This window comes from Thermobia domestica, chromosome 17 (genome assembly GCF_964235325.1).
Source record: "Thermobia domestica chromosome 17, izTheDome1.hap1.1, whole genome shotgun sequence".
Classification (NCBI taxonomy): Eukaryota; Metazoa; Arthropoda; class Insecta; order Zygentoma; family Lepismatidae; genus Thermobia; species Thermobia domestica.
The window spans coordinates 181,426,917-181,715,274 of NC_137470.1; the positions used below are offsets into that span (position 1 = coordinate 181,426,917).

At 36.8% G+C, this 288,358-nt stretch overlaps 2 protein-coding genes and 1 pseudogene across 2 annotated transcripts; 2 read left to right on the forward strand and 1 right to left on the reverse strand.

Moving 5' to 3' along the window:
* Positions 1-53,215: 53,215 nt before the first annotated feature.
* Positions 53,216-190,046, reverse strand: LOC145674531 (putative serine protease K12H4.7). Its single transcript, XM_081744688.1, has 9 exons — positions 189,739-190,046; positions 129,051-129,266; positions 123,428-123,609; positions 118,510-118,742; positions 116,070-116,205; positions 89,873-90,171; positions 70,521-70,653; positions 63,643-63,812; positions 53,216-53,379 (listed from the first exon to the last, which is right to left on the reverse strand). The coding sequence occupies exons 2-9, from the start codon at positions 129,255-129,257 to the stop codon at positions 53,270-53,272; spliced, it is 1,470 nt and encodes a 489-aa protein (XP_081600814.1). The 5' UTR covers positions 129,258-129,266; positions 189,739-190,046; the 3' UTR covers positions 53,216-53,269.
* LOC145673840 (putative serine protease K12H4.7) lies at positions 152,065-180,936 on the forward strand. The gene is made up of 10 exons (XM_081743610.1): positions 152,065-152,169; positions 156,791-157,006; positions 158,521-158,702; positions 160,589-160,821; positions 163,671-163,806; positions 164,786-165,048; positions 167,958-168,090; positions 172,128-172,297; positions 175,756-175,869; positions 180,586-180,936. Exons 2-9 carry the CDS (start codon positions 156,794-156,796, stop codon positions 175,863-175,865), a joined length of 1,440 nt encoding a protein of 479 aa, XP_081599736.1. The 5' UTR covers positions 152,065-152,169; positions 156,791-156,793; the 3' UTR covers positions 175,866-175,869; positions 180,586-180,936.
* Positions 190,047-276,728: 86,682 nt separating the features above from the next.
* On the forward strand, positions 276,729-278,873 carry LOC145674259 (cleavage and polyadenylation specificity factor subunit 1 pseudogene; annotated as a pseudogene).
* The last annotated feature ends 9,485 nt before the right edge of the window (positions 278,874-288,358 follow it).

The following is a 288,358-nucleotide window of genomic DNA, read 5'->3' on the forward strand; positions in this document are numbered from 1 at the left end:
ATTTCTGGCTTTAAACACAGAATAGTACTTGTTGTATTCCTTCAATGTAATCGTCTCTCATGTCTATCACCTTTTGATACATGTGTGGAAGGCGTCGTAAAAAGTCCACGCTTTAATCTTTGTCGATGTCCCCCAGGGACCGACATATGGTACGAATGATGGCTTCTCTTATATCGTAGTGCTTCAAACGAAGTGGTTCCTTCATTTTGACGAAAAGTTCTTCACGAAGTTCCTGAAAACATTGTTGTACACTGCGCCCACATTTCACTTAAATGTTAAATCTTAATCCACACACGTTGTCTGTCTTTACGAAACATATTGTCATGGCGCTTCTATTTTCCTCCTATACTTTATGGCACTGGTGCTTGAGACAGGACAACAGAGATTCCCTACCACTCGCCACGGTATTATAACTAAGTGAAATTATAATACAGTATATTCATACACTGACATCAAATGAAGCGAGGCAGAGAGATCTCTGTATTGTCTTCTACAGTATAGATGACCTTTCGAGTACTACCAAACGACAAAGTTCCTTGTCAACATAAGAAGTAATTCGGAAGCAATCATGTGTAAACTTTCCTGAGCAAAGGTTTATTAAGTACGACAAAATAACAGTGCCTTGTTCAGGCTGAGAAACATATTGTTATGCTTTCCTGTTATGTATAAATATATTTACCGTAATTATATTTAGAGTTAATCAATAATATCTGTGTAACCGCAAAATTATTGGTGGACAAACTGGAAAAAAAATTGAATGTGACCAGTTACAACTTTAATTTTAACGTATACTCTACAGCGAGACGAAGGCTTGGAGCAAAGACAACAACAATAATAGCCAATAATAATAATAATAATAATAATAATAATAATAATAATAATAATAATAATAATAATAATAATAATAATAATAATAATAATAATAATAAACTAAGAGAAATAGCGTCTACACAGCGCCTTTACTAGATGGATTACTGTTTTCTTTCCGATAGCAGTTTTGCTAATAATCGTTTAACATCAATTCGCAGGATATGTTGAAGTGTTTGAAAATCGCACAGGAAAAATAACAGAATAATAAGTGATTTAAAATATTATTATAGTCATCATAGGTATTTTGCCATTATTTTCAGGTCACTTGTCGCAACTCAGACTCCATGATCTTCCACTAACCTCTTCGTACGATTTCTTTCTGTTTTGATATCGTCGATTAATTGTAGTTTCCTTTCCCCTCTTCCTTTCTTCCCTGCCACCATACCCTCTAGCACGTTTCTCATGATAGAGTTCCTTCTTAACCAATGTCCCAACCATTTTCTCTTCCTCTTTTTAATAATATCAAAAATTGCTCTTTTCTACCTCACCATTTCTAAGACCCTCTCATTCGTTTTCCTATGAACCCAGCTAATTCTCTCCGTTCCTCTCCACACCCACATTTCGAAAGCTCTCAGTTGTTTTTCATCATTTTTGGGTAATGTTCGTGTTACTGAACCATACAGAGCAATACTCCACACGTGTTTTTTGTCAATATTTTGATGGAAATTTTGCATATGGAAGTTATATTCGTGTAGTATTGATCTTAAAATCTTCATGACTTACTAAGAAAGATAAAGTGAAACCATTTCAGTGTGTATGAGTGAAAAGACTAAGAGAGAAATACATTTTGAAAAATACAAGAAGCAGACAGTCATATTTTGTATCCAAGCATCAAAAACATCAAATAAACGCCAAACAATTAACAAAATATTCAAATAATAAGCGGAAACACGATGGTAGAATGGTAGAGCTCTCGTATCTTCAAGAAGTCCAGCAAGGAAAGTTTATCATTGCTAAAATTATTTATGGGTTCTTTCTTTGCACAATTGCCTCTACAAAAATGTTAATTTTAAGAGGAAATAATTTCTTCGGATAATCATCTCAGGTACGACTCATATGATTTTGTTCCTATTTACTCAAGACATATTCCATCAGCAATCGTACAATATTAGGTAAACTGGTCCTCATGGAAATATCCACAATTTACTGTTGGGTACGAGTTTTGTTCAGACAAGTCTTTCCGAAAACTCCATACAATTTTGTTCAATTTTCGTAAGTATTATGTTCCAGCAATAAGACCAGCATAATACCATTTTAAGAAATTGAAGTGAGAAAGGTTAACCCATATTTTTTATGTCTTTTCATACACAAACATCTTTCTCTTATACAAACAATATATATTTGGTATTTCAATTATTATTTTAAGTCAAATTAACAATTGTTTGCATTTTTTTCCTTCAAATAATGTTCCTTCTAACCCTTCGAGTACCAAGACTGGGTCAATTTCACCCAGATAATCTTTTATAAAGAAATGCTATAAATACAAAGAGCCGTAGTGGGCTAATATTTTAGGTATTCCTCCATTAACAACCATTTTTACTTTTGGAAACCATTTCAGTAGAATTCATATATAAAATAAACACAAAATACCCAACACACAAAAATAAATTTATTATTATTATTATTATTATTATTATTATTATTATTATTATTATTATTATTATTATTATTATTATTATTATTATTATTTCTTTGCTGATTGAAACGGTATTTTTTCTTTTACCTGCAACAATCACTTCCCTGTTCTACCGAGCTTTGATTGGGGTGAGAGTAATATAATGTTTTACTTTAGCAAACCTTTTCCCCACCCTTTTTTCCCTCCACACTTACCGCTGTGTATTTCTTTCTCACCAATTGCTACCTTGTTGTTCAGTTCCCTACAATATCTGGTTTTATTTTTAGCAAACCACGTAAAACTTCACCCCCCAAAATTGTGCAATCTGCCACAAGTTTGCATGCAAAGAACACTGCACTAGCTAACTGCTCTGCAAGGACTGTCAGGTGTAATCAAAATACCATGTATGACAGGAATTTCAACAATGATAGCGTATTACTATGAATAAATTTCTCATGTTACAGTACTATACTTCAGGCATTTCATGAAAGTGTCACAAGCCGCCACTGAAAGTGTATACAGGGTATAAAATTTGCTGTAATATAAAGAACGATCATGTACATTGCCCTTTTTATTGTACGTCTGAAATTTTAACTCCCTGAATCTATCTTGATATATTTTTAACAAAAAAAAAAAAAAAACTTGCCTGGGTCAAAATGACTTGGGTCAAGTGAAGTTTACTTTAATGCTTGTGTATTAATGTGAAAAATATAGCATAGAAAGTACCGTGGGATCCCTTTGAGACCGGAATTAAAATAATTATTGGTGTTCCTTAAGTAAATTTTCCACATATACTTAAAAAGAAAAAATACTTTATTTCACTGCACTTCGGCACATACTGCCCCCTTCGACATCACTAACATCATAGTCATCCAAAACAGGAAAAAATACTTCAGATGCACCAGATAACAGGCGCAACTACAATCAGAGAATAGTCAAGTTACGTTATGTTTTTTCTGATCGTTGCCGGAAGTAACGGGCTTTAGGCCTTTGAAAATACCCACTTGTTATTCTCAAGTTTTCAAAAATATAAGCGTATTTCAGGACTAGCCCTCATACTCCCACCTTTGCTCGTCCTACGGCCTCGCATCTCTTATGTATCAGCCTTTCCATCAACAGTGTATTTCATGCATTTGTTCTTCATATTTCCTAAATTTGCCCAGCTGGGGGCTTCACCCCCCCCCCACACACCTTTCTTTAGTGTATGTTCTCGTACCTCTTAAACCCATAGTTGTACCCAATTTCAAGTTTCTTTTCCAATTTCAACTATTTGAAAGAAGTGTTTTGTACCCCAAGAAAACGCCTATTTAAATAACATCGAAACTTCTTCATCCCAATTTAGACCCATTAAAAATTAACAATATTCACTTTTGGCAATTTTCCTGTCGATTAGTCCCGGAAAACAACAATCATGATAAATTTCATCATTCTAATCCTGTCGGAAGTGTAAACATTTTGGGGTGTAGAAAACCTCCCATATAAATAACATGGAAAAGATTTTACAGTTCCCCATAAAACCACTCTAAAGTTAAAAATGTTTATTTTTACTGACTTAGTAAGGTAACGCTAACAAAAAAGTACAAGCATATCAAATTTCACGTTTGTATTCTAATTTCAAGTACCTCAATTATGAGATTATAGGTCCAAAAAAGGCCTATTTAAATAACATGGGGTATTTTTTCATCTCCCCTTTATACCCCCTAAAAATTAAAAAATTCCCTTTTCGCAATTTTTTATCGGTTAGTCCCGCAAAGCTACAATCATGCCAAATTTCAACTTTCCACGTCAACCAGAGGTAGGTCTACCTCTTTAATTTATGTCAGTTCATGTAGTATTATATATAGTTAGGATATCTATTGCTTCAAACTGGTATCCGAGGAAGAAAGGGACAAGGTACAAACAATGTGCTGTAATGCAAGAAAACTTTTTTTTTTTTTACTACACACCTAACTTACTTTATTATGTCAATAATGAAGTAATTTTCGGATACAATATATTAGTAATTTCTGCTATCTATTGTGCGTTATTGAAGCTACTAATTTTGCTCATTTGGTAAGAAGAAACAGGAAAAAATGAATAATTAATTACTTAGATGAGTTTTACCTTGAGGTCCTTTTACGACTCCAGGGAAACATCATTTTTTTTGTTTACATAAGAGCAAAACAACAGCAAACAATATGTTGTGTTCAATATGTTATATGTATACTGGGGAGAAAATACGATAACAGACTTTTAGATATTCAACGTTCATTTAAAAGATGTACTACATTAAATATCTCGCGGTAGCAGACAAGATTTAATTCACTATTAACTTCCATTCATACATCTCAAATCAATGGATTGAGTGGCAAGGGAGCACACATAACTGACTTCGTAAAGGATGCTTTGTAATCAGGTTTTCGTGTGTTATAAAAGTCAGAACATGATTTCTTTGCGTAATGGATGGACAGGAGTAGATTATGTTTGATTGAAATCGACAGGGAGACTGCAATTCGCGCATCACGCCACTGGGAGTAGGATACACCTGGTTGTTTGAGTCACGCAAGTCCATCAGAAGACTGCCAAACTGACCAAGAATTAATTCAAGGTAGTCCAATGGCCTCCTTTGTTTTTATTCTTGAGGGCAAGTTGAAATACATAAAAAAATGACTTCCTGAAGAAGCTACTTTTTAAGAAAGAAAGACAAAAACATTGCATCGTTGTCAACATTATGTTAAACATGAACTGGTGTCCGAGAACATGCAACGATGGAGAGAGTTCTTAACTGCTTGTGAGGCACTCCCTGTCATGGGTCTTCCGGCGTAACAAACCAAATATTATTTTTTTAATACACCAGTTTTGGCAGTAATAATAATAATAATATTACACACTTGTTAGGGCAGTGAATGCACGAGAAACCTTGAGAAAAGTTGAATAGCAGCATCTGATTTACCGCAGGATAGCATTTGGTAACATTTTGCCACGCAACTTATTCCAAGAGGAAAAATGCACCTAAGAGAGATCAAGATGCTAAATAAAACTAATTGACATACTGTATAGGGCGGACATATAGCCAGAATTTCATTTCAGGGGTGGGGTCAGAAAAGTAACATTTTTCGAGGTTTCTCCTTCAAGAACTTCATTTATAGTCTGTAGGTCTGCACGTTGCGACTGGAAGCACACACACAAAAACTCATTAAAGTCAAACAGAGTATGTAATTACAAATACATTTAACAGAACTACAAGACACTCAATCTCACACTCCATAGTGGCACGTCGAATGCATGGGTCTTTTTCATAGTCGACCAATATGTTGTGTTTTGTTGACACCCAGAAATTGGTGGATTCCTTAGAGGTGGTGCCAAGGACATCAGGACTGGACTGAAGAAAAGTGACTCGCGTCCTTATCTCCGATGAGAACAGATTCAATCTAAGTAGTAATTCTGGGCGCACATTCATTTGGTGAGAGCTGGAAACAAGGCAGTGAACCTAGGAGCATTGTTATACATGATCGTTGAGATGGTCCATCTGTTGTTGTATGAGAAGCACGATGCTACATATGATCCCAATTTTTGAATGTGGTACACTCACCGGTCAACGCTATTATGACACTGTACTCCTTCTCTACGCGCGTCTTTTCGAGTTACACTCGGCCTGACTCCAACTTTATGGATGGCAATGCGAGACCTCATGTAACAGCGCAGGTGGCGAAGCTCTTGGAATGAGAGGATATTGGCAGAATGGACTGGTCTGCCCGTTCCCCCGACTTGATACCCATCGAGCACGAGAGAGGTGCTATAAGAATAAAACTTATAGGACGCCCCGATACACCAAAGGTCATGTAGCAGTTGTCAACAGTGCTGGTGGAGGAATGAAACTCCATACTAAAACCAGTTGAGAATGCTCCAAGGACATTGCCAGAACAAACTTAAAAGGAATGGAGAGATTGAGCGGGAATAGTAACTGTCATTGTTCCTAGATATAAAAGTGAATATTTTTAACCACATCATCTTCTCTTTCTCGCAAAAATTAGCAAAATATAATCTCTCTATGACTTAACGGTTTCCAAGATACATATGGATCCTTAAATCTTCCGAAATCGGAACTATTTTGGCTAATATCTCGGGAACGGTAAGTCATAGAGAGATGATATTGGTGTTAATCGATACCTAAGGGGATGGTAAAGATTTTTGTACTGATATTAACTGGTGGCCACTGGCCAAACCAGTAGCCAGTTGTACAGTGGCCACTGATATTTGGTACCAAAATGTTCACTATCCTCTTAGGTATTGACCAACACCAATATAATCTCTCTATAACTTATGGTTCCCGAGATATAGCTCCTTAAATCTAAGGAAATCACCCATTTTTGGCCAATATCTCGGGAACGGTAAGAGTGACGCGGAAAATTCCGTAACTTCGACAGATAGTTTTTGATGTTCTATCCAATGCAGAGCTGGAAATTGAAAAATTCGAAAATAACATACATACAGACAGACACACAGACATAGCAAATTCAGTAACGCACTTTCTATGTTCGTTAGCAAGGCATTATCAACCTTATGAGCAGCATGTTAGCATTTTGCATAGCATACTTCGCTGTCCGCGATTATCACACACTCCAGTTAGTGTCTGATAGTAGGGTGTGTGATAATCACAGACGGGCGGGCGGGCATCTTCAGCCGCAGTGCGTTCAATGTAAATTATTGTATTTCTATAAAAAGGTAAAATTTTCCTCTAATCACGTGTTTCTGTCTGGCATTTCATATATCATACTGTAGCACTACTTTCTAAAACGGGGCAAAGTTTCACAGATCTATGCTACTTGGGAGGGGCACAGTATTGAAAGATGTTTTTGTCCTTAAGGTTTGCACGCCAATGCATTTACATGATATTATAATCACGACAATCTGTATGAGAAATGTACGATGGTGCACTGAAGTTTCTGAATTCGAAGATAGCATAATACTGACGGTCATGAATTGTCAATTACAAAATGTGTTACTCCTTATCAAATTTCAACAGCCACAGGTTGGAATAGGGCCTCCCACATGAAGCATTGTAACTTTCTGTTAGAATCGAGTGGGCCAGAATTATCGTAGGATTCAGTTCACTAAAATACACCAATATTCTTGAGTTAATTAAATAAGCAGTACAAAAAATAATGACTCTAGGTTTGTAACTGCAATGTCTTCAGAGTACTTAGGTCTCATTTTATCTTGTAATAATATTTAAGGTGAAATTAGGTGCCACTTTTTGTGAATGAGTCAACATGATTTCTTCTTAGATTAAAATGGAGGTCAAAAGAACGTTTCTTAGTCGATAAAGCTCCTACTTGCAACCTACGCCATGGTTCAACCTAAGGTCGAACAGGGCCGGCTCTACCATATGTGCAACACGTGAATTTGCACGAGGTGGTAAGTTTAGAGGGGCTGCAAAATCTGTCTTAACCATACTATTTAAAATAAATATTCCTTGTTGGAAACATACTTCATGTTTATGATAGTAAAATTTACTAAGTTAACCTTTTATTTGAATACTACATTCATAAATCATGTTTAGATCGCATTAGTGCGGAGTCACATGGGCAGTGCTAAAGCAAATGGTCAAACAAATTCGAGCATGAATTGCTTGATTGTTGTCAAATACACGCATTCAATTGTCGAACAGTAGCAAACACCTGTTCCATTTATTTAGTTATCAGTTTTGACATGAAAACTAGTTTTGACTTGTCAGAAACAAGTTCATTATCATTGTAGTTAGAAAAAAGACTTTTATTTTTTTTTAACAGATGTGGAAGGAAAATCAAGAAATAAAGATAATAAAGCTAATTGCACTGGAATTGGAAACTGATGTATTGAGATTGAAGCTCGATATTGAATTCTATAAAAAGGATTACCATCTTTCCTCTGCAGATGTGTTTGCTTTATCTTTCATTAACATAATAGATTATTATTTAAAGAAAGAAAACAACGAAATTGTATTTGTAATTTTTTAGGCCTTTCTGAGTGCGAGCGCTTTTTCACTCCCTTCGTTGTTCATTATGGAGTAGCAAACTTAAAATCGTGACTTTTAGGATTTGTTCTTTGTGGAGAAGAGGGGCGGCAAATTATGCAATTGCAGTTGGCGGCAATTCATCTAGGTCTATCCCTGGGTGGGTTATGAATGTATTGAGTCGTTCTTGGGATGATCTAAATTCAATGTAAGATGAGATGGACTTTATTCGGTTGTGCTTCGGATGGCGTGGATTTGATCTAAGGTAGGGGCGAATTTTTTTCGATGTTCTATCGTCGATGCACGGGGAATGTAAAGCGTGGTGTTCACCATAACACTTCTTGTATATCCCGAGGTATATATATAAAATATTACTTTCACCTTTCCCATTGACGTCATTAGGGACCTCCCCCTTTAAACTTGACCTTTACCTAAGAGATATAATGATTTTATATACCAGGAACAGAAGAAAATAATACACATGCTTTGGGAGACCCGCTACCTTTCGAAGGATAAGTTTTCGAATCCATGTGTGCTCTGTTCTCTTTGAGCTTTGATTTTTGTGTTAGGAATTACCTTTTGTAAGTAATAATCTTAAATTGAAATCTATTTGAACATGTATTCGCGTTGTCTCCACCCTTTCTAGAATGTAGTATGGCGACGCCTCTGCAGTGAAAGCTCCGGGAAAAGTAAACACCAAAATAAGCTATATTAATTTTCCAGAAGTTTTGTGTTTCTTTCTGACCAGCACTGAATTTGAAAGTATATTATAGAGTTTATAAAAGCTGATTTTACGTTCCCGCGAGGCAGGTATGCATGCTGAAACCACCCATGTTGTTCAATATACGGACAATTTCTATTACATATGACAGGTAACAAGTTGTTGCATGTTTACCGTTGAAATCTCACTAACAAGTAAGTTCGATGCCCAAAGTGTGCGGGAGAGAAAGGTGGGCCTTGAAGAAAAAAAGAAACAGTGAAAGTTGGTAAAATAAAACAAAAAAAAAACGAGTTTTCGCTACTCATATGATAATCCTACATTAGATGACCATTAAGTTCAATGAACCTTAATATACATTGAAACTTGCATCATTGTTTCAACAATTTGGACAAAGATTAACTATGGCGTGTCTTTCAGATCTCAAGAAACAGAGTGTATTTTATTGAAAGTAACACGTTAATTTTTCCTGTGTTCCATTAATCTTCATAACTTGACACTTTTAGCATGGGAATTATTAATCTCGTTTCACCTGCAATATTTCATGTTTGTAGACCACCGTCAGTGGATAATCTTTCTACATTTAATGTTATTGACGTGTAAACAACCGCTTGTGTACAACTTTTGTCTTAAAACTACCGTTATTCTTGAACTAATAGACTGCATTTTTCTGTGATATTTTGTCATTGAGTAATGTTTGGGAGAAGATGTCCGAGAGAGAGACATACGTATGAGGAAACGAAATATTTCAGTTTATCCTTTTAATTGGCAAGCATTGATCGCATCACCATTAAAATATTTCGTTTGCTTTTATGGTTGAACCATGTTCCCTGATTATAATTTCGTAATTTTTAAAGTATTTGTGTACTTTGGTCACAAAATACTGGGCGTTTATTTCAAAGCAACATTGCCATGAAATAGGTCTTATGTGTAGCTACTGAGCTGCACTGCTCTATTATGGTAAAATATCATAAGAATACGCTCAGTAATTACCAACAGTTTCGTTGAAATATTTTTCTACAGAGCAAGAAATCACAAATAAAAAAAATAATAGAAAAAAGAACTTTTGCGAAACGTAGAAGATAAATCGTCTACAATACTAAATTTGACTGTTCCATGTTGACGAAGATTAGAAGTGTCTAAAGAAGCGACCCGAAAATCATGTATATGAATATTGTATGAAAGTAATATTGCCAATTAAATGATCACTGAAGTTATAATTCGTGTGGATAACGCAATAGAATGCGATGTTGCTTGAGAGAAACAGGACCCAATAAAGGGTTAACGCCCACGATTATGCTCTTCAGACTAAAGGAGACAACGATTAAAGCAAGAGAATGATGATGGAAAAATTGGTGGAATGAGAGTGTGGGATGAAATGGGAGTACCCCAAGGAAGCCCACGGACATAATGTTGTCCACTACAAACTCACTTGGCCGGGATCAAACCAGGGACCAAAAGCACCAGAGGTAAGCGCTCTAGAATTGAGCTACCGTTTCAGAGATGGCGTGGGTCAATGGAAACTTGGTCCATGATTCACTGACCCACGATCTACCATGACCCACCACACGCCGTGACCCACTCTGGCCCACCAGCCACCAAGACCCATCGTCATCAACTCTGACAAATGATCCACTCCCTCTCGACTGACTAAAGAGTACACTTGTAATAAAACAAGACTGAAATTCTCACTCATCAGAGTTTGAATTTCTTCGGTCAATCGTTCAATCTCCGTTTGTTACAATGCCAGTGGATCTGACCTTTACGACATAAAATAGTAAATTGTTTCTCATGGGCCATATTAGGGTAACTTTCCATTTAATTATATATAATAGATATTTCCTTGTTGAATTGTTTCTACCAGAAATATTCAAAGTTTGATACAATATTTTTTTAAAGGTTCACAATTATCCCCACAGCAAAGTCTACCGAGAATGAAGGGCTAAATTTTAGTCCTAGTTCCCATCAGGAATATTTTCTACCATTTTTTTTTTTTTTTTTTGTAAAAAAGATTTTTTTTATTTACAAGCGACAATAGGGGAAAAGAAAGTATGGTGATCGTGAAAAAAAAATCAAAATATTTCAGTTTACCTTTCCACGATTATACTCTTTAGGCTAAGTGAGACGATGATTAAGGCAAGTGAAGGATGATGGAAGAATTAGAGGAACGAGAATGCAGGAGGAAACGGGAGTACGCCGAGAAAAGCCACAGACACGATGTTGTCCACGCAAATGTACTTGTCCGGGATTGAACCATAACCTCGCTCATCAGAGGTAACCGCTCAACCACTGAGCCACCGTGTACTCAAAAGTTAAATTCAAGATTGCAACGGATTTACACGTTTTATGGCCCCAACGTATCGAAAATATTTAATAGTGATCCTAAGAATCTAGCGTAAGCTTCTACTGTACAGAAAAAAAAAACTTTAGCCGCTCATGGAAAAATGAAATGAAATTTTGGAGTTTTACGTCCCACGAGTATGCCGGTTAGGCTAAAAGAGACGGGAGCCGCTCATAGAGTTAAATATTAACTACAACTTCAGCTAGGCACATAAGGCAAGAACTAATGTCTGCGCCAGAAGACCATTCCTTGCTATCTCTTAACGTATTTGCTCTAATACTTATGTTCAGACATAGCCGCTCTTTAGGACTTTATATATTTATGCACAGCTCAGTTTGGAAGTCTTAAGTGCAACTATAGCTTCTTTGTCCTGCTGACCTTATAATATGCACAAAATTGTATTAAGTTTTTGTTTTAGGTTTTTGATAAATACGATCAGAATGTGCGGAAATGCACGTAGCTAAGTTTCTGCCACGCTGCAAATTAGTTTTACACGAATGGCTACCTTAACTTAAATTGCTGTTTCAATGACGGTGCTGCTTAGTAACTAATCATGTCAGTAACACAAAATTACACACAGTAATAGTAATAACATGCCCAATAGTAACACATTTTACGTGTGGGGAACCATCGGGGGTTGGGATATGAACTCCCACAAACAGTGGTTTTCGTGGTTCTATGTCTAATCCATTCACTCACATAAATATTTGATATATTCCCGACGACCTAGAAATGCGTAATTTTGCACATTGATAGGCGCTAACACGCAAACCTTTGGAAAATTGCATCATTCCGGGTAACACAGCTAAAGGGGCCAAATAGCACCATCAACCCTAGAGACTACTCTTTTTATAGACGTAACAGGGACACGCCCATGGGGGGTGGTCCGCTGGGTTCGAACCCTCTCCAAACTTTGTAACTCGACAGCCTTTTCTACACTGTCTTCTGGAGCAATGGTTGATGTATCTGAACAATTTGATCTTACAATACATCTGAACTCTTTCTTTAAATATAAAAGCAATTTAGTTTTATTATTTTTGCTGAGAATATATGTGACAGTACTTTGAAATTACTTATCGTTTTATCGAGTGTAGGATAATACCAGTTTAATACTACCTAGAACATACTGACTACTACTAGTGGACCCCCCTCCCCCGACCTTCGGACTCCCAATTTAAATTTTTGGGTGCACGGCTGGACGAAAATTATAATTTTCAGCAAGATATAACTGCCGACTACAACTAATAATGCCAGCAACGCGAAATCGCAAATAATTTCTTGAAGACCCGTGTTAAGAACGGGGAAATTGTTACAGACTCCAGCCTTTACAGGGATCCGAAGATTAAAGAAAAATACTGAAAAATGTTTTGAAACCGCAAGAAAACCTACTGAGCCCACATGGCACAAACTAGTATTCAATGAGGGACCCCACACATTAGAGGTGAAGGCTCTACCAGTGTGTCTCCGTGGCTCATCTGCTTACTAGTAGTGAAATGTTCTACAAAACTATTAAACCTGAAATTAGGATGTTCATGGGAGGTTGAGATACGAACCCATCGAAACTGCATTTCTCGTGTAAACTGTGGACAAGATCAAAATGGTCATTTTAAATCGGAACTGCTGATTAATGAAAAAATTGAACAGGAGCTAAATATCTTTACGTTATCTTCTCCTAGACTCCTTATTGAAAATAGGGACCGCGTTGGATCAGTGGTAGAGCGTTCACTTCTACTGCATTGGGTCTTTGATTCGATCTCAGCTCACACCAATTGAACTTTGTGGTGGATAAACACTGTATGCGTGGGTTTTCTCGGGGTTGTCCCGTCTCCTCCCACTTTCTTAATTTCATAATTTTCATTCATTTCTCATCATCACTGTTTCCTTTAGCCTAACCGACACAAGTGTGGGACGTAAAACTTGCAGATTTCATTTCATTTTTTACATTGAAAATAATTATATTCACAACTAACTACAAATATGAAAGATTACACATTGATGTAGGTGGCAATTATGTATACAGCAAATTCCAACATTTTGGGTACTACTGCTAGCGGGGGAAACAGCGACATTAACATCCTACAGTAAACTTTTCGTAAAATCGAAATAGAAAGAAATGTTGGACAAATACTCATATATATATATATATATATATGCTTTAAAGTGAAGCCAATACTCTTCCAATCAAAGTACTAAATATATACGCGTATATAGTCATGTGAAATGTATATTTTTAAAAACAAATGATGCAAAATTAAAAAAAGAAAGAAACAAAAAAAAAGAGTGAAACACTAAATCACAAGGAATACACTGCCGAGAGCGGTTTTCTTATCAATATTTTTTAACTCTTATCTTTTCTTAATCTACTTACTACAAAGTGTACTCAAGTAGGCTATACGGAATGCAGCAAATAATCAAAGGAAATACACAAAACATTCTGATATTCTAATCTAAAAACGCTCCGTGTAGCAGGAATCCAAGTTCCAAACTAGTACTTAAAAATAGTGATCAATACATCCATTTTTTCAGCCAAGGCAAGTTATTGAAATATCGATTCTCCTAAGTTTTTTGAATGAATTTAACAATTCTGAAATTATTTTAAGAACATGGCAAAAATGCCATGGTGTCAATGTAGCCAAATTCTTCAGCCAAGGTAAGTTATGGTATCGATTCTGCCAAGTTATTGAAATAAATTTTCTCATTTTGAAAGATTTTAAGAATTTGGCGAGTTGGTTTCAATAGATCATAACTTAGTTAAAGAATTTGGCTGTATTAATAACTTCACTTTTCTTGTACCAGTGTGTAATTTGGCGTCTTGATACTGAGTGTTTTAGATTAGGAGCAAATTTAAGAGGCAGGGCTGGCCCTACCATATTTGTAACACGTGCATTTGAACAGGGAGTCAGAGTGTCATGAATATATTACTTAAAATAAATATTTCTTGTTATAAACAGACTTCGTGATGATGGTAGTTAAATTTACTAAGCTGACCTATTTGAATACTACATATATAAATCATGTTTAGGTCACATTGCTTTAAGGTAACATGGACAGTGCTAAAGCAAATGTTTAAAAATGCATGAATTGCTTGATTGGTGTCAAATACAAGAACTCAATTCTCGAAAAGTAGTAAACGCCTGTTCATTTAGTTAGTTATCACAGTTTTGATACGAAAACTGGTCTTGTCTTTGTCACAAACACGTTCCTCAACAATGAAGACAAGTTCTTTAAAAAAAAAGATGTAGAAGGAGAATCAAGAAATAAAGATAAAAGAGCTAGTTGAACTGGAATTGCAAACCGATATATTGAGATTGAAGCTCGATACTGAATTCTATAAAAAGGATTACCATCTTTTTTTTCTGCGAGTGTGTTTGCTTTATCTTTCGCGAACATAATAGATTATTAGTTAAAGATAAAAATGCACAACTAGAATGTACTTGTAGTGTTTAGGCCTTTTTTGAGTGCGAGTGCTTCTTCCCTCCCCTTTGATGTTTATGATAGTGTATCATACTTAAAGTCGTGGCTTTTTAGATTTGTTCTTTTTGGCGAAGGGGGAGGGGGAACATGCCATTGCACGAGGCGGAAAATTGGCTACGGCCGTCCCTGTTAAGACCTGTAGTAGTTGTTTTTATTTATTTTTGGTCTGTGCGTTTAAGCTAGCAAACTCAATAAACACAAGTGATGAAATGCACCATTTTCAGCTTTTTCAACATTCATGTTAGGAAGTGTGAATGGCAAATCAGATGCATATCTTAACCTTGCAGACGAACAATACAACATCACTTCGAAAATTAATGAACATGGGGGTGACAGTAGAAGAGGAAACCAAATGTATAAACACTGTACGTTCTAAACAATTTTCTCCTTTATCTAAGGATGAAGCCGGTTTGCACAAACATCAATAGCAAAACAACTTATAGCAGTAAACAGAGTAATTGTTTGTAAAGTTAGACAGTTATTTGCATTCACCAAACACGAACCCGGACTCCTTTCTCTTGGGAATCTAAAGTTTGCACTACTTTACCACGGCATTGAATCTAGTTCAAGTCACCTAACATCGTGAGAGGAGAAATTAAGTCAAAGAAGTTTCCAATCTGGTTTCTTATCAGCTGAGAGAACACCTGATATATATTTTTTCCCTTCAGCTTTCGTTCTTTTTTGTTTACATTGACGAACTGATTAATTGCTATAAGCGCGCTCTTGTGTTATAAAAAAGAAGCAGAAGTCCCTTTTCAATCGTGTGACTGGTTTGTTCATAATTTTAGACGGAATTGGTTACGAACTACCTCGCAAATTTCACTTTTCATCTATACACGATATACATCAGTCTTAAACACAGTATGATTTAAAAAAATCAAGTCGTTAGTTGTTGTTTACTACCAGTACACAGGAAAGTAATTTTGTGTGTAGTTTGACCACGGAGTGCCATTTCTTTGGGTCAAGGAACTCAATTAGAGAATACCAACTTTATCGATCATCGATTCTTTTTTAAGTTTTGGAGCTTTGAAGAAGCAACATACCTACCTGTATATGGTGGTAATATTTCATTCACGCATCTTGCCAATGGGAAGAGTTACCGGTACAATGAAAGAGAACTTAATAGCATAGGCGAAACATCCACCAACAACCAATCATATTTCGGAACACGAAATCTCTGATATAATTTAGAAGAAAAAAAAATTCCTTTTTACTTCTCGTTTAAGATTATAGTGAAGAGACTATTATTTCTACACGAGTTCCGTCATGATCATATGGTTAGTACACATGACTTTGGAACAGGAGATCCGGGTTCGAAACATGAAATCTTTCAGTTTACCGTCCCACGATTACGTCGTTTCCACCAGTGATTCTCAAGTCTTTGGTTCATGGTGAACTTTACTGAACTTTCCAGGACATCGCGACACATTTGTTTGATATTATTATTATTATTATTATTATTATTATTATTATTATTATTATTATTATTATTATTATTGTTATTATTATTATTAATTCTATTATAATAGTGAAACCTATTAGTTTTTACAATGACTTTATGTAGCACTAAGCATTAATGCTACCGCTGAAGGTGTTCACAGGTACAGTACGTCTCGATTTTAACTAATTATTGTTAAATTCTTCTTAATTTCTAAAATTTCGCGACACACCTTAGAGCAGCGTTTCCAAACTTTTTCAACTTGCGGCACACTACGGGTGTTATTTGGATTATCATGGCACACTTATAGATATCATTATTTGTAAATATGAAAAACAGTGGTATTTTTCTGTTTCTTCCCCGTGGTAAATCATTATGCTTATTTTTCATTCTAATTTAGAAATAGGAAACAATTGCAATGAAATATTGGACTCAGGTTTTTAAAAATACACTTTCTTCTTAAAAACTGTATCCAACCTTTCATTAAGAAGGAGGATCACTAAATAACGAACGAACAAACAGATTTCTTTTACTTTTAAAACAGAAATGTAGGTAATTTGACCAAAGGATTGAATGCTATTATAAATTTTCAGGTTACGAAATAGTCTGCAACAATAAAGAAGCAATAATGATTATAACAATGATAACAAATACTTGTTTCAACATTAAAAATGTACAGAACAGTAACCCGGTATGAAAATTAAAATTGTAGATTCATAGTAGAGGTTCATAGTAACGTGAAATACAAATATACATTTTTTTTTGTACGTTTTGCAATTTGACTGCTATAAAATTGATAATTTTGTTTCGATTCCTCGCGTCACATCAGCGGCCCATTCATGGCACACCAGTGTGTTGGGAAACGCTGCTTTAGAGGATTGCGTGATACACCATTGTGTTCGACACATTGATTGAGAACCACTACTTTAGGCTAAGAGAGACGTATGATTAAGGCAATTGAATGATGATGGAAGAAACGGCGGAGTGAGAATGGGACGGAACGGGAGTACCTCGAGAAAACCCACGGACACGATGTTGTCCACCACAAACTTATTTAGCCGGAAATCGAAATAAGCGCTCTCCCACTGAGCCAGTGTGACCCCCAGACCCGAGCTCGATTTTATACCATAACTTATTTGGGGTGAATTTCACGGTATATTCCAGATCAATGTTTTATGTAACCTGAAACATCCAAGCGAATGAAGATCTGAAGTTAGAATCCAAACGAAGCAATCAATTCAATTTCTCAATTGATTTGCATTACGTCTCTCATCAGCTCCATAGCTATATAGAACGTGATCTACATTTTAAAAGACGATGAATACCAATGCCGTGCGTCTGATGCTCTTTTGCCGGGAATCGAACTTGAGACCGAAAGCATCAAAGACAAGCGTTTTAGCCATCAGATTAAGGAAGACTACAGTCTTACTTCTTCTATATTTGACACAAAGCCTGCACGAATTTGGAAGGTGAAGAAAATTTTTAGAAAATTTGATTGGTAGACTCAAAATCCCAAACCAAACTTGTAACTCAAAATTCCAAAGCCAACATCCAATCTGTACTAGGAAAAGAAATAGGAAAAGATGTATACCATAATGTATAACTTTCAGGTACTGAACTAGATATTTACGAAACTGAAACGACAATTGAGATATGTTGGTTGCATAACGAAGACTTGGTGGCAACAACTGAAACGCCAGTTTGAAAGCAAATAAAGATAGCCAACCCCGAACCGATCATAGGACTCACAAGTACTGCGTGTTGTAAATCAATTTTATTAATTGTATAATGGAATTCAACATATGGAAATTAAAGTGGTATTTGAACAATAAAGTAAAATAAATAAATAAATAAATAAATAAATAAAACCTAAAATGTATGTTTCTTTCAAAGTCGGATCTACGCAAAGCAAATAAAACAATCTAATAATAAATGAAATGTACATGTAAGCGATAAGAGATTTTAATTAAGCGTGACTTCATCCCAGGAATCACCCACTTGGAGGTTCCATCTGGTTCAGATTCCCCCCACCCCAAATTTAGTAAGCCGACATATATTTGTGCACTTTCTTAATGTAACTATACTTGTTTAGCAAAAAAAAAAAAAAAAAAATGATGTAGCAAAAAAGAGAAAGAAAATGAAAATAAAAGAAAACAAAAAGAAAGGGAAAGATCTTTCATTTCATTAGTGCTCTTGCTTAACTTATAAACACAATCTATTTCTATATTTTTTTTCTGACAGTACCTAACAAATACTCATAGCCTTTTCCGCAACCGGTATTTAACACCGGTTCAATATTACATACAAGTTTGTTTCCAACAAAAAAAAAAGAAAAAAGAGAAAAAGAAAAAAAAGAAAAATATATATTTTAAATAATATAGTATGACAGATTTTACCCTCTCCCGTGCAAATCCACGTATTGCACATATTTCTAGTAGCAGATACAACTTGCAAACCGCTTGCTGTAAGCTTGAGTTGGAAGTCTGCCAAGCTTACACTAAGCTTGATTGGAAAATGTGCAAGCATGCCGCAAGCTGGATTCCAGTAAAGAAGTTACATAGGTGCAACCTTGCATTCAGTGTTCCATTCAAGCTTGACGCAAGCGTTTTACAAGTCAAGACAAGTCAATAGCAAATGAACGACCAGTCATTCTATGAAGCTCTACGAACAGTCTAAAGCCTGTGGGTATTGCCTTAGATTAAAAAAAAAAAACTGTTGCATCAAGTCAAAGCGTACACACATCCTCTTTTCCCTGAAGTTCAATGAACACTTTTGTGTACTATTGTAAGATAAACGTGATAAGAGTATTACTTTGAAACTGATGTAATAACCTCCCCGACCTCTATCGTTTAGTAGTTTATCTCTAATGAGGAAACATGTGGAAACTCTTTCATATTTATTTATACAGATTGTCTATAATTGGGCGATACTATTTTAACGTTTGGTTAGTAAATAGTGTTTCAATGCTTTTAGATATGCATTTGTCTCACTTATAAAGAAATATATGGTCAGATATGACACTGAAAAAAAAAACGCACGTCCAGCGAACTTATTGAAAAGTATAAACATAAAAACGCTTACACAAATATTACTTCTTTTCCAGGGGAGGTATGGTAGCTCAATAGCATAGCGCTTACCTCTGATGCGTAGGTCTGTGGTTCGATCCCCAGTCATGTAATATTGTGGTATAACAAATCGTTTACTAGCGTTTTCTCGGATTACTCCGGTTTCCTCCCACTTTCTCATTCCACCAATTATTCCATAATCATTAATTTGCCTTAGTCATTTATCTCCCTTAGTCTAAAGTAGCATAATCGTGGGACGTTAAACTCAGATATTCATTTTATATCGTTTCATATTTCTTCTGCACATAAAATATAATCAAGAATATTGAGTGATTTGGAGTCTTAATTTCCTTTTTCATTACCAAGGCAATACGTAAGGTGGACCTAAAGCTTAATGTGTGGTTAATAGCACATGGTATGCTACCGGGAATCAAACCCGAGTATCTTGTTCCAAAGGCGCGCACGCTAACTGTATAGCAACGGAGCAGTTCTAATCAATTGAGTTGAGCTGGTTTTGAGTTGATTTTGAGTTTAACGTCCCTTTTCAGCAGCGAGGCTATATGAGACGTGGATCTATTGACTGACGTAGAATCCGAACCGCATGAGTTCCCCCGGGCATTGAACCCGATTCTCCCACGCCAAAGGCTCTTATGCTAACCGCTTAGCCACAAAGGAGCCCAAGCTCTAATCAAGTAAAAATTGTTGTTCTTCCAGATAAATATGTTAATATACTTCTGAGAATGTCCTAAATATATATTTTGCTGCTGTGTAACGAAAGAATCTTACGTATTATTATTATTATTATTATTATTATTATTATTATTATTATTATTATTATTATTATTATTATTATTATTATTATTTTGAAATAGTATTCTTTCGTTGAGTGCAATTTGTGTAAACTGTTTGGCAACATTTACATACACTTCCCAATTTAGATATCAACCTAGAAGTTCATGAAACCTCCGACAGATGGCCTTAACAACAATGGCCGATACGTTGTAAGTTTTATTTACAACTCCTACCGATAGATGTCAGAAGAAGGCACTACGGGAAGATGCGGTGGAGCGATTTCGTTTCTCTGTGGGAGACCAATTTCGTCCGAGTCAAGGTAAACAAGGTAATTACGCTTAACGGGGAATGAATTTGAGCGTAATCATGTCATATTACAATAGAATGCACGAAAAGAGTGACTAATCACTTAATGGACATCGCACGTGGTCCCTGCAGGTCACCATGACATGGCTATGAACACCCATAATTTACAAAGTGATTTTGCAAGATTCCCTCTGATCTTTTCTTTCAAGACGAACGAACTTTTTAAATATGATTATTTTTATTTTCGCAAATTCACTAAGTTTTTTCCTCTTGTTATGCTTAGTATTAATTTGTTCAAACATGATGTTAAAGAAATATATATACAAGGTGTTAATGAACTATACCGAGAATCTGTAAGAGGTGATTCCTCACTTCAAAATAAGAGAAAAACTTCATATGGACCTATAGCGAAAAGCGCATAGTTTCAGAGTTAGGGCCGTCCAAAATGGCTAAAAAGCCAAATTTCAAGAGGCAATATTTTGAATTCGAGAGACTGTGGATGGTGGTCCTTATCAGCTGAAAGGAAGTGAAGCATACGCAATCCAAAATTCATATTTTATTAATGTTCAATGGGTGTACAGAAATGCAGGGTGAAATTTCCAGGAATTGTATATTCCTGGCTTCCTCTACGCTAATAAGAACCATCATCCACAGTTTCTGGAATTCGAAATAGGGCCTATTGGAATTTTTTTTTTTTTTTTTTTTTTTTTTTTTTTTTTTTGCGATTTTGGATAGCCCTAGCTCTGAAGATATGCACTTTTCTCCATAGGTCCATATGAACTTTTTTATTTTGATGTGAGGAATCACCTCTTACAGTTTGTCGGTATAGTTCATTAACACCCTGTATATAATATTTGTAACGGAAGCTTAAGAATTTAATTATCACCGAGTGCCATGACGGTTGGTCTCGCAATAATCGAGTGGCTAGCATGATTTGTTGTTCAATTTTAGATGAAAAGTACGAAATTTTTGGTTCTTGAATTAAACCCTCTAATTAATGCAGCTGTACATGGTCAAGAGAGCATGTTGTCCTTTGACTCATATTTTCATGTACTTAGGTACGTTGTAATCGACCTCCCACTTACCTCCAAAAATAATTCTGATTATAAGAATGTCCTTGATTCGAACAGCAGCAATATCTTTGTACTTACTAACCCTGCGGGAATGAAAGTTTGCAAAAAAAATAAATAAAAAATAAAAAATAAATAAAATAAATAAAAATAATAAATAAATAAATAAATAAATAAATAAATAAATAAAAATAAAAATAAAAATAAAAATAAAAATAAAAATAAAAATAAAAATAAAAATAAAAATAAAAATAAAAAATAGCCCAGGATATTCAAAATTTTGATATTCAACTTCTGTGCAAATACGTACATGTAATATCTGGGATGCCGCTAGGCACAAGCATACCAACATATATTTTTTTCCTGGACATTTCCAGTAGTTTTCGTGAACATCTTTGTAATCCACAAATTTTTCATCTAATAGGAACGTGTATGATACCATTTGAGTGTCTGGATTTTTTCTAAAGGAAGTGGATTTTCTAAAGGATTTTTTCTATACATATTAATCTAACTTAACTACAATGAGAACGTAAACTTTCTGTGTGTTATTTTTTGATTGTTTTTTTTTTAACTTTACACCTTATTTGCACTTCATGTTTCCTTCTTTTTCTTTGTTTCAATCATTTTACTGTATTTCAATAATTCTGAAAATATCTGGAGCAAAAGGAGTGTGTTTCTTCGTGAGGTGTATTCCGCACGGAAGTTGCCTCCTCGACCCTGTTAGGGACGCCCAAATGATTGCCATAAAACAATTCTGTAAAATCTAAAGACAAAAAGGAGAGTAAGAACACCAGCTTTCTAAGAGCAAGGCTACAAATTGCCTTAAAATATTTAGAAACGTTTGAGCTAATGGTTAACTTCTAATTTACCTTCGGTGTTGGGATGACAAAGGGACTTTTAGCGATTTGTTTCTATACTGAGAATTTTAAGCCATATGTCTGCTCTTTAATCGCTTTTCACTTTGAATGAACAAAAATTTTGCATCAAATGATTCGAACTTTATTATATTGTATGACATCTGGTTGTAAGAAGTTATTCATATTAATTCACCTTTACCGTCTGAAAGGTTAAAGATCTCAAGGTATATCTATCTTGTCCACTAGTTGTTCGTTTGCTAAATTCTGAATATCACATGTTTCCACAATAAAATGAGTAATATTTCAGTTCAAAACGAAATTAAGAAGGATGTCCCTTATAACTATACGGGCTGTACATAGTTATAACATCGGATTCCATTACAACATTTTCGTGCTTTCTACACCAGTATTCGCTCTATCTTTAAGGACTACCCCTTGTGTCAATGCTCGCACATTTAGTGTTCGGAGTGCCGGGTTTGATTCCCAGTGAGAGTCCTGACACTTGAACACATTACGTCGGTTTTGATTTCACTTTAAGCGTAAGTCAACGTCGTATGTAACCTCGGTGTTGAAGAGGGATGCTATACTCCAACTAACCAGTCAATTAAACTCGTACACTCGATGAAATATATATTTTCTATCTCAAAATACGTTTGGTGACATTGCATGCACCTAAGGAACACACTCAATGGTCGTGGATGCAAATAAATCAGTGAGTGAGTTCTGCAGTTCTCCCTCATTTGAAGAGGATCTCCCATGGAAGTGGTTGTCTAGGGAATGAAACGGGAGGTAATCTGTTGGCAAGGGGCTTTAAATATGATGCATGGCAAAGTATCTACTAGCCAACTTGCTGAAGAGTCTCCTGGTTTCTCTTTGCTACATGTGGCTTGGCGTTGTCGTGCAGCAAAACCTTGCAATTCACCAATGTCGGCTCCTTCTGCCGTATGCCAGACGTTCCACTCTTTGCATCTGCTGAGAGTAGAGGTCAGCAGTGATCGTCTGATCTGTGGAAGGAGCTCGCTATACACCACTTGCCAATAATTCCACCATACAGAAAGCGTAACCTTTTCTTGTGTGTAGAGGTGGTCTTGAGGTGTGAGGAACAGGGCCACTTGGGGACATCCAATGTCTGATACGCTTGAGAGTGTCATAGAGAAATCACTTCTAGTCACCAGTTAGCAAGTGAGCAAAGACGGGCGTGTTCAGTTGAAGAATGAGCAAAGAAAAAACACACTGTTACTCGTTGTTACTTGTCTGCCGGCAATCTGTGTGGTACCTACTTGCTTAACTTGTATGACTTCTCTGTCCAATGAAGCTGCAATCTGAGTGTTTCAGCGAAAACATGGAACTTTTCTGCAAGTTCACCACGTGTTAGATCACTGTCCTCCTCGATGGCTGATTTCAGGGCCTCGTCATCCAACACATGAGGTTGTCCACTGCGAGGTTCATCCGAAAGGCTCACATCTCCCGAACGGAATTTTTGGAACCAATGCTTTTTGGTCCATTCATTCACGGCATTCTCCGCGAATGCCTGGAATATGTGGCAGCTGACAGGTTAAATTTAAAGTAATGCAACAAAGTTATACAAGAAGTTGCTTCGATTCCTAGATTTCTGTTTAAACACTGGATGAGCTATGACTACTCTGTGTGCACAAGGTGCCTGCATCACTGATGGTCATACTAACTCCTGATCGCTTAGCAGGCATGTGTGTCATTTCGTTTTCTCTCTGTGAGCGCATGATTAATGGGACCTCAGAAACAGCAAGTTTTTTTGGTTATCTTGCACTTCAAGTTTGAGTGTTGAATTCCTATAGTATAGAAGTCTAACTAAACTCTTGTTATATGTTAAATTTAAATTAGCAGCATCTGTATGCTTTAGGGTCTCATCCCATGTTAAATTGTTTCACGTATCCAGCGTAAAAGACTTAAAGGATGTACTAGACTGTGTTCTATAAATTTGATTTAGTTCGGCATATTCTTTTGATTTTCTCTTAAAAAACTACAGATGAAAGAATCCTCAAGTAAAATTTGTACCTATGACAATCTTGCCATGTGCCTGACGACACTTGGTAACAAAAAATTTAGTTCGCAACTTTGTCGCCTGCACAGATAAATGAAACGAATAATACTCCGTAAGTATTCTGTTTCATTAATGAGTAAAAAATACTATTAAGTAGAAGATTGTACCAATTGTTGTTACTTTCCTCCTAAGACTGCTACACATAGTGATTGCAAAATACATGATGCACCTCCTTGCAACAAGAATCTATTCCTGAATATATTTCCCTATCAGCTCTTGTATTTGTTGAAGGGCTGCTTGCACCTGAGGCAAGTCACTTGGACCAGGATAAGATTCGCAGGGACAATGAGATTCTCCTGAAACATACAGAAAATACAATCTTGAAACATAACTTTCTCAATGCGTAATAACAACAAGGTGTACCTCTGAGAGAGAAATCGCATGCACGACAATTAACAGTCACAGTCTATGTCCGCCTCTAGGCACACGCCTGACGTTTACCTGGGAACGTACCTGGTATATTCTAGGTATTTTCCTTATGCCGTAAGCGTCAATGAACAACAAAATTACTCCCTCAAAATATGTTAAATCGCCTATATACGTAATGTGTTTACATGAAGGCGAGTCTCTTAAACACTTTAAACAAGTAAAAAAAATGTACCCCAGCTTGAGCGCGAACCACCACCCTTTGGATTACTAGCCGCGTTCTCTTCCGACTTTGTCACTTAGGCAATGAAGAAAACGTCGCTTGTAGAGGGATAAATTGTTGAGGTTTCTTGGATTTGGCTAATTAGAGTGCTCCTTTCACCGCGTACATTCGACGATAACCATTTGGGAGCAGATCAAATCTGCTCGCCATGTAATTTTATAACAAAATCACGAGTGTCTATTTAAAATACTTTATTAAATATTCACTTTCAAATGATCTTAGACAGTTGTCATTTAATAAAGTTGATGCGTTTGTTTCTTCTAGTACACAATGGCTTAGAAAAAGAAGCAATAAATGCATCAAATGTGGGAGATGAATTTAGAACACCTAAATGGCGCATGCCTAGCACATCTTGTGTTGTTAGGGTTTCTGAAACAGCATGTACCTATAGGACGTACCAAGAACATGACAGATATATGACCGAAGTGACAAAATAAAAACAAATGACTGTTAGAGTGCGAAACTGTGCCAGGTATATAAATGCTATATTTGTGATACACTCATGTCCAAACTGATTGTCGCATATCTATATCTGTCTTCTAGTTATATGTTAAATAACATAGAAGAATACGACTTTAAATAAGACATAGTAGTTATATGTTAAATGAAACATTCCATTTGAGAGGAGTTATTTCCTGTTTGTTATTAAATGTATCACTCTACAGTTTGTTTGTTATAAAGTTAAAAGTTGAAACTTTGATTATCATTTTCTCGCAAACTCAATTTTTAGATACAAATATTAATACGCTATTACAATCTCGTTTTGAACGTTTAACTTATCGTTCTTTAAATCTAAAAATGTGCATTAAAGGATTTGACAGTGTACGTAATTTACTCATTAATTCTGGACCTGATAAATATTACTTTGTGTGGATGTGCCCAAAGTGTGCATTCTTCCCACATAACGAAGCCTCTACTCAGGCACCTGGGATAGACATGAAGAGACCGCGTTACAGTAGGGATAATGAACGACATATACGTAGGATTGTTGTAATCTCAGATTAAATGAAACATGCAAAAATATTAAAGCAATACTTGTAATTTAGATTTGTAAAGAACGGAATGGGCAAGGGGAGGCATAATTTCCATAACATTGTTTCCAATTTTATATCTGCGCAATGACCTAAGGAGATTGTAAACGAATGAGAAAACCCTATTCTTCCGACTGGTATGACAGTCGGGAGAATCGGTTCGTTAGTTTAGTTTAGCGCCCCTTTCAGCATCGACGCTATAAAACGCTCCACCAGCATTATTTGGCTTCAATTCCTTCTCTTCCATCACATCATGGCGTTGACAGCGTAGCACATCGAGGTCGGCTCAAGTCAAAGTGTAAATTGGCCATGGTAAATGATTAGGCCCAGAGTTGTTCAGTAATACTTTTCATGAATCTCCTCCTCGTAACGGGGACAAATTGTCTCTTGCAGACGTCCCCATTAAACCCCAATAAATAAATAAATAAATAAATAAATAAATCAAACAACCAATCAATTATCTCCTCCATCGTTGTGGTTATAAGCCACGAAACGAACAAGAGTCGACATGAACAAAGAAATTGAGTTCGCCGCGAGAATAGAGTTCTAGTTAGTAATACAACAGATAACACAATCCAATTCCGTTGACACACACGTCACTACTCCTGAGCCGAATAACGAAAGTTAGATTTTACTTTATGGGTCTTTCAGGACGAATCGAAACGTCTATCGCAGAGTTTACTTGATATTTGATATCTAACATAACAAAATTGAACAACATACAGGAGGACAACCGTTAAATAGAGGACATAACATATTCATTTAATCTTTATACAAACCATTGTCAATGCTATTCGTGAACGAAGGTAGATATATCTAATTAACATGAAGTTGATCATTACATGTGTTACAAGTAAATTTAAATAGATTTTTCATTATTTCTTTACAGATACATTACACGTAAACAGCAGTACATCAATATCATCACATTCTTCAAGTGTTTCAGGTATCCGTTCGGCACGGTGAATATACAGGATTTCAAGGCACTAATGATCTATGTACGGTGATGTGGTTGTGAAAAGAAAAGAAAATAACAGTAGTTTTGTGATAATACGAACTTTGATCATTTGTTCTCTGGAAGTAGTTTTCAGTTGTGTGAAAGATGGCTCTCTTAACAGTGGTTTTCCATGTATTGTAAATATCTGCTGCCATCTGTCGTGGTTATTATGAATTAATATGAACTTAAGAGAAGAGATTATTAACACGTTCATGCCCAGAACTTTTTTGTGACGATTAACACTAATAAACACGAAACTTATTATTATTTTTCTGATTTTCAAAATTTGTAGAGCTGGAAATCGCATGGGTCGTGAACGACCCGCTGGGCACAAGCTGCGTAAAATAATTTAAAATTTCAAATAAATTAGTACATGTGAATATGAGGTTATCCTGTTAGTATATATAAGCTTGGCATTATTCATAAGAATTTTTGTTTTCGATACTAAAATATTTATCTTACAAAGTGAAATTTATATTATCTGTTAAGCTAAAGGAACCATTTTCTTTAACATAGTAATATAAAGGCTATAAAACACAATGATATAAATAAATGCTTTCATTTTAACCCATTGCTCCTCACACTTTTCACTATTCGTGATAAACTGTCGAAGCACCCATCACGTAATGGAATTTCAAATGTTTTGCATCCCTTCACAGTCTTGTTGCTACAAATTTTGCAACGACGACGCTTTTGACCTGTAATGATCAGATGTCTCATGTTGTGAACTCGAGTTGGGTTTCCATCTTGATAAAGACCTCTTGATGAACCTGTATATTTAGATTTTTCTATATTTCTGCAGAAGAGCTTTAGTGCACGCCCACCTGAATCCCAGAGCATCTAGAAGATTTTGCCCGTGATTTCGGCTGAGTATCCACTCATTATTCATTGTAACATTGAATAGTGTGATTAGAATAGGCACTGTCATTTTTCCTCTAATTGCTACAGAAAGATTTGATATGTTCTGGTCCATCAAGTCTGCACCCGCTATATTGCGGTTATACTCGTGAAAGGCATGGGGTTGTTGTACTGTGATTCTTTGTCTATCTTGCAAAGAGTATTTACTCACTTTGGTAAAAGTTGCACGCTAGTATGATTTTTGACACAATGCTTATTACACCATTATCTTTCCAAGTGACCACATCGTGGCAGATATGTCAACCATGGATTCAGATTCACCTCTTCTGCGCTTCTTCACTTCATTTTCTGTTGGAATTGGACAGTGTCCCGTACGATTGACCCTAACAGTCGCAGTTCCATTCATGTCAGGGTGTGTAAGATCATCCAATAATTTACTACTCGTTAAAAGAAATTGAACCCTACTCCAGGAAATTAACATTGAGGATTTCCACAAACTTTAAGGGTGTCTTTTTTAACAGTAATAACTATTATTTGTACAAGGGAAACACCTAGAATCAGACACGTACGCAGGAATTCATGGAAGGCTCCATAATTTTGGATGATTCCATACGAAGATGTTAAATAAGTATAAAACATATAAAATTATCCTTCAAATTAGACGAAATGTACAAAAATCAGCAATTGTGACAGAGACCAGAACCCAGAACCCTCCTTCCTTGCTTACACCCCTACTGAACCTGATTTGTATCAATCAAGGATGTTATAAAATAGAGGATCTGCCCATACGCATCTTCATCATATGAACTCAGTGAAGCCAAAAAAACAACCGAGCATCGTCTGAGCCGGCACGTTTGATTGGCTACTCTCGTTTCCGCCATGATTGTTCGCTCGGAACATTGCGATCTTAGTGGCGCAGAGTGGGCAGAGTAGGTGTGGCGAAGCTGTGACGTATGGCTTCACGATTTTCTTGTATGGGCAGATCCTCTATTTTTTAACATCCTTGGTATGAATATTTACGGATAGAACACTAAAAGATACAAAATGTGAAATCCAATATTCTCAATTCGGAATCAATGCAGGTCATGGCCAGGGGGTTGTTAGCGACCCACTGCAAAAATAATCTTCGATTTTGAAAAACGTATAAGAATCAATGATTGCCGTTATATCAGTACTAACGTCTCATATTTTGTGATTATAAACGAACCATTTAATGTAACAAATCATCTATGATGATAATAAAAATTACTTTGAAACATTTTTACATGCACTGTAAAATGACATTTTTTCAGATTCAGGCTTCCTGTGAAACAACAAGTCACCCAACTAATGAAACAAAAATACCACTTATTGTTTGGTCTGTTTTTAGCAACACACAATTGTCATTTCAGTGTTGCAGACCCTGAAACATGAAATATCGTAAGTTGTTCTTGCGTCGATAACAACCCACCTGGGCATAAATGGGTTCATTGCGACTAGCACACTTGGCGCAAGTTGTTCGTATGATGTGTCATCTTGTTCTTTAAGTTATGATAGTCAAATAAGTTGGATGTAGTCCCCGTTTGACTTGTATGGAAGTGAACAAAGAGTTGTTTGTGTATTAAAGTCCCAATGTACACTCATGTCCAAAATTATTGTCTCATATCTATAAGTGTCTTCTTGTAAGAATGTAATTTGATAATGATTTTGCAGGGTACTTTTAATACTGATACTATGTGTATAATCGAGAAATGTATGTCCCATGTTATTTATATAGGACATCATCTATACACCAAAAAAATTTTAAGCACTTCCTGTAGGACTACAATTATGAAATTTGGAATGATTGCAGCCTTCTTTGACTAACTCACAGGAAAATTCCCAAAATTGAATATCTTTAGTTTTTAGGAGTTATAAAGGGGAAATGAATAATTTCCATGTCATTTAAATGGGCGTTTCCTTGGGATATTAAATTTTATCTTTTAGGTAGCTCAAATACGAAAAGAAATTTGAAATTCGGTAGAATTATGCTTTTAAGAGGTGCAAGGAATGTAGGCCGAGCAAAGACGAGGGTATGGGGGCGGAGCCCCCAGCTACCGACAAAAATGAAAATGAAATCTTTCAGTTTTACGTCCCAGGGTTATGCCGCTTAGGTTAAAGGAGACGGTGATTATGAGAAATGAATGAAATGGTGGAATGAAGAAAGTGGGAGGAAACGGGAGAGCTCCGATAAAACCCACGAGCACGGTGTTTGTCCACCACAAAGTCCACACGGCGCGAGCTGGGATCGAACCAGGAACTCCAATCACAGGAGGTGAACGCTATACTACTGAGCCACCGCTCTACCCCCCCAGCTACCCTAAGGCTGGTGTATATATATATCATTGTTATATAAAAAGGTAACCAATTAAATTCTGTCGCTTTTTGTGGAGGTCTGTGTTCAATGGCCCTCACACCGTAAGTTGAACGTGAATGGAGATAAGGCGAAGGTCAGTTGTTGGTGTGGGTATATCCAACACACTACCTGGTTATGGCAGTTCAGTTACACCCTGTAATTGCGTAAGGACAGAGTAAATTGGACCTCCACAGAGCGTCATAAGGACTTCTATGCTGTACGAGTTAAAAGTGGGGTCAAAGGTCACTGCAGCGGGGCGAAAGATATACCAGGACTTTGGTGAGGGTGTCGTGACTACGTGGACAGTCCAACGATGGTTTAACAAGTTTGAGAACAGTGTCAAAACACTCGAAGATGCAATACGTGCCGGAAGAGCAGCCCATGTACAAAATGAAGATGAACAAGCCCCAATAAAGGCAAACAGTGGCCAGACATATGAGGAACTGCGACTGCAGTTTAGTGTGAATGGGATAAACCATTTGGCAGCACCTCCATCAACTTGGGAAGCACTGCAAGTTGGATCAATGGTTCCAACATGATTTCACTCCGGGCCAGAAGGCAATGCGAGCAGACACTTGTGTTTCTTTGCTGTCTCTTCTGAGGAAGGAGCCATTTCTGGACAGAGTGTTGTGATTTGATGAGAAGTAGATCCTGTACGAAGCACCACGGCGCCATCATCATTGGTTAGCATCCCATGAACCGGTTCCAAAGGAGACGAAAGCAGCACTGCATCCGAAGAAGGTCCTCTTGTGTGTTTGGTGGACTGCTCGCCGCATTGTGCATGGCATACTGCTACCAGCTGGTCAGAGCATCAATGTAACTATGGACTGGCAGCAGTTGAACCGTGTTCAAGAAAAGCTCAAAACTCTCGAGCTAGCACTTCTGAATCACAAAGGGGTCCTCCTGTTACGTGACAACGCTAAGCCCCATGCGGCTAGGATGACCCGGGACACCATTCTACGCCTTAGATGGGAAACACTATTGCATCCGCCATACTCCCCGGAGATTTCGCCGTCCGATTATCACCTGTCCCATTCTTTGGACAAACACCTTCGAGGTCGCCAGTTCAAATCCCTAGTAGAGGTGCAAAATGTACTTGATACTTTCTTCGCTTCACGGCCTACCAAGTTCTACCGCGATGGAATCCATGGTCTTCCAGAACGTTGGCAGAAAGTCGTCGATGGTGATGAGGACTATTTTTGATCTTCCTGGTACGTCTTAGGTGATATATCGATGTTCGTAGGTGATGGGTGAAATAGCAACATAACTTTATTGGTTACCTTCATATTTCAAACCCATGCGACAGAATTGATCTGAAAATCATGTCAGTTCTTATATGTCTCCCCCTGCAATTCGATTCACCTATGTGTATTGAAATAAGACACTTAACATGATATTGCAAGAGCATGTGGAAGTCTGGCCGGCCACGTGGTGAATACTTAAGTCGGTGACTCGTGGTCAGTGCTTAGGCTTACATAAATATGCTTGTCTTTGCGCTTCTTCAGCATAGAAGTTTAGTAACATTATATTTTCTTGGAACCACCACTTTGGAGACACGTTAAATTAATGTTGTTTTTAATACGTGTTATAATTGTTTAACCTCTGTTCATAAACGTCAAAATTATGCTATGCATAAGAAAAGAATGGAATGAAATATTTAATTTTAACGTCGCACGATTATGCAGTTTAGGCCAAGGAAGATTATGATTAAGGGAATGAATGATGACGGAAAAATCGGTTCAACGAAAGTAAGGAAGGAAACGTGAGTAACCTGGGAGAAACCCACAGACACAATGTTATCCACCACAAACTTACTTGTCCGGGAATTGAACCAGGGACCCACACGCCAGAGGAGGCAAGTGGCTCTATCACAGAGTCACTGTATTCCGCGCAATCTAGACTGATTGGAAATCTTATACAAAGGCTTTGTCCGTCCGTCGACATATATCAGAGCAAAAGTGGTAAGAAATATCGGGATGTTATTTTTTCCAGTCGATTCAGCGTCCCTAGAATAGGTTACATCTCCTTTAACCTTCTATTCATACCAGAAGTGGTTCAAATTAGCTATTTCTGGTTTCAAGGTTTATGGCCATGAAACGAAAACGGTAACAAATAGCGAGAAGTGTCTATTTTTGCAAATGATTCAGTCTCTCAAGAGAACATAGAGTAAGCGGGGGTGAAACGCCCAATTTTTTATATTTTATTTATTTGTGACTATGAATCAAAATGCACAGGAAAACAAAATATACGAAATGGAAGGCACATCCTTCAGTATTTCTACCTGGAGGCTATATTATGTAATGTTTGATGCTGAAGGAGTTACACTGATGTTTCTAAAGTAAAAGCAAAGTGGGCATCGTATCCCATGGTCCGGGTAAAACACCCACATAGTGGAGTAATATGTCCAACCACTTAACAGCAAATTATATAATTCGAAAATTCATAACATTTGAAAATCACTTTAGCATAGGTGTTCTCACATTGCAAGAAATTATATTACGGTATATTACTGTACAAGTTACAAAAATATGTCTTTAAAGCACTTAGTTACGGATATACTTCCTGAGCTTTGAAAATACAGAATAGAAAAACACGTATTAATTGAAAATTCGATATGGAAAAGCTTGTTTAGCTCCATTTTAATTGTGAAATGTAAGTGTCTTGATATAAGTAAAATATAAGTTTTGCACAACACAATATTAATAACATAAAGCAGTCTTACGGGAGTACTACGCTAACTCCAAATGAAAAATATAGAAGAAAAGAAAAACACTCAGTGAATGAAATGAACAGAATTGACATGTTTCTACTTTTCTGAGACAGTGAGTGTCATTTAAAATCCACATTTGGAAACCGTGTACATACTTCATGGAGCCACATTTGACAACGAATACACTTGATCCACTGACATGTAGATATAGGTCCAGTATAATAATGTCTACCACAGATTCCGCAATAGTTTTCTTCATCTGTATCAGATGAGTCTGTACGGTTGTACTGATTTTCGCCTGAAGCACTTAAACTTTTTCCGAATAATTTAGTAAAATTCATAGTTTGTTTTGACTTTCCGAACTTATTTGGATCTACTTTCTTCTTCTTGTTAGGAGGAACGGAAGCTGCTGTACTAGATATTGCTGATCTCTGTCGAGAGCGAAACTCATGTCCAGTCAGAATCGTCGCTCGTAGCCTTCGCTTGGAAGTAGAAGCTGGTACAACAGTACCGGCGTAATGTCTTCAAATCACCGTATTGTTTCTATTAACATGTTGAGCTCCATTGCTTGTGGGATTCTAGGTATACTACGGTCTACTACGCTCCACACTGGAAGTGGTCGGCACATTTGACGTTGTGGGAAAGGGTAGGCCTGAACTTGACAAGTTGATGAAAGTGGAATTAACATAAAATGTTAAAGGGGAGGATAGACCTGGACTTGACAAGTTGGAAGTAGAACTACTGGAATTAGAGCGACACTCTTCCCGAAGCGTGTTCTGGAATTATATCAGTATTGAAAGGGGAATACTGCACAGGCACGGAATCCAGCCGCTCGGTTTCCTACTGTCGCTGCTTTCGACCATGCTTGATTCCTTAGTTCTTCAAATTGTAAGCGTGTGGGTTTGTGATCAGAATTTGCTTTGATTCAATGTGAACAAGCTGCACAAGTAAGAAAATGCGCGATCCAATGGTTGCAGATACTGAGTTGAGTGACTTGTGAGACATAACAAAATTATGTCATTGGCTGCAGCATAATCAAGCATATCAGTACTACTGGAATGGCAAGTGTGTCCGTGGGGTGAAACGACCACCGGTCATTCACCCCGACACCAAGTGGGCAAATTACCCCGATGTCAAACACGATAGTTTCAGTTCATTAAAATCCCAACACTGCATGGCAGGGCGGAAGACCATTATTGCATCAGAAAAGCAGAACCCTACTTTCGGCAACGCACATGCATTGGATTTCCGAATGCACCAGTATAATCATTCTTTCTCCATAAATCTGAAACGTTCAAAAAAACATTCCAAGTAAAAAAATTATGCATTTACCACATTTAAATCAGCCTGTACGCCTTCAATTTCTTCACACAATGTAGTTTGGTGTCACCTTCGTCTTCCATAGAATTGCGCGTTTACACAATCGTATCACTGTTGCCACTTCATATCCCCTTCCTTGTTTTTTTTGTTTTTTTTTTGGTGTGGGCATTTCCCCCACTGGGCATTTCAGCCCCGCTTACTCTACCATCAAAACCACCAACACTCTACCAAAACCGGAAGTTGTGGAAATATACTACAGTAGTACTTCTGGTTTCAATACTGATCTCATAGAGGAAAAAATGGTAAGATATATTGAGATGTTTTTTTTTCTACAATTTATTCAGCTTCCGAAGAGAACGTTCTATTTCCTACTTTAACCAGTTATGTAACCCAAAAAGCGTGTTCAAATTAATGATTTCGAGTTTCAAACTTTGTTGCCATAGAACCAAAAACAATAAGTCAAAGCTACTAATGGCTTTCTGCTATGCATTCAGCATTCGAGGAATATGTTTTATCTATTATATTATTCCTCTATTGCAACCAGTAGTTATAGATGTACTGCTTGAAGTTTGAGTATTGAATTCCCATAGTTTAGAAGTCTACCTAGGTTTCACAATGTGAAACGAAACTCATTTGTTATATGTTAAATTTACGTTAGCAGCCATCTATATGGTTTAGTGTTTAATCCCATGTTAAATAGTCTCAAGTATTCAGTACACAGCGAGTTAAAGTATGTACACAATTGCTTTCATTAAATTTAATTTGGTTCAGTATATCCTTTGATTTTCTTGAAAAACTGCATATGACACAATTCTCACGTAAAATGCGTATCTGTGGCAACCCTGTTATGTGACTGACGTCACTTGGTACACACAGAACTACGAGTGCATCATAGGAAATTTGAAACATTTACGTGCATCAAATGGCGCGTTAATATGTATAAATTTCGTTTTTGTCACTGATGCGCAGCATTTACAACCCGAGAGAACGATCGAAAATAAAAAAAATGGGTCATTTGAGACATATAAATGCATTGTAGTTTATGATTACTCGATTGATGCAGATATTTGCATCGGTACTGATGCATTTCTTCTTGATGTGAGCGTCACCTGTCGTGTTTTGTTTGAAGCTAGTCTCCAGCACTTACTGCGCATGCTCGACTGATTTTCGTGTTGTTATGGAGCGAATTCTGACTTGTTATTGTGTGTGTTCGTTTGTCTAGTGCTGGAGAGAACTGCTACGAAAAACGGAGGTAAGTGTATATTAAAATACGATATTATTGTGTTAGGTAGTGGAAGTATGTAGTTATTAAGAAACAGTACCGTTAGCAAAACAAAAATAGCAACAAGAAAAGAGACAAAGACATAAGGGATTCTCAGAAGGAACTCGTTTCCTGCACAAATCCACAAAGGAGTGAACAAATATTTAGGTTAACTATAGTACATACTGTATGCTGAAAGGGATCTCACTTGCTTGTGATTCATTTCCAAGGACTGAAAAAAAATCACTTTACAAAAATCATAAAATCAACACACCAGTAATTCGTGACGAGTGCATGCAAGTGACTCATGCTACCAATTTACATATAAGTACGTATGATTTCGAAAATAATTTCAGCTTTAAATCAAAAATGGTTCTAACTGCTTGGTTCTCATTAAATATATCCGATGTATGCGTGAACTCCGAACCGCTGTTATAATAATAATAATAATAATAATAATAATAATAATAATAATAATAATAATAATAATAATAATAATAATAATAATAATAATACTTAATATTCTTATTAGGTGAAGGTTGATTATTTAGAAAAATTTCATTTAGCTCGCATAAGTTGTTACTCCTGCACAAAGGGCGCCGATCGGGGGGGGGGGGTTAGTGGTCTGGGACCCCCAAAGTTGAAATGGCCCTCTAACGATGGGGCCAGATTGCTAAGTTGAAGCAGGTTCTCCTATTTCTACAGTACATGGTCATTCATTTTTCCTTTCTACTAATGCATATCTTTCATAGGGCCCTCCAAAGTTACACAGAAAACGGCGCCCTTGTCCTGCACATACCAATAGTAGAGTATCTACTAAAAGTCACACATGGTCACGTAATTGTGATGTTTTGGTTAGAGTATCGGGCCAAAAGCCCCGATTTCGTGATATTGAAGTAAATATTGACAAAACACGGGTATGCCTACTATTGAGCAGGAAATAAATTGAAGGTTAAAAACAGTAGCACAGCATTAACCCTTATATATATATCGTATATCTTTATACGTTAGGGTTGTATTTTCATTATTCGATTTAAAAAGTACTAATAAAGCTTTTTTTCTAAAGTGGAAACGTTCTAGAACACGTTACGTATGGTTTTACGCCTTTCTGGGTCGAAACATAGGGTGTGATACGTTAACTTAAAACTAAAGAATTTTTTGTTAGGCCTATTTTTACTATTTTTTTGAGTTACTTACTTTTGCACCTATGACAAAAGTTCCCTTTTTCTCGATTTTCCCGCTCAGATACTCGACGGAGACATGCGAATCGTACCGTTTCAAAGGCTGTTCTATTCTGAAGAGAATGAGGTACGAACCATAATGCTAGTATAAATAAGGATGTCTCAGGAAATTTTGGGTTACATGCGTAGGATCGAAACTGCGTAGCATCGAAACTGCGTACGATCGAAACTGCGTACGACCGAAACTGCGTACGACCGAAACTGCGTACGATCGAAACTGCGTACGATCGAAACTGCGTACGATCGAAACTAAAACCGGCGTAGGATCGAAAACAGATAAGGTCTTATGATCGAACAATAAAAAAACAATTATTTTATAATCACAGAATATTAAGTAATAGTATTTTTTTGAAGTTATATAGGGAAAAATCGGAGTAGGATCAAAACTGTATACGACCGAAACTGCGTAGCGTCGAAACTGCGTAGGATCGAAACTGCGTACGGTCGAAACTGCGTACGATCGAAACTGCGTAGCGTCGAAACTGCGTAGGATCGAAACTGCGTACGATCGAAACTGCGTACGGTCGAAACTGCGTACGATCGAAAATGCATAGATACGAAACTGAGAAATAAAATTGTGACAAATATAATTAAATAATCATACAGGGGTGTACCCAGGAAGTTTTTCTTGGGGGACTATGACTTATTCAGGAGGACCAAAAAAGCTAAGTCTTGTCTCAGCAGGGAGAAAGGAGAATCCTCCCCCCAAAAGCCACTACTTCTGATCAAGTTGGCAAATTCCTTGTTCAGAAGATTGCCGTTAAGTTCAATTGACTTAGCTTAACATTTTCTTAGTTACCTAGTTGCTGTGAATTGTCACTTCTTTTATAGACTTTGCAGGTGGCACAATCGAAGGTTCATGTAATTAGTTCAAGTTTTTGCTAGTTTGGGCTTCGTCCCAAATTTACTAACTTCCAGGGTTGTTTTGTTTAAAACAAAATATTTAAAACAAATGATTAAAACTTTTTTTTAACAATTGATTTTGTTTAAAACAAATTTTGTTTATGTTTTAAACATTTTGTTTTAAACACGTTTATTTTGAAGACTTGTCTTAAACATATGTTTATTTGCATTTTATTTTATGTTCGTAAAAAAAGAAATCTTCCAGAGCAAGAGAACTGTCCAAAAGTGCTCCCCAATCAGAAGACTATTTTCTTCCCATGTGAATGGTTTGATTTCTCGTGGCTACAGCAGGTCAATGTGGTGATCTACAATTTATTTTGTCTCTTTTCCCCCTTATTTTTAACGTATATCGTATTGTTTAAATGCTTCTCAGTTAACTTGCGAGAAAGTGTCGTAGTCGAAGGTTGGACTACTTATAGAACTGATATTAAAAAATAAATAAAATAATTATCACGGAAACAAACTGTTGTGTTGTATTCATTGCGACGTTGAGGTTCTGAAATTAAAATATCGCAAGCATTCGTTTGTACAGTACATGTTAGTTCTGTCTCCGTACAACATGGAATCGTTTAACATGGATTATGCGTGAAGAAAAGAAGGACATGATTTGATACAAATTTATTAGAGTAACTCAAACTCAATCAGGTAAGTAAACGATCAAACGAGTTTGTTGCAAAACGTGTAAGAAAGAAATGGGTGGTTTAGTTCCAAGAACGAAAATCATTATAAAAAATGCAATGCTTGGTAAAAATGGAAACCCAAACAAATGGTAAAAATGTTGATCCGAAAATTGCTTCTGATGAATCTAACGTCAGTGGTGTGGCTGAGATGCAACTGGAAACTTCAGGTAACAACTAATTTTGTATCAACAATATCTTTTTCATTATATTATGAAAATTTTATTTCGTACCTCTTCCCCACCACAGTTCTAAATTTTCTTTGAAACTTTACAACTTGGCATAGCTTGTATGAAGAGACCAGGTGAGAAACGCAAGGTATGGCAGTCGATCATGTAACTAACCAAGTGTGATACTTATTATAACGTTAGTGCTGAACGTCAAGGTCTGGGACAATTTGATCTCAATTTGTTTGTTTGTATGTATGTACCACGCTACAGGGTGCAATATTCAGTCTTTTAACATTAATTTTTGAGGATAGAGACACGAGGCGTCGGAATTTGCTGTATAGATTTTGACTGCGATCCCACGTAAAATTTCAAAATTAGTGGGTCAGATCCCACTTTAAACAAAAAGCCCTGTCTAATATAGCCTTGCTACTGATGCAAGATGTAATCAATCAAACTAAACAAACTAATTTTATATGTTTCGAACAAACTTGGGTTGCAAGATAAATTTGGCTTCAACTCAACATTTAGAGCACAAGGGACCCAAGTTCATTTTCAGAAAGGTTCACTTTTGCTCAGCAAACGTAATATCTTCGTAGCATAGGGTATGAAATAAATGAAACAAAAACCACGGGAAAGCGTGTGGACTAGAGTTTCATAGGACAACCGCTAGACAAGGGCGTTGACGGAATGGGGAGGAGAGCTAATTTTCCCTTCCCCCTCCTTGCTCATACATTTAAGATATTAACATTATACTTGTATTGTGTATGTTGCAGCGTTGGAATGATTAACAAGTCAAGCTCCGAATGTCATAGTCAATGATGCATAATTACGTTACATAAATGCAGAATGTGTCCAAAAGAATACATCGACGTAAAATGTCATATTTTCACAACCACGAATCCGAGATGAAAGAAAGAAAAACTACCAGAAATAAAGGAATCTAGAATTTTGTATGATTGCCGCTAGATAGGGGCGTTCGTTTAGAAATCATCCGTCTTCTACCCTGAATTTCAGATTTTTGGGGCAGTAATGCAGATTTAGAAACATTTTGCTTAGCAAAGTCCAACATTTAAAAATTGAAGTCCTTGCACCGAATAAATACGGATTTTGATCATTGGCCGTAAGGAGCTATAGGCCTATATTGCTTTCTTGTATAATTTTTTTACCCAAGGATTTCAAAGGTGGCTCTACTTTCGAGTTTCGGGCCTGCTTAAAACTCAGGAAATTGGACCTAAGCAACTTCCCAGTTTTAATCATCTGTATGTTCTTCGTATTTATTCGGTGTAATTACCTCAGGCTTATTCTGTTGGACTTTGCTTATCAAAAGATTTCTAAAACTGTCTTATCGTCCCCAAAATCTGAAATGCAGGGTGCGGATGAGGGTGGTTGCCCTCCTGTTCCACTGACGCCCTTACTTGCGGCTGTCATATGAAACTATCCCACGCCTTTTCGCATGGTTTTAGTTACATTTGTTTTGGATTCTTGACTGCGAAGTATTATTTTTTGAAATAGAATTCATTTGCTGAGGAAAACTGAAGTTTATTGAAAATGGATTTGGATCTATTGTACTCTGAACGCCCCAAATATTACCTTTCGTCAATAAATTTTTGACTCAAAAAACAACCAATTACATAGACTTGCAGAAAATATAAAGTTAGCACAATATGAAGTGTGCTTCAAACATTACTTTTCGAAAACGTAGCCCTATTATTATAAAATAATTTTATTAGCACCAGTGTTATGAAATAGTAATCAAATTTTGCAACAAAAATCTCACCCGCCTCCACGAAACGCTAGCTTAGCCCCTAAAGGCATAACTACAAAACTTTTAGAAGCGGTAACTCGAAATGATTTTCTTTATGGTTAAAATAACCGCACAACAGCATTTCTGGTAAAATTCTAGCCCTCATGTAACATGACACCATTTGCATTTGAAATTTCGAATACTAAGCACAGATGTTCGCCATGATGCTTGATAGCACCATCTGATGTGTCAGACCACTTCCAAGATTCATTATTCTCCCTCAACCCGTTGTCAACGCACAAGGATGGTGAGGACTTTTGTTTTGCCATGTATATTGATAGATTGTGTGAAACCTCTATAGTTGGTAAATTTTAAAATCTACCTTAAAAGCTTACTATATCCAAGAAAATACTTACTGTATGAGAGTCACTGGCAAGAGGGTGTAATAAAAGGGGTCGTTATATGAAATAAGTTGAAAATTACTAATCTATACGGAAATGTTCTGTACCCAACACTGTGTAGTCTTAAAGAGAATAAAATAAATGAAAAGATCGGTTGAAAGAGCAAAAAGTCTTAATAAATACGTGATTACACGATTTTGAAATATGTTTAAAATAATATTTTAAACTGTTCAAAATGTTTAAAACATGTACTTTTACTTTTTTGTGTGTTTTTTAAAACATCTTTAAAACATTTTAAACACTTTTTTCATGTTTTAAACACGCGTTTTGTTCTTTTTTTTTTAAAAAAACTGTATTTTTTCCAACCCTGCTAACTTTTGACCAAGTTGGAAAATTAGAATGCGTTGCTGCCAATATTTACTTAAAAGACTTCCGTTTCTTTCAATTGACATTTGGATTAGCATTTTCTTACTTACCCAGTTGCTGTGATTTTCAATTTCTTTATGAACTTGGCAATTGGCAAAATTGAATGTTTATATAATCAGTTTAGTTTTAAGTAGGTGGGAATTTGTCGCCAGATACAAAATTTCTCATCCTACGGCCTCGCGCCTCATAAACCTACTAACATACCAAAATTCCTAGTTTTTATTCCGATTTCAATTACGGTACCTAAAATATGAGATTTTGTACATCCAAAAAGTCTATTTAAATTACACAGTTTTTTGTCTCTTTAAAGCTGCTAAAAATGGAAAATATTCACTTTTGGAAATTTTCTATATAGTCCCAGGAGGCTAAAAACTTTGCCAAATTTAATCCTTGTAGTTCTACTGGAAGTGCCTATACTGTAAAAAATCGTTGTATTATTTCAACGACATGCCTATGTGTTAGCACGATTGTGTTAAAATATAACACAAACAAGTGGTTAGAACAACTCACTCTCCGTTTGGAGTTGTGTGTCAAATGCCGCTAGTTGAAATGACACACAGCCTGTGTGTTAACACAAGTGTAGAATCTTCGGTGTTGTTTTCTGCGTGATTGCCATATATGTTGGGTATCTAATTATAAAGGCTTATGAACTGAAGCTACAGGCAAACACAGTAGAAAGAAATACTTAAACAAATCCAAGTATACGCAAAATTTCAAAATACAAACCGCGCGATGTGTTTTCAATTGTTTTACAAAATGTTTCTGAAGAAACCCTAACAGCACAAGATGTGCTAGGCATGTACCATTTTGGTGTTCTAAATTCATCTCCCACATTTGATGCATTTATTGCTTCTTTTTCTAAGGGATTGTGTACTAGAAGCAACAAACGCATCAACTTTATTAGATGGCAACTGGCGCCGATCATTTGAAAGTGAATATGGAAGAACTACAAAATAAAGTAAATAGACAGTCGTCATTTTGTAATAAAATTAGGTCTACATGGCGAGCAGATTTTATCCCGAACGGTTATCGTCGAATATACGCGGGTTAAAGGAGCATTCTGATTAGCCAAATTCAAAAGACCTTAAGAATTTATCCCTCTACAAGCGACGGTTTACGTGTTATAGGCTGCCAAAAACATGAAAAAAGGAATTTTAAAGGTCCATAGCTCCAAAACTATGGGACCTACCGCAGTCGGGTCAAGACTTAACTTAGGAACTAGTATGTGCCCTATCCAAAAATGCGTATGTCAGAATCCTGAGGTGCTTCCACAACAATTTTTATAGAGGGAGTTTAACTACGGGCCTATGATACAAAGTATTCTCCAACTACCTCCATAAAAATTGTTGTGGACATCTTAGGTGAATTGAATTTTGGACATCTTAGGTGAACTTTGGACATCTTAGGTGAATTGAATTCTGTATGGAAATGGAAAACATTTCAGTTTTATTTAAATCTTGGAAAAGAAACATTCTCTGTGTGCAAGAGGTTAATCTATACACATGACGATACATCACTCCAAATGTTTTAAACATATTAACTGGCAGAGTATATAGTTATCCTGGGGGCAAGAAAACAAAAGGATTTTTACTGAAATTAAAAATCGTAGTATGGTGGTACGTACCATACGCATGAACTTACTTTGGAGGAGGGGTCCAAATTCAATGCGAAGATAAAGTATTTTCAGATTTGTCAATTTTCGAAGTTTATGTTTATAATTCCGTACCTATACGTCCGAGCGCAAGTGAACTACGTCAGTCAAACATCGGTCCTTACTGAACAAACTTGGGCACAGATCGTTGCAATTGCGTAATTAGGAGGCGCACCATAAATTCGTATTTAGGTTCTAAACATCGTGTGTGTGGGTTTTATCGGGGTTCTCCCGTTTCCTTCCACTTTTTTCATTCCACCATTTCATTCATTTCTCATCATCAGCGTCTACTTTAGCCTAACCGGCATAACCGTAGGACGTGAAACTAAAAGATTTCATTTCATTTCATTTTCGTATTAAGGTTCTAATCCTTGATTTTTCTCACTTTTATATTTACCATAATCTATTAATTTTTAATTACTAGCTTCGTTTATTCAATATCGACATGATACTTTCAGGATATATTAGTGGTGGGCTAAGGTTTATTTGAAGATAGTTGCATCTGTCTCTTAGCAGTATTTCCAGCCATAGAACTATTTATTTCCAGACTTTTTTTTGGTAAAAGTTTCCTTTTTTCCCTTCTAAAATTTGCCTCTTATTTCCTTCTCTTCTATTGGCTACATTGGAACGAACATACCAGATTCTGGAAGCCTCATCCTTGACTTACACAACGCACTATAAAAAGTTTCACTTGGATAATTGGGGACACTACAATTCCGGTCTTACAGTATACCATATTACATAATTTTAAGGATAATAGTGACTTTCTAGGAAAAATGATATACTTTTTAAAATTACATGCTTAATTTGAGAGATATCATCATGATACTAGCTGAATATATTATTGGTGGGCCAAAGATTACTTTAAAATTGTTTGCTTCTGAGTGGTAGCAATGTTGCCAGCTACAGAAAATGTTAATTGTAATTGTTTGTAAAAAATTTGGGAAGTTTATCCTTTCCCCCCTATTATTTCAGTGTCCTTGGCTATATTCAAACCAACGTACAACTGTCTGGAATCATTCTTGGCCTACAAAACGCACCATAGAGGAGCACGATTGAATAATTAGGGAAGACGGTGAACCACCATGTATGCTGATTTTTGCTTCTGACGCGTAAGAAGTGCCAAAATTTGATGTGTATTATGAGAGAGTTTTTTTCTTTCTCTCTTTGTATGGCAGCCAGCGACTTCAGGTTTTTACTGTACCTTGTCAACATACCAGAAAATTCTTTTTAGGTGACTTGAACCCCTGTGGCTTCGGTGTTCCCAGCTAGAAAAAATCATGAAATTCGGCTAGGGATTTTTTTTTTAAATTTCACTCCTACATTTTTTCAATAATCCCTCCCGTTAGCAACACTGCAATCTAACTTACACCAAAAAATAGCCATGTCCCTCTTCTAAAATACAAGACGTAAACGATATCAATCGGGATAACAGTGTTTGGGCAATAAATCATTAACTGAAAGTCTACCAAAAACCCCAAAATCGATTTTGTCCCGAAAGGGTTAATGAGATATGCGCGCCAAAGATTTCGGGCTCTAATTTAACGTGAGCCCCCCCCCTTAAAGTTTCTGGGCTGGTCCAGAGAATGAATGGCCTACATAGTACTGTCTACGGGCTGGATAGGCTACCAAATTTCAGCTTTCGTTCTCCCATAGTTAATGTGATATAGGCGCCGAAAATTTGGGGGCTAACTTCATCAGAGCCTCCCAACTTTCTGGGCTAGTCGAGATAAAGATCGATGGGCTAACAAATTTCATCTTTTGGGCCAATATAGTTAATAAGGTGTGAAAATCAAAGTTTTGGGGCGTTAACTTAACGTGAGCCCTTAACTTTTTGGGCAAGTTGAGATAATGAGTGTACCAGGTACTAAACTTCATGGGCCTTCCAACCCATTATTATTTAGCATTTGGGGCACTCAAGGAACACAGATACAGGGTCTCCAAATGTGAAAATGAAAATGCAATCTTTAAGTTTTATGTCCGACTGTCATCCTGGGTAGACTAAAGGAGACGCAGATGATGAGAATAAATGGAATGGTGAAATGAAAGAGTTGTGGGAAAGGGAAACTCCGAGAAAACCCTCACACACGGTGTTTGTTCACCACAAACCCCACTTTGCGCAAGTTGGTATAGAACCAGGGCCCCGCAGCATGTGTGAACCCTCTGCCACTAAGCCACTGCGGCCCGGAAGTCCTCGAGACGAGACACATAGGCGTATACCTAACGTGTAATTTGTTCGTAGCGGGAATTTCTGTTATGGTATAGTTAATTACATACAATGAAAAACCGAAAATGTGATGTGGACAATCGCGAACAAGCAATAAACAATCTGCGTGATTTGTTTTAGATTTCGGAAAATAGGTTCTGCCAGATTTACGCTTATCGACTGTAATCGTTTATTTATTTATTTATTTATTTGGGAGGGAAGCAAAGTATAATACATTTCAGTCATTACACATGCAAAGAGATGTTTTATGGTAATTGTTTTTTGCTGAAATATAACTTCGGTATCTTTTATACGTGTTTAGGAGCTGAGATTATTATCTAATAATTATAAGGAAGATACAAGTTTTTTTTTTCTTTTTTTTTTTTTTTTTTACGAAGATACAAGTTTTTCACCTTCGTACAACAATTCATGTTTAATAGGCGTATAGAAGGGGCTCATGCCCAAAACATTGGGACTCCATTTCTGGGGCCCCATGTTGGGGGCCCGGTTCCTGACCACCACTGTGCTGAGGGGAATCGGATCTTTCCAACGTCACCATCTGTATGCAACAACTCCATGCTGAAACGAGAAATAGAGTGGACTCAAGCCCAACATTTCGGAACCACATTTTCTGTAGCTTCGAGGCCAGGGCCCAATTTCTGACATTACCGCTTTCGTTAATCGACCCCGACCTTTCAAACGCTAACACTATAGTACAACACCATGTTAAATAGGCAAATAAAAGAGACCTGAACCCAAACTTTTGGGATCTCATTTCTGGAGTCTCAGGTCCCGGAGCTTTCCAACACCACAATATGTATCCAATAACTCCATGCTTAAAAGAAAAATATAATGAAGCCAAGCTCAAAATTTCGGGACACCATTTTTGGACCTTTGAGACAAGGGCCCAATTTCTGACGTTAACACTGTGCTCAGACGACCCGAACATTTAAAAACTTCACCACCCACCCACATACAATTCCATGTTTAATAGGCGTATAGAAAGAACCCGCGCCCAAAACTTCGGGACCCCATTTTTCTGGAGCCTCATGGCTGGGGCCCGGTTTCTGATATCACCACTGTGCTCGGGAGACCCGGACTTTTCCAATGCCACCATCTGCATCCACTAACTCCATGTCTAACACGGCTTCCCCATTGTAGGAGGATTTTGACGAATTTTCTGCAGGTTCTTTACAACTATTTACAACGTTTCAAACTATTCATAAGAAATGAAATTTCAATACATTAGAAACTATGTTCTTTTAAAATGTTCAAAATGGATGACAGCATTGATTTCCAGTAATAGTTGTAAACTTTCGTAATTTTATTCTCTATTTGAATAGTAGTTTAATTTCGAATCTTTTACGGTTAAAAATATTTTTGTGAAATGTAACGGAATACATTGAAATGCTCCTACCCCCACGGGTACGTGTTCCAATTATAAATCGATTTGAGGTTCAGCGTACAAATGAGAAACTCCCAAAGCGAAGTACAATATTGTAACGTTGTTGACATACATATGAATAACTGGTGATTAGGTCGTTAAGCTGTACATAAAATCATATAAATTTTCATTCATATTACGCAGACAAGTACACACAGAACAGCATATGAATCTTTATCTGACTTTTGTTTCTCTAACTTTCTGATAGCCTTTAGAAATAATATCTTTACAATCGAAATATTCGTTAAACATTATTATTATTATTATCCTTCAATATTCATTATACATCATATTCTTCATTACTTTAAATTCTTCATATTACATAACTATTTTACATTATATTCCGTCGAAGCTGTTTCAAAGTTAGTATTACACTTCTGACATAGTCATCATTACAAATCATAATTGATTCTCAATCCATACGCCTGTAACTTGTCCATCCTACCTGCAGTGTGGATCCTACGCAGTTTCGATCCTACGCAGTTTCGACGCTACGCAGTTTCGACCGTACGCAGTTTCGACGCTACGCAGTTTCGACCGTACGCAGTTTCGATCCTACGCAGTTTCGACCGTACGCAGTTTCGATCCTACGCAGTTTAGGTCGTGTGGAGTCCATGAATATAACCCTAATTTATAGCTGCACAGGTTAAACAAATTAAAGAGAGAGAAAAAAATATATTTTTTGAGCGCATGATTAAAACTTAAATTATTTCAGGGCAACTGCGTAGGATCGAAACTGCGTACGGTCGAAACTGCGTAGCATCGAAACTGCGTAGTGTCGAAACTGCGTACGATCGAAACTGCGTAGGATCGAAACAGGTTTTGAGCTGAATTTTTCGATCGTACGCAGTTTCGATGCTACGCAGTTTCGATCCTACGCCGCATTCCCGAAATTTTTACCTGAGATCTTGTTTTAAACGGGAATTTATGGTACTGTGGGCATATTATTTTTTGGCGGGCTTACTTTTGCACCTAGAAGATTGATATTTTGCACATACATTTAGTGTACTCCTTAGTATTCTACAGATATATTTCAGATTTCTGCGGTGCCTCAAGTTGTGTTCAAACGGGTAAAAAGGTTTTAAAAAGGGATATTTTAATAAATCCCTTTATCGAGATTTTCCCGCCTCAGATACATGATGAATACATGTGATTGGTAACGTTAGAAAGTACTTTCCATTCTGAAGAGAATGAGGTACGAACCATGATCCTAGGGTAAATAGGGATGTCTTAGAAAATTTCCCGTTTTATGCGGGAATTTGGGGTTTGTGGGGATATTCTTAGCACATTTGTTAATATAATTTTTTTTACCTTACTGTTCTAAATAAAAGCTTGAAATTTTGTAGACATATTCACTATGCCCTTAACATTTTTCAGTTGATTTTGAGATCTGTGTGTTAACACAGGGGGGAGGGGTCCAGAAATGCTTTAAAAAAGGGATATTTTAACAAAAATCCAATTTTTTGCAATTTTCCCGCCTCAGATACTTGACGGAAACATATGAATGGTACTGTTTGAACGACTGTTCTGTTCTGATGAGAATGAAGTGTAAAACATGACCCTAGGATGTCTCAGAAAATTTTTATATTACATCCGAATCTTTTTGAGTCGTCTGGGCCACTGCGGGGATGTTCTTAGCTGATTGGTAATTTGTTTCTCCCACCCTTACTATTCAAGATAGAAGCTTGAAATTTTGTACAACGTTTCGTACACCATTTAGTTTTTTTCAGTTTATTTTGAGATCTGTGTGTTAACACAGGGTGTTCCGGAGGGACCCAAAATAGAAAAAAAGGATTTTTTCTACCAAAAGCCTTATTTTTTCCCTCAAACTTTCCGTTTCAGGGACATGATAGGGAAATGTGAATGGTGCCGTTTTAACACAGCGTATAATAAGGAAAGGAAATTTCAAATGTAATTTCTGGTATCACTATCAGGTTAACTTTTCAGAGGTTAACAGGATTTTCCACTAGTGTTATGTTCTTCCAATGAATTCAATTTGATTATGAGATTTAAACTGACTGTTACTTCTTTTTTAATTAAAATTCGTAGTTTCATGAATGGGAAATGAAAGAAACATAACTCAGCATGTCAGAAGGCTACTGATGATGTGTCAGTAGAGACAAGAGACACACCTACTAGAAAACATGCTATAGGCTAAACCAGTAACGTCTTAGTTACTGTTCCATTTTTAGTTTTTTTTTTTTTTTTTTAGAACATGCGTTGTGTACTTACGTAACATCCTATATTACTGAGAAAGTAAACCTGATAGCGAAATTCTGATTTCAGATTTGAATTTAACATGGTAAATTACTATAGACCTACAGACTTTTATCCCAGAAATATAACTTTTTTAGAATATTGTAATTATACATCACAAAAACAGTTTTCATATTTTTGTACCTAATTCGAAACGACCACGTATTTTTCCGTTTGAAAAATATATATTTAATAATGAAACACAAGAAAATGTAAGGGAACAATTCTTTCAGATGATTTTAAAATGAAACTCTGGCTGTCTTCCCGTTTGGCCTTTTCCCGTTTCACCTTGTGCCTGTTTTCATTACTTCAGGCTATGATGCTAAGATAGTATGTGCTAATTTGATTGTAAGACAAAACAGGAATTCCCGTTTGCTCTTTCCATTTCGCCTTACACCAGCGAAGGGAATTTTCAAATCATGATAGGGAAATTTAGTGTCATTTTGGAAAACATTTGTAAGGCTAATAGTATTTACGTTTGGACGAACAGAACAGCGTATAATCAAAGCAAGTATTCAGAATACTGTGTTATTTGCGTCACTGTTTAAAAAAAAATGCTCATGTAGCCTTGTATTTGCATCTCACATATGAAGAAGAGAGCGGCGGAAGAACGAACATCAACAATTACTAAGACATATAGGTAAGTATATATAATAGTTGTAATAAGATATAAGTAATTTTGACACTGCAGCTTCTCTGCATGTTTCTAATATTTACTCTTGCAACTTCTCCAAAAGTTATTTAGAACTTTAGATGTGGAACTTTTCTTAAATGGCATCCTAGCTAGTACACAAATACATAGTCTATTTTTTATTTATAGTGTAACACAATTAACCGGTCGTAGTTAAACATCTATCTTTACTTTCTCGAGGGAAAGTACTTTTTTTTTTTTTTTTTTTTTTTGCTGTTGATGTTTAAAATGAAATTATTTTCTTCTCTCCAGGAAGAAGATTGCTAAGGAAAATTACTGTGGTGAAACTGCATCTGTTGTCCCTATTTTTGGTGCCGTCAAACACTCTCTATATAACGTACGAGCATGAACCGGGCACCACTTTCGCAAAGATTGAGTAAATTGAATGTGGAAGGATCGTGGAGCGAAACGCAGGACGGCAAAAACTTTTATTGGGGGATGAAGGCGATGACACCAGTAGAATTCTTGTAAGTTATATTTTAGTAATCAAGAAAATAGTTTTATCATTTCTTACGTTCTTCTTTCATTCTTTTTTTTCTTTTCTTTTTTCTTTTTTTTTTTTGTAATCGTGAAAATCTGTCATCACAATAGTAATAGAAGTAAGAATATTAATATTAAAGCATTTTCTTGAGAATGTTTGCGTTATTTATTCTAGTCTTTCTATCTTCAACAGGTTTTCGGCACTATTGGAACTTTGGAAATTATGTGTCAGTGCGACAGGATTGTAATGAATGGGACACTTAAGACTGTACCTCTCCTTTTCTCCCAAATGTACATCCTGCACGGAAAATATTTCGGCCAGGTATTTGTTCTCCTCTTCTGCATATTGCCCAGTAAAAAGCAAGAGACACATGTAAGATTACTGGAGGTAATCAGGGAAGAAGCTGAGAAATTTGGACTGCATTTCAAATTGAAAGAAGTATCTATTGATCTTAAGAAAGTAGCAATCAATGCTATAAATAAAGTATTTCCTGGTTAAAATCACAGGATGTTCCTTTCACTTCTCTCAGTCTGTTTGGAGGAAGGTTCAGCAGTTAGAACTTTCTCAATTGTACAAAGAGAACACTGAAGTAAAAAGATGGATTCGACATGCAGCAGCACTGCCTCTGGTACCAATTTCCCATTTAGATGTAGTGTTTGTACGTTTGCAAGAAGATGCCCCTGACGTTCTATGTAAGGAGGAGTTCCATGATTATCTTATAGACACTTGGCTGGATGATGGTGACACGTTATTTTCTCTGTAAGTATGTTTTCTTTCCTACATAAATAGATGGCGTTTAGTGCAAGTTTTTATTATTATTATTATTATTAAATCATTAATTAAGCTATCCCGAGCACTCTACAGTATAGCATTTTTTTCATTAACATCTCATGTAAAGTGCATGTATTGAAGATTCTACATTCACTGATTTGTAAATTATCAAGAGAACACATTCTTTTGCTTTGCAAAAGAAATAAATTAGGTTCACCCAAAATTTTGCCATCGACTTTCCAACGTAGATTCTCCTGCAATCCTTTGAATTTTTAATGTGCTAATGATGTATTTTTACCTATTTGCAGTGACTTGTGGAATCACTTTGAAAACGATCAAGAACGAATTACTAACAATGCAGGACAATGGCACGTCAAATTACGAAGAAAGGCATCAAGGGATCACTTAGACATACATTCTTTCATTGAATTAATGAAAGACAGGCAACGTGAAAATGAAAGATTGCGAGTACTTCTTCAAGTGGGTTATCAGAAAACACTTAGAAAGCTAAAGTAGAGACGGTTCGACGACAGGATTCACCGCCTAAAAGATAGACTTAAGAACAGTGAAATTGATGTAATTTCATATACTGATGCTGTTTCATATTATATCCGCATAGAAACTTGATATGCTATTTCGGGTGTGATAATACAATTTATGTTCTTCTAAGATATTTGAGTTTAATTTGTCAAGAATAGAAGAGACGTTGCAGTTGAGAATAAGATAAATCCACCTTTGTTACAGAAACAGAGTGAAAATTCCCTTGTATGTTATAAGGTCAAGCAGGAAAAGGCCAAACGGGATTTCCCTTTCCGCCTTAAGATAACATCCTTATCGGTTGTATGGCAAAATGTTTTGAGGGCATAAGGCGAAACGGAAAAAGGCCAAACGGGCATAAATTAGTATACTAAAATATACTATAAAAAGCGATAGAAAGATTCAAAGAACATAGACATACAAAGTTTGATTTATAATCTGAGTTGGTAGTTTCCACTTTTTTTTTTTTTACTCTAAAAAGTTTTGTGTTTCCCATCGCTAGATTTGCTGTCGGTACGATTTTTCTAACATTGACCCTGTTCTTTTATTTTACCAAAGATAATTTGGGATTTTAGCTTTAGTGAAAATGGCAAAACTGCTCTTGTAGAGCAACCTGTAAAAAAAAAAGCTACGTACCTAGGTATAATAAATTGAGTTCTTTTCCTTTTTTGACTTGTAAGATATGCTATTTGAAGACCTTATTTTTGTAACTATTTTCTCATAATGGTTGTGACATAGTTTAGATGGATCTCATAAAATGAGTGGCCTAAATTGTATATTGCACATCTGATATACAGGGTTGTCAAGGGTGTGAAAACGATGGAATAAATTTACAACACTACCAAAACTATGAAATCGAGGTTTATTAGTGTGATGCATGACAGAGTGAAAATATTTCACTTTACATGAGAGCCTCTGCGACCATTTTGGAAGGTATCATACTGGATGTTAATTAATTCAGTGAAATGGGAACTTTACGATCCGATACTATTGTTGAAATAAGGTGTGATTTCGTAACGATATTATGCTAGTTTCCTATTTGCTTTTTTGCATCCTGAACAAAATTATGATCATTAATTTACAATGACAAGTTTTTGTATTTATATATGTTCTAGAGTCTAGACCTATGTGATCAAAATTTCGTTAACAAAGAATATAGAAAACAATCTTGTTAATGTCTTTAAAAATCACACTTTATTTCAAAAATAGTAGTGTATCGTAAAGTCTATATTTCACTTAATTAACTCAAATCCAGTATGACTCCTTCCAAAATGGCCGTAGAGGCTCTCATGTAATATGGAATATTTGCACTCTGTCCTGCATCACCCAAAAAGCTTCGATTACTTATTTTTAGTAGTGTTCTAAATTTATTTAATCGTTTCCATACCCTTGGAAATCCTGTATATGTAGGGAATATGCAACCAGCGATACAAACCACTGTTTCAATTAATGCATATAAATGCTTCAGTAGGAGACAAAAAAAAAATGCATAACATTTTGTGATTTCAGCAAAACGTTTATCTGCATAATGAATTTTATGCACACAAGTGCATCAATTAACACAGTTTTCATTATGCATTTAGTTGCATTCTTAAAAATTATGCATCTAAACGTTTTGCTGGAGTCACAAAAGTTATGCATTTTTTTGTGTCAACTAACGCGTCTGTGGTTCTGTGTGTAAGAAGAAAATTAGTTCGCAACTTTGCCGCGTGCACATATAAATTAAATGACTAACACTTTGTAAGTATTTTATTTCATTAATACGAAAACAAAATAGGATTGTTAAGTAGAATATTGTATTTATTGTTCTCTTAAAACTTACAAATATAGTGTTTATAAAATATATGATGTATCTCTACGCAAGAAGAATCTATTCCTGAATCCACTTGCCGATCAGTTCTTGTATTTGTTGATGTGCTGATGCCACCTGAGGCGAATCACTTGGATCCGGATAATAATAGCATGGACAATGGGATTCACCTGAAACGCACAGAAAACAAAATCTTGAAAGATAACTTTCTCAGTGTGTAGTAATGATACTAACTGGCATTATTTGAAGGTTAAGTTACCCATTATTCTCCAATTAAGTAAGAATTTTTTTTTCCATTTCCAGAGTTTTACGTATTTCTGCTGTTTGTTCCTGAAAATCTTGCAAATTTACTTTGTATAACAAATAATAATATTTAATCACTAAAATAGTTCTACATCCACTGGTCCAATATTCTCAACAGATAGAGGAATACATATATTTTAATTAAGACAGGAAATAAGAATAAAAGAAGTACGTATACACTGAGAAAGGAAAGGTATGTAGTGTACGTAAAAACGTAGGTTACATGTGTACATGATATAGTTTTTGAATTTAACGTACAGCAAACGCATAACTGAAAAAAAATATGTTTTATGATACTGTACTTTTCCGTATAAGTGTAGCGAATAAAAGTACTTTCCGTATGAACGAATGAACTGCATGTAGGCGGTCAGGATCTCACACACTGATGGACATATGTAACATATGGGTGACGTATGTAATATATGCATATGTATGTAATATAGGGAAGACTGTTAGATGCCATACATTCTGCAACGGCATGATGTAACATCTAAGCAGAAAATGCATGCAGCATGTGTATTACGTGTGCTCCGTACAGATTTCTGTAGTAAACATAAAGATTATGTATATTTGTGCAATACACCGCTGTCCAGATAACTGATTTTTCTCAGAAGGTGCATTCGCGAAGTGTCCGCTCGGGATTCGTGTAAAATTTATCCAAATGCAAATTACTGCGCGGAGAAATATGTATTCTACTATTTTTAGGTTCCCATACCGGTAATTTGCATATTTATTTGCCTTCACATATCCGAAATTCAATCACGTTACAATAACGCTAGGACACAAAATTGCTTTTAGTTTCTTTATATGTAAATGGATATAAATGCGGTCATATGCAAAGAAATTTGATCAAGTACTGCTTTTCTGACACATGTTACCCAACTTGGCCGCAATCCTGGATCCGCAATATTGGATTTAACTTTCGGTTTTTGAAATGGGAATAGGTGGAACTGATACATCAAATCCAAGTACAACTTTTTCGGAAATTCATTGGCGTAGCCAGTTTTACCGTATCCTATATCGTTTGCAAGGTATTGCGTGGTAAATGTCAGGCACTTTAGTCTGGAGGAAATCCATCGAAACTAAAAATTTCAGTATGTCTAATGTTTCTCGGTGGCTTTTACCTAATTTGAGGGTGCTGAATCTGAATCTGCCGGGTGTACAAATGTACACCTTGAGCGTTTCGAGTAATTCAAGATGGCGGCCAATATGGCGGCTGTAAAATTGATAGGAATATTTTTGTATATTTTATCAAGATGGGTATCAAATTATATGTTTTTTGGGTTGCAGATTTCAATAATAATGTCAAAAATGTTATGAAATTGATACAAATCGAGGTATTCAATATGGCACCCAATATGGCGGCCGTAAAATTGACAAGAATATTTTTGGAGTATTGTATCGACATGGGTATCGAATTATATGTTTTTTGGGTTGCAGATTTCAATAGTTACTTCAAAAGCCTTATGAAATTGATAGAAATCATTATATTCAATATGGTATATTCAGATTCGCGACCCTCGAGCTAGGTACATACTTGGAAAAATATCTGACACACTGAAATTTTGGATTGGGTGTTGATGCTTTCTCCGTTGCCTTGTTTGCGCTCCAGAACATTTCTTTTTCACATTTTGGGCTTCTCTATATTTATTTACAAAACCATTCCTTTCTGTGTGCTAAAGAAAACAAACAACACAAACTTAGGTTTGAAGATTCTCTTATATTTTTTCCTGGATGTTTTCTTAATCAAGAATTATGTTGCTGGCCACATTAATGCAAAATATGTAAATTTACAATACAAAATGCCGATGTTTCTATGTTATTCCGCAACAAAATAATAAATATCACAGATCAGTCACTTGTCAGTCTTCGTCAGAAGAAGTATCCATGTTTTCGTCTTCTAGATTCCTAGTATTTTGACGTGTGAAGATATTCTGGCATCGTTTAGAGGCTCCACAATTGCAGAAGTCAGTGCAGCTATTATGATTTGCCACACAGCCACAACGTCCTTTACACAGGTTTTCAGAAGAACAGCCGCAACTCACCATCTTCAAGATGTCTTTCGGTGCAATCACAGTTCCCGGTGGTACAGTAACTGGTTCCAATGTTTTGTTCAACTCATCACGATACCACCCCAAATGTGTCGGATCCATGTCTGGTGGGTCTGGTTTATTTGCTTGTTTCCAAATACAAGCCTGGAAATGAGTTATTTTTACATTTTCAGAGAATGCCTCCGTAGTTGGTGGCAAGCTCTTCAATTTCGGGATATGTAAGGCAGACTTCTTTGACAATTTTTTCAGCCAGACATCTCTTCTGACATCAGACATTGTAGGGCCAGTTATCCTACTACCATAGCAAGAAGCTATAAACTCAGTTGCCTCCTGAATCACATCTTCAAGTAGTGATGTCTTATTTCCAAGCTTTTGAAGCTCCTTCCCACTTTGTAGTACTTTCATTGCCTTCTGCTTTCCAATGCCATAAAGAGTAGGAACTGTATCGCAGCCAGAAAGAGAATGACGTGCTAGTAATTTTGAAACAATATCACAGTGTTTGGACACAGACAATCCAATGTCAATAGCTCCTCTATGATTTTGAGTTGCCTCCATAAAAATGTTGCAAGTAAGTTTTTGTGTGTGGTATTGGTGCATCAGGAGGAGAAGAACATTCTTGTCATCACTAATTACATTTATTGTACAATTTCTGTCCAGCTGATTGGCTACCATCACTACTTGTGTGATAATTATGACATCAGCCTCTTTGTGAGTGTTTTTCGTATCTGGACGTTCCTTGATCAGCAGTTATTTCTGTTGTAACATCTTCTGGTCCAGTGATGAATAGGCTTTTGGTGGAATATGATGGCAACCCTTCTGTCATTAGATACTTGCAGATCAGCTGTACTAGTTGTACCTTATTCTTCGTAACATTCAGCACAACTTGTTGGGAGGGTAAGGACGTGTTGAAAGACAATTTATGATACCTGATACATGCTGATCCTGTTCTGACGCTTCTTATTCCTCCTTTGGTGCTATACTCCTTATATTAGTCAAATATCAGGCACACGTTGCATTTGTTCAATTTTTCAAGCACATATGACCGATACAATTTTATGAAGTCAAGAAGAATTCCGTTAGATGGCCAGTTGATCACCCACAAAACAGCACAACCATCAAGTATGATAGCATCTTCGTGCTTGTACGATCTCATAGACTTCTCTACCTGTAATATTTGTTTCAGTTTTTACTTACTTTTGCAGAACCTGGGAGTCCCATATTCATCAAACAAAGATGTGAGGACAGCGGCAAGCTCATATGAAATCACTTCTTTAGCATCAATATCTTTTGTAGATGTGAGACACATTGCACGCGTGCACAAGAGTTCTGTGTCAATGACACCAATACTAGCTGTTCTTTTGACGTCATGGCAGGAAACATTACGAAGCGTTGTTTAGATTGGATCGTGAAAACCAGTTGGTAGTTTTTCTTCGTAAGAACACAACGCCTTCTCACCTATCTCAACAGCATTATCAACATTCACTTTTTGGGAACAAATTTTCCCAGTCACAATATTCACAATAGTTTTTGGGTGATCATCGGTCTTCAGAGGATCTATACAATGAGACAGCTTTTCCTTTAACTTAATTCGGTCTGCAGCATCTCCTTTTACTCGAGACGGCATTCCTTCCTTATGCTTAGTTATTTCCATATTTCGTCCAGCATCTCTCATGACATAAATGTCATTTACTGAACGACTGCAGGTGTGAAGGCTGAAAGCCTATCGCTTCACTGCTGATGGATTTAGTGTAAGTCAGATTATTCCTCCTGGTCCATGGCCATAACGCATAAATGTATTCTCAATGAACATGTCTGACCATGTAGCATTTCAGATACCTGGTTTGTGACGCAGAACATGTTCGCCTTTCATAAATCGTTCTAGTATTTCACTTGGAAGGATCTCTTATTTTGTTTCTGAGATATTTTTCCTAAATTCTGTGAAAATGCTGCCATCTGTGAGCACAAAATTAAGGTTTTATGATTTATTATTACTCATGTCAGTAAATACTTTTTCAAAAATAGGTTTCAGAAATGACAATATAAACTTGCAGCCGCCATATTGGGCGCCATATTGAATATCTCGATTTGTATCAATTTCATAACATTTTTGACTTTATTATTGGAATCTGCAACCCAAAAAACATATAATTTGATACCCATCTTGACAAAATATACAAAATTATTCCTGTCACTTTTACAGCCGCCATATTGGCCGCCATCTTGAATTACTCAAAATGCTCAAGGTGTACATTTGTACACCCGGCAGATTCAGCTTCAGCACCCTCAAATGAACTAAAAACCGCTGTAAAACATTAGACATACTGAAATTTTTGGTTTGGTCCAAAAGTAGGGTTTTTCCTCCAGACTATTGACGAATATTGAACCAAATAGAAAGTTGTGCACGGCCGCGTGTGTATATGTAATCTTTTACGTGATTTATCGTTGACGAAATATTCTTTGACGTACAAACATACAGACACACAGACGTCGATGCGGAAATGGTAGGTCTTCATTCAAATATGGTCGTATCTGGATTTACATTATACATTGTAACCGCAATATAATACTTCCTTGTTATAGTAAAACATGGAAGTAATAACAATTACTTACAGAAATGTAATAAGATTGTAACACGAATGTTGTAAAGAGTCTGTTTATACTTACAATAGTTTTTCAGGTTAGAAATTGCTATGATTTGTCCCATAAAAAGTGTAAGTGTAGCTGATATTCTGCAATGTCTCTCGCAAAGTGCCTGGAAAGATTTAACGTGCAATGCCTTCCCAACTGTACAAGCTACGGTAAAACTCATTACTCCAATGAATTTCCGAGATAATTTCACATGATTTTGATGTATCACTTGTACCTATTCCCAATTCAAAAACCGAAAGTTGAATCCAATATTGCGGATCCAAGATGGCGACCAAGGTGGGCATCATGTGTAAGAGAAGCAGTACTTGATCCAATTTATTTTGCATATGTCCACGTTCATGTCCAGTTACATCTAAAAAAACTAAAAGCAATTTTGTTTTCGAGCGTTATAGTAGTAGGATTGATTTCCGGATATATGAAGGTCCATAAATATGCAAATTACCGATATGGGCCGCTAAAGTTGGTACAATATGCATTGGGCCTCGGAGAACTTTGCATTTGAATCAGTTTTACACGATTCCCGAGGGAATAATTTGCGAATGTACCTTGTCAGTGCAAGGAAACTAAACTGCGAATAGTTGTCCATTTGACTTTTTTTCCAAGACTAACCTTTAATTCCTATTTAAATTGCATTTATTATTATATTTTTTCTCCAAGAGTGTCTTTTAATTTCTATGTAAACAACAAGTGTTACATTCCTATTATGATTATATAAGCATCCATAACTGAGGAATCGAAAGCCTGGACAACGTACTTTATACAATTACGCGGAATTTGATCTTGATCGGGTTAATTCTATGTATGACCTTCTGTTTCGAAAATTTGATTCAAAATTTGACAGTTCATAACTCGCAAACCAAAAACCTGCAAAACATATTTCACATGTTTATATGACAAGTCAAGATATACTACATGCGAAGTTTAATCCGCAAATAAGTTCGGTATATGATTTGTTGTTTCTGAAAATGTGACTCAACATTGAAGAGGAAGGAGGAGGAAAGATGGACCGGATTTGTGTCTTTAAAACAAATGACAGACGCACAATTATGTTCACGGGTCGGGATTTGGCAGGTGAAGGGAGGTCTTTAGCTTCATCACGATACTCTTCACGCCGCTACAGCTACAGTTACAACTGTGTAAATAGGTGCATAATCCACGATATTATGTCCAAGAGCATCAAAGAGCTGCCACCACATCTCATGGATGAGCGGATACAGTGAGACAATGCGCATCCCCATGCCGCAAACGTCGCTAACACCTAGTGACCAACTTGCCACTAGGTGTTAAATGTCGCTAACGCCTAGTGGTAAATGTTGATCGTCAATATAGCGAGGTGTCGAAGGATTGCCGTAAGTGTGCCAAGGGCGGCAGGGTTTCGTCGAGTAGAAAGAGATATCTAGAATCGGAGTGTTGAAGTTACCACCAGTTAGCAGCGAGGACTTCATTTTCGTCCGCGCTCCTTGGATTCGTCGTGGAGAAAAGCGAAAGGACAAGCACACACTATCGTCAGTCATGTGCATGCGGTTATTATTATATAAGGTAGGTGCAGGTAAATACACCATGTTAAGGGTGTTGAATTTTTTATGGCCTTAGTTTTCATGAAACACCAAGAACAAGACATGTGCGTTGCAGAGTAGCCTTTTCCGCGTGTAAAAAATGTGGCAGTGATGCGACTCACTTCTATTTTGTACCCAAGGAAAATAAAAAAGTGTTACAAAGTGGCGTATTTACCAAGACGGGCAAGTAATTACGCCAAGTCTAGAATACTACTAGAAACCTGTAATAAATGTTGCAACTGCTTACATCGTCTGTATTATACGAACCCAAACATTACTACACAACATGGTGAAAATAGAATAACCAAAATGCAAGATGAAGATAAAATGATAAAATGTAAAACCGATAATCTCCAAAGTTGAAATGAAGTTCCCAACTGAAAAGTTTTAGTCCATAAGAAGATAAACGAACAGTGTCACTGAACTGTGACTTAAAAAAAGTACTCCGATATTACATGGAACATGTAGGACAAATGAAAACATCTTGGTCTTCTGCAGGCAATCCTGCACAAGCCCTGGCGTATTTCGCTACACCATGCTTGGTACTGATTTAGTAGTCATGGAATCACTGAAATTACGCATACAAAGCAAAGTGTTCCTAGACGGACACGAAATAAAGCGTAAATTGCTGTAAACAATCAGCAATGTTCTGAGTTAGCACGGTACAAAAAACGGATTCTTGCCTCTATTGAAATAATAACGACTCTCCACGGAACCTTCCCGAAGCAAACGGCACTGCACGGCCTGGCTGTCGCAGCGTTGTCTCCCGGAGTATTCGTCAAATCAGACTTATCCATGACCGTGGCACATATTGGAGGCACATTCAAGCCGATTTTGTCGGAAACGTCCTAGCACTGAACACTTGTATTTAGCTGCACTGGCGTATATACCTGCAGTTACCTTATTGTTTTTTTTTCCTGGTGAATTGTTCCTAAAGTGAGCTCCGGAGGTCAAGAGTAACCCTGCCTCTACATCATGAAATAAAAAATCTTGAGATTAATGCATATAATTGTATGAATTTTGGTGCCAACTGTCGCCGATCATTAGAAAGTGAATATGGGAGAACTATGAAATAAAGTAAATAGACGTGTGTCATTTTGTAATAAAATTAATGGCGAATACATTTTATCTGATCCCAAACGGTTATCGTCAAACATACGCGGTGAAAGGAGCACTCTAATTAGCCAAATTTAAAAGACTTCAATCATTTATCCCACCACAAGCGATGTTCTGTTTTTCATCCCCTCTGTGGCGAAGTCACACTACTGCTACTGAACTTTTGATATATGCAGATTTTAACTATTATCCTAAAGTAAAAAATAACAGCGAAATTTGGCTCGCTGCATATACGTTTCTTTATGTGCTTACGACACATCAACCATGTCATACCGATGTGCATTTGTCTTATTTACGGTACTATTTGCAGAAAACTGATATGCAGTATAAACAACACTTTTCTGATTTATTAACAGTTCTTTTAAAAAAAAATCAACTGGTTCTTGTATTGCTTTTGTAACTGTCCAATGTATATACAATGTGATTGAACTGTTAATAAAGACTTTTAAAAAAGTCGGAAGAAAACGTGCCTGGTAATGATAAGGTTGGTGGTTCGCGCCTACCTCTGGGTACTTTTTTTTTACTTTTTTACAGTGTGTTTTTTCGACTCACCTTAATGTAAACAAAACACGCATATAGGCAATTTAACGTATCTTGTGCCAGTAATTTTGTGATCCATTGGCGTTCTTTCGCATCTCTGCCAATGGTGGGCCGCTGGTGGTACAATTTTCAAAACGGAAGTAGGGATAGGAGATCGTCGCTTTGGGGTCGCCAATATTTGGCGAAATGTCGCTAGTTGCCCATCGGTGGTCCACCGACGCTTACGGCATAGGGATCATACGCTTCTTTGCGTGTCTGCCACACATAAACTCGGTGAGTGGCATTAAATAACGTGAAATATGACTCATCCTACCATAGCACAAATTTCCAGTCATCAGTGGTCTGTGTTGCGTGTTAATGGCACCATTAGCGTCGTGTAAAATCTTTGTGGTCCCTTATCAGCGGTTTTACCAGTCCAATACCACAGCATATGCCCATGTCATGTAACTCGTGGTGGACTGTGGTTGTCAACACAGGTTGATTAAGTTCAACTGTCACTTGTACAATAGGCAAAAGACGGTTCTGAGAGACGATCTGCTTTAATGTTCGAACTACCGGGTCACTGAAGGTTTTCTTGCTATCACTGTGGCTTTGCTGTGGGTTTTGTAGGCCGTCTTCTCCTTGGACAATGTCCGTCGCGACATACCCAACACAGTCACGCCCTCATCACATAACGGACCGCCAACAATTTATTTGGAATCTCCTGCTTCCCAGGTAGAAAGATAAAAAAAAAAAGAAAGTTCTGTCGCTTTTTGTGAAGGTTCGTGTTCCTTTTGCACCCACATCGTGAGGTGAATGAATGGAGATAAGGCGAAGGTTAGTTATTAGTGTGGGTATATCTAACATACTAGCTGGTTGTGGCAGTTCAGTTACACCGTGAACTTGCGTAAGGACAGAGTGAACATGGGATCTCCACAGAGCGTCAAAAGGGTGTGTGTTCTGTACGAGTTCAAACTGGGGTTAAACGCCGCTGCAGCGGGGAGGAAGATATGCCCGTCGTGACTACATGGGCACTGCGGCAGTAGTTTAAAAAGTTTAAATAAAGTGTCAAAACACTCGAATACACTCCATGTGCCGGAAGAATAACACATGTACAAAATGAAGATCTGCAGAGAGCAATTTAACGCGAACAGCGGCCAGACATGTGAGGGACTGGGACTATAATTCAGTGTTAGTGGAGAAACCATTCAGCAGCACCTCCATCAATTTGGAAAGCACTTCAAGTTGGGTCGATAGGTTCGACATGATTTAACTCCGGGACAGAAAGCAACGCGAGCAGTCACCTGTGTTTCTTTGCTGTTTCGTCTGAGAAAGGAGCCACTTCTGGACAGGTGATGAGAATCAGGTTATGTACGAAGCTTCATGGCGCCGTCATCATTGGTTAGCATCCCATGAACCCGTTTCATAACAGCCGAAACCAACACTGCACGATAAGGTCCCCTTGTGTGTTTAGTGAAGAGTTCGCGGCATCGTGCATTGGGAATTGCTACCAGCTGGTCAGAGCATCAATACAACTGTGCACTGTCAGCAGTTGAGCCTTGTTGAAGAGAAACTTAAAACTCTGGAACCAGCACTTCTGGATCTGCTTCTTTGGAGCACCACCTTAGCGGACGCCAGTTTAAATCACTAGTAGAGGTGCAAAGTGCGCTTGATACTTTCTTTGCTTCACGGCCCATCAGGTTCTACCGCGGTGGAATCCATGGCTTTCCAGAACGTAGGCAGAAGGCCGTTGTTGCTCATGGGTTTGTCTTTGATCTTCCATTTAGGTCTTACGTGGCATATAGGTGTTTGTAGGTGGTGGTGAAAAAGCGTCAGAACTTTCTTGGTTACCTTTATAGTACGCAGTTTGCCCTAATACACCACAGAAGTTTATTTATACCATAGTTATACTTCTAAGAACGGAAAAGTTATTAAACACGAGTAGAATAAAATTTCTACTTCAATCATAGTTTTTCTTTCCACAACTAACTCCTGTTTCCTCTACTACCACTTTCCTTGGACGGATAGAGAATGGTACTTTTCTGGGTTGGATTGCGTCCAAGAAATTTATGCGGAAGAGTACATCTAATATGAACTCGTTATGTTTGGGGATACGCATTAACTTTTACACTATTACTAGAAAGGAAATAAATTTTATAGTACTCTTTGTATTTCAATTTTAGTCACTATAATCTACCATTTTGATATTTTTCATTGTTAGTTAATAAGTGGAACTAACCTTCAACATAAATTACAGTTGCGTCTTCATTCAGGTCTTGAAGAACTCCCAGTGCATGCCATGGGTCTAAGGATCCATGAACGAACACTACTCTTTTTACCTCAGGATTCAGTCCACCGTAAATTGTGTTCGTTCTTTCAACTCCATAATTCAACTGGGTTTCGTTAAAGCTGTAAACAACAGATGAAATCATGTAAACAATACTTACTTTTAACGTACAGTATTTTGAAAACAATGGCAATTTATGCCTAAATATAATTGTGCATATTTTTATATATCTAATAAAACAAGGAATTCATCTTGTTATTTACCACATGATCATTTGTCTTGTATTCGAATTATGCGCGAATTCTATCGAGGAATTAGTTGCTTAAAATATATATAAAACGATAGTTATGATTGTTGTGCTCTATGGTTGTAAAACATGGTCGCTTACTCTGAGGGAAGAAGCTAAACTGGTATTTGATAACAAAATCCTGCGACGAATAATGGGAGCCAAGAGGAACGGGAAAGGGCAATGGTGGAAACTTCATAACAAGGACGTGCATAATTTATACCGTTTGCCAAACATTCTCTGGGTCATGAAGTCTAGGAAGCTCAAGTGTTCAGATTATGTAGCCAGAATGGAAGGAAGTAGGAACGTTTTTCAAAGTTTCAACTGTAAATGCAATCGGAAAACACCTATTAGGAAGATCTAGGTGCAGACGTGAGGACAATATTAAGATGGATCTCGCACAAATAGGAATACAAAATAGAAACTGGGTCCAGTTGGCTAAGAACATATGTCAATGAAGAGCTTTTGTGAACGCTGCATTGAATGTCCGGGTTCCGTAAGTCATATAATTAGTTAGTTGGTTTTGTTTTTAATGGTTTGTGTATGAAATATTCGTCCGCAATTTTCTCTTTGCAAATTCTTCAAATCTCTCCACTAATTACTAACATATTAACACGGAATCAGAAGATTATAATCACTACAGATGTAAGATTTTAAAAAAATCTTTCGTATATTCAGGTATAGAAGTAAAATATATACCTAAATACTTACGCGATATGAGACATTTCCAAAATATTTTGCAAAACTTATAATGCAATATTGAATTGCTATCTGAACATGCTGTGTTAATTTAAATTAATAAGTTGGAAACTTGGAATATCATAAACAATATATCGTATGTTTGCAATGTTGACGGTCAAGCGAAATCTTAAGAACTTAATATTAGTGACAAAATTTCAATCATGCAAAGTTTAGCTTCAAACATAACAATTGTTTAGTTGCACTTCCTCCTTGAGTTAATTTCTCATTTTCTACTTATGAGATCCGACTTATTTCTGGGGTGAATACAGGTGACTTTGATTCTGCATAGCTATTAACCTTGAAGCTGGAAAGAGGTATACTCCGAAACGTACAACATAAATTTCATTTTACAGATATGCTGTATATGCTTTTTTTCCACTTCTGAGGTATTATTTACTGCCATGTGAAATTGGCTATAATGATATAATTCAACAATTGTGTAATAAATTAATAATTAAGCAATGTTTGTATTTACCTACAAAAATGTCATGTATTGTCCCATATTTATTTGGAACAAGTTTGAAATACTTGAGATTTCCTTAAAATTCGCTGCGCAGATCCGCACATTATGCGCGTCATGTTCTATTCCAGCCCACAGTGTTGTTTTTCTAGAAATTTTAAAACATCAATTTTCGATGTTTTCTTTTTATGTAATGCATATGTTAAGAAGGTTGAGATTTTACCAAACGAAAAAAGCGATTTTAGAGAACGGTTGAACAGAGGCACTGAGGATCATTCACATTAAGAATCAACTTCATATAAGCAAGATCCATAATTTGAAACAAGGTAAACGATGAAATATCCGATCATACTACACATTTTAGTCATCAACAATGCATGTTGTAGTGCGTTCACTCAATATGGGTGCAGTTTGCCAAATTTCTTTAAAGTTCCTATGCTCATCTTTAAAACAGCATCCTTCCGTCCTCCCTACATCCGTCGTTTGACCTCATTTGCTGAGTTGCAACGTCGTAACATCCACTGTGTATGTTTTCTCTTCCCACTGCTAATGTGAAAAAAAATTCAACATATATAAAACAACAATCTCTAATCACTAATTTAAAGGAGAGCGTTTGAACTGTAGCAACTAAGACTTCACGAGGAGTTGACAAGCAACTGCCAATTGTTTCAAACGAAGGGTGTGGTTGGTCATTTAGTTATCGGAGGTGTTTTCCAGAAGTTGTCTTCCGGTATGATGAGATGATTATTTATTGCACCAGTCACCATACGTAGAAGGCAACATTCTTTATAATGTATTGCACTTCGATTGAAGAAACGAACTATACATGTTTGTGTCCCCATTGATGTCATGCTGAAGCATGATTGTCCTTTATCAGTAGTTTCACCCCAGAAATTCGACTCCGTACATCCGTGTCAAGTGAGTCGCAGGTGACAATGATTGTCGACACAGACAGTGCGAGATCCTACGCAATTTCCTCAGCCACCTGTTCTGCAGTCGCACAACGGTTCTGAATGACAATTTGCTTTAGTTATAAGGAGAACTTGCCACTGAGAGTTTTCTACGATCGGTGTTTCTGCTCGTGGTTTTGCAATGTTTTTTTCTTTATGCCGTCATTACCTTGGATACTGTTTCTCGTATCACACGACCACTTTTGTTACGCTTGCACAACATAACGACTGCGTACAATTTGCCCTCTTTGAAAATCAGAATGGTCATCCATTTTACATTATCACCGTCTGCTCAGTTCACTGCACACTGTTCTTCACGTAGTGAGGAACAGTACTATAACATACCATCCTCAACATCTTGGCATAGAGCCTGACCGTTGCTAACGCAAACATCTGACATGTTTCTAGCTTCAAGTTTTTTTCCATTATTTTGATCACCTTCTATATATAATCTGTCAGTATATTGAATCTTTACGAAAATATTCGTGGTACGATTAGTGTATGAAAGTTATTTCCATATATCTACCATGTGTCTTGCTTATATGCTCGAATTCAATTATATATGGCTCAAATAGAGTCGTATCTATGAAGTCTAAAAGTTGCAAAGGTACATGTATATTGGTAATATGGGTAAAATTTTTCGAATTATGTATAAGCGGAACATAACGTGGAGGAAGCTGAAAGTTGAGGGTAAATTGTTGACTTAGGAACGTGACGGTTTGATGGATGGTAATGTTGATAAAAGATCAGGTCAAGAATTGCAATAGCCAAATAAGTCTTCAACAAGAAAAGACCACTCTTAACTAGCATGCTTAATATTGGACTAAGGAAAAAGTTGGCCAAGTGCTATATATGGAATATTGAAGTGTATGGTTCAGAGACTTGGACATTAAGGAAGTTAGAGAAGAAATATTTAGAGAGCTTCGAAATGTGCTGGAGGAAGATGAGAATATAAAGTGGACAAAAAGAGTAACAAACGAAGACGTTTGAAACGGATAGGAGAGAAGAGGGTGCTTCTAGCCACCATCTTTCGTAGAAAGGCCAATTGGATTGGACACATCTTGCGAAGAAATTGTCTTCTCCATACCACCATAAAAGGAAAGATGGAAGGAAAGGAAGGAGAAGAAGGAGAAAGAAGAACATGGATGAAAGGAAAGCGAGGAATGGGAAGAGCACAAATCATCGATGATTTCAAAAATATAAGAAAATATTGGGAGTTAATAGAGGGAGCTGAAGCTCGAGAAACGTGGAAGAACCATTTCCAGGCCGAAACCCAAAATTGAAAAAAAAAACTCATTAGTTCCAGGACCTGACAAAAAGCAGAATACTTAATAATAATGTAGACAATGCCAAGAAATGTTTATGTTTTCTACTGTATTGCATGGTTCTAAGGCGTCAAGTTTAGATGCGAGAGAAATACAACAAGATTTTCCGTCTCTTTATCACATCATTTGACTTGAAGTGGCAGAGAAGAATTGAAAGAATAAGTAATTTGGCTTGTGATGACAAGCTTAGATGAGAGATGGTAACTTTCCATAAGAACAAGAACATGTAAAAGCTGTAATGAAATTATCAAAAATTATGGCTACACCTAACGTATTGTTTAACGTATGGTGAGTTGCAGCGGATAGTTGTAGTACAGTGTTTGTAGTATTTTCACAAACAAACCTTTTGAAATGGAAATCGAATTTGTTGACTAAACTTGGCAACGAAGTCGGGAGCCTCAAGAAACGAGCAAAGCAAAATTTAAAGCGTTTCGTTTATATAGATGGGCACAGTGAAAAAAAAGATCAGAATGTGCCAGAACAATGTTTTAAATCTGAAAATTGCAGCGTATTTGTAAAATGGGTAAAAGGTTGAAAACAAAAACGCATTAATAGACATCGCGAGAAAGTAGACATATATTAGAAGGTAGGCTTGTCATGGCCACCATCTGGAACTCGACCATCTTATGTTTCGCTCTGTTCTTTTGAGATATATTAAATAACTTTCATAACAAATCTTCTGACCAAGTCGAGTGCACATGGTTCCAAGTGTAACATAGAGGATTCAATATTAGGACGTAGTAATCGTATGTTTAGAGAAGTTTCTTGTTGGCGGGTGAAAGGTGCGATTTGTTTGGACTGGACGATAACTATTGGCTGATCCACTTTTTCCAACTTGAGTTAGTATTGTCCTTTCATGATTAATTATATGCCAGTTATAAAGTAGAAGGAGGGATCTCGTAAAGTATGTAGATAACGTCGGAGATCAGAATTGATTATGTCGTGAGTGTACAAATGTTAGACACACTCATCTTGGTGAAAATCAAAGACGAACAGGGTTTGTAGGTTTTTGTTTCTTCTACCAGATTGCTAGGTGTGGGTCATATGTGCTGAATGGGAAGACATGCTGTATTTTTGTCCTTTACTGCTTTCCTACAGACATAGTCGTTCGTGTCCGAATAATAAATAACTTTCATCCAGAGACCACAAACCAGCATTCACCTTGCTACTTCAGCTTCTCACAAAACAAGCGGATACGTTTTCAGCAGGGACAAATGTTAGGGTAAAGGAATGTAGATGCATCTCCAAATATTTACGACAGAAACTTACGAGGGCGACTTAGACTGCAATGGCAACATATCTGGGGAATAAACATTAAGTGTCTTAGTGTCTTACTCACGTGAATATGATCACATTCCCTCTATGTAACATCCGCCTGTCTGACTAACACGTTTTCAGGGATCTTGCAGATGTAGGGAACCGTTAAGAGCTCCCGTTTGTAAGAAGACTTCGAGAGAGTACCTCACGACATGAGAAATGCTAGGAATATCACAGAAACGTTGCCCTCAGTGGCGTAGGGAAGGGAGGGCCCAGAGGGGCCGCCCCCCCAAAGAGGCCCGACAATGTACTTTGGTACTTTGATGTTTGTAATTTTTTTTATATATTTTTATGTTTATATATTTTTTGTTTGTAATTTTTCTACATGTACCTATAACAGCACTTGCCCCCCCCCCCAAACACATATCCTGGCTACGCTACTGGTTGTCTTCGAAGTGATTCTTCCATCTTGGGTAACAAATCAAAATCGTGGAGTCTCATATCCAGGAAATGTGACGGGTGCTTAAAAACTTTCCAACCCCATGGTCGTTAGAGAATCTATAATGTATTGGAAGTATGGCAGAATGGAAGTATGGAAGTTATCGTGAAGCAGAATTGATTCAGAGTGCAGGAGATGTGGTTCTTTGCGTCGCAATCCTGGCTGAAAATAGTGACTCAGATACGGGACAAAGTACGTATCATTTCTGGTAAACCCTGGTGGCACTTGCTGTGAAACGACAATGCCTAAGTGGCCATAGAATATTGTTATCTTGCATTTAAGTTTTATGACTCTTGTGTTACCTTCTTCTTTCCTGGAGATGCAGGGAGGCACTATTCACTTGACTGACGTTTCAATTCTCTTTCATACGATCTCCCCCATGCGTCGTCACTCGCAATAATGCGTTGCAGAAAACTAACACCTTCCTGTGCGTAACATCTAATGGGGCGTTTACACTTAGTCGATTTGCGTTCGATTCAGTTGAATTGACGTCACTTTCAACTTAATCGACCGTGTAAACGGGACTTCAACTTAATCGCTTGTTGATCGAAGGCGACTAATCGACTGGTAACTGAATTGAAAGACGTTCTATTTTCTGTGGTTGAAATAATTGAACACATCCATCGATCTGATTCGGCCTAGTTGCTTCGATTTAGTGGCAAATGCAGCGAGTCGATTTAGTCGTGCGACTAAATCGACCAAGTGTAAACGCCCCATAAGATGTAGGCGTGCACATTCCCATTCATGACACTTTTACACCTGCGTCAGGACATGCAGTACTTATATGGCTGCAATCTTTCGCATGTCTAGACCATGAGTTAGAATGCGATATAGGCCCTACTGATATAGATAAGAACACAGTTCAATAGCCAATTCACTACATGTGCATCGCCAATAACTTTCTAGCAATGTTGACAGTGCTTTCACATGATGTTGACATGTAGCCATTCGAATATTATCCCACCATGTTCTTTGTCTGCTGATTGGTGCCTTGCTCCGAATGCTTAAGCTTATGTCGTAAGCGTCCGATAAGGCAGAGTACTGTACCTGGAAATTTATAAAGACACACTTTTCTGTACGGGTAAACATTGCTTAGGGCAGTACGTCACACTAATATTATTTTACCAGCATCTACTGACACTACCCAGGAACATACTAGTTTCGTCATTTGTCTCCCAGATAATCGATCATCTAATCAGAGCATAGTACCATATAAATCTAAATGACCTACGCAGTCTCATGCTTAAAATAGAGCAGACGTCAGAATTGACACAACAGGAAAGAAAACACAATATAAATAACATTTATTTACCTTTGTCCATAACCATCCTTGCACCATTGAGTAAAATAATCCATAGTAACATTTCTTCCAAAAGGTTGATCTTCTAAATCTGTTGTTGGGAAGTACCCAAATTCTGTACACGCTTGATAATACCACACACGTACTGAGAAAAAGCAAAACGCCATTAAATATTATTAACTATGGTCTCAATAGATTTATATATCCATAATACGTATAAAGAATGCTATTTCAGAAATAATTCTACTCTTTCAGCACTTAATTTGAATACTATACGAATAAATGGCACAGTTACCACATTCAAATTACTCGCACCACATCTTAACCCCTTCCACTACGATTTATTTTCTGAATTCTGATAATTGAAGCATAAGTTATGAAAGTGTATTATAGATGGTTTATCATTCTATAACTTTCAAAACATCAACATAGTCTTACGCTTGTGCATTCGGTAGGAATGCTTTCGTCGTCGTTTTGAAGAAAGAAAGGAAACTATTATCGTTAACTTGGGAAATATAGCTCACTGGTAGAATTGAGAGGTAACTGAGAAGACGACGAGCGTTTTAGTTTATAGGGCATGTGGGTAGAAATAAATAAAAACAAATATTTAAAAAAAAAGATAGTCGAGAGTTTGTTTAGGAAGAAAGAAAAGGAAGGTTGTTTGGGCGTTTAGGACCTTGGATGTGTATTCCGTACCTCCGTTCCTGGTCGTCGACTGGTGGTCTCCATGTCTCGGCTTCTGTGTCGAATTGGCGAGGAACTTGGTATAGGTCTCTCCTGTCGTTGCTCACACTCGCTCCTCGTGAACTTTACCGCTCCTCGTGTACTTCACCGCTTCTCGAGTGCTACTCCTCTCTTCCGGGTCCTGGGACGTTTTTATATGAAACAAAGTAGGAAGATGGCCGACGAAATTACGGAAAAACATCCAAAGTACGCACGTGTAGGATTCAGGAAAGTGCAAGGTAAATGGAATTCTCGACTTATTTAATAATTTGTCAACAGTTACAGAACGCTTTGGTTACATCAGATTACATAAGTTACATAAATTTACCAAGAATGAAGAATGAGGAATCGTCTACTAAAGAGAATTTTGAAATGTTTGCTGACTGTCTTATTATTCCAAGTTGTGTCTGTCTCTCATCATCCACAGAAAATAAAGAAAGAAAAAAAAATAAAAAAATAATATCGTTTTTAAATCTTGATTTGTTTATATACTGAATATTAATAATATGAGGGAAATCCAATATCTCTACATTCCCGCCACTAAATCTTACTGAACGACGAAAAGAGGAACGCTGTCGTTTCAGGTCCAATTACTTATTGAACGCACTGTATATCTTTATGTATGTTAAATACATATAAAAAATAATTAATCACACATCACTAAAAAAAAAACACTTAAATCACTAGCGTTAACAGATAATAAAATGTAGCACTAAACCAATCAATCAATCAATATTTGAAGAATAAACACACAAGAAAGTTAATTTGTCAATTTGAAAGCATCATCTTTCAATGTCTTGGATAGTTCCTGTCTTTTCTCCCATTTAAATAGTTGACGTAATCGTTAAGATACTGAAGCACATGGTCTTGTTTATAACATTGAACTTGAAACTGTAGAATGCTGAATCGGCAGAGTCTCAGCTGCAAGATAATCTACTCCAGCTTGGTCGTTGACCATATGCAAAGGACGTAGTGAAGTTGAAGTAGCTGTCACCAGATGGCAGATGTTATCGGCTTGGCTGGATAGATGACGCTGGGGGTGATGGGGTGTGGCTGTGAGCTTGCTTGAAGATGTATAATTATAATATATTTATAGTAGCAATATTTATGTCCGTGACGTGTGATAAGGTGAGTTTTACGTGCATCAAAAAAATTTAGTGTGAACAAAAAGTGAGAGAAAAAAAACGTTCAGCAACATATCATTCCTTGCGTCGGTTGGTGGGCAAATCGTGAGGTTCAAATCTGAGCGTCGATATCTCTTGATGTCCATAAATCCTCTTCTTCTTAGTGGTGTAATGCTGCATTGAGGTACGGAAAGGGGTTGTAGGGAGATAATTTTTTTTTTTATAAAAAAAATATTAAAGGAAAAAAGGAATAGTGATTGAAGTTATCAGAAACATGTGACTCTGTATATGTGTATCTAGGATGAAGATTAAGAAAGGGTGTGTATCAGAAGGGGCAAAAAGTGAAATTATAGATGTTATAATATAAAGAAATAGGAATTGTAGCGAACATATGGCAAAGGAACACAGTCTCTAAGCCGTGGGAAAATGTAAACATGAAAATTTTCAAGATGGCTGCCATGACGCTATGACGGAGGGATGGGAGTTTTCGCAAAGGCTCTCGGTATAGTAATGGCCGATGTTTGTTTACAAACAGAAGGATAAAAGCAAAACGAATGACAAGTTATAATGGCTGTTTTTAATTTTGGGGGGGGGCACAAGAGTTCAAAAACAAGGATAATGATATTGGGAAAGTAAGATTTGATTAAGATAACTATTATTAGGCTTTTGAAAGGCGATTTCAAAGTCAAGGTACCTAAACGTGAATCCAGTGGCGTCTCGGGGGGTTGGTTTTACGAAATAGTGGAATTGTGGAGAAGATTTGAAAGTAAGGAAAATTAGAGTGAAATGCGGTAAAATTATTATCCGAAGAGTTACTTCCGATGAGAAACAGGGTTGGCAACTCAGGTAACAATATCAAGGTATCGTAAAAAAAAAATCAGGGAAGATAAATAAAGGAAGTGTCGTTATTTGAGGACTGTGAGGGTGATTTTTATGAAAGCCTGAGAGTGATCGTAGTATTTCAGTAGAGATGGGTAGGAGGCATCAGAAAAATTAGGACAATAGAGAAACATAAAAAAAAAGAAGAAAAAGAAAGAATTAGTATTAGTATAAGTACTTCATATTCATGATCTGACCAAATGCCCAAAATATCTAAACAATTTCCTATTAAAATCTTAAATACAATTTCCTTAATATCATACTCTAAAGGGGGCCGGGGGGGCTCATTATTTCCAACATAAACCTAACCCATTTCCTGATTAGGTTGGGAATTTAAGGTAACTAGAGGTTGGATTGGGTTTTATCGCCCAATACTCGATTGTGTTAGTAAAATTATGTTGGAAATAAAAATTGTGGGGGGGGGGGAGAAGAAGGTCTCTAAATTCATAAAAATAGGTATGTCCGGTAATGATTCTCAATTTTATATGGTCGTGCGTATATACGTTCTAATATCTTCTTCTAGATGCTGTTTCACAAAATGCGTGAATTACTCGACGTCTCAGTTTCCGTATCCGCTTTTAAGAATACACTATGTAGTTGGAAATGTACGAAGATTTTACGTTAGAATTCCTTAATTCCAAGACGGTAGAAGGTGGTACTATAATCTCTGTACCAAAACTTCCGTCATTAACTATCAATTCTTCCGGAGGAGGAGGTAAACTCAATTCTGACACTGAATGTGCATCCTTATTTCTGTTCGAAGTGGTGAACTTTTCTGGGGTCACTTCAGGTTCTTGATCTCTTTCTTCAATCCTCTCGTTACATTTATTCTCAAAACTCTTCATCTGCAGTGGCGTATCATCACCAATTTTTTTCATTAAACTTTTCATAACTCTATAGAGCAAAATTAGACTTACAATTGCAATAACGGTTTGCACAATGTCTAAAAAGTAGCTCAATTCTTGCAAAGAAAATTCCGTAGACGCACTACATTTTCTACAAAACCATATAAAATTGAAAATCCCATGTTCTCTTAGCAAATAAATAAGTAGAAGAGTGATGATGATATTCCAAATAATAATAATTCCTGGTATAAAATATTCATGCTTATAGATAGGCATCTTAATGGGCGTCTGGTCAATTATCGTAAATGCTGATATATTCATATGTCGGATTGAAGAACTCCAAACATCGTTAAGTAAAGATGAAACATTAAAAAATTCATTCCCTTTATACGTAGATCGTAATAGCATCAGATCATTAGAGACTAGCTGGCTCGGAAAAAGATGTAAAAATACAGGTTCTGTAAGATCATTGTCGAGACACGGAAAATCCGATCTGACGAAAAGATTTCTCTCCACAATTAATTTAGTATTACATGGTATTCGAATTTTAAGGGCTCCGTATAATCTGGCTTCTTCTGGAACTTGAATGGTAGACACATTTTCTCTAGTCTTCAAAGTTAGAAATTCTGGTGGGTGTATTAAAACAAACTCATGCGATCCAATGTCTATAATCTGTGCCTCTTTCGAATCATAGCACGTATGGTCACAGTTGTGTAATATTTCCCTGACTGTACTGGCAACGAAAGCTGCGTGAGCACAATTTATTAAACGAGAACGTGTCACAATGTGTGTAGGTATCTTACATAACTTTGATTGGCTATAATGACAAGCAAGTAAGCTTGTTCCTGTTATTGGTATAAGATCTTTTTTATCTTGAACTACCATAACTAAAGGCTGGATATCAACGGTACAAGTTTGGTTGTATACAGCAAACGGAAGTGGCTGCACATTATATAACTCAAATGAAGGCTGTATTTCAACGATCGGGATTTTCATCTGTAGATAAATGTACGTGTCGGTGATTGAACAAGTCAAAACATTAATTGAATAATACATTTCCAACAACGACTTATCTATGGCTAACTTATATCCATTTTTCAAAATGATATTCTCAAATTCAGATAAATGTGCGTGCAACACTTTATAAGGAATTATATTAGGGTTCAGCCTAGCATCTGTACACATCTGAATTGTCAGATCATATTTAAAAATTTGTAGAAACTGTACAAACTGCGTTGAAATCGAATAAAATTCTTGAATGAACGAAATGACCTCTTTATGTACTCGATTTGCAAGCTTATTAAGATGATCTCCCAGATCATGTTCTTGATCCAATATTTTTGCCGAAAAGTTTCTAATTTTTTGAAAATTATCCTGTATCTGATCTTGAAAACTTAAAAATTCTGAAGTTGTGTTTTGAATATATAAATTGTTTTTTAACAATTGTTTTTGTAAACCCAGTACAGTTTGTTCCAAATGAAATTCCTTCTTATTTATCGAATCAATAGAAGAACTGTCAGCTACGTCACAACACCAATTCAATGCCTTCCCAATGAACCCTAACAGTGCACGTGGAGATCTGGTTGATAATCGATGAAATCGTGGATTTGGAGGCTTTAAAAAATAATCGTTAATGTGGACTTTCAGATCATGTAAGTCTTTTGCAGCTTCGCAGACATCTGGAGCTAGAGTGTCATTTTCGTTGCAAAGCAGAGATTCAAAAAGAGAAGAAACCTTAACATCATGCGGAAAGAAAAATGTCAAATTGAAAGATATCGGTAATGAGTGTTGGTACAAAATAACATTTGGGAGTTTACGGAAAAATAAACCAGATGTTATTTGGAACTCGGTGTTATTAGACGTCACATGTGGGAAAGAGAAAGATAGGATAATGCAGCTTAAAACAAAATAGGTTATCTGAAACACAAATTAAATATAATGAGAAATTTAAAATTTTCACATGTTCTATTGATTATTATCTCTGTTAGCCTAAGTATATATGTTCCTGTTAACTTGCGTTATTAATTTCAATGTTTCCTTCTTTTCTAGGTAAGTGGAATGCCTACTAGTTCATCTCAGTACTTCACCTAATTTTATTTTCAACAATGGAGGTAGACAAGTCATAGCAAAAAACTGTTTTTGGGAGATGGTTTAATACTTCCTCTGGACCTGCACTTTAACAGAATAATGGACACAGGATTTTTTTTTTTGGTGGTAAAAGGTTGTACTAACATACTGCAAATTAACATAGAAATAACTCCCTGTTAGGCCAGTAATAAACTAATCTCTAGGTTAAGTACATTATATAAATTTTATGCTCTTGTAAAGGACAAAAAACTCATTTCGGGAAATATTCGTGCATCACTTTTTCGTAAATAATTTGATTTTGTTTATCGAATTGAACAAAAATTATTTTTTCAAAATAATCGAGGTACTCCTCGAGATACTCCCTTACTACGTTCAAAGCAATTCTTGCAGCCTCCAATTTCGGGTAGTTAAATACTCCTGTAGCTATATTTGGAAAGGCAATGGTCGTTATGTCATTGTCCATAGCCAACTGTAGGGATTTCTCATAACACATCTTTAGGCGCTTAGCATTTTTATCATCGGGTGCAGATACATGTATAACATAATCTACAGGTAGATTATATCCTGAGGTTAATACGGCATTACCTGGGTTCAAGTGACCAATTTTCTTGCACTCCTGCCTCATTTCACTTCCCGCCAAAGACTGTACCATCAAGTCTACACTTCCTCTTGGTTGCAACAGGGTGTTGGATGAATTTACGATCGCTTGTCCTGCCAGTGACGTAATAGACCCATAATACAAAGCCACTTTCCGGTTAATTTCCTCGTTGACGGCAAACTTCGGTTTTTCAACATCAGCCATCGATTTGGTGTCGGGTCCGGTCTCGTCCCACGACGGAATTTCGGTCATCAATTTCACATCTCGAATGAACAATGAATCCGCTTCCCCCGTGCTTTCCTCTTCCTGATACTCCATCAAAAAAGAAGTGGACTCCTCCTGCTGGTGAAAATCCTTTTCCTGGACTCCTTCACCCAATATTTGTGCATCCTGATTCTCTAACTTTTGCAAGTCCTTAGATATTCCCTTCTCAGGTGGATAATACTTCTTAAGCCGGTCTATAGAAAATGAGTCTATCTTAATCTGTCCTCTAGGTGTTCGAAACTTAACATAATAGCTGTTGTCATGTTTTTTGGACACAATTTGACCAGGTCCAAAATACTTTCCCGAGAAAGCAGCACATTGTCCTCGTTTTCTAGACAGATCAAAAATCCAAACCGCTTCACCCTGCTTGAATTCTTGTTGTATTCGCTTCTTGTCGTAAGACTTCTTGGACGTCAGATGTCGGTTGTACAAATTTTCTTGGGCTTTTTCGCGTATATACTTCATTCGTTCCAATCTGTCTTGGTTTTCTGAAAATTGACATTCCATACCCAACATGGCGGAATGCAACAACCGAGGAGAAAAGCCGTGGAGGAGTTCGAAAGGAGAATATTTCATGCTCAAATTGCACGTGACGTTATAGGCAAAGGTTACTTCTGGTAGAAGTTCAATCCAACGTGATTGGTCAGTTTTGTCTAAGGCGATCTTCAATTGCTGTTCTATATTTCTTACCGCGATTTCTACACTCCCAATAGAAAAATGCCCTTGAACGTCAGCGAAATGTATTTGAGTTCCCAGTATTTTACATAACTCCTTAAATAATTGACTGGTAAATGCAACACCTCTATCACAACAGATTTGAGTTGGTATCCCATACTTCAATATGACGTTGTCATATATGAAAGCACTAACAGAAGCTGCAGAAGCATCTGGTAAAGAACCAGTAATACAAAAACGAGTTCCTTCATCTATGACTATAATTAGAAATTTGTGGCGTAAGATATTATTACTAGGGTAGGTCCCACCAAGATCCACATAGATTCTAAAGAAAGGATGAACGCTAGGATGTGTCTGAAGACTACCGAACTGTTTTCCACTCCTCTTTTTTAGCAATTGACAAGTTACACAAGATTGGCACTTATCATACACAAATTTTTTCATATTGGGGAAATAGACAGACTTTACTAAAAGGTTGTATGTTTTTGAAAATCCACCATGGCACGCACCCAGTTTCCCACAATGCAGTTTCTCAAATACAATGTCTCGCAATTTCGATGGTACTGCTAACAAATAGACTTTACCGAATGGTGTCTTATTCACTTTGTATGCTACATTATTCTTCAAAACAAAATACGATGCCTGCCTTTCATAGGCTGGATCCTTTTCTGCTTGATCCTCCAAGTGATCAATAATTTTCTTCAGTACTGCATCTTCTCGCTGTTCTTTTGCGATATCAATGAGGTCCATGTCTTCGATTAGGAAAATTCTCGGGTCAGAGGCACTCTCTTCTTCATCTTCCTTGTCGCGACTATGCTTAACAAAGCGACTCAAACTGTCGGCTTCTATGTTGTCGGTACCTTTCACGTGGGCGATCGTAAAATCGTAACAATCAATCTCAGACATCCAGCGTGCTAATTTACCTGTCAGGTTCTTACTGTGGCGAAGAAACGTAATAGCTTTGGAGTCCGTATGAAGATAGAAATGTCGACCCACCACGAAATATCTGAAAGATCGCAGTGCATACAGCAGAGCCAAGAGTTCCAAATGGTACACTGACAAATTTTTTTCTGAAGGTCCAACTGCTCGACTGGCATATGCGATCGGTACTAGTTCAGCTTCAGGATCGTCTGAAATAGGTTGTTTTGCTACAGCTGCGAGGCCCTTCTTGCACGCATCGGTGTAGATATGTAGATCCCTCTCTGGTTTGTATGCCATCAATGTTGGGGCTTCCAAAATTGCTTTTTTCAGAGCTTCAAAAGATTCTTGTTGCTGGGTTCCCCACTTAAAATCTTGGTCTTTTCGAAGCAGAGTTTGAAGAGGATAAGCGATTTCCGAGAAATCCTTAACATACCTTCGCAAAAAGGAGCACACCCCTAAAAAACTTTTTAAATTCTTCTTCGTGCGTGGACGTTGGAAATTCTGAATCGTGGCTAACATTCGATCTGACACTTGTACTCCAAATTTTGATAAACGATGTCCCAACACTATCAAAGAATAATGTGCGATCTTTGTCTTCTCGGGAGACAATTTTAGTCCCCGTTCTCTAAGTTTTTCAAAAAGGACCTTGCACCAATGCACCATCTCGTCTACAGATGACGCGATAATGTAGAAGTCGTCCACATAATGCATAATATTTGTACTTGGAACGCCTGCTAACGTCAATTTGACTAGTCTATTAAGCGCTGCTGCAGAAGAAATGTGTCCCATAGGTAGGACACAATATTGATAACTTGACATGCCTGGTATCGAGAAGCCTGTACACTCTTTCGACTCCTCTGTAATCGGAATTTGGAAGAATCCTTTGGTCAAATCACTCGAGGTATAAAGGAGATGTCCTGCCATACGATTGATTATGTCATCCACCGACGGTGTCGCAAAATTCGAAGGATGGGACTGCTGATTTAGACCCCTCAGATCACTTACAAATCGGAACTGATTATTACGCTTCCTAATCAGCAAGATGGGGTGGTTCCAGGGCGAGATTTTCTCCCTCAGAATCCCTTGACGAAGCATCGTGTCTAACTGCTGCTTGAGTATTCCACGAAGATGATAAGGCACTGAGTAGGGCGTCTTATTCACGGGTGTAGGATCGGATAGACGAATTTCATGAAGGTAGCCTCGTGCGAGTCCTATGTCCTCCTCAGACCAACTCCAAACATCAGGAAATTCTCGTATGAGACTGTAGAATCTTTCTTTCTCTTCTGGAGATAGCTCGGGGTTGACATCGACACGACTAGGATCACAAAGTCGCCTGGAAAGCTCCATCTTCTCCGGGGACGGTAGGCTTTCTTCTACCGACGAAAAACTCCTTTCCTCAGGCTCCTCTGGGACCTCCTCAAAATCTTCAGCATCCCCAAGGTGTGTACCTTGTCGCAGTTTGATCTCCTTAATGGTGGGATTCGTAACATACACCACGGGGCATCCTCCATTCACTATCGCACATGGAATAAAAATGTCCAGTATTTGTTCTATCCGGCGAGAGGGTGACAATAATAACTTCTTCCCCAAAATATCCCAACAACTGCGTAGCTTCACCAGAGTATGCGAGCGAGGTGGTAAAATCGTGTTTTCCAATACTCTAAAAATAGCCCGAGATCCCTGCGCAAGCCTGGATGTTAAGACTTTTGACAAATTGACTTCTAAATTCCTCGGAGGTAACGTTTTTGAAGGAGGGCGTCCGAATCGAAAAAGAGTTAAATTTTGCTTATTGTAATCTAAAACAGCCCTATGCTTTTCCAAAAAATCGGCGCCAATCAAAGGCCCATAATCAAAATTTGGAATAACTCTGAATACATGAGTAAACCATTTTTCACCAATCCTAAATTTTAATAAAGCTATCTCAGAAACTTGTATAAACTTCCCTGTTACTCCCCGAAGTCTAGTATTAATACGGAAACGTTTAGCATTTTCCGGGACCAAATTTTCCCCCAGACAACTGATCTGGCTGCCGCTGTCAATCATCAGTTCTACGACTTTCCCGTTCATTAAAGCTGACACATGAGGCAATTCGTTAAAGGACACTATAGGGACTATAACGGAACCTTGAGTAGATTCGTCCCGACCATCTACTCTGTCTGCATGTTTAAAGAAGGCATACGACAATATCTCGCAATATGATTCAGTAATTTGCATTTGTAACAAATAATTTGGCCTCTATCCGGAGTCGAACCCTGACCTGGCGAAGAATTACTATTACTTGAGGACGCAAAATCACTGCTGGACTTTTTATTAGTATCAGCATTATTATTCTGACTTCTGTTGTTTTGATTACCGTTCCGTTTTCCTTGGTAATCCTGACCTACATTTTTCGGCTGATTAAACTGCTTTTTCCTATATTGAAAATCATCGCTTCTTTCACAATTTGTTGAAGGAGCTAAGGCTGAAATCTGCAGCGTCAACTTTGACAGTTGTTGCTGTATGTCAGTCAACGGGTCGATTACCGGTTGGTTCTGTTGAGTCTGCTGGTTTTGCAAGTATGCTGACTGTGTATTATATGGTTGAGCAGTAATCGAACTTTGAACCCTTACTTCAGCATTATTCTGAGTATTAGCATCTATGCTAGTCGGAGAAAATAAAGACGACTGCAAAACAGCAGAATTCTTTTTCAAGAATTTCTCTAATTCCTTACGCTTCAATAACAATTTAGTCCTTTCCTCGATAATTAGGTCGTTCAGAAGGTCACTGACCGTGTTGTACTCCTTTCGTACTACAACTTTAAAGTAATCGGGTAAAAGTCCTTCCACAATAAATTGTAATTGTTTCTTTTCATTGGCAGTCGGGTCTGCGCGTAAAATCAAATCCTGCTTCGCATAAACGTACTCTAGAACGGATTCTGATTCATTCTGATCACGGGATCGCATCTGAGCTTCAGATAATTGTGGCACCAAATTGTCCTTAAAAGCGTTTATAAAAGCTTGCTTGAACTGGTCGTACGTCATTTGGGCAAATTCTGGCTTTCTTTCTATGCCAGCAAACCAGTTTTCAGCGGGGCCACGGAGTAGGCTCCCCAGCACCAATTTTCGTCTCATACCATCCCATGAATTAATGCTAGCGATGGTCTCATATCGTCTGATGTACGTGTTTACATCGTCACCCAACCGGGCATAAAAAGGCTCCGGTTTCACAATCGTGCCGTGCATGGACGGAGGTGGATCGTTTCCTCCTGTTGCCATACTGTTAGAACTAGAACCACGAACAGTTACGTCTAAAGAATCAGGAGAAATATCCGAAAATGATTCCGAAAATTCTAGCTTCTTTTTAAGTTGCTCTAAATAATTACGTGTAAATTTAGTCGATTTAGGAGACGAACAGGCCGCGGGATCGAAATAGACAGTATCACTTAAATTAAAAATATCCTCTAAAGGTATCAAAAATTCGTCCGCTAGTCTTCGCAACATATAACACAAGTAATAAAACTATTGGGCACAAGTCAAGACCTTAAATATGCTATACCTACACTAAAAACTAAATACAACACATAAAACATACACAAGAGGTATTGGGGCTCCACCACTCTCCGAAAAGGAGAGAAAAAGAAAGGTAATTATAGAATAGCATAAGAAAGATTGCTCAAAAAATAAAAAACAAAAGAGAACAAAACTAGTTTCATAGAGGGTTGGTGGCGGGGAAGTTGGAGGTGATTCTAAAAAGCCTAAAAATGAAGAGAAAACAGTTTAGAAGTTTGAAAGACAACTAGCATTGATCACCTTCTTACGCTGATGCGAGAAAAAAGATCAGCATCTCCATCATCTTACGCTTGTGCATTCGGTAGGAATGCTTTCGTCGTCGTTTTGAAGAAAGAAAGGAAACTATTATCGTTAACTTGGGAAATATAGCTCACTGGTAGAATTGAGAGGTAACTGAGAAGACGACGAGCGTTTTAGTTTATAGGGCATGTGGGTAGAAATAAATAAAAACAAATATTTAAAAAAAAAGATAGTCGAGAGTTTGTTTAGGAAGAAAGAAAAGGAAGGTTGTTTGGGCGTTTAGGACCTTGGATGTGTATTCCGTACCTCCGTTCCTGGTCGTCGACTGGTGGTCTCCATGTCTCGGCTTCTGTGTCGAATTGGCGAGGAACTTGGTATAGGTCTCTCCTGTCGTTGCTCACACTCGCTCCTCGTGAACTTTACCGCTCCTCGTGTACTTCACCGCTTCTCGAGTGCTACTCCTCTCTTCCGGGTCCTGGGACGTTTTTATATGAAACAAAGTAGGAAGATGGCCGACGAAATTACGGAAAAACATCCAAAGTACGCACGTGTAGGATTCAGGAAAGTGCAAGGTAAATGGAATTCTCGACTTATTTAATAATTTGTCAACAGTTACAGAACGCTTTGGTTACATCAGATTACATAAGTTACATAAATTTACCAAGAATGAAGAATGAGGAATCGTCTACTAAAGAGAATTTTGAAATGTTTGCTGACTGTCTTATTATTCCAAGTTGTGTCTGTCTCTCATCATCCACAGAAAATAAAGAAAGAAAAAAAAATAAAAAAATAATATCGTTTTTAAATCTTGATTTGTTTATATACTGAATATTAATAATATGAGGGAAATCCAATATCTCTCCAATAGTAACCTTACGTGATGCTACAATAGTTTAAATTTTATGACGAGTGTAGCCCGTCATTGTGCGATTTGGCACCGGGAGGCCGTGATGAGGCAGTAGCGTCATTTCAAATTTAGTTTGGGGGGGGGGCAAGACCCCTTGATATAAGTAAAATTTCGCGTTTTTCAGTGACTTACTACTATTCTATTGCTAAAATCTATACAAATATCAAACTCAGGGGGGGCAAATGCCCCTCCCTGCTCCCCCCTAAATGACCTCTGTGACGAGCTACACTCGTCATTTCAGTGCAAGGGGTTAAACTAAATAACGCTGTGCTGCAGTTATTAATGAAATATTTTCTTGTGAAATACGAACACAATTCTGGGGCTTTTTTCGGAGAACTTTACCGAAATAAAATTTATCCCCAAAAGTAAAATACTCCTTGAAGATTTTTCCATAAGATATAACTTATAGCATATGATAAGGTTATTGATTAAATATTTGTTTATAAAATAATAATAAAAACGCTGGAGTGGTATTTTACAAAATTGTCAAAAAAGAAAAAAAATCTTAGAGCAAACTACTCCTTGTAAATATTCTCCATAGAAGTGATTTACCCAACATTTTAAGGATAATAATGAAATATGGCCAAAATCGCCCGTCTGATTTAATTTGTTTTGAAAGTAGTCGAAAAAAACTTATTCCCAAGAATAAACAACCCCTCCTGATGTTTTTAGTAAGAAATAATTTACACAATATTAGCCTATAGAGTTACTAATGAAATATTTATTTAAGAAATATAAAGAAAATGGCATGAATCGTTTGTGAGAAAATCGTCAAAAATCGCCACCAAGAATACCCCTCGTACATTCTTTTCAAGACAGATGAATTCATCTATATTGTCAGGTTAGTAATGAAATATTTATTTATGCAATATGAACAAGACTACCTGAGTTGTTTTTGAGAAAATGATCCGAATAGAAAATAACCCTAAGAATAAACAACCCGTTCTCAATTTTTTCCCCAGAGAAATTACTTATATCACATGATGGAGTTGTTTTTGGGAAATTGATTTATAAAATATAAACATAACTGTTTCAATCGTTTTTAAGAAAATCACACTTTTTAAAAGTAATTTACGCTTAAGTGAACTACTCTTGTTTTCAGGGGTAGGAAGAAATTCGAAAACCTTCCCTGGAGGATTACATGAAAACCTTAAGTTTAAAATTTGAAAAATAACACACTGCTGAACAAGACTGCACTCATTTAATATAAAAACACATTTACACGTGACGTTTCGATCTTCTAGCCAAGATCCTCATCAGACGTATACTCCATCCTCATCCGACGATGAGGATCTTGGCTAGAAGACCTAAACGTTACGGGTAAATGTGTTATTATATTAAATAAGTGCAGTCTTGTTCAGCACTGTGTTTATTTTTCTGATTTTATTTGCAAGACGTATGACTATGATTGTGTGTCAGTTTAAAATTTGATTCAGATGCGTTGAACGGTATGGCCTGTAGGTGAGTGTACATCAAGGCGAAAGAACCAACAGATGGGCAGATGTCGAAAAATCACTTATTCAGAACGTATGGGCTATAAAACGTGTAAATTCATTGATATCTCACGAACATCAAACTTTATTTTTGTCTGTCAAAAGTAAACATCATTAACGTGCACTATCAGGTTTAAATACTACTCGCGCTGGACTACTGGTTCTTGCTCTTACGCTGTATAATACAGGCTGATAACCCATTGGCTTGTTGAGAAAGGAGTTACGATATCTTGCTTCAAAAGCGCTACTCAATGCTTATCGGTGTGATTTAGTCTCTATGAGAGCACGGTCGTAATTTCCAGTTGTTGGGAAAGAAGCGATTATATTTCAGTCGATGGAAAGAGAAAGTAAATTAAAGTGAAGTCGGCAAGTAAATTTGATGTCTCATTATTTCGGTTAATAGGGGAAGAGAAATATTGTCGCAAATTCTGCCGAAGAATTTGAAATTATATAGAATGATAATCATGCCTGTTGTTCTGTATGGTTGCGAAACATGGTCGCTTACTTTGAGTGAAGAACGTAGACTGGAATTATTTGAGTACAGGATCCTGAGATGAATATCCGGACCGAAGAGGAACGGGAATGAGGAATGGCGGAAACTTCATAACACACGTAATGGCGGAATACATAATTAATACGTTTTACAAAACATTGTTAGGATCATCAAGTCTAGGAGGCTCAGGTTGGCAGGTCATGTAGCCACGAAGGAAGAAAGTTGGAACACTTTAGAAGTCTTAACTGGAAGACCAATCGAAAAAAAGACCATTAGGAAGACCTAGGCGAAGATGGAAGGACAATATTAAGACAGATCTCACAGAAATAGGAATACAAAGTAGAAACTGGATCCGGCTAAGAACAGAAGTCAATGGAGAGCTTTTGTGAACACAACATTGAATTTCTGGGTTCCATAGGCCATAGAGTTAGTCAGTTTAGGGTAAGAGAAAGAAGGTTCCTTAAAATATTAATACTCACATAAGAATAAGTTAATACATTACTGTAATTCTCAAATTTATTAAGAAAATAAGAAGAAAATTTAAAAAATGGGTTCATTTGTAACTATTACGAGAGTTAAATATTTGTAGAGTAGATATGGTGGAGTGAGGTAGAAAATGACACAGTGAAATTGTGAATCTTACAGCAAACGAGCACAACTGACATCCGAATGATTACAGATGCTGTAAGGAAAATATATACTGGGAGCTTTGGATGTAGTTTATCACATTATTCATCAAACATGCGGACTCTTTCGAAAAAAAAAAATAGATACATTCAATATTACTACAAAAGTTTCCTGTGCGTAACTAACAGAAAGAAGTAAATAGGGGACTAGAAAAAGCAACAAAAACTCTTCCAGTACGGAAACAATGGAGAAAGGGAAAACAGCTAGTTTGCTTAATTTCATGACTAATATAGCTAAAAGAGAAAATAGAAACATGTCTGGAATCTAGAACGTAGGTGTATGTAAAATTATTTAGGAATTTTGTATGTAAAATTATGTAGGACAATATTTGTATTACATTTTATTATGAAAAACTCTCTCTGATATATATTATACTCTCTACGTACATAAAAAGATTATCATAAATTCACTAGACGACTCGAAGAGTAAATAGGATATATACATATACAGGGTGGTAGGTAACTCCACCGACAAACTTTGGGAGGCGATTCCTTATACGAAATGAAAGAAAAAAGTTCGAATAAACATGAGCCGAAAACTGCCTCCTTGCAGAGTTAAGATCCATTGAAAATTCGAAAAATCATTTTTCAAAACTCCTAACTTAGAAACTATAGGACCTATCCCAAGCGGTTTAAGGAATTACACAGAAAGTGATATACGACCTATCTAAATTTCCATGTTTCAAAATTCACCGGTACCAGTGAAACGAACGCACCACTAGTACTTAAAGGAGTATCCCTATACTTCAACTTCCTCTTTACAGTTCCTTTCACTGATAACGGAGGATGGTAAAACATGGATATTTAGATAGAGCATATACTAGTTCCTGTGTAATTCCTTAAACCGCTTGGGATAGGTCCTATAGTTTCTAAGTTAGGGAGTTTTGAAAAATGATTTTTCGAATTTTCAATGGATCATAACTCTGAAAGGAGACATTTTTCAGCCCATGTTTATTAGAACTTTTTTCTTTCATTTCATATAAGGAATCGCCTCCCAAAGTTTGCCGGTGGAGTTACCTAGCACCCTGTATATATATATATATATATATATATATATATATATATATATATATATATATATTACACGTTGCTTGTCTGCATATATGGTGGTTCACTTAAAACTTACACCGCGAATAGGTCGGAAATGGAGGACAATCTATGTGCTGTTCTTACTGACTTCAAGTGTGGAACGGTAGCCCATTAAAATTACTTAAACAAAGTTTTGTGCATTTTTTTTATTTCTTTAAGAAATGAAATGGTTTTAGAATGCCATACAAATGACAGTTCAGGAGGGGAGTAAATCAACATGTCTACTGGATGCATCTAGTCCAAATCCATCAAGATATGAAGGGATGGATTCCAAAAGAGCCTAAGTCATTTTTTGTCAATTTTGATATACCGGTTTTGTTAAGTTCCATTTTAGTATCTCCGTATACTGAACTGGGTTCCATGCCAAAACTCCATAAATCAAATAAATTACAAGCATAATAAAACAGCGTTGTTTTCCAAAATGTCCTCAGTCAACAGTATTTTCTGAAGTTATTTTTTGTCTCGGGCCTGAAAACACTTATAAAACTCTTGCTATAGGTAATTTCACCGTTATCATACAAAAATTAGGTAATTACAGTTTCCTTTTATGTACATTACTTTCATTTCACAAAAAATAGAATGATGGAATCACACAGACAAAAAAGAAATCGTCCCCTGAAAAACTTACTTTTTTGACTTAGGCTCTTTTGGAATTGAGCTCTTCATATAGGGCCTATCGTCGAAGGAAACCAAGGACAATTGATTAAATGTTGCTTTAATGTTCCTAACACGACACAAAAATTCATGAATAATGTTCAAAATTATGTATAATACTTGCACCATTAGCCTCCAGTTTAAGGTGTCAGAATCAGGGTGCGAATTGGCGGGGGGGGGATGCCAGGGATTTCCCCCCCTGGAGAAGGAAAATTTTATCCTTGGCAGGGATAACTTTTCCCCGTCTGGAGTATTTTTGAATGGACATGATAGAAAAAGGAAACAATTCTTACTTTGCGTAGCTAACCTAAGTATTGCTTGAGTGAAAGTTCATGAAACATGAAATTTTTCAATTCGCACACTGGTCAGGATTCTTATAACATTTCAATCGAAGTGGTAGAACATGCTGCAATAATACTTCGTTTCAAATTCCCGGGAGTTATAGGCATGCCTTTGTTCGCGCTATCCTTTACTATTTCAAACCGAGAAAGAACAAATCAGGGGAATGGGCTAGCCCATGGCAGGTCCTCTTCTTATTGCGACTACCAAACAATGTTGAAGATTTTTTTCGCTTTCATGGAAGAAAGCGAAATAAAACCTATACTAAAACCTGGCATTACAAAAAAGTAATATCTCTTCACACATGCTAATACCGATATTATTACGCCCATCAATTATCTGATAAAAGTATCAGAGATAGAATTTTCGAATTTGTTTCACTTTATTTGAACTCATTACAACATGGTTTTCTTTATGGCAGTTTCTGCTTAACAAACTTGGCAGTTGTACTTCCTCACGTTATGAATTGTTGAGTTGAGTTAATTTTAAGTTTAACGCCCCTTTCAGCAACAAAGCTATATGAGACGGGACCTACTGATTAAAATGGAATCCGAACCATATGAGCTACAGCCAGAAATCGAACCCGGATCTCCCACACCAAAGGCGCGTACGCTAACTGCTTAGCCACGAAGAAGCTCACGTTATGCATTGTGTATATCTAGAATACTAAATTAGACACATCTAGACATAAAGCTTTTGATTCCATAAATCATTCACAGCTTTGACACAATTTAGCGAACAGGATTAACATATGTGGCACATTACTAAATTTCATTGTTTGCTATCTTTCTTCAGGATCGCTCATGTTCAGGGTTCATACTGATTTCAACTGATTTCCACGTACTTTAGATACCTTTACCTCTGAAAGAAGTTTCCAATCTAAGTTGGTAATAGTATTATATAAATATATGTTATATTTGTAAATATTATTATTTTTTTTGCATTGCATTTCTTGTTGAATTATGCTTTTTATTGTTAATAGCTGAAGTGTGCACCTGAAACTATACATACATATAAATAAATAAATAAATACTTTCATTCGCTTCTATACATTGGTGACTTTTAAAAGAAATTCATTCAAACAGTAAATTATAAGATCATAAACTGCAAAACATGACAGAAATATCAAGTGCTTGAATTTCAAATTTCCCTCCAGCAAAATTTCAATATTGGACTTAGGGCTTTTGACATCCAAGAGGCCCAACTGTCGACTTAGTTCACATCTCATCAGGTATATCTCAGCACACACTGTACTCGATAGCACAGTATCATTCCTGGATTCATCACGATGCCAACCTTCTCAGCATTCGGACATATCATCTTCTCACGTGAACCCGTTGTGTCCTACTTCGCTAAGTTTTACGGTTAGTGGCAAGGAGGTACCCGTTTACTACAAAATACACAAATGAACCAGAATATCAGCGTAGCCAACATCGTTTTGTCTATGTTGCCTATGTTAGTGTTAAGTGGAACGCTAACACTGGTCCTTGATTTCGTCCAACGATATCTCTTGGTGTATTTGGACACCGCTGACATTCTCAGCATTTATACTTTCATTTACACGACATTACAAATCATTGGTTAGTTTGAAGTATAGATTGTTTTGTATGAAACCTGAACCCAGTCCTTTTTTATTAATTCGCAACAAATATCAGCCTACTATGCACTTGACGTCTGTAAAACCAGATTGCAACTTCTATTTACGCGACCAATTCGCAGCTAAAATTTCTGGATGATTCACATTGTTTATCTAAAAAGGATATTAATACACAACATAATATTAAGTGTAATTCCTTACGTGGATTCCATGAAATCGCCTCCAGGGTTTCGATGTATTCTTCATACGTATCATTGAAGCACTCCTCCTTAAAATGGCCAAATGGATTATTAAAGAAATATGCGTAGCGATCAAGTTCATCTCCGAGACTCTCATTAAGCATAGGGTGGCAAACACGATCGATAGAATCTTCTGGTTCTCCTTCGCCAACATTCGGGTACTTCTGATAATTTTGTACCAGGTATGAAACACTAAGAGAACGCGTATCGTAGAAGTATGAGACCGCAATTTTGTCTGTGACATCCACAGGACTACACAATCTGAAACAAGGAAGTAAATTATATGTCAGTAAAGTATAATTCAAAGGTATGGTTATGTTGGCGGAGTAACTACAGAGTCTGTCAAAAATGTATCCACGCTTTAACGAAAGTAAACTCCACATTGTACGTTAATCCTAGAACTAGGTTATGCATCACAAGTTAGAAAACTATTACAATAAAGCACAATGTAAGTTTCCTTTACCTGTGCAGTTACTGAAATTCTTCAAATGATTGCAAACATTTTGAAAGCCATAACCAAACAAGCAGAAATTTCAACTGTACGATTTTTTCACGACCGTCTCTTGTGATCATAAAAAAAAAAAAAAAACATGTATCCCAAACATGTGACGAAGACATATTATGGTCTAGAGTGTAAAATATTCTGTTTCAAACTCACTCCTTCTTTGATGTTAAAATGCCACCTTAAAATTCACGTCCCTAAAACGTCAAGCCTGCTACGCCCAATTTGATTCGGTGTTATACAGGTTGTTTCAAAACAATGCCGATAACCTTTGGGAGATGATTCCTGACACCGAGATAATACAACAAGTATAGACCAACCTGGGTGCACAAGTGCTTCCTTTTGGAGTAATAGGCTGCTGAAAACATGAAAAAATAAAGGTCCATAGCTCCAAAACTATGAGACCTACCGTAGTCTAGATTTCACTTCGAAATTTGTATGTTTCCTATCCAAAAATCCATGTTTCAGAATCCTAAGGTACTCACTGTAATATATCTTTTCGTAACTTATCTAATTAGTCTCCAATTCTTCTTTTCATATGAAACTACTTGGCCTACTTATCGATTCGGCCCTTTCCTTAAGGTAATACTCACTATATATAAATATACTACACAAAAAATTTATATTAATACGTATGTAATATTATTCAATATCTAGGGGTATGTTTAACTGGAGATTCTTGTTCCCGGATTCAGGGACTTTTTTATTTTAAAGACAAAACACCATTATTTTGATGATCCTTTTATTTCCAAGATAGATAAACGAATAAGAAGTTTTTAGTAATCGCACACGCAGAGTTATTCCCCCAGAGTCTTCACTGTAAACTCTGTAGTGTTTCTATCAGTATAGGCCCTCACTTCGAGCCAGTACATACCTAATGTAAATTCTCTAATCCTCTAAAAGTCCTTTAAATGTTGGTGGGTCCTGTGACATAAGCTTTTTGCTGTCCTCACTGATGCAACAGCTCATCATAGCCTTAAATTTAAAAGCAATTCTCTCACTTGAAGAAAAGCTTGTCCTAGCTACACAGAATCCTCGTATACAAGAAAAACTGTGTTCGGGATGCCTAGCTAAAAATCTTTATGAGGATATAGGTGAGGGTAAGGTAAAAAACAGTCTCTCATTATGAGACAAGAAAATGGCCCTTAAAGTAGGCCGTGCCCTATCCATCGGTCTCTCACTAATGAGACCAGAAAACTTGACCCTTTTACAAGGGCCAATCCCTATCACAGGTTAAGTCAGGAAAACAAAATGTACAACTATGCAAGGTCTGAGAAATAGATTCTCAACCATAAAATGGATCGAACCCAAAACCGTTTGAGTTCGGGAATATTCTTCATAGGACCTAACCAACAGGTTTAACAAACCATCACCTTAATAAGATCTCACCTAACTATTAAAACATAATTCCTAACAGGGGAACAAACTTACGAAAATCGAAAATTCCTATATCTTAAGAAAAAGTTAACATTATTAATTATTAAACCATGTAGCCTATCTCCCTACTTGGCGGTACGCAAGACCACCTAACAAGCAAGTCTTTCAATGCATAGCCCTGCCAAAAAAAAATCCTCGTAGTTGACTTAAAAACAAAAGTGGTTGATCCACGTTAACCCAGGACCGAAGGCCTTATGTAGCCATGTGATCCAATGGTTTCTGAAAGAACAACCCTGACCAAGAGAACAGGGATCGCTTATATACGAATCGGGAGACACGTTGCAGAATCTGAATACGAAAAGTTCCCTAGCCAAAAGAAAGAAAAGATCGTTAACTTTGAAAAAAAAGGAAGGACGCTAACTACCTCCCCTCCTATATTTTTCCGTTTGTCTGCAACACATGTGGACTAAAACTTTAGCTTCTAATGGACCAGTGTTTCTATCTATCTTTAAAACTAAAAGATTAATTTTTATCTATATGAGCTGAAATACTTAATAAATAAATAAATAAATAAATAAATATACAGTTTGCATACAAAATTCAGACATATATATATATATATATATATATATATATGAGATAAATTATTAGCTTCATATTTACACTTAATATATATTAAACACCCAGGCCTGGGAATAAACCTAATATTTATACGTTTGTATATATATATATATATATATATATATATATATATATATATATATATATATATATATATATATATATATATATTTATCATATAAAAGTACAAATTAAAAAAAAATCATTATTAATATAAATGAAGTAAGTGACATAAAAATGTCCACTTACATCACTCAACAACTTTTGTAGAGGGAGTTTGGCTACGGGTATATAATTTGAAGTACTCACCAACTACCTCTATAAAAAAATGTTACGGAAGTACCTCAGGATTCTGGAACATGTATATTTGGATAGGTCTCATACTAGTTCCTAGGTGAAGTTTTGACCAGAGTATTGTAGGCCCTATAGTTTTGAAGCTATGGACCCTTAAAATTCATTTTTCGTATTTTCGGCAGCCTATAACTCCGAAAGGAAGCATTTGTGCACCCAGTGTGGTCTATGCTTTTTGTTTTACCTTGGTGTTAGAAATCACCTCCCAAACGTTGTCGGTGTTGTTTTGAAACACCCTGTATATCGTCCATCACCTGTTGGAATCATGAGAGTACTGGTATCTGTTGAGGAAATATCATATTACACATTCCAATGAAAATTCAATTCTAATTCGAAAAATATACACGGATACCCTCTACTAAATTGTACATACATTTTACTGACGGACTTTGCACACTTAGATGTGTCATTAAACAAAAATAGTTCAAACAGAGATTAATTCAGAAGATGTATACTTGATTTTAACGAAGTATCATAACCCTAAAATAAGTTATGTCTATGCCAATATATTCAAATGGAAATTCTAAAGAATGAAAACATGTAGAATTACTTACTTAAAGAAGTTTCTACCATATTACTCAGAAAAAGGTTCATACTAATAGCTGAAAGCGTGATAGATGGGAATCTAGTTTGTTGCTTGCAACAACAGGTGGTTTATCTATGTAAAGATTACCTACTTCGAACTTCGCATTATCCTGTTTCAACCTACGAAAGGTTTGAGCAGAGGTAACTCTTTCTATAAGAATGAGGTTTGCTTAATGGTCAAATAGTTTGTGTGAAAGTTCAGTGAAAAAAAGAAAAGTAGAGCTCGATTGTAATCTTAACGCCCAGGAATGTTGATATGCTGGTCGTTAAGTGGTGGACATTAGAAAGTAGTTATGTTTAATTACCCTTTTTCTATATTTTTGGGGGTTGTTTGGGAAGGTTTTGATTAAACGTGCTAGAGCAGTGGTTCCGAATTACTTCAGAGTTGAGGACCCATTTTTAAGTTTAAGGCAAGATATGGGCCCCTCATCTTTAAATTGTAATGCAACTCGGTCCATCACGACTCTAGAACTCACTAAAGAAATAATAAACACTTCTGACCAGAGTATATACACTTGTTTATTAAATACTAAATTACAGTGTAACGGTTTCGACAACTTAACGTTTTCTTCATCGGACACTAACTGAAACAGATATCTTAGAGCATAGATATTTATAGTAAAAGAGAAAGAACTCAAATTCCTTGTGTGCATGGGAAGCCACCTGAGTCGTACTTCCCCGGGTGTCATTTGTCGGCCACCTGCGCTGTTTTAATTACTCTCCCACCTGTGTTTATCTTTTCCAGATATCTGTAACACACCTGTTGTTTATACTTGACCAATTGCCTTAAAACTTTCTTTTAATCTCCCTTTGATGTCTATTAGATATAAATAACAGACAACAACTGATTATAAATAAAGCAATATAAAAATATATATACACATAAAAATAAACTATAAAATATAACAATATATAAAACTGTATATAAGTATAACTATATACAATATTAAGCTATATATAATATTAAATATATGAATATAGATTACACATAAATATGTTCAATCTTGTTCTTTTACTTCAATTTGTTCCAATAATTTATCTCATAGATCATGTATTAACAGTCCACTTGCCCAGTTCATTAATTTGTCATTTTTCTCTTTCTTTATTCTTCGTGCTTCCTTCCATTTCCTAATCATTGGTCTATTCTCTCTTTCTAGCCTCTGTACACCTTCCCAATCTACACTGGCGTTAAAAAAAGATAGCATAATTAAGAAAAATGGGAAAAAATGGGAACACACAATGGGAACAGCGGCATACAGCCGTCATTGAACAGCGCGATTAGAATTGACCTTGCCACACAGAAGAAAGCGTGCTAAAGGTCATACAAGGGAAGCTGGAGGGAGTGAAGAGAAGTGTCCGAAGAAGAGATGATAACAACACACCACACCACAGTCGATTCCTGAGTCGTGTCAAAGCAGATGTGTTGGCAATAGTGCTAGTGCGTCGTGAAGACTTCAACATGTCACGAGGACCCACATTAGACCCTGTCTTGCGGGGCAGGATAATCGGACAGCTGGAAGCTGGACAAACACAAACGGATGTGTCACAAACGGATGTGTGTGACAAACACTGCATGCACCACAAAATGTGATCTCACGGTTGTGGCACAGGTTTCAAACAACCGGCAACATCGCACGTGCACCAATTCCGGGTCGCCCAAGAGTCATAACCCCACGACAGGACCGGTACCTTTCGGTAAGAGCACGTCGGGCTCGGTCGATATCAGCGCAGCAACTCTCATCAGAACTTGCAGCTGTTACAGGAGCACGTGTTCCAAGACAAACGGTGTACCGGCGACTGCATAAGGTTGATATTTACGCAAGACTCCCCGTCGTGTGTGTCCCTGTCTCTCGTGTAAAGAGAACCCGCTTGAGGTAGAGCCAAGAACACAGGCACTGGACCATGGAACAGTTGGGTTACGTTATGTTCTCGGATGAGTCGCAATTCAGCTTGCAGTCAGATTCTCGACGGACACTGATATGGAAAGAACAGGGGACACGCTACAACCCGCAGAACATCATTGAAAGGGACCAATTTGGTGGTGGGGTGTGATGGTTTGCGCGGGCATCATGCTGAATGGCCGTACTGACCTACACGTCTTTCAGGGCGGTACTTTAACTGGCCAAAGGTACCGTAATGAGATGCTGAAACCGTATGTGAGACTCTTTCGGGGTGCAGTTGGACCATCATTCATATTCATGGGTGACAACGCACGTTGTCATCGGGCAGGTGTGGTGGATGATTTTTCTGGAGGAGGAAGATATTCGACGCATGTCGTGGCCTGCACGGTCCCCAGACATGAATCCAATAGAACATGTCTGGGATGCATTGGGAAGATGCGGATTGTAGCCCGACACCCCACCAAGAACGATTCCGGGCCTGTGTACTGCCCTTCGAGCGGAGTGGCCAAGGATACCAATGGACCTCATTAACGAAGTGATCGGAAGCATGGAACGATGTTGTGCAGCCTGTGCAGTCGCACGGAGTGAATACACGCCTTATTGATGTTCTTGATCCACCAGAAACTGACTTGTCTTCTCCTCACACACATTGGGTCAGTTTCAACTATGATGAGTTTTGTCAAATAAAGGTAAGACTGTGTGTTTTCTTCTTCCCTTGCACACTTTTCCTTATTCAAGCGTCAACGTTTTGGTTGCCTAGGATCAGTCAGGTATGTTTGTTCCATGTAGACTAGGATTCTGCTATCGTTTTGGACACCTGTGTATATCATGCCCCGTTTCTTTAACATGTTTATATATGGCATTATTTTCTCTCTTAAGTCTCACATCATCCCTATGTTGTTTAATTCTCTTCTTAAGTGTTTTCCCCTCTGTTTCCTCTATGTGTATCATATCACAATCCTTACACGTCACTTTATACACTACTGTGAAGTATCTGTCTATTGGAAATGAAGTGACTGTGTATTTGATATAAAGAAACATGAACTTTTGAAAACTTTGAAAGAAAACTTTGACTAGAAGTGTACATTCTCAGACACATGTTGTAAATGCACATTTGTTAAATAAACTTCGACTAGCTTCCTTCTTTCCCTTCCGCATACCTTCGAGCACAGCCTGATACTTCCCGATTAGGTCATCATTCTTGAATTGATCAAAACCACGAAGAACAGAACAACAGGGGGTATTCGACACGCGATCAAGAGAGGTGCAGGATCATCGGAGAGAAGCGGATCCCACCATTGGAGGACCACCGACTCCAAGTCAAAGAATAACATTCTGCCGGTTCATCGCCGCAGATACATTTGTTAGTTACGATTAGTAGAATGGGAATGTAAAAGGATATCATAGAGACGCATCACGGAGAGAGTTCGACGCCCCTAGCAGTCCAGCAGGATTGAATTCCAGTTGTTGGCTGTTACCAGAAGATCCAGGTTCCTTCGCGGCAAACCTTTCATCGTGCCAGATGACCAGGACGACGCCAGTCTTGATGGATCAATCAGGCTAGTGCTCATCCCTTATCTTTTAGTCATAACCTTTCTCTTTCTCTCACCCTTTCCCCCAACTAGTCATTTTCTAAATTGGAAGCATTTGAATTTTATTTAAATTCAACCACAATTTTACAGTTAAGTACCGTGTTGTGCATCAGTTCCATCCCCACTTGGTTACATTTATTTATTTCATATTCTGAGCTATAACTGATGACTCAGCAACGGCACATGGTGGAGATGTTGTGAGGCTTACGCCTTTGTTACGATCCTAAAATTTCGATAAATTACGATTCTAAATATTCGGTAGATGCTTTAAGATCCCAAATTTTGAGTAATTTGTACTGTGTAATTTATAGCTTGTTGAGAGAAATTGAGTAGAGTTATTTTCCCCCACCCGCCCACCCTCGCTACGTTTATTCAGTTGTTCTGTTAGAGTAAATTTTGTTTTATTGTCCCTTAGTTGAATGATTAAGTGGGTGAGAAGAGAAAATTTTGCCAAGTTATTATATTTTGTCTTTCTTCTGTTAGTATGTAAGAAGTGTTATTTACATTTTGGTGTTGGATATATATACATAGTAGTGTAAGATATTTATTATAAGTGTGATTTTGAAAATAGATATAATGGAGAATACTAGTGCAATATCTTCTGCTTTAGATCGTTTAGTAGAACCCCCCAAATTTTCCGGCAAATTGAACGAGTCAGTTCAGTCATTTTTTAGTCATTTTGAGGATTTTTCTGTCCTTCATAACCAACGTGATGTACAGAAACGTCATTTGTTGCCGTATTGCTTAGAAAACGGGGCTCGTGCTTATCTGCTAGCTTTACAATCAACCGCAGAATATGATAATCTCATGTATGTACAGATTAAGAAGAAATTAATAGAGGCTTATGAAGACAATATAGTTTCGCAAGTTTTAGAGCAAGAAATGAGAAATAGGGAACAGTTAGATTCTGAATCTGTTTTAGATTACATTTTTCATAAGTGGAAATTAATACTTGAGTACGATCCGAAGATGCCAGTGACCGAACAAATTAACTTGATAATCGATGGGTTATTGCCTTCATTTTATTCTGTAGTTGTAAGAAAATCGTATAAGACTGTTATTGAGTTAGCAAAGTCCTTAGGTCTAGAGGAAAGAATTAATGTTCTTGTCAGCATGCGTAGTCAGCAATTGAAGTCCTTGGCAATAACAAACGAATACAATATACATCCTGTTAGTAATAATGCTATACAGCAAAAAGAAAATACTTTAGATGTTAATATTCAGAACGAAAATGAAATTGTAAGTCAGCCTGAAGAAAAAAATACATTGATAGCTCAGATGGTATCAAAGTCCAGTTACAAGATCTCGTGCAACGAACAGCGGCCGCAAAAGTTTCTCACGCACACAAAGGAAAATCTGTGTGTATACAATCTTATGAGCGTTCGCGTTTCGAGCGAAGAAATCCATCCAACGCATCTTTCTTTCACTCACAGCGTTTTGCTTTCGTCAATGCAGGCAATGTAAATGAGAATGTTAAATCGAATAACAGGAATAAAGTAGACAATAATATGTGTAATAATGTTAGAAATAGTAAGCGATATTATGTGCCTATTCAATATGAAGCTGATTTGCCTCATGTTAAAGCATATATTGACAATAAGCCGCATTTATTTCTATTGGATTCAGGCAGCACTGTTAGCATAATTTCTGGTAATAGTTTAAGCAATAAGCATAAAATACTCAAAGGAACTACTTTTATTCGTGGTATCACTGGAAATTCTCAAGGAAGCGATCAAATCGCTTTAGTTAAATTTAAATTAGGAGGACAGTATTTTACGCATCCTTTTCGAGTGTATAATAATTTTCCGTATAATAGCATAATTGGCCAAGATTTTTTGAAAAATCATCTTGCAATGGTTGATCACAATAAGAATTCTTTTAGTTTTGTTAAATTTGGTATTCCTCCAAGAATTGAATTGCCGCCGTACGTATCTTTTGAAGAAATTTCTAACCATATAGCAAAATTATATAAACCTCAATTTTTGGTGGCTCGCTCTGTTGTTTTGCCTCCAAATTGAAGTGTTCAAGTTACATTAAAAAAAGTAAATGATCTTGCAGGAATTCGCAATTTATTAGTTCCCAATGAGTTAATAGATACGCAGGCAGAAATTTTTGTGCGTAAATCAGTCGTAGACGAAATTCATCCAGTAATATCTGTGATTAATCCTACCAAAAGTAAACTTTACTTGAAAAAAGATGTAGTGTTGGGTTCTGCCGAACATGTTATCAGTGATACCAACTTCAAGAAACAAAATAGCACTAACAATAAGGTTCATCAGGTTAATGCTGCAGATACGAAATCTTTTCCTGAAGGATATGATAAATATCGTGTAAATGTTAACCCTGAATTGTTGCCACATCAACAGCAGCAATTATATGATTTAGTAGAAGAATTTTATTCTAGCTTTTCTTGGAATGAATTTGATTATGGTTGTGCTAAAGGATATAAGCATAAAATTGAATTAGTAGACAATATCCCAGTAAATCGACCCCAATTTTCGATACCATTTCATCTACGGGATGAGGTCAAAAAACAAGTAGATATTTTATTGAAAAGTAAGATCATTGAACCTAGTATTAGTCCGTACAATTCTCCAGTAATGCTTGTTAAAAAGAAGAATGGACAGTATAGATTTGTGCAAGACGCCCGTTATATTAACCGGAAAATGGTTCCTGACAGCTATCCGGTTCCTCCTATCCAGGATATTTTGACTAATTTGGCAGGACGCAAATATCTATGTTCTAGCGACGTTTTTGGAGCATTCTTCAATATTCCGCTCACTGAAGAATCTAAACCTATTACAGCTTTTTCGATTCCAGGCGTGGGATCGTACCATTTTAATTTTTTGCCCCAGGGTGTCAAGACATCTACTAGTGGTATGAACAGATTAGTGATACTCACCTTAGAAGGTCTTCCACAAGATAAAATATTTGCCTATGTTGACGATTATTTTTGGTCTAGTGATAGTTTTGATGAAATTGTGCAGTTAACTCGTATGTTGCTCCAAAGAATAAAAGAAATTGGTTTAAAGCTTTCCCCAGAAAAAACAAAATTGGGATATTTTTCATTAGATGTTTTAGGTCACACTGTTAGTAAAGATGGTTTGTCTATTTCGAAACGAATAATTAACTCAATCTCCAACTATCAACGTCCCAAAACAAAGAAACAAGTCAAAAGTTTTTTAGGATTGGCTTCTTTTGTTCGTTCGTATTTACCTAATTTTAGTCAATTAGCAGAAGCGTTACTTTCTTTGTTGAAAAAAGACGCTCCTTTTCGTTGGAAGGACGCACAGGAGACAGCATTCAATAATATCAAACAAGCGATCAATTCAGCACCTTGTCTCATGAGGTACAAGCCTGATTATCCTCTGTATCTCTATTTTGATGCCAGCAAACTCGCTCTTTCTGGACTAATCAAACAACCTCAAAATTCACCTGACGACACAAATCTAGTACCCATTAGTTATTGTAGTCGTGCAACGTCTCCTAGCGAGAGAAAATTACACCCATATCAGCTTGAATTACTAGCATTATTGTACTCATTACGTTCATTCAGATATTTTCTATTGGGACGTCATTTTTATTTGAAGACAGATTGTCATAGTTTAATTTATTTGAAGCAAACAAAGAATGTAAGTAAGATTTCTAGATGGTTGAATGAAATTGAATCGTATAATTTCACTATTTCACATATCAGTGGCTCCAGTAACGTAGAGGCAGACGCCATTTCACGTTTTTCTAACCCCCCTAGAGATTTGGAAGACGAGAAAAAGAATCAAGAAGATCCGAAAATTTTGTTTACACAGACCACAAATTCATTTTCAATCTTAAATGAGCCAAAACTGCCAACAGAACAGCGTAAAGATCCGTTTTTTAAAGATATTTTTTCTTGGTTGGAACAGAAAGAAAATAGAAATCCTAAAATAGAACGCCAAGCATTATATTTTACTATTAAAGATGGAATTTTGTATAGAAAACAAAAAACTTCTCAAGGTGTAAGATTTTTGGTTGCAGTTCCTACTTCTTTGCGTTATAAAGTTTTTAATGCTTGTCACACGTCTGCATTGGGATCATCTCATTCTGGTTATTCTAAAACCTATGACATGTTAGTAAAAACAGTGTATTTTCCCAACATGAAGAAATATATATATCAGAAGTGTAAAGAATGTACGATATGTCAAGTATCGAAATCGAAAATTGGTTCTCCGTATGGTACATTGCTTACTTATCCCTCCGTTCCCCCCTTCTATCGCATCCACATAGATGTAGCTGGGAATTATTCCCCCAATAATATGTTAAATCACAAATATATGATAGAGCTCATGTGGTTCGGATTCCACGTTAATCAGTAGGTCCGCGTCTCATATAGCCTCGCTGCTGAACGGGACGCTAAACTAAAATCAACTCAACTCAACAAATATATGATAGTTGTAGTAGACAGTTGTACTAGATACATAATTGCAGATTCCCTTCCTGATGTTACAGCAAGTACTTTGGCTTCATTTCTTTATCACAAAGTAATTTTAAAGTTTGGAATTTTCTATGAAATTGTCTTAGACAAAGGTAGTGCATTCACTAGTGGACTTTTTAAAGAATTATGTGCTATGATTGGCGCTAACATGCGTTTTGTAAATGTACATGGGCATTACAGTAATGGTGTTTGTGAAATTAGTATTAGAAACATAGAACAACGATTGAAATCAGCTTTATGTGACAAAGATTTAGGAGAATGGATTGACTTATTACAACCCATAGTTTTTTCGCTTAACGTCACCAAGAATTTATCGTCTCAAATTTCACCATTTGCATGTCTTTTTGGTTTCAAACCTAGGTTACTTCATCAGGCAATATTAAATACCCCGTGTCAATACGAAGATAATGCCATTCGTTTACAGCAATTACAAGAGATTAGAGATAAAGCGCAAGAAAATCTTTATAAACGTCATAAAACGGCGACAAAATTTTTTGATAAGAGACATACGAAACCTGCTTTTAAAGAAGGAGAAAAAGTTTGGATTTTAGACACCACAAGAAAGAAAGGTCACGCCAAAGCATTCAGCGGAAAGTTTATTGGTCCAGGCATAATTGAACGTGTGGAAATTCCAAATTCATATTTTGTTAAGTACAAGACCGCCCGAGGATCTTACAAGATAGACAGCATAGCAGTCCAGAGATTGAAGAAGTTTTATGAGAAGGAAAACCCGGAAGAGGAAGACCACCTTGAAGACTTTGACGAAGAGATGCCTATCAACGTCTGCACGGAAGACCATACGATGAAAAAGAAGAAGACGAGATGCGAAAACCATCAAGAACCACCAACTGAAGAGATTTTCAACTCCAAGAAACAATGTTTGGAAGAAGAAATTTTCATCCCTTCTCTTCATATTAAGGATGTTGTGATTGCCGAAAATCTACCAACGTGGGCAACTATAGGGAAGAATTCTACAGAAGAAAAACCAAAATTTGCTTGTAATACTGCCATCAATCAGAAGATTAGTATTTATAAAGGTAACATAGTGGACATAAAAGCGGATGCCTTAGTAAATCCAACGAATGAAACCTTAACTCCCTTAGGTGGTGCAGATAAAGCCATTCAAGACGCAGCTGGATCTGAATTTTTAGAAGAATGTTTGACCATATCATCATTGAAGCCAGGAGAAGCGAAAATTGCCAATGGTTATCGTCTACCAGCTAATTATGTGATTATGACATGTGGACCACGGAATTCAGACAAGAAGATTTTACGAGAGACATATAAAAATTGTTTTAAAGTAATGTTGGAGAATGATCTTTCTACAATTGTATTACCTAACATTTCGACTGGAGCATTTAAATTTCCGAAGTTAGAAGCTGCCAAAATTGCCTTGGCTACAACAAGAATATTTCTAGAGGAACATCTTGATGACGTAAACCGTGTCGTATTTTGTGTTTATGATAGAGAGAATTGGGACATTTATCAGCGATTACTTCCCATATATTTTCCCATTGATGAAGAATCTGTTAGTCCGTCTGTCCGCACGTAACTTGTATGTGGATTACTTTTCTTGAAGATTGGATTGTGCATAGGAACACCTTGTAGATGGATGATGAACTTTCTTTTAGCACTGGCCACGCTTAGAAGTTAGTCTATCTTGGTTTTGAATTGTGCATCCAAATCCACCGGTGGAACACTTCGAAAATTTGGAAAACTTCAAAAATTTAGAACACTTTGAAACGTGGAATACTTCGAATTTTGGAACACGTTAGTATCTTCAAGAATTGTACCATTTCGTTTGATTGGACAGCGTATCACTACAGAAGTTTCTTACTTTTATTTTTCTTTCAAATGTGAGTATGTGAAGAATGAAGAAAATCAACGACACGTATATGGATAGATATTTCGATGGATATATTAAGAAGATGTAAGAAGATTGAAATCAAGATTGCAAGAACCATGCTCCATCCTTTCAGATGTCTAGGATTCGATGCCATGATAGATGTCTAAGATTCGATGTCCAAAGAGGACAAGATTTAAGAAGAAAGAAGATAAAGATAAGAAGAATTTATGTTAGTTAGGGTTGTAGGTTATATGTGGTGAATAGTTCTCTCGTGCTGATTTCATATAGTTTGATTACAGCCAGTATATGGGGCTATAACCATATCTTGGAATTATTTTCCAGTCTACGGACGCTTTAAGCCTAAATAACTTAAAGCTCATTTTTCTCAAACTGAAATCAGTACCCTTCTTGTGCAGTCTAACTTTACTATCTTTGGTTAGCTAGATAGTATTACACCTTTTTTTTTCTTCTCGCGTATTAGTCACGTTAAATATTGAAGTTATTTTTGTTCTGCATTAGAGGAACATATACATATACATATATATATAGAGAGAGGTCTACATTAGATTATACTATATTTATGAAATATTTATTTATTTGATTATGATTTTTTATTATACGTATCTAAGTTTTGATAATCTGTGTTAGTGATAATTAAATTTAGTATTATTCCTACCTTTCATTTCCCTTCCCTGATCACTAACGGAACTCAATACTAACGTTTTAAAGCACATGTCACTCACAATGATATTATGCAAGCACTAATGTTTATTTTTCTTTTTCTTACTTTCCATCTTCCCAGAGACGCTGTCGTCATATCTTCAGGTTACCCAGTGAACTACATGAACAATCTCAGAAATATACACTCAGCAGTTTGCGTCCGAGAATTAATTCAAAACAAACAGTATGTCAATACAAAGAACTCTCTTGCCTTTAACGAACATTTTTTGGGGGACTTTTTTCAACATTTTTTCTTTCTTTTTCTACTACGGAAAATTAAAATTTTCGTGTATTTTAGTTTCGAGGAGGGTGTGTGAAGTATCTGTCTATTGGAAATGAAGTGACTGTGTATTTGATATAAAGAAACATGAACTTTTGAAAACTTTGAAAGAAAACTTTGACTAGAAGTGTACATTCTCAGACACATGTTGTAAATGCACATTTGTTAAATAAACTTCGACTAGCTTCCTTCTTTCCCTTCCGCATACCTTCGAGCACAGCCTGATACTTCCCGATTAGGTCATCATTCTTGAATTGATCAAAACCACGAAGAACAGAACAACAGGGGGTATTCGACACGCGATCAAGAGAGGTGCAGGATCATCGGAGAGAAGCGGATCCCACCATTGGAGGACCACCGACTCCAAGTCAAAGAATAACATTCTGCCGGTTCATCGCCGCAGATACATTTGTTAGTTACGATTAGTAGAATGGGAATGTAAAAGGACATCATAGAGACGCATCACGGAGAGAGTTCGACGCCCCTAGCAGTCCAGCAGGATTGAATTCCAGTTGTTGGCTGTTACCAGAAGATCCAGGTTCCTTCGCGGCAAACCTTTCATCGTGCCAGATGACCAGAACGACGCCAGTCTTGATGGATCAATCAGGCTAGTGCTCATCCCTTATCTTTTAGTCATAACCTTTCTCTTTCTCTCACCCTTTCCCCCAACTAGTCATTTTCTAAATTGGAAGCATTTGAATTTTATTTAAATTCAACCACAATTTTACAGTTAAGTACCGTGTTGTGCATCAGTTCCATCCCCACTTGGTTACATTTATTTATTTCATATTCTGAGCTATAACTGATGACTCAGCAACGGCACACTACACCTTCATCTTTCTCATATATCTTCTTTGTTCTACTTCTCGCTATCTTAATCACTTCCAAAATTCTTCATCCTCCTTTTCTGTACGTCTTCACACCACCTCTTCTAAGTAAGTTCTTTAGTACTTCTGTCTTCTCCCTGATGCTCTCCATCCCGTGCCATTTGTTCTCATCCTCTTCCTTTCTCTCCTTTCCCCTTTTTCCTTCTTTCCTCTTCAATTCTGTTCTTCTTAACTTCTCTTTGTTGTACTCGTTCTGCTCTAATAGGTTGTGGAACTTCTCTATGTCATCCTTCTTTTTCTCTTCTTCAGTAGCTATTTCTTCTATTCTTCTCTGCATATTCCTTATGAAGTTTCTTTTGGTGCTGTAATCCACATCACTCCTTCCGTGACAGTAAACTTCTGCCGCATATTCTTTCCTATGCCATCTTATTGTAAAACGTCCATTTATTCTCTCTATATTCATGTCCAGGAAGTTTATAATGTTGTTCTTCTCCAATTCCATTTCCAGTCTTATTCCTTTGTCTTCATCTTCAACCTTCTTACCAAATTTTTACACTTGTCACTTTGTTCCTCTCCATAACCCCAAACAGTCATCCACATATCTGCAAAACAATATTAGGTTGTTTCCACCTTCTTCTATCACTTTCTGCTCCCATCTGTTCATCACAAGTTCTGACAACATTGGACTTAATCTTGAACCTATACTTAGTCCTTCCTTAATCTTGACTTGTTTGTTCCCTATTGTACAAAAACTATTGTCCTATATTACTCATTTATTATAAATTTTGATATTTGTGTACTAATAGTAGTTGAAGAGTAAGTGTCAATCTTAACAACAATTAATTACAAAACTTTCTTAATGTTATAAGTATTCTACATTCAGTACAGGGGGGTCCATGACACTATTTATAATTTCTACAAACTGTAAGATGTAATGCCCAGACCCGTTAAATTTGTCCCATGGACTCCTAGGGATCTGCGGACTACCAATTAGGAAAGACGTGGTAGAGTATTCACGTCTTCCTAAACTTTAGTAACATTCGCAAGACCTCTGATCAGTATGACATTAATGTCAACCCAACTGAACTATCCTTGAAATTAAAATTGAAACATATAACAATACGCGATTCACAAACAAGGAATGATCTTAATTGAGAATTCATAGATGACTGTTAAAACTTATCACTATTCGAAACAGAGCAATATTTTAAAAATAAATCGTCATTCTGAGAAACATAATTGAAGCTATTTGTTACATAATTAGTTCTGTTTATTACTTATTGGAATTTAATACAATAAATTTTGTGCTCATTTTCCCAAATGCTTCCATCATTCCACGATGTCGATACTTTCCTACTGCGAAGAAATATTATTAAAACGAATTTTGTTGCAGTCCAGTAGTTTATTTTAGGCTAAGGTTATTATTGTTGAACTTTAGTTTTATTAAACCATTATATTGGAGTTTAGCGTCCTTTTCAGCACCTAGACTATATGAGACGCTCGCCTAAAGCTCCATGTGGGGTCCTAACCACATGCACTCCTACCAGGAATTAAGTGGGGGCCTCCAACGCTAAAGGCACGTTCTCTAAGGATACAATCATTAGCACGTAGGAACTCTTTCAGAAGTATTTCTGAATTAAGGAAGTATCAGGAAAGACTTTGGAGCTCTAAATGTGATTGGATAGTAATGGTGATTTTCACTTAAGGATTTTGAATATTTAATATAACTTTCTTAGTGATCACACTTTTCACTCACGCAATGATACTGAAAACTGACTGCATTTTTGAATTCATCAAATGTTCCATTTTTTAAAACAACAGTATTGTTTGACATTTTTTGGAGCTTGGTACTAATGTAACTGTAAATACGATCAGTATCAAAAAGTTCGTGAAATCACATTAAAAGTGAGGAACTGCGAACTCCATCGGTCATTAATTGTATAGTTGAGTCCTTATATGTTAAAAATGTAAATTCTGGAATCGTTACAACTTTTTTTTTTGTTTTTGTTTTTAGGTGAAACACTGAAGATGCGACGATTGACAAGCTTGAAACACGGAGCGTTATTAATTCCCTCTATCTCAAGGGAAATCAGAAAAGCAGATCCACGAAGAGATGAAAGATGTCTATGGAAATGAGAGCCCATCCTATATGGTGGCATTCAAGTGGAAACGGCAATTCCAAAAGGAGACATGAACACAGCGGATGCTGCTAGATCTGGAAGACCACCTTTCACTGATGATGCCGCCTTGATGGAGAAAGTTTGAGTTCAGTAGCGGATATACACCCTCCATTCCAAAAGAAACCGAACGTTTAAAAAAAAACAAAAAAGCAATGTACATTTTGGAACAAATCATTTTTATTTATCAATGTATTCCCCTTCTGCATCGATACACATATTTGCACGCTCCAATAAGTTGTCAAACGACTTCTCCATGTCCTTTATTGGAATGGTCTTTAGGACGGCGGTCGTCGCCTTCTAAATGGCATCAATCGATGCGTGCCACTTTCCTTTCATCGCCAAATGCAGTTTCGGGAACAGATAGAAATCGCACGGAGGGAGATCTGGTGAATAGGGCGGATGATGCAACGGAATAATGTGATTTTTGACCAAAAATTCAGTTACAAGTCGCGAACGATGTGATGGTGCATTATCGTCCAAAAGAGTCCAACTGCCGATTTCGCGATATTCGGGCCGAATACGACGAATTCTTGCCAGCAAACGCTTCATGACGCCCAAGTAAAACTCTCCAGTGACCGTCTGTGACGATTTTTTGTTATGTTTGATGAATTCACGCACTTTTTGATGTTTTCTTCCGATAATCCGGTTCTGGGACGGCCTGATCTTTCGTCATCATCCAGCGTCTCTCTACCCGATTTGAATCGCCTGAACCACTCGTAAACTTGCGTACGGGATAGACACTCATCACCATATGCATTTTGTAGCATTTGGTGCGTTTCACTAAAAGTTTTACCCAGTTTAACACAAAACTCAATTGCAGCTCGTTGTTTGAAACTCATTTTCCGACCGATGTACACAACACACTGACAGTTGAAACGCAATAACTTTGTTGCCGTGCATCCAAATGTCATGACATTTATACCAGTTGTCAATGAGGGACTACACCATCTACCGGTAAAATATTACAACAGATGGCACTAGTGGTACTATTTGTTTTCGAAAGTTCGGTTTCTTTCGGAATGGAGGGTGTACACTAGGTACGTGGAGTAGTACCGGATTTAGGCATCTTGCGCCCCTATTCAATTTCCGGCCAGGCGGCGTCCCTATTCAATTTATTCAATATGCACCTATACCAATTTAATAGAAACACCTGCAATTGGAAACGCGTCAAATGTCTTGTAGTGATGAGCAAATGCAAGACCAAGACCAAGACCGGGGTGGTCTTGGTCTTGGACTTGGTCTTGTACATCCAGTCTTGGTCTTGGTCTTGCACTGGAACCTTGGTCTTGGTCTTGGTCTTGGTCTTTCACACCCAGTCTTGGTCTTGGTCTTGGTCTTGCATGCAAGAGTCTTGCAAGTCTTGCATTTATAATATTTCAAGTTTTCCATAGGTAAATTTTACTATGGATATAAGGGATAATAAACTCTACAATGCGCCAATAGAAACGGAAATACAATGTATGTTTCTAAATATAATATAGTTCAACCTTGTGTAAGTATGATGATAGTGTACAACATAGGAGATGACCTTCATTTTTTTTATTGGGTGCCCACGCTTCACTACTTATAAAATATGCCTAAATCACAACGTTTTGTAATCTGTTTATATATATTTATTATTAACAGATTCAATACTCCACTGGTTCCAAAACTGGGGAGACTACTCCTGAGACGCATGAAGGAAAATCAAAACGCACAGATTATTAAAATACCACGAATTGCAAAATTATTTTTACACTCTTAATTTGTCAGGTTTTTTTTTTTTCAACCTCGATTAGCTAATTTTTGTATTAAACTAACTTCCAATTAAATATTGAAATTTTGTTTTACTGATTCCAATATGTACTCTATGGGGCAGAAACATTCACATTACGCAAAAGCGATGAAAATATATCACACTTTCGAAATATGAGCATGGAAAGAAAAAGAAGAGAATTAACTACCAGGGAAGCAAGAAAGTTCGTGCGCTTTTGAACCACTCCCGCTTCCATTTAGCTGCTGCGGCGACATCTGTCCCCGTAGCATGAAAGTTTTGACTGTTTGGGAAAGCTTATTCATTGACGCATCAGCCACGGTGAATATAACAACGCATTTGTCAGTGTAGGGTGTAAAAATCGCTCGTGATCATGTCTGTGTCAAATGAAGTTTTTAGAGCTTGTTTGCTTTACGAGTTTAAATTGGGGACAAATAATGTAGAAGCAGCTAGAAAAATATGTGTTGCGCTCGGAGAGGGTGTAATAAGTAAATGTACAGCACAAAAATGGTTCCAGACCTTTTCAACTGGTGACGAGACCTTTCAAGATAAGCCTCGCTCTGGGAGGCCTAAATCAGTGGATATGGACCACCTGAAGGCCTCTATTGAAGATTATTCCAGTCAAACATGTGAGGAACTTGCTCACCGATTCGAGGTAAGCAGGAAAATTATTCGGGTAAGTCTGCATCAGTTGGGGAAGACCTGAAAACTGGGTCAGTAAGTCTCTCACGAGCTGACCGCTATGAGCCAAGTTCTAAGACTGAATATCTGTTCATTTTTGTTGACGAGACACAAAATCTGTCCAATTTTGGACCGTATAATAACTTGTGACGAGAAGTGGGTCATGTATGACAATAAAAAACGGTCATACCATTGGCTATCACCGAATGATCCGAAGCCTTTGACTGCAAAACCGAACATCCATCAACACAAGGTTTTGCTCTGTGTTTGGTGGACTACAAACGGTATCGTGCACTACAAATTCTTGGAACGTGGTAAGACAATTACCAAAGATGTGTACTCATCACAACTGAGAACGGTAGCCACCAAACTGACCCAGAAACAGCCAGCACTAGTGAACAAAACAGGTGTGCTCTATAACCAGGACAACGCGCGCCCTCACACCGCAAAACAGGCGCTGGAAGTAATCTCAGAACTTGGTTGGGAGCTTGTATCTCATCCTCCCTACTCCCCAGATGTCGTCCCTTCGGATTGCCATTTATTCTTGGCCATAGACAACTTTATGCGTGGCAGGCAGTTCAAATCTGAACAAGACGTCAAAAATGCAGTTGCTGAGTTTTCCGAGTCTCGGGAACAAATATTCTACAAAACTGGCATTTACAAGCTTGTTGAGCGCTGGGAGAAGGTTGTAGAAGCAAATGGAGGCTATTTTGCCGAATAAACAAACCGTTAAAACCCTGTAATTGACAGTTTTCTTCCATAGTATAAAAGCGCACGAACTTTCTTGCTTCCCTGGTATGTTGAACGGAAAACGAATAAGAAGGTGTTAGAAATATTAGCAGTAGGGGGAAAAAGCAGAATTTTAGATAATGTTAAGAGGAGGAAGAGGAACTGGTTAAGATATTGGCTGAGGAGGAACTGTATTATGAGGGACGTACTAGAGGGCATTGTGGAAGGAAAGAGAGGGAGAGAGCGAAGGAGACTAGTTGAAGGAAGGTATTAAAACAGAAAATTCCTACGTCAAGACGAGTATACTAGCTGAGGACCACCGAACGTCGAAGCTTCTCAGTTGAAGCAAGTAACCTGCCAATAATGGCAGAATAGCTATTATGATGATGATATGTCTAGCAATATTGAACAAAAAGAGAGAGAGAGAGAGAAAATTAAAAAATATATATTATAATAAAACCTCTTAATATTTTAGAATAATTTGAGTTAAAACTGAAAACTATTCAATTGTCTATGTCTTTTGTGTAAACTCAATTTATATAAATACTGTTGATCTATATTAGAAATACAAAATAACGGCATCAAACTCCAAGTTATTTGAAGTCTCACTTGTGAATATGGATTACTAGCATCAATTACCCACTTCGTTGGGTTAAACTTAAAATAATAATAATAATAATAATAATAATAATAATAATAGTAATAATAATAATAATAATAATAATAATAATAATATTAATAATAATAATAATAATAATAATAATAATAATAATAATAATAATAATAATATATTTCGTTAATCAGTCACTTTTTACTATTAGTAAAGCGCTCTCTGATATCGGTCGTTTTCGATTATTTTTATATTTTTCTCCCTCCCTCCTCCCCAAGTTGCGGGGCTGAATTTGGATTTAAACGGCATCAGAAGTGTCTCAGAGACCCCTAGAACTATGGATTCGGCAGTAATATCAGTAATTTTCAATAAATTTATATATCTTCTACTCTTCCATGTTGCGAGGCACAGGATCGAAAGTGTCATTTTTCATCTCAATGACCTCGAAAACCATGAGTTCGACATTGATAAAGGTCATTTTCGATAATTTTTATATATCTCGTTTCTCCCCCAAGTTGCGGTGCTGAATTTGCATTTAAACGGGATCGGGAGTATCACTTAGCAACGCCGAAAACTATGGATTCGATACTAATATTTGGTAATTTTTAATCATTATTAAGTATCTCCCCTCCCCTCCGCCAAGCTACGGGGCTGAATTTTGATTTAATCAGCATTGAAAGTATAGTTGTTTATCTCAGCGACCCCCAAAACTATAGATTCCATTTTAATATCGGTCATTTTCGATAATTTTTAAATATCTGACCCCTCCTTCTACCCTCAACTGCACCTTCAAACTGGTCAAAGTGATATGACAGGAACCATCTCAGGTCCGATCCTCATCTATGTTGAAAATTTGATTGAGATCTATCGGCTGCTTCAAGAGTGATGAAGTCACAAAGACAATCGCTTATATATATATATATATATATATATATATATATATATATATATATATATATATATATATATATATATATATATATTTACATATATTTCCCTCCTCCCTCCCTACATTGCACCTTCAAAGTAAAATGATAAACATCACTCCAGGCTTGAACTTCATCTATGCTGAAAATTTTATCAAGATCGGTCGGGTGTTTCAAAAGTTATTAAGTTTTATTTATTATATATATATCTGCCCCTTCCCTCCTCCAGCCTTAGGTTCTACCATCAAAGTGAAACAAACTAAAAAAATAAACTAAACTTTCCAGGCTTGAACCTCATCTATGTTAAAAATTTGATCGAGATTGGTCATTTGGTTCAAGAGTTATTAAGTTTTATTTATTATTTTATAACTCCCCCTTTTCCCCTTCCCTATGTTTTACCGATAAAGTGAAATGATGGAAACACTCCCAGGACCAAACCTCATCTGTGTTGAAAATTTGATCGAGATCGGTCGGGTGGTTCAAGAGATTAGAAGTCACAAAAATAGTCACTTTCAATTTCATAATATAGACTAGCCTTTGGCCCCCAGACCCCGAGTTTGCTCGGCCTACGGCATCGCATTTCTTATCTATAGCCCTTTACACCAACAGTAAATTTCGTGAACTTGCTTTTCATATTTCCTAAATCTGCTCATCCGGGGGCTTCGCCCCCACACACTGTCCTTGCTCGGTCTACGGCCTCGCAGCTCTTGAACCCACAATTCTATTGTATCTTTTAGATAGTTGAAATAGGAAAAGAAAAGATTTTATTTCCCAAGAAAACGCTCATTTAAATAACATGGGAATTTCTTCATTCCCCTTTAGACCCCTAAAAAATTAGAAATATTAACTTTTGGCAATTTTCCTGTTGGTTATTTTCTGGAAGGCTACAATCATGCCGAATTTCATCATTCTAATCATGCCTTAAGTGCCTAAACATTTTGGGGTGTAGAAGACGTCCCATATAAATAATATGGAAAAGATTTTTCAGTTAGACAAAAAAATATATAAATAAATAAATAAAATAAAATAAAACAAATAAATAAATAAAAAACACTCTACGGTTGGAAAGTTTTATTTCTGATGATTCCCTTAGGTAACGCTAACGAAAATGTACTGTACAAGCATACCGAATTTCAAGTTTTTATTCCGATTCTAAGTACCTAAAACATGAGATTATAAGTCCAAAAAGACCCATTTAAATAACATGAGGAAATTCTTCATCCCCTCTTTAGACCCCCTAAAAATAAAAAATATTCATTTTGGCAATTTTCCTGTCAGTTAGTTCCGGAAAGCTACAAACATGCCAAATTTAATCATTGTAGCCCTACCGGAAGTGCTTAATAATTTATGTCAGCTAATGTAGTTTTATATATAGATAAGAGTTATTGTTGTGGTATAATGTTATATCGCTCAATCCTCGATGTGTCGTATACCTAAGGAGACTGAAAGTTATATTGATAAACAATTATTCAACGTATAAGCATCCGCCCATGAAATCAAACTTGCGGTCACACGCACTAAGGATTTTTCAAAGTCTTGAAAATGTTATTTCAATATTAATTTTATGAGCACACATTAAATATTTCCAACTGATGCTTGAGTCTCGGAGCCAAGGCCATACGCACGTAGTCGACTTCTATGGTGTACGGTATTACCGTGTTTAATACTACATTTGGGAGCGCGGTGGCTCAGTGGTAGAGCGTACACCTCTGGTGCTTAGAGCCCGGGTTCAATCCCAGCCCCCACCAATTGAACTTTGTGGTGGAACCTAGGGGTTCTCTCGTTTCCTCCCACTTTCTTCATTCCACCATTTTCATTCATTACTCATCAACACTGTCTCCTTTAGCCTAACCGGTATAATCGTGGGACGTAAAACTCATAGATTTCATTTCATTTCATTTTCAATACTACAGTTCTCTTTAGTTTTGGAAGAACAACATTAATATGTTTTGAAATGAAATTAAGTATCTAGTTTAACGTCCCGCGTTATGCAGCAAGGCTAAGGGAGACGGTAATGATGAGAAATGACTGAAATAGTGGAATGAAGAAAGTAGGACGAAACAGAAAAACACCGAGAAAATTCACGCACACAATGTTTGTCCACCATAAAAGCTCACATGGCGCAAGATGACACCTGTGTGGCTTGAAAACGAGCAATATCTACAGGAAACGCGAACAACCAATTCAGAAAACGACATACTGTACCTATATGCTACAGGGGCAGATCGACTCACACGGATTGCATAAACTACTGGGAACACATTCACTCCAGCAGGATTTTTACTGAAGCCAAGAAATCTATCTCCTTCTTTTTTACATTCTATAAAAAAATCAAGTAGTGCCGGTACTTGTGCAAGACTCTTGCGCAAGAGTCTTGGTCTTGGTCTTGGTCTTGCAGGTATGGTCTTGGTCTTGGTCTTGGTCTTGCATCGGGATTCCTGGTCTTGGTCTTGGTCTTGCATGCAAGACTCTTGCAAAAATTGCAAGACCAAGATTCTTGCGCTCATCACTAATGTCTTGGTAGACAACGGTTAAAAGGCGACGGAAACTGTTGCTGGTGGTGTGCCGGACCAAACTCTGTACTTCGTGAAGAGCAGTAGAAAGACAGCATACAATAAAATGTGCATAATGTAATATTATAAAATCGACAAACTCTTTGATTTGCAAAGGTATCAAATTATTAGCTTTGCATGCAAACGCGAAAAAAGTGGAAAATATATTGGGCGTGTTGCGAAGCGCATAGTTCAAAGTAAAACGACCAAGAAAATTCACAATAAAACTACATGGGGGGACAGGGACCATGGTCGGAAGAAACTCTTTAGTGACAGGATATGCCCAGCATGAAAGCTAATCGTCACTAAGAATCTTGGTGCGGTTGCAGTGCACATGACGGAGGAACTGAAGCAATACCTCCCATATATTTCCTTAAAAATCACAGGTCGCTGAGTTACATGACACGGACATTACAGGGTTCGGTAGCAAGGCCGATATGATTGATAAGTGACCATAATGCTTTATCACGACGCCAATGGTACCGAGAGCATGAGACATGGATAACCCATGGCTGTTAACGTGTGGGACGATCGGATGACTCATTGCTCATCTTATTTGAAACAACGGGCCTTGTTTATCTATGACAGACGCCCAAAGATTCGTATGACTCGTAGTGTTTCAATCCTATCTTGAAGCATGGAGATGGATTTGCGATGCTGTGGTTTACAGTTGGTCGTGTGCCGACGCTTGCTGGCCGCGTCGCAGTTTCTGGTAATATCGCCATTTTAGGGAATCATTTGCATCCTTAGTCCAGATACTATTTCCGATCATAATTTAATACCTATGGTTCATTACGGAGACACGAATTCTTTCGGTGTTCCACTTGCGGACATTTCCGACCACTATAACTCCATGAAACGTTGCATCAGAGGTGTTCTGAGGGCTAAAAGGAATCAAACGCCATACATAGTAAATATCATTATATATTTATAGATTGTACCAAGAGAATGTTATTCACTAGCGCCATTAGAAAATAAACCTTTAATTATGTTTCTGGTTGCTACCATAAAATATGAATTTTTGATGAGATATAGAAATTGAAAGTTATGTCCGTACAAAAAATCTATTTTGATATTTTGATATATATAATCAGAATCCAGTTGATCCTTGAATATTTTATTGCACTGTGGTGTGTTCAAATGGCATATCAGACAGACTTTCGACGAAGACAGGATTTTTAGTTTCCAGTCTGTGACTGAACTAAACCTACTTTTAGTATATATAATAAAGAATTAGTTGTATACAACAAAAATACTTTTATTTCATTCTTTTTTCATCATATGATACTAGTAAATATTGTACAATGCCAAAACATGTATTTGCCAAGAAATCCCTTGTGTAGTAAATTCATTTGAGTTTCGCAACCTGGATTTTAATTTGACTGAATTGATTGTACCTTATATGATCTTATAATACGAAATTAAATGTTTATTCCGTGCATCCTAGATTTTTAGATGCCTTCTTCTCACTGCAAATATTCAGTTGATTATGCAGAGATATCATTGGTTGTGAACTATATGTGAGATTGGTAGCTTATCACATTTCAATAACTAAAATGGAATTAGCAATTAAGAAGAGGTAGAGGAAAACATTTGAAAGATCATACTAAATAATGGTAACACATATGCAATCGAATATAAAAATATTACAATACCTGAATAATTCTTGCACCTTTTTTATTCCCGCTTCATTTTTTAATAAATCATCAATTTGTTTTGTAGCTTTTGCAATAGCAGATACACATGCTTCACTATGCGTTGCCAAAGCGTCTGCAACAACACCTAAATATTCTGGAAAATAAAATTGACAAATGGTCAGTTTTCGTGTTAATAAAATAGTTTCATTTAGTATAAATATGCTTCTTTATAGGATGTGTCAGTATGTTCACTTCCTTTTCAATGCGAATATTTAGAAAAGAAAATATAATAGAATATATGAAAATTTAAAGCGACATAAAATTCTTCAGAAAATAATATATAGAAGATTGCTATTCAGATTTTATAGTTTGATCGTTTGGCTAAAGTGGCTATTGCAATAGTCGGTTAATTCTCTAGCGATTGGTATAAAAATGATCAAATATACAATGTCATGACATTTCGATTTGATTTTATTTCTGTAACCTACTTTACTAATAAACTAAACCTGACATGCTCATTTTTCGGAAGGAGAGAATACATTTGTGGAAATCATTTGAACTCTTAACATCTGGATACGAATGTAATTTATGGTATTATGTTATTGATATGCTTAAAATATATTGAATTAAGTTGTCAATGCACTAAGCATAACACAAAATAATAAATTATCTGCAGGAATGCAATCTGTTATTGTAATTCTTGAAGAAAATAATACACAATTAGAGATCAAATATTAGGGAGTGTCACTCTATGCATTGTGATGGTAATACAACATAAAGCCAACTAATTGAACACAGAGGCATTTTAGCTTAAATATATGGTAATCACTTCTAGTGTTAAGGGTTTCTGATCTTATCCTAACACATATGAGTTCGAATATGTGGACGATTTAGTGTGTTGATTTTATGTGTTTAGGAGATAGTGGTTTGACGACAAGCTTCATTTAATGTGAACTTCATTAATAGCGTGGAGATGTTAAAATAGTTTATCCTAAGGTATTCGGACTGTCACACTTATAGTAAAGAATTGAGACACTACGCAAAAACCTGGGAGGAAAATGAGCGAACGAAAGAAGAGTTGAAAACACCTATTTAAATCACAAATGCAAGTTATTGCTTTAGGCATATTACCACAAATGGATTAGTCAAGTCACAAGTATTCTAAGTATCTACAACGATAGATTCCTTTATATGAATTTATAAAAAGCAAGCTCATTAAAACTTTTCTGTTGATTTCCACTTCGAAGATCTTTCCAAAGTTTTACTCAAGAACAATGGTCCATAAATAAATGGTGCTTCATTAAGGATTAAATTTTTACCTTGTAGTTCTAGTTCTGGTTGTAGTTCTGGAATTTATAACCCTTATTTTTATTTATTTAAAGTACGCTAGTTCCTTGCGTGTCAAAATCTTAATGCTGGAAGGATAAATTAACACAGGAATAGTTTTCACTATTTATGATCGTTTTTAAATACAATGAAAGTTCCCAATAAAAACAATCATTATTATTGTTATTAAATATTTTGCCTTGTGAAAGGTTCTGGGACTAATGAGGGCGTTTTCTTAGTTTTTTTCTTAATTTTTAGTTTGGCCCTGGAAATTTTTCTTGCATGTTTCTCGATCTTCACCTTCCTCTTTTAACTCCGAATATTTTCTTCTATGTTTCAAATCACGATCATTTGTGTTCTTCTTCTTTCTATTCCTCACTTTCCTTCCATCTTTCCTTCTATGGTTGTGTGAAGAAGACAATTTCTTCGCAAGATGTGTCCAATCCAATGTGACTTTCTATGAAGGATGGTGGCTAGAACCGTTTAATTCTCTCCTATCTTCGTTTGTTACTCTCGCTGTCCATTTTATCTTCTCGATCTTTCTCCAACACCACATTTCGAAACTCTCTAAATATTTCTTCTCTAACTCCCGTAATGTCCAAGTCTCTGAACCATACAGTCCAATAATCCTTAGTTGACCAAATTCTTCCTTAGTCCAATATTAAGGCTGCTAGTTAAGAGTGATCTTTTTCTGTTCAATGTTTCTTTGGCTATGGTAATTCTCGACCTGATGTCTTTGGTGAAGTACACGTCTTTTGTCAAAATGCTTCCCAGATATTTGAAATGATCGACCTCTTCAAGTACTCTTTGTTCTACTCCTATCCGTAAGGGCGCATTTCCAAGGGAGATTCTCACGACTTTCGGAAATAAATCACATTGTAATGAATGATTAAAGGAAAACTGTAAAATATGAAGTACTAATACACACACTCAATATTCAGATTGGGTTGTATAATAATCAGAAGTATGGTCATCAGAAATAAATAACTCACTTACTCCAGTTGGTCGAGAGAGTTGACGATTGTATTTAATAGGGATAAATATTAACTTATGCGACAAACCGTTGGATACAAATAAAGGAAATTGCTCCTTACTTAAATGAAATCCGTAATATATGTCTGGATATACTTACCTTTGAAATTTGCTTCTGCCAAAACAGGCCCACTTAACGACACTGCTCCGTGTATTAAGTGTGGGTACTTCAGTCTTGCCCACGCAGCCAAGTTACCTGCGTACGAACACCCAAAAACTATCCATTTGGCATCTGTGAGATTATGCTCCTTTGTCATTCCCTCAATGAATGTTGCGATGTCCGCTAATGCTTGTTCACTACTAAGGTACACTAAATTCTCTAAACTCGTATCTCTGTGCAGGAGAAGGAAAGTTTGAGTATTAAACTGAAACCATGTTTGTACGGACAAAGTACAAACCACATCACACTGTAGTATTTTCCCAACTTATCAAGTAACACATATACACATACATAAGAGGTAACTGAAACATAAACCTTACTCATCTTTATATTGCAAACAAATCATAACAATAATGTGTTATTACATTCAAACACACCTCTTTTTATACTTCTTCCATTAAATATCTTATCATAATAGCAAAATTTGTGGGTAACGCTAATTTCTAATACTTAACAATCGTCACTACGCTACGTTCGTTAGGATAGTGCAATATTTAGCAAGCTTTGATAGCCAACCAACATGAACTTTAGTTAATACTTATTATTACATATCAATAAGGTTGTAATTACATACACAAAATTCCCAAGTATGTATTCCATGTCAACCAGAATATAATTAAGTAGCTACAGGGTGCGCCAAAAGGTAGGTGACAGTCCTGTATAACGTAATCGTTATACACCTCTTAATCAACCCTCGTATATACATCCCATCAGCGAGACAAAATTCTTAAAAATTAAAACTACGAAGTTTCTCGCTCACAAGTCTTTCTATGTGTATGTGTGGTTAGTTGCCCACTTCTCTCTTCGCATAGCCTAATTTGAAAAAAAAAGCCTCAGATTAGCTTTCTCCCCCCCTCTGTACAAGCTGAATTGCAAAGCAAAGGCGGAATACTGGACTATATGCTTTAATTTACATAGTTCATATTAATCGGTAGTTATTTACTTCATTCTCTGTTTAAGTGTAATCAATATACACTTAATAACGCAATAATTAATTAATTACTTGCTATCAGGGGAGCAACTACCTAAAAAGTCAGTGTCTTACAGGAAATATTTTTTGTTATAAAGATGTATTCATACGCCCTTTTTGTTTGGATCAGAGAGCAACACACATAACGGGGACAGTGCGACTGACAACATGTAGCAAGTGGGATTGTTTCGCCATAAGTCGTACCAAAGAAAAAATCAAAAGCCTAGATAATAATTATATTTTAAGTTATTACTGAATGCAAACGTTATAAAGTGCAAGGTAAGTTTATTTTTTTCTTTTGTTTTTGCTAAATATGGTTCATCGACTCCAAAGTTGTACTTGATAAGGTGTGAAAGGTAAAGTTTGACGGAACATCGAAGGGGACGTAAGAAATTAGAAAAATATTCACAACCCAAAGAAAAAAGATCTCCCATGGTAAAATTTCAAATAATAATAATAATAATAATAATAATAATAATAATAATAATAATAATAATAATAATAATAATAATAATAAATCTCCTTTTATGAAGCATACGTAAAAACAATTCGCGATCCCGGTAATATTCGTGCACGTTCGCCGGTGTCTACGATGGGCCTTTAATATCACACACATAAAGCATAATTTTAGTGCAAAATCATATTTGTGTTTATAAAGTAACAGTGCTCACAATAAATCAATAACTCTTTCGTCATTTTAATTCTTTTGTCCTATTAATATCAATATTTGTATTAAAATCTAGTGCTCTTAGTTTTACAAATTATGTGGTAAATATGTGGCTTTGTTATTTATTTACTACTGAAACTTATTCATGATGTTTAATCAAAGGAAGGACATTTCAGGTAAGGTCCGAATATGTATGTGTACGGATTTTATGTTAATGTGTCTACTATATAATTAACGTAGTACAATGCAAGGACACGCTTTCTACCTATACAAACTTTAAGTATTCAACTTAATTAATTTTTAATTTTCTAGATTTATCTCCGAGGTTATGAGAGACATAATAAAGAACAGAACCAAAGATATGTGAGATTTTGTACAATGCAGTTCAATGTTCGGCTGTAACGATACCGTGAAATCCCGTCAATAACGGTGGGTACACGAATGAGACCCTAGTCTCCGTCATGTCTTGACGTTTCCCCACAGAAACATGCCAATTCAAATCCCATTCTTCTAATATAACTTGACACCCAAACCCGAGTTACCTTCGTACCTGCAACATAAAAGTCTGTTAGGTTAGAGTTCCACATTGGCTACATATGATGAGTGGGGGTGAGAGAACCTAACAACCACACGTGACCACCACATTTTTCAAGACTGCATATGTTTCAAGACTGCTTTTGATCAGAAACACAATGCTGCTGTCCATTTTGTCATATCACTAACCGTTGATGGATTATGGCCTGTTTTATCGTTGCAGATTCCAGTGACTGAAGAATGGTGCTGAAGACCCAGGAACGTATTGAGATCAGTCTGATGTGTGGAAATCACATCTCGCGTGTAAAGGGTGCGGAGTTTAATGGCTACATCCCGAAAGAGAGGCCATATCCCCCAATAGTGTTGTCAAACTCTTCAGCAGATTCCGGGAGACTGGTTCTGTGGACGACAGACATCGTAGTGGTCTTCCAAAAACGTCTACAGATTAGTGATATCAACCGGCTAGGCTCGGATCGGTTCAAGTGAACCAACAGCTCGAGCCGGCTCGGTTCGGCTCAGCTCAGCTGCCAGTACCTTAACTGCGTGGCATGCAGGGTCAACAACTTACCGGCTGAGGTAAGGCTTCTGCTATTCTCCGAAATGTGCGACTAACTCGTACCATTGGATCCGGCAAAGTACGTGTGACCTCGTCACGTCCTCAGCGAGGTAGGTAGTCTTTGACTGCCACCCCTACCGGCGGAGGTGAGGCTTCGGCTATCCAACGAAATGGGCAACTAGGCCGTGCCCTTGTGTCCGGGAGATAAGGCTACGCGGTACATCAACACGCATGAAAGAGCAGGCAGTTGGTGTGCCCAAAGTGTGGGCGGATCCAACGCCCTACCGGGAGGATGATGTAGGTATTGCTCTCAAAGAGCGTGTAGTCCGTGCTCTTGTGTCCGGGATGGAATACCACTATCCTAACGCACATTCTCTCCTTAGGAGCTCTGAGGTAGTGTCCTTCTGGGATGTTCCACACCGTCCTAGGAAGTTTAAGACCGTACAAGGGGAACCACCTCTCCCAAATGGCCATTGTCTTTAAAGGCAGACAGTCTACATCAGCCATTGGGTCTGGTAATGTACGGTTAACCTCTCCCGTAAGAAATGGTAATTCCGTATTGTTCGAACGGCCCTACCGAGGAAGGGTGCGGGTGTCCCTTCTAATGGTTGTTTACACGTACTATTGGGTTTCGGACAAGTAGCAAAGCTACAACGTATACGTGTACATAAATACGTGAAATATAGGTCGCCCCGGATTGTTTGGGCAGGTTTACCAGGAAATACACGGCTACCTAGGGGCTTGGGGAGACACGGCACCCAACTGAAAATGTCTGCCTTGAGCAGACGGTCTACATCAGTCATTGGCTCTGGTAATGTACGGTGTACCTCTACCGTAATTAGAGGAAGTACCGTATTGCTTGAACGGCCCTACCTGGAGGGGAGTGTTGGATTCCTGCCTGCAGGGGGACAGAACGGAGGTGGGGGAGGGGCCAGTCCCAGGAATCTGGGTAACGGCTCTGATTCCACGGAAGTGAGGAAAGTCTGTAGGATATGGGCCGGCACCAAACTCAAATGGTGACTTCACACGTACCATTGGGTCCGGAATGAGATACGGGAGTATCTCAACGTGTGTGGGGTACCTCTACACAACAAGACGGTTGCCAGTTGAACGATAGAGGTAGGCAGGGCCGGGATTGAGCAAGCTACCTGTGGCATTGCCTGTTGCCCCGAATTTGGGTTGTACTGCCGGGCTGTGATCATACCGTGGGATTCGGTAGCTCATGGGAGCCAATCCCAAGAATGTGGGTAACGGTGAGCATGGAGCATGGGCGGGAGGTGAGCTTACATTATAACGCTCGGGCGCCACGCCTGCAGAGCATGGTAGGACTGGCTCGCTAGCATTTTGCCTCCACCAGTAGTTAACTGGTAGGCACTTAGAACTTCAGTCTGGCCGCGCAGTGGGCGTATCCCACTCCCTCAGAGAATGGGGGTTACATCGCTTAGGCGAGTCAGGATTAGGGGACGAATCATGGCCGTGCACTTCGTGCACGAGGACTCAGGTCCAGTATTGAGCAACTACAGGCAGGGTGCCTCGTTCGGCGGAACCCGTCCACTAAAGAGACCGAACGGTCCTGTGCATGCTCTCCATGCATGCAATTAAGCATGGAAGTAGTAGACCACTAGCATCAACGTGTTACAGGACTGTCACCTAATTTTTGGTCCACCCCGTATAAGCAACATGAGCAGTACCGGATTTAGAGGGGCTAACCGGCTGAAGCCCCCAAAATGATGTTACAAAACATTTCAATGAGTACAAGAAAGCGTTTTAGCTTGCTATGAACTTTGACAGAGCACATTGTTGGACACCCTCAGAGTTTCTGGAAGGAGAAGATGTGAATTAATTCAAAAATGTTCCTTAAAATTAAACAAATGCACGAGCAGGACTGAATCCACAGCCTTGTCGTCGGAGAAAACTATTTGACATGGTCTTATTATTTTAAAATTTGTTTAAGATTGGTTGCACGATTGGTACTCGGTAACGTAAATGAAACCGAGTACATCGCCAAATATAGTGAAACGAGAAGAAAAATACATTTGTATCTATTTCAAATACTCTCCATAAACCTCATTCTTCATGTTCGAAGGACGGTTATTTCTCATAATAATGAACATGTACAAGGTATACTTACTCCGTCGGACGACTCTGTCCATAAAACCGATGCTCCAGAATAGCACGAAGTGCTCCATATTCTTCGGCATATTTTCTCCATCCACCATGTTCCATGTCGTCAGAAGACACAGCATCCTCTCCTCCAATCAACAGGAAAATAGGACCACCCGGTTTATAAAGCGTATCATTTGCATAATAAAGCTGTTAAATAAAATATATGAAAAATAGTTCAAACAAAGAGAAAATAGAACTAGATAGGTAGTTTTCAAAAATAACGACAATATGCATACACTACACTACGTAATCATTGTGAGTTAATAGGACTGAACATTCTGATCTACATACTTTGTGGCAGTTTCTGTTCGTGACCATGAGAATAATAAACCCATTTGGAATTAATATTCGAAGGAAGGAAGGATTTTTGGACTATTGAAGGAAACACTACTTAAGGACTATTAAAGGAAAAAGAAGAAGCAAAAATAACCAAGTGTCACTGGAGCAGATCGAGTATTTAGTTATTAGACCGAGTTAACTCGGAGAAAAAACTTTTCCATCCACCGTGTGCATCTGCTACAGATATTTCTACATTTCAAATATTAGGTGCTGTATAGTACACGTGGAAACATGTTGCAACACATAAAGCCACATTCCAGTCTGGAAAATAGTAACGGGATTCCGTTCTTATTTTCTTGCCACGGGCGTCACGAACTCTGGAACACATATCGCACTACCTTGTAAGATTTCGCTTCTTCTCTGTGGATGGCGAGAACTCTAGGAAATGACGACGTGAAAGTTCTAATGGAATTGGATGTGTACTTGGTCGTCCAAATTTCAGTGACATTGATGGGATACAGCTGTATTACGTCATTTAGAATTTCAAGGGTATTCCAGATGTGCTTTGGTGCCACTGCATTTTTTGTACAGCACATACTGTATGAGTTCCATACGGCTAGACCAAGCAGATGCAAGAAGATTGGCTTGCAGTACTTCTTCGTTGTAGTCCACAACAACTGTAGATCTTTGATTCACTTGTTCCTCTATACATAAAATAAAATTTGTACGTTAGATATCTATCGCCGAATGTAACTTAACATGCGAATCTCTGTATATGAACTCAATTTACCAAATACAACGTGAAACTAATCAGTCCGAGACTATACAGGAAAGTACACTGAGAAAAAAAATGAATGTAGTGTAATTAAAATTGTATGTTACATTTGTAAATCATTTAGTTTTTTGACAACGTACAGGAAACTATAACTGAAAACGCATGTTCTGTAATACTTTCTCTATAAGTGTTCCATCTATACGTACTTTCCGTATGAAACAATGTAGGCGGTCAGGATCTCTCATACAAATGGACGTATATACCATATAGCTGACGAAGGTAACGTAAGTATATGCATGTGATATACGGAAAACTGTTAGATGTCAGACATCCTGCAACGAACGGCATGATGTAACATCTAAGGGCAGTGCCTATGTAGCATACGGATAACGTATGCTCCGTACTGATTTCTATAGTAAGCAAGAGGATACCGTATATTTGTACAATATACCGCTGTCCGGAGAACGGATTTTTCTCTGTGTGTGTAATATATGGAAGACTTTTAGATATCAGACATCCTGCAACGGCATGATCTAAAGGCAGTGCGTATGTAGCATATGAATAACGTATGCTCCGTACTGATTTCTGTAGTAAGCAGCAGGTTTCCGTATATTTGTACAATATACCACTGCCCTAAGAACGGATTTTTCTCAGTGTAGAAAAATGACGTAGTTTTTTAAAAACTTTCCGAGTTAACTCGGGATGATAATATTGTGAATGTTTTTTTTTTTAATCCGAGTTTACTCGGGCAAGTAAGGCAAGTGGTTAATACAAACGGATGATAATGGAAGCATTGTTGAAATGAGAATGTGGGGAAGCGGGAGTACCCCGAGAAAACTCGCGGACACAATGTTGTCCACCACAAACTTACTTGGACGCGGATCAAACCAGTGGTAATTGCTCTACCCCATGTACCAAAGGTAATTGCTCTACCACTGAGCCACAGTGCCTTTCGAAAAGATAACACAAAGAGACAAACTGAGGGATGAGAAAGTAACGTGAATACAAAAGGCTGTAGAGACATCTAAGAAGGTCCAGTAAAGAGACTGCAATGGCAGGACCATCTAATAAGAAAAATAGACTAAATGATCTCACGAATGATGCCAGTGGAAGGGAATCGGAAGAGTGGTAGAGGAAAACCAGGACAGAAATACAAAGGACTATCAGAAGGTGAACTGCGGGCAAGGCTTCAAGGAGAAGACTCATCAGAAACTTCAACTCCTCATATGAGGAGAAAGGCGGATATTATTATTATTATTATTAATTATATAGTACAGGTGGCCAAAAAGCGTGCAAATGCCTTAGTACGTTATCTGGGTAGTATCCTTAGAAATGACATGGATTGAGAATTTGAAATAAAAGCAAGGAGATAAAACCCCATCAGGAAGTCGCGGTTGGAAAGAGGGATTGCCGCCGTCGACGGTGCTGGGCCGCCGGAGGCAGCCGGCACTCGTCCGCTGCGGCACGGCGATCTATTTGTTCAAAGTAGGCGCAAGCGGTCGAAAATCGTAATATAAAATGCCCTATGCCGACTCTTTGCTGCCTGTTGCCGACCGTCAGAGTCGGCAAAACAGTCGGAAAGGCCACTTTCCGACCCTCTACCAACTCTTTTCGACGGCAACGTCGGCGCATTTACTGCGCGTGGAAAGACGGCAGTGTCCAGCCCCGGCAAGCCGACCACGGCATTTGGTCTGCATGGACAAATTGTCCGACTATAGGCGGCAGGACCTGATGGGGAATGGCGAAAGAAGATATTAGGTGGAAGAAAAGTTTGTTTTGGGGACCTTGGATAAAGAGTTGAGAAAAAGACTCATAAAATGCTTCGTGTGGAGTGTTGTACCGTATGGAACGGAAACATAGACATTACGTAAAAGTGATGAGAAATAACTGGAAGACTTTGAAATGTGAGTGTTGAGAGGAATGGAAAGAATTAGTTGGGTCGAGCGGAAAACGAATGAGAGGGTGTTAGAAATTGTGGGAGAGGAAAGAACACTTTTACACATTATTAAGAAGAGGAAGAGAAACTGGTTGGGACATTGCCTGAGAAGAAATTGTAACATGAGGGACATGATAAGAGGGTATGGTGGCAGGAAAGAGAGGGAGGGCGAAGGAGGCTACTATTAACGGACACTATAGAAACAGAATGATCATACGTGAAGACGAAGAGATTAGCGGAAAACCGTGGAGCATGGAATCTTCTGAGCTGCGGCAAGTGACCTGACAATAAGGGGAGAATACCTATGACGACGATGAAGGTGACAAGTTAAAAACGCTGCAAAATATATCCAAAGTAAGAGTGTATGTGGGTTATCTGGATGGGGAAAATATTTGAAGACTCACCACAATGACACTCGCCTTCTTGAAGTCCGGCATTTAAAATTTTTACACAAGCGCCTCAAATGGAAAGCGTGTCCTTCGATATGTCATTCTAATAGCAAATTTTATTAGAAATTGGATGGCAATGTTATTTCTGTTCAAGCGCTAACCATTATGAAGATATGGCTGTTTCTTTGATATGTCCCGAACAAAGGCAATGTTAGTCATACGGTAAAGACCGCACAGTGTTTCGTGACGAAATTCCTAGATCCTAGGCAAGCAAAACCTTGCTCATATTTTCGACTTTAATGATAGAACATGCATCTACAATTCATTCCTTGTGATGCTGAACATCCACAATTGAACAATAAAAAACAGACGTCAAGTTGCTCCATACTTAGTGTAGTCGAGTAACGTCAGCTTAGGAGAACGAGGGGCCATTCTACAGCACCACGCCAACAAATCCACACATTAGGTACCACTAGTAGAATGTGTCCGCAAAATCGCAACACCTGAACTTTGAAACATCATAACTTAAGAATCATAAATTTGATTGATCTTGGGTTGATTTTAGTTTAGCGTCCCTTTCAGCAGCGAGGCTATATGAGACGTGGACCTACTGATTAACGTGGAATCCGAACCACATGAGCTCCCGCCGGGAATCGAACCCGGGACTCCCGCGCAATCATAAATTTGAATGAGACGAAACTGCTACCTATGGAAATTTTGTCAATGTAGATGTTTCCGAAGTGTAAACCATTGGAAGAAATATACGAAGATGATTATATTTTTTAACGAAAATGAAAATCACACATAGAGTACAGAAGTGGTATTGTTCATTTACAAATGAGAATGTTGGTTTATGGGCTGGGTGGAAATGTATTATTCTGTAACAAAAATGACTAGTCGGTACCAAGCTCAACTATCCCACTTCCATGACAACGGCATGTATAAAGAAAATTTTCAGGCATTATGGCGTAATATGGCAATATTGTCGCAGTAGATGGTGCCAACGCGTGTGACTGGCAACCAACTACCTACGGATAGACTATTACAAAAGAAGATAGCTTGCCAATAATGGAGGAAAAGTAATACAGCGGTTGATTCATCTATATTGAGCCGATTTTGAATGTGTCACTTACCTAGGAAATGCCGTGTTTTCACCAATTCTGTTTGATCTGTACCTCTACTGATTATTGCCTGGCATCAGAGCTTCCATTGCAGTACAGTTCGTTTCAGCTTGACTATGGGTATTGCTCCTCACTCCTCTTTACAGTCTTTCCATGGGTCGATGACTGTAGGACAGGAAACGTTGAGGAGTCCGAAAGCACAATAGTTCATAGGGATGGCATCTGGACTCTCGACGGGAACGTTGAAGATGTGGATTTCCGATTTTGCAGTTTCCTGTTCCATACAGCGATTAATTTTCAGCAATATTTGCGCCGTGTGGCTGTATGCCTTGCCATCAACCTAGTTCACGTTTAGTCACTTCAATGCTGGAATTTTATGCTGGTACACTTCAGGAAGGAAATGAGTATGGCAGTACGCAACATTGATTTTGACATTTTGCTCCAACTTTCGTAGTCGCAGTAGTCCCTGTGCGAGAAACTGGTCACAATTATGAACCGCTTTGGGAAACGGTTGTAGCTGCTTGCGTGGGTGTGGTGGGCCCAGCACTCTGTGACGCATATTACCATGACACACAAGTAAATTTCGAAATTGACACTTTTGCACGGTGCATGACACCGTGAACTTAGCGTCGGAAAAGGTTAAACAGAACCCTTTCCAGAATCATTTAGATTTCGGCGGCATCATACTAGGGTTGACCACACTGCTCTACTATGTGACTAACGAGATATGTTTGCTTCCCTCATGGCAATTTTACGGCGATAGCTTGCACATTGACTTCGGCTCAATATAAGTGAATCAAACTTTGTAATCTACTTGCCCCTGGCAAAGACTCTGAAAGATTACACAATAATCTGGGAAATATTATGATTAGTTTTGGAGTGGTTCAAGAATGATACTACTCGCTGGCCTACTTTATGAATTAGCTTATCAAACAAATTAAATTAATAAATAAATCTTTGACCACGACTTCAGTTGGATACTTAAACCTTTGGTAGCAAACAATTATTTACATACATTCAATTTGTTTGATATAGAACATCCGATCTGTTTTCTAAGAAACATACAGTAATGTTTGATGATTTCTTACTTGCTTCCAAGTTCTTGAATCAGTTGGATTGGAATGGTCTAATCGCTGTTCGAACCATTGTTGTTCAGCTAGAAGTGTACCAATTAGTACTTTATGGCGCCGTTGAAATAGGTCTTTCCATCTTCCACGGTAAAGAAATGGTGACGATTTAACACCATTGGTAGTTAGAAAAACTGCAAGGAGTAATAGAAGAGTATTCCACTTCATTTCTCTCACCTGAAACACACAAAAATAACGAAATATTAGTGTAACAAAGTTAGTTAGCTTTAAACTGAATACAGTACAACATACACGCATACACAAAATACTTTGCAGGTGTTGTAACTGAATGACTGTTAGTACTTTCTTGTTTTCTATAAATATTCAACATTTTAGAAGTATTAACATCACGAAAGTTGCATGACAAACTCGTAATTTATTAGTCACATATTGATAACACCCATAAATGCAGCTAAGTCTCTCTCTCGCTCTCTCTCTCTTTTCATTATCAAACCAACAATTTATGAGCGTTATGTACAGTGGTGAGTAAGTTTGTCCTACTTAAGTTTATATAGTTCACTTGTAATCAGTATATAAAAATGCTATTTTCGGTACTTAAGTTATGTATATTAATTATTTTTTACTTATGGTTATTTTCAACGAACTTAAAAATGTTCGTTACTGAATACTCTGTGTCTGTCTGTCTGTCTGTATGCATGTTATTTGTGATTTTTTTTTCCAATTTTGAACCCTGCAGTCAATAGAGGACCAAAAACTATCTGAGGAAGTGATTAAGTTTATCGCGTCACTCTTACCGTTTCCAAGATATTAGCCAAAATGGTCGATTTCCAGAGATTTAAGGAGCTTTATCTCGGGAACCGTAAGACATAAAGAGATCATTTTGTTATTGATCAATACCTAAGAGCATGGCAAATATTTTGGTACCAAACAGTAACCGGTGGCCACTGATAAACTGGCTACTTGCCAACTGGCCACCGTTCCTCAGATATTGGCTGAAAAAGTTCGAATTTCGGGAGATTTAAGAAGCCATATCTTGTGAACCGTAAGTCACAGAGATATTACATTTTGCGAGAAACAGAAGGTGCGGATAAAAAGATTCACTTTTACATGTAGGAACAATCACAGTTATCCTTCCCGCTAAATGTCTCCATTATTTTTAAGTTCGTTCTGGCAATGCTCTTGGAGCATTCTCAACTGGTTACGTATTTGAACGACTATAATTCATTGTTATTTACATCCATAATAAGGTCGTTGATTGTCAAACCATGGTGGGCAAGTGTAACTAAAATATTCTGATATGGAGATCCTGAGAAAATAAATAAAAATATCTTATTGTTTGTTTTTTTTTTCAACTCAATGGACACTAAGGTAAGATCTGAAACCAACACACTTGAGACAGAGTGAATCTAGGAGGTCAGTTAACTTTAGGCTCTAAAGGTGTCCAGCGCACAAAATTTGAATTCGCATATAAGGAGGATTGTCGAAAGCCTATATTCTTATGTTTTAACATAAGACAAGCTTGTAGAGAAGAATTTATTGCAGTTTCTGATAGTTCTTGCAAGCACTCGAAAACCTATCAGTATCTATTTTCTTCAGTTTTCGAGATAATATGTTTAGCTTAAGCTCAGGCACACCCAGAAGGGAATGAAATGTTCTGGAAATTTTGACAGGTTGCCTTCGAAGCGTTTGGCCCAAAACCAATCGTTGTCCAAATTAGACCCCATTATTTGGAAGTCTAATGTTAAAATAGTTATAAATACATATTTTGATCTCTCGAAAGTAAAAGCATGTAGAAAATATATATTGTGGAGTGTTGCTCACTTTTATTTGGATTAAATATCGTGCTACAAAGCTAAGTTACATAATAATTAATCTAGAACACTGTAAGAAAGATGGCAGATGATACCTTCTTGTAGCAGATAAATCCACTCCTTATTAAAAAAACATAAAAAAATAAAATAAAATAAATACATATATATCGTTTCTGGAGATGTTCGTTCAGCAGCCTTCTTAATCCAACGTATATCCATTCCGGTCCAACGTGGCAACGTTTCGTCAGTTCTTGGTACGTTGCCGTCTGAGAGGGAACTGGAGGAGGTGTTTCTTCTCTAGTACAACACAAACAAGCGAACAATAGCATAACTACAAGTGTTAGTACACTTTTGATGTAAAAGTGGTTTCAGAAAATTCTCTGCAACATAATCCACAACAAGTATGCTCAATTTTATTTATATTTCTAGAGATTTCATTCTGTCATTTCTATTTCTATAGTCTATTTATTGTGCCCCAAAGATTTTGTATCTAGACTAAAAAGAAGAAATTGAATGTTATTGTATGTTTGTGTTAAATTAGCATGACTATATCTGTTTGTCGAAATATATATTACTAGCAAAAAAAAAAAAAAAAAAAAAAAAGTTAAACAAGAATTTTAGGAATGATCAAAAGAATGCATCAAAACATTGTGATCTTCTCCAATAATTAGACTTTGGATCAGGGCCCACAACATTTCTGAACGACCCCTAAACCGAGTTTTCTTTTCTTTTAACGGAATAAGCACATCATACTAAGTTAAGTGATACTTTGGCTTTGGCTGCACTATATGTAGTTCTCCAGATATAAGGCCTTCAAGAAAATTTTTACCTGAAATATATTGGATCTTTTAATCCACAAAGCAACTAAAAGGAAGTCTTGGACACAAAATAAAATCAAATCAGGGACATTCGTTAGGACACTGCTAATATCACTTTTCTCAACTTGGGAATACAGGTCATTAGAAACTTTGAATACTCCATATCGTCGCATGAGAACCAGAGAAACTCCAAAAATTCGGTTTTCGTTTTCTTCAACTTTGGACATAATTTTGAAAGCCCCACTTGATGTAAATGGAACGTAACGCCATCTGTTCTCCTTGTCGATCATCTGTTGTAATGTAGCTCAATTATCATCTTATTAAAAACAAATCTTTGTAATAAAATAATATTTTTGTTCTCTCGCCTGTAAACCTACGAAAATGGAGTTAAGTTCCTCTGGTTTTCATGCGATGATATATAGCGTTATATAATACGTTGTAAAGTCAATCTGTAAAAAAAAAAAGAAAAAAATGGAGACCTTGAACGAACATAAAAATAATGATCGGAGATAAAAGACATATATACTACAAGTACTTCAAGTATTTTCGTAAATCAATACCATGACGTTTCCATGATGTAATACAACTAAAGATAAGAACAGTAAAAGGTGATAAAGTACTATATTTCTAAATGGAGAAAACTTCGGAATCATCGAATCATAACTCAAAATGTGTCACATGAAATCGGTTACATAATAATTTATTAGTGCATTGAAGATACACATCTTTAGTTAAAATCCTATCAGCATATAGAAGACATAAAATTTTGAATTGAAGTGTTAAGAAGTTTAAGAAAGAACCAGTTGAGAATGCTCCAAGAGCATAGCCAGAACGGACTTAGAAATAATGGAGAGTTGGAGCGGGAAGGATAACTGTGATTGTTCCTACATGTAAAAGTAAATCTTTTTATCTTCACATTTTTCTGTTTCTCGCAAGAATTCGTAAAATATCATATCTCTATGACTTACGGTTCCCGGGATATGGTTCTTTAAATCTTCCGAAATTCAAACTTTTTTGCCCAATATCTGGGGAATTGTGGCCAGTTGACCAGTGGATACCGGTTACTATTTAGTACCAAAATGTTCACCATCCTCTAAGATATTGATCAACACCAATATCATCTCTCTTCCACTTACGGTTCCCGAGATATAGCTCCTTAAATTTTCCGAAATTAGATCTATTTTTTGGCCAATATCTTGGGAACGGTTAGTCATAGAGAGATGATATTAGTCTTAATCAATACCTAAATGGATGGTAAACGTTTTGGTACCGATAAAAACTGGTGGGCACTGGCCAACTTTCCACTGGCCAAACCAGTAGCCAGTTGGACAGTGGCCACCGGTCATTATTTGGTGCCAAAATATTCACCATTCTTTTACGTATTAATCAACACCAATATCATATGTCCGGAGATATGGCTCCTAAATCTTACGAAATCGGACATTTTTTTTTGCCAATATCTCGGGAACGGTAAGAGCGATGCAGAAAATTCCGTCACGTTCTCAAACAGTAATTCATGCACTATCGAATGGACGGCTCAAAATTGAAAACCTTCACGAATGACAGACAGACACACATATATAGAGAATTCAGTAACAAACTTTTTAAATTCGTTGAAAAGAGTCAATATTAAGAATTTTGAAAGTTTTACAGAAAATAGTAACTGGCCAAATCTTAAAAGCGGCAAGAAACTACCGGACCAAAAAAAAAATGATGAGTTGCGGGAATTTTTTTTTGGTGTTTCCATGAGGCATGGAAGAAAACAGACAAAATTGGAGTGAATGGTAGAAATGACATATTAAAATTTGTTTGGTTCCCAAAATTTAATTTTCTTTGATAATCCTGAAAGTGTCATTGAGAAAATTATATCTATTAAATGGATGAAAGTAGACAAAAGTTACGCTATTGGAGGATGGAAAAATAGAAGTGTATATATAGTACCAGAATATCCATTCTTTGCAAGGAAACAATACATTTCATTTTGAGTATAAAGGAGTGAATTTGGATTTGGACGGTATCGGAACTGTCACTGTTCATCACATTGACCCCGAAAATTATGGATTCGACACTATTATCGGTCATTCTCGATCATCTATATCTATCTGTCTATATCCACCCTTCCCGCCCCGGTGCTTGGGTTCCCGGGTTCGATCTCAGCCCCCGCCAAGTAAACTTTGTGGTGGACAAACACCGTGTGCGTGGGTTTCCTCGGGTTCTTCCGTTTCCTCCCACTTTCTTCATTCCACCATTTCATTCATTTCTCATAATCGTGGGACGTAAAACTGAAATATTTCATTGCATTTCTTCCCTTCCCGCCCCTGAGTAGCACCGTCAAAGTGAAATGATTAAAAAAAAGACAGAGATCGGTCTTGTTGTTCAAGAGCTGTTGTGACTATTGTTGATCACGTATTATGCACCTGCAATGTCTGGCTACAAATCAGAAGTGGAACAAAAGACTTTCTGCAATGAACTAAAATGATACATCTGTTAACTATGATAACCACATAATTTAATTGTGGTCCATACTATTAGTGATGAGGTAGTAAGTGTGCATTTTGCACTACTGTTCAAGCTATATATTATTTTTCGCGGTCAAAACTTCGATGAGATAAACTAAATACTACTCTGTGTCAGTGAAGTCAAAGTTGGAAGTGAAGATTAGGGAATAGAATTTAGATTTCTGGGCTTTCGGCATCTAAGGTCACTTAGTCCGTTATGTTTGAGGAATGACGTCCCTCGGCGACCACACTACCCGATGAAAGGGAAGAAAGGATTGGGGAAGGTAGGAAGCGGACTGGAACCTATAAGTTAGGTACCATTCCGGCATTTACCTAGTATAAATGAGGAAAACCCAGGAAAAACTCTTTCAGGGCATTTGGCCTGAAAAAAGCGTTTTACACTTCCTCGACCGAGTGCCCCTACCAGGAATCGAACCCGGGGACCTTGCAAGTGATAGAGTAGAAGATGTTCAGTAGATGCACAATTAAGTTGAACGATTGGTGGAACTATACCAATTGGTATAAATTGGTATAACTAATGAATATTTTGTAAAAATATGTCATAAGTCATTTGGTGCTTAATAACATTAAACTTGTAGAACTACTCATCTCGACAGCCCAAAATAAGCGATCCTTATGTTCAATTCTATTAACAAATTTTTAAAACTTATTAAGCATTAGTCTTCTTTTTTTGGATCAAAAGATCTTATATATTTAAATAAATTTTTGTAGGCTTTATATCTGGAGAACTACATATAGTGTAGCCAACCCCAAACTATCACTTAAATCAGAATGTGTTTATTCCTTAGAAAATAAGAAAACTCGATTTATTGGCCGGTCAAAAAATTTTTGGCCTCTGTTTCGAAAAATGCAATATATTTCATTCAATCAAACATTTTCTTGTACGCTTATATCTGGATAACTACATATAGCGTAGTCAAACCCAAACTATCAATTATCTCAGTATGATTTGCTTATTCCCTAGAAAATACGAAAACACGATTTAGGGACAGTTCAAAAATTTCGTGGCCCCTTGTGCAAAAACTAGTTATTGGCCAAGATCGCAATCTTTTCATCCATTTTTGGATAACATTTACTAAAATTCTTGTCTTAAAAAAAAAAAATTCAACGTTTGCTAGTGAAACCTACTGTCTAAACGTTTACTTGACATTAACAATATTTTCCATACTTATCAAAAATACTTTTTGAAATGTATAAAATAAATTACGAAAAACCAAAATATCGTTTATTTATACATACCTGTAACACTGTAACTTTTATATGATAATAAGTTTGCGCTAATCATTTAACACTGTGTTCTTCTAACTCCTCACTTCAATATTTAAACACATTTTTCTATTCTTATTTGTCTATCTAATGACTATTTTTATGGGCAGTGATGATTAGATTTTGTTTTACTAAAATGTTATTTTTTAACCTAAATCGTTTATAAATTAAGGTAATGATAAAGGAAACTTTTTCCAACTGATTGACTGTGAAAGTCTATAAAAATTAAATTTTAGCAGTTACTTCATACTTTTTTTCCATTTTTTTTACTTTTTTTTGTAATGAAAGCTATATCTTTATTTGTAATGTTAAATCTGCACTAACCTCATTAATGAATGTATAATGTTCTTGAGGATATGCACAGTTGTAATCGATACTAGAAAATGTCATAAATTTCTGCTAAATAATCATTGCAATATGCACTGAGTGTTCACTGAATTGCGACCACCTACCTAATACTTTGCTGATCCACCTTTTACTCAGGGAATTCCCTGGACTCGGTGTGGCATGGATTCTGGTAGTAGTTGATATTTTCCAAGGGGATTTTGCACCATGCATTCCTGATGGCATTCCACAATGAAACCACAGATGTTGGTGCAGGTGTCCTCGTGCGAAGAGCAACATCCCACACATGTTCTATAGGATTAAGATTCGGTGACTTACATGGTCAATTCATATGCTGCAGTTCCGTAGAATGTTCATTATGCAAAGCAAGTTGAGAACTGGCTTGGTGGCGCCGTGCATTGTCGCCTTCCTGTGGGTAGAAGTGTTGCATTTTAGGGTGTACGTGATTCTCTAACATCTGCAGGTACACAACGGATGTCCCACAGTGGTTCATACACATCAACAGTCCCAGTCTGTGCCAAGAGAACCACCCCAACCCATACAGCCACCCCCACATGCCTGTATAGTACACACCATGCACGAGGGATCCATAGCTTCGTGCTGTTGGGGCCACACATGCACACGCCCGTCGAAGAGGAGTAACACAAACTGTGATTTATCGACGAATACACCCTTTCCAATCATTCATGGTCCAATTAGCGTGTTTCTTTGCCCGAGTGCGACGAAGTCGGCGTTGACGTGTATGTCTTCTGCTGTGGAACTACATGCATGCCAGTGTACAGTGTATGGTTGTGAGGGTAATGGGTGTTGTGCATCCAGCATTGCATTGGTCATGTAGTTCCCGGACACAGATGGCTGATTTAGTTGTCACCAGCTGTTTGACGCAACGCTTGCCCCACGGTTTCAATCTCCGTACGCCCCTGTAGTTCCGTCTCTTGGAGAGCGTTACCCCATTTTCTTCTTACTCCTTGTACACCTTCACTACACAGAAACGAGCCCATCTGACAAGTATTCTTGACGCACCTATTGCTGTCTGGGTTATTGACCCAACTATTGCTTGGGTACCCACACTCACGCCGTATTACAATGCGGATAAATTTTGCCCATCTCCCATTATAAGAGTGTTGTCTGCCAACATGTAGCCTCGAGTGCGTTCTTTCTCTGCATTATTACTAGTCGGGTTGGTCATGTAATCTGCTTGGGTGCTGGCCACACTTTCTTGTGTGGAGGAGTGGTTGCAATTCAGTGAGCACTTAGTGTATGTGACTACAGTGAATAACAGCCGCAGCTAACCATTTCTCTTGAATAACTAAATGGTATCTTTGTAGTCTAAAGTGCACGTTAGTTCTAAAAAAAGGCTTATTTCTAAAGACCATTATTTCAAAAAAAAAAAAAAAAATTATATGATAGCATTATTACATTATGAGATTATGAAGAGACCACGAAAATCTGAGACTACTTTACTACTCAAAACTTGCATTTCTGCTTTACTATTTGTTACAATAGTTACATGAATGCTAAAAGTACCACTTTTGCATTAATTCTTAGTAGTAACTACATTACTGCGGCCAGCAGTCTAGTCTCAGTTACTAAGCCAGAGGAAAGAAAATATTTTTTCTTAGAAATATACGGTAGATGTGTAAGTCACATTTAGTTTATTCTAATTACACATTCGAGCCTTGATTGACCTCTTATGTGAATTGTAGTAAAGTGAAGAAAGTGAACGTTTTGATCCAAAAATCAGTCTCAATTCTGCTGGAAGTCAGGGAATCAACCCATGATCAACTACATTAAGAAGACGCATAACGAGGCTGTGCACATGTTTCTCTTTTTGTATAAAAAGAACAAGAAAAATAGTGGACGAAAATCCTGTTTAAGTGGCAGGTATAAGCGAATCTTGGAGACATTTGTAACGAAGAACAGTAGAACTAATGTGGCGAAGTGTACTCCACAATTTAATCAGAAATTTAGTCGGCTAACTAATTATATAGCCTATGGGACTCGGAGGCTCAATGCCGAATTTAGAAAAGCTCTCCATTCACTTTTGTCCTTAGCCAACTCGATCTAGTTTCTACTTTGTATTCCTATTTCTGCAAGATTCCACCTTAATATTGTCCTTATATCTGCGCCTGAATCTTCCTAAAGGTCGTTTTCCTACTAGATTTCATATCAAAATTTTGAAACTGCTGCTACTTTCTTTCATTCTGGCTACATTAAATACTCACCTGAGCGTCCTAACAATGTTTCACCCTAACACAGTTTGGTAAACGGTGTAAATTATGCAATTCCTCATTATCAAATTTCTGCCGTTTCTCATTCCCATTCCTCTTGAGTCTGAATATTCGTCCTAGGATTTTATTTTCAAATACCTTGAGTCTAGTTCTTCCCTCAGAATAAAGCACTATGTTTTTCAACCATACACCATAACAGGCATGATTATCTTTTATATAGGTCTATATAAAGCTTGAAATTCCTCGACAGAATTCGTTAGGGCAAAAGATTTCGAACTGAATGACAATACGAATTTGCTGCTGTTTGTCAACATCTAATTTCTTCGTGGATGTAGTTTTGGTGTGTTAATATTGATCCTAAATATTTAAAAGTATCCATGTTGTCGAATGTACAATGTTTCAAAAAGAATATGCGTATTTCAAATGCATATATTTATTAAACTTTAAGACACACGAATATGAAATTTTACACACATATTTAGGAACCTCTCAAGTTCAAATTGCAAATGTTCAATATCCTCCATCAGCGACACGAACAATATCACATCGATACTCAAATTCCTCCCATACTCGGGCAAGCATGTCCTGCGTCACTGATGTTATGGCAGTACCGATCCGGTTCTTCAACTCTTCCAGGTTCTGTAGGAGCTGTGGTACATAAACGTTGTCTTGAATGGTAATGAAACCTCACAAGAAGAAGTCACAAGGTGCTAAATCCAGTGACCGTGGAGGCCAGCTGAAACATGCTAAGTCGCCACCTCCTTGACGACCAATCTAACGGTTCGGTAGAGTTTCATTCAGATACTCATGCACTTGGTGATTCCAGATAGGGGGTGCCCCATCTTGTTGAAAAATGAAGTAGTCTTCGTGCAGCCTCAGAAACAACCAGTTTTGTAACATAGCGAGATACTGCTGACTGTTAATCGTGTTTCCATTAAAGAAGAATGGGCCGTAAGCAGATGATCGGGATATCGCACAAAACACATTGATTTAGGGCGAATCTCGTACATGTTCAATGACTACGTGTGGTTTCTGTAAGTCCCAAATTCGAACATTTTGTTTGTTTACCTGACCACTAACACGGAAAGTCGCTTCATCACTGAACACGATGCGTTGTGCAAAAGCGTTATCATTGTCAATAGCATCCAGAATCCGGTTACAAAATACCACACGTTTGCGTTTATCACCAGGACGCAGAGCTTGTAACAGCTGTAACTTGTATGGCTTTATAACCAACCGACGTCTCAAAACACACCAAATTGTTGTTGTCGGCACTTGTAACTCCCGACTGGCACGACGAGTTGATTTTGAAGGACTACGTTGGAAAGCAGTTTGAATTCGTGCAACATATTCTTCAGGAACACGAGGGCGGCCAGGACTCTTTCCTTTACACACACATCCTGTATCTACAAACTGTCGATACCATCTACGAATGTTCCAGTCATTCGGAGGATCAATTTGGTACCTCAACCTGAACCGTCTTTGCACTGTAATCACGGAATTGCACTTTGCAAACTCGAGAACACAAAATGATAATTTTTGCTGCGGAATAGCCATTTAAACATATGACGGTTACCAAGCAAAACAGAAGACAACTGACATCTAGCGGCTATTAATATAAACTAGACTATTTATTGTTTCTCCAATAGCCGAGCCAATTGCAGCAATCGATAGTTTGGACAAGATAATTTTTCGTAATACGTATATTCTTTTTGAAACTGGTTGTATTATTTGATATTTTGACGTATTTATAATTTGCAGTATTACGATCCACAGTTTCCTTGCATTTAGTTTCCTCTCCATTTACGTCTAAACCCGTGTCCCTGCGAGCGATTAATACAACCTTTGCATTTGCTTCTATTGTTCACCTATCATCTCCTATCAGATTTACGTCATCAGCATAAGACATAACCTGGTGAATACTATTCAGCTCTAGGACCTGGTTACTATCTTTCATTTTAAGTGCAGCATACTTCAGAACAAAGTTGAATAATAATGGCGAAAACGAATCTCCCTATTCCTGGCCATTCTTGTCGTGAAAGCTCTTGTACAAGATTTTTCCTACTCAGACTTTATTTTGGATTCGTTTTTAAAACACATCTTCATTAATGTAACTAGATTTGTAGTTATTCCAAATTCTATTATTATTTGTACGATGATTCTCTCCTAACTGACTGGTATGTCTTTGTAAAATCAATAAATAATTGATGTACCTGGGTATTGTACCGGATATTACCACTTCTTTTCGAGTATTTAATAACGAATTGCAAATATCTTGTCGATAGTTCATCGATTTGGCCTAAATCCGCACTGGTAATTCCCAATAGTTTCATCTGCGTGTGAGGTCAAACTTTCTAGCAAGTTGTTTCAGAGGATTTTGTTGGAAGTTGACATATAAACGGATAGACATCAGATAAACTTAAATCCATAGAAACAGTAAATCCATTGAAATCTGGAATTTTATTTTATTTTTGTCACTATCAGCCTGCTTTCTTCTCTCGTATCTTTAAAGTAAAAATCTTATCTTAGTACTCGAAACAGTTTCCTCTTAAAATGTGTTTGACGTAAAAAAAGATAAAGAAATATCTCAACAAGATTTCTTTGATAGTGTTTATTAGATAACCAGATGAAAAAAAAAATGAAGCATCCTTCACAGTGCAAAGCAATACTTATAGGACACCATTTATAATGTCCAACCGTGATAACGAAGAAAGCAAAAAAAGGGAGAAACTTTGCACGAAGCAACTATAAGGAGGGAGACATCTTCACATACAGACCAATTAAACAGAAACACCCAACAAACAGTGCTACTAACACTATATATATATTTTCAAATGGCACTACGTCAGATTATTACATATTTCAAATCTGCATGTCAAACGAAAACTGAAAATACCACATTTATTATTCAGTGTTGCAAACTAAGGATGAAAATGAAATGAAATCTTTAAGTTTTACGTCCCACGTTTATGACGGTAAGGCTAAAGGAGACGGTGATGATGAGAGATGAGTGAAATGGTGGAATGAAGAAAGTGGGAGGAAACGGGAGAACCCCGAGAAAACCCACGAGCACGGTGTTTGTTCACCACCAAGTTCACTTGGCGAGAGCAGAGTTTGAACCAGAGACCCCAAGCACCAGAGGTGAACGCTCTACCACTGACAAACTAAGGATGTTATAATATGACAAACACCCACAGTTTCGAAGCTTTTAACGCACATAGAGCACAACGGAGAAACACAGGATAAAACACATCAAAAGTACCTTAGCGTTGGATACCACAGTCATGGTATGACTTGTTTCGAATGAATAGGAATCAAGTTACCAGGGCTTGAAAATTTATGTTTTATTTCGAACAAAAAAAATGCTGAGATAAATATGATATATAGTTATTTGTGTGGTTTGTAAACGGTTTGTAAATTATTTTGCCGTTTACAGGAATTCGTTATATCAAACCGTTCCGGAGATATGATAAGCATTGATGCAGTTCGCAACACTGCTAAAATCATGTAATTCCGAGGGCTTGTAATTACAGCTAATAAAAGCTATTGCTGTAATGCTATAGAAGAAAAAGAAAACAACAATCATTTTAAATATTTTCCACAAATACGTCGTTTTCAGCAGTAGGATATATGCCTGTAATTCGCACGAGTAAAATAAAGTATTTTAACTCTCTATTTACCTTAGGATACGTATATGAGGGATGATCTAGGATTTAAATGGCGTCGGCAATATTACTATTCGCCTCATTGAAGACTAATATCGATCATTTTTTTAATTACTTTTACATGATTCGGCTTGACTTGGTCTTTAACTGCATTTGAAGTGTCACTATTCACTGAACAATCACGTAAAGTATGAATTCGACATTAATATTGGTGAAAATGAAATGAAATTTTGAGTTTTACGTCCCACGGTTATGCCGGTGAGGCTAAAGGAGACGGTGATAATGAGTAATGAATGAAATGGTGGAATGAAGAAAGTGGGAGGAAACGGGAGAACCCCGAGAAAACCCACGCACACGGTGTTTGTCCACCACAAAGTTCACTTGGCGGGAGCAGGGTTTGAACCCGAGACCCCTAGCACCAGAGGTGAACGCTCTACCACTGAGCCACCGCGGCCCCCTTAATATTGGTCGTTTTCGATTAATATCTACATGCCATCCCACTTATGCCTTCTCTTCTTCTTGCCCAAAATGTGCTGCAACCTAAGTTAGACCAGAATCCAACCAAAAATGATCAAAATCAGTTGAGTAACATAGGAGCAGTTAGGTGTCATATCCGTCAACCTTCACCTACTAGAAAATTTGCTTTAAAAAATGCAGGATAAACTCATGTACCAAAAAATCATCTAAATCTTCGAAGTGCTCGACGACGCAGATAAACGTTTCTACATTCGTTTTTTTTTCTTAATTTTGTGCAGTAATCGCCAAACTTCTGAAGCTCCTGAGCTACCATACCGTTTTTAAATAATACTGTGAGCTACAAACCTAAGGAACAACCAACTGTTTTTTTTAAAAAATCTTACATTTTTTATTGCCTATAAACTTACATATCTAATAAATATGAAATGAAACTATCCAAGTTAGCAAATATCTAATATACACACAAAAAAACATAACGTTTAGCAAATGTCTAATATACACACGAAAAACATAATGTTTAGCAAGTCCAATATACGCACGAAAAACATTTAGCAAATGTCTAATATACACACGAAAAACTTAACGTTTAACAAATGTCTAATATACACACGAAAAACATAACGTTTATCAAATGTCTAATATACACACGAAAAACATAACGTTTAGCAAATGTCTAATATACACACAAGAAAACATAACGTGCACAACCCCACGCGTATTACAATCAACTGTGAGATAAATCTGACAATGACATTTGCGCGGGAGAAACAAGCAGTTATTGTCGTCAGCGCCCTCTGTCGTTAGCGTTAACACAGTGGAAGAACCAAGGTTAACACGATCTACCGAAAATGTCCCCGCGCGATCGACGGTTTGTCGATCACTGCTTTTGTGTTACGAAAAAAAAATGTGGTGATGGTGAAGAAAATCAATTCAAGATCTCAACGGATTTATGTGTTTCATGGCCCCTACATACCGAAAAAGTGATTTTTCGATGTCAATCCTTCTCTACATCCCTTCGTCCGGATGTAAATGCATTTTCTCAACTAGGGGCCATATTCTTCAACATATCCAATCCAAAGTTTAAACTTAAGGCTTTATTAAACAGCTTGACAAACATCTTGGCATTTGAAGGCGACGCTCGAAGTTCCCTAGCAAATGAGAGGCCAGCGGTATTGCCATGTTTACTTTGTACACATCCACGTCTATCCTCTGCCACCTGATCCCGCAGTAGTTTGTCTGCTCATCCATAGCCACACCCCTTAGCATTAGGCAACGTCGCGTCAGAGCTTGTGTTTTATTAGTTTAGCTGAAATGCCAAAATGTTCGTCATAGGCTTTAGATTCCCTAGGAGTGTTTTTTTTCTTCCTGTCTCCAAATTAATGGTAGCTTACGGAAGGGTCAAAATTGAAAATTGGGATTTTCTCAGAAACGAGTCTAATGATTTTGGTTAAACTGCATTTTCCATTATTTCATTAACAATTTCATCAACAATTATTAACACCATTAACAATCATTAACAATGAAACATTAAATATATCATTAACAACCCTATACTGTAGTATAAATCATTTCTCGGGAAAACTCGAAAGGGATAGTTTACTCCTAGGGGTGAGTTCTTTCAGGACGATTTTCCGGAAACGAATCAAACGATTTTGTTCATTCTTCAGAAATAAATATTTTCTAAATAACCTGACAATATGGAAGAATTCATTTGTCCTAATATATATATATATATATATATATATATATATATATATATATATATATATATATATATATATATATATATATATATATATATATATATCGCAAGGGGTAGTTTATTCTTGGGGTGAGTTCTTTCCGGGCCATTGCATCAAAAGAGGCTCACACAATTTTGTTCATGTCCTCAAAAAGTATGTTTGTCATATATACATAAGAAAAAGTCCTGAGTGTCTCACTGATCAACGCCCAGAATAAACCTTTTAAGATAGAAATTTGAAATTTTGGCAGTGCGTAAGATTTCCGACACAAGGTAAAACTAAGGACACATTAAAAAAAATTGGGAAAGGGGTATATATAGGAGTGGCAATTATTACAGTAAAATGTCCATATCTCCTTATCTCTGAAGGGTAGGGACATGCAATTTTATATATGGATTTCCCACTTAAATAATTAGATACCGTAAGAGGGGGTTACTTTGCACAAGATTTAAGCCGTTTTAAACAAAATTTCATGTAACTTACAAACATAATGATTTAGAATACTGTATTTTAAACATATAATAGCTTGATATATAAGGAAAGCATTAGTGCAAGTTCATTGGTAAACATTCAGTATGTCCATAGTTATTGAAATATAAACTTTGATGCAAAATAACCCTATAGGTGGGGCTACTTTGCACAACATACAACAAAAGTATGTTCAACATACGAACATAGCATTTCTGTGAAATGTTTTTCCTTCAGTACTTATACATTTTACTTTCAACACAAAATTACGTGCAGTCTACAAATATTGATATAAAAATAAGAGCACCAGTATGAGTTACCAATATTTGTAAATACAATTATGCATTTTCTGATACCGGCGCAGGAACCACATTCTAATAGTTTAGCATATGTCCCACAAAAATGCCAACTAAAAAACAGAAAACAAATCCCCGTGAACTGATTTGCCTTGGTTATTCCTCATGTCCAAGAATATAATCTCAACCGTAATCAGTGTAGATTTACGGGGTTTGGGACTTTCAGGTTGAAACCCACCCAAATTGAATGATTTATTAAAAAAAAAAAAAAAAAACTAATGTTAGTCATTCATATGGGTAAAAGCTTCAAACCTCCCCAATAGTCTAATGATTTCCAGAAAAAAAAAAAAAAACGGAAGCCTTTGCGAGTAGAGCCCCTCCTCTCAAACTATTTTTGGGGCCGCGGTGGCTCAGTGGTAAAGCGTTCACCTCTGGTGTTTGGGGTTCCGGGTTCGATACCGGCCTCCGCCAAGTGAACTTTGTGGTGGACAACCACCATGTGCGTGGGTTTTCTCGGGGTTCTCCCGTTTCCTCCCACTTTCTCCATTCCACCATTTCATTCATTACTCATCATCACCGTCTCCTTTAGCCTAACCGGCATAACCGTGGGACGTAAAACTCAAAGATTTCATGTCGTTTTCTCATTTTTTTTTTTTGAATCCACCACTGTTCATAATTTATTTTCCAACAAGAACTTCATTCTGGCAACTAACTAAACATTAAATTTACCTTAGAATGTAGGAGGTTTCAGTAGTAATAATTTCCTATCTAAGTGGTATTTTGGACCAGTGCAAAGTAACCCTGATTAGAGGCTAAAATCGCCTTCTCCCAGTTTTACTTTTCTATGATTTTAAAACGTTTCAAATTTCGATTTCAACTATTGCTTCAAAGTCCCATTATACACAGTAGTATTCTGACTGTAAACTGACTTTGACGAAAATTCTTGTATTTGAAATCTTTCAAATTTTCGCCCATTACAGTGACTGCTTTCCATACCTTTACAACAGCAAACCCTCCGGATAGTTAAAACTGATGAAAATCCCCCAACATTATAGCCAAATTACAGTTTGATGTTCTATCTTACGGTGGCAGTTGAAACTTTCCCTTTACAATTCGTGGTTTTGCCGACAGAAAACTGTGAAACTCTTTTCATATTTTGTGCAAAGTAACCCGGTCTTACGGTACAAGATTCACCATTTTGGGGGCAAGGCGGCTCAGTGGTAGAGCGCTTACCTCTGGTGCGTGAGGCCCCTGTTTGTATCCCCGGACAAGTAGGTTTGTGGTGGGCAACACCGTGACCCTCCGTTTGCTCGTTTACTTCCTCATTTTCATTCAACCTATTCTTTCATCAGCATTGCCTTGCTTTAATCATATTCTCCCTTAGCCTAAAGGGCATAATCGTTGGACGTTCAACTGAGAGATTTCATTTTATTTTGCTTCACCATTTTTTTTTCTAAAACGGAATTAAAAAAAGAGGGATGAGAAATGATAGGGCTACAATGTTCATGATAAGATAGGCATATAACAAAATTCTTGAAGGTTAGACACATGAAATTTGGTATTTAGAGCTTTCAAGGGCTGAAATAAGATGCAGAAAGCCATAGGTCGACCAATTGCTGGGGTCTGAGCGTGAAGTCCCCAGTTAGCCCAAGACTAGTATACATACTTTTTCAGCAATCAGCAGAATTAACTTCTAGTGAGAATTTCGATTAATGGTTAAACTTTATCACGTGTAAACAAGGAAGTGTAGATAAAAATAAAATGGAGATAGTGTATGCCAGACAATGGAAGAGATAACATGCATGAGATTAAGACTATGGCTATTCGATGATGCGTTTCCGATGCATTTCCACCCGCAGTGAACGCGAGCTAGGTGGCTATTCGCTAATTTTACTTCCTCCAGAGTTACAATGTGAGCCAGACAGGGTTTCCAGGCGTTACTGCCACACCCTTATTCTCATTCATGCGGGTCATGAGAAAACAATGAAATGAAATCTTTGAGTTTAGGTCCCACGGTCATGCCGCTAGGCTGAAGGAGACGGTGAAGATGAGAAATGAATGAAATGATGGAATGAAGAAAGTGGGAGGAAACTGGGTGAACCCCGAGGACACTCACACAAGCGGTGTTTGTCAACCATAAAATTCACCCAAAGTTTTCATAAGTTTTAACTACCCGAAGTGTTTGCTGTTGTAAAGGTACGGCACAAACGACCCCATGCACCAGAGATGAACGCTCTACCACTAAGGCAACACCGCCCTATGAATCACGAGATATAACCCTATTTTGTTACATATATTTTTCTGTGATGAGCTATTTTTTTTCGGAATTTCCTTTCCTTGTAATGAACTTTCTTTTGTTTTACACACACACATACTTTATAACAGCAGAGTACAAATACTCTGCACAAAGCATCTTGCAAGCAGGTGTTTCGTGCTAAAATCCTCTTGCCTGGCCACACATCCTTTGTTTTTTCTTTCTATTAGACATCCTTTACTGGTTCTCAAAAAGCAGGCTGTTTTTTTTTTCGAAACTCACCAAATACGCTCGAGCCAACGTATTCTTCGAGTTTTTATTTCTTTCCCGTTTGCAGCGCATTGTGATTAGCCATCCACATTTAAAAACATGCCGAGCGTATTCCAAGCGTAGGCATGAGCCATAAATGCTCGTTGTGAACGCATTGATTAGCCATTCACTAAATTTACACTAACGAAAGATAATAAACTATTTAATACAACAAAAGATATAGAAGAAAAAAATAAATAGATGTCTAGAAAAGATAAGAAAATAACTATTAAATACGAGGACACTACAATGATCGAAGATGAAGAAATATAATCAAACGATTGCCTCAATTATCAGTAACACATGCTTTGTAAATGAAACAAAGGTATTGCACTTTGGACGGACAATGATTGAACAACTTTAAGGCGTATCGTCAAACAATCCTTTTCTACATAAGATTTCGTGAAGAAAAAGGGGAATTTGTATGACATGAAATTACAACGAACTTAGAAATTAAGGGGAAAATCTTTTTAAGTTTTACGTCCCACGTTTATGCCAGTTAGGCTAAAGGAGACGGTGATGACAAGAGATGAGTGAAATTGTGGAATGAAGAAAATGGGAGGAAACCGGAGAACCGCGAGAAAACACACGAATACGGTGCTTGTCCACCACAAAGTCCACACGGCGCGATCTGCGATCGAACCCGGGACCCCAAGCACAGGAGCTGAACGCTCTACCGCTGAGCCACCGCGCCCCCTATTAGAAATTAAGGGAATCCCAATGTTGAAATCAGATGTACATTTACTTATCAATTTAATTTAAACTCCTTGTAAAAAATACACCTTACCAGACTAAATTGTTGGACCACCTTTTGCCCTCACAAAATTCTGATTCGACATGAAATAGTGTTATAAAGGCCATGAATGGTAGTCTCTTTCTATTTCAAGTGTACCCCTTCTGGCGCTGGGTTTGATGTAGAGACCTGCACGGGCCGGGCCGGACTCTGTTATTTCTTTGGCCCGGGCCGGGCTTGGGCGGGCCGACACTGTTATTTCTTTGGGCCGGGCCGGGCTTGGGCTGGCCGACACTGATTTCTCTTCAGGTCGGGCCGGGCTGGGGCCGATCAATTGCAATTCTTTAATATTTATTGACTTCCGTTAAACGATAATTGGAATAAAGCCCAACGTTGAAGAAGTGTGTCCGTGAAAAATGTTACAAAGATTGCAATAGCTATTTACAGTTTGTGTTGCTTAGCGGCTCCACTTTCACTATAGAGGGTTGCAGGCATTATGCGGTAAATTGAGCTCTGACCTTGACATTCACTGAACTCAAAATATAAAAAGAAGGGGTGGGAGTGTTTTGCCTGTCGCTAAAAATATTGCCATCTTCACTTTATGCTAAAAATCAATTTTTGTTACAGGAAATTGGGTTTTTGTTCTCTCGATGACAGGCAAAGTTCTAGGAGGCAATGGTACCATTCAGGAGGCAAGCTTCAGTTTGTGAACCAGAGTTTAGAAAATGTTTCTGAGGGTTAGGTCAAATTTAGTACTAAATTTTGAGAAAGATTCGGGCTCGAGCTATTTTTTTTTTAATTTATCGGGCCGGGGTCGGACCAATAAAATTAAAATTTATCGGGCCCGGGCCGGGCTTGGGTCAAGAATTTTGAAAAACTTATCGGGCCTGGCCGGGCTCGGGCCGAAAATCTCCAAAACTTTTCGGGCCCGGGCTGGGTCGGGCCTAGGTTCGTTCGGGCTGGATTGGGCTCGGGCCGAAAAATTCAGCCCGTGCAGGTCTCTAGTTTGATGTGTGTTTTCCTGTACCTCCCTCGAAAGAGGAGGGCAAGTTGCTATGACCAAGGCCCTTCAATAACTGGGTACAAAGTGGCAACACACCCCAGGTTTCCTCCGTAAGGTGGCAGGAGTGGATGCGAAGTAATTTTCACATATTTTCGAGGACACACTTGAAAAAAAAAAGGTTATAGTAGGCTCTAGCAAGTGGAATATTACACCATCTCCTTCTGCAGCACTTCATGACATCAGCTGCATCATAGGAAGCATATCATCATCACCATACATATTTTGACATTACTGACAGGTCATTTGGCTCAACTGAGAAGCTTCCATGCTCCACAGTCTTACATTAACCGCTTCGTCTTCACGTAGGATTTCTCTGTTTCGATATCGTCATTACTTGTAGTCTTCTTCTCTCCCTCCCTCCATTTCCTGCCACCATAGCTTCTATTATATAATTCCTCATGATACAATTCTTTCTTAGCCAACGTCCCAAACAGTTTCTTTTCTTCTTAATAACATCCAAACTTGATCTCCCCCCCCCCCATTATTTCTAACACTGTTTCACTCGTTTTCCGCTCGGCCCAGCTAATTCTCTCCATTCCTCTCCACACCTATAGTTCGAAACTTTCCATTTGTTTTTAATCATTTTTACGTAATGTGCATGCTATATAACTGTATGACAGTGGATGTATAAAGGCCTCGCAGTGAAATATTGTATACGGTCTACTGGGGCAGTAAAGTATACAACAAGTTTTCTGTTAATCACTTCCGACCATTTTTCTTTTTCTTTTTCTTTTTTTTTTTTTTTAGAAAATGCTAAGCATACTTCCGCTAATGGCCGACAGTACAGTTTGGAGTGGGAGAGCTAGGTTCGTCCCCCGGCAGGAGCTCATGTGTTTAGGGTTCCACTTTAAACAGTAAGTCCACGTCTTGTATAACCTCGCTGCTTAACGGGGCACTGAACTCAAATCCAAATCCTAAAGAACGACAGTAGAGGACTGAGTCCATCATTCTTTGCAGTAGCAGCTCGTGATGTAAGATGCTATTCCAACCCTATCAAAGGCGCAGTATAACTATAATCCAATTTTTGTTTTTTCCTCGTTTCATCCACGATCTTTTTCGCTTATTGTTTCATACGCCCTTCACTGTTCATTACTCGTGATCAACCGGTTCAGAAATGGCTTTATTTCGTTATGTTTCAGTAGAGTTTGCAGACATAAATTCGATCGAGTAAAGTTATTAAGTCAAATCATGTGACACCCAAACGTCTAGTTTTTTTTTTTTTTTTTTTAAAGCCAGCTTTCTCTGAATGGTTTAACATTGTTTGACGACGGACGCCATGACGGATTGTATGCCGGTCTTGTTTGACTTTTGCCACAATATCATCAAGTTTCTCTGTGATTGATCGCCCATTGCGAGGAGTATCTTTGAAATCGAAATTCCTCGAGCGAAAGCGACTGAACCATCTTCTGGTTGTTGTCTTTGATAAAATATCTTAGCCATAAGCAGTATAAACTTATTCATGGACTTACGCAGTACTTCCGAATTTATAAAAAAATAATATGTAAAATATAGCTTAGTTTTGCGTAATTTCACTCATCTTCACTATTATTTTATCTTACATCTCATTATAAGAATATCAACAATTTATGCACCCCATTTTAGAATAGGGGAAGAAATGACGAAGGAGAGCGCAATTGGAAGGGGAGTTCTTCAGGGATGCTGTCTCTCACCAACAATATTTAATATCTATTTAGAAGAGATAGTGAAAAGGAGCCTACATAAAGAAGACGGCATTTCAGTAAGAAGTAGAACGGTTATGTGTATACGGTTTGCAGATGATAGGTGCTTGTTGCGAAATCTGAAAAGAACATTAACAAAATGTTGGAAAATTTAAAGAAGGGCTGTGAAGAACACAGGATGAAAATAAATGTTAGAAAGACAAAATCCATGGTGACTGGAATGAAACCTTTGGTGTCAAATATAAATGTAGGAGGAGAGAGAATAGAACAGCTGTATAGTTATCGATACCTCAGTAGTATTATTTGATGATATGAAGTGTGAACGTGAAATAAAAACAAGGATAGGAATGGCGAAAGAAGCCTTTAGGAAGAAGAACAATCTATTTTGTGGGACCTTGAATAAAGAGTTGAGAAAAAGACTCATAAAATGCTTCGTGTGCAATATTGTACTTTATGGGTCAGAAACATGGACATTAGGCAAAAGTGATGAAAAACGACGGGAAGATTTGAAAATGTAGGTGTAGAGAATAATGAAGAGAAGTAGCTGGGTCGAGCTGGAAACGAATGAGAGGATGTCAGAAATGGCGGGAGAGAAAATAACAATTTTAGATATTATTAAGAAGAGTAACTGGTTTGGATATTGGCTAAGAAAGAACTACGTCATGAAGAACGTGCTCTACAGGGTATGGTGGCAGAGAAGACTGGGAGGGAGCGAATGAAACTAAAATTAATGGACGATATGCAAACAGAAAAATCATACGTGAAGACGAAGAGGTTAGCGGAGGGCCGTGGAGCATGGAAGTTTCTCAGACAGAATACCTATGATGATGATATTAATATTTTTCCAACTTTCTATTCATTTGAATGCAAATTTAAAATCTTAAACGTGTATGGTTGAAAAGTTTTTTTTTTTTTTTTTTGTTACCTTGAAAAAAAAACTTCAGAACGTGATTTGCACTTCTGAAAGTTCTTCAAAATACTGATATAACGTTTTCTTTCTTTCTTTCTGAACAAGATTAAAAATGACCATTTTTCAACATCTAAAGCAGAAAACAATACATGGATTTGTGGGAATTCACATCAGATTACAATATAGAAGCAAATGTCATTATCCAAGGACGATTTTGAAAGTTGTATGAACTCAGAAAAAAAAATCCATTCATCAATGGGTTCTTTGTAAGCCAATGCACAATAAAATTCAGCATCTAGGGAAAAATGTACGAACTAATTCTCAGTATTTTCAACACAAAATTAAGTTCGTTTAGCATTACTTTAACTTTTAGGACCTCTGAATGAAAATACCCATTTTTTTTTTAAATTTCTATTAATGGGAAGTACTTGTTATTCAATAGAGAAGATAAGTTTGGAGACAATCGTATATAAAAGGTGTTATCGATAAATTGAATGACTGAGTCTTCTACAAACAGTTTATACTTATAGCAGGTATGTACAGAGCAATAAGAGTTACATTTATCATTAATGACTACTTTCAGTGCGTGCATAAATCTTATTAAATAATTATTTGTTAATGCGATAAATTATTAAAAGGATGAAATGAAAATATTCATTGTTGGTATTGCAAAATAATGAATGATTACTAGGATATATACATATCTTTTTTTACGCTTAGTAACTGATTTGTAGACATTGAAATCTTTCAGTTTAACGTCCCACGATTATGCCCGTTATTCTAAGGGAGACAGATAATTAAGGCAAGTGAGTGATGGTGGAATAAATAGTGGAATAAGAATGTGGAAGGAAACGAGAATATCAAGTAAAAACCAAAGGATACAACCTTATCCATCATAAGCCTAATCGGTCGGGAATCGAACCATGAACTCAACACAACCGAGACAAGCGCTCTGTTACTGTGCCACCGTGCAACCTCCCGTAAGTATTTCATTTTCTATAATTGCCAAAAGTAATACACAGCTTATAAAATGGTAGAGACATTTGCTTAATTCTGGAGCAAATAAAAGTTGTAGCACAGTCTGAATATAGTCATTTACTGTCTCAGCGGTTTAAGTTGGATTTTGTAAAGGTGTATCCACGATTCTGATAAATTGATGTTGCTATGTATAAAAAGGAGATTCTAAAGTTAAGACCCTTTCATTACAACATGAATCAAGTTACACTAGATTAGTTAATCTTTATGATTCATGCTAGGGTAATACCTTTCAGGATATTTCAGTTATATTGAATCAGCGCTGACATTTTCAATGAACTTAAAATGTTCGTTACTGAATTATCTATGCCTGTGTGTTTGTTTGTCCGTGTGTCTGTTATTTGCGATTGTTTTTTTTTAAATTGTGATCCCTCCACTCGATGAAGCATCAGAAACTATCTGAGAAATTGATTGCATTTTTCGCGTCACTCTTACCATTCTAGAGATATTGGCAAAAACAAATGGCCGATTTCCGGAGATTTAAGGAGCCATATCTTGAGAACCATAAGTTATGGAGAGATGATATTGGTGTTGATCAATACCTAAGAGGATGGTGAATATTTTGGTTTCAAACAACAACCGGTGTCCGCTTTCCAACCGACCACTAGTTTGGCCACTGGCCAGTTGGCCAATTTCCACCAGTTAATATCGCTACTAAAATGTTTACCATCCTTTCAGGTATTGATTAACACCAATATAATCTCTCTATGACTTGTTCCCGTTATATTGGCCAAAAATGACAGATTTCGGGAGATTTAAGAAATCATATCTCGGATACCGTAAGTCATAGAGAGATCATATTGGTGTTGATCAATAACTAAGAAGATCGTGAACATTTTGGCACTAATTAGTAACCCGTGGCTAAAAAGGTTCGAATTTCGGGAGATTTAAGGAGACATATCTTGGGAACAGTAACTCATAGAGAGATGGTACTTTGTAAATTTTTGCAAGAAAGAGAAGATGGTGCGAATAGAAAGATTTACTTTTACATGTAGGAAAAATCACAGTTATTCTTTCCGATCCATCTCTCCATTCTTTTTCAGTTCGTTCTGGCAATGCTCTTGGAGCATTACCAACTAGTTTTCTTTCCAGATTATACAGGAAAATTGCATATCATTTTCATACAGTCATATCATATAGTTAACATTTATAATTCTCGCCTACATCTGGTAACATCAAATTGGTAGTAGGAATAAGGGCGGAAAAATTGTGTGGAAATGACTACAATAGAAAAATCATGTACCAAAATGAGATGTTTTCTATTATTATTATTATTGTTGTTATTTTTTTTTTTTTTTTTTTTGCAAAGAAGGGATTTATACAACCAATATTCACCACAGAATGAAAAGTGGAGTTTGATGATGAACATGCACAGAGAAAGAATCATGAACATTTATTTGGGTAGGGGTGTTTTCTTACCATATTCCTAAAATATCTTCCTTAAACGGTGTCATTTATTAACTTGCCTTTTCAACTATGCATTTCCTTTAAACAAATATTTTTTTTGTCCATACAATCCAAGTTTAAGTTCACAAATATTATATTTATTTATTAAACAGGGTGAAGTAAAAGTATGGATACACCCCTATAAAAGTCGAACCTTGAAAGGAATCATAATGTCGTTTGGTATGGGGTGTCTATAGATCGGGTGCAACTTATAGGAACCATGGCGACGGCGGCGGCCATCCTGAAATCCGTCATCCTGGATTTCGGTTACTTTTTTTAAAAAAAAATGAGAAGAGGATCATGTCTCATATCATTTTACACTACCTCTTTCTGAGGAATACACATGTACAATCCGTTTTGCGACATCTTTATTTGTATAGGAGGTATTACCTGTTAAAATCTGGGACACTTCTCAGAGTTGGCATTACAGCATATGCTCAATATTACCTCCATTGCGCTGGATACACAATTTGAGTCGTTTTAGCAATCCTGCTGCACACGTCGCGGCGTCTGTGGGTCAACAGAGGCACACGCCTCCTCAATACGCCGGCAGAGTCGGGCTACTTTGTTGATTTTTACCTCATAAACGATTGATTTCAAATGACCCCACAGATAAAAGTCAATAGCTGTGAGATCAGGGGACCGTGGTGGCCATTTCATAGGACATAGAATTTTAAACTTCAACAGGTCATAACCCCTACACAAATAAAGATACCCCAAAGCGAATTACACAGGTGTATTCCTCAGAAAAAAGGCAGTGTAAAATGATACGCGATGTTATCCCCTTCCCGTTAAAAAAAATGTAACCAAATGAAATGAAATGAAATCTGTAAGTTTTACGTCCCACGGTTATGCCGGTTAGGCTAAAGGAGACGGTGATAATGAGAGATGAGTGAAATGGTGGAATGAAGAAAGTGGGAGGAAACGGGAGAACCCCGAGAAAACCCACGAGCACGGTGTTTGTCCACCACAAAGTTCACTTGGCGGGGGCTGGGATCGAACCCGGGACCCCAAGCACCAGAGGTGAACGCTCTACCACTGAGCCACCGCGCCCCCAAAATGTAACCAAAATCCAAGATGGCAGATTTCAAGTGATCGCCGCTGTCGCCATAGGTTCTATAAGTTGCGCCCTCACCTATAGACACCCCGTACCACATGAATTTTTTAATTGCACACGCCGTTCGACTTTTATGGAAGTGTATCCAGATTTTTACTTCACCCTGTATGATAGAAAGCTGTTAATTTCGGAAGTGATGATATATAGCGGTGCAGAGAATAGAATTCATAATATTTTTTCCCGCTTGATTTTATTATATTTAATACTGATTAGAAAGCTAATGCTTCACATCTCACCCTAAACAATATCCAGAAGTAAATGCTTATTAGGTCAACCGAAACACGATTAACTACGAAAATATATGATGATTACATGCCGTTGAAAATAATACAAAAGTTTGTCTGCCATGGGGAAACTAATATTTGACACATGCTTGATGAGAATTCTAAAAGAGGTTACAATGAGCAGTTCGTATTGGCGTGTCTGTTGGCCCTATTAGGATGAGTTTGCTTCAATCAATTCGTAGACAAAATATTCGTAATTCGGAAGGTTCACTATATTTATTTAAAAAAGAAAGAAAAGAAACGTAACGATCAATTTGCAATCTTTATTTTTCTTGATGCCCATCTTGAAATAATGCTTGATTCATGGAGCTGTACTATTTCGGGATTAAGTATTTAATTTACGTAGCTTAAGCACCTACCGTGGACCATAATGCGAAGTGAAATTAACTTGTTATTAGCAACTACTACACTATTTACAAAAACTACGTACGTGTAGCTCAGACTTTAAGCGGAAGCAATTGTTTATCTCATTCTTAACGTTACAACAAACATGATTGTATAGATCGGTACCTATAGGACAAAAACACAGCGGCATTTTTTTTTTTTTTTTTTTTTTTGAAATTCCATCTCTGAAATTTTGAAAAGAAATCTAACAATAATAAACCAACTCTCTTTACACAGAATATATTTCATTGGAGAGCTTTCCTTTACAGCTTGTCTATAATTTTCTCATGTACGACGAAAAAAAAAAAACTTTTTTTTTTTCGTGGCATAATTAAATTGTTGATTGATTGCCATTTCACGCAGTAGGCAAAAACTATCGATGAAACTGTGTTTCGATTTTGCTAGTTGAGAGTTACTCAATAACTTAAGCATAGCTTGATATTCTTGAGTTTATACACATTTTATATTTACTTCACTTATAGGTACGTAAGTAATCGTGCCAATACATAGAATAGTTTTAATAGTATATGCAATAATTTATAGGAGTAAAATTTATGTGTCCTTGCAAGTATCTATAATTCACTCTAGTTCTGAATAATAGTATTTACGTTTAATTTAAATCTTACTGGAAGTTCTAGATAATTGTGATTTTTTTTATTAACTTATGGTAATAAACCACGTTAAATATTTCCATTACTTTTCAAACTTTTGTTTGTCTTTTAGTTTTGAGTTTAAATTCTAAAATTTAGAATACAGAAAGAAACTTTAAGTAATATGAACATATGATAGTTTGTATTTTTTTGGTATAGAATATGCACTTAATGTGATATTATGTGTATAAATTTATTAATTCTGATAGCGTAACAGTTTATAATTTTGTATTTGCAGGTCATGAAAATGAATTGGAATAATCTTCTCGTGCTTCTTGCCGTTTTCCTAAGTGCAAATGACGTTGTCTTGTCACGAGAGTTTCACCATGGACGATTTGGAAGTGGGTTTGTGCTTCCTCCTAAAGTCCCATACAACGCACCTCGAGCTGATCGGCAATGGTTCGAGCAGCCAGTAGATCACTTCAATCCAACAGATTTAAGAACTTTTAAACAAGTAAGAAATGATGTTACCTTAATTTGTATTTCTGAGCATAATAAAACTCTTGCATTATAAAATATTTGAGGAAATGAGGTGTTACTCAGAATAATTTATTGGTGTATATTTGCTATCAAATATACAAATGTATAGTAACGATTGTTAACGATCGTGAGATCCCAGCGTAACAAAATCTAAAGTACGCAAGGGGAATCACAGTGCACGTTTCATGCAAACACTAGCGTAAGCACTAGCAGTAAATAACAACTTTAGAGCAGACTAAACTTTAGTGCTATGTTATTTATCTGCTAATGATTTCGAAGATGTGATATTTACATAGGTATGATAAAAAGTAGTGGCAACTGTATTCTCACGTCAGAGGGCTATGTCTCAAGGCCACAAGAGTTTCGTATCTGATAAGGGAGTTTGAGACAATGAAGTGTGGCGAATAATAAAGACTGTGCGTTATTCAGTCAAAAGCAACAGTGCCGTAAAGCAGAGGTGGAAAGTAAAAGCCTCATAACAATATGTTTCAGAAAGATGAACAAGCGTGGGTCAAGATTGAAATGGTATGAAAGCGCAGTGCACAACGATGGTTTTAGGGACTTCGTGACGATGTTTTGGCAAAAAATAAAGGAACCATTTCGCGGGAAGCGACACAACACAAGAGAAGCCATCACCCGTGCCGTATGGCGATCTCTGCGGAACATCAACAAAGATTGACGCACTGACTTGTGTACGGTGCCTTCTACACGTGTTGCAGAAGGCGGTAGACATGAGAGGCGATTACATTAAAGGAATGTAACAGTTGCTCTTCTGTCCATAGAACCAGGTACGAATTATAATAATGTTGCAATTACTTTTTACCCAGCTCTTGTATTTATCTCTGTCAAAAAAAAAAAAAAAATGTTTCCTGCACAACTTTTTATAAAATTTGCATATGAATTTCAATTAAATTTCATTACATTCTCATAAAGTGATAACTTCTTAGCAACTGCGTTAATGATGTAATATCCACCAATAAAATTCGCAATTTTTACTATATATCACACTTAATGTACTGTATATTTCAATACAACGTAGCTATTTGTCTAATATTTTCAAAGAATGAAATAATACAGGTATATGCGTTTGAATATGTATTGCCATCATATTTATCCGGTAACACTGATTCAGCAAATGATAAGTTCACAGTCTGTGTAGTCACCTGCCCACACCAGCTGGTAAATGATTTAATAGCCCTATACTACAAACATTATTTTCTAGATTGGTAAGCTTGTTTCCGTCATCTTGAACGGTTAAAAGGAGGTACCCGTTTCCAGCACATTCTAATCACGATAGTCTATGTTCATATTGCATTATTACTGAGTCCTTCGAAAATCTTTTGCTGATACAGAGGTACAGTCACTTTTGATCACATAGCATATACGTGTCTTGTCTATAACTGGTAGAAATGAAACAACCTTGTTTTATTTCGTCCTTATCAATTTTCTCTTTATAATTCTGTTTTTTTTTTCTATTTCACAAATCAGTTGTACTACTCAAGCAATGAGAATTATAAACCAGGTGGCCCTGCTTTTCTGTTGATTGAAGGGGAATCGCCTGCATCTGATTCTTGGCTAGTAACTGGAGCGTGGATTAGATATGCCCAACAATATGGAGCTATTTGTTTCGTGTTGGAACATCGCTATTATGGAGATAGTCGTCCAACGGAGTAAGTTTTCACTTTTATTTGTTGTATGAACATAATCTAACATGTTATAAAGTATTGTTCGTTTGAGTTTTATATCATAACTAACCTTTGGCTAGCTGGTGGCTCCACCCTCAGACCCCTGCATTTACTCCGCCTGCGGCCTCGCATCTCCTACGTATTAGCCTTTCCATCAATAGTGAATTAAGTGCATTTGCTCTTCATATTTATTAGGCAGCTGAGGGCTTCACCCCACACTCCCACCTTTATTCTGCTTACTGCCTCACAATTCTATCGAATTTGAAGTTTCTTTTCCTGTTTGAGCTATATAAATGTCTATTTAAATAACATGAAGATTCCTTCATTTCCCTTTAGACCCCCTAAAAATTAAACATATTCGTTTCGTTTTATTTCTTTTTTTTCAGTTTGCATTAGTAGTCTGAAATCTAGTTTATGACCAACACTATCTACTGGGCACATTAGAATGTATTTTGGATCAGTACGTTCAATGAACACTACAGAATTTGCAGTCAAACCACGCGGAAACAAAGTATGTGTGTTAAACTTTTGACATTATCCTAGATGTGTCTCGGATGTCTACAGTTCTACTTGAAATTGAGTATGCTATACATTATGAAAGTGATATAATGAATATTTAAAGCATCCTCTATATATTCAAATAGTTCTGAAAAATATGTAAAAAACAAACGTTATTTCTATATTACTGTTGGATTTCTGGAAACGGAACTTTATAATGTTAGGTTCTTTTTTTACTACGTTTGAATTCCACAGTTTTATCAGTTCTCCCTTTTCTTTTTCTTCTTCTCTTCTTTTTCCTCCTCTTTCTCTCTCTCTGCCTCATTTCTGAACTTCCGTGTAAGAGACAACCATTGGTTTCAGTTTTTCATTGTGTGTGTTTCAGTTTTTCCCTACATCAATTTATGAATTTTGTTTCGCCTCGGTTTCTTTATTTCATTTTATCGAATATAATTCATGTGTAGTTTGAAATTAGAATTGCGTTCATGTTGTTAGCTAATTTTAGTATGGAAGAGATGAAAGTAGGAGAGAGAGGGAGTCTCTTTACCTGACACGATTATGGGATAAAAGGTGTATATTGGGTGGCCTAACTGCACGGCGTTATGTTGCATTTTTTTGGTGCGGAGTGTACCATTTCCCTGTTTTGATATCCATAAATTGTAGTCTCTTTCGTTCTCTCCCACTCTTTTCTGCCACCATACTCTCTGAGTACATCTCTCATGATACAGTTCCTTCTTAGCCGATGTCCCAACTACTTTGTCTTAATCTTCTTAATAGTCATTTTTTGCGTAATGCATATGTTTCTGACCCACATGACACAATACTCCACACGAAGCATTTTATAGGTATTTTTCTCCAATCATTATTCAAAGTCCCACAAAATAGTATTTTCTTCCTCCTAAAGGCATCTTTCGCCGTTCTTATCCCTGCTGACACTCTGCAAAGTTGCCAACTCCATGTATTAAAATTACTGTACACTCCTCATTCCTCTATAACAGATGAAACTCCAGAAATATCGGCCTTGCAGCCTTAATTTCTGACCCTTTCTCGTATATATTATCCATTAAAGAATTGAAATATGTGGGAAGCCAAACAAATTAAAACCTTGTAAAATTATCATCTAAAGTAATTTTGTGTTAGATATTAATTTGTTTGGGACAAACTTCAAATTTTTGATGGATAATAATAATGATTTATTTTCTACTTCTAAGCACTTTATCTAAATCGGTTAAAAAGAATATGCAAGTTATCATTTTTTTTCAAGTACGTAATATTTGATATAATTAAAACCTATAACAACGGTATTAAAATGTGTATATTTTATTAACTAAAACATTGTTTTGTTTAATAACATATTTATATCATTTGTACAGAACTGCAAGCGTGGAGAACTTAGTGTATCTTACCAGCGAACAAGCATTAGCTGACGTTGCAACATTTGTTGAGGGAATGACAAGGGAACACAATCTTACAGATGCCAAATGGATAGTTTTTGGAGGTTCTTATGCAGGTAACTTGGCTGCATGGGCGAGACTGAAGTATCCACACTTAATACATGGAGCGGTGTCATCAAGCGGACCTCTTTTGGCCAAAGCAGATTTCATGGGTAAGTTTGAAATCATGTCTAGGATTGAAATTTCCATCTGTAATTAAAGTATTATATTATACACTTATTAAACACTAATAAGTCATATATACTTATTAAACAATTACCTGTATATTACTTGTATCAAATAGTTATGAATTAATATGATTGATCTCTCTAAATATTTATTCAATTAACACAGGAAGACATTTCATTTTCTTAAAGTTTATGTTAGATTTGTATCTTAATAGTTTGGTGGTGTGGTACAATTTTATTTATAAATTTTGTGAAGAATATTTTACTTATATATATAGACAAATGGTCACTTCATTAACAAGGAAACTTAGTGTGTTAGTTTAATTGAGGCAATTTTTGTATCTTTTAAGCTAGCGGATGAAAATAATACTGTTTACTATTATCTAAATGAATCATTGTTAGTCAGTTTTAAAAACAAAAGAAAATAAGTTACGTTATTAATTAAAACATCTTATTTTGGGTACAAGAAAACGTTTGTGCAACAGGAATTAATGGAGTTTTAGCATTATTGGATACAAGTATACATTTTAACGTATTTGTTGTTTTTATGTTCTTACAGGCATAAGTGTAGTTTGGATATATAACATACAACAGCGGAAATTTAAGTGGAATATTTCCTTAAGTCTTTCTATTTTTACTTACGTGCATGCTTGGTTAGCGAAAATAATGCTAAGATTATTATAGACGTGTTTAATTTCGACACTAGGAGTATTGTATACAATTCCAGTACTCCAGTTTGATTGGAGATTAACTAACTGGCTCTATGGCCTATGGAAACCGGAGGTTCAATGCCCCGTTCACAAAAGCTCTCCATTGATTTCTGTCCTTAGCCAACTGGATCCATTTCTAGTTTGTATTCTCATTTCTACGAGATCCATCTCAATATTGTCCTCCCATCTGCGTCTATGTCTTCCTAATGGATGTTTTCCGATTCTATTTCCAGTTAAAACTTTGAAAGCGTTCCTACTTTCTTCCATTCTTGCTACATGACCTGCTCATTTGAGAATCCTAGATTTGATGGCCCTAACAGTGTTTGGTAAACTATATAAATTACGCAGTTCCTTGTTATGAAGTTTCCGCCATTCCCCATTCCCATTCCTCCTGGATCCGAATATTTGTCTCAGGGTCTTGTTCTGAAATGAAATTAGATTGGGAATTACACACGCTTAACTATATATTCATATACATTGTACCAGGGATTGGGAACTTAATCTCTTGCATAACACTGCTCGTAACCTCAATTAATGCCTCATTGGAATTAATCTATTCGATCCATACAAGCATGACACTGCATGATTTTTTAAAAGTAATTTCGACTTTCATTTGATTTTTTCTTGAAAAATCTAGAACACGACGTATATTGTAGAGTTCAGATGACCTGCCCTATCGAAGTCAAAGTTGGCACGATAGTTCATATTGTACTACTATGTAAGTGTGTTAAACGTTATGTTGTACTGGCTTTGGATTCTTGAGTCTTGGGTCATATTTGGAAAGCAAGAACCTATTAATTCAGTCGAAATCAAACTTGACGTAGTGGTAGAACCCGACCTACTAGGTAAGAGTATGAAATACTGTGTTTTGCATGGTTCCCGAGCTATTGGAAGTACAATTTTCCTTCGTATCTTTGAAAACAAAAACTCATAAATGTAAATCATCTGATCGGGATAACATTTGGCTTGTCGATGTGCGTGAATATGCTATTATATGCGTCTAAAATATTTTGTTGTACAGGCTTTGGTTTCTGGAGATATGTGCGGTAGAATTTGCATCACATTTTCAAATGTTGTACACATACTATTTATCCGATCGGGATCAAATTTGTTAGACATGTTGGTAGACATTAACACTTTTTTTTATTTTTGATATGTGAAATATTTGTGCAGGTTTTTTTTTTTTTTTTTTTTGTTCCTGAGTTGTCCACAATTGAATATATATACCAATTGATTATGCATAGTAACTGCCGTATAAATAACAATTAAACGTAAGTCTTGGACAAAGAAAAGTGAAGAAAAAATAATGATGAAGGACTAGCCCTTACAACTATATGTATTTCAGTTGTCAGTGTTTTGTATAATGAAGAATACATAATGAAAATAGCACAATTCTTTGGAATAATAATAATTAACATCACTAAATTAATCGAATCAGCATGAGGACTAATAGGCAGGGAAAATGAAAAAAAAAACTAAATAAAAAGTGCCTTCCGTTGAAACAGTTTAACATATGTTTGCAAAATATTCTAAATTGCGTTACTGCGCGTGTGGTATTGTTTATATATAATGTGTGAGAGTATCCCGAAATATTGTTCGTAATCCGAGGGAAGAACTGTTTATAAAAGATGTTCTAAAACTGGTTTTCCTGCGAACTGAGAAGTTTCGTAACTCGCAAGCGTCCACTGCATATACGTATAAGTTTTAAGAAAGAGAAGAAAATAGTGATTAAATATATTAAATGTGTTGTAGAAATTTCATTAATATGTTCATCTTCTCTTATGCTGCTACAAAGAATGTATATGTGTATAATGTTTTATTATTCATTCAAAATATAGACAATAAGTTGGGTATTTGTTGTGTTAAGCATTTGACACAAATAGTCAAACTAAGAAATCTGAAATACACCGTTCAATCTTTCATACCTTTTTTTAAAAAAAATCAAAACTCATCCAAATCTTATATTTTTTATATTATCTATGCATAACAGAAATCTATTCTCTTTAAAGAAAACACAGAAAAATCACTATCTTTCTTCTACAATTTTCATTTGTAACCTACAAGGCACTGTTTTAACATTTGGAATTATTTCTAAATAATATCAACTATCCATGTTTATTCCAGAATATTTTGCTGTTGTTCGAGATTCTTTGGCATATTACGACGAATCATGTGTATCAGCTTTTGCAAATGCTACAAAGCAGCTTGATGCTTTACTGGAAGACGAAGCTGGAATAAGAAGAGTGCAAGAATTATTCACGTAGGCAATAATTTATAATTGAATCTTTGTAATTACATTAATTAGGCTATTTAGCAGTTAATTTTTAACTTTATAATTATTTACAAATTGGATTGTTTTTAATGTTTGAGTACGCAAATATAACCACGTTTAGAAGGCTTCGATTATACATATTATTTTAATTTTCTTGATGTGCAAACAAGTATATATTTTAGCAACAATTTAATGGTATTCATAGTTTTTGTGAAGTATAATGTATGCTTCGTCACCAAGTTATACGAGACGTGGACCTATTATCAAGATTAAAATGACTGTGTTAAGTCTCCGTCCAAACTTAGTTCCCTGTTCTCGTAACTCATTACAACTATTTATGAACAAATGGATAAGTTACTGTAACAGCCACGTACAATAATTTATAGCCTTCAATTTTCTGGTAAATAAGAATCAGAATTTTTTTTTCCTTTAATGAAGAAATTTATGATGAATGTGCACATTGTTATAATTCTATATCAAATCCGTGATGTCCAGTAAATAATTCGTTGCTCGAAGAGCGTCAATTCACGAATCCCACAAATGAATATTTACTCATTTACCCATCAAATAAATATTTATCTTATATTCTATACTACAATTACAATTATGGACTTTTTTTACTTTAATTATATGAACATATTACTGAGTGGATTCGAGGAGCCTCTTCCTATGGTAAATAATATCGTAAGTAACGGTTTTATTAATCATGAGTAACAAATCTATTCATAGTAACATATCCAACGGCTTTATTAACAATATCAAAATTAATGAGTTTCATAAATAAGATGACGGGTTTATTAACTCATGTCATAAAAAAACATAACGAATTCATTAACAAGCTGAGTTACGTGGGGCTTCACAACATTCAGTGGGGCCACGCTGGCTCAGTGGTAGAGCGTCACCTCTTAGTTTCACTGGATAATATTTAATTACTATCTAACTAACTTATTTTACTTTCCTTTTTAAGGTTGTGTAATCCTCTAAATGTTACAAACAAATATGATGTCGCATACTTCTACGAGTCTTTAGCTTCAGTAGTTGCAGGCTCTGTACAATATAATACAAACTATGGCGTAAATGGGATCCAGGCAGTTTGCGAAACTATGCTCGACGAGAGTCTAGGAGATGAGCTTGAACGCTACGCTGTACTTAATGGAGGTGGTACTGAGTGTTTTGATGCTACATATGACAGCTACATCGCTTCTCTTCAGGAATACCCTTGGTACTTTTGTAAGTATTCGTTTCGAATAATTATGTATTGTATACTTTTTGGATCAAAAGATCCAATATATTTGAATTTTCTTGTAGGCCTTATATCTCGTGAACTACATATAGTATAGCCAAACACAAACTATCACTTAACTCAGAATGATGTGCTTTCTCCGTAGAAAATAATAATACTTGATTAAGGTGCCGTTCCAAATTTTTGTTGTCCCTGATCCAAAAACTAATTCTTGGCTAAGATCGCAATAATTTGATCCATTTTTATGTTTCCTAAAATTCTTGTTCCCTAGTTTGTTATATTTTGTATTACTCACAAAGTAGACGTTGAGTTCATTAGAATTAAGATATAATAACCATATTGTATATTATGGATATTATACTCACACTCGGAGCGTTAATAGAACTAACACAGATGTAGGATGCAACGCATAAGCACTCGCACAAAACATCCCAAGTCGGTTCCTGTGCCTAAGACATATTGTGTTCGTACACGAACTTGTGTATTGCCCTTGTATAATGTTTATAGTCATCTTTTCCAAGTTTACCTAAACAGTTTTAGTTGATTTTACAATTACAATAAGATTTGTTTTGGAACGTGTAAGTTTCATCTACTTCTAACTTTCAAAATATTCTTCCTATGAACAAATAATATATAGGACTGTTGTCATAGGCAATTTAATATAGTTTTAATTTTACTTGACACTTTTCCTAGACCTCTCAGCTTTTGAGGTATAAAACGAAATCTTGAAAAACATTCTTTGAACTCCCTCCACCACTCACCAACCCCGCACCCTCAGGGACTTAAGGTATGTAATTTTGGCGCTTCTCCCGCAACTATGCTAGATTTCAAAACTACACGATTTTTCAAAATACTTTCTCTTTGTTGACTGGACTAAATTTTTCCAAAAATATTTTGTCCCGGCAAATTCCAGTTTCCGGAATTGACACTATAGCTTACAGGAGTCTTTTCAATCCATTTGTTTTAACTAATGTTTTTTTTTTGTTTGTTCGTTTCAAAACAAATATTTCTGAAATCGATCGGTTTCTTAAGTCTTCGAAAAATATAATAGTGGCTGGAAGAAGAATTAGATGATTGTTCGTATTGAAATTTAACATGTTTTGGAAAACGAGGTATATGAGACGTGGACTTACAGTTTGACGTGGAATCCAAACAACATGAGCTTTCACTGGAAATATAAACCAACTATTACGTGCCAAAGCCACTTACTTTAACAATATATCCATAGGGAGCTCACGAATTTGACGAATAAAGAGTTGTAGGATAAAACGTGATACAACGTTTTTTTTTTAATTCTTCGTTCTGCAAGTAATATGAGGCATAATAGTATATTCACTTAGCATGAGGCATAATAGTATATTCACTTTTATTAATCAGCACTGGGCAAGGCTATCTGAAATAAACATATAAAAACACAAACACGGAACAATTTCAATGCAATAACTGTATCTTCATCAGACTTTCACTCCTTCTGCCTACTTGGGAGTCGGTCACTCTTATGAACCTTCCGGTGATCAACTTTTAATTAGGCTCCACCCCATCATTAAAAAAGTAACACTTGCTTTCCACTTCACTTGTTCAGCTGCACTCTTGTCCAATTAAAAATATACATTTTTGCTGGGTACATTCTCATCCCTTAATTATTCTTCTTTATGTTCTCTTATCCATCTGTTCTTTTTTATTCTGCTTCAGTTTCTTTTTTCTAGCCTTATTTAGTGTATTGTTGTTTAGTTTCACAATATGAAAACATTGCCTGCTAGAATAATTATACGTCATTTTTATTATTTGACATTTGAGTAAGAACTGGACGAATGATTATGTTAACATCTAGGCTAATTATGTCCCACTTTGAAGAATAATGTATTAATATGATCTCTCCACAATCACAAAATACCTTAATTGTTAAATTGAAACAAGAGAAAACAGCAAATCGTTTAAAATTGGGTCCGCATTCCCTTGTATGTTAATGAATCGCAAGTTTATTGGATTTTAACGTCCATGCCCATTCCCAATCCTAGTAAGACAACACGAAATTTAAAGTAAAATAAGAACCAGTATTAGGTTTTGTGTCCGAAGGGAGATACTTCAACCGGGAGTCGAATCAGCGGCTATGTCTACATAGAGTAATGGGCACAAGTATGCTAAGAAGTTAATAGTTCTTGAGGTTCATTGTAAGTGTTATATCATTGAATTTACTTATCGCATATGAACTAAGCAGAAACCTTCTTGATTCCCAAGTTATTGTAGATGTCCCCACGAAGTTCAGGAATTGTATGCTGCCTACCAGCACAAAGATCGTAAAATTAATTCGTATCCATTAAGCCAAAAAAGTCACAAAATCAACAATAGAAATATTGTTAAAGAACTTTGAAGATATTTAGGACATTGATTATGAGTAACGTCTTCTGCAGTTACACATTTCAAATTCAGTCAAAAATTATTATTTCGTTTCTTTTTATCCTGCACGATTGGATACCATTTTCAAGGAAAGAAGAGAAGGATTGTTTGAGAATACACTAGCTTTCCCGGATATTTAAGATTGCAATTTAAGAAACGTGTCTTTGCTTACTGGATGGGCCATACTGGACGTCGTTCATTAATATTACTCCACAAACATATTACTTTACATTTGGTCACGCAAGTATTACCTATCATTGTTGCATTATTCAACGGCAGAAATATTTTGAAAACAGTCCTCACAATATTAGAATCTTCAACTGAGGCGTAAAATCATTTTTTAAAAAAATAATATCTACATTTTTGCATATAAACAATATGATATATGAATTGTTTAAGCAATAAATTTGTTTCTAAAGCAATATTTTCTTCATTAGTTTATACTATTTTGTGTGAGATGGTAGTAAGCCGTATGCAATGAAACTTTGGTTTCTTTCAGATTATGAATGGATATATCAAACGTGTACCGAATTCGGTTACTTTCAAACAACAGATTCAGAAAATCAACCTTTTGGAAACAAAATTATTTTAGATTATTTCATTAAGCAGTGTTCTGACGTTTATGGACCAAGGTATGTTAACGTTCTTTACTTATAATTGCTTTCCGTGCAGTGTTATGTCTAATATGTGCTCAAAGTTTAGTGTTTTACATTAGACACATACTCTGTTGCATTTATGTAGGTTTTAAGTTAAATGTAATGTAAAGTTCTGCTTATGCCGGTATGGGTAGAGCAAATTATAGTCGGGAATCATTTTTTCACACTATTACAAAATCAATTTAATCTTTAACAGTATGTTACAGAAATAACTATAATGTAAAATCCTATAATGGGCAAAATATGGTAAAATCCCCAAACTCGAGCAGAATAGGTAGGGACCTCCAGAGAGCTGTGAGCAACTCTGAGCAAGTTAGGTGGAGTTGGTTTTGGATCCATAGTGTTCCACGAAAGCAGAGTGGGTTTAAAGACCACAAAGCTCCACGCAAGCAGAGTGGCTGAGGTTAGGAGTTTCAGAGAGTTACGAGCAAACTAAAGGCTTGTGTTAGGTTTCTTTCAAAGGTCCAAGTGAGCTGAGAAAGTTGCAGTGACCAACCTTCGACTGATAATTGTTGGTCTGATCTTCCTAGTGCCCCAGCCTAGTGGTCCTTCGTCATCATATGACTAGCGGTGGCGCTCTTGTCCCTGTCGTGTGCCACCATAGTAAATCGTAGGTTAGGGTTTAGGATTTAGATTTCTGGGCTGTCGGCATCTAAGGCCATTTAGCCCTTAACGTTTTGAGGGATGACGTCCCTCGGCGAGCACACTATTCGGGAAAATGGAAGGAAGAAAGGATTGGGGAATGAAGGAAGCGGCCTGGATACCACCGCCGTAAGTTAGGTACCACCCCGTCATTTGCCTGGTGTGAATGAGGAAAACCCAGGAAAGCCAGGAACGTGAAGTAGGCAGAACAGGAATTCCTGTTCTGCCTAAAAATAAGATTAGAAAAAATGTGTTATAAAGTGCTAGAGGGTAGTTAGGCAAAACGGGAACTAGGCAGAACAGGAATATATATATATATTTGGGAGCATTAATTATGTACTCATAATGAAGAAAAAGAGAGAACTTGTTGTTCACGCAGAAGAAATAAATAAAATAAAACCTGATATATTTTTATAGGTACTTTGAATTTTGTGATCTTACACTCGAAGTGCCATTGTGTAGTTACCGCGCCATAGCGTAAAATGGTTAAAATACTATTGAGACAATTACAGAAAGATATTGGATTGTGTCTATGATAGAATGAGTGATCATAATATATTCAACTTATAACAGAATTAACGTGAACAGTATTTCTTAAATTTATTTCAAAGTATTTAGCGTCAACAAATAAGTCTATTGCATAACGTTCCTGAGAAACCCACTTTTAGACTGAATCACATCAGGAGTAAGGTCCTCAGTATGCCCCCGAAATCCTGACTTTTGTGTAAATTTAGGTCAATTTTAGGGTCGATTTTACAAATTTTACTATAATTTATTCTCATATTGAATTTGGGCCCTTCCGAAATAAATTCCTGCGTATGTGTTTGCCTCTGTTGAAGAAAATCTGAACAACTTCAGTTTCCTCATAATCACCAAATTTAGAATTTAAAATTGTATGCAACCTCCTTTAAAAATTTAATTATATCATTAAGTTTGAATTTGTACAAATGTTCCACTAATACATGTTATACATAAGGATACCTGTATTAAGTTTCTAGTAAAATTTCCAGCTTCTGTTGGTATCAATATTAAGAAAGTATTATCCATATTCTTCTATTTCATATTCGTAAAATGAGTAAAAATAAGAATCTTTTCAACTACATTAGTAACATTTCATGGCGACATTTAATTTTTATTTTAAATTTTATTATTTCATAAATTTATTTCTTCCTTATCAATAACTTTCGTTACGTTTATTTCTTCCTATCGAAGAACTTCCGTTGGAAAGACTGGAAATTTTACACCGAACCAGCCTCACACCGAAACGTCCTTGTAGCCAAAAGTCCTATACCGAAACAGCCGTATACCACTCCAGATTACTGAGTATGATTGACCTAACTACGTGATGGATGACATACTTCCTTTAGAGTCTTTTTCAGTATTAGAGGTCTATATTCAATGTCTAATTTGATAATTTGTTTCCTTTTTCCGTTTGCCGCTTTTTTTCCTTTACTGCTGAAACGTCTTTCTTAGTGTACGGTTAAGCATGATTTGCGGCCATGAAGAAAATTCCTGTTCGAGTGCGTGAGATGTGGATATGTATGGTTATGTCCAAAAGCTCTTTAGATAGACCGGTTATTTGCAACCATGTGGAACAGTTAGGTTTGATTCGATTCCATTCGATTAACTTTAGATTACACAAGTTGAATGTACTTTTTTTTTTTTTTTTTTTTTTTTGTAATAAGGATGGTATTTTTGTGGAAGGTTATTTTTCAAGGAGTACTAAATTATCGAACTTGAAGGAATGCGTTTGTCTCGATCCTCCACAACATGTATGGTGGCTTAAGTTTTATGGAAAACCACTCTCTAAACTGTTCGTTGTAACATTAACTTTTAAGTAACATTAAGTTTTACTTCTACTATGAAGCAGTACATATAATGGGCTATAAAAATTTTCTTTACTTTACTAACGCCAAAGATGGTAAATTTTATTTGATGTACATGTCTTAGTAGAAAGCAATTAAAGAATTCTACGTAATTTATAGAATAGTTCACATTTAAAATGTGGAGAAATATCTGGCCTATTACAAACATGAATTCGTTGACATTCAGTTTGCTCACCGAAGTAACTTTAAATGGCAACAAATACTTGCTTCTGATTGCCGAAACTAAATGTCAACTACTTCTTGATTGTAGTTGGCCAACTACTTTTCCATATTGAAACCTACTTTGCTTATTTCAAATAAGGAGACATTACAAGCCTTAGATGCAGTTGTCCTTACTACCTGCGAAAAGCTACGTAAATTGAATTATGCATATTATATTATTTAATCGAGGCTGTTTTATAAATATGATTAAGTATTACTTTTTAAATGCATTTCCACTAATAAAGTACAAACAAATTTAATTTCAATTTCAAATAGAATCTACTTTCTTGTTAGTAGTCATATATAAGAAAAATATTTATAATAAATGCTGTAGTTTCCCATTTAATGGCCATAAAATGAATAAAACGAGAGAAATAAGCCATGAGAAAAAAAAAATCTTACCGAATATGATTTGGTATACAATAATATAGTATCATTTGAAAGAAAGTAAAATTTAGATTTTTGATCTTACACTCATAGCACACTATAGATACTGCACAACACTGTACGACCCATTAGGATTCTTTTTACTGCAAAATTTATGTTACAATGGACAATTTTGAGGTGATCTTCTACGGAAGGTTTATGCTAAAGATAGAGCTTATGGGAAGTTTTTTTTTTTTTTTTTTTTTTGAATATGACTGTATAATGTTTTTTACGTAATTAATATATGTATTACCATTTCAGAGAATTTAATTTAAGGGTTCTGGAATGGCGTGCTTTTTTTTCTTTAAATCGAAAGATCCAATGTATTTCAGGCAAAAATTTTCTTGTGGGCCTTATAGAGCCTATCTGAGGAACTACATATAGTGTAGCCAAACCCAAACTAACACTTAATTCAGTGCGATGTGCTTATTCCGTAAAAGAAAAATATGAAAACCCAATTTAGGGGACGTTGAAAAATTTTGTTGCCCTTGACCTAAAATCTAATTATTGGTCAAGATCACAATCTTTTGATGCATTTTTTAATCATTCCTTAAATTATTGACCAAGATCGCAATCTTCTGAACCATTTTTTATCATTCCTAAAATTCTTGTTACGGTGTCGCTTGCTGCAACGGTGAAATAGCGCTTAACAGCTCAAACAGACGAAACTACTGAAACAACTTGATTCTGGTGGTTGCTGTAAAATAAATACTTCAAAAGAATGTTAAATATAAAATTTTAGTACATTTTTATAAATATTTCCTTAAAAGTATAAATAGAGGGACTTTGACCTCTAGGACTAGAATTGCTTTCAATACCAAAAACAGCATCTTTATCTAAATTTATTGCTGTTTACAGATTTAACGAAACTCTATTGAATTATGGAATTGACAGAACGAACGTAATCTATGGTGGAGTGGATATAGACGTAAGCAGAGTAGTCTTCGTCCATGGATCTATAGATCCCTGGCATGCACTGGGAGTCCTGGAGAGTTTGAGTCCAGAAGCACCTGCTATATACATAGAAGGTAAATCCTATTTATCAATTAAAGATAAATAAATGAATAAATACATTACGCAAATTACAGTAAAGAACGTAGTAGAATACCGCTCGTTTCCACTTTGGTAAGAATGTGGACATTAATGTGTCTAAAATAAAACTATATGAGAAAATTGAGAATCCCATAATAAAGCAAGTCTATTAATGCGAAATAATTCTCTTAGAGATTAATATGAAATATGTCTGACAGAAAAAGTTTGAAAATGTAGTAATAACGTATGTATTGTTTCCATTAATAAGGGCTAACTAGTAGCTTTTCAAGTGTTATATGATAAAAAGGATACCTCTATTTCAGCAAACGACCATTAACTTAAGACGTTACACACTTTTACTCTCCATGTAACAAATATTTTGTTATACTTATGTTTGCATCGTGACTCTTCTATGTTCCAATGTAATTTACAAACATTGTGTTATGGTTACATCAGTGCGATACATATTTATAGAGTACACAATTCATTGTATTGATGTATACGTAACCATAAAGCTAACTTCAACGCTCTGTGTGATTTTGTACTAACGAAAAGATAAAGTGTTCTAAACATCGCTAGTCAGCACCCTATCAGCACTTTCTAGTGACATCAGTAGTTTTCAAAATGTCATCAACCAGAAAAGTAAAGTTATGACAACATAAACAAAAAAATATATATATTTTTTTGAAAATTCTGACAGATATGAGATGATTGACCACAGTTTGAAAAAAAAGGAAAGTTTTGTTGTCGTTGTTCGAAACGAACAACTTGTTGTGAGCAATTAGTGTGGCAAAATAAATAAAAATTGGACTAAAGCAAAATCATCATTTTCTGAGTCATGCCCTTTTCAAAATTACTGATTCATTTATTATAGTATAGCATAATTTCTTAACACTAAGGTTATATGAAACCTGGACCTACGGTTTAAAATGGAATGAAAAGTTCTCGTAATACGCACAAATTATAATCCTTTCATACCGGAAATGGAAATCCGAATCTCGTGCACCAAAGGGAATATCCTAGTCACTAGAACAGCTGGTAGGACTGATCTGACACATTCAGAAACTTATTTCATGAAATTTACAAGCATTGTGTTATGATTGCACTACTGTGGTACATCTCTCTCTCTCTCTCCTATACAATTTGTCTGAAGGTAATGAACTCCACTGTATAGATTATATACACCTGGTGTGATTCGTGATAAACGCAAATGGTAAGATGTTTAACTCGAACCTTTTCCGCTCTCACTTTTTAAATTAAATTATATGATGCTTTACTGTATACATAAATATTTACTTAGATAGTATGATTAAAATTTAATTTCATCATTTTCGAAAAACGTAGCTAGAATAAGTCACCCCATCAGTGAAGCACTTTTTCAAGGTTATGCCTATAGAAATAGTTTTTTTTTTTTTTAATCATAAAGAATTAGGTTAGAAATAAGTCGGACTGAAGCCCTGAACCTGGCGTTATGGGTTAACTGTTTCCGAAGATACCCAAAGTTGAACGTAGAAAAGTTTTGCCTCAAAACTGCCGTAATCAATGTGCTCAAACTTTTTGGAATTAGGCGTACATACTTGTAAGTGAAGAAACGAAACAGCAATGAAATACAGGTTACATCACCAAAGAAAAAGCAAACCAAACAAAGTACATAGATAAATATGGCATACATTATAACCGAAACAAAACGCGTCTTTTGTTATCCGATAGTTATCCCAATAATTGAAGGTCCCTCCACAATAACAAGGTACCTGGAGCTATTTCGATTCCAGGTAAAACATGCCTCTCGTGCGTATTCGAAGCGTCAGTTGTGGGAAAACAGTATTCATTGGAAATGAGTCTCAATTTCGCGCTGCGGGTAACAGAGAGCGGTACTGTATGCAGTCAGTGAAGCAAGCACTGGTAGATACGGGGAGACGACGCGAGGTATATGTAACTTTGTTGGGCAAGAGTAGGTTAAAGTAGAAGCATTGTTACGGGGATTGGGCTTTTGTTCCGAAATGGGCACAATCGTTGCAGCCGAAAAACGACAAAAGAGGAAGGGATGAAAGAAAAAAGTCGTGAACTCTGGCAAAGAAATGTTTAAAGTTTGACCTTGAGGCCCCTAAAATGGTGGGAAAAGTGCAAATAAATAAGTGTGTTATAAGTTTTATTTACCTTTAAGTATGTTGCCATCACTTTCGGGCCCTGAAAAGAAAGCAATATGTGTTGTACTGTACCTAAGGGTATTACAAAATTTTTAACAGAACAATCAGCGACGTGTCCCCCCATTTTTTTCGATTTTTCTTGAAATTTTCAACACTCAAAAAACAAAGGAAATGCGCATCGATGTTTTTGAAAGAAAATGCAAATTTACACGTACACCCATGTCCAAAATTATTGTCGCATGTCTATAAATATGTTGTTGTAGGAATATAGTTTGATAACTAATTCCCCTGGCATTTCTTATAATGTTAGTATGTGTATAACCGGCAAAGACATGTATATGGCAAATTTCATGTCAAAAGAGCAGTAATTAAGAACAATAAAACGAAAATAAAACTTTCTTGTCCATTTAGCAACATTTTGTTTTACTCATTCTAATTTTCGTATTTCTAATTGTTTTCCTATGAAATTTACCACAAATATACATTTCCCGATTATACACATAGTATCAGTATTAAAAGTACCCTGCAATCCATTATCACTCCATATTCTTACAAGAAGACAGTTATAGATATGCGACAATCATTTTTTACATGAGTGTATATAGTATCTACAATCTGTGAAACTTTCAAAATATTTTGACCACCCCCACCAAAATTAAACAAAAATAAATTTTGAGCATAAACACCATATTTTTTAAGGGCGTAGGGGGCCAAAAATTGTTTTGAGGTAGTTTTAGGTTAATGGTAACATTTTGAGCCAATAACGACTCAATTTCGATCAAGGGCCGATTTCACTATCTTATTAGGAAAGACACTTATCATCAAATGTTTAGTTATGAAATACGATAAAACACCTTGAGGCTCTTTGGCTATCTTACTGTGAAACCTGATCTCAAAATTAAATATTGTTTATTGAAGCGAAATGCTTTATTTCGTTTTGTAGGGTATTAATGAAATATTTACTTCTAGAACGTTGAGGGAGTTTGTCTATCGTTGTTGAGAATAGTAAGCTGTTGGTTATGTTTCTGGTTTTCTTACATTTGCTTATTCTTATTTCGTATATTCTTATTCAAATTCTAGGTTTAAAAAAAGTTTACTAAATTTGTTTCAATATCACAAATTGATTCAAGTAATGCGAGTCTATTTAATTGCTAGTTCATTTCTCATCATTTTGTGGTACATTAAAGTTGCAACATTTTCAGAAAGAAACAGAACATATTCCTTCAACATTGGGAAAGAAACATATTTTAGTTATTTAATTGAAGAACCTTAAAGCTGATGACCTTACACACATTCATTTGTTTCAGGTGAATCTCATTGTGCAGACATGTATTATCCTTCTTCAAATGATTCGCCTCAGTTGCTAGCAGCGAAACAGCAAATAGAGGAGCTGATCGGCCAATGGCTTCAAGAATAAAAAGGTAAATAAGAATAATACTATATTTTAGTATTAAAAAGATTGATTTGGGGCCCCCTGAGCTTGGGCGTCCTGGAGTATGCGCTCCATTTCCTCCGCCCTTAACCTTCAAATGGTTTAGTGATTTTTTAGTGCATAGTTAGTGACGTGAGGTCCCTGGGACCCCTTATTAATTATTAAATATTAAAAGGAGCACAATTACTTTTGAAAGAGAAATTTGTTTTAAATATACATTGTAGCTATAGGACATAATACACCATAAATATAATAAAGAAATATAGCAATGTGCATGGATATAACATGCTCAAACCAGTCTGGTATAAGTTTTCTAATGTAAATAAAAATATCTTTATATATGGCTACATGGCACTGATATGCAAATTATAATAAACGAACTCCTCAAAATTATTGTCAATGGAAGGCAAAACATTTACAAATTTGTGAACTTTTTGAAGTATATATTAGCTTCGCCAATTTCGCAAAGGTCTGTTCTACCTTACTTCTCACTGCATCACTGGTACTTTCTGACATGAAATATGTAACATGTAATTAACTTTTTTCCCCGTAAATTCAGTATTATACACATTCACACTAGATGGGCCAGGTTTGTCAGATATATTGGACGAGAGAAAGTGATTATAAAGTTTTAAAAATGCATAAAATATGAATATGGCTACATCCTTCATGGCTAAGCGGTTAGTGTGCGCGCCTTTGGCGTGGGAGACCCGGATTCAATTCCCGGCGGGAGCTCGTATGGTTTGGATTCCATGTTGATCAGTAGGTCCCATCTCATATAGCCTCGCTGCTGAAAGGGACGTTAAATCTCAAAATCAACTCAACTCATGAACACTGCCATGCAACAAAATAGTAACACAGTTAGTGGCGTGTGGTCCCTGGGACTCCACTAACTGCAAGGAAACGTAACAGTGACGCTTAGACATCCGAACTCTACAGCTACTTGTAGCCAATTGTGAGCTAGAAAGGTACTGGAGTGGCACGTATTCAAGGTCAATCGTCTGCTAGAGGAAGAAAAAAAAAGTGTTCGGTATCAGTGGGACCTCACATCACCAACTAAGGGTTAATCTTCTCCTGTGTACATTACTTCATAAAGGTACGTACTATGGAGTCATTACTATAAACGCTGCTACCAAAATAACACAGAGCCTTGATATAGACACTTACATAACGGAAGAAAATCCGTATCGAAACAGACACTTACCTCAGACTCGTCACCAGAGCACTAAGAATGGGATGAGATAAGATTTGGAGTCCATCCATGATACACCCTTATTGGGGGCTGAAGTTAGATTTAAAAGGGGATCGGAATTATCATCAATCAACTCAGGGACTAAAAACAATTTGGATTTAACCATAATTTGATAATTTTTGATTATTTCTGTATGTCACTCTTCATCCCTCAACAGTGGCAGTTTTAGCGAGTAGGTCAGGTACCCTAACATCACAAGATGTGCTAGGCATATGCCATTTAGGTATCCCAGCTACTTTTTAGGTACCTGGTACTTGGCACATATGATATCCATGTGCTAAGTAAGTACTTCAGCTACCTACAGTTTTAGGTAGTTGTTACACCTAGCTGATATTTGCAACTATGTACCACAAATATATCATTTATAAACCTGTCTCAATTTCACACTCTAACAGTCATTTGTTTTTATGTCGTCCCTTGGACATATATCTGCCATGCTCTAGGTACGTCCTTTAGGTACATACTGTTTCAGATACAATAACAACACAAGATGTTCTAGGTATTCGCCATTTAGGGGTTCTAAATTCATCTCCCACAGTTGATGCATTTGTTGCTTCTTTTTCAAAGCGATTGTGTACTAGAAGCAACAAACGCATCAACTTTATTAGATGGCAACTGTCGACAATCATCTGAAAGCGAATATGGAAGAACCATGAAATAAAATAAATAGACGCTCGTCATTTTATTATAAAATTACATGGCGAGCAGATTTTATCTGATCCCAAACGGTTATTGTCGAATATACGCGGTTAAAGGAGCACTCTGATTAGCCAAATTCAAAATTAAAAAAAAAAAAAAAAAAATTATTCCTCTACTAGCGACGTTCTCTTCATCGCCTCCATGGCCAATTCGGAAGAGTACGCAACTAGTAATTCAAACGTTGGTGGTTCGCGCCCACCCTAAACATCTTTTTACTTCTTTAAGGTTTGTTTTTAACTCACCTTAATGTAAAAACATTACGCATATAGGCGATTTAACATATTTTGGGGGAGTAATTTTGTTGTTCGTTGACGCTTACGGCACGGGAAACATACCTAGAACATACTAGGCACGTTCCTGAGGTACATGTCAGGCACGTCCCTAGGGGCGGACATAGACTGTGACTATCACTTGCCATCCATGTGATTTCTCTCTCAGAAGTACAAAAGGAACATACTGGACACATTCCCATGCATCTGTTGGAACATGATATGCATATGCCTGCTATGTAATTGCGCAGTTAGGGTAGGCACGGGCCTACCCCAAAACTTTGAAAAATTACATAAACGCTAAAAGATACAATAAAGAGTAAATATATATTTCCACTATTTATATGAATGTTAGATAATTATTTAACAAATATGATCAAACACTGCTGTAAAAGTAATTTTGTATTGTCATTAATCAATTAGATGCGAATATGTATTCATAAGCAAGGGGGTGGTCCTACCCAAAATGATAATCCTAAAGCCTCCCCTGACCCTCAATGCTGATAATTGGCGTTGAACTTGGACCTAAATGGAATTAGCAGTGTCATTATTCATTTGAACCCTGAGAACCATTTATTTGATATTAACGTCAGTAGTTTGGGATACTTTTTAATGTCAGTATCTTTCCCTAGGTGTGCCAGGGGATTTTACTCTTACTGTACATTTCCCAGGAAACCAAGTAATGTGTGTACGAAGTTTGGTTAAAAATCTTCAGACGTTCCAGAGTTATGCTTGAATACACACACACACACACACACACACACACACACACACATATATATATATATATATATATATATATATATATATATATATATATATATATATATATATATATATATAAAGACTAGCCCCATAGTCTGCTCGACCTACAGCCTTGCATATCTTATCTATCGGCCTTTGCATTAACAGTGAATTTCCTGAACTTGCTCTTCTTATTTCCTAAATCTGCCCCCCCCCCACACACGGTCTTTGCTCGGCCTACGGCCTCGCACCTCTTGAACCCACAATTCTATCGTTCCTTTTCCTATTTCAACTACCTGAAAGATAAGATTTCCCAAGAAAACGCCCATTTAAATAGCATGAGAATTTCTTCATCTCCGCTTTAGACTCCCTAAAAATTAAAAATGTTCACTTTTGGTAATTTTTCTGTGGGTTTGTCCCGAAAAGCTACAATCGTGCCAAATGTAATCATTGTAGCCCTACAAGAAGTGCTCAATAATTTATGCCAGCTCATGAAGTGTTATATGTAGTCAAGATTATCTTTTGTTCTGACCAACAGGCCCCTCCCTATTTAAAGGGGGTCTTCATAATATCCACTTTTTATGAAAAAGAATGATCCACATATCCATCAAACGTTATATTTTAATAAAACTCTAACAAGAAGATAAATTAGGTTATTAACCTACCACCTACCAAAAACGTATTACTAAAGTATATTTTATTGAACTTTTACTCTTAGAAGGAGAAAAACAAGAATCACAAAATTGACAGATGTATATATTCAATTTCGAAAGATCATTTTACCTTTTTGTTTACAATTTTCAAAGTTTGTACCAATGTACGCATCCCAAAATTTGACTGGGATACATCAATGCACCATATCCGATGATTGAATAAAATATATAATAACTGTAATCACCCATATGACAATGTAACGTGATAGAGGCACGTCAATGAGGAAAAATTAAATCAAACACCTCAAATTTTTTAAATTTTCAGAATTGTTTATATGTAGAAGGGAACGTTTTGGACCACCCAAACTTACAAAAGTACGTACCTCAATGCTGTGCTACTACATAAAATATTTAGGTTTGTTAGTTTCAAAAATATAAAAATGTATTTCATGCATACGTTCCCAAAATTGCGGAAGTAGACCAACACACACATTTGCAAAATTTAATGCTGCTAGTTCTATAAATCCCTGTATTATGACACCAGATTCAGTGACCTAGAGGCAGCAATAATTACTGCCTCGAATTCGAGGCAATACTTCTGTCAAGTCTAAAGTAGGACCAACCAAACAAGTGCCATTTTATTAACACTAAATTTGGAACTTAAAGTGAGAGATTATAATCGTCGTATCTAATATCATAAGTTTTGTATTTGGATCGAAAAATCCAATATATTTCAATCAAAAATCTTCTTGTACGCCTTATACTGGAGAACTACATACAGTAAAGCGAAATCCAAACTATCACATAACTCAATATGATGTGCTTATTCCGTAAAAAGTAAGAAAACTTGATTTAGGGGCACTTCATGAATTTTGTGGCCTCTGACCCAAAAACTAATTAATTGACCAAGATAGCAAACTTTTAATACGTTTTTGGATCATTTCTAAAATTCTTGCCCAAGATCGCAATGTTTGTTACATTTTTTGGATCATTCCTAACATTCTTGTTTAATATGCACTTGAGACACTTGTATATAATCTTCCGGTATACAGAGTTCTATGATTTACCATTTTGTTTTGTTTTTACAGGTTTAGCAAGGTAATCAATTCACGTACCTTCTTATCTTGACTTCGATGTTCACAATTATTTGGCAATATTACAAGACACTTGTCCTGTAAACATTAAAATGTATGTTAATAATTTTGTATGTTAACGACAAACTTTGCATTTGTTTCGAATCATTCTCTTAAAGTTGTGATTTTAAATTATGAAATTAAAAATAGCAAACCAAGTTTTTGTACACACATCTATCTATTAATTTATAGTATAATAGTTTTGTTGCTGCGGACATGACAGTTAATTACAATGCCAAGTTTAAACTTAATTGATATTCGGAAAAATATATGAGTATTAATTAACACTACAAATTCTATACAATTGTATTTTTGGTTTGTAAAGTATGTACAATTTAAATCTCAGACCTGTACAATAAAGTACTTTATTCCATTTTGTACCTCAAACTTAATTAAATAAAAATATAAGCTAATGTAATGTATTATTACTCATTTCTGTTCAATGTAACTTCTGACAGAATAAGTGATTATTGTTAGAAAAATTAGCGGTGCCAGGTAAATGATGTTGTTGGTATGACGTAATATGTTCTCAATTAGTATGGAAACCGCAAGTTCTAGTATATTTCTACAATTTCGTTTTCCAATAGAGACATTGGAATGGAGAAGAAATATAATTCTGTGACGCTTAAATTATTATAGAAAACTGCTTCTCTTTATACAGGGTGTCCACATGAAGCCTTCCTGATTGCAAATATTAATTACATAGCATCTATTACTGCCACAGAATAACGGCTTGCGGCATTTTGAAGAGCAGCTTACACAGTTTTTTTATTGTTCTTGGCTGTTAATTTTTGTTATTTTTGAAGGTGTTCAGTGTTACCTCAACATGATCTCTCTATGATCGTAAGTCACAGAGAAATCATATTGGTGGTGATCAATTCTTAAGAGGTTGATAAACATTTGTTATCAAATAGTAACCATCGTTCCCTAGATATTGGCCAGAAGCGTTCGAATTTCGGAAGATTTAAGGAGTCATATATCGGGAATCGTAAGCCATAGAGAGATGATATTTTGCAAATTTTTGCGAGAAACGGAAGGTGCGGTAAAAAAAAAGAAACTTTTACATGTAGGAACAACTATAATTATCCTTCCCGCTCCATCTCTCCATTCTTTTTAAGTTCGTTCTGGCAATGCTCTTGGAGCATTCTCAGCCGATTTTCTTTGAATTCACTTAGCTTAAGCATGGATTACATTACGTTTATATAATTACTGTTTGTACTAAAATTTTCACTCTGTTGGAGATCACTACAAATACAAGAGAAGTTCGTGTGTGATTTACAAGAGAGAAAAAGCCTTTTGAAAGTCCATCTGCTACTTAGATGACGTCATGCGCCAGAGTGACAAGAATTTAGCAACACTTTGAATTCGCCTTCTTGTCTTTCGACCATGGTCCAGTTGTTAGTCAAATATGCGTCAAGTTGGCCGGTACACTTTCAAATTTTCACAATCTGACTACGTGATTCGTTCCTGCTGAAAACTGCTCGAATTTAAACATTACTGCCAAGTAAATAACGCCGTTATTAACGTTTCAAACGACCCGACCAACTTGATACATATGTTAGTCAAGCTCTTGGTATGACTTAACTCACACGTAAGAACGACTTTCAATAAGTCCCCTTACTCTACTTGTGCAAACACATATACTATTTTGTTAATGCATATTAAATATAGCTAGAAAATAAAACTATACAACAAAAGGAAGAGTTTGTACACTCAGGGGCATGTTTCGAACCAGAGATGGAGTGGGTCAGTGGGTCGGTGGGTCAGTGGGTCAAGTGGGTAGTTTTCTTAGTGGGTCAGTGGGTCGTGGGTCAACAACACGTGATTCAATGTGACCCACCACCCACCGTGACCCACTGCGACCCACCACCCACCATGACCCACTGTCACCTACCATCCACCGTGACCCACTGCGACCCACCACCCACCATGACCTATTGTGACCCACCACTCACCGTGACCCACTGCGACCCACCACCCACTGCGGCCCACCAACTCAGTATGATCTACCGACCCTCTCTGCTCACTGCATTGTTGGAAGAATCTTCTGAAGACTGGTAAATTTGTCTCCGTTTTACTTTCAAGACCTTCATTTCTCTTCCTTTTCCACTTGTTTCTGTCTACTTACCTGAGGTGAGTATATCTAACCAAGTAAAAAAAGAACTTCAGGCACTTTTGGATATTGATATTTTTAATAGTAATAATAGCAATAGGACTTACACTACAACTTGGCTTTCGAGACCTGTGAGTGTTTAGAGCTAACTACTGAAAAAATACATTTTTGAATCACTGTAATGTATAAATTATTTATAAAAAATTGAATGTAACTATATGTGCCTGATCATCACGGTCAAATTGCAAAGTAAAATGAAATTACTTTTGGTATATAGTTAGGCCTTAATCCAAATTAGGATGTTATATTGCTTTTATTATAATGCATAATATCCTAAGGAGGTAGTGAGGATCCAAATTTTTGCGAAAAAAATGAGTATCTCACAAGCCGTTAAACTTACGGAGCTGAAATTCTGTGTATTAACTCTTTATTGAAAATAAACAGAATGTGTCCTAGCATTTTTAAAATTCTCGTTTATGTCGGGGGGGGGGGGGGAATTTCTATATATGGAAAATTGGTAGTGAGTTGGTTTGTAAAAATGATCCTAAACGATCGATGTTATTTAAGAAAAAAAATCAGAAACAAAAAATACAGTGCTTGGCTTCATATATCAATTGCTTTCTGCTATAATAATTGCTGAAGCTTATATTTATTATATGGAGCGCTCACAGCACAGGGCACTCAACCCATAAAGTTGTGATAAAAATAGGCATAAAATTTGTACTGTAAGCTTAATTACATGGAAATTTGAAGTTTTGATTGTACGCATAATTGTATGGAAAATTTTAGACTTTTTTCCCTTTACGTTCGTCTACTTACTTTGATTTGGAACTTTGAAATTTCATCCTTTTTTCCACTGAAAAGTATTGATAATTCAACAAGGAAATAAGTATACTATGATAATTTAATTGAAAAACATCGTAATTTGGCACATGGAAAACAGCAGTGTGGTAATTGAAGTTGAAGAAGGAGGGAAATTCCCGTTCACATGTGAACACTTTCCAGGAACCTCGTTCCCTTTCGCTTTCTATACGGGGGAGGGAACTTGGTAATGGTATCAAACCTTCATGTGTAATTACAAAAATTAAATTTATAAACAAATAAGAAATCATCAGTTTGTCAGGCTTTAATTGATAATTTATTCACAAGATTCCCTATCAAAGGCGTGGTAGATGAAGTTTCTGTTCTACATGGGTCGACATTGCCAACTGACATGGTCGATATGGAAAAGATGTTGATGGTGATAGAGAGATGATACTTCTTGCTGAGTATTTCAAACCTGACCAAGAAAAATCGTTATCAGACTTAAGTCTAACAAGTAGATTGTCGATGAGAAGTTGCAGAAATCGGGTAGATGTATTATCAATTTCCACGACAGAGTGCGAACGGGGATTTCCCCTTATGAATTTACAGATGACTGATATCAGAAATAGATTAAGTGATCAAACATTGTCTAACTTGTTGTTCATCAATGTTAATAGCCCACCGCTAGACAAGCTCAAAGTAGACGAGGTGGTTATTTCTTGGCTGAAGGATGGACATCATTCCACTGCGGATGATTTACCGCCAAAAAGTTACCAACAGGAAATAAATCCGATTTCAGATTTGTTTTAAGGTGGAAAATTACGAGTTACGGAAAATGTATACTTGTATTACTAATGGCTTATTTGTGTTATTCAAGTTTGTACCTACTTTTTAGTAAGTTTCTTCTTTGCTTTAGGTAAACTACTTTTGAATAAATATTCATAATTGCAATTATGCATATTCGTAACTTAAATTTATTGTTTTTTTTTAGTGATTACACAAATTGCAATTATGAGCATACTTTATGGAGATGCTCTCACGTTGGGTACCCGAGCACCTTTATACCCTATGAACAACTGATTTTTCAAGCTTTTTGTGAGAAAAATACTGTGAACTGAGAAACCATAACCTTTTCCATATTGTACAGGGGTATTTTCCTTGTGAATAGAAGTTTCTTGTGGAATGCGTTCAGAAATTAACACTTGAAAGAATACTCTCTTAGTACAAGTATATTTTAGGCACACACTAATTTCCCCCCATCTCGAACTGTTTCGATTTCCTCACTGACAAACACTTTACCATTTTATATCGTAAAGGTCAGATCCACCGTTATTTTAACAGAGTGGTGCTTGAGCGATTGACTAGAAATTCAAACTCCGATTAGTGTCAATTTCACAGTCTTGTTTTATTACAAGTGTAAACTCTTTAGTCAGTTCAGAAGAGGCCGTGGATCGTGTTCAGAGTTGATGACGATGAATTTTAGTGAGTCAGAGTAGGTCAAAGTGGATGAGTGGTTCATGGTGGGTGGTGGGTCAGAGTGGGTCAGAGTGGGTGGTGGGTTACGGTGGGTCACAGTGGGTCATGGTGGGTGGTGGGTCAGTGGGTCGTGGGTCAAGTTTTCATTGACCAACGCCAACTCTGTTTCGAACTGTGAGAGATTTTTATATAACTTAGATTTTTATATACTAAGCTTTCTCTATTCTTCAAATTGTAGGTATCGTCTTTGCAAACTTCAAGTAGTATCGCGAATGATTTTTTAATTCTTTTATCTTTCTTTAAATTTTAGCGCACTATTACGATTTTCATCTGCCTCCGTCTCATATTGGAACAATTACTTATTTTTTCATTGTTGAACCTTTCGTAATTGGTGATAGAAAGATAAGTGTATTAAAAAAAAAAAGAAAATGATCCTACTTTCCTGATCCATTTCGAAACCAGTTGTAAAATACGCTGGTGAAGAAAACGTCATTTCCGCATCCTATTCAGTTAGCTGGTTCCAAACGAACCAGCTTTGAGCGGGTTATATGAAGAAGTTTACATGGTACTCGCCTTTGTTTCTTTTCCGGATATAACCATAATAGTTTAAGAGGTACATGCATTGTTGTTTCGTTTTCCCAAGAATGAAATTAAAAATATTGCATTATATAATATATTAAAGAGAAACAATAACAAAGCCGCACTGGACAACAAGCGATATAATGATTAATTATTTATCGAACAAACAGATATATCTCAATCTTTTTGAAGGACACTTTCTCTCCTTGCATATTCTGCCAGAAAGAAATTAAAATACACATATTTTATGCAAAAGCTCCATTGCTCTCTCTCTCTTTTTTTTTTGTTTGTTTGTTTATGACATTTTTAGGCTAATTTTGCTAACTCAGAACACTGTTGTTCTGAGTTAGCAAAATTAGCCTAAAAATGTCATGGTGTCATGGTGAAATGGTAAAATCATTTCTTAGTAAACTAATAATTGAATAACACATTTAAAGACATATTATAATCTTCGAACAGTGCCTGCCCCAGCATGGAGTGTGATTCTCGCCTGCTTCCGCTCTTTCCGATCCTCACCAGCGTAAGTTCGGTAACAATTTTATTCTTGTTGTTGCATATATGTCTAAAAATTTGAAACTCTTGATACAATTGAGATTTGCAGGCAATGGATTTTTTTTAAAATTGGAAAATCGGCGTTACACATACATGTAAGACGACCGCATTTAAGTAAACACAAGCCAATAGGGATGCGCACGAGTAGAGTCGAGTCGAGATTTAAGCCTGTCTCGACTCGTCTCGAGAAAATGTTGTGTCGACTCGAGTCTCGACTCGAAAATATGTTTCTGTCTCGACTCGTGTCTCGACTCGACAGTCTCTGTCTCGACTCGACTCGAATTCGAGTCGAGACGTCTCAAAATTCGAGTCGAGACAAAATGTACGAGTTAAAATATACGCACACATCAGCCAGACCATTATGACTACCTACCTAATTATCAGTATGTCGACCTTTGGAACGGATAACAACGGCGACGTGTCTTGGCATGGACGCAATGATCCTTGGTAGGTCGCCGGAGAGAGTTGACACCACATATGCACACACAGCTCACCTAATTTCCTAAATTCCGAGGAAGGGGCAATGCGCCGTGACGTCACGTTCAATCACATCCCAGATGTATTCCATTGTGTTCAGATCCGGCGAGTCGAGGGGCCAGCAAATCACTTGGAACTGGTTCCTGTGTTCCTAGAACCACTCCATCATTTTCCTGGCATTGTGACATGGTGCATTATCTTGTCGAAAATTCCTACTACTGTTGGGAAGCATGATCGTCATGAAGGGTGTCCGTAGTCTGCAAGCAGTATGCGATACGCCTCGGCCGTCATGATGCCTTGCTCGAGCTCCACTAGACACATGGATGCTCACGTGAATGTTCCGCAGATAATAATTAAGCTGCAGCCCTCTTGTCTTCGCCTTGCAGTAAAAGTGTCAAGGAGCTGTTCCGGACAGACGGATACGACGGATTCGCACCCTCCCATCGTCATGATGAAGAAGTATCGGGATTCATCAGATAATGCAACGCTCTGCCACTGTGCCAAGGTCCAGTGGCGATGGTCACGTGTTCATTTCAGTCGTAGTTGTCGATGTCGTGGTGTTAACATTCGCACATGAATGGGTCATCGACTGTGGAGGTACATCGGTAGGAGTGTTAGGTGCAATGTGTGTTCAGACTAGTGTTGTGAAAGCCTGGGAAAGAAACGGAAATTTTGGGTTTAAAAGAACAATTTTTTACGGTTCTCCCGAGCTTGAAAAAAAAAAGGAAAATTTGGGTAAAATTGAAATTTTCGAATATAATATTATATTATGCTTTCAAAATTGAAAGTGTTTTATATTTACTAGTTTAGAGTTAAGAAAATTGAGTACTTATGTTTCTTGTATTAGAATAGGGAAATTTTGTGCCCAACTCATCCAAACAATTCAAAGTTCGCACCGTGATAGAATGGAGTTATGGCTACAAAAGAAACTAAAATATAATCCTATTTAGCTTAATTAGTATAAACGCATTAAAATTATCTTGAGCAATCTTATGAAGTTTCCCCTTGATGGCAGGGAAGTTTTAAAATAACGAGGCCAGAATCATTTTAGTTAATATGTTAAATCAAACATATATTTTATAGATATATCTTCCTTGTTCTTTGTAAATTTTCCTGAAATTTTGAATCCATTAGAAAAAAAATAATTTGTTCGGAAACATTAGCAAAAACAGGAAAATATAGTTTAAAACTATTTTTTGGCCTGACCATAGTAATCTTACTTGCTCTAATATGTCTACAGCATATACAGTAGGAAGTCGAAAATCCGAACTGATTGGGACCACAGATAGTTCGGATTTTCTACAATGACAAAAAAAATCCATTTAGGCTTACATATACTGTACGGTATGTTCTTCAATCGATACAGTGGTCATTCAGTACATACATTAAATAAAATACCGAACGTTGGGCTACTTACACTTAATATTTCTGAAGAACCTGCTCGTACACTAAATTACACTGATCTTGTAAGCCACACTTAAATCTTATAGGCCTAAGAGAAAATAAAAATAAAAATATGTATGACAAACAATTACATATGAATGATCGGGTTCGGGTTATCGACGTCCTACTGTATATAAAATGTATTTCGCTAACGGAAAAATACTTAAAGCAACAGGTTTTAATTCTACTTTTTAGTTTTTTTGATTTCTGGTAAAATCTCTCTTTATTCTTTCTATATTTTTCGAAAAACTCAAAAAGAGAGAGGATTTTATTTACACATACAGACATATACCGCACAAGTGAGTGAATTTGAGCAGCGAGAAATATATTAAAGGGTTGAGTATGTGACACTTCAGTTCGTTATTATTACAGACTAGCAGAATTTCCGTTCTTCGCACGGGGAGAATACGTTTCATTTTGGGCACAAAGGGCACAAAACTGTCACCAATGAACTTATGGAGCCCCAAAACTATGAATTCGACATTAATACCGGTAATTTTCAATTATCTTTACATGTCACCATCCCCCCTTAGAGTACTAATGGAACTGAATTTCGATTTAAACTGCCGGGAGTGTCACTGTGCATCTCAGGACCCCGAAAACTTTGGATTCGACAGTAGTATCGGTCATTTTCAATACTTTTTATATATCTTCTCCCTCCTCCAAGTTGTGGGGCCAAATTTTGATTTAAACGGCATCGGAAGTGTCATTGTTCATTTCAGCGACCCCGAAAATTATGGATTCGACAATAATATCTGTCATTTTCCCCTCTCCCCTTCCCTAAAGTTGCACCTTCAAAGTGAAATGATAAAAATCATCCCGAACCTCATCTATGTTCAAAATTTTATCAAGGTCGGTCTGATGATTCAGGAGTTATTAAGTTAGAAACACAGTCACTTTCATTTTGATTGTAATAGAAAATCTGTCTCACTAGAAAACATGTTTGTTTGCATACAGGATTTTGTACATAAAGTTTATATAAGTGTCTATATTAAATATTAAATAATAGTAATTATATGTTTTAGTGCATGAGTATTAGTCAAGTTTGCCTACTGCTCTTTCTCTTAAGAAGTGATTTAGTTAAAATTAACAAAACTTCACTAGATTAAAGAGCAAATTAAAAACTTAGTTTAGATCAAAGAGCAAATTAAAAACTTAGTTTCATTCAATCATTCAAGAGACCTATTTGTTGCAACAGAAACACTTCATGTTAGTAGGCTTGTATGTAACTGTAAAAGTTCTGTAATTAATGCACATAGACGAATAAATGACATAGAAATAAGTGCAGACTATTAATTTTCAGCTAGCTAAACCTGCGCTCTCTACAAAGCACATAATTCACATATGAGCATGAATCTTCTTATCATTCCTCATATCCAGAGGTCTGCGCGGATACAAAGTATGGCATCCGCATCCATACCGCATTCGCAGCATCTCTATCTGCATCCGCACCCGCATCCGCAACATCTCTATCCGTACCCGCAGATAATGAGATACCAAATATACACAACTTACATATTCTATAATAAATGTAGTTTTCTGAATCAAACGAAACAATATATTATATAAGTTTCCTTGTGATCAAATACCAACTACGATAAATAAAATGCAATATAAACCGTGCAGATAGAAATTAGAAATTAATGAACGATTTATGTACTTACCCAAGATATTCAAATGCAGATACCGGACCAAAATAGTGCCACGTAGGTAATATCCCCTTAATTGACTAATTTTAGAGCACGTCATTAAGTTTTTAAACTTCATTATTACTCATTAAAAAAAGGGCATTTGTTCTAAACAGAACGGCGAAATAGAAATAATCGTTATTAAGAAATAAAAATTAATCACAGGACCGCAAACACATCCACATATCCCGAACTGACACTAGCACCAGTAATTGCACTAAATTTAAAAAATAATTGACGAAACTAACAACGCAATACAATGCATGCTTTCTCGACCAAGCTCATTCGTGGCTAAGCGGTTAGCGGCGTGGAAAACCCGGGTTCAATTCCCGGTGGGAGCTCATGTGGTTCGGATTTCACATCGATCAGTAGGTCCACGCCTCATATAGCCTCGCTGCTGAACGGGACATTAAACTCAAAATCAGCTTAAGCTTTCACGCTTTTACTGAAACTAGAAGTGAAAATAACTTCGAATACAAATAGGAAGTCTATACCGTTAATTTCGGGAAGACGCAATAGAGGAAGTTTAGAATTTACTGCTTTTCTTTGCAGCCTCCACTCATTGTTGGACACATTTAGGATAGGAGAAACAACGCATTGGTTGTTCTTTCTTTCTTTCTTTCTTTGCCAGAGGCCCAACATACACACAAGAAGAAACAGAGAGAGAGAGAGAGACAATTGCTGTTATAAAGCTCCAATCCCTCGGAATGTTCATTGAGGTCCGTGGCACCTCTCCGAAGAGAGAAATCTGTGGGGTTGCAAATGTGCATTCAGTATCTGCTGTACTTCAAAGGAAACCGTGAAGAAGATTTTTCTTTTTCTTTTTTTAAGAGAGGGGGAGAGAAAAGATGAGCGTATGATGTTATTTGTTTACTATTTCGGTGACCTACACGCTTCTCCAGTTTGTCACAAAAGGCAAAGATAATTCTGCTGACCAGTTTTCAGTTTATGGAAGGGGATAGGGTGTTATAAATTAGGGTTTTGGTTCCTGACCTCTCAGGCTAGAAAGACTTTATTTGAAGACATTGCTTCCTCTTCAAGGCGAATGGTCTGAAAAATTTCAGCTTTATCAGAGGGGCTTTGGCGGCAATTATTTTTCTTTTTTACAGCAAATAACGGTACTCGAGGAGTAGCGATGGGGTCTGTCATTTCTTTCTGTTTAGGCAGAGATGTCATTCACCTACATAACGGTTGCTAAAAACATTGAAAACAGCAATAAAATGACAACTCTCTCGTGTAATTTTTTTTGTCCTTTTGCTGTCACTCAGTCACAAGCTTCAAACACATTTGTATTTTGATTTTAGTATTTTTCAACTGGTTTTAAAACTTTTAATTCAAAACGAACGTTTCTAGTGCTCTTTCCACCATTATCAGAAAATTCAGAGCATTTTTTTAGGTAGAAAAATGCAGGAAACATTATCCGCAACTTTATCCGCTATACGCACAGAAAAGAGATATATATAACCGCAAATACCCATTTTTATGCGGATATCCGCATTCGCGCAGACCTCCACTCATATCTGTACATGTCCCTTTACAGATACAAGTGAAGGACGCCTTCATAAAAATCGGCAAGGGGTATCATAAACGGGAATTTTTTTCGATTTTTTTTAAAAATATTTCGCACCGTTTGCAAGATTTGAGCCCACTTATAGTTGGAATTTCTAATTCATATATGACCAGTGTTTCCTTTCTTTTTGCATGCATTATGTAATAAGTAAATAAATTACATACATAATTAATTATGTCAGAGATATACTGAGTTCATTGTAAAAAAAAAACTCCCCAAACAATGAAGATTCATCTTAGACTGGATAAATGGTTATCCCTCGTTTTCTTATAATTTGGCCACGAAATAAACGTCTGAGGGATATACAACCCCTATATACAACTATGCGATGTTAGAATATATACACCGTAACTCATAGGATATGATGTTTTACTTTTTCAAAAATTTCAGTACTTCCACTGTACCCCTAAAAATGTAATAAAGAACTATTGGCCATGTTTTCTTTTAACATTCAATTAGAACTGGACCATTTTCACAAAATTTGGAATAGACCAATGAAAACGGCACGTTTCTAGCACTTGTGGCTTCAAGATCTCACTGTCGAAAGGACTGGAGACTTTTCTGTGGGGACAAACATATACGCGTAAATCTAGTATTTTAATATATAGATAATGACTGGAATAGTTTTATTTTCGAGTGCTATTTTTTAATATTCGCAATATTGAAATTTTTGAAATTATATTTTTCACGCGTTTGAAGAAAAAATATATGATTACTAGTAAAATTAACCTAATACAAATATTTTTATTTTTTCAATTTTTCCAATTTTTCAAGAAAGAAATCGAAAAAACGGTTTTTTACCAATATGTTCAAAATTTCCGGAAATTTTACAACACTAGTTCTGGCACACTTGTACTTTGCCCAGCATTAAACTCTGGTGTTGGTTCCGACGCAGTTCGCTGCCAGTCCTGTTTTACCAGTCTGCCCAGCCTACGACGTCGGACAAATGTAATGAGGTGGGGGGCGCCCAACCCCTCGACGTTTGGACGTCGTTTCCTCTTAGTTTCGCCACTTGTTGTAGACATGCACCACAACACTCCTCGAGCACCTGACAAGTTCTGCAGTTTCCGAAATTCTCCTGCCGAGTGTTTCTGAATGAGTATTTTCTTCAAAATAATATTAAAAATTATAGAAAGATTTTCGAGATATTCGAGTCAAGTCGAGATTTTTAGGAGCTGTCTCGACTCGACTCGTGTCTCGACTCGAAAATTCGAGTCGAGAAATACGTTTGTCTCGACTCGTCTCGAATTTTACAAAGTGTGCCACGACTCGAATTCGAGTCGAGTCGAGTAGAGATTCGAGACATGTCTCGACTCGTGCGCATCCCTACAAGCTAACCTAACCGTACCTTACCGCATATGAATGTTGGTAAGAGTATAGTACAAGCAATATAGTAAAGTTTAAACCGGACTTGTTAATTTGTCTCATCTCGTTTGATATAAACTATAATTGCCCCATTGTATCGATCTACGTTAAGTACGCATAAAAATACGAGATTTTCTTTTATATATTTATGTCTAATCTACGGAAACAGTTTTGTGCAAGAAAATTATGTAAGTACAGGGAGAACATAGAAACAGCTTTAAAAATGTGTCATGGTTACTCATAATGCTAATCCACTTGTAGTGATTACCAGCCCAGGCTAGTGTACGCTTTTCATACTTCTTTCTTTCCACGCATACCCAACTTCACTGATCCACCTGCTCCCTACAGATGCATCCTTACATGCGCTCGAACTTCAAGCTGCCCTTAATCATCATAGATGTAGTGTTAATGTGAAGTGACCACCGAGCTTATGTTGGTACGTGTTTTCCTTATGAGTTTTAATACATGCATATGCTGGCATGTTACATATCTGTAAGCCGTTTGCACTAGCGTGCGCAGGACATTGGGAATAGGGATGGTATCGAGACGAGACGAGACGAGACTTTATACAGTCTCGGTCTCGTCTCGGTTGATAAGTAGCGGTCTCGTTCTCGATCTCGTCTCGAGTCAAAAATCGCCGTCTCGTTCTCGGTCTCGTCTCGGTCAACATATGCCTGTCTCGATCTCGGTCTGGGTCTCGAAAGCCAAGTCTTGGTCTCATCTCGGGTCTCGTCTCGAAAGTCTGGAAATATATAATGCGAAATTAAAATTGTGAAAGTATTATTATCGTACAGTCTGTCGTTTCGGCTTCTTATTTATTGCCTTATTCTTGACTTAGAATTATGGTATCATGTACCTCTTCGTAGCTAATTTGCTAGCGCTAATGCTTTCCATGTGTCTTTTCCAGGTTCAATCATCAGTGATATAACATACCTGGGATAAAACCCTAATAGTACCTCATATTTCACTTTTAGCAATAAACTTTGACTCAAAGAGCTTCAGTACTGCATATACAATTAAACTCTATTAAATTAACCCCAGTACTATAGAGTAGTTTATTTCCTTCCTTTGAATCAGAATTGTTCAATACCTCCTAACGGATAACGCAACACATACCTGTAGAGGCACGAATTATTTAATCGTATCGAAATTGAAATTTTACAATTTCTCAGTTATTATCCAATACATTCTGCTTTGCCTGTCATTTTAAAAACAGAATATAACGTTCATTATCTTAACAAATAGAGTAAATTATTAAATTTTGTTTCAAATTGACCAAATGCTTTATTACCGTTTCACATATCAGTGTTTAATTGACACTTTAAAACAGGAACTTCTTTAACCTTGTGGTGGGAGCTACGACACTCATCTTTGCTATCTGTGGTCTCGGGTTGGATCACCAAACAACTTAGATCCAAGGGCCAATGTTTCGTATAGTTCGCATCTCACTTTAAGTACATTCTGTTTCTTATACAAGTTCATAAGGTCGTAATGTATTATATAAGCATATGTTCAGTGCCGTAACATAGATTAAGCTTATTCCTGAGCTCTCAGCGGTGCATGTGATCTTTATTAAAGAAAACTAATCGTGCGTTCATTATGTTTAAATTTTATATTGATTGAAAATTACTTGAGAAAAACAGGACATACATATTATATAAGTATATAGGTAATTCGAGCTATGTATCTATTTTCTCTATTCCGGCAATACGGGTGATTCTTAACTTTCTAGTTTTCTTTTCTATTAATTTTCGTAGTTTTGCTGCAATATGAAGTCTAGAATATCTTTTTCGCTGTACGAATTTCGTTAAATTTTGGGTCCGTTTCTACCCTACCTTACCCAGTAAAAGTTCATATATATATATATATATATATATATATATATATATATATATATATACTTTAGAGGTAGACTATGCTAAGTCACTTTTTGGTGGAAATTGATTTAACAATACCTTTTTAATAGACTATGTTCTTTCTAGAGGTGTAATAATATAAGTCTAAAAGCATCCTATTACTTTGTAACTACTTAGTATAGTTTGAAAAACAGTACTATAGGTCTTACTTAAGGAACCGGTTTTTCGCTTCTTCTGTAAAATTATGAAATTATAACTTGGTTTAGTTTATATCTGAGGTCCAGATATAATAAAATCATAACCATAATCATAATCAACCATTATCAACCCACTGCTTGATGAAGGTCTTTTTAAGTCTTCTCTACAACTATTTATCTTGAGCAATTCTTTCTCAGGTTACTCCCCAGTTGTTCTTGATTTCGTCAAACCTTCTTGTACAAGGACGTTTTCTACGCTGTTTTTATCTCGTGGTATCCTGTCTAGAATTGTTTTTGTTCATCGATCATAATTTCTTGCAATATGTCCCGCACATTTTCCAGTCCATATTAAAAATCATTTCATTAGTACCAGTCATTAGTTGCCAAATAATTTATTTTTACTGTATATATTTGTCCTACAAATAGTTCAAATCCGCTACTTTTGGAGTACAGACACGCTAGTTTTTGAACTTCGAATCTGACAACATTGACTCAATGATTTAAATCAACACAATGTGAGGATTTCACTTGGTCTAGTGGCTAGCGGCTTGAATTCGGTTCGCGTGGTCCCGAATTCGATTTCCGGTGGGAGTACAGTTGAACGACCGAAGTGGTTCGGATTCCATTATAATCATTAGCTCCACGTTTCCTTTAGATGCCCTAGCATAATCGTGGGACATTAAACTAAAACATACCAAACCAAAAATCAACACAATGTCTATTACTAACTGTAAGTCCTTGAATAACTGCATACAGCTATATGGCATGTATCGAGTTTGAGGTGGTAGTTGGTCAAACTAAAACAAGTGAAATGTAACTAGGATGTAATTAGAACTTTTAATTAACCATGGTTTTGTGTACATCAGGATTACAACAACTTACAGACTTAGGAGAACAACTAGGATTGCTGAAAAGTTATCAGTTACATTTAATTTCAGTTACAATTTGTATTTATATGTATTGCTGGAACCAAAACTTTGACAACATTAACATTATAAAGACTACGAAAAACATCGTCTTTTGAAAACATTCTTGCACCATAAAACAAATTACGAGTAATTTAAAAATATTTTCCAGTTTAGCTACGTTATTTGCACTATATTTAGATTAGCAATTTATTTAAGTTGGCAACACTACTTAAAATAATGGAACTGCGACTTGTAATTAAAACCACCAAAAACTATTGTTGTAATGTTATAGAGGCAAACTAAAGCAACAATCATTATAAAATTTTAACGCAAATACGTTATTTAAAGCAGTATTAAAATCACTAGCCATGTGTTTGGTATCTCTGACCGTTTGAAATAACAATTGCTGTAAATGCCATTATGATCACTTAAGTCTTTTGGAAGCATCTACATGATGAGACGTGATATGTCAGCACGTTTTCGAAGTAAAGCCTTTAGAAAAATTTAAAATTTTCATTTCTTTTAACTTTAATATTTCATTCTTTCGAAATACATTATACCATGATCATAGTATTTGATCATAGTAAGATACAAATGATGCGCACTGCACCGTCTATGCCATTCGAGTTATTAGAGATCTCCAAAATGTTGATGTTGGTGATACTGTATTGTACTTTGTTACACTGAATAATGTATGTGGTGTTGTGGTTTTATTTAATATCTAAATTAGAAATAGGTAATACCTTACACAGTGCAATTTGAGGAAATACAAGTTTATTTTACGTTGGCAACACTGCTTGTTTATCTACTGGTATTGCCAATCTAGTATCTAGAGTATCTAGAAGAATTCTCCCTTCAATATTTCACACAACATGGTTCAAATTTTCAGTATTTTAAATATATAGGCGTGGATCTAAGGGAAGGACTATAGGGCCATATACCCCCATAACGCTCAGGTATGCACTGAATAAAATGAACTTCAATCCTGCTTTACACTGAATAAAGAGGCAAAATATGGTTTAGCCCCTGCCTTAATCATATCCTGGATCCGCGCCTATATATATATATATATATATATATATATATATATATATATATATATATATATATATATATATATATATAAGAGAGAGAGAGAGAGAGAGAGAGAAGATTATATACAACAGCAGTGAATTTTGTTTCGGGAGAAGCTTGAGGAACGGGTAAGAAACATATGTGTTGTACGTGCAATGGGAAAAAATGATCACAAATTTATTTCGGGAGGGGCTTGAGCCCAACACCTACCCCCTAAATACGCCACTGTACATCAGTCAACCGTTCCCATATTATCTCACACAGCAGGGAAACAAATTTTGAGGAAAGGCGAAATAGCTGTAAATATTCGAGACGATACCGAGACTGACCAAGGTCTCGTGTCGGTCTCGTCTCGATTTATAGAGGTCAGTCTCGGTCTCGGTCTCGTCTCGGTATATAAAAGTCCGTCTCGGTCTCGGTCTCGACTCGAATTATCGAGACCAGGCCGAGACGATACCGAGGCTAGTCTTGGTCTCGGTACCATTCCTAATTGGGAATGTGGGTGCCAGATCTAAAGTACCACCATATGGAATGTCGTCCTCCCCCCCTTTCCCCTAAGAAAAGATAGCGTCATTGCACCCGACGCTGCGTCGGCGACGCACGGCACACATCCAGACGGGAAATAATATACACGTAATCTCTTCTCAGTTTGTAATAATTCTACATAAAAAAGTTTGTCTAATAGGGGTGCCAAGGCACTCATGGCACCCACGTTGCGCACGCCTATGGCCGTTTGTGGCAAACGCAAAGAAAATAATCCAGATAACATTAGGATATGACATAGGATAGTTAAAGAGTTATACCTTTTAAATAATTATTTGTGCTGACGCATTTCAACTTTACCAGTGCCAAGCAGGGAATGGACATCCGCTAACAAAAGAATGAAGAATAATCTAGGAAATTATTTCCGCGAAGAGAAGTTAAGTTTCTGAGATCAAGTATTCGTAATTGTATGTTTTAAAATGCATTGGTTATTCTAGTGCTTTGCTCCATTCCTACGAGTATCTGATCACTGATTTAAAAAAAAAAATCAAATTTCTTCCATGTTAAACTTTTTCACTGAAGCTAAACAAACAATCTGATAAAAGTATATATTAATAGCATAATAATTTTCTATAATTTTAATTAAAGTCAATCTAAAATTATTATTAAGGGCGCTCATGTACGTGCTTGGGATTCTCATTCGCTTATGTCCAGCAAGTTATTGACGATTGCAGTAATTAAAATGTAGGATAATTTTGTTTCATATTATTATAAATATAAGTTTCCTATACGCATAGAGTAAATGTATTCGTGAAAAATGTCGCCTTGTTTTCATAATTTTAACTTCGTCTTTCATAAGACTCACAGGTGCTGCATACAACGGCATTGAAACTGTCTTAGTAACCACCCTAGCAACATATTGTTTGTAACCAATATGGCTGCGCCCAGTGAAATTCACAGCAGACGACTTCAGCAGCGTATACTTACAATTCAACATACTAAAAGTTTCTTTTTTTATTATTCAAAGGTTTGTCGAAACTTGATTTCAGGCTTTTAAGAAATCTCACAACAGAGTAAGGTAACATTTTTTTCTTTGATAAACATCAATAATTATGAGAATAGGGATTACAGTTATTACCTTGTAGCATTTTTAAAGAAAAGATAAAAAAGTAATCAAAATAAAACAATGTGATATTATGATTATAAGAGTTATATTTACTGAAGTAAGAATCATTATTTAGTAATGAGATCTTTGTAAAGTTGATATTTGAACGTCTAAGATATAGTTCGAAAAAAAGTAAAAGAAACAAAAATAAAATTAAAATAATCGATACTATATAATAATTACTTGAAAAAAGTTTTCTTTATCGACACCTCAATTTATTAATTATCAAAAAATAATATTGAGTACTCTGAGATGATGTCTATCTATAAATCCAGTTATATATATATATATATATATATATATATATATATATATATATATATATATATATAGAGAGAGAGAGAGAGAGAGAGAGATTTATAAGTGCAGGAAGTATGTACATAAAGTTTGGTGTCAGAAGTTAGTCATTTACACGTGTTATAAAAACAGACTAATACAGAAAATGTATCATTTATTTATGTATGGATAAAAAGTAACAAACATTCTGAATAATGTTTTACGCTATAAATTTACATCTCATAGAGTAGTAATATAATTGAGGAATATAACTGAACATGTAGAGTGAAGATATTTACTTATGCTTTCAAAACCGAAAGTGAAATTAATCGTTGCAACATTAAGTTTAACTTCTTAATATAAACCAAAATATCAGAAATCGCTACTGTTACAGATCTCAATAGAAATGCCAATTTAGTATCAAAAGTCTTCTGTTTTTTTACAGAATCTGATACATTTGTAAGGTGGTAGTCACTTTTCAAAAGAATATCGATCAAATGAAGATTAGTGTCGTTTAACTCTTAAGCAGGCGCGTTGGGATATAACGTACCCCATTAGTCTTTATAATGTGGCTGCATTGTTCTTTAGGATTTCAACTGCTATTCAAGGTAAAGCTGATGCAGTGGAATATGTTTCATATGCGTTTGACTGGAAGATATTGTTTGTTTATTTCAAGTGGATGAGAATTGGAATCATAATGGCAATCCACAAAAATGTAATTGATTCGAAAATTACTAGAAATTCAGTGTAGTTGGAAATCCTGGGTTTATTAATATCATTGGAAATTAATAATTAAATAACGTAATATATATTATAACAGTAGTGTGTAACTAAATAATGTTAAAATGGTACTGCCTCTGAAAAAGATAATCATATATATATATATATATATATATATATATATATATATATATATATATATGTATATATATATATATAGTATAATGGCAAATAAATTTCATTTAGTTTGCAATCCTGAGTATAGTATTACTTATCATAGTTTATATATGATATGCTATGAATGTATTTGTAGTTTAAAGTGATTGTGCATGGTATTGCTAATCTACACGAAAATAAACATATGTGATATGATATTCCCCACGCGCCTGTTAGTGTTACAGGAATTGACGCACCTGCTTTAGAATTAATGTAAATAATCTCTAAATTGCTACTCGAGGACCTTAAGCAGTGTCGTTTCTAACGTTGTATTAACAGCATCACTAGCACATAATGCTAACTTTCGTATTAAGTAACAATTAAATGAAGTTAACAACGATTTATAACAGAAAAAAAGAGCAACCACGACTTTTCTGCAGGGTTGTCCAAATACAATAGGAGAAGTCAATATAAGCGAAAATAGGATTCACTTAACATGCTTTCTTGTAATGTGTTTGGACAAACCTGCAAGAAAGTCGGGGTTGCACTTGTTCGATATACATCGTTGTTAACTTCACTTAATCGTTGTTACTAAGCACAGAATCGCTTAAACGCTAAAAAAATACTGCATAAGACCCAAAATGTTTTAAGGGACAACATGTTGATTGTGCGTTAGCAATATTTACATCACCATCTGGATTAAAATAAATTACATAAATTTGAAGAACTCTACCAGGAGCCCTCAAGAGAAAATGACATACTCTCTTGGGTGTTCATAATTTAAGCGAATGTAGTGAGTGTCTAGTATTCGACTCAATTGACATTTGAAGCCATCTGCCTCTTCTACGAGAATTCTCAAAAAATGTTACCTCACTTGACTCAAGCTTGATGTGCAGGTTCCTCCAACTCTGATAATAAAACTCTTTTTTGGAGTTGCAAAACACAAAAATTAAGGGATCAAACGCAAACGCAAACGGCGTTCTTTCTTGCAAGTTGGAGCAGATGCATACAAAGCAGTTTTGAAGGATAGTTTACCTAAAATTATAACCCCATTATGAATTACTTCCCCATAATATTAGGATTACAGTGCTCCGTATGAGTTTGTTCAGTGTAGCATTGTGTTATCTAGTGAATTCTTTTCGTCAATTAGGAAACCATATGCACGTCATATGGGCTATTAATAACCTATTTTGTTCTCTTCTATTTCTAAGCGGTTAGCGTACACGCCTCGGGAGCTCATGTGGTTTGGATTCCATCTTAAGCTCCAGATCGACGTATCATAGAGCCTTGTTGCCAGAAGGGACGGCAAACTGAAAATCTAATCTATCTAGGTATAGAGTGATTGCAAATTTGGAGCGATGCGATCGATCTCTATTGATTATTCCAGTTTTTTAGTTATTATTCCTCAACTGTGGGTCCCATCGGAACATGCGCACCCTAACGGCACTCACCGCGCACCATCGAATCACCATATCAGATTTGGTGATCAGATATCGAGACATATGACCTTTTACGACAGTCAATGTGCATTCTCAAGTCACAAGGCCAAAAAGGTTCCTCACAGTGAATATTTTATGTGTTAGGCCAAGCTACATCTATCTTCAAGCAAACAGTGCTGGCACTAATTTCTTTACTTTTTCCTTCTGCCGACTTTTTCACTTTGATATATAGATAGTTTATTTCCTTGTCTTCCTTTAAGTCTTTTTCTAGTCTAATATATTTTTCTTTATCTCCTACCCCTGTCATGAATTTCACCAAGTGGAAGAGATAGCTTATTTTAAATTGGCGAGCTGCCTACAAAACACATATGAAACCTCTAGAAATTCAGCAAAATAATATACTAAGAATACACTTTTAAAAATAAAGAAAACATATTAGAAGACCCATATAAAGAATATTCAGTTTTAACCGTGAAAAAAAATTGTGTGTAAAATCTGTACTTTTATATGTTAAAAAAGAAAAAAGAAAGAAACCGAATGGAATAAAATTACACCTGCTTGTGGAACCAGTAAAACAACACAAAAATATTCTGAAGTGATAAGAGTGAATAAAGAAATATTACAAAACGAAGTTTATTTTAGGCTCCAACACTTTAAAATACTACTCCAAACAAAAGTCAGGAAGAAAGAAACATATATAGATAAAAAAAAACTAATTGATTAGTGGAAATAAGAAGTGATGAGTTAAAAAGAATAATGTTTTAGGAAAGTATTCGGCTAGTATCACTTAAAAATGCATATTGCCAACTAATGCGATGTTTTGATTCACAAAATATTCAGCTAAAATATCATCTAAAATTACTTAATGAAGGTGAAGCTCACTGACAAGCGAGAGTTTCTAAGCAGAGCCCTCTACAATCTATATATTAAAATGCTAGGTTTACAAGTTAGTCTCCAAAATTTGTTTGTCTCCAATCATTTTGACAATAAGATCTCTAAAACCACAAGCGCTAGAAACGTACTGTTTTCACTGGTGGATTCCCAATGTTGTGTAGATTGTATAATTCTAATTGAGTATTTAAAAAGCGTGACATTTATTTCTTTATTACATTTTTAGGGCTAAACCGGAAATGATTTTTTTAAAAAAAGAAAATGTTCACATCCTCTGAGCTATACATTCCAACACCACATAGTCGAATATATAAGTTACACACCTCTCAGGCGTTTGTTTCATCTATTTATTTAAATGCTAGATTAATATGTTTGTCTCCAATCCTTTTGACATTGAATTCTCTGAAACCCCAAGTGCTAGAAACGTGACGTTTTCACTGGTCGATTCCAAATCCTGTAACACAGAGATATACAAGCAGGTAGATAGATATATAAACCAAACCCATGGCACAACAGCCCTAAAATGTTAAGGCCTGCCACGCGGCTTTTTGTGGGTGGCACGTGGTCAGTGTACCACTGTTCAGAGCTTCTTTATGAGTACCAACTTGGTCCCAGGGTTGCACCCGGTACTCAATTTCTGGTGGTTTCTTTTATTAACCCGCTGGAAAACAAATCCAGGTCGCTGGGTAACCAGTTGGACGCTTTACCGACTTCATTACAGGCTAGCTCAGATAGATATATATAAATTTGTATGTATGTATGGGCGGAAGAACGTATAAATAGATAGAAAGATAAGATCGATTAATGTAAATCGTGAATTATTTGCATATAATATATAAACATGGAGTAATATAGAAATAGTCTGCTATTATATATATATATATATATATATATATATATATATATATATATATATATATATGACATAGAAATGCCTTTTCTGAGGCTTTGACAATGCCTTTTATTAAAAGACTTTTAAAATGTGTATCTGGTGATGAAACTGAAACCAAAAACACAGAAGGAAGTGAAACGAGGAAGGTGTTTCAAGTGCTACAGAAAGCAGGATACAAAGTCAAATATTAAATGCAAAACCTCTAAGCGATGGATACGTGGAAGGCATAGAAAGACTGTAACAGTTGTAGTGTAACAACTGTGCCTTAAATCTGAATGAAAAAAGGGAAAAATTGCGAAAAAAATATGTAGAGAGAGACACATTATAGATAATAACACAAATAATTTGTTACTAAAACTTTGTTATAAAAGCAATGTTTGGAGTTGCTTGTATCTTGTATATATGTTATCAAGTCAAAATAGCCATATAAACACTGTAACAGGAATTGCATAAAGAAAAAATGCAATAAGAACAAATTTTAATAGAATTTTTAATGGGGTCACTCAAGTCCCCCACTTCATCATTTACGTCATGATTTTGAGCTTGGCTGTGCGAGAGTTAAATGCTTTTTGTACATTCTCTCGGCTCACATTTCTTTCGCAATTCGTACAATATCTGAATTTTCATAATGAACATTCAACTTATGTTTCATGTATAACAAAGAAACAAATTCTGTTTCAAGAACACACTCATCTTTGATTTTTTTAGATGAAGATCAGATTTATGCAATTCATGCATTTTAGCAACAATTTTATCTTCAATTTCAGCTCTGTATTCTATGCTACTTTCTAAAATAGATTTTGCAATTTCTTGCTTAGCTCTTTATCGGATTTTACACACTACGTGATCTACCTTTAAAACATTCTGGATTTCAGACATCGTAAACGCTTCTTTTCGATATCTAAATTGGCTTTCTACTATTAGATATTCCGTTTTTCTTCATATTTATCACATTTCATGCAAAACAGGTATTATTTCTCTGTTTACGACATGATGATTAATTTACAAATACTAAAACAAAATCACACAACACTAAAAAGACACTGCAAAGTTTTCTAATTAGAAATACAATTAGCGTTGCGTTTACGCAATTCTCCGAAATGTCCCTGTTTAAGCGCCATCTTATGACTGTATAGTGGGTTCGTGTCCCGTGGATCCCTGTGAGGGCTTAGGCATTTATGACTGTCCGGGATTAGATCCTCTATGTCCCCTTTCTGGGAAGACACCTTATGACACATCTACGACTGTCCTGGGTTCGACCCTCTATTTCCTGAACGTCTCCTTTAGGCTATTTAATAGCGATTCGGAGCTTCTACCAAAGTCGACCTTATAACCACTCAACAGTACGGTTCAGAGTTCAGGTCGGAAAATTCTGGGAAAGTGACATAAAGACTGATTCGAATTGCATCTCTAATGCCAATACAATTTAAGAATACGAATATTATTACATAGTATAGGCATTAATTATTTATGCTGCAAAGAAAAAGTAAATTAAATTCTCTTAAACTCTAAAACATAAATTTAGTTCATTGTAATTATTTTAGTAAATTATTATAAAGAATACAGGTAATTATAATTTCTTGATTTTAATTAATAACAGTAAAACTTTACTAATACAAATTAAATTACACGCTGGCACTTTGATTCAAATAATTAAATATGATAATGCAATTTAACACTTAGGCCAATAATTCTTATTTCGATCGCGAAAGCGCGGTAGTCGCGGGATACCGGTTGAACTTCACTGTCACTTTACAATGGTTTTACCTTTGTTGGCTCCTTGGACAATTTCGGAGAAGGGAAGATTTCTTGGCAAGTCCATGAAGCGTGGTTGGCTACTTGCAGAAATCCTTATTTACGACATTCCATTTGAAGTGATGTCAAATTCCTTCTTTTTGAAGTGGATCTACCGATCTTATCCATCGCTGCTGGTTTCTCCAAAGTATGAAGACTTTACAAATAACACTTGGCAATCAATTGTTATTGTATTTCAACTTTCACTACATATATTCATTAATCTTTAACGTAAATTGTCACATTTCGTACTATTTGTTGCTTTTGTGGTTCGTTGCACTCAAAATAATAGGTTACTGTGATTCAAACATAAATTGGTTTGATGTTCGTTTGCCTGTTCATATCCGACTGACTTGACTTTTCTCCCCATCTCCCCGTGCTTCTACTAAGCAAAATGGCTCGCAATGCAACCTGTTGATGTGAGTGCTAAAAGTAACTATGACAGCCTATAGGCAGAAATGTTTGGAGACTAAGTTTACTTTCTACGTTAAATTCTAGCACCTTATTTGAGGAAGAAAGAGGATTCACCAAGATTTCCGTCACATACGCGACACACACACACATATATGCATATTCGTCTGTTTGCGGAAAGAAAAATTCTTAAAATTGATTTTATACGGGGTTCACTTAAAAAGTTAAAATTTTCTTAACTAATACTCGAAGAGATAAACTGTACAGTTACACCGGAAGTCGGTACAAATCTTGTAAACGATGCGAAATATTGAAAAAACTACCGAAAAATGTCCTCTTTATGTGGTACCCTTTGCCGATTTTTATCTAGACGTCTTTCACTTGTGTCTGTAAAGGAACATGTACAGATGTGAGAAATGACAAAGAAATCCATGCTCATAATATATTATGTGAATAATGCGCTGTAAAGAGAACGCAGGCTCAGTTATTCTTTATAGTAAAATGCTGGGTTTATATGTTTGTGGCCAATTCCTTTCGACAATGATATCTCGAAAACCAGAAGCTCTAGAAACGTGCCGTTTTCGCTGGTCGACTCCAAATTTTGTGTAGATTTTTCAGTTCTAACTCAAATTTTCAAAACAAGTTTTTATTTTCCTGTTCCACAATTTAAGCGTCTTTTTTGACACTATTACTTTAATATTATCATTACGAGTTAAGGTTCTACCTGCCACTAAAGTGAAAGGTAACCAGTAAAGGAGCTGCGTATATCGGGTTGATGGTAACTTCTGGCGCTTTGCTGTAGTCTGACACGGGAGGGTCCCATAAGTCGTCGCTAAAATCTGATTGCCACACAGCGCATTTGATAGAGAATCATCAGAAATTAACATGAGCAAAATGTAAGGTGCTATGGACCAGAAAGATAGGAGCTACGGGGATTCAAAGTTTGAGTATCCAAAGAATTATATCATGCAATTATGCACGTTTACAGTAAATATCTAGAAAACCGTTAAAACAATCAAAACAAATGTTGCACAATATAATGAGAACAACATACCCTATCGAAAACCGTAAACAGTGTTGCCAAAAGTGAAGCAGTGTTGCCAAATGAGCGTGAAATATTTTATTATAAATAGCACCATATACAAGTGTGCACAGATTTAAAATGCACCATTACCATTAAACATAACAGTGAAGTTTAGTGGTACGGCGTTGCTCACTATTAGAGCTACTGTGCTGAAAATGTACAATGGAGAATTCTGATATGTGGGAACAGGTGGTAATAAAGAAATGCACTGGAAACAAGTGGGGATTATGAATTATACTTCTGTAGCCCCGATGAATAGGCAGACAGCACGCGAAAATAAAATTATACACACGAGGAAAGAAACACGTATTTTCTAACTCTGCAATCTGGTTCTGCAGGTTATCTTATCAATATTTGGAAGAGTACTTTCTTTGTTTGTGTCTTTCGTGTTACGTGACATATTCTTTTACTCCCTCTCCTACATAGCGTATGATTATGTTTGTACACTGTAATATTACCATATCCACACTGGATATATAATTATTTTATGACTACCTCATTTCGTTTTTAGTCGAACCGGATAAAGGTGTGATCTAGAAGGCTAGACAACCGACATATTAGGCACCACGGGTTCCAATCTCTTATACAGGGTGTTTCAACACAACTGCGACAATGTTTGGGAGGTGATTCCTGACACCAAGATAAGACAAAAAGTATAGACCATCCTGGGTGCACAAATGCTTCCTTTCGGAGTTATAGGCTGCGGAAAACGTGACAAATTTAACTTCAAAGATCCATAGCTTCAAAACTATGTGGCCTACCGTAGTCGGGTCAAGACTTTACTAAGTAACTAATACGTGCTCTATCCAAAAAAAAAAAAAAAAACATGTTTCAGAATCCTGCAGTACTTACACCATAATTTTTATAGAGGTAGTTAATGAGTATTTCAGATTATATGCCCGTAACCAAACTGCATGTACAAAAATTGTTGCGTGAGTACCTTAGGATTGTGAAACATGTTTTATTGGATAGAGCGCGTATTAGTTCCTAAGTAAAGTCTTAACTCAACTACGGCAGGTCCCATAGTTTTGGAGCTATGGACCTTTCAAGTTCATTTTTACATGTTTTCGGCAGCCTATAATTCCGAAAGGAAGCATTTGTGCACCCAGATTGGTCTATTCTTTTCGTCTTATTTTCGTGTCAGGAATCACCTCCCAAACGTTGTCGGTGTTGTTTTGAAACACCCTGTATAGTTTCAAAGCTGACACAGGACGTAAAAATGGCATCACTTAATTTCGTTTTTCGAATGCATCAATATTTTGTGACTGCTGACACTTTTCTATGTTATACTATCTGTGTTATGCATTTGAACTAAACTCATAGTTAGACCCATATTCCTTTATTACCATCTGTTGCCACATATCAGACTTTTCCATTGTACATTTTCAGCACACGTAGCTCCAAGAGTGCGCAACATTGTACCACTAAACTTCACTGTTATGCTTAGTGGTAATAGTGCATTTTAAATACTTGCACAATTGTATATGGTGCTATTTATAAAAAATACGCTAAGTTGGCAACACTGCATCACATATGGCAACACTGTTTACGGTTTTCGATAGGGCCTTTTGTTATCATTATATTGTGCAACATTTGTTTTGATTGTTTTAACGGTTTTCTAGATATTTACTTTAAACATACATAATTCAATGATACAATTCTTTGGATATTCAAATTTTGAATACCCATAGCTCCTATTCTTCTGGTCCATAGCACCTTAACTTTTGCTATGTGACAATCAGATTTTAGCCACAACTTGTGGGACCCTCCCATGTGAGTGACAAAACTACTGCAAACGGGCAACTTCGAAAGCATGTGTACCCACAACGAGGCGTACTCGGATATGAAATTTTAAGAAGAAGCATTTTCGTTTGTTATCCTCTATCACTTATTCAAGTTTGCCACAAACTCACCCCAACATTATGTATATTAAAATAACAGTTTACTTCCTTTGAGAGTTCCTGTCTTTGATTTGTGTATGTAAATGGACTTCTACAGATATGGTGAGAAGCGCGAAGGAGATTTACATTCGTACTTGAACAGTGCGCTGTGTGAAAAACGCAGGTTCAGCTGTATTTATTAAAAAGGAAATATAACAATCTTTTTGATATTTAAGTTTTCTTTTCTTGATGTTCACCTTGAAATAATGCTTGATCCTTAAACATCTGGTTTACAAAATAAGTGTCACAGACACATATTAAACTGCACGATTACTACACTGTAATATTAACTGTATGAGCATTTGCAATTCAACATTCAGTAAAATCCAGTTCACAATTCATTCCAATACCAATTCCAATGCTGATTTCCAATACCTATTATGAACGGAATTGTAAGAAAAATGCTTAGCTTTGTTTGTTGTCCTCTTTTATTCAGTAGAGTGCTTAAGATTGTCAACGGAGTCTTCTTAATACAGTGCTGGAAATTGGTATAAAGTCAGAGGGATATTTGAAAATAGACGACAAGAATGTCGAGGATGGATAAAGCAAAAGCATATCGTTTGCTAATACGTCGCTGGCACGGGTAGTGTACACAAAAAGAGAAATGAAACCATTTTTGGGTGGAAATTAGTATAAATTCACGCAGTGTCTTTGACAGAAATGAAAGTATAGTGTACAGTACAGAATGGAAAATCAATGTTCAATACTTGATTGACCCTCCCTTTTTCTGAATAAGTTGGATTATACGCTTCGGCATTGTGTTTAAGAGATTTGTTAGTTGTTACGGTGGAATACACTATGTATTCAAAAATATCCAGACACCTCCAAAAACACGTTTTTCATATTAGGTGCATTGTGCTACCACCTACCGCCAAGCACTCATTATCAGCGACCTCAATATTCATTAAAATCGTGTGAAAGCAGAATGGGGCGCTCCGCGGAACTCACGGACTTTGAACGTGGTTAGGTGATTGGGTGTCACTTGTGTCAGAAGTGTGTACGCGAGATTTCCACATTCCTAAACATCCCTAGATACAATGTGTCTGATGTGATAGTGACGTGAAAACGTGAAGGGACACGTACAGCACAAAAGCGTACAGGCAGACCTCGTCTGTTGACTGACAGAGACGCTGACAGTTGAAGAGGGTCGTAAAGTGTAATAAACAGACATCTATCCAGACCATCACGCAGGAATTCCAAACTGCATCAGGATCTACTCCAAGTACTATGACAGTTAGGCTTGAGGTGAGAAAACTTTGATTTCACGGTCGAGCGGCTGCTCATAAGCCACACATCACGCAGGTAAATGCTTGGTGTAAGGAACGTAAACATTGAACGATTGAATAGTGGAAAAACGTTGTGTGGAGTGACGAATCACAGTACACAATGTGGCGATCCGATGGCAGGGTGTATATATAGCGAATGCCCGGTGAACGTCATATGTCAGCGTGTGTAGTACCAACAGTAAAATTCGGAGATGGTGGTGTTATGGTGTGTCTTGTTTTTCTTGAAGGGGTCTTGCTCCCTTTGTTGTTTTCGGTGAAACTCGCACAGCGCAGGCCTACATTGATGTTTTAAACACCTTCTTGCTTCCCACTGTTGAAGAGCAATTCGGGGATGGCGATTGCATCTATCAACACGATCGAGCACATGTTCGTACTGCACGGTTACACTGCCATAAAATCCCTGTAATGGACTGGCTTGCACAGAAAATTGACTTGAATCCTATAGAACACCTTTGGGATGTTTTGGAAAGCCGACTACCTGCCAGGCCTCACCGACCTACGTCGATACCTCTCCTCAGTTCAGCACTCCGTGAAGAATGGGCTGCCATTCCCCAAGAAAACTTCCAACACCTGATTGAAAGTATGCCTGCGAGAGTGGAAGCTGTCATCAAGGCTAAGGGTGGACCAACATCATATTGAATTCCAGCAGTACCGCTGGACGGCGCCACGAACTTGTAAGTCATTTTCAGCCAGGTGTCCGGATATTTATCATCACATAATGTATCTGACCACTTTTCTCGTATCGGGTTTCTAGCTCAGCAGTCGTCCCAAATTGAAGTCAATTGCGATAAATATTACACAAGAATGCCCCATCGCTCTTCTATCTGGCTAAGATCCCCGCTTTTCGCTGGCCACTCCATAGCCTTGATGCCTTTTTCTTGAAACCACTGCCGGGTTTCTGCTGCCTTGTGGATAGTAGCATTGTCCCGTTGGAAAATCAAGTTGTGAGATCTGTTAGTTGTTACGGTGGTAACTCATCCAACTCCTCATATAACCGCGACAATTCTATTTCTAACATCTCTGGAACTTCGTTGAATTCATTTTGGTGATGAGCCCTGCAATGTTGGATGTACATTTAACCCAAAACGCTGTCCAAATCATAACATTTCCTCCACCAAAATTTCTGCTCATTTGCAGTTGCTCCTCTTTCCTAAGGTCATGCCTACAGTACTAAAAACCATCCGAAGCATATGAATTGAACTTTTATCTCTAAACACGTTATTTTATTCGGATGTCCATTGCATATGAATCCGCAAGTTAAAGTAACGCCTGCTTGTGCGCCGCACTCAGGGGTGGTTTACACTTCCGTTTCCTGAATGTAAGATGTGGATCTTGATTCAAAATTTGACGCACTCTTTGGATGAGACAGGTTACTTTCAAGCAGCAACAATTTGAGAAGAGTACATATTGTCGGCCTTTGCCTTGCGCACAATTAATCGTTTCGCAGCCTCCGAGAGCTTTCTCGCTCTACAATGCTTCCCATTCTTTCCGTATTGTACGCCCAACCGAATGTAATTATCAACTACACAACTTGAAAGATTTAACCGTTTTGCAATTCGCCGGGTTGACAGGCCCATGTCGTTGTACGCACAGACACATGCTTGTTCCTCACTCGACGACAATTTCCCAAGAGGCATGGCCCACACAACAGCTGGCATACGTTCACATCCGCGCTTCTCTTATCGCACTGTGTCAGCTGATTTTTCAGAGACGAATCAGAAGTAATGCTGAAAGTGTAGAGGGCAAAAAACAACAAGTAACCGTGGGTGTCTTTATATCAATTTCCACCCAAAAATCATCTCATTTCTAGTTTTGTGTAAACTACGCGTTCCATTGGCGTATTAAAAAAAACGACATGCCTTTGATTTTGTACAGTATACAATGTTACTTTGTCAATATGTCATCTTTATCCATCCTCGGTATTCTTGCTTTCTTTTATTTTCAAATGCCTCTCTGCCTTTATATCAATTTCCAGCACTGTATATAGTATATACAGTACTAAACAATATGTTTAGAAATGCAGTCGTCGAAGTCTGGGAAGTGAAGCTTTAATGAAATGAAAAAAAATCTAATAAACATCGGATCTTTGGTACACGGTTCAAGGAATAACGCAATACTAATTTGCACTCTCTTTAGATATCCATCCACGGGGATGCTTGTTCCCCATAAACCCACGTTTTTTCGGCCTACGGCCTCGCAACTCTAAAACCTTTAATTCTTCTGAATTTCAAGTTTACGTTCCTATTACAACTACGTAAAAGATAAGATTTTGTACCGCAACAAAACACCCATTTAAATAACATGGGGATTTTTATATCCCACATTGCACACCCTAAAAATTAAAAGATATTAACTTTTTGCGATGTTTCTGTAGCTTAGTCCTGAAAGGCTACAAACATGCCAAATTTCATCATTCTAATCCTCCTCGAAGTGCATAAACATTTTGGGGTGCAGAAGATCTCCGATATAAATAATAAGGGATATATTTTTCAGTTCCCAACAAAAGTAACTCTAAAGTTGGAAATTTTTACTTTTGATGATTTACTTGGATAATGCTAACGAAAACATAAAAGCATGCCGAATTTCAAGTTTTAATTCAAATTCCAAGTACCTGAAACATAACGTAGGTTCAAAAGCAGACTCGTTTAAATAACATGGGGAATTTTTTCGTCCCCTTAAACCTCTTTAAAAATAAAAATATACGCTTTTGGTTATTTTCCTGTGGGTTAGTCTCAGGGGCTCCCGAAGAAAATTTTCTATAGGACATCTCCATGGTTGCTATATTACGTCTGGTATAACTGGTATTTATTATACGCGGTTTGCTGTATTATGTACACATTTTCGTGAGCCATTTGGGCGGGCCCAACAGTGCCCTCCCCTTCGGGCACTCTTGGTTAGTTCCGAAAAGCTACAATCATGCTAAATTTTAACTTTTCATATCAACCGGAAGTACTGTACCTGTTACTTCATGTTAGTGAGTTAGTTCACACAGTTTTATAATAGTTAAGATGAGATTCTGCTAGAAATTTACTAATTTCGGGTTTCCGTATTTATCTCCATAGCGAGCAAAAAGTTGAGATACGCGAAGAATATCTACCTGATACGGATTTTGCGTCCCAAGGACAACTTTCATCCGACATTCATCCTTCTATGGAAACCAGAGCTGATAGAAAACTGGAATTTCCAGTTTCAACACTGATTGGCATGTTTCTTGATCTGGATTCTGTACAAAAGTAATATGTTCTATCTTCGACTTTATTCATTTGCCGTAAATGGAAGAAATGCACTACAATTTGGGCTCTAATATTAATTTCCACAGACCGAAAACGGTGATATGAGATCACAAATGGTTCTTGATGTAGATACCAAATGAATATATTTAACCCTGGCTTTTGCTCTTGTACTGAAACAGGAAATATTAATAACCAGTACAACTTCCAGAAACTTTTTTGATGTGAATTAGCGTCCAATGAACAGACATCATTGTCTTACATGACCCCTCTTTTGCGACCGAAAGATACAGATATACTATTTCGTGTTTTCATATTTAATCGTGTTTCCTGATTTTTGGCGTTACAAATATGATTGGCAAAGTCGGTACCTTTATGAGAAACAATAGCGCGATGCTTGAAGTTCAATGTCTGAAATTTGGAACTCTAATCATAATAAACGAAATTACTTTGCACAGGGTATATGTAATTTTCTAATATGCTACCCAAAAAAGCCTTTTTTTTACGACGATGTTCACGTCCACACTCTATAATTAACCGAATGCTCGAAGAGCATTGTCAGAACGAACTTAAAGAGAATAGAGAAATGGAAAGCGAAGGATAACTCTCATTGTTTCTACATATAAAAGTAAATCTTTTATTCGCACTTGCTTCTGTTTCTCACAAAAATATCACAAAATATCATCTCTCTATGACTTACGGTTCCCTCAATTAGCGTCCTTAAATCTCAGAAAACGTATTTTTTTCGGCCAATATCTCAACAATGGTAAGTCATAGAGAGATGATATTCATGTTGGTCAATACCTAAGAGGATGGTGAACGCTTTGTTACCAAACAGTAACAGGTTGCCACTGGGCAAGTTAGCCAGTGGCCACCGATTACTATTTAGCACCAAACTGTTCACTATCCTCTTAGGTATTCGCCAACTCCAATATCATATCTCTATGTCTTACGATTCCCGAGATATACCTCCTTAAATATAACAAAATGGGTACTTTTCGACCAATATCTCGCGAATGGTAAGAGTGACACTAAAAATCCCATTGCTTCTTTGAGATAGTGTTTGAAAATCAAACAAAAATCGCAAATAATAGACACACACAGAGACAGAGAGAATTCAGTAACGAACTTTTAAGGTTCGAAGAAAATTGTTGATTCGTTGCCATTTCACACAGTTAGCAAACAATGCGACGAACCTATGTTTCGATTTTGCTAGGAGAGGCTTACTTTATAACTTGATACTCATAAGTTTATACAAACATTTCTTATATTTACTTCACTTATATGTGTAGCCGTGCAAATACATATATTACAATAATTTTAATAGTATATGCACTAATTTCTACATTCTCGCAATTATCTAAAGTTCACTGTAATTCTGAATAATAGCGATTGCATTCAATTTAATTCTTATTGGAAGTCCTAGAAAATTGTCCAGTATTATTTTACGCCAAATTTCATTAATTTATGGTAATATGAACGTTAAAAACTTTGATTAATCTGTAAAGTTTTGTTTGTGTCTTCCATTTTGTTGGAATTTAAACCTTCGAAAATTTCGAATACACAAAGAAATTTCAAGTAATATGGAAATATCAAAAGTTTATATTGTTTTGTATGCATCTTGCACGTAATGTGGTATTGTGCAGATATCGCGCCCCCACGGTGAATTGTGTATAATATTAATTACACATTTTGGGACACAACATACTGGACTTAATTCTGCGAAAATGATAAATTATTTATCTGAAATCATGAACCCCGATTTTCATCATCAAATTAATATCAAAGTTATATTTTAAATTTCCTTTCAGTTCACGAACAGTTCAATTCTATTGCAAGCACGAAAGTATTTGTAGTCTCTGTTGACTTGTTTTACTCAACTTATTAAACTGTAGATTGTTTTCTTTGTGCACGTTCTCACTTTTCTTTTCATTAGTTTACATGCTTGCACTTTCATTATACAGGTAGTAATTCATTGAGAATTGGCTGACGACGCCAGACAAAACCAACGGCTGGTGTGAGGACGAGAGAGTTGAAGCTGAGATTCAATATGATGAGGATGTAGAGGCGTGTGCCACAAATTTGAGTCTAGAAGTCAGAAAATGCCTTAGCCTATAATGGATATTATAAGTTATTTACACCGTTAAATATCTGACAAGAAAGGGGTAATTTGGATAAGGGAGTATCGACCTATTTCCGGTAAAATGAGATATACATATTTTCTGCAAGTCTGAGCACGTCCGCATATGTCTAGGTGGTGTTAAGGTAATATCTCTGCTACGTAGCAAACGCCTGTCTCCAAAAGTACTGTGTGAATACGTTGGTTAGTTCGATAAGGTCGTGTGTTTTTCTGCTCTCCTGAAAAATTGAAGAGTTGCTAGTTACGCCCTTATCCAAATTTACCCCTCAATTAATCCAATGTTCCCGGGATTACTGCCAGAGTGAATTCTGCTGTGCTGATCATTCGTTCCCATACAGCGGTAACATCTTCATAGCTCTGAAGATGTTACCGCTGTATGGTAAGGAAAGCTCAACACAGCAACATTCACTCTGGCAGCAATCCCGAGAACATTGGATTAGTAGTAGACAGCAGCAAAACTTCAAGATGAGCTGACGAGAATATTTAAATACCCAAGAAAGCTCTCTTATTTCAACAAAGCCCATCGTCGATGAAACGTTAGTTAGTTCGAGAGAACCGCGCCGAATTAATATTAGAAACAGCTGATTATCGATCCGTCGCTGCACCGTGTTATGTGTGTAACGTTATTAATTCTGATTCTGATAGATTAACATTTTTTTATTATTATTTTGTATTTCCAGGTTATGAAAATGAAATGGAACAATCTTCTTGTTGTTCTTGCCGTTTTCCTAAGTGCAAATGGTGTTGTCTTGTCACACGTGTTTCACCATGGACGATTAAGGGTGCTTCCACCTGAAGTCCCAGATAATGCACCTCGAGCTGATAAGCAATGGTTCGAGCAGCCAGTAGATCACTTCAATCCAAGAGACTCGAGAACTTTTAAACAAGTAAGGAATGACGTTACCTCAATTTGTCTTTCTAAGCGTAGTTAATAAGTTCTTGTACTTTAAAAACAATGGAGAGAACAAGGTGTCACTCAGCAGAATTTATTGCTGTGTATTTGTTGTCAAATATAGTAATAATAACGATTGCTAACAATCATGAGACCTCAGTGTAACAAAATATGTAGTGCACAAGGGAAATCACAGCGCGCGTTTTATGTACACACTAGCAGTAAGTAACAACTTTACATCAGACGAATATTTAGTAGTATGCTTTTTTTTAAATCAGCTAATGATTTCGAAGATGCGATACATAGGTTGGGTGAAAAGTAGTGGCATTTTTTTTTATCGCGTCAGAGGGTTATGTGTCAGCACTACATAAGTTTCATAGCTGATACTACAATATGAGACTATCAAGTGTAGCGTGTGTTAATGACTGTGTGTTATTCGCTCAAAAACAACAGTGCTGTAGAGTTGCAAGGCGCACCTTGCTGGTTTTTAATATTTTATATAAATGTATAATTTTAATTGTAAGATTTAATATGCAAATAGAACTAGTATAAACACCAGGCCTGGTCTTAGTTATATTCATAAATAATATATAGTATATCTAGTTAACCTCTGTATTTAGTTTGTAAACGACTTGTATATTATGTATGTTTAATAACTTTTCTTTAGGGTGAAAACACTTCTCGCTGGGGTTACAGAAGCGAAAAACATTTTTTTTTAATTTTTATTTTTTTCAAGAGGAACCTTTGTTCCTGACACTCTGCGGAATGACCCTTAGTCTTCGTGCACTGCTATAAACACGGACAGAAATTGGGTAACAGGGCTTCACCTTCTGGAGACAGCCACTGAATTATGTGTTTTTTGTAGGTTGGAGGTTCTAAATGAAAACCTTTTTAGGCTGAAATTCTTTTGATTCTAACCGTGAAGGATGTGGCGGTATAGGATGGATAGGAATACCACTGAGTAATGTGGTCTTAGGTTTTTTGGTTCTAAGTTGGAACCAAGGTTAAAAAATTTAATTTAAGTAAGTTATTCCTTAATAATTAGTTAATTTTTAGTTAATTTAGTTTTGTTTGAGTTACATAATGTGATTTGTTCCGATTTAGATTGGGAAAATTTGAGAAGTGCTTAGATGGATTTTAGCTAGGGAATAATTAAATTTTTAATTTCTCGATTCCCAAAAGAGAGGGGATTAGGGAAGGAATAGAGGAGATTGGACATAAGTAATGTTCAATCGAGGACACAGCGAGTGCTCGTTTTTGTAATATTGTGAGTAAGAATTCTATATTCGGGATTCTACATTTTTGAGACCTAGTCTTGAAACATAGACGAAGCTGATAGAGAATTTCTTTAGTTATGAATTTACCTGGGATTCGACGTAAGGATCCAAATTTTACCTTTACCTAACGTACACCTATCCTAAATAAATTAGCTAGTCTCCTTATGTAGAACGGAATTCAGGTCAGAGGTCCACGACAGGGATTTAGGTGAAGCACTCTATAAGTGACTAGCAGTGCTGATAGAAAGTAATTAAGGAGTGTACTGACAGCTTGTAAGTGAACGCGAGTTAGTAAGTTCATAGGCTCACCCCAATTACTGTTGTATAAACAAATCAGAGATACAAGCTAAATTAAGAATTTCTAGTCAGGATCAATTATGAGCTATCTTAGAATTTTCATAAACCAAAACACTTTTAATTAGTAAATGAGCTAATAAAATTTTAAGGTGTTCTATGATTTCTCTATCTAAAAAAATCGTATCCGAGAGATTAATATAATTAAGAGATAAATTTTCCTAGACATTTTATTGTATAAGCGAGTCTAATTGCACAATCTGCTTCTCGATGAGTTAAAGGAAAAGAGAAGGAAGTCCACAAGAGAAGGGTAAGACGATAGATATATTTAAGACACATAGTGAGGAATATTGAGATAGTATGGTGGAAGGTCAAAGAGGGAGTAGATGAATGGAAATATTTCGTTTGATACTAGGTATAATTTCAATTAATTCCCTTTTCTTAATTTCGTTATGGATTTAATTGTGATTTTCTATATAGTGGATTTATTGCTTAGATAAGGACGGGAAGCGTATTGTACGAATAAGACGAGTGTGGTCGCAAGGTATGGATTTTAGCCAGTAGGTTAGACCGCCAGTAAGATAACTATTCATGAGGTTGCATACGGTAGCAGAGTAGAGGAGGAAAGTGGAGACGCCACAACAATGCGTTTCACAAAGATAAGCAAAGTTTTGTGCACCAAGAATATAGTGTCACGTGGGCGCAACGCACAACAACGTTTTCAGGGTTTTCGTGACGAATTTTCCGCCAGAATAAAGGAATCACTTCGAAGGAAACGCTACACCACAAGAGAAGCCTTCATTCCTTTCATATGGTGGTCCCTGCAGGACATAGACAAAGATTACGATAGAGATGAGAGGCGATTACCTTAAACGAATGCAATAGCCGTTGCTCTGTGAATAAAACCAGATACAAATTATAACATTGTTGGATTACTTTTCATCCAACTATTGTATTTACCTCTATCAAAGAAATGTTTCCTCAATATCTAAATCGGAAGACATTGTGCATGTTGTTCGGGACATGTTTGAACTTCGATCTTCAAACTCCACAAAACAAGCTGCAACGGAAACGGGAATGTCGCTTCACACGGTAATGACCATTTTAAAAAGTGAGTTACATTTTCATCCTTGGAAGCCACATTACGTTCATATACTTTTTGATGATGATTACGACAAGCGAATTTTGTGAGATTATGCGTGGTTGGGGAGATGGTTATTCAGATTTGTATGACAATATCCTGTGGTTTGATGAAGCGGTGTTTCACGTCGGAGTTTTTGTAAACCGTTATAATTTTCATTATTGGTCACTTTTCGATACAAATGTAACGCTGAAAAATGCAATCAAGACCAAACTTAACAGTCTGATGTAGAATGACGTCTACCAAATTCATTGGTCTATACGTGTTATACACCATGAACGGTGAACGATACTTCAAGATGCTTCGAACTTATGTAGACCTGTGATTCAAGAAAAACGAAAGGCAATTGCTGTTCATGCAAAATAGAGTTCCGCCCCACTATGCAATTCCAGTGAGAGCATGGCTTGTTGACAATTTTCTTAGCAGACGGGACTGGCAGAATATCTTGCCCGAAGCCCTGATCTAACCACATGGGCGAAGGAACAAGTGTACAATTTAATACCAAAGGATATTAACACTCTTGAACAAAATATCCATGAAGTGTTTGCAAATATTCCAGTTGGGGTGCTAAGAAGAGCAGTGAATTCTGTTCCTAAAAGATTCAAGAAGTGTGTCGAAAATGTGGGTGCATACGTTGAAATTTAATTTAATAACCAAATGGTACACCCTAAATAAAGATGTGACAGGTTATTTACTTTTTGAAGTATTCATTGTTACAAATAGGTACTGACTTTACAACACCCTGTAGTATAATAATTTCATTTCCACAGTGATCTTTAGCACATGGAATATATCATATTTCATTTCGTTCATTATAAGTTTGGGCTTTGCTCTATGAGCAGTGCTCGATACATATTTTAAGTCCCACGTAGCCAGATCATCAAGCACACTGACATTAAGCGTTTCCATTACTTGCTGTAGACTGAGTATTTCAGTATGTTCCAACGCCTCGTATCAATTGCAAAAATTTCCTAAGTGGGGTAAGGAATTTAAATATAAATAATTGAAATTACTTTGTCCGAACATGGCTGTCCACTCATTGCAAAAGAAATAGCATTTCTAGAGATATAATACGAAAAAGTATTAGATTTTCCCTTTTGTACCACTTATACACTGCGCACTATGTATACTCTCTCTCTCTCTCTCTCTCTCTTATACAGGGTGTTAGAAAACAACACCGACAACGTTTAGGAGGTGATTCCTAACACCAAGATAAGACAAAAAGTATAGACCAACCTGAATGCACAAATGCTTCCTTTCGGAGTTGTACGCTTAGAAAACCTGACAAAAAATTAATTTAAAGATCCATAGCTCCAAAACTATGAGAGCCAATGTAGTCGAGTCAAGACTTAAGGAACTAATATGTGCTCTATCCAAAAATCTATGTTTCATAATCTTAAGGTACTAACGCAACAATTTTTATAGAGGGAGTTTGACTACGGGCATATAATTTCAAGTACTCACCAATATAAGTTCTGAGTGAGAGACTGATTAACGCTCATACCAAACCATTCAAGTTAATAACTTAGTACATGGGATTTGTGACATAAGATAGCATTAAGGAAGCATTTTCTAATGCAGGAGGAAAGGAGGGATAGGGGTGGCAGTCATTATAGTAAAATATCCATATCTCTGAATTTGTAAACGGTACAGACATGACATTTGGTACATGGATTTCCCATTTAAAATAAACGATTTTTTTTAAATAATATTTTCGATAGAAAGGAACAAAATGGCAGGAGCAAACAATGATGTTAGAATTGTTGTAACCGAATATCCGTATCTCATAATCTTTGAAGGTAAAATACATGCAATTTCGTATTTACACTTTTTCTTTAAATACGAAATAGGCGTTTTCAAACAAATTTGTCCAAAGAAAACTCACACCCAAAAGTAAACTACTTCCCTGTAGACTTTTCCGTAAGAAATGACTACGGTTGCTTTGCCTTAGGGTTATTAGTGAAATAGTTGTTTATAATATAACAACGTAGCATGATTCGTGCCATACAAAACTAAAAAAAAAGCCCAAAGGATAAATCGATTTTGCTCTAATATCTATTGTCAGATGCACATACAAAACTGTTATATAAAGCTTCCGACATTTATGCGTAGCATGCTATGGAAGTCTAATAAAATGAAAGTTAAACTAAACAATTTCATTTCATAAACTATACCATCATCACCATCATCATCATAGGTATTCTGCCTTTATTGGCAGGTCACTTGCCGCAGCTGAGAAGCTTACATGCTCCACGGTCCTCCGCTAACCTCTTCGTCTTCGCGAAAGATCTTTCCGTTTTAATATCATCCATCAATTGTAGTCTCCTTCGTCCCCTCCCTCTTTTTTCCGCCACCATACCTTCTAGGACGTCCCTCATGATACAATCTCTTCTTAGGCAATGTCCCAACCAGTTTCTCTTCCTCTTCCTAATAATATCTAAAACTGTTCTTTTCTCACCCACCATTTCTAACACTCTATCATTCGTTTTCCGCTCGACCCAACTAATTCTTTCCATTCTTCTCCACACCCACATTTTCAAGGCTTCCAGTCGATTTTCATCACATTTACGTAATGTCCATGTTTCTGGCCCATACAGTAAAACACTCCACACGAAGCATTTTATGAGTTTTTTTTCTCAACTCTTTATTCAAGGTCCCACAAAACACTTTTCTTCCTCCTAAAGGCTTCTTTCGCCATTCCTATCCTTGCTTTTATTTCACGTTCGCACTTCAGGTCATTACTAAAAATACTACCCAGATATCAAAACTATTCACTTGTTCTATTTTCTCCCCTCCTACTTTTATATTTGACACAGACCCCTTCGTTCCAATCACCATGGCTTTGGTCTTTCTAACATTTATTTTCATCCCATATTCTTCGAACTATAGATTATAGAATATTATTATTATTATTATTATTATTATTATTATTATTATTATTATTATTATTATTATTATTATTATTAAACTAAAAATTATATCGTTCTCTAGGAAAACTAATATATCCTATTTTTCATACTCAATAAATCAGCATACAATTCAAGCTGTTTCTATGAACAAAGACTTAGGCGTTATGATGGATTCCAAGTAATTATTCGATCATCATAATTCTACCATGGTATCTAAGGCTAGAAGGAATGCAAGACTCATCGAATGGGTTGCCAAAGATTTTAAAGACATTGCAAAATGTAAAATCTATATTGTGCATATGTTCGATCCCATTTGGAATTTGCTAGTTTAATTTGGAATCGTAATCTTACTAGTATCACTCAAGTTCTCGAGTCAGTCCATATTTCTTTCCTGGCTTGGTTAAAATATAAATTTAAATTACACGAGAAGACTAATAGGGAGATTCTTGCTAAGCTTGATTTACTAGTTCTTGAAATTCGGAGAAATTAAAAAAAAATATTCATGATATAATACATGCTAGAGTGAATTTAATTCAATACTTATATATTAAAGTTCCCCCGTATAATTCTAGGGTTTACCGTTCTATATTATGTAACACTCAATTGATAGGTTCTCCACTACTTACTAGTGGTGACAATATAAATAAAATTTCTCATAAAATTGATTTATTTGATCCGAATTTTTCTTTACTGAGAAAACAATATTTGGAATGTTCTATTTAATAAATATATTAAATTCACCATGGTTTGGTATATTGTCTATTGAATTCCTATTGTCTTTGTTTTATCTACATTGTTTATATCTGTTTATGTGTATTATTATATAATTTCTTTGTAATTTGTTCATTTTTTATTATTATGTTCATTTTATTTAATTTCTTAATAATACATTATGCTCGATTTAATAGCTATGTAATCGAGGTTATGTCGTAATTTTACTTAATAATTTAGTTTGTATCAAACTTATGAGCTATTTTATTTCGTATTTGGTCGAGATGATTTTATGTATTTTTAATTTATTTGTTTTGTTTTGTCTGTATCTCTCTTGTAATCTTTTATTGTATATTATTGTATATACATTATGACCATTTGGCTTCGGCTGTGGTTTTTATTATCAATAAATTCATATTATTATTATTATTATTATTATTATTATTATTATTATTATTATTATTATTATTATTATTATTATTATTATTAAATATTGAAAGCCTTCAATTGTTTCAGGATTATATGTATATACTCAAAAACTAAGAAGAAGAAGAAGAAAATAAAGAAAATAAAATAAAAGTTTTCTTTTGAAGGTGCAATATTGCGATCCATATAAAATTCTAACTTAATGAAAGCGGTCTCGACTTGAAAACATATTGAGAATTTCTGGCTTATTGATTTTAAGGCAATCACCACTCAGGCGGCACGATGTAGCCGTTTGAAGAAATTATTAAGCCATTTCATATGTGCTTCATAAGTAAGTCGAGGTCCATTGTAATACGTATATTGGTAAACCACGTGAAAAGTAATCAATACGTATGTCGGTCGATGAGATGGGGTTGTGCAGCCAAAGGCAGTTCTTGAATTGAATGTGGAATGAAGTGCGGTTCAGATAGTCATTATTTTCAAAGAAACACGTGTTTCAATCTGAAACACATAATCCACTAGAAACCTCTCCGCTTTTTTGACTCTCGCAGTACTCGGAGTCATGGAAGGGAAATTACCGTCGTTAGTACCTCGAGAGCTGCTCCATCTGAGCTCCAGCGAAATTCTACGGGAGACCACGCGACGGATTCATTTTGTAGTTGAGTTTAGAAAATACGAAATGTAATGTTTCCAGCACCGAGCGTGGCGTTGGGTTCTGGTTAGTAATTTTTCTACGCTTTAGAGAGGCTCTGGGTTTGAATCCACTTCCTGACTATTCTTACTGATAGTTTTATGTTTTCCCCTGATTTCTACTACGATAATTGTACTTTTAGAATATAGACCCTGGCTGGTTTTGTTCTTTGTTTTAATTTTTGTTGTTCCTGCTGTTGATTGAAAATGACATTGTGATGCAGATAAGTCTCGGAGACTGCAGCCAGAACAAACAAACAAACAAACCAATAAATAGTTATTTAATCGATTTTACAGAATTTATCAGATATTTCATTGTCCTAATGTTACTGTATGGGTAACACGCACATTTCAAAACATTTAAGATTTACGGGTTCCATAAATATCGAGAGGAAAATATTTTGATGTTGCTAATACTTCTAAATACAAGATGCTTCAGTTTCTGTCATGATCAGACCAAGAGTGATCCCTAGTGTTGTAACGGGTACTTTGGTTGAAGTCCTTACTTCGGATCCCGACGTGTGCATCTCCTGGACTGGATACTCGGCTGGTCGCTCATTTGCCTCTTCACAGAGCATATGCTGGGGCTTCCATGGGATGTAAATGTTTGATTCTGTTCTACTATGGAGTTGGTTGACACTATCAACTAGTTCGATCACTGCCACTATCAACAAGTTCGATCACCGCCACTATCAACAAGTTCGATCACCGCCACTATCAACAAGTTCGATCACCGCCACTATCAACAAGTTTGATCACCGCCACTGTCAACAAGTTTGATCACCGCCACTATCAACAAGTTCGATCACCGCCACTGTCAACAAGTTTGATCACCGCCACTATCAACAAGTCACTTCTGCTTTTGATAACACCTTTTTCTTAAAGTAAAATAATTCGAATAATATTTATCAATGTATTCTACAGTGTTTGAACGATATTAATCAATAGGAAATGTTAGCTGGTAGGCCCCTCACAAAACACCCCGACGGCGATGCACTAGCACATAGTTATTAATTAAGAATCACTTAAAAAAAATAAGTTCGTCGATATTCGTTAGAGTGTGTGTGTGCGTAGAGCGGCCGTATGTAATGTTCGACGAATGTATTGCAACTGCCGTAGCTTCTTTCGGTGTTAGGGCGCGTACCTATCTATAAACAAAAAGATCTTTCTTTTCTTTCAAAAAAAAATTTAAAATTCGCAACTTGGTTTGTTGTGGTGGCGGTTTTCGTTGTTCTCTTTAAAAAAAAAGTTCGTTGTAACGTTTCAGGTTGAGTTTATGACATGCTTACAAAGCCAAAGGGTTTCTGAATGTTTCCAATGTAAAAAGGATGTTTTAGCAGTTTCTCGGAGAATCCCTGTTAATTGCTCAGCCTGTGTGTGGGCCACGAGGACAGAAAGAAACGGGATCTATTGTGCAGAAAAGTTGTCCTTCCGTTACCTGCGATCGAAGCTGCTTGAATCGCAAAGTAAAGATGTTCATTAAAAAAAAAGAAATTGTGTTCTGGCTAACTCAAATTTTAATATCGAGTTGATTGTACATAATTTACATATGTAATAATAATTGCTTCTAGGCGATTGTCACAACTACCCCCCTCCTAAGATGAAGCAAGTGCTGCAACTTCGTTGAAGTACGGCTTCATCCCAAGAGAACATGGGTGATATGTTACATTAAATGCACAAAATTTAAAAGTCCAAAAATAAGTTCCTAAAAATCCGAACCCTAAAATAAAATTATTTTAATTTTAAAAAGTACATTAAAATCCTGGCTCTAATGTAGACTTCGAAGTGTTTCCGTTTTCAAATATTATTTTCATAAAAATCCTGGCTCTAATTATTCATCTGGTGATCATTTTCCATATAATGTTCTGGTGGACAGTGTGGTCCCTGGTTTCAAGTATGTGGTCATTTTGAGCTTTCTTATTTAGCACGTGAGGCATGGTTTACAATAATACCGTGATATTTAGTTTGATCATCAGCTGCAAGAATTCATTTTCCCAAATACTGGCTTCCCTAGGTGACACACCAATATATTTTAATACACTCCTCAGCGTCCTGGACTACAGGGAAGGATGACATCAGAGTTCAGAGGATTTTCTGGAGGCAGAGCTCCTCCTTATGCGAGGGCAAGGCCATGGCTCGCACTTGAGATTTCATTATCCGGCTGTACTTTCACCTCTTCTATATAACATCGTATTATTATGTGCACCATATTCGGAGGGCAAAGTTTCATATCAACGTACTGAAACTTTCTAAGTTCTTGGTGGCTGCTCGCAGCTCAGAGCTTATCTACTTTCTGCTCGGCGCGTTCTTCGCATATATCATCACCAAGGTGAAGGGGTGCGTTGAGTCTCTTGCTCCAAACGCTTAACTCCCTTCAGAGCTCAAATCGGGAATTTCTCTCAACCGATGGCTCGCTATGTATACATATATATGTATGTATCTCTAGGCACTTTCACATGTATCTCAAAATTGTGTCTCTTAGGCCGGTTTCAATATTGAATGTCGCACTTTGGCGGATATCTTTGTCCATCAGTCCTCTTCATTCATATTTACCTCACTTCCCAATATAGTCATCGGATTCAGGAATACGCTGGTTAATAACAACTTTTCCTTAGTTTTATGGTGTCTATACTTCATCTATTAAGGTGCCAGATTTATTCCAATGGGACGTGCCATTCTAAAAGTTTCTCGTCTGCTGTTCCTGCAGTACATTCTGTATGCAGTTATTGGATTCTTTTTTTTATCGCTTCGAATTCAAGTTCTTCCGATGTGGAATCATGGTGGTACTTCGTTTAAATTTATTCCATGCCGTCATAATTCAAGATAGGTTGCTTTCTAGCATGCTCTCTCTCTGACCATCATCTCGAACCCTGGGCCACTAACTAAGTTCTAATATGCCAACATCATGGTGAACTGAATGGTAGCGAAGCTAATACCATTCAGGTTGTCTTCAGTGCTTTTAGGTTTCTCTAGTGAGCATGGCAAACTTGTTACTTCTGGCCAGTTGTCATCGGACATTTCTTGACATTTAGCTCTCTTGACCGTACCCATCCTTATACCATGCGGTCTATTTTGACCTTTCAGATATGTATAGTCTTTGGTATTCTTGCCTTTATCATGTGGGTTTAACCAGGTTAGACTGAAGTCGTCTTGCCAGTTTTCATCACTTTCTTCCTGGCTGAATACGGACTTTACCTGACGACCGTAGTAATTGTTTGAGTTACCTGGATCCCAGTGATAACTTTGATGCTGGATTGATCCTTCATTCACGTGTTCGAATCTTCCCCTAGCATCGGTACTGCAAGTGTCTTGCTCTCGGTATAAGGAAGTTTCCTTGTGAAATCTGTACTGGTCATTTCCTCTTCTGTATAAATAATTGCGTTCTCGTTCTTGACGTCCTTCATAGGAGTTCTGCACCTTGACGTACTTCTCGAGTCTTGGTTTGACTCTTATTTTCCCTGGAATTGTCCTTCCGCGCAGTTTATGCTTGACCTTGTGAGTCTTCAAGTTACTTGAACTAGTTGCAGGGTTGTCCATTGGAGAATGGGACTCCTCAATCTCCTGACTCGAATCCTGACGGGTTTGGTGATCCAATGCTTGCAGCTGTTGTGGCTTACTGCTGGCTTCTGGCACTGTCTGTGCCGATGGAGAATCGATTTCGATAATTTTTTTCACCCGCTGCAGGCTTTCACTAATCTCTTTCGTCTGTTCTTCTATCTTTTTTGTCAGATTTTCCTCTAGCTGCTTTCTCAACTTCCGTTGTTCTTCTGTATTCTTTTGCATCAGCCTTATTAGGACTTGTGCCCATGCTGGTGCGTCTTCAAACGTTCCTGTATTATTAATATTGTATGTGGGATCCATCTCTTGCTCGTGTCTATCTGCAAGACGAGTTGAACTTTCTTCGTCGGACGACATAATGCTCCTAGGTCTCTGCCGCAAGGTGTATGGACGCAACTGGGGCATCTGAAAATATACTTATAAGCCTAATATATTGGTAAAGTTATCTTCACTGTTATAAGAAGTAATTTTCCTTCACACACGTAATCCAGGAGAAATTAAATTATTCACTTAATGAAAACAAATACTTCTAGAAAACGTTCTAGTTGCAGTTCGATACACACACACACTTGTATATTTATCAATTCATGAAATACGTGGCGCTTTGCTCGGAGCTTCCCTCTTAGCGCCAACACAACCTATTGATCCACATCGTTCAATGCTTAATATTAATTACCATAATATAACCATAAATGAAATATATAAATAGTTAATATTGAAATAAATGAATATACGTTTTTATTTTTACTTCTACTAACACATGACATTACTGATAAAATAAATAAAAATGCAAAATAAGGTAAATAAACATTATAATAGAATATATACATATATATGTGAACGAAAGTGTAAATGAAACAATAAATGAATTTGAGTTATGTTTCATACATCCTGTTGCCTACCTGTTCTTACCTATTTTGATTTCATTGATTTTCTTCTTTTTCTTTACTTCAATCCACACAAAACAGAATAATTATCACTTTTTGTTTAGGTAAACAGAACAAATAAACCTATATATATACACATGATTTCCTCTCTCGCTTCTTTTTCTTCCTTATGCTGATAACATTTTTTTTTTTTTTTTTAAGAAGTCAATGAAACTTTGATATTATTTCCAAGTTGCTGTTGTTCCACTGAGAATTTCCATTCTACTTTCTCCTGTAAAAGAACGTAAGGTGGAGGGGAAACGAACGTTGATCGTTCTCTATTCGGTATGTGATAATAAATCGATTCTAATTAACGACGCTTCGAGTTTCGTATAGTATTTTCGGGTCTCTGTTCGGGTAAGCCAAGTTTTGTAACAGGTACTTTGGTTGAAGTCCTTACTTCGGATCCCGACGTGTGCATCTCCTGGACTGGATACTCGGCTGGTCGCTCATTTGCCTCTTCACAGAGCATATGCTGGGGCTTCCATGGGATGTAAATGTTTGATTCTGTTCTACTATGGAGTTGGCTGACACTATCAACTAGTTCGATCACTGCCACTATCAACAAGTTCGATCACCGCCACTATCAACAAGTTCGATCACCGCCACTATCAACAAGTTTGATCACCGCCACTATCAACAAGTTCGATCACCGCCACTGTCAACAAGTTTGATCACCGCCACTATCAACAAGTCACTTCTGCTTTTGATAACACCTTTTTCTTAAAGTAAAATAATTCGAATAATATTTATCAATGTATTCTACAGTGTTTGAACGATATTAATCAATAGGAAATGTTAGCTGGTAGGCCCCTCACAAAACACCACGACGGCGATGCACTAGCACATAGTTATTAATTAAGAATCACTTAAAAAAATAAGTTCGTCGATATTCGTTAGAGTGTGTGTGTGCGTAGAGCGGCCGTGTGTAATGTTCGACGAATGTATTGCAACTGCCGTAGCTTCTTTCGGTGTTAGGGCGCGTACCTATCTATAAACAAAAAGATCTTTCTTTTCTTTCAAAAAAAAATTTAAAATTCGCAACTTGGTTTGTTGTGGTGGCGGTTTTCGTTGTTCTCTTTAAAAAAAAAGTTCGTTGTAACGTTTCAGGTTGAGTTTATGACATGCTTACAAAGCCAAAGGGTTTCTGAATGTTTCCAATGTAAAAAGGATGTTTTAGCAGTTTCTCGGAGAATTCCTGTTAATTGCTCAGCCTGTGTGTGGGCCACGAGGACAGAAAGAAACGGGATCTATTGTGCATAAAAGTTGTCCTTCCGTTACCTGCGATCGAAGCTGCTTGAATCGCAAAGTAAAGATGTTCATTAAAAAAAAAGAAATTGTGTTCTGGCTAACTCAAATTTTAATATCGAGTTGATTGTACATAATTTACATATGTAATAATAATTGCTTCTAGGCGATTGTCACAACTACCCCCCTCCTAAGATGAAGCAAGTGCTGCAACTTCGTTGAAGTACGGCTTCATCCCAAGAGAACATGGGTGATATGTTACATTAAATGCACAAAATTTAAAAGTCCAAAAATAAGTTCCTAAAAATCCGAACCCTAAAATAAAATTATTTTAATTTTAAAAAGTACATTAAAATCCTGGCTCTAATGTAGACTTCGAAGTGTTTCCGTTTTCAAATATTATTTTCATAAAAATCCTGGCTCTAATTATTCATCTGGTGATCATTTTCCATATAATGTTCTGGTGGACAGTGTGGTCCCTGGTTTCAAGTATGTGGTCATTTTGAGCTTTCTTATTTAGCACGTGAGGCATGGTTTACAATAATACCGTGATATTTAGTTTGATCATCAGCTGCAAGAATTCATTTTCCCAAATACTGGCTTCCCTAGGTGACACACCAATATATTTTAATACACTCCTCAGCGTCCTGGACTACAGGGAAGGATGACATCAGAGTTCAGAGGATTTTCTGGAGGCAGAGCTCCTCCTTATGCGAGGGCAAGGCCATGGCTCGCACTTGAGATTTCATTATCCGGCTGTACTTTCACCTCTTCTATATAACATCGTATTATTATGTGCACCATATTCGGAGGGCAAAGTTTCATATCAACGTACTGAAACTTTCTAAGTTCTTGGTGGCTGCTCGCAGCTCAGAGCTTATCTACTTTCTGCTCGGCGCGTTCTTCGCATATATCATCACCAAGGTGAAGGGGTGCGTTGAGTCTCTTGCTCCAAACGCTTAACTCCCTTCAGAGCTCAAATCGGGAATTTCTCTCAACCGATGGCTCGCTATGTATACATATATATGTATGTATCTCTAGGCACTTTCACATGTATCTCAAAATTGTGTCTCTTAGGCCGGTTTCAATATTGAATGTCGCACTTTGGCGGATATCTTTGTCCATCAGTCCTCTTCATTCATATTTACCTCACTTCCCAATATAGTCATCGGATTCAGGAATACGCTGGTTAATAACAACTTTTCCTTAGTTTTATGGTGTCTATACTTCATCTATTAAGGTGCCAGATTTATTCCAATGGGACGTGCCATTCTAAAAGTTTCTCGTCTGCTGTTCCTGCAGTACATTCTGTATGCAGTTATTGGATTCTTTTTTTTTATCGCTTCGAATTCAAGTTCTTCCGATGTGGAATCATGGTGGTACTTCGTTTAAATTTATTCCATGCCGTCATAATTCAAGATAGGTTGCTTTCTAGCATGCTCTCTCTCTGACCATCATCTCGAACCCTGGGCCACTAACTAAGTTCTAATATGCCAACATCATGGTGAACTGAATGGTAGCGAAGCTAATACCATTCAGGTTGTCTTCAGTGCTTTTAGGTTTCTCTAGTGAGCATGGCAAACTTGTTACTTCTGGCCAGTTGTCATCGGACATTTCTTGACATTTAGCTCTCTTGACCGTACCCATCCTTATACCATGCGGTCTATTTTGACCTTTCAGATATGTATAGTCTTTGGTATTCTTGCCTTTATCATGTGGGTTTAACCAGGTTAGACTGAAGTCGTCTTGCCAGTTTTCATCACTTTCTTCCTGGCTGAATACGGACTTTACCTGACGACCGTAGTAATTGTTTGAGTTACCTGGATCCCAGTGATAACTTTGATGCTGGATTGATCCTTCATTCACGTGTTCGAATCTTCCCCTAGCATCGGTACTGCAAGTGTCTTGCTCTCGGTATAAGGAAGTTTCCTTGTGAAATCTGTACTGGTCATTTCCTCTTCTGTATAAATAATTGCGTTCTCGTTCTTGACGTCCTTCATAGGAGTTCTGCACCTTGACGTACTTCTCGAGTCTTGGTTTGACTCTTATTTTCCCTGGAATTGTCCTTCCGCGCAGTTTATGCTTGACCTTGTGAGTCTTCAAGTTACTTGAACTAGTTGCAGGGTTGTCCATTGGAGAATGGGACTCCTCAATCTCCTGACTCGAATCCTGACGGGTTTGGTGATCCAAAGCTTGCAGCTGTTGTGGCTTACTGCTGGCTTCTGGCACTGTCTGTGCCGATGGAGAATCGATTTCGATAATTTTTTTCACCCGCTGCAGGCTTTCACTAATCTCTTTCGTCTGTTCTTCTATCTTTTTTGTCAGATTTTCCTCTAGCTGCTTTCTCAACTTCCGTTGTTCTTCTGTATTCTTTTGCATCAGCCTTATTAGGACTTGTGCCCATGCTGGTGCGTCTTCAAACGTTCCTGTATTATTAATATTGTATGTGGGATCCATCTCTTGCTCGTGTCTATCTGCAAGACGAGTTGAACTTTCTTCGTCGGACGACATAATGCTCCTAGGTCTTTGCCGCAAGGTGTATGGACGCAACTGGGGCATCTGAAAATATACTTATAAGCCTAATATATTGGTAAAGTTATCTTCACTGTTATAAGAAGTAATTTTCCTTCACACACGTAATCCAGGAGAAATTAAATTATTCACTTAATGAAAACAAATACTTCTAGAAAACGTTCTAGTTGCAGTTCGATACACACACACACTTGTATATTTATCAATTCATGAAATACGTGGCGCTTTGCTCGGAGCTTCCCTCTTAGCGCCAACACAACCTATTGATCCACATCGTTCAATGCTTAATATTAATTACCATAATATAACCATAAATGAAATATATAAATAGTTAATATTGAAATAAATGAATATACGTTTTTATTTTTACTTCTACTAACACATGACATTACTGATAAAATAAATAAAAATGCAAAATAAGGTAAATAAACATTATAATAGAATATATACATATATATGTGAACGAAAGTGTAAATGAAACAATAAATGAATTTGAGTTATGTTTCATACATCCTGTTGCCTACCTGTTCTTACCTATTTTGATTTCATTGATTTTCTTCTTTTTCTTTACTTCAATCCACACAAAACAGAATAATTATCACTTTTTGTTTAGGTAAACAGAACAAATAAACCTATATATATACACATGATTTCCTCTCTCGCTTCTTTTTCTTCCTTATGCTGATAACATTTTTTTTTTTTTTTTTAAGAAGTCAATGAAACTTTGATATTATTTCCAAGTTGCTGTTGTTCCACTGAGAATTTCCATTCTACTTTCTCCTGTAAAAGAACGTAAGGTGGAGGGGAAACGAACGTTGATCGTTCTCTATTCGGTATGTGATAATAAATCGATTCTAATTAACGACGCTTCGAGTTTCGTATAGTATTTTCGGGTCTCTGTTCGGGTAAGCCAAGTTTTGTAACAGGTACTTTGGTTGAAGTCCTTACTTCGGATCCCGACGTGTGCATCTCCTGGACTGGATACTCGGCTGGTCGCTCATTTGCCTCTTCACAGAGCATATGCTGGGGCTTCCATGGGATGTAAATGTTTGATTCTGTTCTACTATGGAGTTGGCTGACACTATCAACTAGTTCGATCACTGCCACTATCAACAAGTTCGATCACCGCCACTATCAACAAGTTCGATCACCGCCACTATCAACAAGTTTGATCACCGCCACTATCAACAAGTTCGATCACCGCCACTGTCAACAAGTTTGATCACCGCCACTATCAACAAGTCACTTCTGCTTTTGATAACACCTTTTTCTTAAAGTAAAATAATTCGAATAATATTTATCAATGTATTCTACAGTGTTTGAACGATATTAATCAATAGGAAATGTTAGCTGGTAGGCCCCTCACAAAACACCACGACGGCGATGCACTAGCACATAGTTATTAATTAAGAATCACTTAAAAAAATAAGTTCGTCGATATTCGTTAGAGTGTGTGTGTGCGTAGAGCGGCCGTGTGTAATGTTCGACGAATGTATTGCAACTGCCGTAGCTTCTTTCGGTGTTAGGGCGCGTACCTATCTATAAACAAAAAGATCTTTCTTTTCTTTCAAAAAAAAATTTAAAATTCGCAACTTGGTTTGTTGTGGTGGCGGTTTTCGTTGTTCTCTTTAAAAAAAAAGTTCGTTGTAACGTTTCAGGTTGAGTTTATGACATGCTTACAAAGCCAAAGGGTTTCTGAATGTTTCCAATGTAAAAAGGATGTTTTAGCAGTTTCTCGGAGAATTCCTATTAATTGCTCAGCCTGTGTGTGGGCCACGAGGACAGAAAGAAACGGGATCTATTGTGCAGAAAAGTTGTCCTTCCGTTACCTGCGATCGAAGCTGCTTGAATCGCAAAGTAAAGATGTTCATTAAAAAAAAAGAAATTGTGTTCTGGCTAACTCAAATTTTAATATCGAGTTGATTGTACATAATTTACATATGTAATAATAATTGCTTCTAGGCGATTGTCACAGTGTGGAGGTGATTTGCAGCCAAGCCGAATAATTTTGGGGAACAAACAGTTCATAATAAGGGAAGAACATTGAAGTGTTTCGGTAGGGGCTGCTTGGGACAATTAAGTTTTGTACTGGCGATTTTAATAATTCTGTTGCTTACGAGCGCCCCGAATATTGGGATCCTTTCTTCTAAAACCCTTTTTAAACCCATATTTTCTAGCGAAACACTAACGCTACGATATTTCTTGCGAGAGACCAGATTTTGATGTTTTCTGAAAGTTCATGGTCCAAACTACTTTTTAAAAAAATGTTCTATCTTTTGGAAAGAAACACTGAACTCCAAATAAATAAATAAATAAGAAAATTAGTAAACAGGCTTCTTTTTTTATGATTATGTGGAAGATTTGAATGTAAGACTATCGTTGGCTTCACCAGTGTACGCAATCGAAATATTTGTAAATACAATCGATAACACAGAGTGACTGTACTTCATTCAGGAGGCAGCATAATTGTTTCTAGCTCTAGAACGGCTAAGTTCTGCCCCAAAGTTTTCGCCAACTTCGGCAGCATGTGTCAGCAACTACCGATTCTCTACACAATCCAATCCTTCATCAAACGCAAAAGCTACATAATCCCGCAGTTCAAATCCACTGAATTCTAACGTAATAAGAAAGTTTTGAATGAAATTTCTTTAAAACTAATGTGTTGCTTTTAATTAATTTTGTTTCAAATTATCATGCTACTTGATTACGATTAAGGAATTGCAACAATATTAACAAGTACACAGTCCCAAGGGGGCTTCTCGAAACCACAAGGTACTTTTTGTTAAAAAAAAAATCTACCAAATGTTATTACTCAGTTATTCTTTTGTAGTTATTTGTTACTTTACTTGCATAGACAATCTGCCATACTGAAGATTGTGTTAATGTGTTAGATTAGTGGATCCGAGGACCCCCTTCCAGACTACCTAGAACCATTTCATTTGAACATTATAGCGATTTTAATCTGATGTGAGTACCAGACTATTGTCTCGCCAGAATATCCAAGGTAATTGTAACTCCCATGTCTCCGAATTAAATAAAGTATGTATGTGATCACACTGCCTAATCAGAAACAGTTTTATACTAATTGGCGGAAAATGTTTTTATATACTTTCTTGTCAGCGCAATATCAACGAAGAGTACTGCAGTTTGTGGTAGATAAAACAAAATAAGTCTTATGCGTTTTATGTACGATTGTAAATGGGTGCTTATGGGCTAGCAAAATTTAAAATAACTCCTTTGCTTTTTAATTATATAAAGAAATATTACTGGGTGGATTCGGGAATTATCCTTTAGGATGACATGTAACCTAAAATAACTTGAGATTTCTAGAGATAATATTTCATTTGCTATCAGTCGACAGTAGCTACACCATTCGCTAAAACATCGCTCTGAACGATCTTCCTGCTGCTTCACAAGTAATTACTATTTAAATATGCAGATAGCAGTAATGCGCTACTACTTGCGGTTATGGAAGGAGCTATAAAGGCATGCGGGGCATTGCCACCCCCCCCCCCCGACTTTTGGACAAAAAAAAACAACAATAATGCTACTTATAAGATCCTTCAACTCTGATTTGTATTAACCGTGCCCCCCCCCCCCAGCAGACAAAAGGTCTGCTCCCCAGCAACAAATTCCTAACTTCACCTATGCTTGCGATGACATTGCGGTAAGAAAAGAACAACGTGCATAGTCGTCAATTATATGGTGGGAAACTTATTTGATTCTGTAATATGTAAATAATGCATTTATGTGTTTTAAGTAAATTGCGAATATCAGCACTATGCGTTGGCTGCATTTAGCGGAAGTCTAAAGAGTACTAAGTTCTGATGAGTCGAAATGCTTAATGTCTTCTAAAATTGGCGACATTTCTACAAATTAAGAAAGTACATAAATATTGTCTTCTTCTATAATCTTAGACTGGAAAACATGCAACAATCAACAAATTGCGATTTGGGATTGAGGTAGCCAGACGCAATAAAGGTTCAAGTGGGTAAAATATGTTTCACACTACCAACCTATAGGACCAACATATATTCTCAAAAAAGTCATTTTTAATATGAATACCTTTTCATGATCAGCTTATGATATGCAGTTTCAAATAGCTGCTTGTACTTTAAAGGACCGTATGTGTGAATATTTGTGTAGTACCATTTCCAAGGAGAAGGATAAATTCTAAATTATTAACTCTACTACTGGATTTCTTTCCACATTCTTGCGTAAGTCATTGAATGAGATTGAAGGATACATTTCAAGAGACAGCAAACCCTGTTTTTTCAACTTTCTATGACAGTGCCAATATATTAACTCATCGACTACAAGTAATTGCTGAAGATAAAAACAAAATCTCACAAGTACTTATTTCCCCCTTGATGCCAAATTTAATTCTTTGAAGAAATGTCTGATTATCTTGTATACTTAGACAGTTTTATACTTATACTTATCTGATTGTATACTTGGACAATTTTATCTACATTTATTGTCTTCAATATCTTTCTCTTACGTAACTGATAATTTTGGTTTCGGTAGTTTGTGTTCAATGTGAAGTGTTATCTTTTCGATCTGTACGTTTGACAAAATGTATGTCAGACCTATTTTCTTTTTAAGTGGATTTATAAGGAAAAAGTCGCTTTTATACATTTTTTCTCATCTGTCCTATCTGTAATTATACAGTCTTGTGTCTTGAAATGATTTTCAGTTTTGTAATCAGCACATTTCTCATTAATGTTGCAGGGAATCTTTATGGCGGGGGGAGCTTCTACTCTATCTTGAGAGCGGGAATATCAGAAAACAAAATTTGAGTTCAGTATCAGCCCACTTGAGCTGCCCAGCTGCTTTCAGTATCATGGCAGTTTCATCACCAAGACTATGTTTTCTTAAGAAGGCTTCAGCAAGAGGTGAGTGCCTTTAATGAGGATAATCTTCCATCATTTCTCTCTCTTTATTTGCATATTTCTGAAACAGCATACTCATCTTCTGGCCAGTCCCTGTCGGACAAGACTAATTTTATCTTCAACCAGTGGCGGATCTTGAGAGAAGTTACGCAGTTAAAATGTCAATTTTTTTGCTAGTATATAAGGTTCATTGGATTGGAGTTCAGCACCTAGGTTATGTGAGACGTGGACGTATGGTTTAAGGTGGAATTTGCACAACCGAAATGGGTTCAAATTCCAAGGTTGTCCCACCGGGAATCGATCCTGCAACCCTGTACTTCAAAGGCGAGTACGGTATTCACTTGAACATTTTAGAGGGCCGGTACAACACAAGGAACGAAAATTCGCCTAATGTACTAATTTTTGAATACAGTTTACCAAAACTGTATTACTTGTTTCTTTCCTTACCCGGTAGAGACAATCTTTAATTTGTTATTGATGTCCCCCAAGAGACCCCACTGCCTGTAACATTAGTTCATTATGTCAATAAGTATGTTAACCCCAGAGTATTGCCGCACAAACTTGAGTTTAACAATATTAATTTTGCGTTTCAAGATTAATGTTTGATGCAATATCCAAATCATTCAATGATGTTAGTTTTGTTCTCATTACCCCTATGTTTTTGGATGAATGGATTGGTTAGAGATTAGCGTCCCTTTCACTAGCGAAGCTATATGAGAAGTGGTTCTATTGCTTAATGTGGAATTCAAATGAATGAGCTTGGCCTGAAATTGAACCAGGATTTCCCATTCCGAAGGTGTCCATTTTTCTGAAGAAAAGAATAACGCAATATATTTAACATTAAAATGTAACTTATTTGCACAGCTCAGTTAAGCAGCTTTTTTAACAGTAGTTGCAATTCTAATCACATATTTTAGATAATTATCAATTATTTCATATTTGAGGGCATACATTTTATAAACAGTACAAAAAAATGGTTTAATGTTGGATGCTTGAGATTGGCAGAGGCTGCACTACGCGAAGTTTATCTAGTGTAATTAAACATTACAAAATATTTTCGCATGTTTCAATTTGAGAGAATCTTGGGGCACCGCAAAAAAAGAAAAAAAAAACTAATAATGTTATGTATCTACGAGTACTAATCAAATTGAAACCTTAAGAACCCGTTTACATTTAGAAACAGCGAGCGATTATTTATCATCAAAGTCTGCAACAATGAGAGACATGGTTTGAGGAATAACTGCCAGGTAGGAACGTTGAATTGAGTTGATTTTGAGTTTAACGTCCCGTTCAGCAGCGAGGCTATATGAGACATGGACCTACTGATTAACGTGGAATCCGAACCACATGAGCTCCCGCCGGGAATCGAACCCGGGCCTCCCACGCCAAAGGCGCGTACACTAACCGCTTAGCCACGGAGGAGCTCTCCAGGTAGGAACGCTAGACAAGAGGAAACAGTAGTGTAACAGGGATGGTGATATTTCTTACATGTTTAAATGAAGAATATTCTTTCGCCTTTATTCTAAGTACGATACAATTAAATCCATGAGAATTAATCGAGTAACAATTGCACTATGTTGATGAATTTCTTCCACTACAACCAATGCAAGTTTCCATACTGTGATAAAAAGTTTCTCTTTGAAGCATGTTGCGAGTGATGCCACCTGTTTTACGTACTTTTCTGCCATCTTGTACCTTGAAAACTTGGTGCTGCCACCTACCTGGTACTCTTTAGATCTCATGCCTGGAAATTTCCTTGTTGAAATTGTAGGACAGTCACGTATTATTTCTAAATTTTAATGCACTTCTAACATTTTCGTTTGACATTCACTCATATACAGGGTGGCCCAAAAGTAGGTTTGCAGTACCGTACTGATCAGCTCATTGCATTTTATATAATTTCTTATTGTTATGCATCAGGTTGACTTAGTTTTTTTTTATTATTATTTCTTCTTAATGTCTTTAGATCAAAAGATCCAATATATTTCAGGCAATTTTTTTTGTAAGCCTTATATCTCGAAAAATACATGTAGTGTAGCCAAACCAAAACTAACAATTTACTCATATGATGTGATTATTCCGTAAAAAATATGAAAACTTGAATTAGGGGTCATTCAAAAATTTTGTGGCCCCCCATCAAAAAAATCAACATATTTCGTTCAATCAAACATTTTCTTGTACGCCCCATATTTTGAGAATTGCATATAACGTAGCCAAACCAAAATTAACAATTTACTCAGTATGGTGTTCTTATTCTGCAAAAAATACGAAAACTCGATTTAGGTACCGTTCAAAAATTTTGTGGCCCCTGATGCAAAAAAAAAAAAAAAATCAATATATTTCATTCAATCAAACATTTTCTTGTGAGCCCCATATTTTGAGAACTAGATATAGTGTAGCCAAACCAAAGCTAACAATTTACTCATATGATGTGCTTATTCCGTAAAAATATATGAAAACTCGGATTTGCGGTCGTTCAAAAAGTTCGTGGCCCCCGATTAAAAAAAAAAATCAATATATTTCATTCAATTAAACTTTATCTTGAAGGCCCAATATTTTGAGAACTACATATAGTGTAGCCATACCAAAACTAACAATTTACACTGTATGGTGTGCTTATTCCGTATAAAATATGAAAATTCGATTTATGGGCCGTTGCAAATTTTTGTGGCCCTTGATCCAAAAACTAATTATTGTCCAAGATCTCAATTGGATCATTCCTAAAATTCTTGGCGAAGATAGCAATCTTTTGATCCATTTTTTTATCATTCCTAAAATTCTGGTTTTACTTACATCTTAACTCGGAAGAGCCGAAGCAAATACACACATAAACTAGAATGTTATACTTGATCAATCCAGGGGTGTATATCTATTTTTGGGCCACCCTGTATTTCTAACCTCAAATCGTAAAAATATTTCAGTGTGCAAATTACCAGAAATCGATATTCATTATCAGAGTAAGAAGTGCTGAACCATTACAGCCAAAAGCAACATAAATTCATTTACTTCACAGGGGGAAGCGGTGACTTAGTGGTAGAGCGTTCAACTCCGGTGTTTGGAGTCCCTGGTTCGAAACCAGCTCGCGCCGTTTGTACTTCGTGGTGGACAAACACCGTGCTCGTAGGTTTTCTCATGATTCTTCCGTTTCCTCCCACTTTCTTCATTCCACCATTTCATTCATTTCTCATCATCACCATCTCCTTTATCCTAACCGGCATAATCGTGAGACGTAACTTCACAACGCCTAATGAGAATTTACACTGTAATCATTAGCAAGTGGAAAAGAAAGTTAAGGAGTGTCTATGAAGACTTACATTTAAATGTGTCATCCCGACATGAGCCTGGTAGAACTTCGGACAAATTCTGAAGAGACTTCTCGGTCATGATGAGAATCCATTGGAATTGAACCCGAGATATGCCGATTGCGAAGGAAGAAGGCTAACCACTAACCTGTACATAGGGAATTAGTGTATTTTATTCTTATTAGATACCAAATATTATGTAATTTCTACTAGATGAAAAAAAAAAAGCTCGATTTCAAATTGACTATGGAATATATGTATAATATGGTTTCTGGGTGGCCTGGCACCTTGCCTCCGGAAACTGAAGTTACCCCTCCTAAACAGTGTAGCTTGGGTTTCTGTCCTTCAACGAAGAATACAATACAGCTTCCGGCTTCTCGCCAATTCAGTATTGCAATCAATCCATTGTTTTATCTGCAATGTTGTGCATTACAAAGCCAAAAGTTTATGTGTTCCTGCATTTTGTAATTACCAAAATAAACATGTTTATTCAGAATTCTTGAACAGCGTAGTATAGCATTTCTTTAAAAAAAATCTGCATCACATAATGTATTCTACTTGATCACAACAGGGTTAACACAAAGAACGGAAACGTTGGAATGCAAAATTGAGTATAATTTGTGAACACTGTGTGCAAGAAATGTCTTTCTTTCCTACACAATAAGTATATATTTAATAATGTTTTCTTTTTATGATTGAATGTGAGAAATATTCCCATAAAGCAGGAGACATTTCTAACAATTTTTTTAAGATTCAATTCTACAACGCACATAGATGCTAATTAAAGTCGCATTTGTATATGAACACATACCAGGTGTTTAGGATAAAACGTGCATTGTCTATAAATCACAAACGGCTGGAGGTAAAATAATAAAATAATAGTGAGACGGAATGGTCTGGTTGTCCCAAATGTCTCCTTTGACCTAGGGTCACTTGAAACTTTAAATCGCAAGGTATGCCATATGATACATCATTGAGAAGACAGTGGAAAACAACTTTTGTAAACAAAAATCGTGATACAATGCCATTAAGAAATATTCACCTTTCTAACTGTGAGTTTTTCCACAGCTGTCTGTTTGACATGACATAGGGAGTTCTACAAAACTAATACTGAAGCTGTATACCATTGTGCCCAATGCATTTCCAAGGGCACTCTCCGTGCTATCTGAAACACCCTGTATGATCAAAATGAAAATGAAATGAAATCTTTGAGTTTTACGTCCCACGATTATGCTGGTTAGGTTAAAGGAGACGGTGATGATGAGTAATGAATGAAATGAAGAAAGTATGAGGAAACGGGAGAACCCCGAGAAAACCCACGCACACGGTTTTTGTCCACCACAAAGTTCACATGGCGGGGGCTGGGTTCAAACCCGGGACCCCAAGCACCAGAGGTGAATGCTCTACCACTGAGCTACCGCGGGCCTTGTATGATCAAAATATCGCACTATGTTTCGTGTTACTATTTGAACATAATTTCGAAACAAGGTTATAAATTATCTACAAATTTGATGTATGCAGACGTCGTGGGGTTTGTGATGTACTATATAAATCTACATATTATTAATATATAAATCATTCTTATTGGGAAATTCAGGAAATCCTTTCATAATTTATTCTCCTCAATCCTTTCCCTGTATTTCCTTTTTTTAAATATTGAAGAAATCGAATATTATTATGTAACTCCTTTATATATTTTTTATGTCTGTTTGTTTCCGAAAGACATAAAATCTCAAGAACCATTTGATGCAGATGGTGAAAAGATAGGCACAAGCTCCTTTGTGGCTAAGCAGTTAGCATACACGCCTTTGACGTGGAAGAAACGGGTTCGATTCCCGGTGGGAGCTCATGTGGTTCGGATTCCAGGTTAATCAGTAGGTACCGTCTCACCTAGCCTCGCTGCTGAAAGGGACGTTAAACTCAAAATCAACTCAACTCAAAAGTTAAGTACCCAGTTCGTTGGTGGAGGTTAGTCTAGGAGATATAGCCTCCCATTAATGACAATGGTAGAGATGGGGGAAGGGGGATGGGCATCGTCCGCTCATCAGCTATCTCCAGACGTCTGTCGTAAAGCACGTCAAACCATAATATTTTATATATACAAAAATTAGCTGCTCAATCCCCCCCAAAAAATGTATCTGGCCCATTCCCTTGCCCCCGAAGAAACTAAAGCAGACGTCATCATCAGTTACTCCCGTGTATTATTATAAGCGTTTATTGTAGATGATTTGTCCTGATTGAAGTAGTATGGAACCCAACTGTACGTGCAAGTCAAGCTGATTGCATAGCACAGCTACTTTCAATATTCTAACCAAACTCCTTCAAATGATGTACACGCGAACCTACCACTTATTTACTGTAGTTATTACAAAAAGTAGAAGTAACTAATGGTTTGGAATCTTCATCTTGCCCAATTAGTCGTGTAAGCCTAAGGCGCCATAATTGATTAAAACACTTATTCTTTCAAAACGGTATTTAACCAAGTACCATCAAGATAATTTTAGTATTTCCTTCGTTTTTAAAATAAATCGGAAAATGTCATATAGTTCTGATCTGACCATCTGCATTTACTTGTAACACAACAGAAGAAAAAGACGATAAATGTCGCCCCGCCAATAACACTCTGACAAATGTCCATGTTCAGGAAGGCGACCAATCAGTTTGCTGTTGAATGCTTCGCTTGAGGAGTTATGTGTTTCTTCCATGACAAAGCAAGGCGACAAAGTTGCAAGCAAGATTGGATTTTTATATACTGTTAAAAACGAACAAACTGTACCTTTGAAACTCGAAGTTCTCTTATTCGTTTTAAGCTCTCTTTTCCGTTTGTGTTCATGGAGCCAAAGAGAGCGAGTTTCCTCGAAGAATAAAGGTGGATGATTCCATACGAACCAACTAGAAGCAGTGTCTTAAATATTTTAGTCTGCTCTGCGTTTGTGTTTCTTTCGGTTTCTATAGATATGCATATGCGTTTATAGTTACATCTCAAATCTCTTTGTGGGCGTCGAGCACAAGGGAGAATAAGAACTTGTGTTTTAGGAACTTTCCTCTGCACTTTTATTTATTTATTTATTTATTTATTTATTTATTTATTTATTATTATTATTATTATTATTATTATTATTATTATTATTATTATTATTATTATTATTATTATTATTATTATTATTATTATTTGATTTTGTCGTAATTTTGTCGTAATTTTTGTTATTTCTGTTCACTTTGATTAATAGGAATATATATATTTCTTTAATTTGATCATTTCATCCTTTTCAAGTTGAAAGAGTTTTGGTTTTATGTTTGCTATTCCCTTTTAGTAAAACGTAGTATTTATTTAAAGTGTGCATTTTTTTACTAAAAAAGCGAGAATTAACACCGCTTGTTAAATATTAAAAAGTGCTAAGGTAGCTACTCGAAGTTTCCGTTATGCTTCCCGCTTTGCACGAAATTGATGATATGCATGCATTTAGTGTGGTTTATTTGTTTACATTCTAGAGTAAAGGGTAACACTGTTCTCCTAAAAAAAAAAAAAAAAAAAAAAAAAAAAAAAAATCTTTGAGCTTTACGTCCCACGGTTATGCCGGTTAGGCTAAAGGAGACGGTGATTATGAGAAATGAATGAAATGGTGGAATGAAGAAAGTGGGAGGAAACGGGAGAACCCCGAGGAAACTCACGCACACGGTGTTTGTCCACCACAAAGTTCACTTGGTGGGGCTGGGATCGAAACCGGGACCCCAAGCACCAGAGGTGAACGCTCTACCACTGAGCCACCGCGGCCCCACTGTTCTCCTCAAGTAGCATATATGTCATAGTGGAGGGAATGCATCAACTGCTCTTTTCAACAGCATTCCTTAAATGTGCTTAAGGATTATCTAAATAATCTATATGTACAGTGTAATATATATATACTGGCGCGGATCCAAGGGGGGCTATAGGGACTATAGCCCGCTTGACGCTAAGATATATACAGAAAAAATGGGCTTCAATCCTGCTTTACACTGGATAAAGATGCAAACTATGGTTTAGCCCATGCCTTGATCATATGCTGGATCCGCCATTATATACATACATACATATATATATATATATATATATATATATATATATATATATATATATATATATATATATATATATATATATATATATATATATATATATATATGTCGTGGACCTACGGTTGAACATGGAATTCCATCCACATGAGCATCAATCGAGAATCAAATCTAAGTCCATCGACTGAATTGAAAATCGGTACAAACTTATTGCATATCTCCTCAATTTATGGAGAACAAAGTGTTTCAGTGAAAGAGAATGGTCTCCGATTCGATCTGAGCTCTGAGAGCCTCTGATTGAACTAACATGTCCGTATGTTTTCTGCTGGGTTCTCATTTTTTCCCACTCTCGTCAGTTCAATTATTTCTTTATCATCGTTAATATCATATTACTTTACCGTCATTGAACCTCACTTAGTTTGCAAGTCGAGGGGTACGGTGGCTCAGGCGTTGGGCGCTTTCCTCTGGTTCGATCCCCGCCAAGTAAGTTCTCGGTGGAGAACATCGCGTCTCTGGGTTTTCTTCCGTTTTCTCTCACATTCTCACTCTGCCAATTTTTTTCATCATCCCTTTCTTGCCTTAATCATCGCCTCTCTTAGTCTAAAGGGTGTGACGTTAAACTGACACATTTCGTTTTCATTTCATAGTTTACAAGTCAAAATCGTATGAACTAAGAAGTCTGTCGACTTTTTCGTGTAATGCTGTCAGTTTTACACGTTAGCACGAGTGAGTCAAGTAGCTGTTGTGTGCCATCGTAGTTTGTTTCTACCATAGTTGGTAGCAGGAAGACTCGCACGGAACGGACAAAACCACTTGAACTGTAAAAACAGTGGTAGCAGGCAGTTAAACAGATAAACAGCACAGTGGAGATGTTCTATAATCTCATTTGGATGTCGAACATCTATGTCCATCAATATGGAAACTTGCTCGATATATCGAAAAATGTGGAGCATCATAGCACTATTGCACAGTCCTATGGCTAAGTCGATCATTGTGGTGCAGGTATATCCCTGATGGGATCCATGACTTCCTGTACACTGCCACCGGTCTTGCTTTTTTTTTTTTTTTTTTTGCTCTCTCCGTTACTGTGCACTCATTCTCCGAGAAAGAGTGCTCCAGCATAAAATGTAGGCTACTTGTCAGGTATATTTTCGTATTACATTATATGTGATTTGCATTTGCCGCAAAATACCAGAATTGAGAGTGTGGCTTCTACGCGTCAATTAAAACTGCTCAATCAGGAAAAAGCAGCACCCATTTACTTGGTACATGCATAATATGTGAAGTATGAATCATCATTCTTGTTGATTTAATGATGGCTGCCATTCATTTAGTATGAGTATTGGCCTTTTTAATGATATCCCGAAACTCTTGGTGTGGTCCTAGAACCCAGCTCTCTGGAGGCGAGAGTGTGATGGGAAATGCCGATACTGTGAGAGTTAATCTTGTATGATGATTTGTGGATCCACCGTATCAAATCTCCAGTTGTGGTTTGGAGTCTGTTAATAACGGATTCCTTCCTTCATAACCACAGTCTTCAGAAGGATGGAAAACGCACAAACTCTAAATTCTAAGGGTAATTTGTTTGTGTTGAAATAAACTTATATGGAAGTGTAGAAATAATGTTTTCACACAACTATCACTTAAAAATACTCCTTCGGATAGTCACGGTTTTATATTCAAGAAAACTGTGAATGACATATTCATGAAACCAATGGAATTCCACATGCAGTCATCATGGAAAATTCTAAGCAATATGAATTTGTAAAGTGATGTAGATAGGTATTTAAAGACTAGTGAGACTGAGGAGAAAAGGGGCTGAAAAATTCTACTCAGGATACCTAGTCGCAGGACTTAACCGGAAAAAGTCCTAACCACAAAGAAACAACGTGAAAATTTCTTCATATTCTCGTGCGGTTCGACTAAGATTGATTTTGAGTTTTGTGTCCCGTTCAGTAGTGTGGCTATATGAGACGTGGATCTACAGCGTAACGTAGGATCCGAACTACATGAGCTCCCGCCGGGAATCGAATCCAGATCTGCCACGACAAAAGCGCGTACGTTAACCGCATAGCCACAAGTGAGCTCCGATTCGTTCAAGATATTGTTTGAAAATAAATCCGTAACATATGAAGAAAGGGCTTGTAAAAGAACCACCATTACCAACCACCACGAGTCATTACTTTTTCTTTACCTGAAACAATCTCATCAGTAATCGAGACCAGGACCACACGCATTAGTCGCGAAGGAACACAGAAAAATGTTGTGCCACTTTTATGATCTGAAACATGGTGTTCAATTTATATAACAAAATGCCGAAGTACACTGAGAAAAAAAAATGTAGGTGGCATACTTAAAAACGTAGGTTACATTCGTAATTCCTGTAGTTTCTGGACTTAACGTACAACCGTATATAACATCCTGCAGCAAACGTATAGCTGAAAAAGTATGTATTATACGTACTGTCTGCACAAGTGCAATGACGTCATTCGTGTGACGTTATCTGCAGTAACAAGTATATACGGAGGTAATATCTAGCTTTGTGACGTCAGGGTCGTATGTAGCATGTGGGTTAATAATGACGACATACACTGACTATCAGGACGGAGCATGATTTCAAGAAGTATGCAATATACGTTCTGTACGTATGTTTCTTGCGTTCAAGCCCGAGACAGCATCTATATTGTACTTGTGCCCCATACGTACGACTAGATACAGTATACGTATTGTACGTATGTATTATACAGATTTTCCTTATGTCGCACACAGCTTGTCCAGATACATCATACAGAATATCCGTATGCACCATACAGAGTGCATATATGTAGCTTACAGACTGTCTGCATGCAGCATATAGATTATACGTATGTCGCGTACAGGTTGGCCATATGTAATGTATAGATTGGATGTATATAGCTAATAGGTTGTCCATATGAAATATACAGATTTTACCTGTATCGAATACGTATTGCCTTCTTGTAATGTATGGATCGGACATATGCAGGATCTAGAGTGTACGTATAGTGCACCATTATTAAAGTGCTGCAACATACTGCAAAGTGCATGATACATTCTTACTGTAATGTTGTCAAATATTGTTTTACTCTGTATGAAAACAAAAATAGCTTAAAATATGGTTGATCTCCTTTGTGCCAATAATAATAAAATTAACAATACTACACTTTTCAAATCTTAGTTTGGAGCAGTGAAACTGTCCAAAGAAATGTATTTACCTGCAGGATGTCCTATAAGTTTGGGCTTCCTGCTAATTCGTTGGAAAGCTACTGCAAAGTCAAGTGTTGAAAAGTGACACAAGCGTTAATTTTAAAATTATGGGCACAAAGCAGGGGCGGATCCAGGACGGACTTCTGGGGGGGGGCGGTCGGCGGTAATACTGCTACTTTTAAGAGCTCCAAACTTGTTATGGATGGGTTTATTTATATATAAAATAAGAAAGTTTCCTCTTGTGGGGGGGCATCGCCCCGATCGCCCCCCTCTGGATCCGCCCCTGGCACAAAGGAGGTTAACCATATATTAAACTATTTTCGTTTCCATACAGAGTAAATCAATATGTGATATATTACTGTAAGAATTTATCATATGGTTTGCAGTTAGTTAGTTGCAGCACCTCAATAATAATGCAAAATGCACAGCCTTATACAATCCTATATTCAAACTCAAACAAGATTTACATACAATCATTTATTAAGCTGTTATCATCCATTGCTTGTACGATATAAAGATTATTTTACCTCATTCTTTTCCTTAATAGTATCTTCTACTAAAGTGCAGTTGTTACCACAAGAGGCCTGAATAGAATTTTCCAGAAATAACTTCTCTGTACATTTTAATTATCAGGTATGTCTTTTTTTTTTTTTTTTTTTTTTTTAATGTCGCAATAATTAAAAGTGTGGTGTCAGCCGGAAACGTATTCGCTTACAATATTATTCCTACTCAGTACTCACCATTAAAAATGCAACACCAAGAAGGAGACTGGGTAGATGCGCCAAAGTTCCCAGGCCGATACCTAATAGTAAGTGCAGAATACTCTTAAACGTCCGCTGTATTCGCTGTGTGACAGCGGAGGCGTTGTGCAGCCATCGACTAAACATATTTATTCTTCCCTGCTATAGACATTCTGCAAATTTGGACTTTCCTGGATGCATCCTTCTTAGTGCAACATTTTAAGGAAAGAGCAATTTAACAGTCTCATACATTGCTTAAAGAAAGGGCAATGATTCTCAGAATTACTCGGAAGATATATATACACAATAATTTAAAACGGTTATTTCAAACTTTGCAATTCAAAGCACGAAAAGAACTATAGATAAAGGAACACTGATTTTAGCCAAATAGTAATTAGTAAACTCAATCACACTCAGTACCATTAGTTGCTTGGTGTTATCCGTAAGTCAGAGATCACGGTATCTCATTTCGTGTAGATTTTTGCATTTGTTTAACGCTAAAAATGTATTTTATCGCTAATTGAACCCAGTACCATATATATACCGACAGGACGTACCTTAGTCACAAGGTGACATGAGTGAAACACTAAACTATTCGATTGACACCTGCGGCCTTGTCAACACTAGAGAAAGTTACAAAGTGATTAAGTAAATACGGAACATAGTTCATACAAAGTATAGCGATGTATGAAGTCTCCGACTTGGATAAAGGATACATCTGAAATAGCAACAAAGAAATATATAATGATTTCTCTGGATAATTTGGATTAGTCCAGAATTCGAACACACACACGCTGGTAAGTCCAATATTTTTTTTTTTAACTTCTTTCTTCGGATTCCCAATAAAGTTGACTACTGAAAAGCTGAGTTATAGATTCTGTATTAAAACAACACCTTCGCTAGACATGTTCAGTATACACATTGACTTACATACAGAACAATACATTAGTTATTAATGCATGTCTGAAATAATAGTGCTTCGTATAGAATTTTACTTCATCCAATCGCAATAGCACAAAGATAAAAAATATTGCTAGGGATAATGTTCTTATTACAGAGAAAAAGAATTAAAATGACTTAACATTAACAATCATTTTCTTTAAACAGAGATAATATTTTATTATAATTTATGGAAGAAAGAAATAATTTGTAGTACAGTATCTTTATTAGGGTTATATATTCGTACAAAATAATGTAAGTACAACTGAGTCTGTCTTCAGAAAGGGCGTACTTTTAGCCACAACCTACACTGCTTCTTTTGACTGTCTTTCAAGCAGAATCCTGGTTTGATGCACGAAATACCTGCAACAAAAATCAGAAAATATTTAAAATGTTATATTCAGTGTGCTTAATTTGGTTGTACTTAACAATACAAAGTATCTTAACATTTTTGAGATTAAATGGACAAAATCTGTTCGGTCAGGTATGGACTTTTGGGTTGCACGTAGAAAAACTATGAAGTGTTTATTGATGCTGAACAACAACTCAAAATGTATTACCATTCAAAAGTAAGTGGGTACCTCAATGGTGTTCGGGCTACCATGGGGTACCTAATGTCTGTATTTTTTAGATATATGAAAATATATGTCTCTAAAATGTAAGGAACTGACATCTGTTTACCGAAAACCTCAACTCGGTAAGCCTTATGGATATCGAGATATGAGAAAATAAAGAGCGACACTACAGAACTGTGGAGTCTGCGTACTAGATGGTGCAGTTTCGGAAACGTAATTACGAGGGCTTACAACAACCTCAAAAGTAGTTTCAATTAAATACACTACACACACGCCCTGATGGGGGTTTTCGGGTACCATGATATTCCCAGAACTCTCATTTCTAAATATTCTAAAATATGTCTTAATAACGTTTTAAAGAACGTTAGAGGTGTGTGTTTACCGAAACCGCAAGTCGGTACGCCTAACAGTTACCGAAATATGGTGAAATAAAAAGCGACACCATAGGTACGTGGAGCTTGCATATTAGACAGTACAATTTAGAAAATTAATTAAAATATGACTATCAAGATATTGTCAAATAAAGGGAGGATCCATATAGTTATGGGGTTTTCGTGTTAGGTGGTAAAATTTCCGAAACCGGTCATGTAAAGTTAATAAGCATCAGTAGCAATTTCATCTTAAAATAATTAGGTATTTCCATGGAGTTTAAGAACATCATGGGGTCTACCAAGATTAAATTTTAAAAGTTTTGTAAAATATATTTTGACATTTGTAAAGAGTATTAGAAATATGTATTTACCTAAAAGTTCCAGCTAGTACATCTAGCAGCTAGAGAGACACCATACAATAAAAGCGTATTAGATCTTGAAATTTCAGAAAACAATTATTGATCCTAACAAAAGTTAAATAAGATGGTACTTATATGGATTGAGTGAGTACCTCAGACTCGTCAGTACAATTTCGATCGAAAGATTAATTCAGCTCTAAATTTTCTTTGGACAATTCCAAGCGTTCATCGGGCTCTGAAATAAAGTGAACATTTTTTGTCAATATCTAATATAGCAAGCGAGATATAAGGAATTATGCATTTTATGACGTCGTAAAAATAGAGACCCACATGGATTTGTGCTTTTGAGTATTTGCTGTAAGAAGAAGAAATTTCAGAAAACAACCGTATATACCTTAATAGACAATTAAATGGGCGAGGGCACGATGGCTTAGGGGTAGAGTGCTTACCTCTAGTGTATTGGGTTCTTGGTTCGATCCACGGTCAAGTCAGTTTGTAGTGCACATCGTATTCGTGGGTTTTCTCGGGGTACTCTCTTTCCTCCCACCTTTGCATTCCATCAATTCTGTCAACAACATTCACTTGCTTTAATCATAATCTCCCTGAGACTAAAATGCATAATCGTGGGTCGCTACACTGAAATATTTCCTTTTATTTAATTTTAAAATTAAATAGGGAGTTAAGTATGATCGTATCTCTACAGGTTAAGTGAATACTCCAATAGTTTCTGCAAAAAAAAAAAAAGATTAGTTAAATACCCTACCACTAAGCTACTGTATCCCCGCCCACTGAATTGTCTATTAAGGTATATACAGTAGTTTTCTGAATTTTTTTTCTTATAGGAAAGAGCCAAAAGTACAAATCCGTAAAGATCTCTATTTTTACGTCATAAAATATATAATTCCTTATATCTTGGTTACTATCTTAGATATTGACAGCGAATTTTCATTCTTTTGCACAGCTCGATGAACCCTTGGAATTGCCTGAAGAAAACCTAGGACTGAACTAATCTTTCGATCGAAATTGTACTGAGGTACTGATTTAACCCATAGAAGTACCATCTTATTTAATTTTGTTGCGACCAATAATTGTTTCCGAAATTTCAAGCTTTTATTTCACAGTGTTTCTCCAGATGTTAGATGTACTAGCTGGAAGTTTTGGGTAAACACATATTTCAAATACTGTTTACAAATGTCAGATTATATTTTCAAAAGCTTTTAAAATTTAATTTTGGTAGACCCCATGATGTTCTAACACTCCATGAGGATATCTAATTACTTTAAGATGAAATTACTACTGGTGTTTATTAACTTTCCATGACCGATTTCGGAAATTTTAGCATCTAACACGAAAACCCCTTAACTGTGTTGGTCCTCCCTTTATTTGACAACATCTTGATAGCCGTTAGTCATATTTTAATTCAATTTCCGAATTGTAGCGTCAAGTATGCAAGCCCCACATACCTATACTTTATTTTCCCATACCTCGGTATCCATAAGGCTTACCGAGTTGCAGTTTTCAGTAAAAAAAAAAAAAAATCAGTTCTTTACATTTTAGAGACATGTATTTCCATATATCTAAAACGCAGAAATTAAGTACCGCATTAGAACTCCATTGGAGTACTCACTTACTTTTGCATAGCAGGGTAAAAACGCCAGTGGTTCTCACTTTAAGGTTGAAAACATACTATTTTGTCTCTTCTCTGAGCATCGTGAATCTGTCGGAGCTGTACCATAGTTGGAAAGACTCACTGATCCTTCCTATAATGACCATGTAGTTAGAATTAAAAAAGGAGTAGCCGTTGGAGGAAAAACAATATTTTAAAATCCTTGCACCAGTAGTCGTCACCTTAAAATCAAAATGTTTCAGTAGTAGTCAGGATTTTCTACCAGTGTTCGTCACTCAAATAACTTGACATAATTTATTCAAAAACGCACTGTGTATCAGTTTAGGGTTAAGAATACAATATAAAGTAGTAAGCTTAATAACTTTGCATCACTTTTAGCACTCAAGAAATAAAATAAAAACGTTTTTACATACTTTTTAAAGCAATTTCAGAGAGAAAAATGTTAACTGAATTCAAAAGTTAACTGTATATCACTTCCACGTTAAGAGTACAATATTAAATACTATGTTTAATAACTATACGTCACTTTAAACTCTCAAGAATGAAAATAAACGTTTGTACATACATTTTAAAAACAATCTGAGAAACAAAATAAGTTAACTGAATTCAAAATTTAATTATACATCACCTTAAGCTTGAGAATACACTATAAAATACAGATATTAATAAAAAATGAAATCTTTAAGTTTAACGTCCCACGATTATGCCGGTTAGGCTACAGGAGACGGAGATAATGAGAAATGAGTGAAATGGTGGAATGAAGAAAGTGGGAGGAAACGGGAGAACCCCGAGAAAACCCACGAGCACGGTGTTTGTCCACTACAAAGTCCACACGGCGCGAGTTGGGATCGAACCAGGGACCCCAAACACCGGAGGTTAACACTCTACCACTGAGCCACCGCGCCCCCCTGAGATTAATAATAATGCATTATTGAAGAATGAAAACAAAAATGTTTTAGCTACCTATATTGTATTTACATGTTACCGGTATTTCTCATTAACTTTTTTTTTTTTTTTTTTGATACCTCATGATCAAGTGTAGGGATGCGCAAGAGAAAAGATTTGAGATTGTCTCCTCTCGAAAAGGTGCCGCGAAAGTTATGTCTCGTCTCGAAAACTGGATCCGTTTCTATTGGAAGAGATCTATCTCGTCTCGAATTTCGTAACAAAAAATCTGTCTCGTCTTGTCTCGTGCGCATCCCTAATCAGGTCCATAGCCAAAAACTTCATTTCGGAGGGGGTTCGATAGGGCTTTGGGATATCCGAATTTAGATATAGATAATCGATATTGACAAACTATCGAAACTTGTTCGAAATATCGAAAAATACAGCAATATCGAAATATAAACAATATCAAAAATCGAAAATATAGAAATATGAAAGAGATCAAAAATATGGATATATCGATCAAAAATGGATATATGATCTTGGAATACGATTTGGTGGAATAATGAGGGAGAAAAATAATCATTGATTAAATATTAAATTGAAAAGAAATAAGAGCCTGACGCTCAAATACTTATCTATCCGGCACCCATCTTGATCCCCATAAAATATCATGAAGTGCTTCATTGATTCTAAACCCAATAATAGTAATAGTAATTTAACAACAAACACAGAATATATAATTTACGCACCTTGAAATGTAGAAATTAATGATTGTAATCCCCAGCTTTCCAATAGACGTTTGATTTCTCCAAATGAAGATTCGGATATCTTGTTTCTTCTCAAGCAATAATGGGTTACAGTAATCAGTTGCAGTCCAAAGCCAAGTCACTAAGTTAAGCATGAAAATAAAGAATTCATTAGTTAGATGCATACAAAATCCGACGCATATAAATCCGAATCTACTTGTATTAAATTGTAAATTTAAACAAACTAAATTATACTACTTTGGAAAGCGTCTCCAAATATAATGTTTTCATTCTAAAGTGAAGGAATTTTTAAAATCGGATGACCCGTTTGCGCTGTACACTCGCTATGCGTCCAATGTGAAATGAAAATGCAACATTGCCATTTGCCTGGACCCACAACGTAAGTGAGTGAAGTTACTGTCTTTTACGCTAACATGTCGATGGCCAGCCCCCGTTTCAAACAGTAACTTCATTCACTTATGTTGTGGGTCCAGGTAAATGACAACGTTGCATTTTCATTTAAAATTGGGTGCATAAAGAGTATACAGCACAAACATCTCGTCCGATTTTTTTTAAAAAGTGTTCACTTTAGATTGAAAACGTCATATTTCGAGATGTTTTTCCTCTTACATTTTGTTGTAACTCTGATAATAACAGAGTTATCCTATGTCAGGGAACGTTTGAGACATCCTGTATACATCATAAGAAGTTCCTTTCTAAATTCTACACGGATGTGGTTTCATTGAATGTGAGGTGGGTGATACACATTAGGCCTTTTGGGAGTACGTCACACGGACGACCGTAATTTTGTGTTCAAAATTTTTATGAATTGATGGGATATGTGATACATATGGCCACGGACTAGAATTTTCTCAGTATGTCAAATATGCAATCAGATTTCATGCAGCTTAATTTGGTGAAAAGCTATTGCCAATTGAACGTTACATTTACCTCTTTCTTGCAGATGTTGAACCATGCCGTTAGCACGTGAGGAATGGATCGAAATAATCAAACTGTGGGGCGGGAGGAGTATATGTGCAGTGGTTGCCGATTGCAGTCATCCACAATGTGACTCTGTGTCACATGTTTCAGTGTCACAGTAATTAACTAAATTTGAGAAGACGGGGACATTCGTGAACATACATCGTAGCGGTTCAAACTCGCGGAACCTTTTTCCTTCCCCATTTTGAACCGGTACATGAAAATGCCATTTTCTCCATGTTTGCCTGCGCCGATTTTGAAAATTCCTTCACTAATCGATTTCTCTCGTCGTGTACAAGAATCAATTAAAATCTCGCGGTCGTCTTTTCTTCCCCATTTTGAACCGGTACATGAAAATGCGATTTTCTGCATGTTTACCTGCGCCGATTTTGAAAATTCTTTCAGTAATTTATTTCTGTTGTCGAGTACTATAAGAATCAGTTAAAATCTCGCGGGCCCTTTTTTCTTCCCCAACCCAATATTTTTGTATATTTTGAATGTATTCAAGTATGGAACAAAAGTATTATATAATTCCCTTAGTAGGTTTCTCAACTTCATATTTTTCAACTTAAATTTTATTTATTTTAATTATTTATTTTCTTGTGACTCAATATTTAATTGCAATCGTTCATTGGGGAGAAGGGTGGCCATTCTCAAATATATAAATATAGTATTCTTAAAATTTATGTGTTCTCGTACTATTAGTTTCTTCCACTAGACCTGGAAATTGAAAAATTAATACCTGGAAAACCTGGAAAATTCAGGGAAATTGAGTTCCATATTTATGTATGAACACTGCTATTTACATTTTTTTTTTCGAATAGGGAGAACTGTACAAAAGGGTGTTTTGGGAATGGTATAACAATAGGTTTCTGGGAGTGTTGTTCGAAATGAAATCTTTAAGTTTTACGTCCCACTATTATGCTGGCTAGGCTAAAGATAACGGGGTGTTGTTCGCAGTGTTGAATTCAGACATTTACACCCGGGGGGGAATGTCAACTGCTCGGGGGAGGGTTATTTTTCTGTATTTTTTTCAAGAAAGCAGCATATTTAACAATTCCATTCACATACACATCTTACCTAATATTGAGACTAATTGCTGATAAATATTCAATGAGATTATAATTTTAAGAAAACAATCGTTTGATTTCATCTAAAACATTAAATAAAGACTGGCAAAAATAGTTTACACTAAACTTTAACTGCTATTTACAGTAACTATTTTTATTATTTCCTATATTCAGTAATTACTGTTTGTTACTAATATAAAAATTTTTAAAAAGATTTAAATTAACTGAAATATTTTTTCTCCTAAAACAAACATACTTAGGAATATCTTAATAAAAAGTTATCATTCTTTCTCACACTTCTGATTCTAAATCAAACATATTAGCCTTGGTTTCTTCACTGCATATACATCAATAGTTTAGTTGACGAAATCTTCAGTAGGATTAGTGCCGTGTCGTGGAAAATCAGCGCTTGGCGCGAGAGTATACGACGGCATCCCCGTATATATGAGTGAGGTCGACAGACCAGCCGCCAAAGGTGGGAAAATTTTAAAAAGTAAACCCTGCTTTTCCTTGATTTTGAGCACTTTTCATTACTTTTTTCCTTTCATTTTATATATGTCCACATGTATTTCATTCCTCTGTTTTTCTTTCCTTCTTTTCTTTTCTTTTTCCCTCCCGAATTTTTCACCCCTTACTTCGGCGCCCGGGGCCGTCGCCCCGCTTGCCCCTCCCCCATGGAACGGCACTGAGCAGGATCTTGGCCACCTTCAATAGCAATCTTTCACTTATATACTATTATCATATTGATAAATTCTATATAAGTCTCTAATCAAGGAGGGATAACTGTTCCTCCCTGATCCCTCTAAATGACGCCCACTGAATCTCACCCTTTAACTGAATTATTTTTAATTAAAGAAAGATGTGTTTACTTTAACAATCGTAAAACACATTTACGTCTGTTACTTCCGATGCGAGAAATGGGATTTAGGCGCCCTATTTCAAATAATGTAGGAACTGTATATTTTCAAGAACTGAAGTCTGCTGACATCAGAGATTATATGGAATGATCGAAAGATCTTCCCTATCTTTCCTTTCGTATCTCAACCTGTGCTAGTGCTACCTACTAATATATAATATAGGGCGAGAGTATAGTACCTACTAAAATACAAACCTTTCTTCAACAGTTAACAATTTCATGTTCTGCCAAACTCAGTCATAGCGTTAAGAAATACAAGTTTTATTCACTATTTGGTATTCTATCTTAGATGTTACATGTTAACATTTATATGTATATTGAGAGATCGGATTTCGTCTGCACGTACACGGAAAGAAAAGCAAATAATTGGGTGAAGTAATTTCTACATTTTGTGACTGAAATTTTGGGAGTTTCTCCGGGGGGAATGAATTTTCTTCGGGGGGGAGATTCCCCCCCGGGCTACCCCCTGAATTCAACCCTGGTTGTTCGGTGGGGGTCAATGTTGCCAATTTTGGGTAAAGTCGCTAAATAAGGGGAATTCGACCTCAACGATAGCGTAGGTTGACCATAAAATTTTCAGTTAAAAACGGGACAGGTTCTTGCAACCCTAGACTTTTAGATCTACCTTTGTTCTTATCTGTGCCTTGATATCAGATTTCCTCCTCTCTCTCTTTGTTACAGAGCGGCTACTTATGAAAAAGGAAAGACACGTTGAAATTTGTTCAACACACAACCAACTGCTAAAACCTCTGCTGCCTTTCGAGCAGTACTGCGAACTATAGAGTATGTTTAATATAGGGAATTTCAGTTCAATTTTTGCCTCTTTGTTATTATTAATTATTAATACTTTTAAAAGGAGTAAAGATACTGGGTTTGTTATTTACTTCTTTCATTTACATAGAACGGGACGAATACTACTTTTTCCATCTACTGACGGGACGGCCGGGACACGCCACTAAAACGGGACTGTCCCGGTCAAAACGGGACGTATGGTCGCCCTACGATAGCGACAAAAAATATTTTTTTCCGATTGGAGACTTTTTTGGGTGATTTTTAAATGACGATTTACCTACTTACACATTTAGCGACTTTTTGCTCCAAACAAAATGTTCATCTGTAGAGAAGCATTATTAGTTCAAAACAGTTTTTACGTTCTTTTTTCTGTTTGTTTGTTTTAATCAGCGCAACTGATGAAGAGTTTGGAAATACAGCATACTCACTGCCCCACAATCCTGCATTGTTATGTTACCCTTGCCCTCTAACGAAGAACAACTACAAACTTGATGTCCTTTAGTTCGCAGAGTTTCCGTTGAGAAACACACGTAATACATCATTACCGATAGCAACAAGATTAGCTATAGATTGCGTGAATAAAGGCGAAGAAGATGTTTGTTATATTTGTCCTTTGGGGTCTTTTAATTATTCTGCACTTTTTCTTTTACAAAAAAATTGCTTAACGTAAGTACTGTAGTGTTAATTATTTCGGAACTATTTTGACCACAATATGAACAAAAGTACCCGAAACAACCTGAAATGATCCCTGAATTAAAGGATTGGTTGCGCCCTATTTACAAAGATGTGAGTAGAACCAGCGGCGCAAATCTGTCTTCAACATTGGGGGAGGGGTGGGGGGTAAGACCGTTACCATACTTTTTTTGGCGATGTCCAAAATACTTATGAAGTTGAAAAACAATGTTGTGGAGGATCAGAGTTGTCTTCAGCGTTGGGAGGCTGCAGATTTGAGGCTTATTCTGGGGGACATCTATTTTATCTCACGTTCCTTTGTAGCAATCGGACAAAAATAATCAAATTTCTCCCAAAAAACACATTTCAAATCGGATTATTGGGGAGAAGTCCCCCTCAGTTCCAAGATTGGAGGGGACATGTATCCGTCATCCCCCCCCCACGAATTTGCGCCAGTGAGTAGAACATATTGTTTAGTTTACATCTACAACTTTAAAACAATGCTTATAGACAATGAATTTCTCTATTATTTTTTATAGCGACTTTTCACCCAAAATTGGAGTTGTCATATCCCGTTTCGCAAACTTATTGCCAACATTTTGGAAACTGGTTGCGAAGAGAGCTACAATGGATGAGTCGAGTTATTTCGTCGCTTCCGCTGTGAACCTAAGTACAAGATTCCAAAGAGATTAAGAAAAAATGAAATGTAACCTTTGAGTTTTACGTCCCACAGATATGCCGGTTAGGCTAAAGGAGACGCTGATGATAAGCAATGAATGAAATGGTGGAATGAAGAAAGTGGAAGGAAACGGGAGAACCCCGAGGAAACCCACGCACAAGGTGTTTGTCCATCACAAAGTTCATTTGACGGGGGCTGGGATCGAACCCGGGACCCCAAGTACCGGAGGTGAACGCTCTACCACTGAGCCACCGCAGCTCTTAAGAGATTAAGAGTCACAAACATAGTCACTTTCAATTTTGTAATATATATAGGTCTATATATTGCATCACTGACTAATAACTAAAATCCTTGGATTGTATATATAAAAGTCGCCCCCTGCCCGTAAAAAGCTTCATTCGAACTCGGAATCGAACAATTGCATCTGTAAAACAGTGCTGATTTGATTTTAACGTTCCTTTCAGTAGCAAGGCTGTATGAGACGTGGACCTACAGATTAACGTGGAATCCGAACCACATAAGCTCCGGCCGGGAATCGAAAAAATGAAATGAAATCTTTGAGTTTTATGTCCTACGGTTATGCCGGTTAGGCTAATGGAGACGGTGATGAGTAATGAATTAAATAGTGGAATGAAGAAAGTGGGAGGAAACGGGAGAACCCCGAGAAAACCCACGCACACGGTGTTTGTCCACCACAAGGTTCACTTGGCGGGGCTGGGATCGAACCCGGGACCCCAAGCACCAGAGGTGAACCTTCTACCACTGAGCCACCGCGGCCCCCGGCCGGGAATCGAACCCGGGTGTTCTACGCCAAAGGCGTGTTTACTAACCACTTAGCCACGAGGGAGCTCATCTATAAGGCAGTGTAAACAAACAAAAAAACGCACACTGGATGTTTGCGCAACTGAGGATCAAAACATTCTCAATGGAGTATGAGAAATAGTTAACGCCAATCAAAGTGTGCTTTTGCTTATTTATTACTTCGTTAATACTTAATTCCTTCTAGAAATAGTGAAACTATACTATGAAGAAACACTAATAAACTAATAACAATTACGTTGTATTTCTTACCACACCACGACCATTTTTACCACCCATAGAATTTGAACCTAGTACTATACTGCATTAGTCACGCCGTAACGAAAGATGAACACCTGGCACTCGTAGCTGTTGAAGCTACCTGTATCTCACGCGGCCTGCGTTGGTACTCCTCAACATAAATACCTCACAGCCCAAAGCCAGGAAACACCACAGACAGAAGACAGGGGCACAAGCAGTGCCTGACACTTCACGAACTCTAAACCCGCCAAGACTCAACTCAACATGACCTTCAATTACGTTCTAGAAACCAAACCAATGCTAAGGCACAAACTTACCAACTTCCTATATGAAAACACAAGAAAAAAAATCTAACTTTTTTGGTTCCAAAGTGATGACATAACAATAATACTAAAAAGGTTTTAATTTTCAGTAACCCAAACATTAATTAACTAGGGAACATAACAAAGCAAAAATAAATAAAAATAAAAATAAATTAAATTAAAAAATAAAAATCTGACAAGTAAACTCTCCCTGACTACTTTTTTTTTTTTCAGTGAGGCTGTAAAATATGTCAGTATCTTCGTAAAATATATATATTTCAATGTAAACAAGTTCTTTAAACAAAAGAAAGCTTTGTAGTAGAGCGCTTACCTCTGACGCGTTAGGTCCCTGGTTCGATTCCTGCTCCCGACAAATAGCCTTTTGGTGAACACTGTAGGTGTGGTTATTCTTAAGACTTTCCAGTTTCCTTACATTTCTTGATTCCACCATTATCATGTATCTCATTGTCACCTTCTCTCTTACATTGATGTACAATCATGGGGCGTTAAATTAAAAGCAAAAAAAAAAAAAAAAAAAATTTGCAAATATCCAAGTAAAAATGAGTTTTCTAGACTACACAAGTGGCCCCGCGTAGGGTAGTCGCTAGCCCTCTCGCCTTCGGTGCGAACGGTTCCGGGTTCGATCCCGGGGGAGAACTCGGTCGAAAAAGTATCAAAAGATTTTAAGTCCAGCCATCCTGAATGAGGTTTCCTTGGGTTTTCCTCATTCACAGCAGGCAAATGCCGGAGTGGTACCTAACATATAGGTCCCAGGCCGTTTTCTTTCTTCCCCAATCCTTTCTTCCCTTCCTTTCCCCGGATAGTGTACTCGCCGAGGAAAGTCATCCCTCATATGGGGTAACAAGGCCATTGATGCCGAAAGCCCAGAAATCTAAATCCTAAATCTTCACTACACAAGGAAATTTCCGCGCTGAAAACGGTTTATTAGCAATTATGTTAAGCAGTCCTGTAGTAAATCTGCACCAAGTAATAAATCGTCACATATAAAATGGAATGAATAAACACATAACATTCATTTTGCTACCTTGAAACATAATATGTTTCAAAACATTAATATTCAAAGTTTTTTCAAAATTCAGATTCACCCATTCCATTCTCCTCAATCATTTACGAGTTACAATAGTAAGAATTGTAGTCATAAACTACATTACTTACTTAGTACTATATTAAAGCAAGTTACACTAAAAGAATATATAATTAATGGAATATTTAACTAAAGTAATAGTTAACTAGTGTACTTACCCAAGCATTTGTTTCCTTCCTATCTTCTTTTCAGTTTGTAAACAACCTCGTTTCGCAAGCAAAAGACGGTAGTTCAATGACGTCAGCCATGGCGAAAGAAAGAGGTGTCTATAGGCGGCCTGGATCTCACACACAGATGGACGTATTTAACATATAGCTGAAGTATTTAACATACGTATACGTATGTAAAATACGGAAGATTGTTAGATATCAGACATCCTGCAGCGACATGATGTAATATCTAAGCGGGTAAAAGGCAGTACCTATGTAGTATATGGATAAAGTACGCTCCGTACAGATTTCCTTAGTAAACATAACGAATCCTTGTATTTGTACAATATACCGCTGTCCGGATAATGGATTTTTCTCAGTGTATCCGTCGTAATTCTCTATAGTGAATGTAAGCGTCATATCACTGGCTTGTTGTTACCAATGTGTTGGATGAATAAAGCAATAATGCAAAGATTGTCTCAGAGGAAACTACAACTGGGAATAATCAACTATCTTCAAACATGCTTATTCTATTTGTGCGATGTACAAACAAGAAGAGAAGTAGATAGGGAAGAGATCGTGTAGTACTGTTTTATTCAGGAGACACAACAGAAGGTTTTCTTTCATTTAGCGAGAACGCCAATATTTTGCTGAATAGAATATTTTACGGGATGAAAGAGAATTGAAAGAAGCATTTGAGACAGCCATAAAAGAGTGAGGCCTTTTATCTGAATTCTTTTGAGCAAGAAATATATGATGGATGTTTTTCAAGTGGTTTAAATGCATCTAATAATACGCTCTTTAGTTTCAGCAGATGAGACAAATTGATCACGCAGCAACATAGAATGTTTTATGAACTATAATTTTATTTAAAATTTCCATGTGTCAAGTATAATTCTAATACTGTTTTTTTTTTATTAGAAATTAAAAAGAAGTGAAGGCACAACACTTTGTTCGGGATGTACCAATGTGGTCCAAGTGTGGTGTCTTCTCGAATTCTTTACATTAACAAGATCTTGACCAGCTAGCTCCACACTCCAGCCATCATTACCTCCTGTGTTTTTGACATATATCAATTTTGATGATGATGAACCTCTCAGCTGTATTCGACAATGATATATTGGGAGTATTAGGTCAGCCGTACCTTCCCCAGAGGAAAGGAAAACAGTGTCAAAGTACAGCATTATAAGCAATGCAAAAAAGCCTTATATCGCATATTCACTTGAGCAGTGCTAGACAAACGCCTTTCCAGGGTCGTGCTGAGACACAGCCAGTGACGGATCTCTTTTTGCATTCTCTCTGCCTCAATTTGTTTATACTGCCTTTATCAATATGCGGCTGGTTTAAATCAAGCATCACCTTCGCCCCATCTAGTTAGTATGTAAACAGATAAGGCAACCCGGCTCAGTTATGTTGAAAATAATACACCTACATTGTAGTTTTACTATCTTAATTCAAAATTATAGAGTAGTGGCTCAGTGGTAGAGCACTTACCTCAGGTGCGTGGGTTACTTGGTTTGATCCATAGCCAACTAACTTTGTGATGGACAACACCGTTCCGTAGGTTTTGTCACGGCACTCCCGTTTTCTCCCGCATTTCATTCCACCAATTCTTCCATCATCATTCACCTGCCTTAATGACCCGTCTTCCTTAGCCCAAAGGCTATAATCATGGAACGTTAAACTGAAAGATTTCATTTCATTTCAAAGGTGTAGAAATCATATTGGCAATTAGAACATCAGACACACTATTTTGTTTTCGTCCCACTTTCTGTAAATATTGATTTCATTTCCAGTAATAGTCCTTCCCTCGAATACAAATCGAGTGTTGTTTAGAATCATCCCGTTTTATGTAACCAGGTGTTGAAATGAGACGTTTCATTCATCTAACCACCACTTTTCATTAAATTTTCAGCGGGCTACGCGGAAGGACCCGAACTTTTGTCTTATAACCTTGTTTCTTGACACTACTTACTAACACTGGGGTAATGACATAGAACTCGCGTTACTACTTCATGCCAAAGCTGCTGATGTGGCCAATGTCATTGACTACTAACCGTATTTTGATGACCAAAGGTGTTCACGACCACAATAGATACGTTTCGAAATTATGAACACAAAGAGTTGTATTAGTGTGTTTTGCTATAGTTTGCACATAGCGTTCCGGGCTATTTATCCAAGGAGAATTACGGAAATCAAAGTGACTAAGGCGTTGTTATCCACCTCTGTAACGTCGTTCTTCAGAAGGTGAAACGTGGCTTTTCTTTACTGCAACAAGCTCTATTGTTGACAAGTAATCCGTAACTTTTTTTCTCGTCGAAACATTTAAGGATTAACAATGCCGCAGACGTTTACCAAAGTGCTCTAAAGAAACCACTTTTGAAGCTGAGATCAGCTGAACAATAGAAGGTTGTACGAGGTCTTGATAGTCTCCGTGTTAAATAACCTTTACCATAAAAGAAAGAAATAATAATGAATAGGGAACATGTCTGTGGAATAGTAAGATGTAGTGAAATACAAAATCGATGAATTTAGAAGAAATGTGCCTTCCCTGTAACGTCTTTCAGATTTATTTTTTAGGAAAAGAAAGTTCAGAACCATTTACAAACTTTTTCATTATATATCGGGTTTTGCAAGATAAGTGTTACAACTCTTGGGAGGTGACTCCTGCCACTGAGAAAAGAAAAAAAAATGTTCTCTTGAACTTTCAGCTATCTGACATAGTTTCGGATCTAGAAAGTGCAGAAAGCGTGGAAAAATGACTTTGGATGCCAATAGTTCGGGAACTATCCAACGTAAAGTGGGCGGGTAAAAAATTCACTGAAGAAGTCATACCTGCTGTATTGAATTTTGCATGTTTCACAATCCTACCATGCACGCGCAAGGGATTCCCCAAAGGAACGTAGAGAGTCCCGGATAACCTACCAAATGAAAATAGGTTAAAATGGATATGAATTGATAGGGTTTCTACCAGGTAACAATAATTCGTTTGTATTAAGTCGATATCTGGAACAAGTACAAAATGGCGGACACCTTCATGCTCGTTGTATGTGGTTGCATAATCGCCAGGTAGGGATGCTGGCCAACAGTGACATTCTGAGTATTAAGTGAAGCGAATTTGTACTCAAATGCTCTAGAAAGACATCTCGAGTGTCGGTAGAGCACAACAGATGACGCAGGGTGATTCACATGTGTGGAAACACTTAACAAAAAATGCCCAGAAATGCACTCATACGCAGTAAACGTGAGTTCAAAGCGTCGGAAATGTAAGGATTAGCGTCAAGAACATGAAAGCAATTGCCAATTCACCAATAATATTCTATCAATCCGATGCAGTATGATGCGCATGGTTGCATACCAATAAGGATGCAACAACTGAGGCCAAGTTGAAATTGTGCAAGGGGACTCACAAAGAAACTGAATAAACTAAATAATTGTCAGTAGTGGGATTGGATAGTTTAGTTGGATAGTTTCCGATGGTTAGTTTCCGAACTATGGTATTCGGAAAGTCATTTTCCCATGCTTTTGGCACATTATAGATCCGAAACTATGTCCGATAGCCGAAAGTTCAACAGAACTTTTGTTTCTTTTCTCAGTGGCAGGAGTCACCTCCCAAGAGTTGTAACACTTATTTTGCAACACACGATATAAATGGTTAGTGAAATATTTTTATCTAGCATATAATCTGTTCATTTTAAGCATTAATCCTTTGCACTCCTCTGTTGACTGTGAGCCGACCTTGTACAGACAGTTCTCCGTTTTCAATCTTTTACAGTGAACAATAGGGCAAAATTGATAAAAAATAATGCTTTATAGTTTTGTCGTTATTACCATTATAGTTTTATCATTGTTCACACTTGCAATATTTTGTAGTTGAAAATTCCGGACAAAAGAGCTGAGGTCTATTTCTGTGGCTTAAAATGGAGATACATATCCAAAGAACTTGTTCTAATACACCCATTAAACCCATGGCTCTTGTGACTCAGTATATCTTAAAATAGATCCCGAGTTATATTGCAAGTTTAAGCTTCTGTTTCATAGATAACACATTAAAAACACAAAACCGTTTATAGAATATTGTTGTAGAATACTTCGAGATTTGAACATTCTGTGGGTCACATAATTCAGTTTTCTCATTTTCAACATGTATTGCGTTAATATTACATATAATATTTCCAGTGTCGTAATTACGATTTTGTTTTGGGGAGTTACTTTAAAATAGTAAATAAAATTTCGGGGGTTTCAGCCCGGAAGGCCCCATAAATGCGCCACCGAATACTTCAAATTTTAGGTTGAAAATTTCGTTCGCCCTTCCCTGCCATTTTAGATCGTTACTCTATTATGAACATGGTGTGAATTATTGTTTTAATAAGTAAAGTCAATTTACTGAATAGATGCAATACTGAGTTCTAAAATTACAGTTACTTTTATGCATATATGCACCTCTTATTAATATGTCGTTTTCTGGCATCTGTTTTTAACGTTATAGTTCAGTGTATCGTAGGAAGTGCTATTCCCTGGAAATTGCTTTGCTATTCCCTCACAGTCAACTGTCTGACACCTACTACAAACAGAATAAAGTCTGGACCGTTATGCCTAAGCATGTAATCCTCGTTTATTCATGAACAAATAGGCATTGACTAATGCGTTTTTATATGTTTACTCTTTGCTCATGGTGAGAAATACAAAGTGATTCTAATGCTTGAAGTGTTTCTTACAAACTTCCGTTGAAATTGCATCGCACGTGAGTGCGTCACTGCTCGATGTCGCTGTTCTTCTAAGAATGTCCGCAGGGATTTCTTCTTGGTTCTTTGCAGGGATAAAAGATGATGGCACTTTCCGTAGAAATAAGAATTAATTGGTTCCAAAGGTGATGGTTGGTTTTCCCAAACACAAGGGAAACAATTTCGTTTTCTCTTCAACGAACTTAAAAAGTTCGCCACTGAATTTTCTAAGTCTATGTGTGTGTGTGTGTGTGTGTGTGTGTGTGTGTGTGTGTGTGTGTGTGTGTGTGTGTGTGTGTGTGTGTGTGTGTGTATCTGTCTGTCCGTTCTTCTGTTATTTGCGATTTTTTCAATTCTAAACCCTGCATTCGATAGAGTATCAAAAACTATCAGGATTGCTGTTGCAGACATATGGAAATGCGTAATTGAAATATGAAAAAGAATTTATTGATAGATTGTTTGTGCTGAAAGTGTGTGAAGTGATTGTGAGCAGTGTTACTATGTTTCATAACAGATTTGATACAAATATCGTGAAAGAGAGGTAAATATATTCCTCCCTTTCGTAATAAGTTATGTAGCAGCAATTCTGAAACAAACGAATGAAAATAACATGTATCAGTTTAGCCAATATAAAGTTAGAAGCATCCATACTGACCAACAAGAATAATGACTTGTATTGAGTACTGTTCGGAAACGTAATACCTCTCTAAATAACTCGAAAGCTGGATAATTGAGTAAATCCAAATGAATACATAAAGAAACAAATGAAGTTGAATATAAATTCATTTGATGCTGCAGGTAAATAGCTATAGGCAAATGGTTATACATCTGAACCCAGATATTCACATGGTCAACATCGTGCAATTCTTGGTATATGTTGAATTTTGAATCTGATCCCATTGAGTGCCCAAAATGCAACTTTGTGATGTTTTAATACACATATGAGACTACAGTCTGGACAATTTTGAACAAATTCACAGGGATATTTATGTGCGAGGTTTAAAATTCAAATATTAATTTAAATTTTTGAAGTGTTATTTTTTTATTTCACAGGGTTTTTTCAACATAGTACAACTTGTAGAGCAATCGTAAGCTTTCCAGTGGTTTTTGTTTCATGTCTCTAGTGCACATATTAACCATTTTATGACAATTTTTAATAATCTCTGTAACTGAAAAAAATGTACTTTTTCGCAATTTTTGAACACCCTGTATAGGAACACTTTCAGGAGGAGAGAGGTAATATTTGGGATTTTTTCATCTTTCACTGTAATAAAGCTGTGCGCCATTTTTTAAATAAAAATCTAAGATCGTCAGCTCAGATTTTGTCATTTCATTTGTTGATTTCACATGGAATGCCCTATATTGTGACGAGGAATAGCAAGAGAGATGGCGGGGCTTCTTTGATATGCCGGTAAGATATCGTATCGATTCCAGATGCTGTATTCCTTTTCCGTTTTAGAGCAGAGTGCAGTTCATCGACAGTGATGGATGCAGTAAGAGGATGATCTAGGTCATTGATATGCTCCGTGGAAAGTTGTAAGGCAGGAAGACAAGATATATCTGTCCTTTCACAACTATTGGAAACAGCTGTAGGCATAAAAACGGCCTATACCTGAGCAGCAAATGCGTTAGCTTTGTCTGCGTCAGAGAAGAGAGGAGTATCGTCGGCTATTAGAGGATAGGGGATTTTAGTGCTTTTGCCAACAAGTTGGTGAAACCGCTTCCAATAGCGAGAAGGATGTGCTTCCTCGGATAAGTTGTTACAAGATTTTATCCAGTTTCGACGTTTATAACCAACAAGATAATTAATCGCCGCTCTTTGCCATTGGTGATGTAGGCGTAAGTATACACTGTTCCCAGTTCTATAATATTCTCGAAGATGTCGGCGAGCTTGCTGTAGGAGTGGGACATATGTTGGCGGTAATTTAGGTTGGTGCGGATGCACTTGTTTGGTTAGAATATGATGCTTAGCACTAGTTTGTATTGCTGTAGTGTTAGTTTTAAGACACGAAGCTAATTCGGTTTCATTAGTTGGAGGCATTTTACAATGAAGTGCGCGCTCAAGCTGTTGCCGGAAAAGAGGCCAATTTGCTTTATCATATCTCGGAACATAACGAGGTGCGATTTGTTGGCGTGGTCGTTGTCCTCGAGTTAGTGTTAGTTTCACTGGATGGTGATCGCTCCCAATTGAGTCTAGAACCTCAAGCTGGCAGTCAGTAAGAAGATTCAGAGATGTAATGACAATATCAGGTGTAGTCTGACTTACAGTTCTGGTGTGCGAAGGAATGAAATGAAGATGGAGTTGGAGATTGTCAGTTAAATACTGTTGGAAAGTTGCTTGTTTACGATCACTACGACTATGAATATTAATTTCCGCCATGTTAATATTATTTCTATAATTATTGGTAATGTATCCGAAATATCTAGCGGGATAGGTTGTCGTGGTCGAATATATATCGTACTAAAATTGATGACTATGGACGGAAAGTATATAGAGCAAAGGAGGAAATCCGGGAAAGTTCTAAAAGCTGGCGGGTTATACTAACAAACTGGATACTTTGGGGGAAAAGCCTATACCAACTCCGCCTTGCGCAAAATCCAGGTGATCATGATAGTCATGACGTTCTAGTTGATAGCCAGGAATGCAGGATACCATGCTCGGTTTTAAAGCAGTTTCGTTAAGCTCAAAGACATTGATATGTTCCTCCAACAACATTGCTTCTAATAATAGTTTATGCAGTGAAAAGGATCGAATGTTGACAAATAAGAAAGTAATTCCCATAATGAAAAATGCTATGCGGATTGTACTAAACAGCAGTTTCCAAAGATCCAATATGAAAATGGACATAGCTGTTAGAATATGTTGCATGTAGCTTGATATGGAAGATGGATTTTACGGCAGAAATGATGTGGTGAAGAATATGGCTCGCTGGAAGGTAAATATATTTTGAAGCACCAGACTGATGTAGCGGAGAAAATCTTTGACTGTTAGCGGCGGTAAGATGGATTGGTTTGGTTGAGTTGTCGTGTCAGTCATTTTTAGCGGTACTGTCAGCTCCAGATGCTCGGGAGTTGGCTCTGGTTTAGCTTTACAGCGATAACTGTACGTTGGGTGAAACCCACTGCCACAGGTGTTACACTTGGGTGGTCCTTTTAAGCTTGGACATGCTTTGGTTTCATGTAGAGCCGAGCAGTATCCTGCACTTAGATGGATTAGAGCACTTTGCAGTAGTGTGGTCATTGCACACCCGACATTTTCGAAGCGTATAGGTAAAGGTCCCTGAGTTTTAGATGGTTCGACACGATGTATTTTCTTATAAATTGGTGCACCGAATTGTAACAGATAATCAATAGTCTCCTGTTGCTTAGAAAGCACCCGGACCATGTAGGTCGGACCATTATTATTTTGAATACAAATGCATTTATCAACTGAAATCCCCTTCTGTTTTAGCTCCTCTTCGATTTCTGCATCGGTAAGTTTAGGGGAAAAACCCCTAATAACAACCGATAGAAATGGTGGTTTGCGAGGTGGTGAAGGTTGTCTCTGTGTTTATCTGCTAATTTTGTAAGTTTGGCGCTCTTACCGAAGATTAAGTAGGAGGCTTTGTTGCGAATAGTAATTCCTAAATTTGGATCTTTCGATTTCAGAATGTTACCGTTTCTAGTGGAAACGATTTGGACGAGACTATCCCGGAGAAGTAGAACTTATTTCGTGATTTGTAGAAAAATCATTTTAGGATTGATGAACTTTGTATCGTAGTCTGTAAGCATGAAATGATAAGGAGGATCAGTATTTGACTGTGCAGCGGTAGTACCTTGAAGCCCTGTAACAGTATTGTTACGCTGTGGATTGACTCGAATGTCCATAGATTCCATTGGAGACCGTGACCGTATGCGTTTCGCTGACTGTATTGAATCATGTGATGGATGTCTCTCTAGATGTAGACGGTTGGGTATTGGTTGAAATACCCAAGAAAAGTGCCAACTGCGATTAGAAGGTACAATGGGTGCCGTTTGTGCAAGTGCAGAACTTGGGTTTGCAAGAAGTGTGGCAGGTAATCCTAGAATCGATTGTCCGTTAGTGTTGCCAGAATCCGCCATCGTAATAAGGTAGCCGAGGGCCGAAGCCCAAATGAAGATGAAAGTAAAGTAAAAGACGATGAGATGAGATAAGGTTAAAAAGCAAGTTTCCCTCCGAAAGTGAGAACTTCCGTCAACCCTCTAAGTGTTGTGTGTGTACTTTGCTCCAAAATGTGTATTACAACATTTGATTCATGCTGGCACACTAACTACTCGTAGCACAAGAGAGGTTAGGCGTTTGATTCAGTTCAACATTTGATTCAGTACGACAGAGGCGTTTTTTTTTTTTTTTGAGTGGTGGGTATTAACAGTACTTTACTTATTGAATTGGAAAGTGATGGGCATTAATTTAAGTAAAACATTTGTTGATTGCTGAAGAACTTGGGATCAATAGGGGTGTAAAGAAACGGCCACTAGAGGGTTTCGCCCTCTCTATTAACCAGGGGTGTGGGAGCACCAATTATTCTTTATTAAACTCAGTTGGTTAAGGAGCTGTGAAACAATCATTGTTATTATACAATAACAAAAAATAAAAAAATAAACATATTAAGCAACAATAACATTAATAATATATCAATAATAACAACCTAGTAATGAAAGGTGCACATAGAAAAAGATAACAAAACGGTGCAGAAAAAACTGAAACTAATGAATAACGTAGAAAATGCATAAATGGGTAAATGATGATGAGTAAGGTGCTCGTAACGCCACAACACAACATATAGATGTTAGTACAAACAAATGCAGATTAATCTTCTGTCCTGGGGCGTCTGAGGACTGATGAGAAACATGGGGTAAGCCCAGATTAGTGTTATAGAGAGACAAGTGCTATGATGGAAAGAGATGTGGAAGATGTTGACGGATGAGTTGGTGACGGAGAAAGATGGCATGGTGGTGATCTGCTGGAAGGGTGCCGATGTATATGGAAAGCAAAACTCTGAGTGGTGTATAGCTGTACTTAGATTGAGATTCTTGTTGTAAATCAGTAAATATGGTGTCAAGAAATATATCTTTACGACCATGGAGACTGGTAGTTATGAACTTATGACGTAATTGTGCTGTGTTGAACAAGCGGAGGGAAGGTATTTTTTTTTCATACAAGTCAGTATTATGATACGGAAGTTTGATCCTAAGTGCAAGACGAATGGCATGTGTCTCTATAATTTCAAGTCTATTGTAAAATTTCGGAGGCGCTGAACACCAGGCTATGAGTCCAAATGTAAGTGTACTCCGCATAAATGCTTTGCATGTGTTAAGCAATAATTTGGAATTTAGACCCCAGGTCTGGCCAACAAGACGAAGAAGAAGTTGTAAGCGGTTCTTTGCTTTGATAGCAAGTTTATGAAGGTGGAGGGTCCATTGCAACTTATCGTCAAAAATGATTCCTAAGTATGTTACAGTTTTAGCTGGCTGAAGAGAGTGATCTCCTACACGTATCTGTAGTAAATGTGGATTTCGTCTAACTTTGCTACGGCATTTAGGAGGTAAAATAACAAGTGATTGTGTTTTGTCTTCATTAACTGAAAGTCTCCATTTACTACATCAATTCAGAAAGCCAGTAATTGTTGTCTGAAAGTTTGTATTAATCTGCTGTATCGTGTTTCCCAGTGTAAGAAAATCTATATCATCAGCATATTGAAAGAGATAAGTGTTCGTTGATCGAGATGGTAAATCGAAAGCATAGAGTATGTACAAAAGAGGGGATAGACTGGAGCCTTGCGGTACTCCTGTGTATGGGAAGACTGGATGTGATAATGAGTTGTTTATACTGACATAGGCTATTAGGTTGAGTAGAAAAGAAAATATGACTTGGAGGTATGTAACAGGAAGACCCAGTTTAAGAAGTTTATAAAATAATCCATAATACCAAATCCGATCAAAAGCTTTTTCCAGATCCATTAAAACGAGACAGGACGGAAGAGACTTATTATAATGATTGGTAATAATGGTAGTTAGACGAAGTAGTTGATCATTTATGCTATAATGAGGTCGAAATCCAGTTTGATGGAGAGGTAGAAGTTGTAGATCCATAATGTATGGGTGTAAACGAGATACGAGTATTTTTTCAAAGACTTTACCTAACGTGGAAGTTAACTATATTGAACGGTAGGACTGTACGGAATGCGGTGGTTTGTTGGGTTTTTAGAAACATACAGACTTTAGATACCTTCCAATCAAGAGGATAGAAACCAGTTCTAAGTATAAATATATATATCGATGCTAGAAATATGAAAAAAATGACCGAACATTCCTTAAGTAATCTGTAAGTTATTTGGACAAAGACTGGGGCAGTACTACGTTTCCGCTTGATTGTGGACTGTATCTCCGCGGAGGTGATTTCACGAGTCAAAGGATTATGAGCTTCTAAAGTGTGCTGGATGGAAGGTTGAAATAATTGTGCAATTGCCTCTACAGAAACTCTAGGGCTGAATTGATGTGTGCAAGGCGGAGGTGTAAATACTGACTGAAGATGTGTGTCTAAAGCGTCTGCTTTATCTTGTTCTGTATCTAGAGATTGATGTATCTAGAGATCCTGTATGAGAGAATAAGATTAACTAACTCTCTGTCCAGTTAGAAGATAATTTTTTTTTTCAGTATTTCGTGGGATGTGACTCTGTATTCAATTTATTGCATGCTTTGCTCCAGGTAAGCCGTTTATGAGCAACAATATAGTTATGAACTGTCCTTTGTCATCGTCTTGCTTGAGTCAAATACTCTGGATTCCGTGTTTGTTCGTATTTTCGAAAGTAAGTGCGAGACGTTTTGACGAGAGCCAAGTACTGCGGAGGTAGCATAGGTTGGCATGTTTTGCCTCGATATGTAGGTATGCTTTTATTGGCGCTACTGGTGATAGCTGTGCTAATGCTATGGACGGTATTATTAAGGTCGGTCTCGGATGTCGGTGGTACAAAGGAGGCAAGAGCAACATCTATATCAGTACGAAACTTATCCCATTTCGCCTTGTCGTATAACATGATATTTCTCATAGTTGATTCAGATAGTTGTGGTCTCTGATGGTTGATAACGACTTTCACCGGAAGATGGTCGCTGCCGATACAATCTAGTACATTTATATTACATTTATAGACCATAGAAGCAGTGCTAATAACAACATCGGGTGTAGTCTGACTGCTTGGTCGCGTATGTTTGGGCAATTGATGGACACGCCCATTTAAATTAAGAGTTATATGATCGAAAAACTCAGCTTTATTATGGGCAGAGCGACTGTGAATATTAACGTCGGCTAGTATGACAAGATGTTTAAAGTGGTGAAACAAATAGGTGAAGAAGGCAAGAGGAATGATATGACCTGGTCGAACGTATATTGTAGCTACTGTTAATATAAGGTGAGGAACGTAAACTGTTGTCACTAGGTGTTCCGGTAACTACATATGCTGCGGAACAGAGTTGCATCTATCAGCGAGTTTATTACGAACTCCAATTGCAGCGCCACCTTGGGCTCGTACGTTATTGTCTGCGTAATCGCAGCGAAGAAATTGATATCGAGGAAATCGGACATAAGTAGCAGGTTGAGCGCAGTCTCATTTTGTACAAATAAATCGATATTTTCCTCAAACAGTAACTGCTCAAATAGTATTCGGTGTTGCGCTAAAGAACAAATGTTCAGAAAAAGAAGCGAAAGAGCCATATTCATACACAAAATTACGGAGTTAAACTGGTGTGTGTCGGGGAGCAATATGGAAATGAACGTATGGTCCAGAATATGTAGCATACAAGTTAACTTGAAATATAGCGGACTCTGCTGCAATAACATGATCTAGTATAAGTTGACGTTGGAATGGGAAAATATTTTGTAATATGAGTGTTATGTAGCGGAGGAAGTTTTCCACAATAAGAGGAGAGGAGATAGACTGTGATAAAAACACGTTAGAATCTATGGTACGTAGCGGTACCGTCATCTCCGGATGGTCAGGAGTTGGATTCGGTTTGCCTTAGCATTTATAACTATACGTTTGGTGCTTGTCACTGGAACAGGTCGAGCATAGAGGTGATTTTCCCGTATTCGGACACTCTTTAGTATCAAGGTTGCCACCACAGTAGCCGCATTTTACATTTTGACACTTAGCCGTTATATGTTGGTTATACACCTGGCACCTTTCACATGTAATTGGAAGAGGGAGGCTTGTTCGGGATGGTTCCACCCTATGACGTTTCTCAAATATGTATACGCCATCTTGTAACAAGGCATCGATGGAGGATTGAGAAGTAGTCAGGACTCTCACCATATATGTTGGTCCGTTATTATTTCTGATACGAATACATTTGGTCACTTCAATCCCCTCTGCTTTTAGCTCCTCAAGCACCTCATCATCTGTTATTTCAGGTAAAACTCCGCGAATAACTACGGACATCATTGATGTTCTCAAATGTGGAGGAGTTTGCTTGATTTTGTCAGGGAGCTTAGATAGTTGTGCAGCTTTACCAACAATCTCGTAACTGGCCTTATTACGGAGAGTAATGCCAAAATTTTCGTCCTGAGATTTAATAATAACACCGACCCTGGTGAAACTATCTGTTGGATACTGACCCTTGGAATCTTAATAATCTGATTAAAGATATGGCGGGTGTTACTGTACTTTGGGTCGAAGTTAGTAAAAAGAAAAGAATGCAATTTAGGACGAGCAAGGGTGGCTGCATATGACGGTTGTAATCCAACAGTAGACGTGCTAGGATCCCCAGCGACCGTCTGCATTGGTTCCGATTCTTCCGGCTTGCGAATGTAGGTAGGAGAGCGAGATCTGGAACGCTTATCAGCCGACTCTAAACTACCCTCCGAAAGCTGGCGTGGACGTCGATTGGTTCGCGGATCGCGTTTGGCACCAACCACTGCTTTATGTGTGGGACCTTGAACTAATCCCGGTAGCTTATGCATAGTGCGATAAAAAATATGCACCGTATAAACTGATGTAAACAGCAGCCCTTTAAGATAGTGCTACAGGTAGCCCTAACTAAGCGACAAAAGAGTTGGTCAAGGTGTGGTCACAAACAATGACCTTCAAATTTTAAGTTAAACCTTCCAGAAGATGAAAATCCTCTGTCAATCTCCTACGTAGGGTATCTGCACTGATCTCACAAGTACGTTTGCAATACTTGATCACCGCTCAGTACAGTAAGTAACTACAAGAGGAGTTAGGTTCGCAGTAAGTATGACAGAGGCGCATGAGCTTTAACCTATAACTTTGGATTTCATGAAAATGAAATGAAATTTTTGAGTTTTACGTATCACGATTATGCCGGTTAGGCTAAAGGAGACGGTGATGATGAGTAATGAAGGAAATGGTGGAATGAAAAAAGTGGGAGGAAACGGGAGAACCTCGAGAAAACCCACGCACACGGTGTTTGTCCACCACAAAGTTCACTTGGCATCGAACCCGGGATCGAACCCGGGACTCCAAGCACCAGAGGTAAACGCTCTACCACTGAGGCACAGAGGCCCACTTTGGATTTCAAACCTTTGATTTACGGTTATTTGTGATTTCACGTTTAATAAAAACAAATATGTTAAAGTATGTGTACTTTAAATACATTATTTAAATAGATACGTTTTTCATAAAGCTTATCTTTATTAAATTATTGTTCAAAGCCTTTGTATTTTTATAAGATTTTTCCAAATTCAATGCAAATGAATTATGCTGCCATCTTTCGAGTTCTTTTAAACTATACGTTTCTGGACGTTTATATGTTTGTGGCCAATCCTTTCGACAATGAGATCTAGGAAACTACAAACTCTAGAAAGATGACGTTTTCACTGATCGATTGCAAATTTTATGTAGATTTTCCAGTTCTAATTGAATATTTTAAAAACATGTATAACGATACGATAATAATGATGTTATCAATGATCAGAGGCGCAATATCATAATGATGTAATAATATTATCAATTCGTACTTGTTTTATGAATATGATCAGAGGCGCAATAAGTGAGCAGGAATGTATGTTGAAAAAAAAAGGTTTGTTGATTAAGTTGCCATGGATATATATAGGAAGTTGTCAAGAAGGTATGGTTGGTAGGAAGACAAATATATTTTGTGATGTAATGGTTTCAAGGAGTCGTCTTTTGGAAATAAAAGGAAGCGTAAGATTTTAATATCTTATAAAAAGTCTTGCCGATATTATTATTTAATAATAATATATAGAGAGAGATAAATATATTATCGTTATATAATAGTGCGACGAATCCCGGGACCCTGTAGAAGTCTTGAAGCATAGTAAAGGCAGGGTTTAATTTTAATATAAAGGGACTTATGAATATACATTATACGTGTTTGCGTAGTGGAAGAAAAATCGAACGCAAGACAAATATGGCAAATGTACATAATGATGATAGGTTAATGATAGATAATACAGAAGAAACCATGTCACAAATTGTAACTACTAATCAAATTTTGGATATGATTATGCAATTAAAGCAGCAAATAAGCAGTGAGCTTACAACGAAATTCAATGAAATGAAATTAAATATGTCAAAAAATTCAGCTGATGTTTCAAGAAATCATTCAACAACTGACGCAGCAAATTGATTGTAAGTTAGACTTAATGAACGAACATTTTAATGCAAAATTCGAATTGGCGGAAAACGAAGAGGGCGTTAATTTAGAATCGTCTGCTAATTTACTTCCACAAACACTTGATATAGACATAGAAGAGCTGGATGATGCAGAATATGACATTCCACCAGTTGATAAACCTCCAACACTGGAAAGCATTTTGAACGAACTGGACGACCAAGGATCCCTCAGTGATGATGAATTTTCTTCTCCTTTGCAACAAGTCGAAGAGACTGGCTACGTTCAAGAAAGTAGTGAAACTTTATCGCTTACCTCCCGAGGAAGCTCTGATGCTAGTAGTCGGTGTTCCTCCGAGAAGAAGAAAAGAAGAAGCCTTAGCGGTGCTACCTCATATGACGCCTTCTCAAAACATTTAATTTTAAAAGGAATATCATCGCAATTAATGTCAGAAAGCGAACGAGTCAACGGTGGCAAGCCATCATCAATGGTAGTTACAACCATGATCGCCGTCGGCACGTCCCATGGTTTGGTGCCGGTGTTTGATACTACTCAAACCTTGAAATGGTGTTTAGGAACAACTGCTCTTGGAGAGGAATATGGATCTGTGTCAAGTCTCTGCTTCAACTATGATTGTAGCAGAATTTTGGTTGGCTTTGCGAAGGGGCATGTTTTAATGTATGATCTCACCAAGGGGAAATTCTAAGAACTATGACGGATGCCCATCAACCTTGGACTTCCGTTCTTCATGTTAAGTTTACGGATTTGCCAACGTTAGCGTTGTACAGCGATAGTGGTGGCTCAGTGTTCGAATTAAATTTCAAACGAACTACGGGAGTACGTGACTGTGATTCCCGATGTTTGTTTTCTGGGAGCAGAGGAGAAGTGTGTACCATAAAAACCTTGCTGCTTCATAATTTCCAAAATCATCTACTTCATGATGTTGTTATGGTTGCAATAGCAACATTATCTAAGGTAATTGTGGTAACAATACGTCCTAGGATGCATGTACTATTTACCCACGCTCTTCAGGCTGCTAACCTAAATTAGCCAATATCAGAAGAAACTTGTCTTCATAAGAAGAAAGGAACAATTAAAATTATACGTATGATTTCATTCGTTTATGTGATGTTCGGTAGTAATTAGAAATAATTTATTTGTTCCTTTAATAACTTATCTATAATTGATTCATTATTAAATATTTTTGTAGTGTATCTATTGTCTTAAATATTTTTTTCTGTTGTTAATTTGTATGTCATTATGATAATTCTAAAGCGATATGTTTATCTTCATTTATTTGTTTGCTCCAAAAGAGGACCAATTAGGTTTAGTTGAAAGTTCATGACATTAATCTTAAATCGAAACCAATAATGATGGAACGATAATTCTTAATCTGTACTTTTTTTATGTTATATTGTTGCTCACACTCTTTGCATGTTATATTGCCTTTTATTAACATCTAATAGAATGATAGTCGTTATTTATAAATAATGTTGCTAGAACATGGATGAATATGTTAAATCTAGATAAAAATGATGTCACATTATTTAACACGGGAAAGAATATGTAACTAGTACCTTTGCAAAAACCATTAAATAGTTTTCATTTTTTTAATAGTCCCATCGACGACATATTTTTTACTTTGAATCGACGTTACTAATATATGGATATATGATGACATAATTAATACTATATATAAAAGAATATTGTAATATGAATATATATATAAGGAAAGGAGAAGAAAAATATTTTTTATTAATGTAATTTTAATTTCATACGAGGGCTATTCAAAAGGTCAATATTTGGAAATACTTAATCCAGGGTTCTTTCCTTCACATTATTACTGTTACGGAATTCCCGTTCGAGCGACATATTATATAACGATACGATAATAATGATGTTATCAATGATCAGAGGCACAATATCATAATGATGTAATTATATTATCAATTCGTACTTGTTTTATGAATATGATCAGAGGCGCAATAAGTGAGCAGGAATGCATATTGAAAAAAAAAAAGGTTTGTTGATTAAGTTGTCATGGATATATATAGGAGGTTGTCAAGAAGGTATGGTTGTTAGGAAGACAAATATATTTTGTGATGTAATGGTTTCAAGGAGTAATCTTTTGGAAATGTTATGTCTATGCAGGCTGTTGCCTTAACTGGCTCTTCTCGGGATGCTCTCTTAGTCAGTTTCAAAGATGCAAAGCTAAGTGTGTTGGAATATGACCCGGAAGTACATGACCTGAGAACACTATTACTTCATTATTTAGAAGAAGAGGAAATGAGGGGAGGTTGCACGAACCATTACCAGGTTCCAATTGTGCGCGTTGATCCAGAAGGAAGATGTGCTGTGATGCTTGTTTATGGCCGGAAACTTGTAGTTTTACCCTTCCGTCGAGAGACTGCTCTTGACGATGCAGATCAGAAGCTTCAAGACACGAAGCCTCCAAGTGCCATGAGCTCGAAGGCTCCTGTGTTGGCCTCTTACATGGTTGTACTTAAAGATCTAGACGAAAAGATGGATAACGTAATTGATGTGCAGTTTCTCCACGGTTATTATGAGCCAACGTTGCTGATCCTATATGAGCCAGTTAGGACATTCGCAGGCCGAATAGCAGTTCGACAGGATACATGTGCAATGGTTGCAATGTCGCTTAACATTCAGCAAAGAGTACACCCAATGATTTGGTCTGTCTATAACCTCCCTTTTGTTTGCACACAGGCGATTCCAGTTAAGAAGCCAATTGGAGGAACTTTAATTTTCTCTGTGAATGCTTTGTTATATTTAAACCAAAGTGTTCCACCATATGGTATGTCGGTCAACAGCATAGCAGAAACAGGTACGAATTGATATTATTACATCATTATGATATTGCGCCTCTGATCATTGATAACATCATTATCATCGTATCGTTATATAATATTTCTTCATTACATTTTTACGGGCACACTGGAAGTGATGAAATTAGAAAAAAAAACTAAAGCATCATATCCTACACATTATACATTCCAACACTATATATTTGTGTGCGGGGTTGCATACCTCTCAGACGTTTGTTCATGGCAAAATTATAATGAAAAACGGAGGATAACCATTTCTCCACTCTAAGTTGAATCTTCATTGTTTGGAGTGTTTTGCTTAATGAACACCACATATCCCTCACATTATTATTAATTGTGTGTGTCATGTATTTGCTTATTACACACTGCATGTAAGAAGAAAGAATACCCTTATTATACTTGAATTAGAAACTTCAACCGGAAGTAGGCTCAATCTTGCAAACGGTGAGAGATATTGAGAAATATTCTTTTAAAAAAAGTCCACACTATGGTATCCTTTACCGATTTTTAACAAGACGTCTTTCACTTGTGTCTGTAAATTGACATGTATAGATGTTGTGAGGAATGACAAGGAGAGCCATGCTCATGTGTGATTGATGCGCTGTGTAAAGAGCAAAGGTTCAGCTAGTCTATCTATTAAGATGATACAATATCAATGACAGCGCTTTAAAAAAAAGTAAGAGACTAAGTTTGGAAAATTTCTTTAATCATCAATTTTTGTTTATTTCAGCATACTAGGTTTCATGTCAAGACAAACTAACCCCAGCCATTAGACGGTTTCGCCCTCTCCTTGGCAAAGGTTTCTATAAATGTTGCTTGTGCTAATATAATTACAATGGATTGTCTAAGTCCAAAGCGAAACAACAACAAGAAATTGAGAAAATTTTCTACGTAAAATTAGTCTTGAGAAAACAATGGCTATATAATGCCATGCAACATATCATAGTAATGTTGCAAATATACAAATAATATATATACAAGGTGTAGACAAAAAATCTAAAAACACTTCATACAGGACACGTAAGTTTGGCCCTCCACTGTATAACACGTGTTGCTGTTGCCGATCGTTTTTTGTTTTCAATGTGTCATGTGGACCTTCCTCTTCCGTCAGCAGTAACATGTTCACCTGTTAATGTCGTGGTGTGAAAGTGGTGCGATAAAATGGGCGACCTGACAGACTTCCAAAGAGGCATGATCGTTGTTGTCCGTTTTATTGGAGCTTCAGTGGCAACAGTGGCAAACATTGAGGGGGTGTCGAAAGGCACTGTGTTCAATGTCACGAGGACATACACAATTCATTGAGAACGAAGTCTGCAAAACACAACAGCGCTCGAAAAACAATCCTGTCAGATAAGTACCGGAGGGCATTAAAACGGATTGTAGCACCTAGAAAGAAGACCACTGCAATGAAAATTACGTCTGAACTCAATTCCGGAATACAGAAACCGGTTTCATCGAAAAAGTGCAATGGGAACTTCATAAAATGAAAATTAATGGCAGGGCCGCTATCGCCAAACCCCTGGTCACAGCAGTAAATGAGGAAAGGTAATCCAGTGGTGCAAGGACCACAAGGCGTGGACTCATGAGCAGTGGAAACACGTAATATGGTCCGATGAATCGTCATTCACCTTGTTTCCAACAACCGGTCGTGTTTACGTATAGAGAACACCGTCGCAGGCCCATGATACAGACTGTCTGCTCCCAACTATAAAGCATGCGGGTGGTTCTGTCATAGTATGGGCAGTGATATCATGGTTTTCTGCAAGTAACATCATAGCCCTGCATGGAATGATGAATGCTAAGGCTTATAAGGCCATTTTGGGGGACCAGTTTCTACCCATGGTCCAAATACTGTTCCCTGATTGTGATGGCATCTACCAAAATGATTTGGCACACTGTCTTGCTGCAAAACCGGTGAAATCATGGTTTGAGGAGCATGACCAGGAGCTATCACACCTCCCTTGAGTCCCACAAACACCATATCTGAACATCATTGAGCCATTGTGGTCTGAGTTAGAAAGGCGTCTTCGGTCTCATTACCCTCCACCAGCATCTCTTAAGGAACTGGAGCATGTTTTGGAGGAACAATGGTACAAACTTCCACACACCACGATTCGGAAACTGGATACGACCATTCCACGTCGGATCCAAGCTTTTTTTTTTACGCAAAAGGAGGCCCCACACCATACTAGATATGATGCAAGTTATATATATAGGGGTTGGATAAAAAATCTAAAAGGTTTGGAAAAGTGTGAAAATCATACCTAGTATGGTGTGGGGCCTCCTTTTGCGTATATATATAATTAAAGGGTAAATGTAACTAAGTATTTCATATATATAAGCAGGTATGGTGATGATATGAAGTGCATTGACGTCGCAAACATATTGTGGACATTAGTTGAGACATGATGGTTAGATCTTTTGTCTCGGGGCGACTCGAGACTGATGTAGGACGTAATGATAGCCAAATGTTAGTGATGAGTGACGAACATATACTAAAATGAAAAAGAATATGAATTATATGCTCTCTGACGATGTAAATGTCAAATATAGCTCTCTCTGTGGCTTCCAAATTTGTTGTCTTAACATAGAGTGTGGTGAGTATGTTACGTTGTCAGTACTGATATCGAGATGGAGCATCCTTAAGGGCATCAAGTCTTAAGGTGTCAAGATAGAGTGGATGAACATTTGTAATAAGTGATTGAGTGTAACGGATAATGTAACGGATAATATCCAGTGCTGAGAATGAAATTATAAATAGATACTAATAAAGAAATAAAGAGAGGCGGGGATTCTTTTAGCATCCTATAAGAGATACCATCTATTCCTGGTGCTGTGTTGCGTTTTCTTCGGAGAGCGGAATGTAATTAGGGAGTAGTAATTCCTGTGGTAAGAGGACGATTTAAGTTGATTTGATATGTTACATTGGGTTGTAGAGAAGGTCGACGCTGGAAATATCAACACGTTCGCTCTGACATGGAGACTCAGTTGGGGTGAATACTGCTTGTAGTTGATCTGCAAAAACATTTGCTTTGTCTGTGTCTGAAAGCAGTGGAACACTATTGAGATGGAGAGGATATGTTGTAACAGAATTCTTTCCCGTTAATTGATGATTTTTTTTCCAGTATCGGGTAGGATGTGCTTCGTCTGGCAACTTACTGCAAGCAATAATCCAGCGTCTCCGTTTATATGCAATAAGGTAGTTTTTCACTGCTCGTTGCCATTGTCTATAGCAATAAAGATGTGCCTCGTTTCCAGTTCGATGGCATTCTCGAATGCTCTGCCGTGCACGTTTCACAATGGCCAGATAGTGAGGCGGTAACTTTGTGTTATATGGACAAATTTCGTCCATAGGAATAAATGCTTCAGCATTAGAGGTTAAGGTATCTGTAAGTCGGGAGATAGTGTTATACAATTCAGATTCAGTAGTTGGTGCCGTAAGATTAGTAATATACTTTGCATTGTTTGTCCTATACGTATTCCAGTCTGCTTTATCGCAACGTTTGACGGTAAGGAACACCGGAGTATTCTTGCATTAACGGCCTTTATTGAACGTTAGTTTTACTGGGCCGTGGTAGCTGCCTATTGTGTCAAGTACCTGGATATTGCAATCGCCGACCAAATTAAGTGACGTAATTACAACATCTGGTATTTTTTGTCTACTTGGTCTGGTATGACTAGGTAAGTCATGGATATGTAAATGTAGCTGTTGAGTTACGTAATTTATAATTTGTTGTTTTTCTTGGTCACTGCGACTGTGAATATTGATATCAGCCATAGTGATAATATTCCGAAAATTCTGGGCAATGTAATTGAAAAAAATCAAATGGTATATTTGTGTCTCGGTTTGATATATATTGTAGCAACGTTGAGAACAATTGAGGGATAATAAACGGACAACAGAAGATGTTCTGGATGATTGTCAAAAGCCTGTGGATGGTATTGTCGGAATGGTAATTTTGGTGGAAAGCCTGCTGCGACTCCACTTTGAGCTCTGGCGGCTGGTACTTAATCATGTCGGTGAAAGAGTTAACCATTGATGCGAGCTGTGATATTAGGTTTGAGTGCAGTCTCATTGAGAATAAAGATAGCAATTTGTTCTTCCAGTAAGAGATGTTCTAGGTGAAGTTTGTGTTGCTGGAAAGATCGAATATTAATAAACAATAAATTCATAATTAGGATCAGAAAGAACATGGCTTTAAACGACGGTTTCAAGAGGCGCGATTTGAAAGTGAGCATACTGTCTTGAATGTGTACTATGCATATTGATGTTCAAGAAAGATTTTGCAGAGCTCCCTCGTGGCTAAGCGGTTAGCGTATGCGTCTTTGGCGTGGGAGACCCGGGTTCGATTCCCGGCGGGAGCTCATGTGGTTCGGATTCCACGTTAATCAGTAGGTCCACGTCTCATATAGCCTCGCTGCTGAAAGAGACGCTAAACTAAAATCAACTCAACTCAAGATTTTGCAGTGGTAGCTATTGTGCGAAGTATATGATCGCGTTGAAATGGCAGCACGTTCTGGAATACTATAGTGAAGTAACGAAGAAAATCTTCGATACTGAGTGGATGCAGAATAGATTGAGCTGGAGCTGTAGTTTTATCAGAACTTCAAATGGGTGCAGTAAGCTCCGGACGCGTGGGTTCCACCAGCGGTTTTGTCTTGCAGCGGTAGCTGTATGTGGGGTGCATCTCACCACATGTGGAACATTTTGGAGCTGGTTGTTGATTTTGGCACAACCTGGTTTCATGTTGGTTCCCACAATATCCGCATCACGGTTTATTTGGTGAGCTGTTTGTGAAATGAGAGTTGTACGTCTGATATCTCTCGCACCGAAGAGGTACTGGCCCAGGAGTTTCAGAAGGCTGTACCCTATGAATTTTATTATAAGTAGGTGCACCGTGTGCCAGAAGATGGTCGATAGCCTGGTGGTTTTAGTACAAAACACGAGTCATATATGTTGGCTCATTATTGTTTTTAATGCGTATGCATTTGTCAATATTCATGCCCTCTTGAATAAGCTCTTCGCGCACTTCGTCGTCCGTAAACTCGGAAAAAACACCACGAATAAAAACAGATAACACTGACAATTTCTTGGGTGGTGGTGGTTGTTTCGGCCCAGAATCAGACGTTTTTGTTAATTTTGCGTTTTTCCCGAAAATTTCATAAGATGCCTTATTACGTAAATAGGTTCTAAGATTAGGATATTTTGATTTTATAATGTATCTATTTCTAGTGCGGACTATTTGTTCTACATTTGCACGTGGAACGTATTTAATGATCTGGAGAAAGAGCATCTTTGGATGTGGGTACTTCGGGTCAAAGTCAGTTAGTAGAAAATTGTAAACGGGATCTGAAATCGTGTTGAGAGGTTCGGATAACGATTCTGAAAGTGGCGATCCAGTGTCCATTGGTAGGACGTTTGAGGATTGTGGTGCTCCACGAAACCTCTTTGCAGACTTGACTGACTCAGTACATGGATATCTCTCTTTAGATGTGCTCGCTATTGATTGACTTCCCCAGGAAAAGTGTCGAGTGCGACTGGTAGTTACAGTGGATGTAGTTTGAACAAGCTAAGTGTTTGAATGTGTAGAAAGAAAAGCTGATAATCCTGTATGTCGGCCGAGAACCAATTGTCTGTTATTATTGCCAGAGTCCGCCATTGCAATGAAGTATCCTAGAGCCGGGGGCAAATGAATGTGAAAATGAATGAACACATGATGAATGAGATTAAAAAAACAAGTTTGCCCTCCGAAAGTGAGAACTTCCGTCAATCCTCTAAGTGTTGTATGTGTGCTGTGCTCACAAATGCATATGCAACATTTGGTCCTAGCTAGCAAATTAACAGACACAAGGGAGGTTAGGCTCCTTGGTTCAGTATGGACAAAAGTGTTTTTTTTTATTTTTTTTTAGGGTGAAGGGTCAGGGAGTTTCAGGTGGTACTTTATTCATCAATTTTCATTCTCAAAATTAGATGATTCGGTGTATGACTCCTAGCCCTAGCCATTAGAGGGTTACGCCCTCTCTTTGGCACAGAATTGTAGATATTGTTGTTTTAAATTATATATGATGGTCTAAGTGCAGTTTTATGAAAAAATAGTGCTGAAAAGTAACAAACAATAACAACAAAAAATATCAGGTGAGTGAATAAATATACATACGGATACAAGAAAACAAAATACAAATCTAAATAGTGCAAATATAAAGGGAACTGGTATAGAAGGAGTATGTTGTGCTTTATGAAATAAACATGATGATGTCAAATGAAATGCAGTGCTTACACGCCACAGTCACAAACATAGTGTTAGATAAACGAATGCAGTTTAGTTCTTCTGTCTCGGGGCGACTCGAGACTGATGGCAACAAGGGGAAAGCCCAAAGTTAGTATTGAACTGAGACATTGTGCTAAAATGAAAATAAATGAGGAAGGTGATCAGGTATATGATATATATGAAAGATGTCGTGTTCTTCAGCTGTAGGATTTGCGTTTTTGATATATAACGTGATAAGAACGTTTAACGCTGTATGCAAATATTTATACGGTGCGTCAGTTTCGGCATCAGCTTGTAAGGTATCAAGAAGTAATGGATGAGAGACTGGCAGGCGAGAGACTATGTATTTCAAGCGAATGTCGGCAAGGTGATGGATAAGGTGAGGAAAATTTATGTGTTCATAAGTTAGGAAGTTCGGATATGGCAACTTTATGCGATATGCAGTTCTAATGGCATGTCGTTCTAGTATGGATAATCTGTCGTAGAACTTTGTTGGAGCATTGCACCAAGCAATATGGCCAAAAGTTAAAATGGGCCTGAGGAACATTTTATATGTATTAATTAAGAGAGGTGCGTGTAATCCCCAAGTGGTTCCTGTGAGACGCCGTAAAAGGTTGAGCCGTAAATTAGCCTTTTGCGTTATTTTCTCTAGATGGGCTTTCCAACTTAATTTAGAGTCAAAAACTACCCCGAGATATGTAGCCGTAGGAGCTGGACGAAGTTGATGATCTTGCAGAGTAACATTAAGGTTCCGTGGGTTACGATGAACTTTCGAGCGGCGTTTAGGAGGTAGAAAGACTAGTGCTTGCGTTTTGGCGGCGTTTAAACTTAATCGCCATGTGTTGCACCATTGCATAAAATGATCGAGAGTTGACTGTAAACGTGTGCTGATCTGATGTATGGTCTTGCCCAGAGCTAGAAAGGCTGTGTCGTCAGCGTACTGGAATAAGTATACATTCTGCGTGGGTTGAGGTATATCGGAGGCGTACAGTATATAGAGCAGTGGACTGAGCGCGGAACCCTGAGGAACACCAGAATAGGGAAAAATAGGGTGTGAGACAGCAGATCCAATGTAGACATATCCGATCCGATTAGTTAAAAAGGTATATATGAAACGTAAATAACTGGTCGGTAGGTTTAATTTCTGCAACTTTCGAATGAGCCCGTAGTGCCAAACTTTGTCGAAAGCTTTTTCGAGATCCATTAAGACGAGACAAGATGGAAGGCCTTTGTTAAACTGATTGGTGATCAGTGTTGACAGACGAAGTAATTGGTCATTAATTGAAAATGCTGGCCTGAAACCTGCTTGGTGTACGGGTAATAAATTATGTTCTTGGATATGTAGATGAAGCCTTTGTACCAGTATTTTTTCAAACAGCTTACTAAAGACTGTTGTGAGCTGTATAGGTCGATAAGAACTTACGTCTCCTGCCGGTTTATGAGGTTTAAGAAACATGCATATTTTGGAAATCTTCCAATCCAGTGGGTAAAAACCGGTGCGGAGAATAAAGTTGTAAACTGCGACAAGTAACGTGAGTAAAGAAAGCGGAGCCTCTTTTAGTAGCCGATAGGAAATTCGATCAATCCCTGGCGCGGTGTTGCGTTTCTTCTGAAGTGTACGTTGGAGTTCATGTGTAGTGACGGGTGACGTAAGAGGATCTTCATCATCAATGATGTGTGAAAGTGATGGTTGTAGAGCGGGAATAGTAGCTAAGTCTATATTGTCATGAGAATGAGGTGATATCCTAGGCGTGAAAACTGCCTGTAATTCTGTTGCAAAAGCGTTGGCCTTATGTAGGTCAGTAAAGAGAGGGACACCATTGTCTAACAAAGGATACGAAATTTTGGTACTTCTGCCTGTGAGCCTGTGGAAAGATTTCCAATACCGACTGGGAGATGCTTCGTCATTTAGTTTATTACATGCACTGATCCAAGTTCGACGTTTATAGGCTATGAGATAATTAGTTACTGTGCGATGCCATCTCCGGTGATAACGAAGACATTCCTCGTTTCCAGTTAGTTTGTATTCACGAAAATGTTGCCGTGATTTTTGTATTAAAGACAGATATTGTGGAGGCAATTTAGGTTTAGAAGGATAAACTTTTTCCTCAGGGATGGTTTGTTGAGCACTGGCATGTAAGATGTCTGTGATGTGATTGACTGTGGAATACATTTCTTGTTCAGAAGTTGGTGGATGAAGAGTGGAGACCTGGTTATGAACGAACTGCCGGAATTGAGGCCAGTCGGCTTTATCATAACGGTGAATAATATGAGGTTCTAGCTGTTGTATAGATGGGCGAGCCTTCGTAATGGACAGTTTGATTGGACAATGATCACTTCCAATCGTATCAAGAACCTGCAGCTCACAGTCATTTGCAATCGATAAGGAAGTGATTACTACATCCGGGGATGTTTGACTGGCTGGTCTAGTGGGAGCCGAAAGATTGTGAATATAAAGCTCTAAAGTAGTGGAAATAAATTCCTTAAAGCGTTCTTTTTCCCTGGCACTTCTGCTATGAATATTTATGTCAGCCATGATGATTATGTTTTTAAAATTATGTGCTATATAATCGAAAAACGAGAACGGAATTGGATGACCAGGGCGGATATAGATGGTAGCGACATTAACTGTGAGAGAAGGATAATAAATAGAGAAGAAAAGATGTTCAGGTAGATTTGCAAACACAGGAGGATTGTATTGCCGATAAGGAAGTCTTGGTGAAAAGCCAATCAGTACTCCTCCTTGAGCGCGCGCACGTGCATAATGGTAATCACAACGTTGAAGTTGATAGCCGGAAAGTCGCGCAGAAATGGCTGGTTTTAAAGCTGTCTCATTCAGAAGTACTATATCAACTTTTTCTTCTAGCAAGAGAGGCTCTAGATGTACTTTATGTTGAGGAAATGATCTGATGTTAACAAAGAGTAAAGTCAAAGCCATTATGTATACTGCCATGTTGGTTTTAGACTGCTGTTTCTAGAGGTGCGATGTGAAAGTGGACAAAATTACCAGAGTATGTTGCAGTAAAGTGTAGATTGAACAGAGATTTTGCCGTTGAAATGGCAACACGAAGAATGTGCTCGCGTTGGAATGGAAACACATTTTGGAGTACTATTGTAATGTAACGAAGAAGATCTTCGACAGTGAGAGGCTGAGCGATAGACTGAGTGGGTGGTGTGGTTTTATCGAAGCTTTGTATTGGTACTGTGAGTTCTGGGCGTTCTGGTT

Bases quoted from the DNA above. Each gene is read 5' to 3' on its own strand.
- LOC145674531 (XM_081744688.1), bottom strand. From the start codon at position 129,257: ATGAAGTGGAATACTCTTCTATTACTCCTTGCAGTTTTTCTAACTACC. The intron at 123,610-129,050 runs GTAAGAAATCAT...TTTATTTAACAG, and splicing joins ATTCAAGAACTTGGAAGCAA to CTTTATTATGCAAATGATAC. The intron at 90,172-116,069 runs GTATTGTAATAT...TCCTTGTTTCAG, and splicing joins AAGGTGCAAGAATTATTCAG to ATTGTGTAGTCCTGTGGATG.
- LOC145673840 (XM_081743610.1), top strand. From the start codon at position 156,794: ATGAAAATGAATTGGAATAATCTTCTCGTGCTTCTTGCCGTTTTCCTA. The intron at 157,007-158,520 runs GTAAGAAATGAT...TTCACAAATCAG, and splicing joins ATTTAAGAACTTTTAAACAA to TTGTACTACTCAAGCAATGA. The intron at 172,298-175,755 runs GTAAATCCTATT...CATTTGTTTCAG, and splicing joins ACCTGCTATATACATAGAAG to GTGAATCTCATTGTGCAGAC.